We start from the raw sequence: 241266 nt of genomic DNA, 5'->3' as shown, positions 1-241266 counted from the left end.
TTGTGAAAATATGTCTAAATTATATTTCTTTGTAAAACTGAAGGATTTTTTTTAAGTACACAATTTAGGCAAATGGCATTCTATGACATGCAAATGAGCTTCTCCCCTGTATGGATTTGTTTACTGTATGGAGTAATGCATGAAAGCTCAGACACAAATATGAAGTTCCACAATGAGCTGTTAGATGATATTGCTTAGAATAAAAAACAGTTATAACTTGGTTGTGCTCATCTTGCATATGCTTATTTTGTGCAAACAAAACCTGTTTCAAGACCTTTAATGAACCCCTTTCATTTCTGGGGTGTAGAAAAAGATCCTTCATACTGGAAAAATAAAGTTGAGGGCCAAATGTGGTCCAAAAAGCATGCATCTTAAACCACTTGTTTTCTGTATAAAAAGCAGTGGGGGGTTTTTTTTGTTTTTTTTTTTAAATGCAATTTGAATTACCTTGTGGTATCAAAAAGAATTCACAAGGTGGTAGCACATGGTAATATTTAGTATAGCATTTACATCAGGACAGTTTTACTATGATTAGCCTACAAGTGTATACTGTGCTTTAAATGGCAATGGTTAACCCCCCCCCCCCCCACTCCATTACATGGAAAAGCTATGCTGAAGATTTTTCCACAATTTTGCTGGAGATCTACTGTGTTTCCTGCAAGCATCATATGGAATTCTAGTAAAATGCACATTGCATGTCAGCAGGACTGACATTCTGGCACCCGTAGTAGAGAAACCCCCCCAAAAATCAAAAACTCACTGTGGAGTAACGATGTTCATGAAATGGACTTCATTGAAGTTTTGAAAGTTCCAAAAGTCAACGTGACAATCCACATAAAAACCTTAAGGACCAATTATCTTGTTTTTATGTGGATTGTCATGTTGACTTTTGGAACTTTCAAAACTTCAATAAAGTCTATTTCAGGGATATCGTCACTCCACAGTGGGTTTTTTGGGTTCCTCTTTGATTTTCGTCTCTCTGGATCTCCCAGGGTCAATTCTTTTGTTTTGGTTACACCAGTAGTAGAAAAACTGGAGGGCCTATTCAGGTCATAGCTTTACCACTGTTGCATAATTCCTGCAAATTCGTTAATTGATAGACAATTTTATTACTGCAAAAACCCTTCCTGTCTCCCTTCTGCACAATGTAGGCTCACTGTGATCTTGGAGAAGATTACTGTAGTGTACTGAAAAAAATTCAGGATAAACCAACACCAACTTTAGAAAAACAGCAGAATCACAATAAACAATTTTTATACAATTTACAACTGCCCATTTGTTGGAAATAAATGTTATTCAATGTCAGTACTGGCAAGTATTTTTGCTCTGTTAATGCCAGCAGCATTAATGGCTCAATTTTATTGGCTCTCCTGCGGGAAAACATTTTATTAAAATAGTTTATAATAGAGGTTTGAAAGTGCATTTTTCTTCCCAAATTCTGATATGCCTGTCAAGGAAATATCCAAACACACACACACACACACACACGTGTCCATAGTGTCTCCTTTTCAGCGACTTCTAAACTGAAAAACAAAAGAGGGTATGGAAATCCAATTCCCAAGTCAAAGGCAGTTCCGATTCTGGATTCTTAGTAAAGTCTCAAGTATGGAGTGCAAGTGGATGGGCAGGGGAATCGGTATGATGACTAGTCTGTTCGACACCGCACATTCCTTCTCTGTGGAAAAATATAAAATGTTCTGCTCATCCACATCATCGTTCATGCTTTGTGTTTGATTCATTACGTTCAACAGTCACCCTGCTCCCGTTGCGGGTCACCTCCTTCTTGCTCCAGTCCTTTTCCAAGTAAAATTCAGCTAACACAGGGCAGTGTTCTGAAGCCACCCCACCCCAGGACCAGTTGTCTGGGATCCAAGGGTTTGTGAGGCCTTCTCTCACAACAGCCCAGTGACCTGCGACAAGGAAAAAGAAGAAATGCTGTGAGAAGACTTCCAGAGAGGAAGGAAACTCCATTGGAAAATATTTTACCTGTAAGGAAACTGCTGGAGGATTAAGTGACTTGCCCAGGGTCACAAGGAGCAGCCCTGGGATTTGATCTCACAACCTCAGGGTGCAGAGGTAGCAGCTCTACCAGTGAGCCACAGAGTTAAATGCTTGAATACCTGAATGTAAACCACTTAGACCAGTGGTCTCAAACTCAAACCCTTTGCAGGGCCACATTTTGGATTTGTAGGTACTTGAAGGGCCAAAAAAAATAAAATAGTTAATGTCTTATTAAAGAAATTACAATTTTGCATGAGGTAAAACTCTTTATAATTTATAAATCTTTCCTTTTGGCTAAGTCTTAATAATAATAATATTATAATTTATAGCTAAAAAGACATATGATCAAGAAACTGTTTTATTTTACTTTTGTGATTATGATAAACATACTGAGGGGGCCTCAAAATAGTACCTGGCGGGCCGCCAGTTTGAGACCACTGACTTAGACTATAAGTGGTATATAAAGGCTTAAAATAAATAAATAAATAGGTAATATCAGTGTCCTTATTTCTAGTTATTCAGCTTATTTAGCAAAGGCAGTTTAGGGAAAGTTTTATTTAAGTATCTGAAGTCTCAAAGTTGCACAGGCTAGCATTCAAAAGTACTATTTTGCAGTTTCGAAAATGGCCATTTTCTGTACTTGATATTTGGACGCACTGCTGAAAATGTCTAAATTCAGACTTAGACGTCATATTGAAAATGCCCCACCACATCTCTACCACTTGCTGTTTTTATATGATTAAACATCAAGAGGATCCCCTGAGCTCCCTTTAGTGCATGCCCTGATAATATTCTGTTTTCCCAGAGGCTTTGAAGATGTAAACTAAAGAATGGCACAGAAATTTGTCCCCATAGGAACTCAATTTCCCCATCCCATCCCCATGAGTTTTTTCCTGTCCCTGTCCCATTCTTGTAAGCTCTGTCTTAACCGTACAAGCTTTGAACACTTATGATTTTAAAGCGTTTGAGGCTTGTACAGATGAGGACGGAGCTTGCAAGAATGAGGCAGGGACAGGAAAGAACTCATGGGGACGGGATGGGAAAATGAGATCCTGCAGGGATGAGGAAAAATTTGTCCCCGTGTCATTCTCTAATGTAAACACAGATGATGGCGGGAAAGGATCGCTTGGCCCACCTAGTCTGTCCATTAACATCTATCTACCACCCTCTTTTAGGAACCTGACTAACAAAAGAAGGTTACCTGTAAAAGCTTTCTTTAGGCTTCGATTAATCCAGATGTTGTCCAGCGACTTGGAACCCTGTGGATTCTTTGTGCTGATGTTTGTAAATGTATTGGCAGGGACCAGGTGATAACATTTTTCTTTTCTCAAAATGTCAAAATCACTGCCATCTGGTGAGCGACTAAAACTTCCCAATATGATTATGTCCTTTTCCACTAAAAAAGCAAGACACAATGGATTAAAAGAAGTCCTGTAATTAGAAACATAATGACAATGTCTTGTGTACAGTATTCTACTTGCTGTCTTTTAACATCTATGCACAAATTTGGTGAAAAATCTCTTAAGTATGTATTTTTTGAGGACTTAGACAAGGATCCATAAATGTTAAAAATGTATTCATTTGGTGCCACAGAATGTGCGCTATTTCTTAATTATCTGGGATGGAGTTGTAAAAAGTGCAATTCCAAATAAATAGCCAGCAGTAAACGAAGTTACATTATATTACATTACATTACAGATTTCTATTCCGCCATTACCTTTCGGTTCAAAGCGGATTACAAAAAGAGTTATGGAAGAAGGTTTCCAAGAGAGGGAAAAGTAGGATCTGGGTTAGGGAGGGGATGGTAAGAGGGGGGTTAAGCTTTATCATGGTATTAAGCTTTATTAAGGGATTTCTTGAAGAGTATAGTTTTTATTTCCTTTCTGAACATCTTGTAGTCTGGGGTTGTTGTCAATAGGTTGGAGACTTGGTTGTCTATCTTCGCTGCCTGAGTGGCCAGTAGTCCGTTGTATAGTTAGAGTGAAAAGTATATTGGGAATGCCAAGCCAATGGTGCAATGATACTGATTTATGGGGAGGCCTACACATCTATTTCTTTTGTTTGCTAGGGTGACAAATTTATGGAGCAATGAATATCTTAGATTGTATTGGGAAAATGGGGCACAGGGTTGTATTTATGTTTTTAATGTGTGATTGTAAATCACTTTGAGGTGGGTGATTGACAAAATAAATACCTAGGTAAGCATGTAACAGAAGATAGCCGTGGTGTTAGCAGAAGCTCCTGGCAGGCTCTTATGGATCTGTGTTTCACTCACTGACTTATGATAAGGAAACCAGGTGCCTCCAATTAGAGAATGACACAGGGACTAATTTTTCCCCATCCTCGTGGGAGCTCATTTTCCCATCCCGTCCCCGTGAGTTCTTTTCTTGTCCCGGCCCCACCCCTGCAAGCTCCATCCTCATCTGCACAAGCCTCAAACACTTTAAAATCATAAGTGTTTGAAGCTTTTGCGGTTAAGGCAGAGCTTATAGGAATGGAACAGCGACAAAACTCGCGGAAACAGCCCGGGGAAATTGAGTTCCTGCGGGGACAAGGAAAAATTTATCCCAATACCTCCAATAGCTCAGATGGAGCACTGAAAGACTCCATCTCAGAGCTGTCATTTCTTCTAGCACTGGACCAGAAAGTTTCTGTTTGCTTGTCATAAACAGTAATAAGAGAGGGGAAAGGTCCATATTCACTCTCTAAAAATTTGAACTGTATTACAAGAAAGCTTGGAACAACTACACAGGATCTCTAAAGGAGAGGGAGAGATAGTAGATGATATATATGGGAAGACCAGATAGGCCATTTGGTTTTATCTGCCTTCATTTTTCTATTTTACTCTGTGGAAAATGTAAATGATTTCTCTCTAGCGCTCTGATGAAATAAACCATTAAAGAACTTATCTACTTGAAGGTTCCGACGTGATGAATCATGTTTCGACCCTGCGTCATGGAACCTCACAACACCTTAGTGTGCTGTGTTTAAAAGAAACTACGGGCCAGATTCACCAACCTGCCCGATCAGGCCTGATCTGGGCAGGTCCGACAAATTCTGCAAAGTAAAATATGCATATGTGGGCGATCGGAAGAATGCCCCCATCTGCCGGCACGGATCGCTTTTCTGTAGATGGTCTGCGCATGTCCGTCGAGTTGCGATCTTTTTTTTTTTTAATTACTGATCTGGCATACCTGAGAGGCCCCTTCACAATGCGGGACTGCTATGCATCTCTTCGGAAACGTTTGCGTTCCATCCTATAAACTCAATTGATGGATATTTTGAAGTTGGAGCAGCTGCCTGGCCGTGGAAGACCTCACCTCCTCTTGCCCCGATTCTCCTGTTCTCTGCCGCCCTTCTCCACAGTGTAGCCCCACTTTAAAAACCACAGGTTTGCACTGCGGAGAAGGGCGGCAGAGAGCAGGTGAGTCAGGGCAAGAGGAGGTGAGGTCTTCTGTGGCCAGAGTGGAAAAAAAGAAAAATAAACAACTGTTCAATACTGCATTTCTTTTTTTTCCCGGAGTCTTCTTTGGTGGACACGTCCAGTCTGCTCCAAAGGATTTGAAAATCATTTTTGTGCCACTGCTGGTTTAGCACTCAGGCTGGGGAGTTGAACAGGCTTTCATCTCACACCTTCCCAGTGGCGGTGTTAGGAGAGAACACTGCCCCGACTCTCCTGCTCTCTGCCGCCTTCCCCGCAGCACGTGCCCGTGGCTTTAACCCGTGGGTTTAGCAGGGCTGCACTACAGCGTGTTCCCGCTGCAGGGAAAGGCGGCAGAGATCCCAGTGACGGGGTGGCAGAGATCATCGGGACGGCAGAGACCAGAGTTGGGGCGGCAGAGAGCAGGGGGAACCTCGAGCAAGAGGTTTTTGGTTTTTTTTTAAAAAGATCCTTCATAAACATTCATTTTCCATTTGCAGAAAATTCTACATGTCAGCTGCGCAAGAGCTGTATTGTAGAGGTTTCCTTTCATATCAGTTTGGATTTCAGGGCAGCATGGAGCAGGAGAGTTGGTAGGGACGTGAGTGACTGGTCCTCAGCAGTCACTTGGTTCCAGATCGGCCAGCCCAGTCGGTGTGCCTGAAAAATGTTGGTGAATTGCTGCCTTGCTAGATTTGCATGCCATTTCCCTCATTTGCATGCATGGATCGGATCGGGTGCGGCCAGGCTAGTGAATCGGGTCGGGGTTGTAAAGGGGTCACAAACTGATCGGTACACGATCGGTTTGCTTAGTGAATCTAGCCCTATGTCATAGTGTTGAAAGGTCTTCACAAAGGCTCTCAAAAAATGCTCCAGGTCTCCAAGTTTCTGAGCATACTTTTTATTTTGATGAATATTGCTTTGAACTTGTTCACATTTAATTACTTTGAATAGCAATAGCTGGGAGGCATACCTACATGTTTTTTGCTCAAAATAGTTACATACCTTTCAGTGTTTCTTGAAGTGTCTGTGCAAATGCTGCTAATTTGTGGTTATCACTGGCGTTCTTCCCTGCATTTCCCCCCACTGCTGCTGACAGGTGAACATTCACCAGGGTTAAGTCATTTTCTCCTATCTAACATGGAGGACAACAGAATAAAACTAGAATTAGGATGATCACTCAGTTAGAAGCATTCCTTCCTACATATGATGTGCATTGCTTTGCCTCAAACATGCATCATTTTGTCCTTTCACAATATTACACCACATGTTTTGAGTTGGATTCTTCTAAAATCCCAATATGACTCAATAGTTACAGGGAAAAATATAGACAGATATTTGCTTTTGCTACAACTGTCAATCCTATGGTTTGCCCAATGGCTAACGAGGGTTCTTTAAAATGTTTCAGAATTTTCATATTTTTGTGGGAAATGGTTGGGGCGGGAGAAGTAATAAGAGGGTATATTAGTAGGATGCTGGGGAAAAATGTATTGCAAAACAGGGTGATTATGTGGATAAGTGATGTAATTTACTTTTGAGATATTTAAAAAAATAGTGTTTAAAAGAAATAAAAGTGCAGAAGCTTTTTGAAGATCTCTCGTATGTGTGTGTATATATACACACACACGGATTCTATATAGGCACCCAAACCTGGGCGTAGAGTCCAGATGTGCACATTAACTAATCAATTGGATGCTAACAATCAATTAGATGTTAATTGACATTAATGTGGATTTATACAAACATCTGCTTGTGCGCTGTTCTACAACGTTCCACACCCAAAGTGTCTTGTACACACCCCAAAAGGGTCATGGGTATTCCAAATAATTTAGACACGGTGTTGGAAAATGCCCAACTGGCATGTCAGGATTTACACCAGTTTCAGCTGTCGTAAGTTTTCACAGGAATCCACTCGAAGCACTGTTTCACAAAAGGCACTCAGCCCCGGAATAAGAGAAGGATAAGGAAAAAAAAGTGGGGGTGAATGCTCTTTACAGAATAGTGTTTAGTACAGATTTTTCCCTGTGCCTAAATTTGAGTGCCATTTACTGAATCTGGCCCACACTTTGGAATCCAGGAGGGGGACCTGCTGTGTCAGAAGTCAAGAACAACGAAAACGCATTCCAATGCTGATGAGAATCTAGGACAAAATCTAAATGCAGGTGATACAAAACTAAGGGACTGGAAGTCAGACATAAATACCAGAGATTGACAAAGGGACAAATTTTTTCCCATTCCCACAGGAAGTAATTTTCTCGTCCCGGTGAGTTCTTTTCTCGTCCCTGCTCCATTCTGACAAGCTCTGTCCTCATCTGCACAAGCCTCAAACTTGCAGCCTGCCAGGTACTATTTTGAGGCCCTTGGTATTATAAAGAATGATTCTTTATGGAAAACTTGTGCCTTAAGTGTCTAGCAGTCACTTTCTGGAACGTTGCCCACCTCACTACTGTAACCTCACGCAAGGTCTTTCCTGCGTCTGTACGCAATTGTCCTCTCCACTCCACCTCACAATTGCGTACAGACGCAGGAAAGACCTTGCGTGAGGTTACAGCAGTGAGGTGGGCAATGTTCCAGAACGTAAGGTAACCATTGGAGGCAGTGCAGCTTGTGCATGTGTCCGGTGCTGGAGGTGAGAACTGAAGGACACTTAAAGTACAAGTTTTCCATAAAGAATCATTCTTTATAATACCGAGGGCCTTAAAATAGTTGTTCCAAAATCTTGTCTCTTGCAGTTGATACTTTGATAGTTTTTCACTTTCTGCATGTTGGTTGCACTGCTTTCAGCTGTGTATAGCTGAAATTATCAGAAGCAATTAAGGAAAGATTTATAAAACCAGAGTTTATAAATATTTCCTTAATTGCTTTTGATAATTTCAGATAATCCACATTTTGGATTTGTAGGTACTTACCTCATGCAAAGTTGTCATTTCTTTAATAAGGCATTAACTATTTTTTCTGCAACCCTCCAAGTACCTACAAATCCAAAATGTGGCCCTGCAAAGGGTTTGAGTTTGAGACTGCTGCTTTAAAATCATAAATGTTCAAGGCTTGTGTGATTAAGGTAGAGCTTACAGGAATAGAGCAGGAACAAAGGCAGCCACAAAACTTGCGAGAACGGGGAAATTGAGTTCCTGCGGAGAATGGGAAAAATTTGTCCCCATGTCATTCTCTACTCGTGTCTAGAGAATGACAAGGGGACAAATTTTTCTCTGTCCCCGCAGGAGCTCAATTTCCCCATCCCATCCCCACGGGTTTTGTCACTGTTCCTGTCCCTGCCCCATTCCTGTAAGCTCTGTCCTCATCTGCACAAGCCTCAAACACTTTAAAATTTTCAAGTTTTCAAGTTTATTAGGATTTTATATACCGCCTATCAAGGTTATCTAAGCGGTTTTTACAATCAGGTACTCAATCATTTTCCCTATCTGTCCCGGTGGGCTCACAATCTATCTAACGTACCTGGGGATATGGAGGATTAAGTGACTTGCCCAGGGTCACAAGGAGCAGCGCGGGGTTTGAACCCACAATCCCAGGGTGCTGAGGCTGTAGATCCAACCACTGCGCCACACACTCCTCCTAATCAAAAGTGTTCGAGGATTGTGTGGTTAGGGCTGAGCTTACAGGAATGGGGCAGGGGCAGGGGCGGGGACAGGAACAGTGACAAAACCCGCGGGGATGGGACGGGGAAATTGAGCTCCTGCGGGGACGGAGAAAAATTTGTCCCCGTGTCATTCTCTAATAAATACCTTGGTCAGATCCTAAATGTACAGAAATACTTTTAATTTTTTGTAATGCTTTTCAGAGATGATGGATTTTCATTACTGATCAGCTATCCATATCTGAATGATTCCGTCAACTTGTTAACGAAGGAGGGCATAATATTCATATGTAGCAAATGAAACGTCTGGCCTTGATAGTACAGCTGTTTCTTGGTGGTACTCAATAGCCTGCAGTGGCTTACCTTGAAATGTGCAAGGTAAGACTGTGGATAGGTATGTTTCCCGTTGCCATTGCTCTGTAGATTCTCCTGCAAGACTGTGTCCTTCAGCTCTATGCCAGCAGTGGTATCCCACAAATAGCCAGCATATTCTACACCCTAGAATTTAATTAAAAAAAAAGAACCCCACCAAAACATCATTATTCCAGAAAGGTAATAAGAATCATCAAATCATAGGTAAACTACAACCTGTTTTTAGCTTTGCTTTTCAGGCTGCTTCTGGAGTACACAAAAGGAATTAGGCACAGCAATATAGCAGACTGTGTTACAGGACCACCATTCCTGGTTGTGGTAACATATCACTGCAGCAAAACCAACACACAATATTACAACTTTAAGTAGTATTGTCATAAATGTGAATACTGCGCCGTCATCTACATAAGAAATAATCTTCCCAAGGCTACTGGGGTAGGGAGTCTATCATACAGTATTCAGAAAGAGCATGTGAATCCCCTAGGATGGTCTGTTATTTTAGCATTTCAGCACAATTTATACTCAAAACATGATTAGATCCTAATCCAAATCTTGAGAGAAAAAGATATCCTCATTGAATAAATAACTTAGACAAGGGGATATATTTTAAATTATTATTCAACAAAACTATTAACACTTAAGAGGTAATTCTATAACTTGACACCTCAATTTAGGTGTCACAATGGGGTGCACTCGGCACCAATTTTATAACAATTTCAGTACGTGCATAAAGGCATTACAGAATACAGTAGAGCAAGGGTGCTCAATGTCAGTCTTCAAGGGCCACAACCCAGTTGGGTTTTCAGGATTTCCCCAATGCTTTTACTGTATGCAAATAAGTCTTATGTATCTTCATTAGGTGAATCCTGAAAACCTGACAGGTTTGCGGCCCTCTAGGACCAACTGTGAGCATCCCTGCAGCAGAGTCTTGATTATCTGATGTAAATGGGTTCGACAGGCTGTTGGATAGTTGAAAAATCAGATAATATAGAAAAAGTGGATGAGGGATAAAACAGAAGTATATTGAATGCATGTTTCAAAAGAGGAAGCAGTAAAAGAGTTTAAAAATCAATGTGCCCAAGAACCTTATCTAGCAGAATTGCTTTTTTATTAAACATGATGCCAGGAAAGAGAAACCCACATGCATCTCATTGACAATGCTGGGATGTCACCAAGGTATTTTGCATAATACAGAATGTTGGAGAAGCAGAGGTCAGATAAGTGACAATCTATTGTACTAGCGTAAAGCTGTGTTGGCACACTGCATGGTAGGCACGCCCACTTATGGCAGGTCAAACATGGCTCATATAAGTTGGCTGGTCTAAGCGTGCCATGCTACACATGAAGCTAGCAGTATAGATTGTGGACATATCCCTTCCTTGTAGTAATATGCTATGTGAGTCTGGCATGTACTTTATAGAATAGTGCCTAGCACTTACGAGGGGTGCTGAAAAAATTCTCAGCCCAGTCAAGAAGGGATTGACGTGGAGCCATGAAACTTAAAAGTTATTCCACATATTCACCCCTAAAGATCAACTCACTTGGCACATCATGTCTGAAGTTTCTGTAAAAAAATACTATGATATCGTTGTTGAAGTATTTTCGGATTTGCCTTAGGTTGCGCATGGTTGCGAATGCCTTCTGGATCATTTTATTGATTTGAAGTTGCATGGTGTAGCCTTTGTCTATCATTATTCCCAGCCATTTTAAGTTGGGTTGCATGGGGTATGTGATAGAGTCTATTTCTAGATTTGTTATGGTTGAGGTTTTGTTTTTTTCTAGAAGTAAGAAATTGGTTTTGTCTTGATTCCGATTTAATTTGTGGTCTCTCATCCATTTTGACACTGTTTCTAGTGCAATGTGTAGTTTGTTCGTTGTGCTGGGATTGGTTTGACCGAAAGGCAGGAGGATGCTGATGTCATCTGCATAGCTGTATGAAATTATGTCTATTTCGTCTAAGCATGTGTCAAGTATGGCTAAGTAAAGGTTGAAGAGTGTTGGAGATAGTGAGGAACCTTGGGGGACTCTCCAGGGGTTGTTCCAGGATTCCGACTGTTCCTTGTTTGCTTTAACTCTGTATTTTCTTGAGCGGAGGAATCCTTCATACCAATTGTAGACTTTGCCTGCGATTCCTATTGCTTCCAGTGTCTGTAGTAGGATGTTGTGATCTACAAGGTCAAATGCCGCTGTGAGATCGAATTGTATGAGTAGCATTTTTTTGCCTTTACTTAGGTGTTGTTTGGCTGTGTCTAAGAGGGAGACTAGTAGTGTTTCTGTGCTGTAGTTGCCTCTGAAGCCTGATTGTGAGGGGTGGAGTGTGTTGTGGTTTTCTAAGTATTTGGTGATAAGTTTTGCTATGAGGCTTTCCATTAGCTTGATGTAAAGCAGTATGGAGGTTATAGGTCTGTAATTGGATGGCTGATTTGTAGCTCCCTTTAGGTCTTTCAGGATACTATTCAAAAAATTCATCCAGATGATTTAACCCCCCTCTTCCCCCATGTTTTCCTCCCCTCTTCCTCTCCCAACCTGTAATATTCCACTTCCACTCAACAATGTAACCAGTATCCACTCTGCATCCTTCTCGTATACTTCCAGCTCCCTCTGGCGTTACCCTTATTGTCCCACTTTGTAACCTCTCCTCAAAATTGAATTAGCCACCAATGCCTTTAATTGTAATCTTCCTGGAAATGTCCAGTTATCTTTTTGATGTAATCCGCTTAGAACTGTAAGGTACAGACGGAATAGAAGTCAGTAATGTAATGTAATGTAATTATGATGATTTCGGATAGGTCTTGTGGAAATTGGCCCCCTGTTAGCATGTAACTGATCCACCGCATGAGGTGGGTGCAGAATTTAGTGATGGCTGCTTTTAACAGACATGGGGGGGTAGTGGTTGAGGTCGCAGGCTACATGATTGTATTTGTTGTAGAGTCTTTCTAGGTCAAGCCATTGTAAGTTTGGGAAGTCTGACCAGTTTCTGTCTGCTGAGTATGCATCTTTTTCTATGGGTGGTAGTGAGATTGCATCGAAATGGCTTGGGGTCCTGGTGAAAGTGTTTCTGGCTGTTGAGATTTTGTTTCTGAAGAATTCAGCCAGTTTGTTTGCTGTTGGGGGAGGGGCAGTTTTGGTGGCTAGGTAGGGTTTGGTGTCTGAGTTCCTTTTGTAGTTTGAAAAGTTTTTTGGTGTCTTGGATTTCTGTGCCTATTTGACTGGTGTAGTATGATTTTCTTTTTTCTTTTAGCTTTTGTTTGTATTGCTTGTTCAGTATTCTACAGGTTGTTTTTGTGTGTTCTTGGTTGTCTTGTCTCCATTCTTTTTCAAGACGTCTGCATTGTCGTTTGAGTTGTAGTAGTTCGTTGGAATTATGGTCACAATGGATCATCCTGTCCTTTTATTTTGATCATTTGTTATCCTTTTAGCTTTTATTATTATTACATTGTCTCGATATATTTTTAATATTATGTTTTATGTTATATTTGTACCCGATAGGACCCCTGATGAAGGTTGTCCGAAACACGGACCGTGTTGGGTCCCTTGTTTGGTAAAAAGGTTTTAATATATAATTTTGTTGTCACAATAAATTTTGCCTACTTCGTTGTACACATCTGCAGTTTTTGTTTTGTTTGTTCCTGATTGGTTTTCCTACTGCAGACAAGGTTGGACCCCTCTTCTTTTTGAGTTCGTTGTCAAACCATTTGTCTGAGTATGCAGATTCTGGTTTTTATTTGATTGTGTCATGTCTTCAAGTATGGCTGTGCTTTGTATGCGTCAGTGGTTTAGGAAAATCCTTGGGGTTGCCATCTTGGATCATGGTGTCTACTTTGTTCCAGAATTTAAGTGGGTCGATCTTTTTGTGTGTTTCGTATGTTAAGCTTTGCTTATTTTGTTTGGTTTTGCCCTATGTCCAGTTGATTTTGAAAGTGTACCTTTAGTGGTCTGACCAGAGGGTGCGAGACCTCAGTTAAAGGGCTTCATGGGTCTCAAAAAAAACCTCCAAAATCAGTGCTATCACTCAGTTCCTTAAAGTCTATTGATTAAATTATGTTCTTAGAATGTTCAATGTTTTTGATTCTTCAACATAACCTCAGGGAATAATCCCAGAAGACCAAGATTCCACAAACATGCTGCAAATCTCAGCTGTCACAGCACTACAAAATAATGCCAATGGAAAGGGGCACTTAGCTTTAACATTGGTTCCCATGGAGTTCAACTCTCTGCTGATTCTTTCAAGGAGCAGACTCCTACTGTCCCTTTCCGGATTACCCAACAGGGATTCCGTGTTTCGCCTAAGCCTCATTGTAAAAGGGCAGATCAGGTGAGTGCTAGGTCTCCACGTAATCCTGACTGGCCCTGGGATAGCATGGACCCGGATGAGATGAGCCAGAGTCTGCCTGTAAGGTTAGTACCTGGTAGGAATCCTGTCCCTTTAAGGCTAAGTGCTGTTAGAAGAAAGGGAAAAAAAAACTACCAGAGAAATGCCTAAGTCTGCTTTCCCGCCCTGGCTTAGGGGGTGTGGCTTAGAGCTCCTGAAAAGCCAGCAAAGATTACAGAGACGGGGATGGGGGAGACAGGAACAGGAGAGCTATGAGAGCTGCAGTGTCCAGGAAACTGCAGACCAGGAGGGAAGCTTGGGGCAGGGCAAGAATAATAATAAACTGTATAATAAAAAACTGTCTGAGCACAGACAGTTCAGGAACTCAGCTGAAGTTCAGCGTGAGTCCCCTTCCAGAGATTTCCCTTCTGACTGGGACATGCAAGAGGAAGGAGAATCTCCTCTCTGTACAGGATCAGAGTCTCTCCCACAGCCTGAAGCTATGGAATTTGTATCCTCTCCCCACTGGCACCTCCCTGAGCATCAATAAGTAACTAAATGTTTCCTATAGTTCTCCAAATATAGGAGTTGTGAGGAGAAGATGTTAACTACACAGCTGGGGATGATCCAAAATAAACTTTATTGATCATGACCACTGTCAATGTCGAGTCTGTACAACGAACGCCATGGTCTTGGTCAATAAAGTTTATTTTAGATCATCCCCAGCTGTGTAGTTGACATCTTTTTTTTTTTTTACATTAGTGATTTTTATTCCGCCATTAGCTTGCGGTTCAAGGCAGATTACAGAAGAGGATTTCTGGATATGTCTAGAGATGTTACAGAGTAGAGCAGGTTGCTTCAGATGATTAAAATGTTTCATACGGTGTTAGTTAGTCTTCATGGATTTCTTGAATAGCAGGGTTTTTATTTGGATTGCTCTTCTCGTCGTTGAGGCCCTTTGGCTCTTCTCCTCAGTCCTATAATTATTGATCACTGCCTTTCAAGAACTTTGGCCCATTCTTCCAAGTAGAGCTGCTTCAGCTCTAGGACATTTGAAGACTTCTTGGTGTCACTAGACCACTTCTGCTCTTGTCACAATATTATTTCAATAAGTTTTAGGTCATAACTTTGATACTGCTAGTTGAAAACACGGCATCTCTTCTTCAGTCATTCTGTGTATTTGAATGTTTAAGGTTGTTGTCTTGCTACATGAGCCACTTTCGGCTCAGCTTTGGCTCATGGATGGCCTAATACTTTGGTCCTTTTACTAAACTGTGGCTAGTGTTTGTGTGTGTTTACTGCAAGTTAAACAGGCTTACCATGGAATGTGCGCTGCTGTCCCATGGTAAATTTGCCTATCTGCGTACATACTGTGCACTAAAATAATTTCCCTAATTTTCTCCAAAGGGTGGAGAGTGGGTGTGACAGTGCTAATCAGTTAGTGCTGAGGTATTGCCACAGGCTAATTGATTAGCATGGAGTTAGCATGTGGGCCTTTACTCCCTATAAAAAAGGTGTCAATAAGAGCTCATGGTAAGGGCTATGTGCCAATGGCGAGAGTGGCATGTGGTCATTAATTAGGAAAATGGAAAAGTCAGCTATTTTTTAGCCATGGTACAAGTGGCCTTAGTGCATGGGAAAGCCATGTGTAAGCAGCGAACTAAGTCCACTTTTGCTACAGCTTTAGTAAAAGGATCCCTCTCTTCTCGAGAATTTTACTGATATAAAGCAGAATTCACAACTCTATCAATGATGGCAAGCTTTCCAGGTCTGGGATGCAGCTAAGCAGACTCACAGATCATACCTCCAATGCTAGTTTGACAGGATGAGGTTCTTACTTTGGAAAGCAGTGCTTGGTTTCTGCCAAACAAAACATTTGTTAATTCGGACTGAAAAGTTTAATTTTTGACTCATCTGTCTAAAAAAACAACAACATTACTCCAGAAATCTTGTAGGCCATCCAGTTGCTTCTTTGGCAAACAAGGCAGACAGCTATGTTCTTTTTAGAGATCAATGGGTTCTTTTTAGCTGCCCTTTCATGAAAACTATTCCCATTTTTTCCTGATGGTTCATACCTGAATCCACACATCAGCCAGCACAAAAGAGGCCTGTAGAGTTTTAGAATGGTGAACCTGATGTCGGTGTCAGTTAAAATGGATGGAGTTATATACTAAGAAACAAAATTACTGACCATACACAGAACTTAATGGGAATGAGTCAGTATGGTTTCAGCAAAGGCAAGTTTTGCCTTACCAATTTATTGATTTTTTTTTTTTTTTTTTGCATGTGTGAACAGGTAGATAATTATGAGCTGGCTGATACTTCTGAAAAAACATTTGACACTCTTGAGGAAGTTAAAGATCATAGGCTTAGAAGACAATGGGCTAGATTCACTAAGAGCACAGATCGGATATGTGAGGGATCCGATCTGATCCGTGTCCGGAGAGGGGGGGGGGGGGGGGGCTAATTCATGAATCGCCCTCATGCAGAGGAGTAAGGTTAAGGATTGAAGGCTATATTATTATTCTGGGATACCTAGCAATTAGCCTAATATAGTTGCTACTTTATGATATCTTCTCAGGAAATTTCTTTAGTACAACAATATATATTTTGTTGGGTTACTTTATATATTTTTTCAGTTTTACCAATTATATATCCAAACAACAGAGAAAAATAACAGCTCTGCACACAACGAAATTCCAAAGAAAAAGAGCAGAGTCAGCCTGGTTTTCAAACGAACCACACTTTAATAATAACCGCTGGTTAAAGCGATACAAAATGTCCACTGTCACATCGTATGACTCGACGTGGACCATGTTCTGGCTAAAAAGCCTGCATAAGGAGTCTTTGCATGTGACAAATCAACTAGAAAGTACTGGTAGATGGAATGGTAGATCATAAAAATAAATTTGGATTGAAAAACAGAAGCGCTGAGGTACAACTGCGAAGTCTGATAATGTTAAGTCAATAAAAGACCGACCTTTTCTGCTTCTTATTGCCAACCTGAGTGGAATATCTGCAGCTCTCTTTGCCAGTTTTCCAGCCCTCTAACTTGAACCGGAGAAACACACGCACCTGCATTAGTTTCAGCGTGTGTCAAGTCGGGGAAATTGACTACTTTCGATTCGCAGCAAGTTTTGGCTTTTGGAGCTTTTTGGGTTTCAGAATTTTGGATAAAGGATCTTGTACCTGTACTTTGTGCATCTACACTCCGCTTTTGCTCTCTTATCAAACCGTACAGTGTGATGACCATTATTGCCTAGGTGGGAACACACCCAAATGCTGGAAACACTTCCTCCATTTGTGAGCATCATATCTAGAGTCGCCCGTCACCATTTTTCTGAGCAAAACATTGACAGGTATCCACGATCTCTCTGCTTTTTTCCCGATTCCGCCAATGGGATATTCCAATTCACATCAAGCACGTTGAAATTTCTCAGCAACAGTACCTTAAGTTCTGCATTGGCATACCCATAATCATACTGCTGAACAGCTTAAATTCATGGCATTATACATTGTACATACCGTGCAAGTTTATGCCAAACAAAGGACCCTTTTATTAAGCCGCGTTAGGGGTTTTCATTGCCAGCTGCTGTGGTAAAAGCTTTGACACTCAAAGGAATTCTATGAGTGTCAGAGCTTTTACCGCAGTGGCTGGCGATAAAAAAAACACCCTAACGCACTTGATAAAAGGGGGGCCTAAGAATGTACATCACACTCTGGAGAATCTCATCAGGCTCTTGGAGGAAAATATCACACAGGGACACATATCCAAACAAAATTAAAGAAGAGCAGAACAGAAGAAAAACCTAGTAAGGCCACATTATAGAAAAGAATCAAGATCTACCCACATTTCCCAAATCAAGGGCTCGATGGACCATGTCTAATTCAGGGTTTTTCAACCTTTTTATACCGGCAGAAATAAAATAATTATTTTGTGGACCGGCATCGGCCAGTGGACCGGCGGTTGAAGAACACGGGGCTAAGTCGTGGGCCAGACCCCCCCATCTCTACCCAATCTCCACCCCAGACCCCGCCCCCATAATAGTACTAATTGCACCTTGCACGTCCTGTGCCTCACGTTGCAACATCAGAGAGAAGGCTTCCGGTTCAGGTGCAGGATGACCGTAGGAGCCACTGCCCTTGGCTTTGTGCACTGAATCAGTGAGGAAGAGGGAGCAGGCTCGAAGATAACGCCGCATCGATTGTACCGTGGACTGGCGGTTGAAGAACACTGTTTTGAGTCTGATGCACGTGCTGGTCCTGTGGACCGGCAGGAAATTTCTGTGGACCGGCACTGGTCCATGGACCGGTGGTTGAAGAACACTGATCTAATTCACCCTGATATATCTACCGTATTTTCGCGGATATAACGCGCACCATTGTAAAACGCGCACAGGGGTATAGCGCGCAGAAATCACGATGATATGCACAAAAACTTTTCTATACCGCGCTCAGGCATATAACGCGCATGCTGCCCGACTCTCCTTTCGCCCGCCCTGACTTTCCGTGCGCTGTCCCGACTCTCCGTTCACCCCCCCCTGACTTCCGTGCACTGTCCTCCCTTGAAGTCCTGTCCCCCCTTGAAGGTCTGTCCCCATCCTGAAAGCCTGATGCCCCCCCCGACGTCCGATACATCCCCCCCCCCCCGGCAGGACCACTCGCACCCTCACCCCGAAGGACCGCCGACTCCCCAACAATGTCGGGCCAGGAGGGAGCCCAAACCCTCCTGGCCACGGCGACCCCCTAACCCCACCCCGCACTACATTACGGGCAGGAGGGATCCCAGGCCCTCCTGCCCTCGACGCAAACCCCCTCCCCCCAACGACCGCCCCCCCCCCAAGAACCTCCGCCCGTCCCCCAGCCGACCCGCGACCCCCCTGGCCGACCCCCACGACACCCCCACCCGCCTTCCCCGTACCTTTGGGTAGTTGGGCCAGAAGGGAGCCCAAACCCTCCTGGCCACGGCGACCCCCTAACCCCACCCCGCACTACATTACGGGCAGGAGGGATCCCAGGCCCTCCTGCCCTCGACGCAAGCCCCCCTCCCCCCCAGCCGACCCGCGACCCCCCTGGCCGACCCCCACGACCCCCCCCCCCCCCTGCCCCGTACCTTTGGAAGTTGGCCGGACAGACGGGAGCCAAACCCGCCTGTCCGGCAGGCAGCCAACGAAGGAATGAGGCCGGATTGGCCCATCCGTCCTAAAGCTCCGCCTACTGGTGGGGCCTAAGGCGCGTGGGCCAATCAGAATAGGCCCTGGAGCCTTAGGTCCCACCTGGGGGCGCGGCCTGAGGCACATGGGCCAAACCCGACCATGTGTCTCAGGCCGCGCCCCCAGGTGGGACCTAAGGCTCCAGGGCCTATTCTGATTGGCCCACGCGCCTTAGGCCCCACCAGTAGGCGGAGCTTTAGGACGGATGGGCCAATCCGGCCTCATTCCTTCGTTGGCTGCCTGCCGGACAGGCGGGTTTGGCTCCCGTCTGTCCGGCCAACTTCCAAAGGTACGGGGAAGGGGGGTGGGGGGGTCGTGGGGGTCGGCCAGGGGGGTCGCGGGTCGGCTGGGGGGGGGGGGGGTTGGCGTCGAGGGCAGGAGGGCCTGGGATCCCTCCTGCCCGTAATGTAGTGCGGGGTGGGGTTAGGGGGTCGCCGTGGCCAGGAGGGTTTGGGCTCCCTTCTGGCCCTACTACACAAAGGTACGGGGAAGGCGGGTGGGGGTGTCGTGGGGGTCGGCCAGGGGGGTCGCGGGTCGGCTGGGGGACGGGCGGAGGTTCTTGGGGGGGGCGGTCGTTGGGGGGAGGGGGTTTGCGTCGAGGGCAGGAGGGCCTGGGATCCCTCCTGCCCGTAATGTAGTGCGGGGTGGGGTTAGGGGGTCGCCGTGGCCAGGAGGGTTTGGGCTCCCTCCTGGCCCGATATTGTTGGGGAGTCGGCGGTCCTTCGGGGTGAGGGTGCGAGTGGTCCTGCCGGGGGGGGGGTGTATCGGACGTCGGGGAGTCGGCCGGGCAAGAGGGCTTGGGCTCCCTCTTGCTCCGATCGTGGATGCGGGTGGGAGCGCGTGCGAGCGGTCGTTCGGGGTGGGGGTGCGAGCGGTCCTGCTGGGGGGGGTGAATCGGGCGTCGGGCGGGGTGGGAACTATGTTTAAAAATTTTTGTATACCGCGCTCAGGCATATAACGCGCGAGGGGTATGCGCGGTACGTAAAATCACGTATAACGCGCGCGTTATATCCGCGAAAATACGGTAATGTTTTTGTCTTCATACAAAGCTGAACCTACTGCCAACAATTTACTTAATCTAATACCTTAAACTGATTTGTAGCTATTAACAGATTTCTGCATTCTTCCCTTTGGACACAAAGCTATAATTTAATATATCATCACTGTAAGTTTTATTGCTTGTAAGTACATTTTTGCAATTAATTGTTAGAAATTCTTTTCTTGTTCTTCTCCAATTCCTTCAGGGAAGTGCAAGACACAAATAGATCCATGCTTATGTTCTTATGTTCTTATGAAGGGTTTAATTTCTGTAACAGTGTCATAACAGGGACAGGGACTACCAATTTAAAGAATGGCACATGGGGAAGGACTAGTGCTAGAAACTAGGAAAAAGAGACCATAGGGCTGTGGTCGCTAATTTTTAAATGAGGGCCTTTTTAAGTTCAATAGGGCTGAAAGAGAGCCAACAACTATTTTCCTACTTGGGGCCATGATGCCAATAGAGCTTCTCGACATTCATTCCTACAAAAACACCTGGCCTTGATCACACAATGCAGAACCCAGATAAACCCTATGCAAATATAGGACCATAAACTAAGTCCTAATACACACAAATGAAGCCCTAAGATGCCAGGCTCTGCATGCAGTACACCAGAGAAATAGAAACAAATGCATTTGTTTCTGAATAGTGCAAAATATAGACAGCAGATGTAAATTCTTCAACCTGACATATTTCAATCACTGAATTGAAAATAAAATCATTTTTCCTACCTTGTTGTCTGATGATTTTATTTTTCTAATCATCTTTTCCCAGTCTCTAGGTGTACTTCCCTGTTTGTGCTCTTAACTCTGTTTCCTGTATACAAATCTCCATTCCCTTTCCAGGACCCTCTTATCCATTTGCCGTTTTTTTTCTTCTTCACTTTCTGCCCTACATCCATATTTCTTTATGAAATCACTGGGGTAATACTAGTTAGAAACTAGAGGAAGTCAGAAAGTACTAGAGTCCAAACAAATCAAACTGACCTCACATTCAGATTAGTAACCAAACCTGGCAGTTGAAATTCCTTGCACCGGCAGCGTTCTTTTGACGATGTTGTTACATCGCGAACTTAAAACATTCTACCAGTATTGAAAAGGACTTTCAGTATACTTATGATAGGGTCTCCTGAAGAAGAAAGCGAAACGGGGCCACGTAGAGACCCCGAACCTGTCACAAGTTAAGTTATTAAGCTACAGTTTATTCATCATAGAGTGATGTTCGTTTGAAAAGACAAAAAAGAAAAAAGAATTTCCATACAAGTGTTTGAAAGACTGTAACGACCTTTATTTATTTATTTCTTTGTAATCAACCGTGGAGCGTAACCAGCACTAACACAGTTGCAATGACTGGAAAGTAAACTCTGGTTCACCACTAGGGGGGTGTGATCCCCCCTTGAAGAGTTTCACACCTCTGAGCGACTTTAAATTTGGTGGTTACAATCCTATGGTTTGGTTACTAATCTGAATGCGAGGTCAGTTTGATTTGTTTGGACTACATCCATATTTAGCATCAGCTTTCTTCCATTTTTCTGCTTCCTTCTCAAGCTGTCTATTTTTCCATGTCTTTCCCTCCTCTCCATCCATGTGCACCATCTCCTCCCTCTTTCTCCCCTATTCCCATCAATCCTAAACAGCATTTCTTCCATCTCTCTTCACTTCCCCACTCCTCCCATCCCTGTGCACTATCTTCTCCCTCTCTCGCTTCCTCCAGTGTTCTGACATCTCTGTCTTTCCCCTTCCTATGGTCTGGCATCTTTCTTCTCCCCTGTTATGTCTGGCATCTCTCTCTCTCTCTCCCCTTACCTTATCTGGCATCTCTTTCTCTCTCTCCTTCCTTCCCCATTCTCATGGTCTGACATTTCTCCTTCCTTACCCCCTTCCCATGATCTGGTATCATTCCCTTCTCCTTCCCGCAGTTTGGCATCTCTCTCTCCCCTTCTTCTATTACCTCCTATCAGGGTCTAGCACCTCTCTCTCCTACCCTCACCCTCCTCCTTCCCCTTCCAATGGTTAGAAATCTTTCACCTTCCCTTCCTCATTTTCCATGGTCTGGTATCTCTCTCTCTCGCTGTCTGGCATCTTTCCCCTCCTTCCCCTACTGTGGTCTGGCCTCTCTCTCTCCTCCTTCCCTTTCCTGGCATCTCTTGCTCCTTCCATCTCCTTGTCCATCTCCCTCCTTCCCATGGTTTGCTTTCTCTTCTCCTCATAGTCTCTCCCCTCCTTCCCTTCTATTCCTGCTCTGCATACCTCTCTCTCCTTCCCTTCCCCCTCCTGTGATCTGGCATAGCTGTCCTCCCCTTCCCTTTCACTTTTTTCTTCCCACAGAGGTCTGACATCTTCTTACCCTTTCCTCTTCATCTCCACAGTCTAGAATCTCTGGAGGACCCTCTCCCTTCTCCCGGTGGAATCTGGCACTTTTTTTACCCTTTTCTAGTGCTTCATTCTTTGGGCTTCTGGCAAAATGAGTGAAGTAAACACGCTGCCTTCAGCAGCCCCAACTTTCCCTTTGCTACAGCTTCCTACCACGGGGATAGTAAGTTGTAGGACATACTTTAAAGACTTGCATGCACATGTTTATACGTAATACTATACCACTTGATACCAACATATTTGCTCTGATTCATAGGATACGAAGAAACACCTCAAAACAGAATCTCTAGAAAGGAATATCGCTCCAAAATCGTCTCCGAGAAAACTGAATTCTCACGCAAAACATTACTACTACTAATCATTTCTATAGTGCTACTAGACATACGCAACACTGTACATCAAAACACAGATGAGATAGTCCCTGCTCAAAAAGAACTTACAATCTAGTCAAGACAGACATGCTGGACAAGAAGGTGCATCAATACACTGTGCTATGGTGGGGGAATTACACAGGGGATAAGACAAATGTTGGTGCTTAGAAGGCAGGTTGGAGTTTGGAATTGAAAGCAGCTTCAAAGAACTAGGCTTTTGAGTCTGGATTCAAATACTGCCAGCAGAGATTAAGCCTGATGTATCGAGTCAGGCATTTTATTCTAGGCTTATGGTGCAGCAAAGGTAACAGGGACTGAGTTAGGAGTTGGCTGTAGAGGAGAAGGATATAGATAAGAGAGACTTATCTGATGAGCAGAGTGGGGGGGGAAGTGTGGGAAGATATGAGATACTACTACTACTACATCTCTATAGCGCTGAAAGGCATGTTTCATAGACAACCCCGCTAAAGACAAAGGCGCGCGCTGACAACTGAGCGCAAGATGGAGGCGTGCGCCGAAGAAAATTACAGTTTTTAGGGGCTCCGACGGGGGGTTTTGTTGGGGAGCCCCCCAGTTTACTTAATAGAGATCGCACCGGCGTTGGAGGGGGGTTTGGAGGGTTGTAACCCTCCACATTTTACTGTAAACTTAACTTTTTCCCTAAAAACAGGGAAAAAGTGAAGTTTTCAGTAAAATGTGGGGGGTTACAACCCCCCACAATGCTGCGCGATCTCTATTAAGTAAAGTGGGGGGTTCCCCCCCCCCACACACCCCCGTCGGAGCCATAAAAACTGTAATTTTCTGCGGCACACGCCTCCACGCTGCGCTCAATAGTCCGCGTGCGCCTTTGTCCCGGCGCGCTTTTGACCTGACACCGAAAGGCATACGTAGTGCTATACAATCTAATTTGGACAGACAGGACATCTCAGGGTTGGGGAGATTCTGGTAGAAGAAATGATACAATGGGTACTGAGAAGCTGTGTAGCAAATACACTTGTAAGTCAGTAAGAGGAGTTTGAACTATATGTGGAAAATTACCAGAAAATTTACTACAATACAAGAAGAGGGCTACAGAGCACATTCCACTTTCAGTAACAATACAATTCATAACTGAAAATCCTAGTGCCTTGAGCTATTATGAAAAGGTGTTAGCCAATCCAAATTAATAACAATCATTATAATAACCATGCTTTTGGGGATGAATTACTGAATGCGCTTCCAGAGGATGTAATAGGGCAGAGTACAGTACTAGGGTTTAAGAAAGGATTGGACAATTTCCTGCTGGAAAAGGGGATAGAAGGGTATAGATAGAGGATTACTGCACAGGTCCTGGACCTGTTGGGCCTCTGCGTGAGCAGGCTGCTGGGCACGATGGACCCCAGGTCTGACCCATCGGAGGCATTGCTTATGTTCTTATGTAAGCAACCTCCAAACCTGAAACAAAATCCTAAGGCATAACCTCCAAACAAAATCTCAAATGGAAGAAAATGGCACAAAATCCCACAGGACTCCAATGATGCATGTTATGTCACTCTATGTCATGGGAACCTACAGCTATTCACACAGGAAAACCTTTCAGAATAAAAGGTTCACAATCCATGCTGTTCTCTGAATGTAGCCTACATGATCCCATGCAAAAGATGTGAAGAAGGATGCTAGAACATTGAAACCACCCAAAATTTAAAGGGCAAATACCAATCTTCATAGATTCTCTATAATATTTTATGATGTAAGACAGAAGACAGCTCAGTAGGTGAACATTTCTCAAAAGAAAACCACCCACTCTCTTACCGACCTTCCAATTAAAGTACTGGGTTTTGAAAAGCCATCCAAATGTCAGGACGTGTCCTCCAAAAGGAGGACATGTCTGGTAACCCTACCCCTACCCTCACAGTTTGCAGCCTTAACTCTTCTCAATGGTATAGCCAACTTCTGGAGAACAATAAAGGTGGATACACATTCAGTCAGATATTGAGGGCCATGATTACTATGTAACAACTGATTTAGGGTAAATGATCATAAATAAACATAACAAACACTCCACGAAAGAAGCTGCCAAAGCGATATTTTTCTTGTCTTTGTAGTAACTTCTTTCCATCTAACATTGCTTCTCTCTCCATGTCCACCATCTTCCTCCTGCAGCCTTATCTGTCCTGTATAACAAACAGGAAGAGGAGAATTTGGCTAGTCGAGGCCCAGAAGAAGAAAGAGCGAAGCACACCAAGGACATTGACCTGAGACCGGAGCGAAAATTGAAGAAGGGAAAATCGGCGATCCTAGTGGGAGACTCGATCCTGAGGCATGTGGACAGCCACATAGCAGGAGGGAGAGAGGATCGATTGGTTACCTGCCTCCCAGGAGCAAGAACCAAGGACATCGTGGACAACATTGGAAAGATCTTAGACAGTGCAGAGACAGAAGAGACCGCAGTAACGATCCACATCGGGACAAACGATGTCAGCAGGAGAGACTATAGAAGAAGCAAGCTGATAGAACAGTTCAAGATTCTGGGAAGGAAGCTGAAGATGAGGACCCAGAAGATAGCATTTTCAGAGATCCTACCAGTACCTAGGGCAGATGTGAAAAGGCAGGAAGAACTACAATCAATAAATGCGTGGATGAGGAAATGGTGTGAGGAAGAGGGATTCCACTTCGTGAGGAACTGGACAACGTTCTGGGGCAAGAGCAAGCTTTACAGGAAAGATGGACTACACCTGAGCACGGCAGGAACTGGACAACGTTCTGGGGCAAGAGCAAGCTTTACAGGAAAGATGGACTACACCTGAGCACGGCAGGAACTAGACTTCTAGCAAACAACGTCAGGAGAGGAATAGAACAGGCTTTAAACTAACAAGAAGGGGAAAGCCGACAGTCGTCCAAGCGTCGACGATTCGGAAGAAGGTATCCTGTGAAGATACTGAGGGGAAAAAAGGCCGGGAAGAATCAAGGGACAAATTGCAAGAGTCGACTAACCCAGAAGAGGAGGTTAAAAAGATTGTAGCAAAAGAGAAGAAAATAGAAGCGCAGGGAATGGAAATGAAGACAACAAAACACCAGGATCTAAATTGCATATATACCAATGCAAGGAGCCTGAGAAACAAAATGGGGGAACTAGAAGCCATGGCCAATGCAGAAGACATAGACATCATTGGAATTTCTGAAACATGGTGGAATGAGGAAAACAAATGGGATACAGCACTGTCGGGGTACAAACTCTATCGCCAGGACAGATCAGGACAGAAAGGAGGTGGAGTAGCCCTATACATAAAAGAAAGCATACGATCGACAAAAATGGACACAGCAGAGACGGCCAACAAGCTAGAATCGCTATGGGTTAAAATACCAGGAAAGAAAGGGCCTGAAATAAAGATAGGCCTATACTATCGTCCACCTGGACAAACCGGAGATATCGATGAAGAAATGGAAGCCGAGATGAAGCGAGAAAGCAAAAGCGGGAACACAGTTATTATGGGAGACTTCAACTACCCTGGGATAGACTGGAGTCTTGGAAGCTCAAAATGCGCTAGAGAGACAGAATTCCTGGAAGCTACACAGGATTGCTTCATGGAGCAGCTTGTTAGAGAACCAACGAGAGGAAATGCCACTCTGGATCTAATCCTAAATGGGCTAAGGGGACCTGCAAAGGAAGTAGAAATAGTGGGACCGTTGGGAAGCAGTGATCATAATATGATCAAGTTCAAGGTTGAAGTAGGAATACCGAAAGGGAAGAGAACCATAGCGACAACTTTAAACTTCAGGAAAGGAAACTACGAGGCAATGAGGGAAATGGTAAGAAAGAAACTTAGGAACACGTCCAAAAAATGGCAAACGGTACAACATGCCTGGTCTTTTTTCAAGGGCATGGTGAGCGAGGCGCAAAATACATATATCCCCAGGTTCAGAAAGGGGTGCACAAAGAGTCGAACAAAAGACCCGGCATGGATAACCAAAATAGTGAAGGAAGCAATAGGCAATAAGAAAAATTCATTCAGGAAGTGGAAAAAGGACAAAACTGAGGAGAATTGGAAAGAGCACAGGAAAAATCAAAAAGAATGTCACCGTGTGGTTCGAAAAGCCAAAAGAGAGTACGAAGAGAGGCTAGCTAAGGAAGCACGAAACTTCAAACCATTCTTTAAATATGTTAAAGGGAAGGAGCCGGCTAGGGAGGAGGTAGGACCGCTGGATGACGAAGACAGGAAGGGAGCTGTGAAAGAGGAGAAAGAAGTGGCGGAAAGGCTAAACATGTTTTTTTCGTCTGTATTTACAAATGAGGACACTTCAAACATACCGGAACCTGAGCAATTCTTTCATGGAAGTCAAACAGAAAAATTAACATCCATAGAAGTGAGCCTTGAAGACGTACGCAGGCAGATAGGAAAACTAAAACCTGACAAATCCCCGGGTCCGGACGGAATACATCCAAGGGTTCTGAAAGAATTAAAGGAGGAGATAGCGGAACTACTACAGCAAATTTGCAACCTGTCCCTAAAAACAGGCGTGATCCCGGAGGATTGGAAAATAGCCAACGTTACGCCCATCTTTAAAAAGGGATCAAGAGGAGACCCTGGAAATTACAGACCAGTGAGTCTGACCTCGGTTCTGGGAAAAATGGCAGAAGCTCTGATAAAAGAAAACATCGATGAACATTTCGAAAGGAACGAACTACTGATAACCAGTCAACATGGTTTCTGCAAGGGTAGATCGTGCCTAACGAACTTACTGCACTTCTTCGAGGGAGTTAACAAACAAATGGACAGAGGAGACCCCATAGACATCATATATCTAGATTTCCAAAAAGCCTTTGACAAGGTGCCCCATGAACGTCTACTCCAGAAGCTGAAGAACCATGGGGTGGAAGGAGATGTACATAGATGGATCAGAAACTGGTTGGAAGGTAGAAAGCAAAGGGTAGGAGTGAAAGGCCACTACTCTGACTGGAGGAGGGTCACGAGTGGTGTACCGCAGGGCTCGGTGCTCGGGCCACTGCTATTTAATATATTCATAAATGATCTAGAAACAGGGACAAAGTGTGAGATAATAAAATTTGCAGACGACACCAAACTTTTTAGTGGTGCTCGGACTATAGAAGACTGCGAAAAATTGCAAAGGGACTTGAACAAGCTAGGGGAATGGGCGACGAGGTGGCAGATGAAGTTCAACGTTGAGAAATGTAAAGTATTACATATGGGAAGCAGAAACTTGAGGTACAACTATACGATGGGAGGGATATTATTGAAGGAGAGTATACAGGAAAGGGACTTGGGGGTAATGGTGGACACAACAATGAAGCCGATGGCACAGTGTGCAGCGGCCGCTAAGAAAGCGAATAGAATGCTTGGTATAATCAAGAAGGGTATTGCGACCAGAACGAAAGAAGTTATTCTGCCGTTGTATCGGGCGATGGTGCGCCCGCATCTGGAGTACTGCGTCCAATTTTGGTCACCATACCTTAAGAAGGATATGGCGTTACTCGAGAGGGTCCAGAGGAGAGCGACACGTCTGATAAAAGGTATGGAAAACCTTTCATACGCTGAGAGATTGGAGAAATTGGGGCTCTTTTCTCTGGAGAAGAGGAGACTTAGAGGGGATTTGATAGAAACTTACAAGATCATAAAGGGCATAGAGAAAGTAGAGAGAGACAGATTCTTCAAACTTTCAAAAAATAAAAGAACAAGAGGGCACTCGGAAAAGATAGAAGGGGACAGATTCAAAACTAATGCTAGGAAGTTCTTCTTTACCCAACGTGTGGTGGACACCTGGAATGCGCTTCCAGAGGACGTGATAGGGCAGAGTACAGTAATGGGGTTTAAGAAAGGATTAGACAATTACCTACTGGAAAAGGGGATAGAGGGGTATAGATAGAGGATTACTGCACAGGTACTGGACCTGTTGGGCCGCCGCGAGAGCGGACTGCTGGGCACGATGGACCTCTGGTCTGACCCAGCAGAGGCACTGCTTATGTTCTTATGTTATCTCCCTTCTATATCCTGTTCCTTTCCTTTCTCCTGTTTCTACATCTGCCCTCTCATATTCAGCATTTTTCTTCTGTGTATGTGTCTTGTCCTGCATTTCAACCTTTCTCCCTGTCCCTCCCTCTCCCCCTGTGATCAGCATTGTCCCTCTGTGTCTCTATCCTTTCTTCTTCCATGCCCACCATCTCTTATGTCTTCCTGTCCCTCCCACCTCCCACCAGGAGATTAGTATATCGCAATGTTGCTTCCCACCCCTCAACTTCCTCAGTATGACTCTCTCCCAGTTCTCCAGCGTCATTCCCCTTCTATCCAGCAAGGAAGAAGCAGGCTCAGGGGAGCCGCAATCCAGCAGCCTATGTGCTGCTCTGCAGCATGCCTGCCGCCCTCGTCCAGCTATCCCCCTTTCTGAGCAGTGCGCACTAGGCGAAATCCCGGAACAGCCACGCACCTCTTCTGCCTGGGTCTCACTCAGTCACTGCCATCACTCGCCAACACTTTAAAGCCAGTGTTTTCTCCCAAGAGCATCAGGATCAGTCATGCGTGCGCAGTGGAGGCAGACGAGGACTGGGTGGCGGGGACCACTAGGAAGACAAAGGCCTGGTGCGAAGAGCCGGGACTCATGGCAGGCGGCCAAGGAGCTTGAAGTGGAAACGGCTCCGCCAGTGGGTAGGCTGGTGGAGCTGGCTGCTGAGATAGGGGCTGTTCCGAACCGTGATCTGGCTCAATTGCAGTTCTGCTGACCTCTGAGCAGAAGAATAGGGGGTGGTCCTCCTAGGTGTTGGTCCTCCTAGGTGTTCAGCACTGTGGGAGTGTGGAAGGCTGCTGGTGGAAGCGCTGGACTGCCGGGATTACAAAAAGGTACCGGGGGGGGGGGGTATGGTATTTGCTCCACAAAACACACTCTTATTTCCACTCACTTTTTTGGGGGAAAAAAAGTACATCTTATGGAGCGAAAAATACAGTATTTAAAAGAAATCTCAGGAGTATAAGAATAAAAAGCATTTGAAATTAGAATTATCAAATACTTTGAAACATATAAGTACTCAAAAGTTGGAACAGGAGACTCTTTGAGAAATTTAAAATGAAATTTAAAGTGAAATTTAAAAAAAATCTATTTAATGAAAGTCAAAAACTTTAAAATGATAAGAGAAACACTAAATAAAAGAGCCGATGAAGAAATGGTACGTAATGCTTAGGGCAATGAAACAATTGAGCCCAGTGTTGTACTGCTGAGGTTCTGTGATGTTAAGTTATTGTTGACTTGAGGAAATACTATTGGTATATTATTGATTATATTCCTGTAAGTTAAATAATTGCCTGATAAGAAGATTGAATGTAACTTTAAATGACTTGAACCGATACTCTATTAATGAAGATTGTGCATAGAGCATTGCTTCCTAATTCTCTCCTGGAGGCAGCCAGGTTTTGAGAACTACCAAGATGAATATGCATGGGAGAGATTTATATGCAATGTTTATTTTTATTTATTTATTTAATTTTCTATACCGTTCTCCCAAGAGAGCCCAGAACGGTTTACATTAATTTATTCAGGTACTCAAGCATTTTTCCTTATCTGTCCCGGCAGGCTCACAATCTATCTAATGTATCTGGGGCAATGGGGGGATTAAGTGACTTGCCTAGGGTCACAAGGAGCAGCGTGGGTTTGAACCCACAACCTCAGGGTGCTGAGGCTGTAGCTTTAACCACTGCGCCACACACTCCCCTGGGAACTTAATTAGTGGTAATCCTGAAAACCCAGAGTGTTTGCCTCCAAGAGAGGATGAGAAGCAACGGTTAGATAGGTAACTTTTCAGCAGGCCTCACAATACCCTTAGCCCAGGGGTCTCAAAGTCCCTCGAGGACCGCAATCCAGTCGGGTTTTCAGGATTTCCCCAATGAATATGCATGAGATCTATGTGCAGGCACTGCTTTCAATGCATATTCATTGGGGAAATCCTGAAAACCCGACTGGATTGCGGCCCTCAAGGAGGGACTTTGAGATCCCTGCCTTAGCCCTACCACCTCAAAATCGCCATTCAATATCTTAAAATTGACCAAAAGACATCCGTTCCGTTTGTAACGGAAAGCACTTCAGCTGTCAGTACCCCTGCCAACCCTAGATCAGCTTTTGAAAATGGACTTGATAATTTTCTGATGCTGGTAAATTGGGCTTCACTTATGGACATGTGCTTTTATACACAGATGTGGATAAATTTAGGCACACACAAGCGGAAGCGTTCTCAGGAGCAGGGCAGGGCTGGGGAGAGCAACGCGTTTAAGCACATACTTTTGAATAGGCAAACACATACCTTGAACATAATCTTGAAAATCTAAGAAATGTGCCAAACAGCAGGTAAATATTTCCTATGGTAATTTTCAAAGCAGAATCACACATGTGATTTTGCTTTGAAAATCCAGCAGAATCCACATAAAGTGTGTATGTTTTTTTGTTGTTGTTTTTTTTTAATTGTGCACACAGTTATAAAATTACTTTCTAAAATACCAATAGAGTTAAAATCTGGATAGCAACAAAAGCAGGCCTGCTTTTTATCATGAAGACAGCAACTAGCATTAGAGCATAAAAGAAATGTGCATCACATAAGTGAAATCAGCTAAAATTATTGGCATGTTTCAAACACAAGTATAGTACTAAATAACCAGTTCCCTGCATGAGGAATAATAAGTAACTATAGTTCCAAATTCCGCTAAGTTTTCCAGATCCTGCACATAAGAATGTTACAGCAGGGCCCCCCCAAAAATAATTCCTAAACCAACTACTGCAGCCAAGGCCAGCCCTACCACTATGCAGATGTGTCCTTAATGATGGTCACTAAACCGGTTCTAGCTGGTTTAGCATGCCAGTATTTTACTGGCCGATTTTCAGAATGGTCTTTTCCGAGCTTCCTAGCAGTCTCCGACTCTTCCATGCAAATGTAGTACAAAGAGGTCATTAATATTAAAATGGCCTCATCAACATTTAAAGAAGTATTACGGGCGATTCTCTAACCTCGTTGTGCCATATTTATGGGTAACATTTTCTGATAGGGTCCGAGCTATCAAAGCCTTATTTTTCAGTCAGTGTTGAGGGCTGATTGGCTTAAGACACTGATAGGAAAGTAAGGCTTGACAGCTCAGAACCCCCCCACCTTGCACACAAATTAAAAAAAAGAAAGAAAAAAGAGAGAAAGACTCCCAAATTGAAGGACGGTAGAAGGGATGCCCACTCCCTCCCACTGCTGATGATTCATGACACCCCGAACCCCCCCAGACACTCCTGGCAGGAGGGATGTCCACATCCTCCTACCACCGGTGATCCCCCAACCCCGAGAACCGCCCCACCCCCCGACACCCCTGGCAACATTCCGAGGACACCCCCGAAAAGAGAGATGCCCACTCACTTCCGCCATATAGGTCCCCCCCATACCTTTCTGATGAAGGCCAGCTGGAGGGATGCCTTCTCCCCCTTGGTCGGCAGGCCCGCCTCTTCAAAATGGCAGGCCTTCCCCTGGGATGCATCATGGAGGGGCCTAAGACTCTGATTAGCCCAGGCACTTAAGGCCCCTCCTTTGGGGGTAGTATAGGGTGTTGGAGGGGGTTCCGAGCAGCGGTGGGTGTAGGAACTTTTCTTTCTGCTGCTGAGCCGGCAGGACTTGGGGAGACCTGTGGCTTAGTTGATCAGGGAAGGGAGAGCAGCTGTACTTAGCAATTGCTCTCACGGCTCTGTACTTAGCAATTACAATCACGGCTCTGTACTTAGCAATTGCAATCCTGGCTCTTTACTGGCGATTCTCTGCACAAATAGCTTGCATATAATGTGCATGCTAAGAATTGTCCATGTGTCCATGCTGTATTTACCTATGGCAGTAGAGCAGCACCAATATAGCTTTAGGCTGTGACTTAATGATGGAGGGGAAGAGATGAAGCAGGCCTGGATATGAGAGAGTGAGAGAGATACAATGAATATGTTGGGTAGGGGAAGTAGAGTAGAAGAGAGATGCTTAACATGTTTGGGGGCAGGAAGGGGAGATGCTGGACTATAGTTGAAGAAGGGCAAGGGTACAGGCTGATGGTTCACCTAAAGCAGTAGGCGGCGACCTGCAGCTTGTCATTAAATTTTATGTGCCCCAAGATTATGTGAAGTATACACAGAAATCATTAACTAAAGTTTTTGCGATTTGAAATACAGTCAAACCTTGGTTTATGAGTAACCCGGTTTGCGAGTGTTTTGCAAGACGAGCAAAACACTCAGCAAACTTTTGACTCGTAAACTGAGCATTGACTCGATTTGCGAGCCCCCACCCGACCCGACCGCGGGAACCAACAGTATTGCTCCCCCCAAGGCCACCGGCGCTTCTATCGCCTCTTTCCCCCCCCTCCCCGACTGGCCCTGGCACTTTTATCACCGGCGGTGCAGGGGTAAGGACAGGGCCAGTCGGGGAGGGGGGGGGAAGAGGCGATAGCAGCGCCGGTGGCCTCGGGTGGAGCATGGGAGTCGGGGTGTGTCCGGCAGGAGTGAACCAGCACTTGAGAGTCCCAGCAGAGGGGGTAGTGGCATCCGGGGGGGGGGGGGGGGGAGTGCAGCGTCCGGGAGCGGCAGAGCCAACAGTATCCAGTCGGGCTCTGTGGCGGCAGCGTTTGTTAGCGAGCACCACTTGCAGTGAGAGGCAGCGAACAGCAGCAGAGGAGGAGAATTGGAGGAGCCGCGTGGATGGGTCTGTGGCAGAGGCAGCGGTGGAGGCGTCCCTAATGGTAATTAAGTTTTTGGGGATGTGGAACGAATTGTTCAAGTTTACACTAACTCTTATGGGAAAAGTTGCTTTGATATACGAGTGTTTTGGTTTAAGAGCATGCTTCTGGAACGAATTATGCTCGTAAACCAAGGTACCACTGTATTGTATTTTGCAAATATTTTCAGAATAACCACTAAAGCAATTTCTTTCCATTTGTAGTTAAATATTTAATTCATCACAGAAGGTCTGGGCTTTTTTGGTTCTGACAATACATAATGCTGCTGCTTGTATTTAGATACCCTTGTGCTGGCCCTGATTGTGGCTTATTACTTGACTGCATAGCCTTTAAAATAAAATTTTAAAACACTCTCTCGTGTTCATATTTTTCAGACAGAGCAAACCAAAGGGAAATTCTGCTAGAATAGAAAGCAAAATTGCAAGGTTAAATTATCACTAGGGCCGGATTAAAGGGTAGGCCCAGTAGACACATGCCTCGGGCCCGAGGTCAGGGAGCACAATGTGCTGTTTCAGGAGGCCCCTTCTCTTTCCCCCTCTTTCCTGTTTCCACTGTCTCCTCCCCTTTCTTTTGTCCTATGCTGGTTCTTCTTTGTCCCTCCCTCTCCCTCCCTTCCCATGGCTCATCTAATCTTTTTTACTTCACCGCGATAGTGGCGCATTCACCCACTTCAGGTACTGCCTTGTGTTTTTGGGCCTTCCCTGTGAAGGCCCAAAAACACGAGGCAGTAGCTGAAGTGGTGCTCTGTTAGTGTTTGTTAGGTAGTGTTAGGTATATGCTGAATAGTTCTACTTATACATTGATCCTGGCCAAGCAGTCAAGGGAAGGGCTCTGGATCAACTGGGCTGCTCTAATCATAACAGCATATATGAAGCATTTCATCTGTAAAAGACCGCGTTGGTATGAAATGGCAAGTGCTACTCATGCAGCTGCAATACACTACTATGAATTGCATGTGGCTTTTCTTCCCTCACTTACAAAAGCAGCCAAGAGCACTGGCACATTTTAGTAGAACAGAGCTCTTTGCCAATATCGAGACACAGTGTGCCTGAGATTGTCCTAATATCCTGTCCTGGCAGAGACACTGCTGCAAAATAGCATCATGCCATTCGACAGAGTCGCAACCGTAGTCACAGAAGCAAAGTCATTTTTGCCCCAGTTAACGGGAAATGCCATGGCCCTAAAAAGCAAACTGATCAGAGACACTTGCCAAAACAAACTTAAAACTTGTCTTTGATTCAGGAAGGAACAGTTTTGAACACAATGGCAGCAGTTTGGGATTAAAGTACCTTCTGTAAATGACCAGAGGGTTTCTCGGATACAGCACTCTTCCAGGATCCACGGGGGCCCTTCCACTTGCGAATATTAGGCAGTGTTGGTTGATTCAGTTCTGTGCAAAACTACAGAAACAAAAATGGATTTTAGAGCACGAGCTAAAATCTAACTGCTTAACTACTCCCCCTTTCAAAAACATAAAACTTGAAGAAAAAGAGATTAGGTTCTTACCTTGCTAATATCTAGTAGATGGGTGTGACATTCTGGACAGTAGGATATTCTCCCCATGCTCATGAGCAGTGCAGAAGGAATCCATTCCAGGTTTTCAACTCCTCCTCCTTCTAGCAAGGGCTCTGCTGCCCCTTCAGTTTGTACCAAAGCAGGCAACAGCCCTAGATACATATAAGAAGGAGGGGGTATGGGGAGACTCCCCAAAATACTGTGCTGTTCTGCTCTGAAAGTATAATAAACATGTTAAACAAAGCAATGGAACAATCCAAACTTTGGAATAACCATACAAACCAGAAACATTTATGGAATTCAAACACTTCCCAATATACTATAGCAATACATTATTCTTCGTACCCTTGAGGGCTGACTGAGATAAAAATCTCAGCTTTGACATGAACCATCTAATTGAGAGAGTAGGCAGGCAGAGAAATAACTGACAGGGTGGGGTTCCAGAATGACACATCTATCTGCTAGAAAAGATATTACAAGGTAAGAACCTAATCTTTTACTAGTACAATAGATGTGTCATTCTGGATAGCAGGGACGTACAAAAGCAGTCACAGAAATTTAGGACGGGACCTCTGCGCCTGCTCATAACACTGAGGACCTAAATAGGGTGTCCTCCCTTGCTGCCAACTTCACTTTATAGAATTTGGAAAATACATGCAGCGTGGACCAGGTCACTGCCCTACAAATCTCCTCAGGCAAAATCACTTCTTGTTGAATGCGCTTCCAAGGAGAACTGTGATTGCTTGTCACAGGCAATATATGTTGACAGTATTGGGCTGATTGGATGTTTGGCTGTCTAGTGGTATGTGTGGGGTCTGATTGTTGTGGTTTGGGTTGCGTGAGTGGGTCTGGTGTGTGTTTGTGTGGTGGGGTTTGGTATTTTAAAATGTCAATTGTGAGGGGAACCCACTCATGGGGTTTTTTGTACTGCGATTATTTGTTGTTCTGATATCCTGTACTGTTTCTGGATGCTCTGTTTTCTGATTGTTTCACTCGTGGTTGTGTGTTCCTTTGCAGTTGTCAATAAAGATAATTTACAAAAAACAAACAAACAAAAAAAATATGTTGACAAGATGGCCATGCGAATCCATCTTGAACTGGTAGCCTAGGATGTTGGTCTACTGCATCTAGTCTGACTGGTGAGCACAAACAATGGTCAGACAGTCAGAATTCATTGGTGACTTTGCCGCATCCAGTTTTCTTCAGGTTTGATCCTTTTTCTTTGACCTTATGGTCTGGAATGTTGGTAATCTTACTTTTTGATTGACATGAAATGCTGAAATGACCTTCAGCAAAAAGGATGGGACTATGCATAGGAAAACTCCCACCTTCGTGATCTTGAAGGGAGCCCTGCACGACAGTGCCTGCAGCTCTGAGACTCTTCTCGCTGAGGTAATAGCCATGAGGAGAACCACCTTGACTGTAAGGTCCATCATGGACGCCTCTTGAATAGGCTTGCAAGGAGCCTGACTGAGGCCATGCAGAACCATATTAAGGATGCATGATGGAAGCAGCTGCTTCACTGGTGGTCTGATTCTTAGCATCCCTTTTAGGAATCTGGCTATGTCTGGATGAGTAGCTAGGGGAGCTTTGCATTCTCGGGCTCTGCACACGAGAACCCTGCAATTTGGGAAAGCCAGCACCACCGAGATTGGAGCGCTAAATGGAAATACATTTTCTGTTGTTCTCTACTCAGCTCGTAAGTCCTTCCTTTCTGGGCCCTTCTCTTCAGCTGCCAACTCCAGACGTGATCCCTTCTGCCTTGCTGTGCCATATGTTTGCAACAAGCTGACTGAATCCCTAAGGCGGGCTCTGTGTCTGGCAGTGTTCAAGGCCCAGTTAAAAGCTCATCTCTATGAGAGTGCTCTCGACTCCTAACTCATCTCACCTTGGGTTCTGCATCACCAACCCTATATGTCATGTCTGTCTGTCCAAGTTAGATTGTAAGCTCTTCCAAGCAGGGACAGTCTATAAATGTCAAAATGTATAGTGCCTTTCAGAGCTATATAAATGATAAATAGTAGAAGTAGTTGTTTACCAGTGCTGAAAAGTCTCCTATACCTTAGTTGAAGTGGAGACTGTTGCAGGCTTCTTGGCTCTAAGGAGAGCAGCAAAGATTACCTTTAAGCATCCTTTGTACTCTTAACACCGCGCACTCAAAAGCCACACTGTAAGACCAAAGCGGTCTGGATCTTCTATGACCACTGGTTCCTAGGAAAGAAGATCGGGCTGAACCTGCAGTCTGAGACTTTTGTCCTTCTGAAGATGGCCACCATGGCAGCTTTTTAGTGCCAAAAAAGTATTAAAAAAAACAAACCCCCAGAAAACAGGATTTTAGAGGTGGGGTACACTATAGGAAGTAGCAGAAACCCTTAAAACCAGGGTTTTTAGAACCCCCCCCCCCCAATTTTGTTATAGCCTTACTCACTGTGATATGTACTCTGAAGGTGCTGCAGCCTTCATCAGCTCTAAGAAGTAGCTGGGTATGGGAAAAGAAACTGCCTCAATCAGCCATTCCGCTGAGATCTTCAAGCTGCCAATCGGCCTGAAGTCATTGTGGAATCAGCACGTGAAAGGGGGGAGGGAGAAGAAGACACAAAATCACAGATGGCACCTTGAAGAGCCCCGCTGAGTTTCCTGCAGATGCCTAATACAAGCCCCTACAATTCAATAGGTGATCTAAGGTACTAGGGGTATGGACCCCAAGCTCCACTAATATCTCTGCAGGTTGGACAAACAGGTCCCGAAGGGATTAACCTGCTGGCTGCAGATCCAAGTCTGTTTCTTCTCTACGCAGGCAGAGTTCTCCTCTGAACTGGGGAGCTCTGGTGCACCAAAAGCCATATAAAAACTGAAAAAAATACTGAAAATAATAAATATACAGAGCAGATCAGAAAGACACCTTCCGGCTTGCATTCAGAATTAAAAACTTAAGGGGGCAGCAGAGCCCTCGGTAGAAGGAGGAGGGGTTGAAAACCTGGACTGGATTCCTTCTGCATGGCTCACTCGCATGGGAAGAATACCCTACTGTCCAGAATGATGCACCTATACCACTGGAAATCTTATTTATATAATGTTATTATGTACAAACTCTATCCATATACCACACATTTGCACGTAAACTACAGAATGAGCTGAAAACTAAAAGAATCAGGAGAACAAATATAGCAACTGTGACTTTGCAAGGACTGGAGTTTTTTTGTTATTTTTAAAAGGTTATTAAAATTATTCTCCACCAGGAACTCTTAGGACAAAAATTTTGAACAGCACTCATTGTTACATAGTATGAATTTGTGAAACAGTGAAAATTGTACAACTAATTTTAAATACCAAAGAACGGACAAAAATTTTTCCTAAACTTTGTTCTTGGTGCTTTCTTTCCTCCCTCTCTTCTCGTCATTCTTTATGTAAGTATTGTGTTGCTTTTTCAGTTTTCTTTTCTCTTCAAACTATTTCTGTCATTTCTATCTCTCATCCATTTCCCTAACCAACCCACCTCATCATTTACACATTTTCTGGCTGCCTTTCTCTCAAGAGCCTCATGACTCACTGCGCAAGCTGTGCGCATTTGCACAGAGCAGGTGGTGGGCAGCCAGTGGTGTAAACAGAAGCACCACGCCCTGTTTATACTCTATCATATGAGCAGTAGAAGGAGTGGGGTGGAGAGTACATTCTTCTTCTCCTCCATCCCCAGGTTACGAACAGCAGTAACCGACTAGAGCATTCATTTCTAATCTAATCTAAGATTTATATACCAGGTCATCTCCCAGTGGAGCTCGACTAGGTTCACATATAATTAAGACAAGAGCACATAGCAGAAAACATAGGTGAAGGAAGAACTAATTAAAAACTAAAGTACATAAGAAAAGCATAAGAAAAATAACTATAATATTATCATTTTGTTGTTAAACCATTTAAAAATTGCGAGAACAACAAAGTTTTCAAGAATTTACGAAATAATTGCAGCTGGCCTAAAAGCTTAATGGAGTCAGGAAGTTCATTCCAGATCTTTACAAACTTGAAAACAAAAGATCGACAGAGCTTCCCAGCAGATTTAATTCCCTTAAAGCAGGAGTGTCAAAGTCCCTCCTCGAGGGCCGCAATCCAGTCGGGTTTTCAGGATTTCCTCAATGAATATGCATGAGATCTATTTGCATGCACTACTTTCATTGTATTCTAATAGATCTTATGCAAATTCATTGGGGAAATCCTGAAAACCAGACTGGATTGCGGCCCTCGAGGAGGGACTTTGACACCCCTGCCTTAAAGGAAGGGAAGGCTGACATATCTTTGTGTGTCTCTCAAATGGCAAAGTCTAAGGATATTCCAACATAAGGGGACAAAAGGATCAAATATTCCATAGAGAAGCTTGAAGATTATGCATGCGCATTTAAACTGGATCCTAAAGTGAACTGGGAGTCAGTGAAGCTTTATCAACAAAGGGAAACATTTCCCAAAAATGAGCTTAGCTGCAGTATGATGAATGATTCATCATGCCTCCAAGATAAAAAGATGTAACTAAGAGAGAATATGCAGATGATCTCTTTCTCCTCTGTGTAGCCAACTCCTCCTTCATGGATACATTGCAACATATATCTATTCTGATTGAGGATCTAAGGAAATGGTCACTGCGGAACTTCCTTAAATTAAACAAGCAGAAGACGAATGTGCTATAAGGTTTGGTGATCACAACGCAATGCCTCACTCAGAGTTAACCTTTATCCTAAGATGAGAAGCTCATGATTAACAAAATGTCAAAATTATTAGGAGCAATTCTAGATTCCAATCTCACCATGGGCGAGCAACTACCTCACTGTTCAAAAGATTTTTTGTTCAGATTGAAGCAGTCGAGGACAATAAGATCAGTCCTGAGTCCAACTAGTTTTCGGACAGTAACTCGAGTAGTTCTACTTCCATATCTAGATTATTGCAACTCTTTATATTGCAACATCACAAAGAAAGGACTTTCAGAGGTTGCAGCTACTCCAGAACACACCGACTAGACTGATCTTCCGTAAGGCCCGATTTTGAGAGGGCCAGTCCACTGCTTGCCAGTCAAGTATAGAATTCAATTTAAAATTGCATGTATGGTTCACAGGGCCTATATATGGAGAAAGCTCGACTGGGCTAACTTCAGCCATCCAAGTTTCACACTCCTTCTGTACTCAAGAATGACTAAATGCTATAAATTACATCTTCCCTCTCCACGTCAAGTTCAGAGGAAATCACTCTTTGAATCTGCCTTCGAGTTTCAAGAACCTGCTTACATCAAACCTCCTATCTTCAATTTAGGAAGGTGCTAAAAACACATCTATTTTTATTATAGTCTTGCTTGATTCATAATGTCTATGTTGCTAACCTTATTAATCTTGTATAAGCCGCAATGACATTTGCAGGGTATAAGAAACAATATGGTATGGTATTCTGTATTAACTGAAGTCGTTTTAGACTGCTCTGCTTAATGCCCAGATAAACTGAGTTACAATAATCTAGCTGAGAAAGCACAGTGGATTGTACCAAGTCAGGACTTCCGACTGGTGCTATACACTTGAAATTAAAGCTGTACTTAGAGTCATCTATTGCTACTGACTTGGGGGGGGGGGGGTGGCAGGAAAGGTGAATGTGCCATGTGGGGAGGGTGGTTGGTTAGGGTAGAGTAAGATGGGAAGTTTTGGTGGCTGGAAGTGGGACTGGGGGGGTCTTTTTAGGTTACAAATAGTTATCCCAGGACAAGCAGGCAGGTATTCTCACTAGTGGGTGATGTCATCCGACAGAGCCCCGATACGGACGTCTCACAAGCATGTCTTGCTTGAAGAAACTTTAGAAGTTTCGAGATGCCCGCACCGCGCATGCGCCAGTGCCTTCCCGCCCGATGGTCCGGGCGTGTCTCCTCAGTTCATTTTCTTCCGCGGAGCTGAGAAGTTCAACTTCAATTCTGCGCCCATTGAATCTGTTTTTTTGCCTTCTAATTCCGCGGGTTGGGTTAACATAAGAACATAAGAACTGCCATCACCGGATCAGACCTTCGGTCCATCAAGTCCGGCGATCCGCACACGCGGAGGCCCCGCCAGGTGTACACCTGGCGTAATTTATAGTCCACCATATCTTTATATGCCTCTCTTAAGGAGATATGCATCTAGTTTGCTCTTGAAGCCTAGGATGGTCGATTCCGCAATAATCTCCTCTGGGAGGGCATTCCAGGTGTCAACCACTCTCTGAGTGAAGCAGAACTTCCTGATATTAGTCCTGAACCTGTCCCCCCTCAGCTTCATTCCATGTCCTCTAGTCCGTGTCAAATTGGACAGTGTAAATAATCTTCTCTGCTCTATTTTGTCGATTCCTTTCAGTATTTTGAAGGTCTCGATCATATCCCCACGCATTCTCCTTTTCTCAAGGGAGAACAATCCCAGTGTTATAAGTCTATCCTCATATTCCAGTCTCTCCATACCCTTCACCAGTTTTGTTGCTCGTCTCTGCACCCTCTCCAGCAGTTTTATATCCTTCTTTAGGTAGGGAGACCAATGTTGGACGCAGTATTCCAAGTGTGGTCTGACCATTGCCCTATAAAGCGGCATTATAACTTTCTCCGATCTACTCGAGATTCCTTTCTTTATCATGCCCAACATTCTATTTGCCTTCTTTGCCGCTGCCGCGCATTGTGCCGACGGCTTCAGGGTCTTATCTATCAGTACACCCAGGTCCCTTTCTTGTTCACTCTTCCCCAGAGTTGCACCTGACATTGTATACTCGTATTCCTTATTCTTATTGCCTAAATGCATTACCTTGCATTTCTCCACATTGAACTTCATCTGCCATTTCTCCGCCCATGTTTCTAACCGACACAAGTCGCTCTGGAGTTTCTCTCTATCCTCCTGCGATCTGATTGCCCGGCATAGTTTTGTATCATCTGCAAACTTGATGATCTCACTGGATGTTCCTTCCTCCAGGTCATTGATATAAATATTAAAAAGGATCGGCCCAAGTACCGAGCCCTGGGGTACACCACTAGTCACTTTCTCCCAGTCGGAGAACTTCCCATTTATGCCCACTCTCTGCTTTCGGTTTTCCAGCCATTTGCCTATCCATCTTTGTATATCTCCCTCTATGCCATGGCTTTGTAGTTTCCTGAGAAGTCTTTCGTGTGGAACTTTGTCGAACGCTTTCTGGAAGTCCAAGTATATTATGTCCACAGGCTTCCCACTATCAATTTGCTCGTTTACGGTCTCAAAAAATTGGAGTAAATTCGTCAAACATGATTTCCCTTTCCTGAATCCATGTTGACTGGGTTTCATCAAGTCGTGTGCGTCCAAGTGCCGGACTATGCTATCCTTGATCAGTGCTTCAACCATCTTGCCGGGGACCGACGTAAGACTCACAGGCCTATAGTTGCCCGGTTCCCCTCTCGATCCTTTTTTGAAAATTGGCGTGACGTTCGCTATCCTCCAGTCGTCCGGTATCTGTCCAGTTCTGATTGTCAGGTTTGCAAGTTTGTGCAATAACTCTCCGATTTCAACCTTCAATTCCTTTAAGACTCTCGGGTGAATTCCATCCGGTCCAGGGGATTTGTCACTTTTAAGTTTGTCGATCTGATAGTATATCTGGTCTAAGTCCACTTCAACTGTGGTGAGGCTGTCCTCTATTTCTCCTGGAAACACTTTCTCTGCTTCAGGTATTGTTGAGGTGTCTTCCTTCGTAAAGACAGACGCAAAGAAGGAATTTAGTTTGTCTGCGATTTGTTTATCTTCCTTGATGTACCCTTTTCTTCCCTGGTCGTCCAGGGGTCCCACTGCCTCTTTTGCAGGTTTTTTCCCTTTTGCAGGTTTTTTCCCTTTCACGTATCTAAAGAAGGGCTTGAAGTTTTTGGCCTCCTGGGCTATTTTTTCCTCATAATCCTGTTTGGCATCCCTCACCGCCTTGTGACATTTCTTCTGATCATCTTTATGTTTGTTCCAGGCTTCGGTTGTCTTTATGCATTTCCATTTTTTGAAAGAGTCCTTCTTTTCTTTTATGGCTTCCTTCACCTGTATGGTAAGCCATGCCGGTTCTCTTTTGCTCTTTGTTCTCCGATCTTTGGAAATCCTCGGAATGTAGAGATCTTGTGCTTCTGTGATAGTATTTTTCAGTAGGGACCATGCCTGATCTACCGTTTCAAGTTTGTCCACCATCTTCTCTAGTCGTTTTTCTACCATGGCCCTCATGCGATCGTATTTACCCTTTTTAAAGTTTAAGGTGGTGGTTAAGGTTTTGGCATGTTTCCCTTTCCCGATGTCAAGTTTAAAGTTGATTACATTGTGATCACTCGTTCCCAGTGGAACCACGACTTCCACTTCTGTTATCGGTCCCGTGAGGCCATTTAGGACCAAGTCCAAGGTGGCGTTGCCTCTTGTCGGCTCTTTTACCATTTGTTCCAGGAAGCAATCCCCTAGCACATCCAGGAACTTGGCCTCCTTGCCACAGTCGGAGGTTGCTAGTTTCCAGTCTATCCCTGGGAAATTGAAGTCTCCCAATACAATTACATTGCCCGTCTTGCATTCTTGTTTGATTTCTTCCATCATTTCTGAGTCAGTTTCCTCCGCCTGTCCTGGGGGACGATAGTAAAGGCCAATTTTCGTATCTGCACCATATTGACCAGGAATTTTGATCCAGAGTGACTCAAGCTTCTCTTTCATATCTGTTGTAACCATTTCAACAGAATCTATTCCCTCCTTAACATATAGAGCAATACCTCCACCTTTCTGCCCTACTCGATCTCTTCTATACAGTTTGTATCCCTGTAGTACTGTGTCCCATTTGTTTTCTTCATTCCACCATGTTTCTGTTATGCCAATGATATCCAATATGTCATGTCTCGCTATTGTCTCTAGTTCCCCCATTTTGTTACCTAGACTTCTAGCATTCGTATACATACATCTAAATTCCCTTTGTGTTACCTTTTTGGACCTTCTACTCTTGGCCGTCCCTATAGGTTCTTTTGGGCTCTCCCGTGTGTTTGTTTCTTTCTTTGATTTCTTTAAAAAAAAAAAAAAAATTTTTCCTTCCGACGCCGGGTCGGCCGCGTGGCTTAGGCCCCGTGCCTTCGACCTTGCGGCGGAACTTTTTCGGCCTATGTCCCGGCCGATCACCGGTTTTAAAAAGTGTCAGCAAGTGTCAGCGCGCGATTTCGCTCACGGACCCTCATCGACACTGTCTCCAGTGTCTGGGCCCGGATCATTTTCCGAAATCGTGCCGGCCTTGCTCCACTTTGACGGCGCAAGCGTTTAAGCATCGCTGCCTGCTGTGGGAGTCCATGTTCAAGATGGAAGCTTCGTCGGATCCTGTGGCTTCAACATCGACAAAGTCCTGCTTCGGGCCTTTTGAAACCGGACTAGTTCACACCGGTTTTGGCCTCGTCTTCTGCGCCGGTGCCTTCATCTGTCTCCTCGGAACAGGTACCGACCCCCATAGTTCCTCCGGTGGTGCTTTAAGTGCCGAAAGCTGGCAAACAGAAGCACACTGCACCGAAATTGCGCGAAGACCTTGCAGAAAGGCCCCCGTTTGGTGCGGATCCCTCCATATCGGCTTCGTTGAAATCCATCCTGGAGGCTCAGTTTGTGGAACTCATGACCACCATGGGTCCCCGGCTGATTGCCTCGATCCAGGGTGACCTCCCAGTTCCGGTCCCGAGGGGCGGGCCGCCCCCTCCTCCTCGCCGCACCACCTCATTGCTCGGCGAGGAGGATAGGCGGGCGGTGTCCAGCTCCTCGAGGCGAGCCTCGGTTGGTGACATGCCTCCCTTGGAACCAATTCCATCGACGATGGCCCCTCTTGGGGAGATGCCTCCATTGGAGCCGATTCCCTCGAGGAAAGCCTCCCTTAGTGACTTGCCTCATTTGGAACCTATTACTCTGCCCCATGACTCTGTGTGGCGTCCACCTTCGAGGCCTCCCAGTCCTGGGCATAGCAGGAGGCAGGACGAGTTCTTCCGGACCCCCTATCGAGCCTGGGCGGCTTCCGGGGAGGCTCCGCCGCATCCGCCTCTGCGATCGACGGCTTCGAGTCCTATCTGCTCCTTGGAGGCTTCTGGGGACCAGTATTCTCATAGGCGGACTCGATCCCCTTCCAGGCATCGAGAGGGGCATCATTCCAGACACTCTTCGAGGCATTCCTCCCGGCACTCCACTGTTTCGCCTCATAAGAAATTGCCTCGGATGGGGTATTCTGCTTCTGCTGGGTCTCCTCCTCCCGGGCCGGAGTTCGAGGACCCCGAGGTGTTCTACTCGCCCTGTTGCTCACAGGCCTCCATGGAGCCCGAGGCCTCAACTTCTTCTAGTCCTTCTCGGAGACCGGCGTTGGTGGACCAACTGTCTTTCTCCTCGTTTCTCAGGCAGATGGCGGATGACATGGACATTACCCTCGATGCGGGGTCCCGATACTCCAAGGAATATCTCGATACTATGCACTTGCCTCGCCCTCCGGCCGAGTCTTTGCACCTCCCTCTGCACAAGCTCCTTGATCAAACCTTCATGCGGTGCTTTGAGTCTCCTTACTCCAGTCCGGCGGTGCCTGGCAAATTGGATGCTCGGTACTGCACGGTGCATCATAAGGGCTTCGAGGGACCTCAGCTTTCTCATCAGTCCCTCCTGGTAGAATCCTCGCTCAAGCGGTCTCATCCAGGCCAGGTATATGCTTCGGTGCCTCCGGGCCACGAGGGCAGGACGATGGATAAGTTTGGACGACGCATCTATCAGAATTCTATGATGACATCCCGAGTCCTGAATTATAATTTCCACTTCGCCACCTACTTGGAATTTTTTCTGCCTGTGCTTCGAAAATTGTGCCCTACATCGAGTCCCAGGCTGTTTGAGGAAGTCGTCGCTTCGCTGTCCCAGCTTCGTCTTCAGTTGATGCAGTCGGCCTACGATGTTTTCGAGCTCTCGGCACGAGCAGCTGCCTGCTCGGTGGCGATGCGCCGTTTGGCCTGGTTAAGGACCATTGACATGGACCCGAATCTTCAGGACCGCCTGGCTAACGTCCCGTGTGCTGGGGGGGATCTTTTTGACGAATCCATTGAGACTGTCACGAAGAAATTGTCGGATCATGAAAAATCCTTCCAGTCCATTCTGAGGCCGAAGCCTAAGCCTCAACAGTCTCGACCGCCATTGATTTATCAGCGGCGTTATCAGCCGAGGCAAGCTCCTCCAGCGAGGCAACCTGCGAAGCGGCAGCCTCCTCAGAAGGGTCAGCAAAAGTCTCAGCCGTCTGCTGTCCCCAAGGCTCCTCAGCCTTTTTGACTGTATCGTCGAGGGCATGACCAGTCTCGTTCTGCTTCCCCCTGTTTTTCCCATCGGAGGGCGCCTCCATCATTTTAATCATCGCTGGGAGGCCGTAACCACTGACCTCTGGGTCCTTACTATCATCAGGGAAGGGTACTCTCTTCAATTCCATCGGGTCCCTCCAGACCACCCTCCAAGAGAGTATCCTTCCAACTTGACTCAGTCCGCCCTTCTTCTTCAGGAAGCCCAGGCTTTGCTCCGGCTCCGGGCCGTCGAGCCGGTCCCTGTGGACCAACACAACCAGGGGTTTTACTCCCGGTACTTCCTTGTTCCGAAGAAGACGGGCGACCTGAGACCCATTTTGGACCTCAGGGTCCTCAACAAATTCCTGGTCAAAGAGAGGTTTTGCATGCTGACGCTTGCTTCTCTCTACCCCCTCCTCGAGCAGAACGACTGGTTATGCTCTCTGGATCTCAAGGAGGCCTACACTCACATTCCCATTCACCCGGCCTCCCGCAGATTCCTCAGATTTCGGGTGGGACATCTGCATCTGCAGTATCGAGTGCTTCCATTCGGTCTGTCTTCGTCTCCCAGAGTCTTCACGAAGTGTCTGGTAGTGGTGGCCGCTGCACTCCGGAACCAGGGTCTTCAGGTATTTCCCTACCTCGACGATTGGCTCATCAAGGCTCCCTCGGCATCGGGGGTCATCTCGGCGACCCTATCCACGATTCAGTTCCTGCAGAGTTTGGGATTCGAGATCAACTTTCCCAAATCTCATCTGCGGCCCACGCAGTCGCTCCCCTTCATCGGAGCGGTCCTGGATACCATCCGCCTCAGAGCGTTCCTTCCTCCTCAGCGCATGGATGCCCTTCTTCATCTCTGCCAGTCTGTGTCTTCTCACCAGTCCATCTCGGCGAGACTCATGATGGTCCTCCTGGGCCACATGGCCTCTACGGTTCATGTGACGCCGTTCGCCAGACTCCATCTCAGAATTCCTCAGTGGACCTTGGCATCTCAGTGGACTCAGGTGGCGGATCCATTGACTCGACACATCATCGTCACTCCTGCTCTTCGGCAGTCTCTACTTTGGTGGATGACCTCTTCGAATCTATCCAGAGGTTTGCTTTTTCACTCTCCTCCCCACCAGAAGGTCCTCACAACCGATTCCTCGATCTATGCCTGGGGAGCGCATCTGGATGGGCTTCGCACTCAGGGATTCTGGACCAGTGCGGACCGGCTCCATCAAATCAATCTTCTGGAGCTCAGAGCCATCTTCAATGCTCTTCAAGCCTTTCAACATCTGCTTCACGACATGGTGGTCCTCATTCGCACAGACAACCAGATCGCCATGTATTATGTCAACAAGCAGGGGGGCACGGGTTCGGCCTCCCTCTGCCAGGAAGCTCTTCGAGTCTGGGATTGGGCGGTTCGCCACAACGTCTTCCTCAGGGCTGTCTACATCCAGGGGAAGGACAATGTCTTGGCAGACAAATTGAGTCGTCTACTCCAGCCTCACGAATGGACACTCCATTCCACGTCCCTTCTTCAGATCTTTGCTCAGTGGGGAATGCCTCAGATAGACCTCTTTGCGGCACAATTTCAAGCTGCCTCAATTCTGCTCCAGGATCTACACTCTTCAGCGCCTCGAGGCGGATGCTTTTCTGCTGGATTGGGGGAATCGCTTTCTGTATGCGTTTCCTCCATTTCCCCTCATTCAGAAAACTCTGGTCAAGCTGAGGTCCGACCGTGCCACCATGATCCTGATAGCCCCTCGGTGGCCTCGACAGCCTTGGTTCTCCCTTCTACTTCAACTCGGCAGCAGGGAGCCGGTGCTTCTTCCAGTGTTTCCTTCACTGCTTACTCAGCATCAAGGATCTCTACTTCATCCCAACCTGCAGTCTCTCCACCTGACAGCTTGGTTCCTCTCAACGTAACCCCTCACCAGTTTTCCCCAGCGGTGAGGGATGTCTTGGAGGCTTCGAGGAAGCCTGCTACTCGTCAATGCTACTCCCAAAAATGGACTAGATTTTCTTCCTGGTGTATTTCCAACTCTAAGGAGCCTCAACGAGCCTCTCTATCTTCTGTGTTGGACTATCTTCTACACCTGTCTCAGTCTGGTCTTAAGTCGACATCTATACGAGTCCACCTGAGTGCGATTGCTGCTTTCCATCAGCCTCTACAGGGGAAACCTCTCTCTGCTCATCCTGTGGTTTCCAGATTTATGAAAGGACTTTTTCATGTCAATCCTCCTCTCAAACCGCCTCCAGTGGTTTGGGATCTCAATGTTGTCCTTTCTCGGCTTATGAAACCTCCTTTTGAGCCTCTGAAAACGGCTCCACTAAAGTTTCTCACTTGGAAAGTGGTTTTTCTGGTGGCCCTCACGTCTGCTCGCAGGGTCAGCGAGCTTCAGGCCTTGGTGGCGGACCCACCTTTCACAGTATTCCATCATGACAAGGTGGTCCTCCGCACTCATCCTAAATTCCTGCCTAAAGTGGTCTCTGAATTTCATCTCAACCAATCCATTGTTCTTCCAGTGTTTTTTCCAAAGCCTCATTCTCATCCTGTAGAATCAGCTCTTCACACTCTGGACTGTAAACGTGCTTTGGCTTTCTACTTGGATCGCACCAAACCACACAGAACTGCTCCTCAACTATTCGTCTCCTTTGATCCGAACAAATTGGGACGACCTGTATCAAAGCGTACCATCTCCAACTGGATGGCAGCTTGTATCTCTTTCTGCTATGCACAGGCTGGATTACCCCTTCCCTGTAAGGTCACAGCCCATAAGGTCAGAGCGATGGCAGCCTCTGTAGCCTTCCTCAGATCGACACCGATTGAGGAGATTTGTAAGGCTGCCACTTGGTCCTCGGTTCATACATTCACCTCTCATTATTGTCTGGATACATTCTCCAGAAGGGATGGACAGTTTGGCCAAACTGTGTTACAAAATTTATTCTCCTAAGTTGCCAACTCTCCCACCATCCCATTGAGGTTAGCTTGGAGGTCACCCACTAGTGAGAATACCTGCCTGCTTGTCCTGGGATAAAGCAATGTTACTTACCGTAACAGTTGTTATCCAGGGATAGCAGGCAGCTATTCTCACGTCCCACCCACCTCCCCTGGGTTGGCTTCTCTGCTAGCTACCTGAACTGAGGAGACACGCCCGGACCATCGGGCGGGAAGGCACTGGCGCATGCGCGGTGCGGGTATCTCGAAACTTCTAAAGTTTCTTCAAGCAAGACATGCTTGTGAGACGTCCGTATCGGGGCTCTGTCGGATGACATCACCCACTAGTGAGAATAGCTGTCTGCTGTCCCTGGATAACAACTGTTACGGTAAGTAACATTGCTTTATGCAGGACCTGGATGAAAATTGGCAGGGACCCAAACAAAATTAGCACTGGATATTCATTCCTGGGCCTGCATGTGGCCTGGCATTGAGCATTTGGGGTTAAATCTAGCCAGCGACAGCCAGGGTTAACTGTTTTCTATGAGTAAGCCTTTTCTGTCCTATAATTTTATGGGATTCTTTTCTATTTTATTATCCTTACATTATTGTAAACCTCTCTGACTTTTTAGTAAATACAGTTGTATCTTAAATCCTTTAAACTATTAAAAGTGGCTGTTACCATACTGCTCTGGATTTTGTTTTGAAATCTTCCTTTCTATGTCTCTACATCTTTTTGTTGGAACTTTCCTCTACTGTTTTCTCTCGTGAAAATTTATGTGCACATTTTTGAAATCCTATTAAGCTTATGCATACATGCATGCTCCACCCCAATCATGCTCCTAGCAGCACTTCTTCATATTTCACTACCTAATGTATATATTTATGCATCTTGTATGTGGTGGACAATTCTCAAACAATTCCACTCAACTTTTTTCTATGGAAATGCCTTTGAAAATCCTACTCACTATTTTTGGGGGATGTTTTTACTCTGCTTCCAAGATTCAAATTAGGATATACATTTGTTTGAAACATTTCCTAGGTTGTGGAGGAGTGGCCTCATGGTTAATGCTAAGGGCTCTGATCCTGACAAACTGGGCTCGATTCCCACTGCTGCTCCTTGTGACCTTGGGCAAGTCACTTAACCGTCCATTGCTTCAGGTACAAAACTTAGGCTCACTTTTACAAAGCTGCAGTAGTCCCATAGGTAAATGTGACACAGCCACATGGGTTGCACCAGGACTCGCTACTGCAACTTTGTAAAAGGCGCCCTTAAAGTATGAACCCACTAGGAAGAGAGAAAATATCTGCACATAATGTGTACAGCATTGTGTACATCTAGCAATGCTTTAGAAATGATTAACAGTAGCAGTAATTTGTTGTCTGAAATGACAGAAAAAAAAAACTATTGAATTTCAGGGGGGGGGGGGGTGTTTGTTACTGTGCACACTTTTCAAAAAAAAGTGCACATTGCCAACAATATTGCTCTTTGAATAAAATAAACGTTAAAAAAATTAACAAAATAAAAATTCCTGTATGACATGAGAAGCAATACAAAGTGGGAATTTTAGAGCTGCATACCCCTAATTCAAGTAAACTTCAGGGAAGATGAAAGACGAAAAGAAGAGTAATTTGGGTGCCCGTTATGTATCCTCTACTACAGGGGTGTCCAACCTGTGGCCCTGTGAAGTATTTTGTGCGGCCCCGGTCGAGGGACATGCAGTGTTTTCCTCTGTTGCCCCCGGGTGTTTACCATCTTGCCGGCTCCCTCCTCTGTCTTGCTGCAGCGTTTGCGCGGCCCCAGAAACATTTTTTTTCAGCTAATGCGGCCCAGGGAAGCCAAAAGGTTAGACACCCCTGCTCTACTACAAACATCAGAGGCTCTCCAGACTGATCAATGAGACAGAAAGAATGGGAGGTTAGTGGTTTTAGTCTGGCCCCTCTGGGCGATGTCTTGAGGAAAAGGGGTATTGAATACAACTGATGAGTTCACTCTGGCTCAGTGTCTTTTTTTTCTTCTTCTGCACTAAGGAAGAAGTTGGGGCCCAAGGGTTAAGATTAGGGAGACTTCTTGGGGTCCTGGACCAGAGAATGACCTTTTAGCTACCTTGAAACATTGTCTCAGTCAATATGAAGAGGAGTAGCTCTTACTGGCAGGACTGGCTCAACCTATGGAACAAGTGAGGGCTTTGGCCCAGCATGCTGGTGATAAAGGGTGTCAAAATTAGGGTTACCAGACATCTGGATTTCTCCAAACATGTCCTCCCTTTTGAGGACATGTCTGGGGGTCCAGACGGCTTTTCATAACCCGGCACTTTGTCCGCCATGTCTGCCATGCGATGACGCGCATGCATTTGCGGACTTTCTTCCATGCACGACAAGAACAGGAAGCAGGGGGCGGGCAGAACTATGCAGGCCTGGGGGCAGGGCTAGGGGGGGTCCAGATTTTTCAAAAGGAAAATCTGGCAACCCTAATCTAATCTAATGCTTGGCTTTATTTACCGACACATCAGTCCAAGAAAGCTCAACTCGGTTTACAATAATTAACTTAACAAATAAAAACCATAAGGAATAAGACTAAGTTTCAGAAGATTAATTTTCAATGTGTTTAGCAAATAAAATGGTTTTTAAAGATTTACGAAAAGATTGGAGTGAATCGGAACTCCTTAATAGGAGTGGAAGTTATCCTCCCGCTGTATAGGGCGATGGTGCGACCGCATCTGGAGTACTGCATTCAATACTGGTCGCCGTACCTTAAGAAAGATATGGTGGTACTTGAGAGGGTCCAGAGAAGAGCAACAAAAATGATAAAGGGCATGGAGAACTTTTCGTATGCTGAGAGATTGGAGAAGCTGGGGCTCTTCTCCCTAGAAAAGCAGAGACTTAGAGGGGATATGATAGAAACTTACAAGATCATGAAGGGTATAGAGAAGGTAGAGAGGGACAGATTCTTCAGACTGGCAGGGGCATCAAAAACTAGAGGGCACTCGGAAAAATTGAAGGGAGACAGATTCAGAACAAATGCCAGGAAGTTCTTTTTCACTCAGAGAGTGGTGGACACTTGGAATGCACTTCCAGAGGAGGTAGTAGAACAGAGTACGATTTTGGGTTTCAAAATGGGACTGGATGAGTTCCTGAAGGAAAAGGGTACAAATAGAGGGGTACTATACAGTACAAAATGCTTTAGAGTAATAGATAACTTACAGGTCATTGACCTGGGGGGCCGCCGCGGGAGCGGACTGCTGGGCACGATGGACCTGTGGTCTGACTCAGCAGAGGCGATGCTTATGTTCTTATTCCAAAGTTAAGAAATCTTAAAAATCAGAGATTGAGTAAAAATCTTGACTCCTTTTATCCCTTTCTTGGAAGGAAGAGATAATTTAAATTGTTGATTACCCTAGTCAAAATCCCAGGCTGGTCTACCTTAAGACTCCTAAAGGGATAAATGCTGATAAGGGCTGAGATTTTGGCAACCTTTATCATCAGTGCCCTGAGCCAGTGCCTTACCTGCTCTAGCAAGTGTGAGTGTGTGTATGTGTGTGGTGGTGGTGGTGGGGCAATGCAAAAGTTGGTTGAGGGCGCCACAGTCCCTTCAGCTGGCTCTACTTGCTAGACCAGTTTGTGGAATGCTGCTATTGGGTTCCTGTTTCTCTGGAGTGAGCTGGGGCTAATCTTTTTTGCCACGTGTTTGCCAGAATCAGATGAACCTGCCATGAACAAGGTATTAAGAAGGAAAGGAAAGGTAAGGTCTGTCTCCAAAGAGTGCCTTGGCTAGAAAGTGGTAGTGGAGAACTATCTAGTGTGTGCAGATTTCCACAAGTTACTGTTTAGCTCTTTTTATTGGCAGGATGGACTGTGACAGAAAGAAATGTGTTGTATGTCAGATCATTCAATTCAACTGCATTAAGTACTGAAGTAAAAGAATTTCTTTTGAAACAACATTGTACAAAGCGACAATTTGTTTCTTTCTACTGGGATGCGCAGAAATATAATCCACAAGCTTTGAAAGACTTTTTCTCTCCCTGTAAGGAAAGATCCCAAGGAACAGAGAGTGCATTTTTGCTCCTCAGCTGCCCGAAGAACTAGAGCAGGGCTGGGCAACCTCAGTCCTCAACCCACTTGGGTTTTCATACTTTCTCCAATGAATATACATTAATTAAACAACACATCTGATTGACCCGCAAGGCAATGGCGGAATAGAAATCTCTAATGTAATGTAATGTAACATACAAAAAAGCTATTCTTATGACACTTTATTATTAAATATATGTTTATTTAAATATTTAGTTTTTAATTTTATCACCACTTGACAAACATCACATCTCATACATACTTCACATTGTCAGAGCCCTCCCAGTCCATACATATCACTAGAATCATTTAAAACTTATAAAATGTCCACTTAACCACCCATAGAAACGGGTAGGATTATAACCAGCAAAACTTTCAGATCTTCATTACTGTGCAAATCCTCAGGTCAGTTCAATCTCCATGTATTTAGCTGTTTACTATGGTTCCTCCACAACGATATGTGCCCATATCACCCAGATCAATCAAGCCCGACACAGTTCCGTGTTTCGCCAATAGGCGTCTTCAGGAGCTTCGACTGATCAACATGAGATCTGTTGGCATACAACTGAGCCAGTCAATACAAATAAATTTCATTAGGGAAATAAAAACTCATAGGTAAATCCAGCCAGTTGATGTAGTGGCTGTAGTGGGAGCGATTTTTATTTTATGGGCGAATCTCAGCATAATAGCATGCAAATTATATGCATGCTATTTGTGCGGAGAATCACCAGTAAAGAGCAAGAGGAACTGTGTCTGGAACTTGCTAAGTAGAGCAAATGCTCTCCCTGACCCAATCAATTGAGCCACAGGTCTCCCCGAGTCCTGCCAGCTCAGCTGATTAACCAGAAGGGAAAGCAGCAGAGGGAAATGTTCCCCCCTCATCTGCTGCTGCCCGGCCCCCTCCACACCCTGTACAAGATCAGCAGGAGGGATACCCATTCCCTTCCGCCACCAGGTTCCCCTGCTCCCCATACATCCCCCATACCTTTAAATTGAAGGACAGCAGGAGGTAAGCCCACTACCTCCTGCCACCAGGGTCCCCCGCCCCCCTTTAAATTTAAGGACGGTGGGAGGGATGCATACTCCCTCTTGCCACTGGTGTGTCCCTCCCCAGTACAATGAAGGCCAGCTGGAGGGATGCCTACTCCCTCCAGCCAGCAGGCCCGCCTCTTCAAAATGGCAGGCCTTCCCCTTCCCGGTGCATCTTAGGATGCACCAGGAAGGGGCCTAAGGCTCCGATTGGCCCAGGTGCCTAAGGCCCCTCCTATATTACCTGCACTATTTGGATCAGTTTCATTCATTACAAGGATTACATCAAGAACATTGTTTCCACAGTACCTTTTTGTTCTAGTTTTTTTCTTTTTTGTTCTGTGGAAATTGTTGGTATTTTCATTGTTTAGGAGCTCATATTTATTAATCTATTTAAATTATTTATAGCCCGCATATCCAACAATTCTAAGAGGGTGCCAACTTTACATATATAATAAAATAAGGATAAAAACAAACAAAACATACAAACCTACAACCTAACACCTGAAATATACAAACAATATACAAACATTAACACAAAATCAAATTCTAAAACAATAAAAAAAAAAAATCAAATCATACAGACTTCTCCCTGTCAATTTATCTCACTGGACAAAATAAACATTCAAATAGAGCATATGTGTTCTCATACTTTCTCTTTCCTATCTTGAGCCAAGGGTGAGGAATTAACGGGTAGCACCAGTGTCATAGCCAGATAGTCAATTTTGGGTGGGCTCAAGTCCAAAAAGAGCAGGTATCTCTCTCTTTCCCTCCCTCCCCCCCCAGCCTGTGTAGGTGAAATGCCATACCAGAGGTGGGCAGAGAGGTAGCAACTGGGAAGAGAGGAAGGGCACCCCTCTATCCTCCCCATGTCTCTCTCTCCCTCACAAATCTGACATTTCTCCTTCTCTCCCTTATCCCATCCCCAAGTCTTACAACTCTCCCTTCTTCCCACATTTGAGTCCTACATCTCTTCCTTCCCCCTCTCTCTCCCAAGTCCAATATTTATTTAGCCTGTCCTCCCAAAGGAACCCAGAACGGGTTACAAAGTACATCCACAATTTAATCGAGACAGAACAGAGATGACATTTTTTTCAATATAGACATGACCATAAAACATATACACTAAGCAGCATCTGGTGAGAGTAGGTGGCGTTGACTCTTGAGTGGTATTTCGGGGTGCATGTCCTTAAGGCACTGGGTTTGTGAAGAGGAAGGTTTTCACAGCCTTCCTGAAGCTCCAAATTCGCTCCCTTTCTGCCTTTTACCTCTCCCCAAATCTGACATGTCTTGGAAGGGGCCTTATTTCTAGGTAGAACACTGGTGGAAGTGGCATCTTGCTGCTGGCCAGCTTTCTGTTGTGTCCCTTTCCTGACATCTATCTCTTTTTATCCCCCACTCCTGGCAATAACTACCTCAAATTTGCTGTAAAAGTTGCAGGGGGATGGCAGCGATTAATAGCTCTGTCCTGCCGCCGGCTCCGGCGCCTTCTCTCCACTGTGGCCTACCATCTCTGACAACTTCCTGTTTCTGCTGGGGTGGGCCACAGTGGAGAAAAAGCACTGGGGTGGGTGACAGAACAGCGCTGTGAATCGCTGCCACCGCCCAGCAACTTTTACAACAAATTTAAGGTAGATGCACCGGGGGGGGGGGGGGGGGGAATAAAAGGAGTAGATACCAGGAAAGGAATATGGCAGAGAGAGCCAACCAGCCAAATATGCTGGTCGGCAGCCTGTGGCTGCTGGGTGGATGGACCCGGGTCTAAACTGGGTGGACAAGGCCTGTCTAGGCCCGCCTTTGGCTATATCTCTGCACTAGGGCACAGTACATAAACTGCACACACTGCCTCCTCCCCTTCCACAGTTTAAACCTTGTCCTTTGAGTTCAACAAATACCAAGGGAAATTCACCCAAAGAATGGGATGCTTCAGGCGGTATGTCCAGGGTATAACTTTAGAAAGAATTACGTGTTGTATTGCTTAGAAATGAAAAAAAATAAATAAATAAAAAATCAGCACAACATACTATTTGCTTATTTTAAGAGCATCTGAAAGGATACGGACAGAGAGGTCACAATATGCATAAACTCTCTGGGTCAAAAATTGTTCTCCGCTCAGTGGCTAAAAGTAAGCGCACAGGTCTCACAGCACAGTTACTTGTAGGTGCAGGGGAAAGGGATGGGAAAGGGGAAGTCAGCACACAGTCAGATGTGTTCAGATATGACAGAGACGTTTAAATACCTATGTGGCGTAAATGCGCATGAGTCGAGTCTCTTTCATTTGAAAGGAAACTCTGCAATGAGAGAGTATAGGATGAAGTTGAGAGGCGATAGGTCAGGAGTAAGGAAAATATTTTTTTTACAGAAAGGGTGGTAGATGCGTGGAACAGTCTCCCGGAAGAGGTGGTGGAGACCAGGGCTGTGGAGTCGGAGTTGGAATCAGAGGAAATTTCGGGTACCTGGAGTCAGAGTCAGAAGTACAAAAAAACTGAGGTGTCGGAACATTTATCTACCGACTCCATTTTTGAACTTGGCATATCAATCACGAGCGATTCTTTCAGCTATAGCACCCACTATATACACAGCACAAATGTTGCGAGCAGCTTCTGCGGCCTTAGAACCTTGATTAAAAGCAAAAAGAAGGTGGTGTCGAAAATGCTCATTTCTCTCAACTTGACATTCCATTTTAACGATCTGAAAATTAACTAGTGCTGTGGAGTTGGAGTCGAGGAGTCGGAGTCGGAGGAAATTTCGGGTACCTGGAGTCGGAGTCTGAAGTACAAAAAACTGAGTAGTCGGAGTCGGAACATTTATCTACCGACTCCACAGCCCTGGTGGAGACAGAGACTGTCTGAATTCAAGGAAGCCTGGGATAGGCACGTGGGATCCCTTAGAGCAGGGGTGTTAAACTCAATCACATAAGGGGCCGAAATTTAAAACTTAGGCTAAGTCGCAGGCCAAATTTTTTATTAAGATATTTGGAGGTCCTTTTACTAAGGTACCCTAACCGATTTAGCACGTGCTAAATGCGCACCTTAATAAAAGTAAACTAAACTAAAACTTAGCTTTATATACAGCAGGGGTAGGGAACTCCGGTCCTCGAGAGCTGTATTCCAGTCGGGTTTTCAGGATTTCCCCAATGAATATGCATTGAAAGCAGTGCATGCAAACAGATCTCATGCATATTCATTGGGGAAATCCTGAAAACCCGACTAGAATACGGCTCTTGAGCACTGGAGTTCCCTACCCCTGATATACAGCGTTATCAACCAGAGGAAGCTCGACATGGTTAACAATAATTAATAAAAATATGCTAAAATTGCAAGGAGATTAATTTTCAAAATGTTTAGCAAATAGAAAAGTTTTTAAAGATTTGCAGAAGAATTGGAAAGCACTAGGACATCTCAAAGTTAAAAGGAAGTTCATTCCATAATTGAGAAAATTTAAAAGCCAAAGAAAGGCTAAAGTTCTTGACTCCTATAATTCTTTTCCTAGAAGGAAGGGAAAGTTTAAATTGTTGAGTGCCTCTTGCATAGGAAAATCTGTAAACGTTCCATAGCAGAGGAACAAGAGGAACAAAAAAAAAAAAATACCATATAAAATTTTGAAAGTAATGCATACACATTTAAATTGAATTCCGAGATGAACCGGGAGCCAATGAAAGCTCAAAAACGAAGGAGTCACGTGTCCAAATTTGCTTTTTCCATAAATCAACTTCACAGCAGTATTTTGAATCAATTGTAACCTTTGGAGACAGATCTTTGTGATGCCAAGATAAATAGCATTACAGTAATCTAGCCGAGATAGTATAATTGATTAGACCAAGACAGAAAAATGAGGTTGATGGAAAAGAGATCTAACCTTCCTCAGCATTCGTAAACTGAAAAAGCATTTCTTAACCAGAGAATTTATTTGATCCTTAAAGGTAAGGGAAGAGTCGAAAAGTATTCCCAAAATCTTGGAGGAGAACTCGATTTGCAGGGAGGTCCCAGAATCCAGAAGTACAGTGGAAGGAAGACAGTCCAGTTTTGGGCCTAACCGCAAAAGTTTAGTTTTAAAGTTTAGAAATACAGTACCCCATTTTCTTCACTTCAATTGCTCAGGGTCTGATATTCAGCATGCTGTGGTCAGCAGTTTTTAAACTGAATTAAGGCTGAATATAGGCTGAATTAAGAATGGATAGTCAATGCCAGGGCATGTCCAGGCTCCAGCACTGAATATCTGGGTAAGTGTGGTCACCAAGTTAACTAGGCACTGGCCAATATTCAGACCAGTATCTGGTTAGTTTGAAAGGTCACAGCTCTCCCCTCTCCTCACTTAGGAAAAAAACCCAAACAAACTTGAGAATAGACAAACTTGAGAAAAAACAGCTTTTATCCTAATTAGATACAGCCTTTCTTTAATTCTCACTCGAAAGAAAAAAAAAACGACTAAGTAACAACGAAGAACAGTTAAGTACCTTTTTTCTCCTTTCCGGCCATCATCTACTATGTTACTATGTAACGTGTGCTCCTTCTGCCAGTGGACCAGCTTCAGTGCAAATTGGTAATCGTATGGCGGGCCAAATTTTACTACACCGTGGGCAAGAGTTTGACATGTCTGTCTTAGAGAGAGGAAGAGATAATGGCTACTGCAGATGGGCAGACTGGATGGGCCATTTGGCCTTTATCTGCCATCATGTTTCTATGTTTCCCACTGGTTGGGCTATTTGCCTTTTTCTTCTCTTAGACTAGTACTAGTGTCTCATGAAAGTACCAATCAGGATCACTGAAGATCTAAGGAATGAGAGAAGAGACAAAGAATGTGAGTGGCAGCAAGCTTTACAGTGAGAGCGATATACTCCTAATGAGTGAGACTTTGCATCTCAGAGTTTATCGAGCATTAGCTGGTCCTTTCAGGCCCTGATTCTGTAAAGACCACCTAAAGACAGGTACTGGTATCAACACTGATTCTATAACACTTAGGCGCCCGTTATAGAATCATGCTTAGCATCATTTAAGTGTGCTTAGGCGGTGTTCAGTGTCCTAACCTTTAGGCATCCCCAATTTATGCCAGGCTTTTCTATGCCTAAAAGCACCTGATTCACAAAGAGGCGCCTAACTTGAAAACATGCTCATGATCCGTCCTCCTAACCACGCCCACTTTTAGTGCAGGTGTTTCGGGCTAGGCACCTACTTTTTATAGAACTGAGGTTTTGGAGTTAGACTTCTAACTTTCAATTAAGTCCAATTAAAGCCAATGGTGAGGTGCCGAGTGCCAGTATCGGCACCGATTACACCTATGAATCAATTAAATTAGGCGGCCTTGGTAGAATCGGGGCCTCAGTGCTTCTCTAGCTTTTCTGCTGACCCTGAATCCTTTTCCGTTTGCACTGCCTGTTCCATGAGGGCTGCTGTGCCACATGACGTGTTGGGCTTGAAAAAAGTTGGGAAACACTGTGCTAAGGTCATAGAAATCATCTGACACATTGCTATTAAGGGGGGGGGGAACTAAGCCCACAGGAGATTAGACATCAGCAAACTGCCTGCATCCAGAACCTATCATTAATCATTCACAAAATAGCCACTTTGCTCAAATATAGCAGAACAAATATTGTAGCCTTCATTTTTTTGCAAAGAAAATCTCCCCGCCCCCAACTTTGATGCTTGAGCAATTACCGGTAGCTGAATCGTACCCTTATTTCTGTCATTGACACGCATGCCTGTTTGGATTCAGAAATTTTGTGGCTTTGAAGATCTTAGTAAGGGTCAAGGTAAACGTGGCTTGCCTATCTGTTCCATCATTTGCTTTCCTCCCTTTTGATAAACAAAAACAATCCCCTGCTTGTGCACCTTCAGCCTTCCACTGGCAAATTTTTCTATATATATACTCTCCACCTGATATTTAGCCAGCTGGGAATGGCTCATGGTTGGCTAACCACTGATATTCACATTGGCCAGTGAGCAGATATTTTTATTTTATTTATTTTTTTATTTATTCAATTTTCTATACCGTTCTCCCAGGAGAGCTCAGAACGGTTTACACGAATTTATTCAGGTACTCAAGCATTTTTCCCCCGTCTGTCCCGGTGGGCTCACAATCTATCTAGTGTACCTGGGGCAATGGGGGGATTTGTTTTTATGTCACCATTAATATTGTACTTGTTTCATTTATTAATACATGTTATTTCATTGTACATCGCCTAGCAATTTATATAGGCGATTCATCAAGAATAAATAAACTTGAAACTTGAACTTGAAACTTGATTAAGTGACTTGCCCAGGATTCCCCGTTGGGTACTCTAGCTGCTGTGTTACTACACTGGATTGAGACATATCTGATGGACTTTGGCAGCTAAGTGGTTTTTTTTGGCCTAATGCTATGATTTCGGATCACTGTGCCTTTGGGCCCTGTTGCCACATTTTTTTTCACGTGTGGGGTTATGTACCCCTGGTGCTTTTGAACATTGACTTTGCAAGCTATTGCAGTGCTTTCTTCACCCTACCGGTTTGTTTGTGTAGGAGTGTATGTGAAGTGGAGTTTTTTGCCAAATGAAGCTGAACTGAGGCTTTTTCTCCACTTCTTTTTTTGTTTTCTGTTTGATTGAGTGTTTCTCCTGCTGTGGATGACTGGGTGTATGTATGTTTAAGCCTTGTAGCGTTGCTGAGCAGGTTCGTTTGTTCTGTGTGGGGTTGTGTTTGAGATATTTATGAGATTTAAATCGCCCTTCTTTCCTTAGTTTACATAATTTAGTTTGAACCCACAACCCCCGGGTGCTGAGGCTGTAGCTTTAACCACTGCGCCACACTCTCCCCTATGTCTAACAACATAACTAGTCACTGTCAATATTCATTGTGTCGCCGGATAAGGCTAGCAGCCAGATAGACCTGCCTAAAAATGAAGTCTTTTTTTTGTCTGCTAGCCAGTGAACATCAGCTTGGCCGGTTAGGTCAGATATGGCTGCACTGAACCCGGAAATTCAATGCCGGTGGCTGGATATGGACCGGGGCATTGAATATCAGGGTTCGTTGCCTCTCGTGGTTGGAATTCTAATCGTAAGCTCTCAGCCCCCTGAAAGAACAGGGCAAGCTTTATTTTCTGCAAATGGAAAAGAAAGAATGCACAGGGGGAACTATATACACATATAGTTTCAAGTTTATTAAAAGATTTTTTAGACCGCTTAATCAAATATCTAAGCGGTTTACAATGTAGTAATACATAAAAAAAATGTACATCATTATAAAAATAGATAATCCAAGTATAAAAAAAACCACAGACGTACAGACCTATGCAAACAATAGGGAAGTAGGGAAAAACTACAATTTTTATAGAAAAGGTAAAACATAAAAGGAAAGTACAGTAGGCTAGGGTAAGATAGCAGTTTATTTTATATTTTAAATTTTCAAAATTTTAAGAATTTAAGATTTTTGAAATTTTAAAATATTAAAACATAATGGGGCAAGTCTATAAACTGGCACCTCAGTCTAGATGCCTTAATGCCATCTCTATAACAGCATCTTGGCACCAAGATTTTGTTGTAGAATACTAGCGAAAGTCAGCACTGGTGTGCCCCTCTTATGCCATGTCAATGACAAAGAATTTTGATCGCTGTTAAATAGAGCTTGTTGTTATAAACACTTTAGAACTCTGTTGAAAACCTATCTTTTTTTCAAAGTATTTGGCTAAGTAGTTCTGGGCATCTTTTATGACATTTTATTATTAATTTCTTTCTTAACCACGTTGAACTTCTGGTTACACAGTCGATAAGCACGATGTTAAGTTAAGCTAGGCATAAGTTGACACTAAGGGCACCAAGTGACGTGGGTAATTTCTCGTATTTTATAAATTACTGGGTCACTATGCAAAGTAATTTAATATTTACCCCTGTCTGTGTAACTGTAACGTAAAGCTATACTGGTTGAAGTTAAAAGACAGTATATACTTTAGACTGCTTGTGATGGTTTATTTGTATATACACGGTTTCGCTCCTGCAAGTTTGGTGGGTATTATTCAGGTTTAAGTCCCACTATCCAAGTTACGTACTGTTCATCATGGTGACTTGTTTGTGCCATCAATAAGGGAATTGAGGCTGAAAACTCACGTGTAAGCTTGTTTTCTTGGAAACGGTTACCTTTGCACATTCGAAAGCAGAGTAATTTTGAGGTTTTTAAGAAGTTACTGAAAAGATGAAATATCGGCATTATCTGTCTGTATTTTCTAGATGTATTTTATGTATATTTTATTGTGCATGTTTATACTGTGAGCTGCCTTCTGAAAGGTGGGTTATAAATAAAACAAAAGAAACAAAAATAATCTGGGGCACACGCCTATGTGTACACCCCTTTGAAATTAGGCATTGTGGGATTCAGGTGCTACCTTACAGCAAGGCACCTGGCACACACAGACACTTATCGATTAATGGCGCTTCTGAAGTGTGTAAGTGGCATGTACCTCTGGGGGCGGGGCAGCTTATAGAATTGCCCCGTAAGTGTTTCCTACCCCCCCCCCCCAAATTAAATTATTTATCACAAATTAGATTTGGTATTGCTCCATCAGAGGAAGCGTCTGCCAAGAACACAAACACTTGGGTCTGGATGACCAGCCTGTCCCGTATATTAAGTTATGGAAGTCGTCATTTACCAGACCAATACGTTCCAGCATCTGCTAGTGGGACCTGTGTGGTCTCAAAAGCTCGTGTACAAGAACAATGTGATTCATTTTTATTCTGTTAATGCTTGTGTTATATGAAAATGTATTTATGTTCATTGCTCCTTGGCTAGGATTGTACAAGATAAATAAATAAAATCATCACTGGATAGTGAAGTACAGGCAGTTCCCGGGTTAAGAACGAGTTTTTTTTAAACTGTTCCAGATCCTGTACAGTACACAGTCTATAAAAACATTAAATATTAAAGAAAGTCCTCAAAACAAAGAACTTACTTTTGTTCTTCATCAGTCCCACTGTTCCCCCTCCACCACCATGTCCAACATTTCTCCCTCTCATCTCTCTCTTTCCCATGCAGCTGTACCTCACGCCTCTCCCACCACCATGTCCAATATTTCTCTCTCCCTCCCTATGTCTAACAATTCACCTCTTTTCTTCATTTCTCCATGTGAACCATCTCTCTTTCTCTCTAACTCAGACACCCATGCCCAACAATTCTCCCTTTCTATTCCCTCTCCACCTCAGTATCTCTTTCCTTCACTCCCTCCATTCTTCCATCCTATATTCCAAGTTCATACTCCATCCCTTCCTTCTGTGTCCTCCCAACGCGCCCCTCCCTCCTCCCTTCCGTGTCCCAACATGACCCTTGTCGTCTTTTTCTACGTTCTGCGTCCCAAATTCATGCCGCCAAAGGATTCAGTTTACAGAAATACAAATATGAAGATACTCTTTAGCAAAAACAATTATATTCAGCCACGCAGAATACCAGGATCCATATATAGCTAGCTTTCATTCAATTCATTCACTTTTTAGTTCATCTCTTGTGCTGGCTAACCACAGAATCATTTTATAATTTTTATATCTACGGGTTAACCTACAGAGGGGAATCAGCAGGATCCCACAGTATGTCCAAATAATAATTGTACAATACTTTACAAAAGCATCTTGAACAATTGGCTTTCCATTTTTAAAAATGCACCTCACAGACAGTTATACCATCTTCTATTACAACATTCACTGTACCCGAATGTAATTTACTTTGAACTACAAATGAAAAAGACATAACTTAAACCCACATAAACAAGAAAGGAAAATCACAAAATGTTCACCAAAACAGACATTTCCAAGTCTAGCTTCAGAAGCACAAGAGTACAAGTCTATTCGATAAGTAAAACATCCACCCTATTATAGTAATTTACAATTAAGGGGAAGCTGTTCAATACTGGATGAGATAAAAAGCAGCAAAACACTAAAGATACAAGGACACAGATCAACCCTGGAGCTTTCTGCCAGATCGTACTATGAGCGTTCTCCACTCCAGTTCAGCTAAATTGATCAATTCCTGGAAAAGGAGGTTCTTAAAGTAATCTGCCGAAAGACTCAAAGAAATACAAGTGGGATGTCAAGCTTCCCGAATGTATCTTGTCATGTCTGTGGACTTATTTTGTGACTGTCTTCTTGTAACCCATTCTGAGCTTTTTGGGAGGATGGGATAAAAATCAAAATAAATAAATGTGCCTTACTGTTTTCTCTCTATTTTTCTTTCTCATAATGCTTCTCGTATTTTAAGACAGCACTGTGGATATTGAACTGAGGGCAGAAAGAGGAATAAGCAAAACCTTTTATTTCCATGTTCTTGATGTATAGGCGCCAGTCCCTTGCTTCTAGTTCCGGCCTCCAGTTCAGCAGTGTTAATTGATCAGCCCTTGATCTGGTGCTGGCCTGTGGCCTTCTGTGCTGTGATGAGTCAGTTCTTTTCAACCTAGCCTTTGGAAAAGACCTCTGCATAACTGTTCATTGTAGTTAAAATATTGTTTTCCTAGAAGTTAAGTCATGCAAATATTCCCAGGGTAATCAGGTTGCCCAGTCCTTCCTGCCGACACCCCCCACTCCCCCCGAATGTTCACCTCCATCCCCACCAAGGACCCCCCCCAACCTTACCCGGAACCTCCCACTAGTACCTCCCCCTAACCTGGTTTAGTTGGCTGGCCGGCCAGCTCCTGCCTGTGTCTGGCCAGAAGGCCCGCCTTCACTGGAATGGCAGGCTTACCCCTTCCCAGTGCATCTTGGGATGCACCGGGGAGGGGCCTAAGGGCCTCTTATAGGAGGGGCCTTAGGCACCTAGGCCAACTGGAATCCTAGGCCCATCTCTCAGTGCATTCTGGATTAGCCAGATCCCTTAGGCCACTCCCCATAGAAGGGCCCAAGGGATCTGGTCAATCGGAATCTTAGGCCACTCCCAGTGCATCCCCGGTCGCACGCAGGCAGGAGCCATCTGGCTGTCCAACTAAACCAAGTTGGAGGGGGGGTCAGGGTGGGCCAGGTGGGAGTTCCTTTAGTGGGGGGCATATTTTTTTGGGGGGGTGTCGGCAGGAGGGACTGGGCATCTCTCCTGCCAGCATAGATTGGGGGTGGGGGGTTCACGGATTCAGGCAGGAGGAACTGGACATCTCTCCAGCCGCGATCGTTATGCGGGCGGGGGTACGGGAGCCGCAATCAGCTCAGTGGCCCAATCCAGAACTTATACCTATTTTGACTTGATCTAAGTCAAAACGTGCAAGTTCCGTCCAGGCAACCTTCAAACTTTTTGATTATTGCTGTCAGATGACTAAGCCTAGGTCAGCCCATATCTGGCCCACCTCCCGCCATACCCACTTCTCTAAAAACACCCCTTTTCGCTCTGGGCACACAGAGGCATGGAAAAGGTCTAAATGGGTTTTAGATATGTCTAAAACCCTGTTCGATTATATCGGTACTTGGACGACCTGTCTTTTTTATCGTCCAAGTGCCGATTTTTTTTTTTTTTTTAAGATATTTTTGTTGATAATGGCAAACAGCTCATACAAAGAAACATACACATCGTAATGTCAATACAGGGAGAACAGGAACAACAAAGATGAAAGAACAAATAGTATGTCTCCCCAAAGGAAAAGAGAATCCACGTGGAAGCAGATCAAAGTCCATCAGAAAGCAAAACAGCAGGCCACCTCCGCCTCACGAGGGCAACGCCAAGCTAGGCCATCCACCATAGCTTTTTCAAACTGTTAGAAATCACCAAAACACAGGCAAACAATCAGCAACCCACACACCATGCACGCAACAAGTATACAACAGCTGCCGCTACAACCATCCCAAGCCTACCACCCATACAAAACCCGCCCACCCCCACCCACCCACGGAGTACAGACAGGGAGGCAAGAATGCTCCAATCAAGAGGTCCAGCAGGGCAAATAGAGTCGGTGTACAGAGAGACCTCAGGGAGGAAGAAGGTCCAACAAACTCCCCCATAAGGTGACATAGTGCCACAAATCTAATTTGGGCGATTTATCGTAAGAACGAATCTCAAATTGTGCCATCTCTCTCAGCTTGCCGCGCCATTGAGCAGTGGGTGGGGAGTCCTCAGAGACCCAATAGGTCAGAATCAGTTTTTTTGTCACCAAGGAATCTACATTGAGAGGGAGCAAGGCCTTGCCCACGTAGCGATCCCTGAAAGCCCAGGAGGGTGCCATAATCCCACTCTATGGATCTGTGGAGAACAGAGTCAAGAAGGCCCAAAAGCTCCTGCCAGAGAGAAATTTCAGTGCACTCGAGAAATGAGTGGAGATAGGTTCAGGCTTGCATTTGCACTTGACACAAAGATCGCTGCTCCACAGCCCAATCTGTGCCTCCCTATGCCTAGTGAGATAAGCTCTGTGTAAAATTTTATACTGAATTTCTTGATAGTCTGCTGACTTAGAAAAGAGATAAAGGGTCTGGAAACAGTCCAAGAATTGAGAATCTGAGATGCCCTGGCCCAGGTCCCCCTCCCACTGCTCCCGCAATTTGCTCATCCCAGGAATTCGGGAGGAGAGCTGCAGAACCCCATACCAGTGGGACAACCGGTTGAGCACAGGTGCGGTAGCTGCAAAAAACTGGTCCAAAGGCCCCGAGGCCCAACCTCCCCAAGCTCCCGGTTGGCAGAGGACCAGTAATGTCGCAGCTGTAAATAGGAGAACAGAAACTTATGGGGAAGCTGCCATGTCTTCTGGACCTGCTGAAAGGAGAGAAAAGAAGCCTCTGACAGGTTCAGCACCTGCACTATAACTCGGCAATCATGCTGCACCTACTCCAACCTACTCCAATCATGCTCCAATCATGCTGCATCAGCTCCAACCAGGCAAGAACCCCAAGTTGCACTCAAACAGTAAGAAGAAACCGCAGACGTTAAACCCTGGCGACGTCGCCACCATTCCAAGTGCCAATTTAGGCGGGTTTTTAGCCATTTTAAAAAATTATTATTATCTACCTCTTACTGTTCAACAATTTGAAGATTACTCCATAAATAGGGCGTTCCGAAGAAAAGACACATAGCATTCAACAAAAACCTCTTAGAGGACAATGCACACGTGTGGGAGGTTTTATGTCCGAATGTACCAAAGTGGAACTTTTTGGCTTCGACGCTAAGCGATATATGTAGCATAAAACAATCATCAGCCTACTAACATCATCCCTACAGTAAAGCATCGATGTAACAGCATCATGTGGGGCTTCTTTACAGCAGTGAGGACAAGGAATGCACGGGGAGGGGCAAAGCACTGACATTTTGATGATGGCCTGGAGAGAGGAGGGAAGGTTAAGCACATAAGCACATAAGCAATGCCTCTGCCGGGTCAGACCTGAGGTCCATCGTGCCCAGCAGTCCGCTCACGCGGCGGCCCAACAGGTCCAGAACCTGCGTAAATAATCCTCTATCTATACCCCTCTATCCCCTTTTCCAACAGGAAATTGTCCAATCCTTTCTTAAACCCCAGTACCGTACTCTGCCCTATTACATCCTCTGGAAGCGCATTCCAGGTGTCCACCACCCGCTGAGTAAAGAAAAACTTCCTAGCATTTGTTTTGAATCTATCCCCTTCCAATTTTTCCGAATGCCCTCTTGTTCTTTTATGTTTTGAAAGTTTGAAGAATCTGTCTCTCTCCACTTTCTCTATGCCCTTCATGATCTTGTAGGTTTCTATCATGTCTCCTCTGAGTCTCCGCTTTTCCAGGGAGAAGAGCTCCAGCTTCTCCAATCTTTCAGTGTATGAAAGGTTTTCCATGCCCTTAATCATTCGTGTCGCTCTCCTCTGGACCCTCTCAAGTATTGCCATATCCTTCTTAAGGTGCGGTGACCAATACTGAACACAGTACTCCAGGTGCGGGCGCACCATTGCCCGATACAACGGCAGGATGACTTCTTTTGTTCTGGTCGTAATACCATTTTTAATAATACCCAACATTCTGTTCGCTTTCTTCGCGGCTGCTGCGCATTGCGTCGTTGACTTCATTGTTGTATCCACCAGTACACCCAAATCTCTTTCAAGGTTACTTCCCTCTAATACTAGTCCCCCCATTTGGTAGCTGAACATCGGGTTCTTTCTCCCTACTTCCTCCTCCCTGTCTGCCTCTGGTTTCTTCAAGGTTTGTTGGGGTCACAGGGTGGGCCACTAGGCCACAAGGGAAGGTCTCTGGGCCTGCCTTGGGTAGGGAGTGGTCTCTTGGACCTGCCTCCGGGATCAGGTCAGGGTCTGCCATTTGCCTTGAAGGGGGGTGCCACTGGACCACTGGGGCTAATGTTTTCCAGAAAGCCTGTTTAGGGTAGGGTGGTTTAGTTGATTGGAGAGAACACCTCTTCTCACAACCAACCCTTCCAACCAGGACTGCCAGAAGCAATTTGGGGGCTATTGGAGTCAGAGAAAATGTGCAACTCCTAACAGAGTTAAAATTGTTTGTCATGCAAATATTTTAATGTTTAAATTTCTTATTTCACAGATAATAATTTGATTAACCCATTTTTCAGGATATGTTTTACTTTTAGAATACATTCTAATATCAAGTTCTTTGATGATTACAAAAGGTAATATATTTTATATTTATATTGGTGAAAATGGCACTTAGAGAATAGCATGGGAACAAAATTAGTCCCCATCCCCACGAACTCTGCCCGATACCATTAGCACAAAAATCTCTGCATAGAAAAATCATGCTAACAGAATGCCCCGGTCACAAACACAGAACATAAATGCCAAATCCATAATAGCTGACCACAAAATGATAAACATAAATTAAACCAAAATTTCAAGAAGTCACACCTTACATGTAGTACAACACCTATATAGATATATAAATAAAGGAGTCTGAGTCAAAGGTTTTATGTACCAACTCCACAACCCTGCTTCCAACGCTGCCCCAAACCTGGTGTTAATTTTGCCGGCACTAAATGCACCTAACAGCATTTTTTTTCTTAACATGTTGTGGGACATTTAGGGCTCCTTTTACGAAAGCGCGTTAGGGTCTTAACACGCGGAATAATGCACGCTAAAGTGCCGTGCGCGCTAGCCGCTACCGCCTCCTCTTGAGCAGGCAGTAGTTTTTCGGCTAGCGCGCGCTAATCTGGTGCGTGCGCGAAAAACGCTAGCGCACCTTCGTAAAAAGAGCCCTTAATGACCTAATTTAAATGCATGGTCTGTGCTAATGGTTTCAGTGCGGGTGCTGAAACCATTAGAGCACTGGGTGGCACACTAATGCCGGCACTAATTGCCTTTAGCATGGGCATTTGATTTTGAGCATCAGCCCAGCAGATTCTAGCAAGAAGTGTGTATCACATTTGCCCTGAGGCAAGGACACTGCGAAAGAGAGCAGTATTTCATCCTCTGTACACAATGAGGTACCATAAATTAAGCGGAAAGTACAAGCTGCACGCTGACCGATTCTGCATTATTAATCTGACACTTCTCTGAAGCTGGATATAACCCACCACGTGTTCATCACATACACACATCTGGCAAAAAAAGAGCTGACCTTATCTGCAAGAGAAGCAGCCAGCAAGATCAAAAGTGTGAGATAAGAGAATAAGAGCCAGCTTGCTGTACAAATGGCTGGAATACTGATCTAGAGTCCCACTAAGATGGTTATTTCTTCAATAGTATTCTAACTTGGAATTGCATATAGCTCATAAATACCTCTTATTCCAAGTATTGTAATATATGATTCAACCACTCTTAATAGCTACACATTTCATTGTAAATGGTCGGGTGACGACGGAGTGATTGTGGGAAACGATCCTTGATAAAGCATTGAATACGCGAAACATGTCGGATCCGAGTTTCCCCGATCATAAAAACTGAGATAAGTCATAAGCCTTTAAGTACATATGTAAAAGCATTTGACTAGTAGCACTTTAAAACTATTGCACTTTAAAAACTGCACTTTAAACATTGAAATCCAATTAGGATAAAAAAAAGTGGGCCAGTGAGGAGACAACATTTTAAGCTTATCGTTATGATAAACATTTGAGTGATGAGTGGTGTTTCTGAGGTCTGAAAATTCAATAAAGTTATGAAATGTATAGTTATTAAGAGTGGTTGAATCATATATTACAATAATTGGAATAAGAGGTATTTATGGAGTATTGATCTAGCATATCTATATTGTTTTATATGTTTTAAGTACCGTATTTTCACGCATATAACGCGCGCGTTATACGTGTTTTTACAAACCGTGCATACCCTTGCGCGGTATATGCGTGAGCGCGTTGTACAATTTTTTTTTACATAGTTCCCCCCCCCCCCCCCCGACGTCCGATTCACCCCCCGCAGGACCGTTCGCACACACCCGCACTCCCACCCCGAAGGACCGCCGACTCCCCGACTCCCCGACACGATCGAGGCAAGAGGGAGCTCAAGCCCTCTTGCCCCTCCGACTCCCCGACATGATCGGGGCAAAAAGGAGCCCAAGCCCTCTTGCCCCGCCGATTCCCCAACTCCCCGACAATATCGGGCCAGGAGGGAGCCCAAGTCCTCCTGGCCCTGGCGACCCCCCCCCGCTAGTTGTTCGGGCCAGGAGGGAGCCCAAACCCTCCTGGCCACGGCGCCCCCCTACCCCCCCCCCGCACTACATTACGGGCAGGAGGGATCCCAGGCCCTCCTGCCCTCGACGCCAACCCCCCGCCCCCCAAGAACCTCCGACCGCCCCCCCAGCCGACCCGCGACCCCCCTGGCCGACCCCCACGACACCCCCACCCCCCTTCCCCGTACCTTTCTGTAGTTGGCCGGACAGACGGGAGCCAAACCCGCCTGTCCGGCAGGCAGCCAACGATGGAATGAGGCCGGATTGGCCCATCCGTCCCAAAGCTCCGGCTACTGGTGGGGCCTAAGGCGCCTGGGCCAATCAGAATAGGCCCGGGAGCCTTAGGTCCCTCCTGTGGGCGGGGCCTGAGGCACATGGGCCCAACCCGACCATGTGCCTCAGGCCCCGCCCCCAGGAGGGACCTAAGGCTCCCGGGCCTATTCTGATTGGCCCAGGCGCCTTAGGCCCCACCAGTAGCCGGAGCTTTGGGACGGATGGGCCAATCCGGCCTCATTCCGTCGTTGGCTGCCTGCCGGACAGGCGGGTTTGGCTCCCGTCTGTCCGGCCAACTACAGAAAGGTACGGGGAAGGGGGGTGGGGGTGTCGTGGGGGTCGGCCAGGGGGGTCGCGGGTTGGCTGGGGGGGGCGGTTGGAGGTTCTTGGGGGGGGCGGTCGTTGGGGGAGGGGGGTTTGCGTCGAGGGCAGGAGGGCCTGGGATCCCTCCTGCCCGTAATGTAGTGCGGGGTGGGGGTAGGGGGTCGCCGTGGCCAGGAGGGTTTGGGCTCCCTCCTGGCCCGAACAACTAGCGGGGGGGGGGTCGCCAGGGCCAGGAGGACTTGGGCTCCCTCCTGGCCCGATATTGTCGGGGAGTTGGGGAGTCGGCGGGGCAAGAGGGCTTGGGCTCCCTTTTGCCCCGATCGTGTCGGGGAGTCGGGGGGGGCAAGAGGGCTTGAGCTCCCTCTTGCCCCGATCGTGTCGGGGGTACCGCGGTTGGCTGGGGCAAGAGGGCTTGAGCTCCCTCTTGCCCCGATCGTGTCGGGGGTGCCGCGGTTGGCTGGGGCAAGAGGGCTTGAGCTCCCTCTTGCCCCGATCGTGTCGGGGAGTCGGCGGGGCAAGAGGGGAAGCAGCAGGACACCGGTAGGAGCATCTACATGATGGGGGGGGTCGGGAGGCTGTGGGGGTGCGAGCGGTCTTTCAGGGTGGGGGTGCGTGCGAGCAGTCCTTCGGGGTGGGGGTGCGAGCGGTCCTGCGGGGGGGGATGAATCGGACGTCGGGGGGGGGGGCATCAGGCTTTCAGGGTGGGGACAGGACTTCAAGGGGGAGAGGAGAGTCGGGGCGGGCGAAAGAAGAGTCGGGGCGGGCGACTGGAAAGTCGGGCAGCATGCGCGGTATACGGGTGTGCGCGGTATACAAAAATTTCTGTACATAATGTTGTGTTTTCCGCGCGCTATACCCGTGTGTGCGTTTTACACGGGTGCGCGTTATCTACGTGAAAATACGGTACTCTATTACCTTCTTCAAGATTTCATTTTCCTCATCTATTTTTGGCTTGGTAGGTCCCTTCTCTCCTTAAGGCCTCCTATTATCAAGCCGCGTTTGGGTTTAAAAAAAAAAAAAAAAAATCACCGCCGCAGCAGTAAAAGCATCAGAGCTTTTACCACAGCGGCCGGAGATAAAACCCTCCAATGCAGCTTGATAAAAAGGGGCCTAAATTTCTAACTCATTTGGAATTGGGGCTAGGTGTCCCTGGCCTTCTTAGAACATACATATGCTCTAATATCCAGGCAGTATAACCTTGCACATCAGCACATGCAAAAAATTTCTGTTCTTTTCTGAAATTTATTTTATTGAATAAATGTAGTTAATTTACTCATAGTTTGCAGATTTTCAGAAGCTTGCTGCCCGAAGGCAAAAAACATTGAATTTCTGAAAGCTGTAGCTGCAGATGAAGGTGAAGTTTTGAAGAGAAAACAGCTTTATGGCAAAGGTGGGAGAACTGGTAGATAAATGAAAGTAGTTCAGAGGGGAGATGCTGACTGAATTATGCAGTCGTCGTAGGTAAAAAGGCAAGTTCACTTCAGATGGACCTGACTGGCTTGCTGGGTCAGAAGGAAGCAAAAACACCCACAAGGCCAAGGAGCAAGGCAAAGGGATCAATAGGAGTAGAGCCTGAGACCAGGTCACAGAGAAGGTCATACTCCGACTGACCCATCAGAACAAAGAAAGTGATCAGGAAAGAGCAGCAGGTAGACAAAGGGCTCAAGTTCAGTGGAGAGAAAATGGAAGCCTTTGCAGAAGTGAACCCCATTAGGAATGAAGCTTATATCCTAAGCAGGGATGGCTGCAGTACATACATTAGTACATTACACACATTTTAGAGCTGTAATATATACTGTATATACTCAAATATAAGTCAATCCCCCCATTTTCCCCCACAAAAGGAGGAAAAATGATTGACTCAAATATAAGTCAGGTGGCTTAATATTCAAGTGCCCTGCCCTGCCAGGATCTGCACCTAGCGCCCCCCTCCCTCCCTTGTCAGGCTCTGCACCCAGCCCTCTTCCCTCCATCCCCTGTCAGGCTCTGCATTCAGCCCCCTTCCCTCCTAGGCTTGCCACCCTGTCCCCCCTCTCTTCCCTGTCCATCGTACCTCCTCTGCCGCTGGAATCCCTGGTTGTCCAGAGATGTAGCAAATTTGTAGGGGCTATTCAAGAAGCCGCTCAGTGCCGAGCAGCAGCGTCGACGGAGGATTCCAGCGGCAGAGGAGGTACGATGGATAGGGCAGTGAGGGGAGACAGGGTGCAGAGCCTGGCGGCCCAGCGGAGGCCTGCAATAAATCTGGGAGGGTATTAGGTGGGCGCTGGCCCAAATATAAACTGGGACCCCCATTTTTGGGCCAATTTTTTGGCCCTCAAATCCCAGTTTATATTCAAGTATATACAGTAAATAGTACAAGGCAGGCAGCCAAGGGCCAAACACTAGGATCCAGAGCTGCAGTCCTTCATTTACAACTACCAGGGGAAGTTGTTTACATCTTCCATCCTTTAGTCTGACCATTGCAGCAGCTATTTTCAGCCAGACATTATACAATCATGCTCCTTTCAGTGTGCACAAAGATGGTTCAGAGTAGGGCCACTATTTAGTTTTACTAAAATTTGATTAGCTATTGTTAATGGCAACCAAGCAGTGTACAAAACAAATCATTCATAATCAAATAATGATAATATAGAATGAAACAATCAAAGAAAAAACCCCCCATGAAATAAAAATCCTAACAATCCTGATAAAACAATGTGTGACGTCGGCCAAAAAAGCAAACAACATGCTAGGCATTATTAGAAAAGGGATGGTAAACAAGACTAGGGTGCTAGCATTTTTAGCGCATGCAGGAAATTACCATGCGCTACGCTTCTAGAACTAACGCCAGCTCAATACTGGTTTTAAGATCTAGCGCTCGGGCAATGAAGTGCATGGTATTCCATGCGTTAAAGACCTAGCGCACCTTAGTAAAAGGAGCCCTAAGAACGTTATAATTTATTTTTTATTTATTTATTTATTTGGATTTTTATCCCGTCCTCCCAGTAGCTCAGAACGGTCTACAAATGAACATACACAGTGGGGAGTAACTAGACATATAAGTAGTACAACAGGTTTAGTGATTGGATTTATAGATTTTGGAGAGAATTAAATACAGGTAGAGTATAGCAGAAAGAGAGAAGGGGGAAATACAGTAGTTTAGTTTAAGGAGAGTTATATGCGTTTAGGTACAATTTGTTAGTGGAGAGAGTAAGAGAGGGTTATATTGGAGTTTGGGGAGGTGATAGGAGAGTGGAGGGGTGGGGCGTAAGGGGGGGAGAAGACAGAGGAGATCTTTAGTTGAAGAGGAGGGTCTTTACCGATTTACGGAATGTTAATAATGCCTTTGTATCACTCCATGGTATAACTTCACCTTCAATTCTGGTTGCCTTATCTCAAAAAAGGGTATAGCAGAACTAGAAAAGGCTCAAAGAAGAGAGACCAAGATGATAAAGGGAATAGAACTCCTCTCGCATGAGGAACGACTAAAGAGGTTAAGGCCCTTCAGCTTGCAAAAGAGACAGCTGAAGGGAGGTACGACTGAGGTCTACAAAATCCGGAGTGGTGCAGAGCAGGTACAAGTTGATCGATTTTTTTTTACTCCTTCAAAAATTACAAAGACTAGGGAGACACTTTTAAAACCAAATAGGAGGAAATATTATTTTCACTCAGAGAATAGTTAAGCTCTGGAACGCATTGCCGGAGGTTGTGGTAAGAGTAGTCAACATAGCTGGTTTTGAAAAAGGTTTGGACAAGCTCCTGGAGGAAAAGTCCATAGTCTACTATTGAGACAGACACGAGGGAAAACGGTGTCAGGTCAAAAGCGCGCCGGGACAAAGGCGCGAGCAGACAATTGAGCGCAGCGCGGAGGCGCGCACTGAAGAAAATTACTGTTTTTAGGGCTCCAACGGGGGGGGGGGGGCGTGAGGGGAAACCCCCCTACTTTACTTAATACAGATCACGCCGCATTGTGGGGGCATTGTGGGGGGTTTGGGGGGTTGTAACCCCTCAAATTTTACTGAAAACTTCACTTTTTCCCTGTTTTTAGGGAAAAAGTTAAGTTTACAGTAAAATGTGGGGGGTTATAATATAACCCCCCACAACGCCGGCGCGATTTGTATTAAGTAAACTGGGGGTGCTCCCCAACAAAACCCCCTGTCGGAGCCCCTAAAAACAGTAATTTTCTTCGGCGCGCCTCCATCTTGCGCTCAGTTGTCAGCGCCTGCCTTTGTCTTCCGCATTGTTGTCTATGAACCGGGAAATCACTGCTTGCCCTGGATCGGTAGCATGGAATGTTGCTGCTCTTTGGGTTTTTGCCAAGTACTAGTGGCCATCGTGAAGATGGGATACTGGGCTAGATGGACTATTGGTCTGACCCAGTAAGGCTATTCTTTATGTTTTGTTCTTTGCTCTATCTTCCTTTTTTACTCATGTACCCAATAGTTTTCTCTGACTTATAGAACATGACTTGATCTAACATGGGATCCTCCACTTAGTGCTTTTGATTTTGATTAACAAGATGATAGATGCACTTCTATTTTTCCGCCTCATAACTACAGGACCAAGCGTCTGCACTTTAGCCACTCATATTTCTGCCTGGAAAGCCTTAATAGCTTCATGCTCTTTGCACAGCACATAAGAATTAATACGCCATGTAGACAACTAAAAGCTGAATGAGCATTAAGTGCAGATATCTTCCAGCTTGCTGCAAATGTTAAAACAGAAAACCACTTAACAGATAAAATCAAGCACAGATGTACAAGTGTTTGTCTTTTTTGTTGCTTACAGAGGTGATCATTGTAGAGCAGTCATAGAACAGAGCCCCCCCCCCCCCCAATCTCTGTGGAGTATGTGAACAAGGGCTATTAGTTAGGATCTGGCACTATTTCCCAGCCAGCCTACCATGGTGTGCCATTAGACCTGATTAACATGCCATAAAAATGTAGTCATCATTGGCTGACCTCAGGTTCACACCAGCACACAGACCAGCAACAAGACACACCAGAAGTGGCTCTCGACATGCAGGTGGTCTTTTCTGGGAAGATGTGCAGCCATATGCAACTCTTCCATAGCTATAGTATGTGCCCTGGCCTGTGGGAATTACCGTAGTTTTCGCTCCATAACACGCTCCTGACCATAAGACGCATCTAGTGTAGAGGAGGAAAAATCAAGAAAAAAAATTTCTAAAGCAAATGGTGTACCCTGCCTGCCTGCCACTAGGCCTGCTCTGTACCCTCTCTGGTGGTCTAGTGGTAGGCTGGGACAGGGTACATGGCACAGAGCAGGCCTAGTGGCAGGCAGACAGCACCCCCCCCCGGTATCTTTTTCTAAATTCCGGCATTCTGGTGGTCCAGCGCAGTATCTCCTGCCCCTCCCTCGCTGGATGGCTGCCTCCATGCCTTGACTGAGTGAAGCACAATGCAGGCATGAGCTTTTCGCCGCCTGCCTGGTCCCTTGATGCTCACTAATCAGACGCACTAATCAGTGAGCATCACGGGACCAGGCAGACGGTGAAAAGCTCGCGCCTGCATTGTGCTTCACTCAGCTAAGGCTTGGAGGCAGCTGTCCAGCAAGGGAGGGTCAGGAAATACATTACATTAGTGATTTCTATTCCGCCATTACCTTGCGGTTCAAGGCGGATTACATCCAAACTAAAACAAGAATTACATTCAAAATTTGAAGGAATAGAATAAGCGATGACATAAAAGTTTTAAGGTAATAAAACGTTGGGTAAAGAGTTACCAACGGGAAGTAGAGGTCTTTAGGAGATAATACAGCACTGGACCACCGGAATTTAGAAAAAAGGTACTGGGGTGTGTGTGTCAGTGGTGTAGTAAAGGGGGTATGATCTTCCTAAGGGTGCAGCGGCACCCCCTCCTCCTCTCCGCCCTCCCCATCCCACTCCTCTCCTTGCCATGCATGCTCCTTGCCTTCCCCGTACCTTTTTGGTGCTCTCTCTGACGTCACTTCAGGGACCCATGCCTAGGAAGTGACATCAGAAAGAGCGCCAAAAAGGTTCGAGGGAAGGCAAGGGGGCGCGTATGCAGCGGGGGGGGGGGCACCAATACCACTGGCTCCCCTTACCCTTACTATGCCACTGTCTACAAGATCCATGTTACATACAAATCTGACTTAAGTATGGCTTTAAAAACATAACTTGTTCTTAACCCTTGGACTGCCTGTATAGAAATCAGGTTATGCAACCAGAGATATCAGCCATGCTGCACATATTCTGTGCTCTCTTGCATATAGAGGGAGCTGGAGTCTGGAACTGTGACATCTGTTCATGGCAAAAATACTATGGGAGCAGGACAGAGGCGCATTCCAGATGCAATGACGACTGGATGGTAGGGAAGGAGCAGGAGTCGGCACATAGTGAGGAAGGAGCATTTGCCATATGGAGAGCCAAAGCAGGCAGGTAATATGAGATTAAGATGGATTACACTTAGTAAAAAAAATCACAATACACAAAATACACACAAAATCCTACCCACAAATAAACATTACAAATACAGTTAATCTGTCGATTTAAAATCTACATTTAGAAGGGTAAAGGTCAAGGACTTGGTATATTACATTTCTATGGGTATATTCAAAGCGGTTTACATATATAGTACTTGTATATGCAGGTACTTTTTCTGTCCCTAGTGGGCTCACAATCTGAGTTATGTACCTGGGGCAACGGAGGGTTAAGTGACTTACCCAGGGACATAAGGAGCTGCAATTAGAACCAAACCCAGGTCCCCCAGGTTCTCAGGCCACTGCACTAACCATTAGGCCGACTCCTCCACTCACTTGGTGAGCTGTAGACTGAATGTGACTCATGAGAAGGAGACACCTTCTTCCTGCGCCAATTTTCCCTTGCAAATCGGCTGTTTCAATGGCTTTTTCCAGAGTCTGGCTAAAGAACTACTGTCCTTGCTTTCTCACTCCTGTGCAAATATAGGATATCTGGACCTCAGAGAGAGAGAGACTTATTCTCAGGATTCCTTGAACCCCCAAAACTGCATAAGCTCAGTGGCAGAAGGGAAAAAGACAACAGGGGAAAGAAACAGAGGCCTGGAAGTTCCATTATCATTGACGTATGATGTTGTGTTGTTTGGAACATTATTAATGCCCAAAAGTCCAATTAATGCAAATCAGAATAGGCTGCTTCTCATCATAACAGGAGTTGCTATGCAGCTGATCGTGAAAAATTGGGACAGGTTAAATGACAATTTTTGGTGGGAATCCCTATGTCAAAGTTATAAATTTGAACATATGAATTCGATACAATTGGGACACTATAATAAATTCAAGGAGGTTTGGGATCCATTAACAAAATTTTGTAAGAATTGATCATAATATGTATTTCCCTTTGATTTCTGTTATGCACGTCCAGGAAGGGTGGGTGGGAGGGGGGGTGATATATATTTATTATATCATTTGAATGTATTGAGTGTTGATTATTGTATTATTTGTTTGCTTATCTGTTGCACTTACTGTTAGGCACTAATGCATACCCAACACAAAATGGCATACCACAGGATATTCTCAGGCATCCTGTGTAAGAAATTTGAGTGAAGTTGTGGCAAGAGGCTCAAAAGGAGGTTTCATGAGGGCGGATAAAACCACATTCAGGTCCCAGACGACTGGAGGAGGCTTCAGAGGTGGTTTGACATTGAAGAGGCCTCTCATGAACCGGGAAACCAGGGGATGAGCCGTGAGAGGTTTTCCGAGGATAGGCTCATGAAACGCAGTAATGGCACTGAGGTGGACTCTGATTGAGGTGGACTTGAGGCCAGCATCGGATAGAGAGAGCAAATAGTCCAGTACAGTTTCCACCGCCAATGAGGTGGGATCGTGGTGATGCAGTAGACACCAAGAGGAGAATCGGGTCCACTTCTGATGGTAACATTGGAGGGTGGCCGGTTTCCTGGAGGCATCCAAAATGCGACGGACAGGCTGAGACAGATTCTCTGAAGAGGTCAGCCCGAGAGAAACCAAGCTGTCAGGTGGAGCGAAGACAGATTGGGATGTAGTAGAGACTGATGCTGCTGCGTAAGTAGAGTAGGAAACACAGGAAGAGGAATGGGCTCCCTGGAGCTGAGCTGAAGCAGGAGGGTGAACCAGTGTTGGCGAGGCCACCGAGGAGCGATGAGAATCACGGTGGCTCTGTCCCTGCGGAGTTTGAATAACGTCCGCAACATCAGAGGCAGTGGAGGAAAGGCATAGAGGAACCGATCCGTCCAGTTGAGCAGGAATGCATCCGGGGCCAGGCGATGAGGAGAGAAGAGTCTGGAACAGAACTGGGGCAGCTGATGGTTGTGAGGAGCTGCAAAGAGGTCCACCTGAGGAGTGCCCCAGCGAGCAAAGATGGAGCGGAGTGTGGGAGGATCCAGAGTCCACTCGTGAGGTTGAAGGATGCGGCTGAGATTGTCGGCCAGGGAGTTCTGTTCGCCCTGGATATAGACAGCCTTGAGGAAGAGACTGTGGGCCGTGGCCCAGGTCCAGATGCGGATGGCCTCCTGACAGAGGAGGGGAGATCCGGTGCCGCCTTGCTTGTTTATGTAGTACATGGCGACTTGGTTGTCTGTGCACAGGAGAAGAACCTGAGGGTAGAGAAGGTGCTGGAAGGCCTTGAGAGCATAGAACATGGCCCTGAGTTCCAGGAAGTTGATGTGATGCTGACGCTCCTGATGGGTCCAGAGTCCCTGGGTGCGAAGCTCTCCCAGGTAAGCTCCCCATGCATAAGGGGAGGCATCTGTGGTTATGATCATGGAGTGAGGGGGTAGATGAAAGAGTAGACCCCTGGAAAGATTGGAGGAGTTCAACCACCAGTGAAGAGATTGCTGAAGAGACGATGTCACAGAGATGGGATGAGAAAGAGGATCCGTGGTCTGTGACCATTGGTTGGCTAGAGTCCACTGAGGTGTCCTGAGGTGGAGTCGCGCCAGAGGAAGTACATGGATCGTCGAGGCCATGTGGCCCAGGAGGACCATCATATGCCAAGCTGGAATGGAGCGACGAAGTAGCACCTGATAGCAGAGGTGGAGCAGGGTCCGTTGGCGGTCTGAGGGGAGAAACGCCCTCATCAGAGTGGTGTCGAGGACGGCTCCAATAAACTGAAGTCGCTGTGTGGGAAGCAGATGCGACTTGGGGTAGTTGATCTCGAACCCCAGGAGATGGAGGAAGGAGATGGTTTGCTGAGTGGCTTGCAGCACAAGAGGAGACGTAGGTGCTTTCACTAACCAATCGTCCAAGTAGGGGAGGTTGTGGGACCTGAGAAAGGCTGCCACCACAATGAGGCACTTGGTGAACACCCTGGGCGATGATGCGAGGCCAAAGGGTAGCACTTTGTACTGATAGTGACGGTGCTGTACCTGAAATCGAAGGTAGTGACCTGAAGTCAGATGAATTGGAATGTGAGTGTAGGCCTCTTTGAGGTCTAGGGAACATAGCCAGTCGTGTTGAGAGAGAAGAGGGTAAAGCGTGGCAAGGGAGAGCATTCTGAATTTTTCCTTGACCAGACACTTGTTGAGGTCCCGGAGATCGAGGATGGGACGGAGGTCTCCTGTCTTCTTGGGAACCAGGAAGTAGCGGGAGTAGAATCCCTGACCTCTTTGGTCTGAGGGTACCTCTTCGATGGCATTGAGAAGAAGGAGGGATTGGACCTCCCTCAGGAGGAGAAGGGATTGGGAGGAGTGAGAAACAGACTCTATGGGAGGATTGTCTGGTGGAAGAGTCTGGAAGTTTAGAGAGTAGCCGTGGCGAATGATGTTGAGGACCCACAGGTCTGATGTGATGACCTCCCAACGGCTGAGGAAGAGTTGAAGGCGTCCTCCGATGGGCTGAGGAAGAGGCAATGATGGTGGGAGACTGGCTATGCCCTGGAGAAAAGAGTCAAAAGGGCTGAGATGGCTTTGACGGAGGGAGAGGCTTGGCAGGTTGGTGAGACTGTGAGCGAGCCTGGGCTTGATGCTGTTGCCGAGGTCGGCGAGGTTGGTTGAGGTGTTGAGGTGGGTTGAGAGGTCTGGCCGAGAACCTGCGTTGGTAGGAAGACTGCTGTCTGTAGGGGCGAGCAGGTGGAGTCTTCTTCTTAGGTTTTATCAGAGTATCCCACCTGGTCTCGTGTGCCGAGAGTTTCTGGGTGGTTGAGTCCAGGGACTCCCCGAAGAGTTCATCACCAAGACAAGGTGCGTTAGCCAGGCGGTCTTGGTGATTAATGTCGAGGTCAGAAACTCTCAGCCAGGCCAGGCGCCTCATGGCAACAGCCATGGCAGAAGCTCGAGAGGTCAACTCAAAAGAGTCATAAATGGAGCGCACCATGAATTTCCAGAGTTGGAGTAGACTGGAAATTTGTTGTTGGAAAACAGGAACCTTACATTCAGGGATGTATTTTTGTAAGGAGGAGAGTTGTTGCACCAGATGCTTCATGTAGAAGGAGAAGTGGAAGGTGTAATTATTAGCCCTATTGGCAAGCATTGAATTTTGATAAAGGCGCTTGCCAAATTTATCCATCGTTTTGCCCTCTCTGCCAGGAGGGGTGGAGGCATAAACACTGGAGCCCTGGGTTTTCTTTAAGATGGACTCCACTAGAAGGGATTCATGGGGTAGTTGAGGTTTGTCGAACCCCGGGATAGGAATGACCCTGTACAAACTATCCAGTTTTCGAGGGGCTCCCGGTACCGTGAGAGGGTTTTCCCAATTTTTGTAAAAAGTTTCCCTTAAGATGTCGTGGATGGGTAACTTCAAAAATTCTTTGGGGGGTTGTTCGAAGTCTAAGGCGTCGAGAAAAGCCTGGGACTTCTTAGAGTCAGATTCCAATGGGATAGAAAGAGCCGCCGACATCTCCCTTAGAAATTTAGTGAATGAGGACTGTTCAGGTTTGGAACCGGTATCGACTAGCGAGGGTTCTTCGTCCGTTGAGGAAGCCTCATCATCGGTACCGGGTGGGGATTCTTCCCATAATCCGGATCCCTGACGTCGGTATGTGCAGGACGGGACGGTGGTGTGGATGGCTCAGCGTGGCGAGTCTTAGAGAGAGATTTGCCAGAGCGCATCGAGACGGTACCGGGAGAGGAAGACTGGTGCCGGTCCCGGTCTTGGGGGGACCGGTGTCGGTCTTGATGTCGGGTAGGGTCGGCATCAGAGCGTGGTTGCACGGGAGGATTGAGTGGCTCAGCCGCGAGCACCGGCATGGACGTGTTCAACGGTACCGATGGGGTCGACACCGGTGGTATGGCGCGAGGCTCGGGCCGGTCCGGTACCGGAAGGAGTGGGGCCAATATTGCTGGCAACAGGTGTTGGAGTTGCTGCTGTAGTTGCTCCTGCAATTGGCTTTGGAGTATGGCCGCAATGCGGTCATCCAGAGGAGGCACCGGTACCGCTTTTTTCTTTTTCGGTACCATAGGTGCTGCTCCATGCCCCGGGATGAGGAGGCCGATGACGAGGCACTCACCGAAATCGGGGCGGAGCGTTTGCGGGGTCGGCATGATGCCGGGAGGACCGGCGTCGCCGCTGTGGCAGGAGGGCACTCAAGGGAAGTGGAAGGCTTCTTAGCCGGCTTACCTGGTGCTAGCGACCCCGAGGAAGGATCAGGCAGCGTCGAAGTAGTCGGTGCCGACTTTTGCGGTGCCGTCGACGGCGCGGCCGATTCCATGGCAGATCCGGTACCGAAAAGGATATTCTGTTGGGTCTATTTTTTAATGTACGTTTTTTAAGAGTAGCACAGCGGGTGCAGGTGTCAGTCCGATGCTCTGGACCCAGGCACTGTAGGCACCAATTGTGCGGGTCAGTGAGAAAGATCGGGCGTGCACACCGCTGGCACTTCTTAAAGCCCGGCTGAGGGGGCATGAAGGGAAACACGGCCTCCGCAAAATCAAAACCGGAGGCCTGTATGGTGGCAACAGGCCCCGCCGGAGCCGGCCTGAAAAATAAAGAAAAAAGAAATAGTAAAGTTTTTTTTTTTGAACGGAAAAGAAACCCAAAGGGAAAAAGAACAAAAAGAGTAAAAATTTTGCGAGCGGGAAGGCAAAATCAGATTTTTCAACAGCTGTTGAAACACATGCGTCTTCTTCGCTCCGCGGAAACTAAGAAACTGGGGACCACGCACTCCTCCGTCGGGCGGGAAGGCATTCGCGCATGCGCGGTGCGGCCAACTAGAACTTTCTAGTTAAAAGTATCCGTACCGGGGCTCCGTCGGTGATGTCACCCATGCGTTAAGAATATGCTGCCTGCTTGTCCTGGGATAAATGTGCATGCTAAATGCACTACAAAGTATTTTTTCATATTTTTTTTGAAGGAGTGTTTTGGGGAGTGGGTATTTCCGTACTAAATAGTGCCTGGTTAGCACATGACCATTAATACAATAATAGAAAATAGGGGTTTTTACAGCTACTGCTACTACTTATTGCTGCCAGACGTACACAGCACTGTACATTAAACATAGAAGAGACAATCCCTGCTCAATAGAGCTTACTATCTACAGTATAATCTTGTTATAATGGACTCGCTTATAATGAAACCTCGTCTATAGCAGATGAGGTCCACTGGTCCCGGCCGAGCGCCATTATAAACATACAGAAAATCATCGGATATAGCGGACTCGCATATAACGGACTTTCGGATACAACAGACAACTATTTTGGTTCCCAGAGTCACTTTTAGCTGTAGTTTTATTCGGCTATAACGGACATGCAGGCTCCGCCTACAAGGCACGTGGCATGCCAGTGATATAGTATCAAGATGCTATGACAAGAGTATTTTTCTTTCCAGTACAGTATTCTGGTTTGCAATCATTTCGTGCCATACCAATGTTTTGCTGAGTTTTGTTCTTGATGTTGCTGTTATGGTTGTGCAGTGACTGTTGTTCATCGATTTACGTTGTTTCAAGTTGCCCTAAATAAAGTTTTAAAAAAAAATGCAACTCTGGATATAACGGACTCTGGATATAATGGACCGTTTTTCCAGGTCCCTTGAAGTCCGTTATAACGAGATTATACTGTAATCAAAACAGAAAAATGGAAGAAATAGTAGCTAGGAAATTTATCACAGAGGAAATGATAAAACAGACATTGGTTTGTTTAATTATGAAAAGTAGTATTTAATTTTTTATAACATTTTTAGGATGTTTTAATTTGGATGCTGATTATTTTTTGTGTATTGTGTATTTTAAATATGTTATAGATTGTAAGCTGCCTTGAAGGTTCGCCCTTGGGTAGGATAGAAAATTTTAAATAAACTTGGAAGCAACATTTTGGTGTTTTATGTTTGTGCGTTTTAGCTTATGTGTGGTTTTTGTAACTCGCATAGAATTTTGGATATGTGGAATATATGTTTTAAATAAATAAAAGAATTAGGAGTCAAAGCAGCATTGAAAAATATGATAGCAATAAAAATAGCCTTAGTGCACGGAAAAACACACGTAAGAAAATGCCAAGGCCAATTTTTACTGCTGTTTACTAAAAGAACCTCTTAAGATACATAAAAAATGAAGGCAGATGAAAACCAAAGAAGCTACAAGCAGGGAGAAGACATGAGGGAGTAAGAGGAGAGAAAGGGAGAGAGCATAAGGGAAGATGGGAGGTTAGCAATGACAGCTGAGAAAAATAGTAAAGAAAAAGAAATGCAGAAAGACAATGAAATGGCCAACCAAGCCAAGGTGGAACCAAGATTTAGAGGAGTAAAGAAAGAGAAAAAAAAAAATTCAGAAAGAGAAAGCTTGCAAAAAAATGGTGACACTCATTTTTCAAAAAATCATATTTACTTCTGGTCTCTCCCCTCGCCGCACAATGGGACCCTTTTACTAAAGCACGCTAAATGCTAATGCGCCCGTTATATTCGCTGGTAGCTCAACTGGCAGGGACAGCAGTAATGGCGGGCAGAAGAAAAACTTTTACATTTTGACAGGAGGGATGGGGGAGGAGCTGTGCCTAGCGATTGCTCTTCTGAGTAGGCATCAGGCAAATTCCTCCTCCTTTTACTGGCACTGCTCCAGGTGAATAGCATGCATATAATTTGCATTCTATTCATGCAGAGCTTCACCCCATTGGGGAAAAATCACTCCCCCCCCATGGTATTTTTTTTACCATGGCGTCGGAGCGTTGTGCATCAGGGCCTATGTCTATCGCATCAATTTTTATTATACCATACCATATTGTTTCTTATACCCCGCAAATGTCATTGCGGCTTACACAAGATTAATAAGGTTAGCAACATAGACATTATGAATCAAGCAAGACTATAATAAAAACAGATGTGTTTTTAGCACCTTCCTAAATTGAAGATAAGAGGTCTGATGTAAGAAGGTTCTTGAAACTCGAAGGCAGATTCAAAGAGTGATTTCCTCTGAACTTGACGTGGAGAGGGAAGATGTAATTTATAGCGTTGAGTCATTCTTGAGTATAGAAGAAGTGCGAAACTTAGATGGCTGAAGTTAGCCCAGTCGAGTTTTCTCCATATATAGGCCCTGTGAACCATACATGCAATTTTAAATTGAATTCTATACTTGACTGGCAACCAGTGTAGTTCTATCAGCAGTGGACTGGCCCTCTCAAAATCAGGCCTTACGGAAGATCAGTCTAGTCGGTGTGTTCTGGAGTAGCTGCAACCTCTGAAAGTCTTTTCTTTGTGATGTTGCAATATAAAGAGTTGCAATAATCTAGATATGGAAGTAGAACTACTCGAATTACTGTCCGAAAACTAGTTGGACTCAGGTCTGATCTTATTGTCCTCGACTGCTTCAATCTGAACAAAAAAATCTATTGAACTGTGAGGTAGTTGCTCGCCCATGGTGAGATTGGAATCTAGAATTGCTCCTAATAATTTTGACATTTTGTTAATCATGAGCTTCTCATCTTAGGATAAAGGTTAACTCTGAGTGAGGCATTGCGTTGTGATCACCAAACCATAGCACATTCATCTTCTGCTTGTTTAATTTAAGGAAGTTCCGCAGTGACCATTTCCTTAGATCCTCAATCAGAATAGATATATGTTGCAATGTATCCATGAAGGAGGAGTTGGCTACACACCAATAAATGGTGGTAAATCGACCCTTCCGGCCCTGCCCCCCCCCTCTATTGACCGCTTTCCTCCTTCTTTCCTTCCCACTTCCACTTCTTCAGTTATGCTCGGCTGAAGATGCTGTAAATCCAATACATTGTTTGTAAGGAAAAATTATGTTCTTACCGGTTAATTTTCTTCCCTTTAGAAGCAGCAGATGAATCCAGAGACAAGTGGGATAGCTCACATCGACCAGCAGGTGGAGATAGAGAAACTGATTAACAGGTGGTCTTATATACTGGTATTCCTCCTGTCCATTCAGTTATGCTCCTTGTCCAAGCATCCAGATAAAGGAGAATGAGCATCCAAAAAACTTCTTTCCAGTAGCGAAATTCCAACATTAAACTAAAGAACACAACTACCAACAATAACCCAACCGAAACTGGCACACCAACCACAGGCATAGCGTACATAAAAAAGGGTGGGGCTCTGGATTCATCTGCTGCTTCTAAAGGAAAGAAAATTAACCGGTAAGAACATAATTTTTCCTTCCTTAGCATAGCAGCAGATGAATCCAGAGACAAGTGGGATGTAGCAAAGCAAAACTCAAACCGGGTGGGAAGCCAATGCCGCCTCCGCAATAACGGAAGCGCCAAAAGTAGCCTCCTCACGGGCCGCCACATCCAATCGGTAATGCTTCGAAAAAGTATTCCCAGAAGACCAAGTAGCCGCGCGGCAAATCTCCTCCAAGGACAGACCCCCGGACTCCGCCCAAGACGTAGCCAACGCTCGAGTCGAATGAGCACGAAGCTGCTCCGGCAACCGTTTCCCCGCTATCAAATAAGTCGAAGCAATCGTTTCTTTGACCCAACGAGCAATGGAAGCCTTAGATGCAGCCATACCCTTGTTCTTTCCCGCGAACAACACGAACAGGTGATCCGACTGACGAAAGTCGTTAGTCACCCCCAAATAATGCAGAACAATGCGGTGCACATCCAGGAAACGCAACGACGAGAAGCGTTCCCCCCAATCCTCCCGCCGAAAAGCCGGGAGGAACAAACACTGGTTCACATAAAAGGAAGAAACCACCTTAGGCAGAAAGGACGGCACCGTCCGAACAGACACCCCAGCATCCAAAATGCGCAAAAAGGGATCCCTGCAAGATAGCGCCTGCAACTCCAACACCCGTCGAGCTGAAGCCATAGCCACCAAAAACACCGTCTTCAACGTGACATCCTTCAGAGTAGCAGTAGATAAAGGCTCAAAAGGTGCCGTCCGCAATCCCCCAAGGACAAGTTTAAGACTCCACGCGGGACAGGTACGTTTCACAGGAGGCCGGATATGGTGAACCCCCTTGAGGAATCGAACCACGTCGGGCTGCGACGTGAGCGCAGAACCAGAGACCCGACCCCTGTAACAAGCAATGGCCGCCACCTGAACCTTCAGGGAATTATAGGCCAACCCTTTAGCAACGCCCTCCTGCAGAAAGGAAAGAATAGCCGACAGAGATGCCTGGAAGGGCGAAATACCCTGCCCCCTACACCAGGACTCAAAAACTCTCCAGACTCTAGCATAGGAGGCAGAGGTAGAAATCTTTTTAGCTTGAAGAAGAGTTGAAATAACCTGTTCCGAATAGCCCCTACGTCTCAGCCGCGACCGCTCAAGAGCCAGTCCGTAAGACCAAAGTGGGACGGATTTTCCATGGATATTGGACCCTGAGTTAGTAAGTCTGGAGTCACTGGGAACGTCAGACGATCGCCCGCTGACAGCTGTATCAGATCCGCGTACCACGGCCGACGCGGCCAATCCGGAGCCACCAGGATCACCCTGCCCTGAAAGCGAGAGATGCGGTGCAACACCCGACCTATCATCGGCCAAGGAGGAAATACATACAGAAGGCAACCCGGAGGCCACGGGAGGGCTAGCGCGTCCACCCCCTCCGACTCCTGCTCCTTGCGTCTGCTGAAGTACCGAGGAAGCTTCGCATTGCGGGACGAGGCCATGAGATCCATCTCCGGAAGACCCCACCGTAGGACCAGCAGATCGAACGCCCGAGCGGACAGCTCCCATTCGCCTGGATCGAGCAGATTTCTGCTGAGAAAATCCGCCTGAACGTTTTCGTGACCCGCAATGTGTGCCGCTGAGAGAAGAGGAACATGCACCTCCGCCCATCGAAACAGAACCATCGCCTCTTCGGCCAACTGAGGACTCCGGGTACCCCCCTGGCGATTGATAAACGCCACCGCCCTGACGCTGTCCGAAAAGACCCTGGTCGGACGGTCCTGAATCACGGACTGAAACGCCAGAAGCGCAAGCCTGATCGCCCTCAACTCCAGCATATTGATCGACCACTGGGCCTCCTCCGAGGACCAAACACCCTGCGCCGACGCCTGCAGGCACTGTGCTCCTCAGCCCAGAAGACTGGCATCCGTCGTAATCACGACCCAATCCGGAGTCGCTAGCGGCATGCCCCGGAATAGATTGAACTCGCTGAGCCACCACTGCATGCTGCGGGCCGCCTGAGGACTCCACTGGAGACGCCGATCGTAGTCCTGCGACACCGGGGACCACCAGGAAAGTAGAGACTTCTGCAACGGCCTCATGTGGAACCGGGCCCAGGCGACCACCTCCAGAGCCGCCACCATCGAGCCCAGCACCTGTACATAATCCCAAACCCGAGGCCTGGGCGACCTGAGAAGCAGACGAACCTGAGACTGTAACTTCTCTCCCCGGTCCCGGGGTAGGAACACTTTCCCCAGACAAGTGTCGAACCTCACTCCCAGATGCTCCAATGACTGGGACGGGGACAGAGAGCTCTTGGGAAAGTTGATGATCCACCCCAAAGACTGAAGGAGAGAGATCACTCTCTGAGTCACCGACAAACTCTCCCGCCTGGAAGAGGCGCGGATCAACCAGTCGTCCAAGTAAGGGTGCACACGAATTCCTCTTTGCGCAGAAATGCCGCCACCACCACCATCACCTTTGAAAAGGTGCGGGGAGCCGTTGCAAGACCAAAGGGCATGGCCCGAAACTGATAATGTTGGCCTAGGATCGCAAACCGAAGAAATCGTTGATGCGGAGGCCAGATCGGAATGTGGAGGTACGCCTCCTTTAGATCGAGGGACGTGAGGAACTCCCCAGGTTGCACCGCTGCAATCACTGAGCGCACTGTCTCCATACGGAAATGGCGAACCCTGAGAAATTTGTTGACTCTTGAGATCCAGCACAGGTCTGAATGACCCCCCTTTTTTGGGCACAATGAAGTAAATGGAATATCTGCCGAGACCCACCTCCTCCGGAGGCACCGGCACCACCGCCCCCAGATCCAGACTTGAAGAGTCAGGCGAACCGAGTCTCCCTTGGCCGCCCCATTGCAAGGGGACACCAAGAAAGAATCGGCGACGGGAGAGGCGAATTCTAACTTGTAACCGTCTTGAATAATATCCAAAACCCACTGATCCGACGTGATCTTGGCCCACTCCGCCAGAAAGGCATACAGCCGTCCCCCCAAGGGAATAGCGGAGGGAGCCGAGACCCCGTCATTGTGGGGTGCGACTTGCTGGAGCACGGGCTGGCTGAGCTGATGGGGGTTTCGCCGTACGAAAGGAACTCTTTTGCGGAAACCTAGGTCTCGAGGAAGGGAAGGAACCATAAGCGGACTGAAAGGATGGCTTACCAGGTCTATATCTCTTAACATCCCGGAAACGTGTTCTGGCCGCCAAGGATTTTAAAGGGGGCCTAGGTCTGTCTTCCGGTAAGCGCTGTGTTTTGGTATCACCAAAATCCTTCACCAATTTATCCAAATCTTCCCCAAACAACAAACGCCCTTTAAAAGGGAGTTTCACTAGCCGAAGTTTGGATGCCGCATCCGCAGCCCAATTACGGAGCCATAAAGATCTGCGAGAAACCACCGAAAGAGACATCTGTTTTGCAGAAGCGCAAATAATATCATATAAGGCGTCCGCCACATACGCTAGACCAGACTCCAAATCAGCCAGTTCCGAGGGAACAGATCCCCCGGACTCCATCAAATTATCCGCCATCAGCTGAGACCATTGCAGACAAGCCCGCGCCGCATACGAACTGCAAATCGCGGCTTGCAAGGTGACTCCAGCCACTTCAAAGGACATTTTCAGTGAAGATTCAATCTTCCTATCCTGGACATCCTTCAGCGCAACACCTCCTTCAACCGGCAAGGTAGTTTTTTTGGTAACCGCGGCCACCAGCGCGTCAACCCTGGGTAACTTAAATCTCTCAAGTTCTTGCGGGGCAACAGGATACAAGAGCCGCATGGCTTTCGACACCCGTAGACTAGCTTCCGGAGTGTCCCATTGCGTCGCAATAAGCTCCTGCATTGCTTCATGCACAGGAAAAGACCTAGTCGGCTTGCGCGTCCCCGCCATAAGGGGGTTTGCGGACCCAGAAACTTGAGTATCCTCCTGCGAGATGTTTAATTCCTGCAACGCCTTAGAAATTAAAGAAGAAAGTTCTTCCCTGTGAAAAAGCCGGAGAGCGGAAGGATCATCCACATCCCTACCCGGGGGTTCCTCCACTTCCAAATCCAGCACCTCACCTTCCTCCAGCGACTCAGGAAGAGTAAGAGATAAAGGGGAGACAGGGTCAGGGTCCCCTTCGTCCACCGCCGCAAGCCTGCGCCTCTTCGCTACCTGAGACTTCACCGGAGGGGAAACAGCATTAACAGCAGCAGTACCAGTATTACTAATAGTAGTAGTAGTAGTGGAAGTAGAGGGAACAGGCAGCACAGGAAAATTCAAAGGCACCGGCTGAACAGGCTGACAGCTCTGTAAAACAAAGGCACGGTGCATTAACATGACAAATTCTGGAGAAAACGAGCCTAGCCTGAATCCCGCCCGACCCTGCCTGTCCTGTGCAGTAGAGCGGAACCGCGGCTTCCCCCAGCGCTCCCGACGCCGCTACAGCTGCCGAATTCCCCTCAGACGCCGGCGTGCCTTGAATCATGGCCGACTCGACCGCGAGGGAAGAGGAGCTCGATCGCGCCTCCCCAGCGCGGGAAATTGCCAAGTCACACGCCGGCATGAAAGATTCCTCTGCCGGTGTATCTGCACACCCGGCAGGGCACAGTCCCGACGGTGTCCTGCGCTTCCCACAGCGCGAACACAGTTTCACAGCCTCCGCTGCCATTTTTTTTTTTTTTTAAACGGAGAAAGCCCGCCAAAATCGCCGACGCAGCCCTCCAACAAGACCGGCACCCGGGATCGCACAAAACTCACTAAAACCCCAGAAAACCAAAGTTCTTACTCACCCAAACAAACTTCCCAATCACACAACAGCAAGCAAGTAAGGTTATGGCTGGTAATTGCACCGAAAGCTGACCAAAAGGCACAGCCCAGCATAGGCAGGCTCAGAACTTTTTTTTTTTTTTTATTGGAAAGAAGAAAAATACCGAGCCCAAGTCAACCCCTCAAGCAACCGGAGGGGAGGGTGGAGAAGGGACCTGGGGGGGCCCAGGTGTAGCTCCCAAAGCCGGCACCGCTCAGCCAGGCACCCCTGTCTCTCTGAAGAGAACGAGTCTCAACAGAAGACCATAAATTCACCCAAATTCACCGGGCACAGCCAGAATCCAGGAGCTAGAGGTATAGCTACGAACCCTGCTGGGAGATAGAGCAAACTGAATGGACAGGAGGAATACCAGTATATAAGACCACCTGTTAATCAGTTTCTCTAGCTCCACCTGCTGGTCGATGTGAGCTATCCCACTTGTCTCTGGATTCATCTGCTGCTATGCTAAGGAAATCGGCATGTCAATGCGGATCCTAATGTAATTGTTGTGAACCGCCTAGAACTCGATGGGCATGGCGGTATATAAGAATAAAATTATTATTATTATTATTATTATCTGCATATTCTCTCTTAGTTACATCTTTTTATCTCTGAGGCATGATGAATCATTCATCATGTTCAAAATAAAGCCTCTAATAGTATAATCATCAATTCATTCATGATGAAATGATTTTTATTGAAGTTCAAAGTACAAACCAGAACACAATACAAACTCGAAAATACAACACCCAATCCTACCAACCCCTCCTCCCACCCCAAACCAAGCTTCCCACAGCAGCTGAAAGCAATATTCAAATTATCCCCCCAAGGGACTTGGACTCTTAAGGTCCCTAAGGTAAGAGAAAGAAAGAAGCAGGAAAAGAAAACAGAGAAAGGGAAAAGAAGAAAGGGAAAAAAAAAAATAATAGGGATTCATATTCCTGCACATCTGACACCCATCATTTCATTTATAACAAATGTCCAATATCCATAACAAGTTTCAAAAATGATCAATCATATGCAAAAAGAAACTTTAAAGCACTTAACTTTCCAAACTTGCATCCAAGCCCTATAGAAATAAGCAATTCAGCACAATTATGTTTCGAGCAGTCTCTATACAAGTTACAGTAATTCATAGGAATGTCCCTCCATTTCCAGGTTCAAAATTTCACACAGCCGAGCTTCCTTTCTTCATTTTACTGCAATACGCTGCTATGTCTTACTAAGCACACCTCAATGCCCATGAATTACAGATTCTGAACCACTGCTGTAAAATGCATGGTGGAGAGACTGTCTCAAGTCCATGTATACAGCATTGCTGGCTGCCAGTGCAATAGAAATATTAATAAGCGTGGCCATTATTAACTTCTGGTATAATTAATGCATCCTTAGCTACTGTTTACTGAAAATTTTCATTGTGTTAAGATTAAACAATATATTTAGCTGTATCCTTTAGTTAAGGAGTTAAGATTAGACTCGTATGCATGGAAGGTCACGGTAAGAATGTGAATATTGAGACATCCATCAAAGGATGTGCTTCTGTTTCATTCCATATCTCTATCTTTAATGAACCTGAGACAGAGGCAACGTGTTGAACAGCCAAAACTGCAATTTTCAAGCATATATCAAACGTGCAGCCTATGGTAATGTTTTGTAGCTGGCAACAAAGGTTGCCTCTCCCCTTTAGGGAGTAGAAATCATCCCTAAGGGAAGATTCCTGTTTTGACACAACCTGTTTCCACTGGGATCTGTACAAGCAAAAGTGGACAAGGACAGCTTAATGTTTTGAAACAGAGATGGAATAATAAAAGATTATGCATGGTTCAGCTCTGTAACCATTTTTTGCTTCTGTTCCCTTCTCTGTGAAAAAGCAGCTCCTTGCATTCCTTTCTTGATGTTTCCTCTTCTGCAGCTTCACAAGATGATCTTTCATCTGCAAGCTTTTCATTTTATGGAAAATGCTACCATCTGGTACTTTAATGAAGCCAGCTAATGTTTATCAGATCTCTCCTTTCATTCCTTTCATCTAGAGCAGTGTCCTGCACACGTTTTAAAGCCGCAGCACGCTAAACTCAGGGCCACGGCTGGAGGACCTCCGTGCATGCACGGAAGTCGACATGAGGATGTCACGTGCATGTGTGATGTCATCACGTCGACACATGCACATGCGTGGAGGCTCTCCAGCTGGGCCCTAAACCTGCGCCTACCATGCTGGTGGGGGGTACTGGAGGGAGGAGAGACGTGGAGAGGCGCAGGCATCAGCTGACTGCCTACAGGATGTGCTTTCTAGCAGCGAGAGGCATGTCCTGTAAGCAATTAGTTGGCACCAGTGCTTCTCCTCCTTGTCAGCGTCTCATGGCACATTCGGAATCTCACTGCGGCACACAGTTTGCGATGCACTGATCTAGAGTGCAAATGTTTAGCTCCTTTGGTCTCCCTGGGCTAGATTCTGTAAATAGCACCCAAAATTGGGCACCCAAAAAAATAATTGTTAAGTACTATTCTATAAACAATGCTCTGAGTTGGGCAACTATTTATAGAGCAGAGCTTAGTGCCAGGATCTGTGCCCAACTTTGGGTACAAGGATTAATACCAGCAGAAACCAGGTGTAAATCCTTGTGCCTAAATTAGAATACGATACATCCATGCCTAACACCACACACAGATTCTAGGAATTTGCCCATGATCCGACTCCCACGGCTTTTTCAGATCCATATGGAAAAATTTATGCACACATCATTATAGAATGCCAAGTAGGAATATGCGAGCGTAAATTCTAATTGTTGCCATTTATTACCCATAATCGATCTACTGGCACTAGTTGGCTCATTGTTCTATTAAATTGTACATGCAAATTGGGCATGCACCCAAATTTTTTGCACAATTTTGAGGATAAAACGAGGATCCCGTGGACCCCAGGGATCTAAAGTGCACGGCTTTAAAAAGAAAGTGGACATGGCATAAGGTCCACAGGGATCCTCATTTTAACGCCCACAGACCTCATGGATCCTGCTCACCCCCGCAGACCCCAGGGATGCTGTTCACCCCACAGAACCTCATCTTACCCCCGTTCTCCTGCAGACCCCCCACAGATCCAGCAGATCAGTAGCTGTGTCTGCAGGAGGAGGGAGAGGGATAAGATGAGGATCCATGGAGTGAGTGGGATCCGTGAGGTTCGCGGGTATTAAAACAAGTATCTGTGGGGTCCATGGAGGTTAAAATGAGAATCTGTTGGGTGACCAGGATCTGTGAGGAGTTAAAATGAAAATCCCTGCAAACCCTACCCCTCAACCACTTCCTTTTTAAGGCCATACACTCTAGATCCACGGGATCCTCATTTAACCCTCTTCCTATATATAGACTCGGGGGGGGGGGGGGGGGATGTTGTTTGTAATGCAGGCCATGCATATTGTGGTGGTTTTCCTCTGAATTGCAGTCATGGTCTCCAGGGGTGGAGTTGGGGGTGGTAATGCCCTGGGAATCCATGCTACTGAGGGCCCCAAGCCTTCTTAAAGCCACAGGAGATACAGCCCATTGTTTAGCCCTGGGCCCCGGCATGTTTAACACTGGCTCGTCAGAAATGTTTTAAGGAAGGTAAAATTACTTCCCTCTCTTTACTAATAAGCACCCTGACAATCTAATACATGCACAAAATAAAATGAAATAGGAACAGTGACAGCAGTCTTTATGCACAATGTAAACTATTAGTTTTCCCAACTGCTTGACACACTGACTGGATATTTTGAGGTTATCAAAAACGATGACCTGCGAGATTTTCTTGTTTGAAGACTGCTGATGGGAGAGGTAGAGAGATGAGAGGAGGCAAATCCGAGGTTGGGTTTCAGTACTTCTGTAATTGTGCCATTTGTCAAATCATGACAAAGAAGAAGAGTACTAGTCCAGTATATGGCTGTTGCTGCAGTTGTAACTGGATTTTCTAAGTTTTAAGTATATATTAGAACCATAAGTGTGGCACAATATAAATTCCCCAAGAGCAGTCATTTTTTTATTGCTTGTATGTTTGTGTCTTTCAGCATTATAAGGGCCACAAAAGCCCTTCCCTCCAGAGTAAAAAGCACAAGTTTGTATTTCCTGACCTGAAATGAATGTTTGGTGTACCTGCTCCAATCTCAGTCCCCAAAACTCTTAACACCCTTTGTTAGAAATAAAAAGGAAAAAAAATCTGAAATCCCAAAACAAAGGGTGTGTTAGAATTTTACCTTATTTAAAATGACATTTAATCTCTAACAATTTATTTTGGGTTTATTATTAATCCGTAGTAACATCCATTCTCTCAGGTAAATATGCTCATTGTTTTGCTCAACTCAACCATTGGGGGCTGCAGGTTCCACTTTTTGATGCAATACTAATATTTTATGCAATCAAAGACTAAAGAATGCAGCTTGTTAGGCTCAAAGTATTTACTGTAATTGTCACATGCACATTATAGGACTAATGTCACAAAGGATTTTTCGCTTGTAAAAAGGCCTCTTACCTCACGGCTTCTGCATTGTTAGTCATGTACTTTTACACGATCCATGTGTAGACGGAGAGACAAAATATCTGTAGATGCATACTTTACCCGCACATTCTGAACAGGCATGAATGTATGTTTGTGTGCATTATTAGATCCCTTTTGGAACACTGTCATAGGCTTTACTAAAATCTAAATACAGTGGTACCTCGGTTTACGAGTGCACCAGTTTGCGAGTGTTGTGTAAGATGTACCTTATTCAGGAAGTTCGGCTGGAGGAATGCCTACCTGCTTTGGCTGGCAGGCCCGTCTCTTACAAAATGGCAGGACTTCCCCTTCCCGGTCCATCTGATTGGCCTAGGTTGCTTAAGGCCCCTCCTATGGGAGGGGGGCATGGCGGGAGAGAGTAGGCATCTCTCCCACTGCCAGGGGGTGTCAGGAGATTGCACGACACGACAGGAAATTGGGTATCTCTCCTACTGATCTTTGATTTGTGCTTTTTTGTGCTTTTTATTTTTATGCGGGTGTATTCTGCGCATGTGCTGATCGCTACCACCAGCGATTCATCTCAAGTAAATTTAGCGAGCCTATGCTCTGCTCTGAGAACCTCATTTGCATTCGCTGTTTTTGGAGAATGACTCGCTTTAAAAAAATCGATACAAGAATGGCTTCAACAGTGGCTCGTCTGTTTTTAGCGCGAAGCTTTGGACCCGCGCGCTATACGCGTATGCGTGTTATACACGCATGCGTGTTATATGCGTGAACATACGGTAATATTCAAGCTAAAAAAAAATTTGACTCCTTCTCACCTTACTATAAGAACTTACACTGGCTACCTGTCAAAAACTTGTATCACCTTCAAACTATCATGTATAATGTTCCAAATTCTATATGCAAAAACCGTTAAACCACTAATAAACTTATTCGTCAATTTCTGGTCAACATCAACCAGAAAACTAGAATCGCTTCAACTACTCCTTCAATCTCCCAAAGGGGCTAAATACAAACGCACATTCGACTCACTCTTCTTTTATCTTGGCACCAAGAACATAAGAATAGCCTTACTGGGTCAGACCAATGGTCCATCTAGTTCAGTAGCCCATCCAGGTCACTAGTACCTGGCAAAAATCCAAATAGTAGCAATATTCCAAGCTACTAATCCAGGGCAAACAGTAGCTTCCCTTATGTCTGTCTCATGACCACTATGGACTTTTCCTCCAGGAAATTATTCAAACCTATAAGAATAGCCTTACTGGGTCAGACCAACGGTCCATCCCAACTGACATCAGGATGGAAATATTCCACAACAGATTCTGAAAAAAAAAATTAAAATTCTTTTCTTTGAAAGCATACACACCATAGAGAAATAACTTGAAATATCAATACCAATGTCACTAAATTCCAAACTCAAGTGTTATACCAGTACAGAACCATTACCGTATTTTCACGCATATAACGCGCGCGTTATACACAGTTTTTACAAACCGTGCATAACCTTGCGCGTTATACGCTTGAGCGTGTTTTACAAATTTTTTTTTACATAGTTCCCCCCCGACGTCCGATTCACCCCCCCGCAGGACCACTCGCACCCCCACCCCGAAGGACCGCTTGCACGCACTCCCACCCGCACCCCCATCCTGAAGGACCGCTCGCACCCCCACAGCCTCCCGACCCCCCCCCTCATCATGTAGAAGTTCCTACCGATGTCCTGCTGCTTCCTCTTGGCGGTCCCGGCCCTTCTGTGAGCACTGCGTATGCGCTGCTTCGTCTTCCGGCGGTCCCGCCCTTTCTCTGCGAGCGGTCCTTCGGGGTGGGGGTGCGAGCGGTCCTGCGGGGGGGGGTGAATCAGACGTCGGGGGGGGGGGGCATCAGGCTTTCAGGGTGGGGACAGGACTTCAAGGGGGAGAGGAGAGTCGGGGCGGAGGAAAGGAGAGTCAGGGTGGCCAGAGTAGAGTCGGGGCGGGCGAAAGGAGAGTCGGGCGGCGACGGGAGAGTCGGGGCAGCATGCGCGGCATATGGGTGTGCACGGTATATAAAAGTTTTTTTTACATATATGTCAGTTTCCCGCGCGCTATACCCGTGTGCGCGTGATCTACGTGAAAATACGGTACTCCGTTCATAACACTGCCCTTTTTAAACTGCTATAATGTAGTTTATACATTCTGTAATTCCTTATATTGTAAGTTGCCTTGAACTGTTTAGGCATAGCATGACTCAGAAATATTAGATTAGATTAGATATGATTGAAGTCTATAAAATCCTGTGTGGAGTGAATGGTAAACAAACTGATTGTACTTTGTGAAAAAATAACCAAAGACCAGGGCAAATGCCATGAAATTACATAGTAATAGTTCTAAAAATAATTTTTCACTTGATGCCTAATTATCTGAAATTCATTGCTTGAGGATTTTGTAAAAGTACATATTGTAGCAGAGTTTAATCACAATTAATATGTAAGATACTTTTAAAAGAAAACACCCCCCCAAATTCCTGAAATCAAACTAAATCTGCAGCCCTAGTATAAATGGATAACAAAACTAGTTTTACAACTCAAATTTGTGAATTATGAAATTGTAAAGAGAGGGAGAGGGTACTAAGGGGGCAGGGTCGGTGAAAAACTTGAGAGGAAGATAGAGGGACAGAAAAACGGCTAAAAAAGCCCATCCTTAAAACTACTAGCAAAATTATCAAAGTGCAAAGTGCCAAGTGCAAAATACAAGTAAAAGTTTTTTTTAGTTGAAAACTGATATCTAAGGTGCAAATAGTGAACAAAAAATGTTTTCATTCAAAATTCATAAATAGATAAATTTATGAGTGCATCCCAAAATATAAATACAAATCGTAATTCATTTAGTCCCTTCGTTGAACTTATCTCATAAAAAAAAGAGAGGGGGGAGGGAAAAATTTCATTCAAAGTTCATGAATAAATCCAACACATGGCCATTATGGAACATGATCATTTTAGTTCTTTAAAAAATTATCTGAGTCAGATGAATATCTTGGCTCTAGTATCTAAAGTGCAAAAATGTGCAAAAAATGTATTCATTCAGAGTTCATGAGTAGATAAATTCATGAATACATCCCCTCATATAATGCAAATCGCAATTCATTCGTTAAACTTATCTCATACAAAAGAGAGAATTTCATTCAAAATTCATGAGTAAATCCAACACGTGACCATTACAAATTGTATTATCTAAAATATTCCTAAAAAAGATAAAGAAAAAAAAGTGGATGAAGAACTTGATCTTACTAAAATGTTAGAGTCATCACAGACTTTATTGGTGACTTTTGTCTTTCTTCAAGATAAAGAAGCAATTCTTCACCTATTCTATAGGACTGATAATGTTGAATTTTATGGACTCAAAATTTAAATTTTTCCTGATGTATCAAAATGGACACAAGCCAGGCGTAAGAAATTCCTGGTTTACTGTCAGTCTGTTTTTGATTTAGGAGCAACCTTCCAATTGCGTTTCCCCTGTAAATGTTGCATTACATATCAGGCTAGTAGATATATCTTTTATGAACCCAATCAGTTACAATTTTTTCTTGAAGGTAAAGCAGCAATCTCAAAAACTCCAGAGACTACCATCGAAATTGCTGATCAGGCCATGTAATTGATCCCAACTGCGCTCTGTAATTTAATTTGATTTGTTTCCTTTATCCAACTTCCCTTGGATGTGATTGATCTCTTCTCTCTAATGTGGACTATATTCATTGTTATTTTATGTGTTACATTATGTTTGATTTTTTCTTTAGCAGATTTATTGTATTTCCTTTCAAGTGATGTCTTTTCAACTTGTAAAAATAATATAAATAATAAAAACAAGGGTTAGGACTCTACATCTTGGAAAAGAGAAGACTAAGGGGAGATATGATTGAAGTCTACAAAATCCTGAGTGGAGTAGAACGGGTACAAGTGGATCGATTTTTCACTCCGTCAAAAATTACAAAGACTAGGGGACACTCGATGAATTTACAGGGAAATACTTTTAAAACCAATAGGAGGAAATATATTTTTTTACTCCGAGAATAGTTAATTTCTGGAACGCGTTGCCAGAGGTTGTGATAAGAGCGGATAGCGTAGCTGGTTTTAAGAAAGGTTTGGACAATTTCCTGGTGGAAAAGTCCATAGTCTGTTATTGAGATAGACATGGGGGAAGCCACTGCATGGAATGTTGCTACTCTTGGGTTTTTGCCAGGTACTAGTGACCTGTATTGGCCACTGTGAAGACGGGCCACTAGGCTAGATTGACCACTTGTCTGACCCAGTGAGGCTATTCTTATATTTCAGTTTATCCTCAATGATGACACCTAGATCCTTTTCCTGGGTGGTAACTCCTAATGTGGAACCTTGCATTATGCAGCTATAGGTTGAGTTTCTCTCTCCCACATGTATCACGTCCACCTGCATGAAAATCAAAGCCAGAATGGACTGAACAATCTGATCGTCAACTACCATGCAATGGCCTCAAGCGCCAATTCCTAATGTCCAATACATTACATTTTAAAATCTACAGCTCTAGTGAGGAAATAAATGGAAATAGGTTGGCAATAATTTATAGTCGGCCAAGGACCTAATTATTTCCTTCATGTAAATAAATGTCACGTTATGGAACATTTGTCTTTATTTTGGTTTTGTTAACTTCTTCAGCAAATTGCCAAGTTTTGCACTGTTTGCTTCTTTAAATAAACATATGTCACCACGCCTCACAGCACTGATGTTTTTTACTACATAAGGCAGTGGGGAAGAGGAGAACAGCTTTTTTTTTTAAATGTACTTCCAGATGGTTTTGGTACACAATTAGGAATTAGGGGTATCAAAACTGACAGCATTCAGGACCCAACCCAGGCAATGATCTATGCTTGCCCCAGGGATCTATAGACTTGTGTCCACAACCCAATAATCAGCTTGTGGATTCAGGAATTGTGCATAAACACATTGCCAAACTGGTATTTTTGCCCAGGTGATGAACGCAAGCAGTTTGTTATTGCACAATGTTAATGGGGAAAGATCATACCTTTTCTAGTGCATCTTTGTCCGTCAGTTCTTGCACACCTAACAGCTTGATACTGTTGGAGAAAAATAACAGAAAATACTCCATTTAATATAAATAGTGAAAGTCTTAAATGTTCAAAAATTTACTTCTTTTTGTTTTGATTGTTCACTTAGAGACGTTTTTCACTGCACCAGAATGAAGGCAGCACATAAATTTATTTGACTGAAAAACTTGAGATTTAGCACCACAGACTACAACTTGGAAAGTTAAACACAAAAGACGACTCCAAGGGTAATTTTTTTCACACAGCATCATTCAATTCAAAGATAGTATGTTTCCGATACGTTTGCAGCTCACACAATGTGCCGGAAACGCCTATCTTTCTGTTTGCTGTCAAACATTTGGAATTTACTCTGCCTTGTTCATAATCCTAAGAGAAACAGGGGATTAAAGCAATGTGCACAAGTCATTTCGAGATTTTAGATAATTACTAATCTGCAAAATCTATTCGTCAAAACATTCTTATGCAACACCTGTTTATTCTGTCAAGTTACGCTGTGTTGGAAACATCCGAGGGTCTTTGCTTTATCGAATTTGAGAAATTATTTTATAAACTGTGATCGATGACACTGTACAATATTTTCTAAACCTGGAAGAAAACAAACTCGCGCACAGGCCAATCATGAAAGCAAAACTCTAGAAAAGCAGCCTCAATTGTATTCATCACAATTACAGGCACTTGTTTACCACCTACAAACTGTTCTATTCATTAGTTGATGAGAGAGGTGGATTGGGTGGGGATATGTCTGGCCCTTGCGACTGTACTGAGGGGGGGGGGGGGCAAGACAGTAAGGGTTCCCCTGGGCTGATGGTCCTTAAACTTTGAGCCAATTAAAACAAGGGAATGATACTTTCCCAGTCTCTGGGGGTTTACCCAGTGCCTGTGATTGTGGGGCTCATTTGCATTTTATAATTCTTATATAACCACAGGGGGTGGGGGAAGGAACAGGTACAATTTTGGAAGTTTATTGATGGTAACCTTTCAAAGTCACTGCACGTTAATGTTTGAATCCCTACATTTAGCTGACTTTGAAATAAAGTTGCTGAAGGGAAACTGCACACAGAGCACAGATTTCCTATCATAAATCTTCTAAAATGCAAGACAAAGCAAAATACGAGTAACTGCCCTGGCAAAATAGATATATTATACCATGATAAAAAGTAAAAGTATAGTTAAATACTAGATGCAATGGGAAGAAAAGTGGTATTGTACTTTTAAGAACATATTAATTGCCGTACTGGGACAGTCCGAAGGTCCATCAAGCTCAGTATTCTGTTTCCAACAGTGGCCAACCCAGGTCCCAAGTACCCTGATAGATCCCAAGTAATAAAACAGATTTTATGCTGCTTATCCTAAGAATAAGCAGTAGATTTCCCCAAGCCAACTCAATAATGGCCAATGGACTTCTCTTTTAGGAAATTATCCAATCCTTTTTTAAACCCCGCCAAGCTGTAAAATTTTTTGATAATTGACAGGGGTGGGGGGGGGGGAGGGAAGGCATAAAACACATACAGGTCAATAGTCAAACTCCAAGGTGGGCAGTTGAAATTATGTATGAACAATTAGTGATAGCCACCATAATGGTCTAATGCGTCTTGTTCCTCATTGGTCTATTCAATGTTCTCAAACTTATTTTATTATACATCAGAAAACATTTGTCTTAATTTTTATGCTGTTTGGGGCTCCGACATGAATTCACGTTTCATGATTAGCTGTCTCAAGGAGCATCCACTTTCAGGAAGATCCACTGATTTGTTAGTTCTTATATTGGTCCATGGCACATATAAAATCCTTCTCCAGCACCAATCTTGCCTTAGCTGTCAAAAATTCAAAACAATCTTCAGCAATCCTAGCTGAGAAGACAGGCCTGCTAGATATCTGGCATGAAGTTAAGCAATTATCTATTTATTATTATGTGTAGGTTGATTTTTCTGAATATTACCCATACATGTACAACCATTCCAAGAGTACTCTGAGACACCCCCCCAGGAGTCCGTAATGGGGAGCATGATTTAAGGCCAAAAAAACCAGCAGGTCTTTCTGGTACAACAACTTGCTCGCCTACTTCCTTGACTGCTCTGCCTGGCACTAGGGCCCTGACTCCTTGACTTCCCTTCCAGCACACCGGGGAGTGCTCCACTCCACCTTCCCAGTCAAGTGCCTGGCTCTGCTGGCTTCCAGAGAGAAATCTTTTCATGGATGCACAGTTTGTAGAGAAATTTTCCCCAAGACAGAGCATGACTCGGTTAAACTCTAAACAAAAACAACTGAAAACAGATTCCCACATGCTATTTGTAACCCATGGGCTTGGATTCCTGTCTCTGTATCTAATCATGTGGCGTTAGATAGGGAGAAAAGTGAAGTTAATTACTTGTAACAGTGGTTCTCTAGGGACAGCAGAATAAAAGTTAGCCACACATTCCTGCTTGTCTGAAGAAAACACTACTCTATGCATCATTTTTTGACAAAGGAGCAGACCCCAGTAAAGTAAGTGGGGCATAAACCTAGGAGTGACTATGGGACAAGCGCAGAAGGTTCTTCATGGTGGGGAAGCAAGGGTAAAGCAGACTATAGGCAGGGTAGGAAGGGCAACTGAATTAACTAGAGAGGCTAAATAGTGATGATATCCTCTGCACCTCTAAAAGGTCCTATTCCTTAGTGTCCTGGGCAGTCACTAGTGGACAGTGGGAACAATAGCTTTTCCAAGTGTCATAGGCTGTGTGCTTGACGATACTTTCTGCAAATGGATTTTGATTTAATCCATTCAAGGCATGATTCAAGGTTCAGCAAGCATAAGAAATGCTTACAATTACTATAAGAGCTAGAGTTCCTAAAACTGCTCACACATTATTTACTGAGGGTCCTTCTTTACTAATAATGCACATTAACAGCATTAGTGAGTACCAACACAACATACTCCTGGTAGAATTCTGGGCAAAATTACATGTCAAAATTTCAACAATATTTTTGCTAATTATTATCCAGCATTTCAGTACAATCCAGTATTTTCATTTTAACATGGAGCCCAAGAAATGTTTGGAGCTGCTAATTCTGGCAACAAGGCGACACTTTCACAAAGTCAGTGGTGGCACCCAAAACTTCTCTCAGGCTCCCGAGATGTTGAATAAAAATTTAGGAATACTAGAAGCCCTAAATATGGCAACGAGCCACTGAAGGGAAGATTCTATTTCCATTATAGGAGTAACTCTGTGGAACAAATTAACTGGACCGCAAAGAGCTCCATCTGATATTCAGAAGTTTAAGAAAATGCTCAAAATTACACTTTTTAGAGAAGCATTCCAATGAATGATGTTTCTGACTAATTCTGGTTTTTGGATTAATATATTATGGAGAGCTGTGAACTGTTTACATTGAATGATCTGTAATCTTTGATAATGGTACAAGTCTTGTTTGCTTCATTTTATGTATGTTATTATTTCTAAAGTTGCCTAGGAATAGACGGTTGAGAAATTTTTTAAATAAATAAATAAATAAATTGTGAAAACTTTGGTAAAATCCCATGTGCTGCTCTTCCTGAGTGCTTTCAAGATTCTATCATTACACCATCTTCAATCGGTAGAAAGGTTTATGTTGTGTTTGAATAACTATATAATTTTAAAGTGTCCATTGCTTAGTGAAACTATTGTCTTCAATAAATTAAAGTGGAAACATGTTGAAGAACTTAACTTGACAATAAAGGTGAGGTAGTCAGGAAGTTGTCTCACTCCAGCGGGTCCTGACGCGTTTCGCCAGTGGCTTCTTCGGAGAACCCCCTCACGTTGGCTGTAACAAATGAGTAAAACTCCTTCCTAGCAAAAGAAGATAGAGAACACCATTTCAACTTCCTGACTACCTCACCTTTATTGTCAAGTTAAGCTCTTCAACATGTTTCCACTTTAATTTATTGAGGACAATAGTTTCACTAAGCAATGGACACTTTAAACTTATATAGTTATTCAAACACAACATAAATCTTTCTACCGACTGAAGATTGTGCAATGATAGATTCTTGAAAGCACTTACAGGGGTTTGTTCCCAGTTTGGTGATTTTTGAACAAGAGTGTGGAATGCTGATGATCCCTTGAACTGCAAGGGAAAGAGATAAGTGTTGTAGCTTAAGGCTTTTGTGCATATTTTATGCTAGCACTCTTCCGATCGCAGTTATAACACACTAGCGGGAAGTGATTTTATGGTCACTCCTGAGTACCTCTGTTAGGTCCCCTCCAGTTTAAGAAAGTAAGGCTGGAATGTAGTGTTTAGCTCTGAGGAAGTTTTTTATTGATATAAAAAAATTTTTAAATTATAAAATAATTTATTACTAAATTATAAATTATAAAATTAATTATTTGATTATGAAATTGATAGGGACTTATAAAATTAACAAAGAAACATAGGGAGGAGGAGGTTTTGAGCCAATGAGGGAGCTCATGAATACAGCCTGCTTGAAAGCTAATGAACAATGGCCTGTGGCTCTTTCCTCCTTTCCTTGCGAGCTGAATACATTATGATAGCATAATACTATTTTGAAAGTTAATCCCTTTTAATTAGGAAACAAGCGAATATATCCCCTAGGTGTTTGGAGTATTGAATTGTTGGTTTCCTTGGGGTTGTGTGATTGTGGAGTGTTTCAAATCAGACCCAGTTCCCCTGTTCTCAGGCCACTGCACTAACCATTAGCTTACTCCTCCGGACTAGAACTCTGGCTGGCACCATTGGCGTTGAAGCTCTACTGCAGCCTTGATCCCAATACATCTCTGCCATTTAGGGGACCCAGATCACAGACGTCTGCCCAGCATTGGGCTTACTTCCCAAACACTGAAGTTGCTGTCAACACTCACTCCAGCTACAAAGTTATTTACATTTTGTTTTAATTTGATCCAATTCTTTTTCTATATACATCCCACCATGTTTGTCTTCAAAACGTTCGGTAGGAGGGCATTCCAGGCATCTACCACCAATACTCTCTCTAAGGATTGGCCAGATGTGACAATTTATTATTATTTTTTGTTTGAGCAACAAGTTCTACAACAATTTTTTTTTTTCACGTGGCAACAAAAAAAGGAAGGAGGGGTCCAACCTTATCTGCAGAAAAAACACCAAACAGAAACAAGCAAAGCAAACTGCAGATGTGTACAAGATGCAGGCAAAATTTATTGTGACAAATATATATATAAAAACCTTTTTACCAAACAAGGGACCCAACACGGTCCGTGTTTTGGACAAACCTTCATCAGGGGTCCATGGTAAAAAAAGATTTGAGAAATATGCCACAAAAAATGTAGAATAAACTATCATAAACCAAAATGTCCAATACGCCAAGAATCGCCAACTTTTGAGACACTTTACAGCAGTTGGCGATTCTCGGCGCATTGGACATTTTGGTTTATGATAGTTTATTCTACATTTTTTGTGGCATATTTCTCAAACCTTTTTTTACCATGGACCCCTGACGAAGGTTTGTCCAAAACACGGACCGTGTTGGGTCCCTTGTTTGGTAAAAAGGTTTTTATATATATATTTGTCACAATAAATTTTGCCTGCATCTTGTACACATCTGCAGTTTGCTTTGCTTGTTTCCGGGGTTTTTTTCACGTGAACATCTAGTTCTATAAACCAGATTTATAACTATTTTTGTAAGTGGCCCAGTAATGGGTAGAAAACAAAAGAAACTGCAGGCGAAATGTACAAGATGCAGGCTATGTTTATTATATCAACATATCAATGTGGTTAAATATTACCACCCTTTCAACAAACTTAAGGACCCGACACGGTCCGTGTTTCGGTAAACACGCCTTCTTCAGGAGCCCAGGGTTGTTAAGGTCCGACTTAAACCGCAAATATAAAAATGACAATGATGGAAAACAAGAGCCTATTAAAACTATAAAAAGAATGCACGCCGACAACCTCAGCAAAAAAAACTTCCACCATAGTGAAGTAATGGATAGGGCACATAGTTTTTATCTGCCTTCACTTTTTTTCTATGAAAGCAGGTGTCTAAGGGCTCCTTTTACGAAGGTGTGCTATCGTTTTTAGCGCACGCACACGATTAGCGCGCACTAGCCGAAAAAACTACCGCCTGCTTAAAAGGAGGCGGTAGCGGCTAGCGCGCGGCATTTTAGCGCATGCTAAAACCGCTAGCGCACCTTTGTAAAAGGAGCCCTAAGTTTGTTTATTTAGAAAACTTTTCTGCACCTTCAACACGCCAGAGAACTGGATAAGAAAATATCTGTGGCAATACATACAAAGATTTTCCGTTTTCGAAGCCGGGAAGATTTCTATCACCAGCAAGCTTTAGGAATGAGTGTTGTGGAACAAATCTCCTGAGGAAGCAGACGGGTGAAATGGTTAAGGCCACCGTTGGGATTCAAGATAGGTGCCTTTACGTTCATTTTTGCTGGTTTGCTTTTCATCATTTGCACACTAGACTTTGCTGGTTTCTATACAGCAGCTTGTGACTGGAACAGTTTTTCGGCGATTAGCCGTCCTTGTATGACTTCTTGTATGAGATTGATTGGAAATGTTTTAGTGCACTAGCCAAATATTATAAAACATAAATTTTGTTTTTGCTTTTTTGCACTATTTGCACACTGCATGAGGGGTTTTGACCTCTGATAATACTCATGCCCCCATTGTGCCCTTGAATCAAGTCAAGAGCTTTGGACACGGGGACATTTGAGGTCTTTTCCCTCCTACAGTTGTTATCTTTTGCATTCATGCACTGTTTATTTTTGATATACGACTTAGTTGGCTTAACACGGTTTTGTTTTCATTTTGATTTTGTGATATAATTGCCCTGCACATGTTTACCAGGCAATCACAATCATTAACAATAAATATCTGAAGGATTTTCTTTTACCTGCCAAGTTTGCTCTCTCTCTCTTTGTTCTTGTTTCTTCTATAGTAACTATCCCATTGCAGACCCATGAATTTGAGCTCAAGCCCCTGCAGGAACCTCCTGCTTTCCACTATTTGGTATACAATTCCAATTACAGTGAACAAAAGCCGCAAATTTGTTTTCAACTACCCCTGTTCTCTTGGTTTTCCCCATGGTATTGGGCTACAGTGAGTCACGGTCATAATATGAATTGCTTTGCAAACTAAAATAAATTACCCCATGCAAAAGTTATTAAGGATCTGCAGAGGGAACATTTTTCCACTTGTTTGGCATTTTCCCTAATTTTTGAGAACCTGTTGCATTTCGTTTTACACATTCTGAATGGCCCATCCACAGTAACCATTATTTCTTCCTCTCTCTAAGAGATCCCACGTGCCTTAGAATAGCAATTCAGCTCATTTGGATACAAAGTGGCCCCAACTTAAAAAGTAGAGAATACCACTGTCCTAAATCAAGAAGTGGAAGGGAAAAGGAAGGATACAAAGCCAATAACAGAAAAATTTTTTGGCACTCTATATGAAAGGCAACACTTATCTTAGTGGATCCTGCCACCATCAAAGTTGACGTATAGTAAAGACTCCCGACGCCCTTTCTTGATGTGGGCATTTCAACGCCAAATGGGTCTTCCTCGGGGGTTGTTAATTATGAGTTCATATTTAACATCCCACAAGGAAGACCCATTTGGGGTTGAAGACCTATTTGAAACGCCCACATAAAGAAAGGGTGTCGGGAGTCCTTACTACATGTCAACATTGATGGTGGCAGGATCCACTAAGATAAGTGTTGCCTTTCATATAGAGTGGCAAAATAAGTTTCTGTTATATGATTTACACCAATGATTTTTAGAGTAATTAATTATAGGTATTATAAATTAAAAAAGTTTAGCCATTAAAAATAAATATAAAATAGGGAATGGTAGGTGGTGGGTGGCACAAATGATTATAAAGATATACAAGATGAGAACTTGAAATGATATATATATATATCATAAGAGGTTCTGAGGATTGACATCTGTATAGTTATGATGTGCCTGTCATCAGTTTAATCACTCAAGGGGGAATAAGAGGAGTATTGATAAAAACAAAGAGTAGAATTTAGTGCTAGGAAATAATTGTGACAGCCTACTAGTTGTGATGACAATTAATATGTGACTGAAAATTCATTATAAAAAAGTTTTTATTAATCTAAACTAAAGCTTAACTTTGTATACTGAGTCATATTTCTAAGAAGGCTCGACTCGGTTTACAACAATTAAATAAACAGGGAATGATTTACAAATGATAAATAGAAGATAATAGCAAAATTTCAAAATAATTAGTTTTCAAAATGTTTGGCAAATAGAGTAGTTTTTAAAGATTTATGAAAAAATTGAAATGAACTGAAACTCCTTAAAAAAAAGGGGAGATCATTCCAGAGTTAAGAGAATTTAAAGACCAAAGATTGACTGAAGATCTTGACTCCTTTAATCCCTTTTTTAGAAGAGTTTAGGAGAGTTAGGAGAGTTTAAATTGTTGGATACCTCTTGCAAAGGAGAATCGGTAAACATTCCAAAATAAAGGAATAAGAAGATTAAAGATACCATGTAGAATTTTAAAAGAAATACAAGCGCATTTAAATTGAATTCTAAAATAACCCGGGCGGCAATGAAGCAAAGGGGTCATATGGTCAAATTTAAGTTTTCCAAAAATCAGCTTCGCAGTAGTATTCCGAATAGCACAGTTACTTACCGTAACAGGTGTTATCCAGGGACAGCAGGCAGATATTCTTAACACATGGGTGACGTCACCGACGGAGCCCTCGGTACGGACCTTTTTAACTAGAAGTTTCTAGTTGGCCGCACCGCGCGTGCGCGAGTGCCTTCCCGCCCGACGGAGGAGTGCGTGGTCCCCAGTTAGGATAAGCCAGCTAAGAAGCCAACCCGGGGAGGTGGGTGGGACGTAAGAATATCTGCCTGCTGTCCCTGGATAACACCTGTTACGGTAAGTAACTGTGCTTTATCCCAGGACAAGCAGGCAGCATATTCTTAACACATGGGTGACCTCCAAGCTAACAAAGAGGGAGGGGGGATGGTTGGCCATTAGGAAAATAAATTTTGTAACACAGATTGGCCGAAGTGTCCATCCCGTCTGGAGAACGCATCCAGACAGTAGTGAGTAGTGAACGTGTGAACTGAGGACCAAGTGGCTGCCTTGCAGATTTCCTCGATGGGCGTGGAACGGAGAAAAGCTACAGAAGCAGCCATAGCTCGGACTCTGTGGGCCGTGACAGCTCCTTCCAGTGAGAGACCGGCCCGAGCATAGCAGAATGCAATACAGGCAGCAAGCCAATTTGAAAGTGTCCGTTTGGAGACAGGACGACCCAAACGGTTGGGATCGAAAGACAAAAATAGCTGAGGGGATGTTCGGTGAGCTCTGGTACGATCAAGGTAGTAAGCAAGGGCACGCTTACAATCCAGCGTGTGCAACGCCTGTTCCCCAGGATGCGAGTGAGGCTTAGGGAAGAAGACGGGCAACACAATGGACTGGTTGAGGTGAAAAGCCGAGACCACCTTGGGAAGGAATTTAGGGTGGGTACGCAGAACAACCTTGTCATGGTGAAAAACAGTGAACGGTGGGTCAGCAACCAGTGCATGCAGTTCGCTAACCCTCCTGGCAGAGGTGATGGCAATTAGGAAAAGCACCTTCCAGGTAAGAAGCCTGAGCGAAGTTGTGGCAAGAGGCTCAAACGGAGGTTTCATGAGTGCTGAGAGAACCACATTCAGGTCCCAGACGACAGGAGGAGGCTTGAGAGGCGGTTTGATATTGAAGAGACCTCTCATAAATCTGGAAACCAGAGGATGAGCCGTGAGGGGTTTTCTGAGAATAGGCTCATGAAACGCAGTGATGGCACTGAGGTGGACTCTGATGGAGGTAGACTTGAGGCCAGCATTGGATAGCGAGAGCAGATAATCCAATACAAGTTCCACCGCTAGAGAGGTGGGTTCCTGATGATGCCGGAGACACCACGAGGAGAATCTGGTCCACTTCTGATGGTAACATTGGAGAGTGGCCGGTTTCCTGGAGGCGTCCAAAATGAGGCGGACCGGTTGAGATAGATTCTCCGGAGAGGTCAGCCCGAGAGAAACCAAGCTGTCAGGTGGAGTGAAGACAGATTGGGATGCAGTAGAGACTGATGCTGCTGTGTAAGTAGAGTAGGAAACACAGGAAGAGGAATGGGCTCCCTGGAGCTGAGTTGGAGCAGGAGGGAGAACCAGTGTTGACGAGGCCACCGAGGGGCGATGAGAATCATGGTGGCGTTGTCCTTGCGGAGCTTGGACAGGGTCCGCAACATCAGAGGAAGTGGAGGGAAGGCATACAGGAATCGATCCCTCCAATCGAGTAGGAATGCATCCGGGGCCAGACGGTGAGGAGAGAAGAGTCTGGAGCAGAAGAGGGGCAGCTGATGATTGTGAGGCGCTGCAAAGAGGTCCACCTGCGGAGTGCCCCATCGAGCAAAGATGGAGAGTAGAGTCGGAGGATCCAACGTCCACTCGTGAGGTTGAAGGATGCGGCTGAGATTGTCGGCCAGGGAGTTCTGTTCGCCCTGGATATAGACCGCTTTGAGGAAGAGATTGCGGTCCGTGGCCCAGGTCCAGATGCGTAGAGCCTCCAAACAAAGGGGGCGAGATCCGGTGCCGCCTTGCTTGTTGATGTAGTACATGGCGACCTGATTGTCTGTGCACAGGAGGAGAACCTGAGGGCAGAGAAGATGTTGGAAAGCCTTGAGGGCGTAGAACATGGCTCTGAGTTCCAGGAAATTTATGTGATGACGACGCTCCTGTGGGGTCCAAAGTCCCTGGGTGCGTAGATCTCCCAGGTGAGCTCCCCACGCATAGGGGGATGCATCCGTGGTGATGATCATAGAGTGAGGGGGTAGATGAAAAAGAAGACCCCTGGAAAGATTTGAGGAGTTCAACCACCATTGGAGAGATTGCTGAAGAGATGATGTCACAGAGATGGGATGAGAAAGAAGATCCGTAGTCTGTGACCATTGGTTGGCGAGGGTCCACTGAGGTGTGCGAAGGTGGAGACGTGCCAGAGGAAGGACATGCACCGTCGAGGCCATGTGACCCAGGAGGACCATCATCTGACGGGCAGGAATGGAGGGATGCAGAAGCACCTGACGACAGAGGTGGAGCAGGGTTTGCTGACGATCGGAGGGGAGAAAAGCCCTCATTAGTGTGGTGTCCAGAACTGCTCCAATGAACTGAAGTCGCTGGGTGGGAATCAGATGCGACTTGGGGTAATTGATCTCGAACCCCAGGAGGTGGAGGAGAGAGATGGTGTGATGAGTAGCCTGTAGCACAAGTTGAGACGTAGGTGCTTTCACCAACCAATCGTCCAAATAGGGGAATACCTGGAGGTTGTGAGACCTGAGAAAGGCCGCCACTACTATAAGGCACTTGGTGAAGACCCTGGGTGAGGAAGCGAGGCCGAATGGTAGCACCTTGTACTGATAGTGGTGGTGCAGCACCTGGAACCACAGGTAGCGGCGAGAATTCTGATTGATGGAGATGTGAGTGTAGGCCTCTTTGAGGTCCAGGGAACATAGCCAGTCGTGTTGAGCAAGAAGAGGGTAGAGCGTGGCAAGGGAGAGCATTCTGAACTTCTCCTTGACCAGGCACTTGTTGAGGTCCCTGAGATCGAGAATGGGACGGAGGTCTCCCGTCTTTTTGGGAACCAGGAAGTAGCGGGAGTAGAATCCCTGACCCCTTTGATCTGGAGGCACTTCTTCGATGGCATTGAGAAGAAGGAGGGATTGAACCTCCCTCAGGAGGAGGGGGGTTTGAGATGAGTGTGAAGCAGACTCTACGGGAAGGTTGTCCGGTGGAAGAGTCTGGAAGTTGAGAGAGTAGCCGTGGCGGATGATGTTGAGGACCCACTGGTCCGATGTGATGACCTCCCAACGGCTGGAGAATATGGTGAGACGACCTCCGATTGGTTGTGGAAGAGGTAGCGAAGGTGGATGACTGGCTATGCCCTGGAGAGAAGAGTCAAAAGGGCTGGGATTGCTTAGCAGGCTGAAGAGGCTTGGAGGGTTGAGTGGCCTGAGAACGAGCCTGTGCATGGTGTTGCTGTTGACGGGGCCGCCGAGGTTGTTGAGGAGGCGGATTGAGTGGCCTGGCTGAGAACCTGCGCTGATAAGATGACTGAGGTCGATAAGGTCGGGCAGGCGGAGCCTTCTTTTTTGGTTTGATCAGGGTGTCCCACCTTGTTTCATGGGCGGAGAGTTTCTGGGTGGTGGAATCCAGTGACTCTCCAAAAAGTTCATCCCCGAGACAGGGGGCATTGGCTAGACGGTCCTGGTGGTTGATGTCCAGGTCGGAGACTCTCAGCCAGGCCAAGCGGCGCATGGCAACGGCCATGGCAGAGGCACGGGAGGTGAGCTCGAAGGAGTCGTATATCGAGCGGACCATAAACTTGCGCAGCTGAAGAAGGCCAGAGATGTGCTGTTGGAACAGTGGGACCTTGCGCTCCGGCAGGTACTTTTGAAGGGCAGACAGCTGTTGGACTAAATGTTTCATATAGAACGAAAAATGAAACGAATAGTTGTTCGCCCTGTTGGCCAGCATGGCATTCTGGTAGAGCCTCTTGCCAAACTTGTCCATGGTCTTACCCTCTCTGCCAGGAGGGGTAGATGCATAGACACTGGAGCCCTGAGTCTTTTTCAAGGTGGATTCCACAAGAAGGGACTCATGGGGCAATTGAGATTTGTCGAACCCCGGAATAGGGATGACTCGATAAAGGTTGTCCAGCTTACGTGGAGCCCCCGGTACCGTAAGGGGATTCTCTAAGTTTTTGTAAAAGGTCTCCCGTAGGATGTCATGCACGGGGAGCTTGAGGAACTCTTTAGGAGGCTGTTCGAAATCTAAAGCCTCCAGGAAGGCTTGAGACTTCTTTGAGTCAGATTCTAAAGGAAGGGACAGGGCTGCAGACATTTCCCTCAGAAATTTAGAAAACGAGGACTGCTCCGGTTTGGAGGTGGCATCGGGTGCCGACGGGTCCTCTTCAGATGAGGAGGGATCCTCCTCGGTACCGAAAGGGGTTTTCTCCCATAAGTCAGGGTCCCGGACCTCTGGTGCATGTCGAGACACCGGGGTGGAAGGTGAGGTATGGCGGGTCTTGGATAAAGATTTTCCAGAACGCACCGAAACGGTACCAGGAGAGGAAGACCGGCGTCGATCCCGGTCCCGGGAAGAATGACGCACTGCTTGGTGCCGAGGAGGATCCGATGTGGTATGGGAGTGCACCACTGGATGGGCATGAAGCTGCTCAGCCGAAAGAATCGGCATGGAAGTATTGATGGGTACCGCAGGGGTGGATACCGGGGGCTCGGTACGGGGCTCGGGCCGGTCTGGTACCGGAAGGAGCGGTGCCAGGATAGTGGGCAACAGGTGTTTGAGCTGTTGCTGCAATTGTTCCTGGAGTTGAGCCTTTAAGATGGCCGAGATACGGTCATCTAGGGGTGGCATCGGAACCGCTTTCTTTTTCTTCGGTTCCTTAGATGCCGCTCCACGCCCCGGCGATGAGGAGGCCGATGACGAGGCACTCACCGAGATCGGGGCGGAGCGCTTGCGGGACCGGTGCGATGCCGGCAAGGTCGGTGTCGCCACCGTAGTTGGAGGGCGCTCAAGGGAAGAGGAAGGCTTCTTAGCCGGCTTACCTGGCGCCAGAGACGCCGATGTGGGGTCGGGCGGTGTCGAGGTAGACGGTGCCGATTTCTGAGGTACCGTTGTCGATGTCGAGGAGTCCATCGCCGACCCGGTGCCGAAGAGGAGAGTTTGTTGAATTCTTCGGTTTTTAAGGGTTCTCTTTTGAAGAGTGGCACAGCGGGTGCAGGAGTCCGCCCGATGCTCCGGACCCAAACACTGCAAACACCAATTGTGTGGGTCAGTGAGGGAGATCGGGCGTGCACACCGCTGGCACTTTTTAAAACCGACCTGCGGGGGCATGAAGGGGAAAACGGCCTCCGCAAAATCGAACCCCGAGGCCTGTATAATGGCAACAGGCCCCGCCGGGGCAAAACGAAAAAAGGGGAAAAAAAGCAAAGTTTTTTTTTTTTTTTTTTTACAAAGCAAAGAAAAAAGAAACCCGAAGGCAAGGGAAGATAAAAAAATGGAAAAAAGCGCGAGCGGGAAGGCAAAAAGTGGTTTCAACGGCCGTTGAAAAAACACACGCGTCTTCTTCGCTCCGCGGAAACGAAGAAACTGGGGACCACGCACTCCTCCGTCGGGCGGGAAGGCACGCGCGGTGCGGCCAACTAGAAACTTCTAGTTAAAAAGGTCCGTACCGAGGGCTCCGTCGGTGACATCACCCATGTGTTAAGAATATGCTGCCTGCTTGTCCTGGGATAATAATTGTAATCTATGAAGACAAATTTTTGTAATGCCGAGGTAGATAGCGTTACAGTAATCAAGATGATATAATATAATTGATTGAACTAAGATAGAAAAATGACGGTGATGAAAAAGATGTCTAACCTTCCTCAGCATTCACAAACTAAAGAAGCATTTCTTGACCAAGGAATTTATTTGGTCCTTAAAGTAAAGAGAGGAATCAAAAAGGACTCCCAATATCTTAGCAGAGAACTGAATTGGTAAGGAGGATCCAGATACCAGAGCTATAGTAAAAGGAAGACAGTCCAGTCTTGGACCTAACCACAAAAGCTTAGTTTTAGCTGTATTAAGCTTCATCCGGACAGATAAAGCCCAGGCTTGAAGTTTGGAAACACAAAGATTTACTTTGGAAACTAGATTGGTAATATCTGGATCAATCTCAATCAATATAAAGATATCATCCGCATAAGTGAATAACGTTTCCCAAGCTGACAGCTTAAAGGTGTTCAGTGTGGTCATATAGAGATTGAATAAAATTAGAGAGAGTATGGAGCCCTGAGGAACCCCACAGGGAGGCTGCCAGGAATTGGAGATATCGCCTTCAATATTTACTGAATAGGAAGAGTACAGAAGAAATTTAGAAAACCAATCCAAAACAACCTGATGGAGACCTATATCTGAAAGTAGCTGAAGTAAAATACTGTATCATGATGTACTACTACATCAAATGCTGCAGATAAATCAAACTGAAGTAGAATAGAACATTTATTCTGAAGACGAATTTGTTGAATTAATCATCTTGATGGCCCATTTTTTGTTTAAAAAAAAAAGGTAACACAGTTACCGACAGGTCTACAGCAGTCGGGTTTTAGGATCGTAAAACCCGATGCAAAATAGCCAAGTAAATGTTAGTGAATCAATCGCTTGTCTATTTTGAATCAGGTTTTACAAATTTGCATGGTTGGTTAGCAACGACAATCGCTGACTTTAGTGAATTGGGGCCATAGAAAGAACAAGTTCTGTTCATTAGCTCCCCTTTTTACAAAACCGTAATAGCGGTTTTTAGCGCAGGTCAGCATGCTGAATACTCTGCGCTGCTCCCAACGCTCATAGAAACTCTATGAATGTTGGGAACAGTGCAGAGCATTCAACGTACCGGTCTGTGCTAAAAATGCTTTTGCGGTTTTGGTAAAAAAAAAAAAAAAAAAAAAAGAGGGGGGGTAGACCTTAGAGCCTGAAGTTGTCTATGCACCTTAAGTATTGCACTAATACAATGTGGAAAAATCACTATTCAGTGCTTCCTGAAATAGGACTAATATCTTAACGCTTATTTTCCAGTCTATAGGTAACCAATGCAAAGAACACAAAACTGAAGTGACACAAACCACAATGAATGTCATTCATTTTACCTTGATACATAAACTCTCTAATCTCTCCATGTTCTCTCTATCCAGGAGCACAAGGGTGGAAGAACAGCTAATATGTAAAATGAGTTTGTTAGGGAACTGTAAGCTTATTTTAATTGAAATTGTTTTGCATGGTAATTTTTTGTGCGTGTGTGTCATTTTGAAATCCTAACAACTAGTAAAAAATAAATATATTTTTCTTGTGCAACACGCTGGCTGGTGAAATTTTAACCGGGAAATCCTAAAACTCACGACAAAATTAATTTTAAACTGTAATACCATCTTTCACCACCATGGGGTTGACACTATCTTGTACATCTTGTCAGCATGCAGGAAGGATGATCTCTTAGCACCCTGGAGATTTAAGCTGTGGTGTTCATAAGAATTGCTGTACTGGGACTGGCCAAAGGTCTATCAACTCCAGTATCCTTTTTCCAATAGTGGCCAACCCAGGTCCCAAATACCTAGCTAGATCCTAATTAGTAAAACAGTTCTTATGCTGCTTATCCTAGGAATAAGCAGTGGATTTCCCCAAGTCATCTCAAAAATGGCCTATGGATTTTTTTTTGAGAGACTTTTTTTTTAACCCTGCTAAGACGATTTCCACATATTAGTCTGGTTGTTGAAGAATAAGCTATGAACACTGCAAATATAGACATTTTATAGGTGGGTAATACTGGTCTATCTGGTCTTTACCATTTTATAAGCCCCCCCTCCAGCTATCCAGCCCCCCTCCTCATATGCAGAGGTTCTTTTCCGAGCAGAAAGAATTCTTTCTTGAGCCTCTCAGCCTTGCTTTGATTCCCTTAAATCAATCAGACAACACACTGGTTTGTGTTTTTCTTAAAGAAAATTAAAGCTTTACTTGGAAGTTCAAACAGCTCATAATATCTTACAGGCAGTTGCTTCCTTTTATGTCCATAACAAAACCACTTACAGTCTTAAAACACTCCCAATCACATCTCAAGTCTTTAGTTGTCCTTTGGAAAGTCTAATATGGATGAGCATGAAAAGTATGACATGACTTCTGTTAAGGTTCTCCTTATTTGTTTGTTGACGCATGACTTCAGAAGACAGCTAAAGGCTTTTCTCTCTCCCTAGCTCCTCTGAGACTGATGGCTCATAATGCAACAACAGTGCAGAAAAAAGCTAGCCAATGCTCAAAGCAAATGACATTCAAATTTTGTGTGGTAATTTGCGCTATTAAACTGAAAGCAAGGGGAGGAACGTGCCTGACACAGGCACAATAAAATGTTTTGCAGTAAGCTCAGCTCTTGTACTTCCAGTTTTGTCTGGATATGCACACATCAGCGCTATTCTTCTATGCTTTTAAACAAGTTTTTCAAAAAAACAGGTGCCGACATATGCTCTCACTTTTGGCTTTGCTCAGATCTGAATGTTTCTTATTATCAGTGCTAACAAGCTACATAAGCTTCCTTCTGCTTCCAAAAAGACTAAACCAGCAGTTTAAAGTGAGAAATTGACAAGAAATCCTCTCAACCCTCCCTCATGCTGTTCCCCTCCTATCCCCAAGGTGGTGGTAAGTTTTTGGCATTATAGACCATCATTTGCTTTGGGCGCTGCATTCTGAGCATTTGGAAAGAATACCAACCGACCTCATTTGCAGCCATTTAAATGTATTTCAATACAATTTGCAGCAATGTTTAGCACACACACCACCTGTGCTCCAGCTCTTTCAGCATTCTGAAAAACAATGACATACATGTAAATCAGGTGCACGGTTTTTAGCACTGGAGTTAGTTTTGAGCATCAGCCCCCCCATCCCCCCCAAGATAATCTCTCAAATGTAGGCTCCATCATCTCAGGGAAATACAAGAATGGTTTTAGTCCAAGGATGAGGGATCCCAGGTCTCATGCACCACAAATAGGTCAGGTTTTTAAGATATTCCTATTGAACATGTACTGAGATAGATTTGCATCTCTTGCATACATATTCATTATGGATATCCTGAAAACTGAGCTGTTTGTGGCACTCATTTCTGCATATTCCATGAGATCTCTGAATCACTGCTAGGAGACTAAGGATCCTATCTTCAATCCAGGTCTCTGCTCTCCCCTGTCAAGCAATCTATTTTTTTCTGGTTTTCTTTTCACAATTGCCATTCCGTGTTCCATCTAAATGCTGAGTATTCCCCTCCCTTAGACTACCGTCAGTGATATAAAACTGATCCACTCACTGTTAAACAAACCTCACTGTGATTGGCTTTTGCTTGCAACAACATGGTTGGCCATGGCAAGAAAAGCATTAGTGTCTAAATGGTTCTCGGCACTCACATGACTTTTAGCACTCTTCTCTAAAAACCTGCCCATCACTGCATAGTTCAGTGTTCTTCAATGCAAGGCCCGAGGGTAAATGGTGGCCCCTGGAGACCGCTGGGACGGCCCTCAGCATTATTCTGGCTTTTTTTTTCCTGCTACTCCCTGCTTCTCTATTTAAGTACATGATAGAAAGAGGGAAGTGGAGGAAGGGAAGGGCCACTTGGTTGAAAGACAATGCATTTGGAAATGCCCACAACCTTGATGATGCACCTTAAAAAAAAATGGTTTTGAAGGCAGGCTTGGTGGGGTGGATGTCATTGATGCACATTGATCAACAGTCTCATAGCCTTACATGGGAAAATATTTAGTGGCTCTCCTTCAGCCAAAGTGGCCCCCAGGTTAGATCCAAAGTAGCCCCCACGTTAAAATGAGTGAGGACCACTGTGGAATAGTTGCTATTGCTGTCTCAGAATGGTAGATGCTGGATAACTGTTTTCCCAGTTGATTGAGCATTGTTAGAACACAGATCTCAATCGCCACCCGCCCCCCGCCCCAAAGCACCAGTGCGGCAGGAGTCCTTAGCTGCAAATCCTCCCTCAAGCCCCAAAGTGACAGAAGCAGGCTGCGGTCCTGAGCTGTGAACTAGAGAATGACACGGTGACAAAATTCATCACCGTTCCCGTCCCCACGGATAACCGCGGGAAACCATCTTCATGTCATTCTTTAAGGAGAGAGGGAAGAATTAGAGTATGAATGGCCTCAACCACTGACCCACAAGCTTTGCTCTGAAGAATGCTGGTGTAGAAGGACTGAGGTTGAAATAGACACTAGAAAATTATTTCCCGCGGTTATCCGCAGGGACGGGAACGGTGATGAATTTTGTCACCGTGTCATTCTCTACTGTGAACCACATTGCTCCTTCCCTTACTTGAATCACAGCCAGTCAGCAGGAGGCAGCCTCAAAATAGGTTGCTCACGACCAGCCCTGGCAGGGCTTTTCCTTTGACACGTTGACGTGCTACTGCCGCTTCGGGGCATGAGGAAGGGCGGGGGGGCTTTGTGGCTCAGGTCTACTGCCGTGCTGGTGCTTGGGGGCGGGAGGGTTGGGGGTTCCCATCTCAGCTGCTTTGGGGCTTGGGGGGAGGGAGGGAAGCAGGATTTGCGGCTCAGGACACTGCCACGCTGGTGCTTCAGGTCGAGAGGAAGGTGGGGGTTCGCGGCTCAGGACTGCCGCCACTTCAAGTTCTTCAGGACTTCAGGAGGGGGGGCGGTTTGCGGCACAGGACTACTTCCGCTTTAGGAGACTTTTTTTCACCGGTGATTTTTTTGCCTATTGGGCAAGAGTGCTGGTTAACCGAGATTCTACTGTACTAAGTTAGGATGCACTAACATTGTTAACATATGTTCTTAATAAAATAAGTCACAATGCATAAGATGGGATTTGCATGATACAGCAGCTCGATTGATTTTTAACAAAATAAATTTGAACATGTTACGCCCCTCTTGAGATCATTACACTGGCTTCCCATTCGGTCGAGAATGAAATTTAAATGTGTCTGCCTCGTTTTCAAAATACTCTATGGACAATTAGGCGACTTAGTAATACAACTAACCCCCTCTTTTACAAAGGTGTGCTAAGCGTTTTAGCGCGCATTTAACATGCACTAAATCCAACGCGTGCGCTAACTGTTAACGCGTCCATAGGATAACATGCACGCGTTAGCGTTTAGCACATGATTAGCGCGGCTATTTACCGCACGCTAAAAAGCATAGCGCACCTTGGTAAAAAAGGGGGGTTAGTTGTACTACTGACATTAGGTCATTCACGACAAAGCTGCTGCAGATTTTCTACATCAGGGGTCTCAAAGTCCCTCCTTGAGGGCCGCAATCCAGTTGGGTTTTCAGGATTTCCCCAATGCAAATGCATGAGATCTATGCGCATGCACTGCTTTCAATGCATATTCATTGGGGAAATCCTGAAAACCCGACTGGATTGCGGCCAAGGAGGGACTTTAAGATCCCTGTTCTACATCTTATAAACTTGTCTTTTTCTTAATTTAAAGGTGTTCTCTCTTTTTACTACTCTATGGAACAAGCTACTTACTAGCTTGCGATCATAAACTACTTATCAGATTTTTCAAAAAAAGATTAAAGACTTTCCTGTTTTCTATTTCAGATTCGTTTTCTACATAGCATAATCATATAAATATTTATGCAATATATCATACTTAAATCTTAATGTAAACCACATCTATCTCTATTTCATAGGGATGAAGCAATCTATAAAATGAAGATTACCGGTAAGTAAATTTAGCTCTTTTGCAGACACTTTGCTGCATTACTCCATTAGAAGATTTTCATGTTCCCCCACCCCCCCACGCACACAGTGATGACAGAATATGGCATGCATCTGGGGAGGGCTTGAGAATGGGTAGTTTGAGAGTTTTTGCACATTCTGGGGTGCTTTGATGACAACAATGCCCTTTATAAAGGCATAACTAAAAAAGAAATAAGATGACTGCAGATAATACAGAACACCGCTGTAAGGATTATATTTAATGCAAAGAAATCCAACCATGTTACCTCCCTTTTGCAAGAATCCCACTGGTTGCCAGAGGAACACAGAATCACTTACAAAATTCTTCTGTTAACATTTAAGACCAGACAAAACAATCAACCCAAATTTATTAATAATCTTCTTACCCCTTATAATCCTTCTAAGACCCTAAGATCGACAGCCAATAACCTTTTCTGTATTCCGTCACTGAAGTATATAAATGCAACGAATCTTCTCTGTTACTGCCCCTTCTCTCTGGAATAGTATCCCAAATTAAGAATCAATTCTTAATAATTTTAAGACAAAGCTAAAGACATTTCTCGTTCTTGATGCCTTCGAGACCTAACTGTCCTTTTAAAGGGCAATTGAGTTCAACATTATTTTTTGCTTAATTGTTCTCTTTTACTTTGACTATTGTAGTTCTTGCCTTTTTACCTTTTGTTCCTGTTTGTTTTTAAAAGTCTTCGAAAGTTATTGTTACCGTTTGGTGACGCAATGTCAGCTTAAACTTGTATTTTAGCTAAAGTATGTTTTATGTTTTTATACACTGCCTAGAAGGTTGATTGGACGGTATAAGAAATTTTAAATAAACTTGAAACAACCTGAAAAGTACCAACAGTCTTACACCTAAATACAATTGCAGATTGGTACATCAAGACTCTTTTCTCATAGGACCTGCCACAATTAAGCTTATGAGCAGGATCTGCCACAGTGTCTCGCAGATAGCTTAAATAGCACCATATATTTTTACAGGTATATGAGCGTGTTCTTGACAGACAAATTTCTAAAAAAACTCAGAGAGGTGCTAAATCTCTGGGTTTTTACTCTGGTGATGAGAAAGTACTGCTCATATGCAGTTTAGCACAGAATCTGTGGTTTTCTTACTATTTTTCGTTAGGTTTGAATAAGACTACCTTCCTTTTCAGAAGAAAATGAAATCCAGGAATTTTTCCATGACTCAATTCTCAGCTGAATTATGGGCCTTCATTTCTGTGAGGAGCTACAGGTCCTTCAAGGTAGGGCTTAGTGCAGTGGTTCTCAACCCTGTCCTGGAGGGCCACCAGGCCAATCGGGTTTTCAGGCTAGCCCTAATGAATATGCATGAGAGAGATTAGCATATAATGGAAGTGAGAGGCATGCAAATCTGCTCCATGCATATTCATTAGGGCTAGCCTGAAAACCCGATTGGCCAGGTGGTCCTCCAGGACAGGGTCGAGGACCACTGGTTTAGTGTTTATAGAGATGCTGAGTTTTATTTTTCTGCTTCAATGAGTCTACAGTTTGGTTGCCTGGCCAGGTGGGGGTTTGCTGTTTGATTGACCTGGCAATTTTTGGATTCCTTTAGTTGTTATATTGTGTGGTCTGTGAGATTTTAGTTTAGGGTTTGTTCTTGTCTATTTTATATTGATTACATTGTATATTTTTAGCTGTTGTACACTGCTTTGGCAGACCCTATTTCTGTGGTAATGCCGTGTTTCCCCCAAAATAAGACAGTGTCTTATGTTCATTTTGGGCCCAAAAAAGGCACTAGGTCTTGTTTACGGGTAGGGCTTATTTTTTTTATGAACATGATCGTCTCTCCCTTCCTCTCCTTCACCCCAATTCTTCCTCTTTGCTTTCCCCCACATGTGCAACATCTTTCCTCCCCTCTCACCCATCGCCTTGTGCCTTCCCTCTGCAGCATCTGTCTATCCCTCTATCTCTCCCATCCCTTGTGCAGCAGAACCCTTGAACACCTGCCCCCGCCAAGCAGCTGAACCCTCACTGACCCTTCATCCTTCCCTCCCATCCGAACCCCGTCAACCGCTAGCCATAAATACCTTCCTGCAGAGCAGCGTCAGGCCAGCAGCACTCTAAACAGGCTGCTTCGTGGCTTTCTCATCAGGGCCTTCTGCCACGTTACTGAAGGCCTTATTCGGATACCCCTATCAGCAAACCTCTGACGCAAAACTACTGCTTGGTCCTTATTCTATTGAGGAGCACACCCTCCGTATTCTCAAAAATTGACTGATGGGTAAGTTAAACCGCAGTATATAGGGGTGAAAACTCATGAAGTGTAGCAAGGTGTTATGTGCTACTGACTTCCTAAACAGGGACGTATTAAAACCCCCATTTTGTATATTTATTTTAATATCCAGAAACTCAATTATGGATTGGTGACATGTCATCGTGAATTCAATGTATTGATCTACAGAATTAAGATATTGAACAAATAACTGTAACTGGTCCCGAGACCCTTGCCATATCAAAAAATCATCATCTAAAAAAACGTACCCAAACGGGATGTTGGCAAAAAAAGTTGATCCATACACAAACCGCTCCTCAAATCTCGCCATGTATAGGGAGGCCACCGAAGGAGCTAAAGTGGCCCCCATTGACACTCCTTGGGTTTGTTAAAGAAAAAAAAAATCAGTCTGATACTGAAAATAATTATTTTGAATTACCCATTGGGCTAGCTTCATCAGAAATTCTGTAGGATTCTGCTGTGGAAAAGGGGGGGGGGGGTCGCCCATCCAGAACTTCTTCAATAATCTCCAACACTTGGAGCTGAGGAATCTGGGTGTAGAGCGAGATGACATCTAACGTCACCATCCATATAGCTTGCATGTCTATATCTAAACTGTACAGTAATTTCAAAAAGTGAGAAGAGTCCTTAATGGAAGATTTTATCTTCACCGTCTCACTAGATAGAAAAAAAAAAAAAATCAAGCATCTTCAACAGAGGTCCCAATACCAATTGTCGGGTGTTTACAATTGGTCTCCCTGGTAGATATTCTGAAGTCTTATGTACCTTTTGGCACAAAATAGATCTTCGGGATCCTTGGAAATTTCTCCACCAGAAATTGATATTCTTTAAGAGTCAAAATCCCTTCTTTATAATATTTAGACATCCGGTCCATTATTTCCTTCCCTAGGAGGTCCGTAGGGTCTCGGTCCAGTCTACGATAAGCCTGGAGCTGGCGCTGAGCTTTTATTTCATACTTCACCTTATCCAATACAACAGTGGCCCCGCCTTTGTCCGCTTTTACAATGATTATCCCCTCATTGCTAGGCGATGGAGTGGTGGGTCTGAGGCTGGTTTATTAAAGAAACATTATCCAGTACGAGATTGAATAGTGTACATCAAGAGACTGCATAGAATAACAAATCACATCAGTGTAAGGAAGTGGAACATTAACATGAAATCATAGTTATACCTATCTCTAGATCACTGATAAATATATAAAAAAGCAGTGGTCCCAGCATAGACCCCTGGGGAACCCCACTATTTACTCTAAACCACCTTTGAAATATAAAGAATTTTCTCTTCACTGAAATCTGTTTCAAAATCAGAACTTACTCAAACAGGAGGTTGGTTTTTTTTTAGCTGATGCGGTTGTTTCCCTTTCTAGTGTGCTAGCTCAGTTTTATACTTGCAGCGTACGGGGATCTGAGGCTTTTTCCTCCTTTAATAGATATTGAACCGATTTTGGATCAGATTTCAGTGAAGAGAAAATTCTTTATACATTTCAAAGGTGATTTATAGTTTTCAGTTCTACATAAAAGAGAGATAATTGTTTCTCTCTAGTTCTTGCATATAATATTGAACCCCACTATTTACCCTTCTCCTTTGAGAATACCGACCATTTAAACTTACTCTGTTTTCTATCTTTCAACCAGTTCTTAATCCATAATAGGATGTTACCTCCAAACCCATGACTTTCTAATTTCCCCAGAAGTCTTTCAATGAGGTAATTTGTCAAATGCCTTTTGAAAATCCAGATGCACAATATTGACTGGCTCACCTTTATCCACATGTTCATTCATCCCCTTCAAAGAAGCAGTAAATTGGTGAGGCAAGATTTCCCTTTTAGAAACATAGAAACATGATGGCAGATAAAGACCAAATGGCCCATCTAGTCTGCCCATCCGCAATAATCATTATGTCTTTCTCTTTCCGAGAGATCCCACCTGCCTATCCCAGGCCCTTTTGAATTCAAACACTGTCTCTGTCTGTACCACGTCTTCTGGGAGACTGTTCCATGCATCTACCACCCTTAGATTACTCCAGAGCCTATCAACTTCATTCTATGCCCTCTCATTGCGGAGTTTCCTTTGTATATGTTCAGTCATTTTGTTCTTTATAAGTCTCTACCATTTTGCTCGGCACAGATGTCAAACTTACCAGTCTATAATTTCCCGGATCACCTCTGGAACCCTTTTTAAAAATTGGCATTGTTGGCCACCTCGTAGTCTTCCAGTACCATGCTGGATTTTAAAGACAAATTACAAATCACTAACAATAGCCCTTCTCTACTCTCCTTCCCAAAATTAAATGCCAACTCCTAACCTTTAGAACCTTCTAAGAGTCTTTCCACTCGCCTCAGGAATGATCCACAGTGGCAGCCTCCCAAAGGGGGCTTGATAAAATGGGTTAGTCCATCTAACTATTTCATAATTTCAGAAGAGGACATCTTTAGATGTCATAGAAGGAAAAGTTCACGTAGAATTAAATTTAATATATGCTACAAGGAAAATCATACCTTACAGGCTCATTCTTGAGTTTTCAATTCAGGTTGTTAAAGCTGGGAGGGGTGCTCGCTTTCATGAGGCATGTGATCAGTTATTTGCCTCTCAAACCAATTTAGTGTTCAGGGGATACGACTTTCCAGCAGGATATTTATAAAGGCATCATATGCAGATGAACAGACTGTGCTCTGTCCAGGTGTGTTCCAACCAGGGCTGTGGAGTCGGAGTTGGAGACAATTTTGGGTACCTGGAGTCGGAGTCGCGGGTACCAGAAACTGAGGAGTCGGAGTCGAAGGATTTATCTACTGACTCCACAGCCCTGATTCCAACACATATGTACCAAGCGAAAATGAATCTCACTCCTAAAACAAGATACGTTGCAAATAGTCTTAGTCTCGCAGAACTACTTCTTGTGTACTCCTTAATGCACTGCACAGAGAATTTCCTTCTGGAGCTCATAGGGTACAGTACATACCAGAAACACATCACGTTGTTCTTTTTGATCAGTACAAAGAACATTAATACAGATGGTTAGGATTACAGAACAACTTCCAGACAGGGAGAGACTGAACTTGAGAGCTTGAAAAACAGTACTTTCTGAGCCATGGAGCTAACCAAGGGGCTGAGGAAAATATTCCACACAGGAAGAGTTAAGCTTGCTCATAACGTCACACTAAGTTCTGAGCTCTGGGAGAGCTGTCCCTTTCAGGGACGTGCAATGTCGTCACCCACTTGTGTGCCAGACTGAATCCTGCTTGTCAACATTTTACATGCTGACAAACAGCTCCTATAAAACCACAATTACATGTTCCAAGACCACAAGTAGGCATCCCATAGAAATTAGTTTGCACTGAGTTGTGATGTATGTGCATATTTTATAAAATACATGGTATGCTGCATAGAGCATATACATACACGCTTACATTCACCTCAGAACAGGGGCAAATTTGTGTGCGAGAATGTGCCAATTACTGAATTTAGTGGCCTTTTAAAATAGACATAAAAAACTAAAGGCACGTAGGCTTCTAGAATAAAATAGGTACCATTTTAAAATCCCTTGCCCCAGGCACATGTTTATACAATTACCCCCCAAAGGGACCTTGGTGACAGATTGAGGGGGGAAGAAAATAAATCAAGAAAGATCTGTGACAATAGCAGGCAGGCCCAAATGGGTACACAGGGAGAGCTAAAGTTGTTCTCCTCTGCTTTTTAAATCGATGTTTATTGCAGCCTGGAAAGACTCTTGCTATCTGTATAAAACCTTGGGAATAAAGATATTATTTTAGATGTTTTATTTCTGAGAAAGGAAAGTTTTTAAGAGTTCAATTCTGCCAAACACAGTTCCCCATGGTTATCACCCTGTCCATGCTGCACAGCTGGTTAGGGCAGATAAATGCCCCATCAGATCAAGACAGCATGACATATCCAGCACATACCAGGTGTCATATCACTGGGAAGTACAAAAAAAAACATGGCTTCACGTGACTCACTAGTTTTTCTCACTTGGTTCACAGTAAATGCTGGCCTGGGGGAAGCAGTATAGCCAGGGATGCCACTCAGCCAAGGAATGGCCCCAGCATACATTCCATTTGTAGTCAGTAATCAAATAAAAGCTTTTCTTTGAAGAATCATTAAATAAATTTGTCCAATTAAACAGGTCGACATACCTTTCACAAGCAAGGATCCTGCAAATGCCTATTGGAGTGAGAGTAAAAAGGGCTTCTAAACCCTAATCATCTCTGGAAAGCATCCATACCTATATAATCTAAATCATTACACTGCAAAAAAAAAAAATAATAATAATAATTCTCATGAACAGAGAAAGAAATATACTGGTTCCATTGTTGTCCTGTACAGGTGGCTATGTGATTCTTAAAGTCTCTAAGAAGCAGCCCCTCCAGAGTCAAGGCATGCATGCGTGTGCATGTATGTTGTGGGGAGGAAGGGTTGTATGTACATGCTGAAGCAGTGCAGCCTTAGGTGGGACCCCAGAGGCGACAATGCACTGGAGTGCTGGAGATATCACCTGATTAACTGCCCTCCCCCCCTTTATCAAGCTGTGCTAGAGTTTTTTAGTGCGGGCTGGTGAGGTAAGTGCTCCAAAACTCATAGAAATTCTATGAGCGTTGCAACATTTACCGCACTGGCTCATGCTAAAATCCTCTAGTGAAGCTTGATAAAAGGGGCCCCTAAATAGATAGGGAAAGGCTGCAAAATTATGAAAATAGCTCTTTTAACATTCTGCAAACCTCCTCCTCCTAAAATTAAAGTAAGAAAAATAAACTAACCCAGGAACCCCCCCCCCTTAAAAAAAAAAGGACAAAGAGAAAAAGTTCAAACACTATTTTTTTTTCTTTAGAATTTTACTAACTTCTAATTCGTACAACCATTCTTCAAGCCTTCTCTTGATCAATTATTTTTTTTTTTTCTGTAACAAAAAGCAGAGGGATAAAAGAAGGAAAAGGAAAGCTTAACAGTGTCACAGGTTAGGTGTTAAAAGACCGGAAGCAGAGACTACAAAGGGTCAGACCTCTTCTTGTTTTTAAGGAGGGTGTCTTTAAACTGCGGGAAGCTCCAAGAGTCATCACATTCCGCTCCTTGCGACTGAAAGTTATTTCTGAGGTTGAAAAAAAAAAAAAAGATGGGGAACCTTTCGCACTGCTTGCACGTGACAGCACAGAGTCCCTTTCAACTTCAAATTATATGATCTGACTACATAGGCAGAAGCAAATCTCAACTGCTCCTGCCCATGTCAGGCTGCCATTCTGCACCTGGAGCCAGCCTGGGCAGGAATGAGTGGGGTTTGCTCCTGTCCAACCTACCCCTGGACCACCAAGGAAGCTAAGGTGGGCCTGGGGAATCCTAGGGCAGTGTGGGAGAAGGCTTCTCTCAGAACTGCCAGAGGGCAGACCTGCTATGCAGGAGCTTAGGGCCTGAACCACTCTGCCCTTGATAAATATTTGTGGATTACTACAAAACTCTCACCAGTAAGCTAAAATATAGAATCACCAACATTCAAAAGGAAATTGGTTCAGACTGAGCTGGAAGCAAAGTGCTTGAAGAAACCCATGTCAAGCTTTAAAAGCCAAATAGTTTATTTTTTAGTTATTTATATACCGCTTATCAATGGAAGCTGTCTAAGCAGTTTAAATTCAAGTACTGAAGAATTTTTCCCTATCTGTCCTGGTGGGCTCACTATCTAACATACCTGAGACAAAGTGATTTGCCCAGGGTGACGAGGAACAGCGCGGGGCTTGAACCCACCACCTCAGGGTGCCGAGTCTGTAGCTCTAACCACAAGGCCACTCAGTTTTTTGAAACACTAGAAATGAAATCTGACCTCATTTGCAAAAAGGCTATTTTAAAGCCACAAGTGCAATTTCAAAAAGCGTGTTCCTTTTCTGCTTACTTGTGGTGTTTGCATTAAGTCTTTCTTCCCAGCAGAATCAGACTGAACGATAATGAACTCTGTACAGAGTAAACCTGCTAAACTCAAATAACCCTCTGTAGGCAAACATCCAAACATCTTAAAAGGTTACTAAGAATTACATTAAGTAAGAGGAACACACTTTTTCCTTCTCAAACTGCTAAGAGGCCAATGATGATTACTGGGGGGTCTTGCAGTGAGGTCTTACCCTGCTTTAGGGCACTGTGGCTAAAGTATACAGAGGTTAATTTTCCATATCTAAACAGGTCAGTTTTCAATGTCTTTCTTTTGCCTAGTTTACTTTCAATGTTATCCATGTTGTCACATCAAACGCAATCCTCCGCCTCCAACACAGCTCATCTGCTGCTGCCCAGTCTGGCATCTCCACCGATACCCGTATGCCTTGGGAGGTCCTGCTCGTAGTAAAACTACCAACGGCATAGCTTTCAGCTTCTCAGAAGAGTTACGGAATGACATCAAAACCATAATTAGTGATGAAGCAAAAAAAAAACAAAAAACCACTTCAGAAGAGAAAGAAAGCCAAGAAACCATCTTGAATCTCAGAAGAAACCAGATAAGTAGCAGAACAAAGAAGACAAGCAAAGCTTTCCAGTGACGGAGAAAAAGTATCATGGAACGTGCTTCCAGAGGTTGTGATAGGCCAGAGCACATTACAGGGTTTCAAGGAAGGTTTAGATAGGTTCCTAAAGGATAAGGAGATTGAGGGGTACAGATAGAAGTAGAGGTAGGTTACAGAAATGGTCGGTCATAGACCTGATGGGCCGCCGCGGGAGCGGACCGCGGGGCGCGATGGACCTCTGGTCTGACCCAGTGGTGGCAACTTCTTATGTTCTTATCACAAACAAACCGAGTGTTTCAAAATCAAATTCAACAAGACAAAGAATGATATCTAAAGGATATTTGTCAGAAAATTGAATCAGAACATGGAAAATGGGAAAAAAAAAAACAGATTAGCGTATCAGGAGGTTAAGAGATTGTGGTAGAAATTCCAGCCTTGATTAAGGATGCTTAAAGACACCAATGGAATGATATTGAATGATCCAGAAAGCATTAAAAAGAGATGGAAAGAATATACAGAAAATCTATATAAAAAAAGGCAATTAACATTGGGGAAATTGAACTGGAAACTGACACTGAAGAACCACCAAATATTTTAAAATAAGAAGTCACAGCAGAAATTAAAGCTTTATTAAAAAAAAAAAAGTCAACTGGTATTGACAGTATTCCAATTGAATTAATCAAAGGCTCAGAAGGAGCTATTATGGCCCTCACTTGACTGTCAAACAGATTTGGAAGGAGAAAACATGGCCAACTGATTGGAAAAGATCACTGTTCATACCTATACCGAAGAAAGGTTTCTTTTTAGATTTGTAATCCAACAAGTCACTACGACTCGAACAAGAGTCTATGGCACATAACTAAACAGGTCAGAGATAAAAACCCTCATACCAAGAAAGCACTTTTTCAGGAAATCACAACAGCCTGCAATAGCCTGAAGAAGTAAGGAATCATCTGTCCCCGTCCCTAAGTGCTCCTACCAAAAGCTGTCATTTGCTCTGTTCTTCCACTTGCTGGATTGGCTGGGATGGAAGATGCTCACAGGCAGCTTTCTGTGCCCTTGGCACAGGAAGCTTTGATCATTGCTAAATGTTGATATCTAGCTGCCAGACTCAGGATTCACATTAAAAGAATTACAAAGGAAGCCAAAGAAAGTTGCTATGATGATTGAGCTGAGTAGGAAGGGGATTACAAAATAAGGGGAGGCCAATTGGAAAGCTTTAAGTCCTTGGTACAGTAATTTACTCCCAGTTCTCAAGGGCCACCAACTGTTCAGGTTTTTTAGCATATCCTTAAAAAACATGGATAAGAGAGAATGGCAGCCTACTACTTCCATTGTATGCAAATTTCTTTCTTATGCATATTTGTTAAGCAGAAAAATGCATCCCCTCCCATTTGGAGGGGCCCTGGGTTCTAGATATTGTGCAATATAGACACCCAATGATCAGATTCAGAGTAGAGAATGACTTGGGGACAAAATTCCCCGTCCCCCGCAGGAACTCATTTTCCCGTCCCCACGAGTTCTTTTTTGTCCCTGCCCCAACCCTGCAAGCTCCATCCTCATCTGCACAAGCCTCAAACATTTTAAAATCATAAGTATTCAAGGCTTGTGTGATTAAGGCAAGAGCTTACAGGAATGGGGCAGCGACAAAACTCACGTGGACAGGACGGGGAAATTTGAGTTCCTGCTGGGATGGGGGAAAATTTGTCCCTGTGTCATTCTCTAATTCAGAGCCCATGACTACACAGCGCCAGACAAAACCCTGGTGCATGGCTCCTGGCCTAGGGTTGTCACTGTAAAGGTCTCTAAACGCAAGCTGGGAGGGGACAAAATGTCCCAGGTAGCCGAGAATTAAGGCTTATTCCAGTCATGGTTCTGACTGAGTTGAAAGCCCAAAAAGAGCCAGAGAAGACTGGGTAAACAGGCTTCAGCTGTATGCAGCAGTTTGGATTGGCAGTCCATGCTAATTGACCAGTCTTGCCAGTCAGCTGAGATGTGCTAATACAATATATCAAGTAAGAGAATCCACTATGTCTCAGCTGAGTGCCAATTCAAACTATGCATATAGCTGAACCTGTTTACAAGAGTGCCTCCGTGCCAAAAATCATGCATCGTACTAAAACCAGGAGGTAAGGATCTGATATGCAAATGCACCTCATTCAACAAAGGTCCTGGCCCTGTTTCCATTCTATGCAAATTTATCTCATGCATATTCATTGTGGATATCCTGACAAGCTGGATGCATCTGACGATTGGGCTGGGATCCACTGGAGAAAAGAAGGGTCAGAAGAGAGGTCAAAATACCTGTAAACACTATACATTAACGCCCAAGGAGAGAAGCGTTTGGAGTGGCAAGAAAAAAATACAGCAAAAAGGGGCATAAAATGAGACTCAAAGTGGGGGAGAGATAGCATCAAGAGACAAAAAAAGCATTTCAGTACAAGATAATGGATGCATAGGACAGCAAAAAATGGTATTGGGCATCGGGAAAGCATAGTAGAAGCACAGAGGGTTTTCCAATATAGGGACATAAGCTTGGACACCAGTACATTTCTGTTCTAATTCTACCAGAAAGGAAAACAAGCAGACTTATGAGCCTCGTCATCTCTATCTGCCATTACATTCTATTTGTGTCTCAAGCAAGACCTGCCTCTGTACTAAAGGCGTTTTCCTATGTGCAAGAAAATTCTCTAATAGGGAGCCTAAATTAGACACCCAGAGGGCATCCAATTTCCTTTATAGGCTATTATCCTAACTGGGTATTTATATGCTTAACCATTAGGTACAGTCAAAACACAAATGGAGGAAATATATATACTGTACATCCCTTCTAATGAGGAAGCGTGAAATAATAAAATCAAAATAATAAAAAACAACATGCTAACATAAAAATAGAAAATATTTTTAACTAGTTTACTTGATTTTTACAAAGGAAGGTAGTGCTCAGAAAGAAGGAGGAAAAAGGGGAACAAATTCCCCCCACAAACCTCACCACCCAATCAGTGCAGTACTTTCCAATTCACAACAGATGGTATCTTTTAGTGTACTGTAATGAAATAAAGTTGAAAAAAACAAACAAACTTATTTTTGGTTATAATTCTTTGGCCTAGATGTGCCACGTTTCAAATCTTCATCAGGAAGCCAAATGGAAAAGGTTAATTAGAGAAAAAGTCTCACATACAGGGTGTCAGCCTCTCAAGAGCTTTACAAAACAGGCTTTAAAAGAAAAACTTCTCTTCACTGTATGTCTCTGAGCACTACTTTCCTTTGTAAAAAATCAAGTATACTAGTTAAAAAACTACACGCTAACATCAGAAATAGAAAAATATTTTTATTATTTTAACCTTTAGGTGCAAGCACTTATGTCAACCATAAAGCCAGTGTGTTGCCACAGCAAATGCCCATCTAACTTACAGTATTCTCTGTCCAACCTCCGCCCATGTGGACACTCCCCTTCCAAATATACTGTACACCTGTAAGTCACATAGATTTTTAGTGTTCAAAATATTTTATTGATTTTATAAGTAGAAAACAAACAGCAAAAGGCTTCCGAAAAAGCCCACCAAGAAAAGAAGTGACAGCTCCTTTCAAGTACATTTTTAAAGATTACTACTTAGCTAGAATTTTGGCATTTATATAATTGTTAGCATGTAAATGTTATGGCATAGCTGTTAGCACCTATGCAATGATTTCAGGAAAAAAAAGGGTATTACAGCTGGCCCTTAGTCTTGCTATAGTAAATGGATGATATATTTCCCCAAAAGATTCACGATTTATCCAGTTTCTCATGGATAAAGTAGTGTTGCTTGCCAGGTTATTTCACTTTAAGGGTAATAAAACAGAAATTTTAAAAAATTTTGACTAGCTTTTGAAGGCCAGAATCTTCTTTATCAGGTCTGGCTTTTATCAGCACTTTATTCAGCAGTTACGGCTATACTTCAAGTTCTAGGTTTAGTTACAACTGTCAGCAAAGATTTTACTGATAACTGCATAACAGCCCTGAATTTTCAGAAGTTTACACAGAGGAAGGTGATGATGCAACATTCTCTTCAGCTCAGTCACGGGGTCCTTACCACTTCACACACACACCCTTTACTCACTCTGCAGTAATAAGGCGGTGGCACAGGGACCATCACTTGACAGCTGTGCATCTTTTGCAGCCGTTCCATTTCCACAGTCAGTCATGAAAAAAGGGGGCAACAGATGTGGTCATGTGTCATGGTAGACCTAAAATTATCCTCTACCAGCTTATGTCCTCTACACATACGCAGCACTATACATCAAAACACAGAAGAGACAGTCCCTGCTCAAAAGAGCTAACAATCTAGTTAAATCAGACAAACTGGACAAGAAGGTGCATCAATACACAGTGCTCAGATGGGGGAATTACAGAGGGAATGATAAAGACAGCAGGTAGGGGTATTACAGCTCAAGAGACTTTAGAGAACAGCCCCACAAGAAATAAATTATTTTATGAGCCCTGAACGAGGGTGCCTGACCTTACAAGCTGGCCATAGCCTATGGACTGACTGTAGGTGGAACCAGGGCTACACATCCACCCAGCTATTTAGGGAATCCGTGAAGAGCTGCCAAGCTAAGCAGTTCTAGAAGAGAGATTTTAGGCCAGTCTTGAATTTTTGCTCACCCCATCCTAAGGCATTAAGGGCAATACAGGATCTCTGTAATCACTGAACATACACTAAAGAGATTTGCAGTCTTCAAATCATGTGTATATTTGCTATGAATATTCTCAAAACTCAAGTGGATTTGTGTCCATAGGGACTGGAGTTTGTCTTCCTCGCCTCATTTCTCTGGGCTTTGTTGTGGGTTTAATGCATTCTTTCCCAAAACCACCCCCAACCAGTTGGATTTTTAGGACATTTAGTGCACATAAGCATGAGATATATTTGTATATAATATAGGTAGCAGGTTGATCTTGTTCATCTGCATTGTGACTGGTTGAGAGTCCCTGAAGATGAGTTTGGACCCAACCAGTTTAGAAAAATATCTCCATTGCTTTAGCCCGGTAGATGGGAAGATCTGGCCTTGGACATTAATAGGATATATCCTGTTGAAGAGTTGTACATAATTTTAAAGTATTTTGTGCTGTTAGCAACTAATGAGGGAACTCATAAACCATTTTTCTATTTTAATTGATCCCATAATAAGCTGTTTAGTGGTAATCAATAAAACAAAATAAGAGCAGGGTTTGAGAACCTCTGGCCCTCTCAACCTGCAAATTGGTTGGCTGTCTAGGCTATCCCAAATGAATATGCATGAGAATGATTTGCTTACACAGTCCTAGTTGTAGACAAAGCTCTCTTATAAATATTCATTAGAGAGCCTGAAAACACAACAAATTTGGAATCCTTGAGGACCAGTTGTTCCCTAACCAGGCTTTAGATGGATATTTTTCAACCTTTTAAAGAGCGCATCTGATACTATGTTCCACAGCCTTGGATAAAAGTGGGCTATATAAGTTTCCAAAATATCTCATGTGAATGTAATTTATAAAAATTGGAGAATGGGAGAGGACAAGGAAGCAATAGCAGAGAGAAAGCTTCTGGGCCACCAAAGACAGCGCGTTTACTTTCTCAAGTTGCTGGTGGCCCGAAGAATAAGAGAAGCACCGCTGGGAACGAGTACGGCGAGGAAACACCAGATTTTGCTTGGGGGGCTTGGAAATCTGGATTAAGTGAACAGGCCACCTATAAGGTCTCTGCAGGCCACCACTGACTCATGGACCTTGCATTGAAGACCACTGTGTTAAGGAAAACATTGTACTAGACTCCCTGTCTATGCAGTTTATTAAAATATCACTTGAACTTTCGTTAGCTAACAAAAGTTGCAAATCGATCATTGAAGACTGGCTGTTTTTCCAACAAAAGGGATGAAAGCTGGACTGAACTCATGCCCCGATGCTTGAAAGCTTGCTGTGGAAGTAAGATTGGTTGTAGCCAGTCTTACTTGCAAGGCTTTTACTAATCACGGAAGCAGCCACTGAAAACTCTATGCAAATGCATAACAAGGAGCTCATTGTATTAAAATGAGGACTCCTTGTAATGCACAGAAGGGAACACCCATCTGATAGTGGGCAAAATTTTCCGGCAGGTCTGGAGCTGCCACTAGCTGTTTGTGCGAGTGTATGTCCTGCGCCTATGGTCAGCTAATAGGCACGGGACACACACAACAGCTGCGTCCATATTATGTCCAAAAGCATAAATAAACTTGCCCGAGAGCTTTGGCGATTAGAAACTGTACTGGGCCTGTGCAGAAGAACTGTACCTACCTGTCAGCTCTTATGCGCCTGTCACAGTTCCTCCCTACCCTTTCACTGGGTTACTCAACACAACATGCATATGATTTGCATGCTATCTGTGCTGAGCACAGCCCAGCAAATCAAAATTGCTCCCTACCCAGTGATTTTTTTTTTTTTTTTTTTTTTTTTTTACTGGGTTGCTGGAGCTTTGTGCATTCTGCCCTCAGTGCTCTAGTTACCAACTTGTGGCTTCTGTGCAGGTCAAAAAAAAAATTGTGTTTAGTCTCCCCATGTTGCCGGGGGGGGGGGGGGGGAGGTGTTGCTTGACGGTGACAACATTTTCTGGCAGATCTGAGCTGTTAAGCCTTACTTTCCTGTCAATGTTTGAGCCAATCAGAGCTCAGGCACTGATCAAAAAAGTAAGGCTAGGACAGCTCAGACCTGCTGGAAAATTTTGCTCACAAATGTAAGACAGCGAGGTTAGAGAATCACCCACAGTGCTCGTTTAAACATTAATGACCTAATTGTAATACATTTGCATGGCAATGTTGGAAAAGACCATTTTAAGCCATTTTGATAATTCGCTGCTAAAATACATGAACGCTGGGGATCAAGATGGCTGCCGAAGCTCTAAGCTGAGCGTCATGCGCTGGTGAGCTCTTCATTTACCTTTGATTCCGCATTGAATTTTCGGCAGAATGCCCAAGCGGAGGGGTCGGAGCACGGCTGGGGCCTCGCGGAGCTCCGTCGGACCCAGCTTGGGGAACATTGAGGAGCTGTTTCGCCGCATGCAGAGTTCCCTGCAGTCGGAGGCGTTCCCGCTAGAGACGCCCCGAACGGGCAGAACGGAGGCAATCTCTCAGGGACTTGAGACCACGCTAAGCCCCGACACAAGGGCTCCGCCCCCACGCCCTCAAGTTACTAGCTCCCTGCGGGAGGGGGAACTCTCCAAAGAGGGAGTATCTTCAGCCCTGGAGGCCGTTGTCAATCATGGAGGGAGCAGGGATCCAGACTCTCCACATTTTCAAGAGAGTCTGTTTGAAGAAACAGAGGAGTCGATAGCAGAGGAGAGCGGACAGATCCAGGAGAGTGCTAAACAGGCAGTTTCACCAGTGGGAGAAGAGTCTACAACTTATTCCTTTCATCTTCAGAGACCCCAAGAGGTAACACTTGAAACTATCTGGGACCTGGTTGCTAATATTCCTAATTTGTTAAAACCTCAATTAAATCAAATAGAAGGGGAAATAAAACATCAAGATAAAGAAATAAAAGAAGTAAAAAAGGAAACAACAGAGCTTAGAAAAGAGAATGTCAGCATTAACCAGGAGTCAATTAAGACCAAACAAATTTATGAAACAATAATTAAGGACAATACCAATCTTAGAAGAAAGTTAGAATCTTTGGAAAATTTTTCCCGTGGAAATAATTTAAGATTAGTAAATTTTCCTAAGGTCTTGATGATTACACCTCGGGAGATGCTGAAAAGATATTTAGTGGAAATCTTGAGTTTGTCTGAAAATATGATACCACCATTTACACAAGTCTACTATCTTCCTACTAATCAACGGAAACAACAGCAAGAGGTTGAACAGGAAAATTTGGATGTGTCTACTATATTGGAATCCTCGAATACTGAAAAGGCAGTCCCAGCAACCTTAATATTAACAGTGGCATTGGCCCCGGACAAAAACTGGTTACTGAGACTTTTCTTTAAAAATAAAATGAAAACCTTTTTAAGAATGCAGATACAAATGTATCCTGATCTTGCCAGAGAAACCCAGAGGCGTCGTAAAGAATTTCTACTATTAAAGCCAGGGGTGTTGGCCCTTGGGGCAACCTTTTATCTACGTCACCCATGTAAATGTATAGTGTATTATTCTTCTCAAAAATTTGTCTTTTTTGATCCTTCACAGCTGGAGACCTTCCTGTCGTTGTGTCGCTTGGAAAAAGAAAAGGACAATAAGATCTAGCCCTAGATGGGAAGTTATTAGGGAACTTTGAGCTCAGCTTAGATTAATCTCAGCATTATTGGTTCTTCTATTTTAATTTAAACTGTCCTTTGTGCATCTTGATCTTCAAAGTGGACTTGAGTTAAAATTTAAGTAACATAATGGAGTTTTTCTTTGAAAATATGGATATGTATTATTTGTTTCTTTGATTTTTGGACTTTAATATGATGATTATGGCTATGTATCCTTAAACTTAAATTTTTGCTTTCTGTACAAGTTTATACTTGATAATTATTTATAAAATGATAAATAAATAATAAAATTTAAAAAAAAAAATACACGAACGCTAACCTGGCTGGAATCGGTTTAGCAACCACATTAAAGTTTTGAGAATCTTCCCCTTAAACTCCAGGACTGGATGGGGCTTTTGAAGCAAAGTCTTCTGTTCCCACATCAGACCTGGCCCCAGATAAAGTTTTGGTTTTCCCTATGCACTTCATCCTGTCTCTCTCTCCCTCCCTCCCTCTTCCCTGCAGCTCAAGAGTTCAGACGGCAGAATGGGCAGCGTAGCCTCATTCTTGGCAGTCCTTTCCTTCCTACTGAGCTTTCTCACTGCTCAGATCCTCCTCCTCCGCCAGGAAAGTTACAAAAGTCTCAGGAATAAGGTGCAAGAGTGGCAGGGCCTGAACAGCCACTAATTCCAGAACCTAGAGCTGCTCAACTTACCAAAAACTGAATCCAAACCACCCCCTTTAAGCCTAGAATCCCAGCTGAGCCCTGGGTTGCAGCTGTCATGAAAAGGTGGAAAGGACTGTGAGCAACCAGCTGGACGACAAGATGTGCAGTTCTGTTGCGACAGCTTTCATCATTACCGGGGCAGGAATGCTCCCCACATTTGGTGATGCAGGGTTGGAGGTATGTGCCTTTCTCCATGCTCCAGAACTGCAGATGTGCACGAGGGCTTTTGTCTCCTAGGGCTGCAGGACTGTGTATAGATACAGACTGCACCTCAGTCTGGGACAGTATAACTAGGGGTCTGTGCTGCTGTCACTGATGCAGGACAGCAGGGACAGGGGGTAGAGGAGACAAACAGGAGAGAAGAGAAGAGGAGGGGGCAAGAGTAGAGTGAGATGACACTGGGAGTTTCAGTGGAAGATAATGTACCATGTATACCCCCTAGCCAGTGATCCACCCACCTTCCACTCCCCTGTGGCCATATGCTGGAGAAAGGATGGAAAGTAAGGGGTAGAGTACACTTCTCCCTCCGCATCCACAGTTTCCTTATCTGTGGATTCGCTTATTCGCAATTTTTCAACTGCTGACTCCGCCCCTCAAAATTACATCATCGTTAAAGTTCTTTTTCCTTTTACTGTACCGATAAAAAAGTTTATCGCTTACCATTCACTCTGAAAATCGCTGCTTCCATGCTTTCTCCCACAAATTTGCTGCTTCCATGCTTTCTCCCACAAAATCCCTGCTTCCCAGTGTGCACTGAGAAAAACGCTGCTTCCCAGCATCCATAGAGAGAAAGGCTTCTTCCCAGCATGCATGGAGAAAATCACTGGGAATCGCTGCTTGCCTGCTATTTGCAGCCTAAATTCTCTTTGAATCGCTGCTTGCCTGCTCCAGTAGAAAAGCTATTAGCGGTTTCAATAATAAAAACAACGGTGTTTTCTAAAAACTGCAAACAACATATAAAGCACAGTTACTTACCGTAACAGGTGTTATCCAGGGACAGCAGGCATATATTCTCACATGTGGGTGACGTCATCTACGGAGCCCCGATGCGGAAGCATTTTCAAGCAAACTTGATTGAAGATTTAAGTTTGCTCTGCTGCTCCACGCATGCGTGCCTTCCTGCTCCACTAGGGGGTGCATCCCCTCGTGGTCTCCAGTTCACTTAACTAGCCAAGAAGCCAACCTCGGGGAGGTGGGCGGGTTGTGAGAATATATGCTTGCTGTCCCTGGATAACACCTGTTACGGTAAGTAACTGTGCTTTATCCCAGGACAAGCAGGCATGATATTCTCACATGTGGGTGACCTCCAAGCTAACTGAAAAGGGAAGGAGGGAAGTTGGCAATTTAAGCAAATAGATTTCGCAATACCGATTGGCCGAACCGGCCATCGCTTCTGGACAGTGAGTCCAGACAGTAGTGGGAGGTGAAGGTATGAACCGAAGTCCACGTGGCAGCCTTGCAGATTTCCTCAATAGGTGTGGACCTGAGGAATGCTACGGAGGCTGCCATCGCTCGGACCTTGTGTCCCGTTACTCGACCATGCAGCGTGAGACCAGCCTGAGCGTAGCAAAAGGAGATGCAATCGGCCAACCAGTTGGACAAGGTGCGTTTGGAAACTGGGTGACCTAACCGGTTTGGGTCGAAGGACAAAAACAGTTGTGGGACTTTCCGGTGTGACTGAGTGCGTTGCAGGTAAAAGGCCAACGCTCTCTTGCAGTCAAGAGTGTGGAGCGCCACTTCTCCGGGGTGAGAGTGGGGCTTGGGAAAAAACACAGGCAAGACAATGGACTGATTGAGATGAAAATCAGACACTACTTTAGGTAAGAACTTTGGATGGGTGCGGAGTACCACCTTGTCGTGATGGAATACCGTGAAGGGTGGGTCCGCTACCAGAGCTTGTAACTCACTAACCCGCCGGGCGGAAGTGAGCGCGAGCAGGAAAATCACCTTCCAAGTGAGGAATTTTGGATGGCATTTGTCTAGGGGCTCAAATGGAGGTTTCATTAGTTGAGCCAGAACCACGTTAAGGTCCCAAACCACCGGGGGGGTGGTTTGAGAGGAGGGTGGACGTTCAGAAGACCCTTCATGAAGCGGGAGACTAAGGGATGGAGCGAGAGGGCTATCCCTTCCAGGGGCTGATGAAAGGCCGCAATCGCACTGAGGTGTACTCGAATGGAGTTGGTCTTTAGGCCGGAATGAGATAATTGAAGTAAATAGTCAAGGACCAGAGGGACGGGGACCGACACCGGGTCCTGGCTGTGGGAGGAGCACCAGGTTGAGAATCTGGTCCACTTTTGGGAGTAGCAGGTTCTCATCGAGGTCTTTCTAGAGGCCTCCAATATCTCCTTGACTGATTGAGACACGGGGAGAGCAGTCAGGGGGAGAGAAACCAAGCATTCAGATGAAGAGATTGAAGATTGGGATGTAACAGCGAACCCTGACCCTGTGACAGTAGAGAGGGAAACCGAGACAGAGGCAGTGGATCTCTGACACTGAGTTGAAGTAGAAGGGAAAACCACGGCTGGCATGGCCAGCGAGGGGCAATCAGGATCAGGGTGGCTTGTACTGTTTTCAGGTGGACAAGCGTCCGCAGTATCAGGGGAAACGGCGGGAACGCATACAGGAACCTTCCCTCCCAGTCGAGGAGGAAGGCGTCGGCCTCGAGCCGGTCCGGGGAGTACATCCGGGAGCAGAAGAGAGGCAGCTTGTGGTTGTGGGGGGATGCGAAAAGATCTATTTGAGGCGTCCCCCACTTTTCGAACACCTGTCGTAGGATTTGAGAGTGCAGTGACCACTCGTGTGGCTGGAGGAGGCGGCTGAGTCTGTCCGCCAGACAGTTTTGTTCTCCTTGTATGTACACCGCTCGAAGGAAGGTGTTGTTGGAGATTGCCCATTTCCAGAGGCGCAGGGCTTCCCGGCAAAGGGACCAAGACTCTGTTCCCCCTTGTTTGTTTACGTAGTACATTGCTACTTGGTTGTCGGTTCGGATGAGAACCACTCGGTCGTGGAGCAGATGTTGAAAAGCTACAGCTGCGAGATAGATGGCCCGAAGCTCTAGCACGTTGATGTGGCAGCGACGGTCTTCTGCTGACCACATCCCTTGAGTGCGTAGGCCGTAAAGATGGGCTCCCCAAGCGTATTCCGACGAGTCCTTGGTGAGTATCTTGCTGTGAGGTGGGGTGAGGAAGAGCAAACCTTTGGAAAGATTTGAAGAGTCGGCCCACCAGCGGAGCGATCGTTGCAAAGAAGGCGTCACTGTCACGGGGCGGTCGATCGGGTCCCGGTCTTGACGCCATTGAGAGGCCAAGGTCCATTGAGGAATTCTCAGATGGAGGCGGGCGAAGGGTGTGACGTGGACGGTGGAGGCCATGTGGCCCAGAAGAGTCATCATCTGCCAAGCTGATACCGAGGTCAGCAGGGAAAACCTTCGACTCAGACTTACTAACGCCTCTAGACGCGGAGGGGGGAGGAAGGAACGGAGGCGAACCGTGTCCAGCATGGCCCCGATGAACTGCAGGGACTGGGAGGGGCGTAGTTGGGATTTTGGGAAGTTTATCTCGAACCCCAGACTTTGTAGGTAGGTAATAGTCTGTTGGGTCACTGAGATAACCGCTTCCCTGGACGGGGCTTTGATCAGCCAGTCGACCAGGTAGGGGAATACCTGGAGGCCCTGGGAGCGTAAGCTTGCTGCGACTACCACGAGGCGAAGGTGACGACCCGAGGGTGAAGACCCGAGGTGACGATGCTAGGCCGAAGGGGAGGACACGGTATTGTAGGTGCCAGTCCCCTACCTGAAAACGCAAGAACTTGCGGTGAGCGGGGTGCACTGGGACATGCGTGTACGCCTCCTTCAGATCGAGGGAGCAGAGCCAGTCGCCCTCGTCGATCAGGGGGTAGAGGGTCGGTAGGGAAAGCATCCAAAATTTTTCCCGTACCAGAAATTTGTTGAGGCGTCTCAAGTCTAGTATTGGGCGTAGGTCTCCCGTTTTTTTCGGTACCAGAAAGTAACGGGAGTAGAAGCCCTTCCCCCGTTGGTCGGGGGGAACCTCCTCCACTGCTCTCAGGCGAAGCAGGTCTCGAGCTTCGGAGAGGAGTAGGGGTAGCTGCGTCCGGTTGGGAGGGCAATTCCTTGGGGGGTTGTCCGGAGGAATGGCCCGAAAGTTGAGAGAGTATCCTGATGAGATCACGCCAAGGACCCATGCATCCGACGTGACTTGTTCCCAGCGAGGGTAAAAGGCTTTGAGGCGACCCCCGATGGGAAAGAGGCCTGGGACTATGGCGGAGAGGGCCCGCCCCCTTCCGCGTATCCCGTCAAAAGGACGGGGATGGTTTGGTAGTCGCAGGCGGTTGGGACTTGGGCATGGCCCGGTGGTGGACTTGCGGACGCCTGGGTGGAGGCCGCGATAAGGCAGGGGTGGATTTTTGTGGGTAGCGGCACGGAGGGGCCCTGTACGGCCTGGACGCGGGCGGTTTAGGCTTTTGCCGGACGAGGGAGGCGAACGAGCGTTCGTGTTCGGAGAGGCGTTTTGTAGCCGCCTCGATAGTGTCATCGAACAGTTCTTTTCCCACGCAGGGGAGGTTAGCCAACCGGTCCTGCAAGTTGGGGTCCATGTCGACCAGGCGCAGCCAAGCTAGTCGGCGCATGGCGATAGTGAAGGCTGCTTCTCTGGAGGAGAGTTCGAAGCCATCGTATGCCGCGTGGAATAGATGGAGGCGCAGGTTGGAGAGGGACTCTAAAAACAGGCCAAACGCTCCTTGCCGGGAGGCCGGTAGGTCAGTCTCAAAGGCTCTCAATAGTCCAATGAGGTGTTTGAGGTAGGATGTGAAGGTGAAAGTGTAGCTTTGCACCCTAGAGGCCATCATTGCATTTTGATATAGTCTCCTGCCGAACTTGTCCAGGGTTCGGCCTTCTCGGCCTGGGGGGACCGCAGCTGAGACCCGGGATGGGTGAGCCTTTTTCAAGGAGGATTCTACTAGCAGCGACTGGTGGGAGAGCTGTGGTTGTTCGAATCCCGGGTAGGGTACTGTGCGGTACTTGGCCTCCATTTTGGAGGGTACGGCTGTGACCATGTAGGGGGTCTCCAGGTTCCTGAAGAAGGCCTGTTGGAGTACCGGGTTAGGTGGTAAGCGAAGGGACTCTCTGGGCAGTGATGGCATATCCAGCTCCGCTAGGTACTCCTTAGAGTATCTGGAGTCGGACTGGAGGTCTAAGTCCAAAGCGTGGCCCATGTCCTGGACAAAGCGAGTGAAGGATGGGCGGGATGTTCCCGGGGCCCCGTGCGAGGTCGGTGAAAGAGACCTCCGTCGGGTGGAGAAGAATGGGGAGGCTTCCCTCGAGTATCGAGGTTCCTGCTCTGATCCACGCTCCGAGACCGGGGAAGCACTGTGAGAGTGTTCCGGGGTCGTCGATCTTCGGCGTCTCGAGGAGCCCTTCGGAGACGATGCCGGGGTTCGGGGTACCGATCGATGTCGAATCGGTGACTTCGACCCAGACTCCCTCGGAGAATACCTGCAACCTCGGGTCGGGGTCCCGGTCCGAGAGGGAGTTCGGAGGATGCGCGGGTTGGAGAGTGATAACTCAGCCACCCTTAGTGGTCCCGTACGAGGTGTAGGAGAACGGCCTCGTAGAGTTGGTGAACCTCGGGCCTTCTTGGAGGTACGGCGGTTCGAGGTTTCTGTCGTTTTAGCACGACGTTTTGCCCCGCGGCGGTCTGTGGAGGGAGAGCGTCTCGGGTGCCTCGGCGAGGAGTCCGAGGAGGATGGGATGCGGCGAAGCTTGCGCACTTTTCCCAGAGGCTGCTCGATGCGAGGCTCAGGCTGGTCTGGCACCTGCGGGGTCGAGGTCGAGGCCGATTGTAACTGGGCCATTGCAGCGGACAGCTCCGACGAGATCATCGCTCGGAGTAGGTCCTGGAAGACGGGCACAGACAGCATCGAAGGCATGTCCACTGCCTCGGTGCACTCCACCGGGGGCGACCTCGTATCAGAGTATTCCCGTGTGGTGGAGGCACGGCCCGAAGGCTTGGAGGGCTTAGCCGAGGCTGTAAGCATGGGGCTTCCGCCATGCGTCGACGGTGTCCCCAAGGCTGGCTTCTTCGATGTTAAGGAACCTGAAGAAGGAAGAGGAGACTTACCCGGGGCCGAGGCTTTCTGCTGTCCCGAGGGCTTCGGATTTGGGTCTCGGGGCGATGCCGAGGTATTCAGGGCCGAGGTCAAGGCCGGGGCCGACCTCGAGGCCGAGGTAGAGGGTTGGTCCGGTGCAAAAAGGTCCGCCATGCGGGGTTTTCTTCGACGGAGGGCCCGGTTCTGGAAAGTAGCGCACTGGGGGTAGGAGTCGGTTGGATGAGCCGCCCCCAGGCAGAGGATGCACCGGCGATGCGGGTCTGTGATGGAAAGAAGCCGCTCACACCGGGTGCACTTTTTAAAGCCGGTCAAAGGCTGGGACATAGAATCGAAAGTAGCCGCGGCTCAAGTAGCCACGTGACCACGGGGACCCGGAAGCCTCCGGGTCGTCAAAACGAAGCAGGAATCAAGTTGAAAAGTAAAGAATTTGCGCACAGCGACTTAATCGAGAAAAAACAAGAAAAAAATTGCGGTGCTAGAAGGCAGTTGGGGCAGAGCCTGAAAAACACGACTTCTAGGCTCAGCGGAAAATTTTTGAACTGGAGACCACGAGGGGATGCACCCCCTAGTGGAGCAGGAAGGCACGCATGCATGTAGCAGCAGAGCAAAATTAAATCTTCAATCAAGTTTGCTTGAAAATGCTTCCGCATCGGGGCTCCGTAGATGACGTCATCCACATGTGAGAATATCATGCCTGCTTGTCCTGGGATAATCTCTAAAATGCTATGGAAAACAAATGTGTCTTCAATAAGGCTTTAAATGTCTTTAAGGATACTTCCTTATGGAGTATTACAGGTAATACATTCCAGAGAAGAACGCTGAATTCCATGTGGATTCCAAATGAGCACGTTCCCAGGGCTGACAAATGCTGTTCATATACTGATTGTACTAGGTATGCTGGGATTACTGAGGAAATTAGATTGGCAAGCTCTGTCGAAAGACTTTAAAAAAAAAAAAAGCCCAATATGTCAGTGCCAGAATTTTATGCTACCAACAACCAATGGAGTTTTATCAAAAAAGTGGAGAGAAATGGTCAAATCTTTTAGCTTTGAAAAGAAATCTTGTGGCTATATTTTGAAGCAGCTGAAGTCGTTTTTTTTGTTTGTTTTTTTTTATTTATAAAATTTACACATTTATTATCAAGCTTATCATCTTGTACAGAAAGTGAGATCAAGAAAACATAATAATATTATTTACTCTCAAACCTGAAAGCAATTCAAAATAATAAAGAAAATATACATCCTAACTTAATCACACACTAGTCCTTAAATTAGGATCCAAGATTAACGATAAGAGTAGAAATTAAATTAAAGTAAAACATTTTAACAAGAAAAATCACTTAAACTACTGTATTTTCACGCATATAACGCGCGCGTTATACGCGTTTTTACCTACCGCGCATACCCCTCGCGCGTTATAGGCGTGAGCGCGGTATACAAAAATTTTTTTACATAGTTCCCACCCCGCCCGACGCCCGATTCACCCCCCCCAGCAGGACCGCTCGCACCCCCACCCCGAACGACCGCTCGCACGTGCTCCCACCATCACCCGCATCCACGATCGGAGCAAGAGGGAGCCCAAGCCCTCTTGCCCGGCCGACTCCCCAACTCCCCGACAATATCGGGCCAGGAGGGAGCCCAAACCCTCCTGGCCACGGCGACCCCCTACCCCCACCCCGCACTACATTACGGGCAGGAGGGATCCCAGGCCCTCCTGCCCTCGACGCAAACCCCCCTCCCTCCAACGACCGCCCCCCCCAAGAACCTCCGACCGCCCCCCCAGCCGACCCGCGACCCCCTTGGCCGACCCCCACGACACCCCCACCCCCCCTTCCCCGTACCTTTGGTAGTTGGCCGGACAGACGGGAGCCAAACCCGCCTGTCCGGCAGGCAGCCAACAACGGAATGAGGCCGGATTGGCCTATCCGTCCCAAAGCTCCGCCTACTGGTGGGGCCTAAGGCGCGTGGGCCAATCAGAATAGGCCCTGGAGCCTTAGGTCCCACCTGGGGGCGCGGCCTAAGGCTCCAGGGCCTATTCTGATTGGCCCACGCGCCTTAGGCCCCACCAGTAGGCGGAGCTTTGGGACGGATGGACCAATCCGGCCTCATTCCGTCGTTGGCTGCCTGCCGGACAGGCGGGTTTGGCTCCCGTCTGTCCGGCCAACTACCAAAGGTACGGGGAAGGGGGTGGGGGGGTCGTGGGGGTCGGCCAGGGGGGTCGCGGGTCGGCTGGGGGGGCGGTCGGAGGTTCTTGGGGGGGGGGGCGGTCGTTGGAGGGAGGGGGGTTTGCGTCGAGGGCAGGAGGGCCTGGGATCCCTCCTGCCCGTAATGTAGTGCGGGGTGGGGGTAGGGGGTCGCCGTGGCCAGGAGGGTTTGGGCTCCCTTCTGGCCCGATATTGTCGGGGAGTCGGCGGTCCTTCGGGGTGGGGGTGCGAGTGGTCCTGCCGGGGGGGGGGATGTATCGGACGTCGGGGGGGGGGGCATCAGGCTTTCAGGATGGGGACAGACCTTCAAGGGGGACAGGCAGACCGAAGGGAGTGAAAAAGCTATAAAATAAACCCACTAGCGTGTCAATGTGTTGAGAGGAAGAGGTGGTCTGGGAAATTCTGCTGAGAAAACTCCGGGTCCATTTCCACCCCCCAGTTACCCTAGTCCACTCCACTCAACTGGTTCACATACTGAGTGGGTCTTTGGGTGTTGTTCCTGGGATCTCTTTCAGTGGTTTGTCAGTATCTCCTTGTGGTGAACGGAGAGTCGGGACAGCGCACGGAGAGTCGGGGCAGTGCACGGAAAGTAAGGGAGGGTGAACGGAGAGTCGGGACAGCGCACGGAGAGGCGGGGCAGTGCACGGAAAGTCAGGGAGGGTGAACGGATAGTCGGGACAGCGCACGGAGAGTCGGGGAGGGCGAAAGGAGAGTCGGGGTGGCCAGAGGAGAGTCGGGGCGGGCGAAAGGACAGTCGGGCTGCATGCGCGGTATACCCGTGAGCGCGGTATACAAAAGTTTTTGTACATAAAATCGTGGTTTCTGCGCGCTATACCCGTGTGCGCGTTTTACACGGGTGCACGTTATCTGCGTGAAAATACGGTACTACTGAGAGGTGAGCTAATTATTATCACAATGGTACAGATGGTTCTACAGACTCAAGACGTTTCGCAGAAAGGAAAGTAGTCAAGTGAGCTGGATCTAGAAATACATATTTCAAGGAACGGTATCTTATGACACATTTACAAGGATACCTAAGAAAAAATAAACCCCCTATTTGAGTCACTCCTGGTTTTAACATTAAGAATTCCCTTCTTCTCTTCTGAGTCTCTCTCGAGACATCAGGAAATATCTGGATATGAAACCCCAAAAAGTCATTGGCCCTATTTTTAAAGAAAAGTTTAAGAATCCAATCCTTGTCTGGGGCCAAAGCCACAGTCAATAAGAGAGTGGCTGGAATAGCCAATTCTCTATCTGATTGCTCTAACAAAGTGGAAACGTCCAAGGATTCTTTCTGTGGTATTCCTTCATCTTCTTTCTTTTGAGGATCCTGATTTCTTATAGGTAAATAGTAAACCTTTGTAAGAGGTGGTAAGGCATTTTCAGGTATTTTAAGAATTTCCAGAAAGTATCGCTTTATCATATCTCGTGGAGAAATTGATAATACTTTAGGAAAATTAATTAAACGCAAATTATTAATCCGAATATTGTTATCTAAAGCTTCCAATTTTCTCTGCATAATCGTATTATCTTTAACAAATAAATCTTGGTTACTCTTAATTGTTTTTAAGTTCTTCTTTTCTTCTTGGATATCTAATTTCAGTGATACAGTCTCTTCCTTTAAAGTTTTTATCTCTTCTTTCTGGATTTGCATTTCTTTGTCCAAATTTTTTACCTGTAAGTTAAGGGCATTTCCAAAATTGGACACTAAGTCCCAGAGAGAGTCTAGAGTGACTTCAGAAGGTCTAACAGGAGAAACAAAAATTGGTTGTGTCATTAATAAGTGTTCACTCGGCTGTTTTACCTCTCCGGAACCTTGATCCCCTTTAGCTGGAGTTGTTCCTACCGCCGGTTTTTCTAAAAGGAGTAATTCACTTTCAGCTGTCTTCAATTGCAAGCCCTCCGACATACTGGCCTCTCGAGAGGAAAACACTTCCTCCTCCGGCGTGCTCTCCTCTCGCGGTGAGCTTGCTCCCAGCGGCAATGGCTGCAGGGGCGGTGACCTTACGTCGGGGCTCAGAGAGACTTCTAGCCCAAGGGAGTTCGCCACGGCACTACTCTCTGCCGGCGCTCCCAGCGGGCGATTCCCCGACGAAACCTGCTCACTCAAAAGACGCCTAAAAATGGCATCCACTGCAGGCAGAGGGGTCTCCGAGCGTCGGGAGACACCACCGATGCTTCTTCCCCTTCTCTTAGGCATTTTTTCCAAAGGTAAGTGAGACACTCATAAGCGTCTACTCAGCAGCAGCAAGCGGCAGCCATCTTGGATCCAATGATAGGCTTCTCCGCCGAAGTCGTTTTATAAAATATTGAGGTAGGCCTGCATAAACAACATTACAGTACACTTCTCCCTCCATATCCATGGGGGTTAGGGGCAGAGCCAGCCCGCGAATATTAAAAAAACGCGAATAATATTCGGGCCGGTTCTGCCCCTAACTCCCGGCTATTTTAAGACCTGTAAGCTCCCCCTTAAGCCTTACCTGGTGGTCTAGCAGATTTTTGGGGCAGGAGCGATCTTCCCACGCTCCTGCCCCATGCAGATCGCTCATAGGAAATGGCTGCCTTGAGCTCCTGTCATAGTCGAGAGACTATGGGAGCTCAAGGCAGCCACTTCCTAAGAGCAATCTGCACAGGACAGGAGCGTGGGAAGATTGCTCCTGCCCCGAAAACCTGCTAGACCACCAGGTAAGGCTTAAGGGGGGGCTTACAGGGCTTAAAATAGCCCAAAATTTTTTTAAAAAACTTTGTTTTAAAATCACAAATAACCGAATCCATGGATGCTGAAACTGCGGATTTGGAGGGGAAGTATGGTCCAATCTGGAGAACAGTAATGTGAATGGAAAAGGTCAAAAACGGAAAAAAAACTAGAAAGAGCACAAACAACATCAAAGCAGGTGCCATAAGAGGGGCCACAAGAGACTACAAAGAAAAAATAGCCAAGGAGGCAAAAAAACTTAAAGCCGTTCTTTCGATATATTAAGGGGAAACGACCCGTGAAGGAAGCGGTGGGGCCGTTGGATGACGATGGAATAAAGGGAGTACTAAAGGAGGTCAAAGCCATCGCTGACAAATTGATCACATTTTTTGTGTCTGTATTTAACGAACAGGATATACACAATATACCGGAAGCCGACAGGCTATACGCAGGAAATGAAGACGGGAAACTGACAGGGTTGACGGTCAGTCTAGAAGATGTATGCAGGCAGATTGATAGGCTTATAAACAATAAATCCCCGGGACCGGATGGCATCCATCCAAGGGTAATCAAGGAACTGAAAGGGGCTATAGCTGAACTGCTTCAACTAATAGCCAATCTGTCAATCAAATCAGGAAGTATTCCGGAAGACTGGAAAGTGGCGAATGTTAAGCCGATCTTCAAGAAAGGTTTGCGGGGAGATCCGGGAAACTACAGACCGGTGAGTCTGACCTCAGTACCAGAAAAGATGGCAGAGGCGCTGATAAAGGACCGCATCACTGATCACCTTGATGGACACAATCTGATGAGGACCAGCCAGAACGGTTTCAGCAAAGGAAGATCTTGCTTGACGAACTTGCTGCACTTGTTTGAGGGATTAAACAGGCAGATAGACAAGGGTGACCCGGTCGACATTGTATATCTGGATTTTCAAAAGGCTTTCGACAAGGTTCCGCATGAATGACTACTTCAAAAAATTGCGAGCCATGGAATCGAGGGTGAAATACTCATGTGGATTAAAAACTGGCTGGTGGATAGGAAACAGAGAGTGGGGGGTAAATGGACAATACTCTGACTAGAAAAGCGTCACAAGTAGAGTGCTGCAGGGTTCGGTGCTTGGACCCGTGCTCTTCAACATATTTATAAATGACCTGAAAATTGGAATGAGTGAGGTGTTTAAATTTGCAGACGATACGAAGTTATTCAGAGTAGTGAAGATGCAGGAGGATTGCGAAGACCTGCAACGTGACAAACATGCTTGAGAAATAGGCTGCGACATGGCAAATGAGGTTTAACGTGGATAAGTGTAGGGTGATGCATGGCTATAACAAAAATCTTATACACGAATACAGGATGTCCGGCATAATACTTGGAAAGACTCCCCAGGAAAGAGACTTGAGAGTACTAGTCAACAAGTCAATGAAGCTGTCTGCGCAATGTGCAGTGGCAGTGAAAAGGGCTAACAGAATGCTAGGAATGATTAAGAAGGGGATCATGAACAGATTGAATAAGGTTATCATGTCACTGTACTGGGTCATGGTACACCCTCACCTGGAATACTGTGTTGCCATACATGAAAAAGGACACAGTACTACTCGAAAGGGTCCAGAGAAGAGCGACTAAAATGGTTAAGGGGCTGGAAGAGTTGCCGTATAGTGAGAAATTAGAGAAACTGGGCCTCTTCTCCCTTGAAAAGAGGAGACTGAGAGGGGACATGATCGAAACATTCAGGATAACGAAGGGAACAGACTTAGTAGATAAAGACAGGTTGTTCACCCTCTCCAAGGTAGAGAGAACGAGAGGGCACTCTCTAAAGTTAAAAGGGGATAGATTCCGTACAAACATTCCATTCCAGTGCAGCATTCAGAATGACATGCTAAATATGTTCACTTGCTCTTTGAAATCTCTTCTTTCACCTCAGTTGTTTTGCTATTGCTTGGGAAATGGAAACATGCAATGAGCATTTGGTGTGATTTAAGCAACGTGCTGAGATAGAGTTTCTGACTGTTGAATGAGTTCCTCCAATTGAAACTCACCGCTGCATGCATGTTATTTATGGATATGACTATGTTGGTGTGAGGACTGTGCACCACTGGGCCAAAAAATGTAAAAATTATGGCCTAAGAATGGCTGATTTGTGATAAAAAAAAAAATGAAGTCAGTGACCCATGACAGCTATGGACGAGTCTCGCACAAGAAAGGTTGACAGATTCGTAAAGGACAATCAGAGGATCACTCAAACCATTACACTGCAATCCTGCAAACTTTGTATGAAACAATTAAGAGTTCAGAATCTGAAGGAGGAGGAAATTCTGTTCCAACATGACAATGCTAGGCCTCACACAGCATGAAACACCGCAGAGGCAATTGTGAAGATGGGTCTTGCCATATAGTCCAGATTTAGAAACATGTGATTTAGAATCAGCTAATTTCCATTGTTTTCCAAAATTGAAGGAATACCTTTAGGGACATCTGATTAACTTGAATGAAGAGGTGGAAAGGTTTGTGAGCAACCAGTTGAACGACAAGATGTGCAGTTCTGTTGTGACAACTTTCAAAAACTATCACTGGCAGAAATATGTGGTAAATAAAGCACAGTTACTTACCGTAACAGGTGTTATCCAGGGACAGCAGGCAGATATTCTTAACGCATGGGTGACGTCACCGACGGAGCCCCGGTACGGACCTTTTTAACTAGAAAGTTCTAGTTGGCCGCACCGCGCATGCGCGAGTGCCTTCCCGCCTGACGGAGGAGAGCGTGGTCCCCAGTTAGGATAAGCCAGCTAAGAAGCCAACCCGGGGAGGAGGGTGGGACGTAAGAATATCTGCCTGCTGTCCCTGGATAACACCTGTTACGGTAAGTAACTGTGCTTTATCCCAGGACAAGCAGGCAGCATATTCTTAATGCATGGGTGACCTCCAAGCTAACAGAGAGGGAGGAGGGATGGTTGGCCATTAGGAAAATAAATTGTGCAACACAGATTGGCCGAAGTGTCCATCCCGTCTGGAGAAGGCATCCAGACAGTAGTGAGTAGTGAACGTGTGAACTGAGGACCAAGTGGCAGCCTTGCAGATTTCCTCGATGGGCGTGGAACGGAGGAAAGCCACAGAAGCAGCCATAGCTCTGACCCTGTGGGCCGTGACAGCACCTTCCAGTGAGAGACCGGCCCGAGCATAACAGAACGCAATACAGGCGGCAAGCCAGTTGGAAAGCGTCCGTTTAGAGACAGGACGACCTAGACGGTTAGGATCGAAGGTCAGAAAGAGCTGAGGGGACGAGCGGTGAGCCCTGGTACGGTCAAGGTAGTATGCAAGGGCACGCTTACAATCCAGCGTGTGCAACGCCTGTTCCCCAGGATGAGAATGGGGTTTAGGGAAAAAGACAGGCAGCACAATGGACTGGTTGAGGTGAAAAGCCGAGACCACCTTGGGAAGGAATTTAGGATGGGTACGCAGAACCACCTTGTCATGGTGAAAAATAGTGAACGGTGGATCGGCGACCAGTGCATGAATCTCACTAACCCTCCTGGCGGAGGTAACGGCAATGAGGAAAAGCACCTTCCATGTTAGAAGTTTGAGCGAAGTTGTGGCAAGAGGCTCAAAAGGAGGTTTCATGAGGGCTGATAAAACCACATTCAGGTCCCAGACAACAGGAGGAGGCTTCAGAGGTGGTTTGACATTGAAGAGGCCTCTCATGAACCGGGAAACTAGTGGATGAGCCGTGAGAGGTTTTCCGAGGATAGGCTCATGAAACGCAATGATGGCACTAAGGTGGACTCTGATTGAGGTAGACTTGAGGCCAGCGTCGGACAGAGAAAGCAAATAGTCCAGTACAGTTTCCACCGCCAAAGAGGTGGGATCGTGACAATGCAGTAGACACCAAGAGGAGAACCTGGTCCACTTCTGATGGTAACATTGAAGGGTGGCCGGTTTCCTAGAGGCATCCAAAATGCGACGGACGGGCTGAGACAGATTCTCTGGAGAGGTTAGCCTGAGAGAAACCAAGCTGTCAGGTGGAGCGAAGACAGATTGGGATGTAGTAGAGACTGATGCTGCTGCGTAAATAGAGTAGGAAACACAGGAAGAGGAATGGGCTCCCTGGAGCTGAGCTGAAGCAGGAGGGAGAACCAGTGTTGGCGAGGCCACTGAGGAGCGATGAGAATCACGGTGGCCCTGTCCCTGCGGAGTTTGGATAACGTCCGCAACATCAGAGGTAGAAGAGGAAAGGCATAGAGGAACCGATCCGTCCAGTCGAGCAGGAATGCGTCTGGAGTCAGACGATGAGGAGAGAAGAGTCTGGAACAGAACTGGGGCAACTGATGGTTGTGAGGAGCTGCAAAGATGCCCCAGCGAGCAAAGATGGAGTGGAGTGTTGGAGGGTCCAGAGTCCACTCGTGAGGTTGAAGGATGCGGCTGACATTGTCGGCCAGGGAGTTCTGTTCGCCCTGGATGTATACAGCCTTGAGGAAGAGACTGTGGGCCGTGGCCCAGGTCCATATTCGGATGGCCTCCTGACAGAGGAGGGGAGATCCGGTGCCGCCTTGCTTGTTTATGTAGTACATGGCGACTTGATTGTCTGTGCACAGGAGAAGAACCTGAGTGTAAAGAAGGTGCTGGAAGGCCTTGAGAGCATAGAACATGGCTCTGAGTTCCAGGAAATTGATGTGATGTTGACGCTCCTGAGGGGTCCAGAGTCCCTGGGTGCGTAGATCTCCCAGGTGAGCTCCCCACGCATAGGGGGAGGCATCCGTGGTTATGATCATGGAGTGAGGGGGTAGATGGAAGAGTAGACCCCTGGAAAGATTGGAGTAGTTCAACCACCATTGAAGAAATTGTTGAAGAGACGATGTCACAGAGATGGGATGAGAAAGAGGATCCGTGGTCTGTGACCATTGGTTGGCTAGAGTCCACTGAGGTGTCCTGAGGTGGAGGCGAGCAAGAGGAAGTACATGGACCGTCGAGGCCATGTGGCCCAAGAGGACCATCATCTGTCGAGCTGGGATGGTTTGATGAAGGAGCACCTGACGACAGAGGTGGAGCAGGGTCCGGTGTCGGTCGGGGGGGAGAAACGCCCTCATCAGAGTGGTGTCGAGAACTGCTCCGATGAACTTAAGTCGCTGTGTGGGAAGTAGATACGACTTGGGGTAGTTGATCTCGAACCCCAGGAGATGGAGGAACGAGATGGTGTGTTGAGTGGCTTGTAGCACAAGCGGAGACATAGGTGCTTTCACCAACCAATCGTCCCAAGTAGGGGAACACCTGGAGGTTGTGAGACCTGAGAAAGGCCGCCACCACAATAAGGCACTTGGTGAACACCCTGGGCGATGATGCGAGGCCAAAGGGTAGCACCTTGTACTGATAGTGGCGGTGCTGTATCTGAAATCGGAGGTAGCGACGTGAATGCAGATGGATTGGAATGTGAGTGTAGGCCTCTTTGAGGTCCAGGGAACATAGCCAGTCGTGTTGAGAGAGAAGAGGGTAAAGCGTGGCAAGGGAGAGCATTCTGAACTTCTCCTTGACCAGACACTTGTTGAGGTCCCTGAGATCGAGGATGGGACGGAGGTCTCCTGTCTTCTTGGGTACCAGGAAGTAGCGGGAGTAGAATCCCTGACCCCTTTGGTCCAGAGGCACCTCTTCGATGGCATTGAGAAGAAGGAGGGATTGGACCTCACTCAGGAGGAGGGGGGTTTGGGAGGAGTGAGAAGCAGACTCTATGGGAGGATTGTCTGGGGGAAGAGTCTGGAAGTTGAGAGAGTAGCCGTGGCGAATGATGTGGAGGACCCATTGGTTTGATGTGATGACCTCCCAATGGCTGAGGAAGAGGTGGAGGCGACCTCCGATCGGCTGAGGAAGAGGCAATGATGTTGGGAGACTGGCTATGCCCTGGAGAAGAGAGTCAAAAGGGCTGAGATGGTTTTGACGGAGGTAGAGGCTTGGCAGGTTGGTGAGACTGAGGGCGAGCCTGAGTTTGATGTTGTTGCCGAGGTCGGCGCGGCTGCTGATGAGGCGGGTTGAGAGGTCTGGCCGAGAACCTGCGCTGGTAGGAAGACTGCTGTCTGTAGGTGCGAGCAGGTGGAGTCTTCTTTTTAGGTTTGATCAGAGTGTCCCACCTGGTCTCATGTGCGGAGAGTTTCTGGGTTGTGGAGTCCAGGGACTCTCCGAAGAGTTCATCACCCAGACAAGGTGCGTTTGCCAGGCGGTCCTGGTGGTTAATGTCTAGGTCAGAGACTCTCAGCCATGCCAAACGGCGCATAGCCACCGCCATGGCAGAAGCGCGAGAGGTCAGCTCAAATGAGTCGTAGATGGAGCGAACCATGAATTTCCTAAGTTGGAGGAGGCTGGAAATATGCTGTTGGAAAAGAGGGACCTTACGTTCAGGAAGATATTTCTGTAAGGAGGAGAGCTGTTGCACCAGATGCTTCATGTAGAAGGAGAAGTGGAAGGTGTAGTTGTTGGCTCTATTGGCTAACATGGCATTTTGGAAAAGGCGCTTACCAAATTTATCCATGGTTTTACCCTCTCTGCCAGGAGGGGTGGAGGCATATAGACTGGAACCCTGAGATTTTTTCAAGGTGGATTCCACCAGGAGAGACTCGTGGGGCAATTGAGACTTGTCAAAACCTGGGATTGGAATAACCCGGTACAAGCTGTCTAACTTACGAGGGGCTCCAGGAACTGTGAGGGGAGCTTCCCAGTTTTTATAGAAAGTTTCCCGTAAGATGTCGTGGACGGGCAACTTCAGGAACTCTTTGAGAGGTTGTTCAAAGTCTAGGGCATCGAGAAAAGCTTGAGACTTTTTAGAGTCAGACTCCTAGGGAATGGAAAGAGCTGCTGACATCTCCCTAAGAAATTTGGAGAAAGAGGATTGCTCTGGTTTTGAGACGGTGTCGGTCATGGAGGGTTCTTCATCGGTTGATGAAGCGTCCTCCTCGGTACCGTGAAGGGAGTCTTCCCACAAGTCTGGGTCCCTAACGTCTGGGTGTGTACGTTTGGACATCGGTGTGGAGGGCTCGGCATGGCGGGTCTTTGAGAAAGATTTGCCCGAGCGCACCGAGGCGGGTACCGGGTGAGGAAGACCGATGTCGTTCCTGGGACCGGACAGGGGCGGCAGCATCACGGGTATGTACTGTAGGTGTTTCTGCCAAGAGCACTGGCATGGAAGTATTAAGCTGTACCGAGAGGGTCGATACCGATGGAACGGTGTGGGGCTCGGACCGGTCCCGTACCGGAAGGTGCGGTGCCAGCAACGCCGGCAACAGTTGTTGGAGCTGTTGTTGCAGCTGCTCCGGTAACTGTGTTTGGAGTATGGCCGCGATGCAGTCATCCAGGGGAGGCACCGGTACCACTCTTTTCTTCTTCGGTACCATAGGTGCCGCTCTACGCTCCGGCGATGAGGAGGCCGATGATGAGGCACTCACCGAGATCGGAGCGGAGCGTTTGCGGGGCCGGTGCGGTGCCGGGAGGGCCGGTGTCGCAACCGTGGTAGGAGGGCGCTCAAGGGAAGAGGGAGGCTTCTTAGCCGGCTTACCTGGGCCCAACGATCCCGAGGAAGGATCCGGTGGTGTCGATGTCGTCGGTGCCGACTTTTGTGGTGCCGTCGACGTCGCAGCCAGTTCCATGGCAGATCCGGTACCAAACAAAATATTTTGCTGGATCTGCCGATTTTTTAAAGTACGCTTTTTAAGCGTAGCACAGCGGGTGCAGGTGTCAGCCCGATGCTCTGGACCCAAGCACTGGAGGCACCAATTGTGTGGGTCGGTGAGGGAGATCGGGCATGCACACCACTGGCACTTCTTAAAACCCGGTTGAGGGGGCATGAAGGAAAACACGGCCTCCGCAAAATCGAATCCGGAGGCCTGTATGATGGCAACAGGCCCCGCCGGGGCCGGCCTGAAAAAATAAAGAAAACTCGACGAGTTGTTTTTTTTTTTTTTTAAAACAAAAGTAAAGGGAATCCGATAATAAAAAAGGAAAAAATTTAGAAAATACGTGAGCGGGAAGGCAAAAATTAGTTTTTCAACGGCCGTTGAAAACACATGCGTCTTCTTCGCTCCGTGGAAACTAAGAAACTGGGGACCACGCCCTCCTCCGTCGGGCGGGAAGACACTCGCGCATGCGCGGTGCGGCCAACTAGAACTTTCTAGTTAAAAAGGTCCGTACCGGGGCTCCGTCGGTGATGTCACCCATGTGTTAAGAATATGCTGCCTGCTTGTCCTGGGATAATAGCGACTATGTAGAAAAGTGAATACATGTAATAAAATAGCATTATTTCAAACATTATTTTAATTTTGTATAATACCTTCAATTAAACAAAAGTTATGGACGTGGAGGCATTACTTTGCATTTAACCCAAGTTCTTAGGAAAAAAAAACCCAAAAACCTTAGACACCTCAATCAACCTAATTTTTATTTACAGAAAATCCTGTTTCTAGAAAATACATTCATGAATATTCCTGAACGCTCATATTTGACCTATTTATCCAATATACTGGTTGTTTCAAACAAAAAAGGTCAAAGCAGTTTAAAATAAATTCTGGCAGAAACTGGTAGCCAATGTAAATCAATCAGAATGGGTGTTAACGTGTGTGAATGAGATTTGTTTTGTGACAGCAGTGTAGAGGATGTGTCATTTAATAATGGTTCTAAGTTTTTATTTATACAATTTGCAATATCACATGGCTGTGTTATTTCTTTGGTTTAATAAATATACAGTACTTTAACCATTAAAAAAAAAGGTGGCAGGAGTTAAGAGTTTGCCTGAAAGGCCATCTAGTGCAGTGTCTCTCAAACTGTGTGTCACAGCACCATGGTGTGCCCCAAAGAGATTCCAGGTATGCCAAGGGAGATTCCGGAATTTTACTTTTTAAAAAAAAATTCCCTTCATAAGTATACACTAAAATAAATGACACATGCGTCGTGTCGTGTACACAAGAGTGTGTGTGTCTAAGGATACAACCACCCAGACAAGCATCATTCTTTGATGTAATTGGTCCTTGAAAACTAAAAGGCAAGTAATTTTATTTTTATTTTTTTACAGTAGTTATCCTAACCTGAGCAACAAAGCAATCAAGGCTTTGTTACTGTTTGGATCTTCTTATCTTTGCAAACTTGGATTGTCAGACAAAAATTAAATTGAAAATTTTTTTAAAAAAAGAGAATAATTACAGATGGTGGATGATGAAATGCATGTTTGCCTGTCGACCATCGAGTCGTGTTTTGAATTAATTTGCACACAAAAACAAGCACATCTATTGTATCGATTAGCAATTCTATTCTTTTTACTTTAGTTTCACCATTGTTACAAATACCAAAGAACTTTAAGTAAATAACTCTGAAATTTGATTTTTGGTTGGTGTTGCAATTTTACAATTTCAATTATAACGTGCCGTGAAAAACGTTTGCTCCATTTAGTGTGCCAGAGCTAAAAAAAGGGAATAGACAATTGCTGAGCAGAAGTTGGGTTAATCCTTAGTCATGTGACTGTCTCACTAATAACCATCCCCTCCCTTTATCTCATATTCTCATCTGTCTAAGCAAATACAAGGTATTAAGTACAAAATCTCTCTAGGGAAATGCAAACATTTGATGACCATGCTTACAAAAGTACATGCTTGTTAGTGTGCGAGTGTGTGTGTGTGTGGGGGAGATATTATTCTGTTGAATAAGTTCTTTTAATTACTACGATAAGCAAGAATTTAGCAGAGACCAGCTGCCATGTAAGGGACAGAAAATAACTTCAATTCATTTGTCACATACAATATATGATAGAAGGCAGGAATTATTTGGCTTTTAAGTTTGCTCAAGGTACGAATATTTTGTCACCACCAGAACTGGTGTGTAAAAATACTCTATGCCACAGTTCTTCAACCGCTGGTCCGCGGAAAATTTCTGCCGGTCTGCGCAGGGCCAGCGAGATTCAGTCGGCAGTTAAATTTCCTGCCGACTGCGGCAGTAGCGTACTAAGGGGGGGCGGTCCGGCCTTGCCGTTCAGTCCCCCCCACCCCCGAAGGACCGCTCGCCCTACTGACCTTCCTGCACCACCTATGAAGCAGCCCGCAGCAGGATCGCGATGTCAGCAATCCCTGAGCTGCTTGGGCGCTGCTTCCTGCGCCGCGGTCCCGCCTCCTCTGACGTCAGAGGAGGGGCGGGACCGCGGCGCAGGAAGCAGCGCCCAAGCAGCGCAGGGATCGCCGACATCGCGATCCTGCTGCGGGCTGCTTCATAGGTGGTACGGGGAGGCCAGGGGGGCGAGCGGTCCTTTGGGGTGGGTCGGGGCATCAGGCCTTCAGGTTGGGGCGGGCAGGCAGGCAGGCTTTCAAGGGGGAGGGGGGTGACAGGCAGGCAGGCAGGCCTTCAAGGGGGAGGGGACAGGCCTTCGGGGGGTGTGCAGACTTCAAGGGGGTGCAGGCCTTCAAGGGGGAGGGACAGGCCTTCAAGGGGGGGACAGGCCTACAAGGGGGGGACAGGCCTTCGGGGGGGGGTGTCAAAAAATGATGGGCCCTGGGTGCCACATACCCTAGGTACGCCACTGGACTGCGGTTCCTCCCTACTAATGTTCCTCCCAGCCTCAGGCGATCAAGACAGGCTGCCAACGTCGGGGCTTTCCCTCTCTGAGTCTCGCCTGTTAGGAAACAGGAAGTTGAAACAAAATAGGCGGGACTCAGAGAGTGAAGGTCCCGATGTCGGCAGACTGTCTTGATCGCTGCCCCTGCCAAGTTGCTGAAGAGGGCCGCGGGGAAGTCGCGAGTAGAATGGAGAGAGCTGCAGATACAGGTGCAGGTGGAGGGAGATGGTCAGCGTGTGCGAGCAAGATCCTGGGGAGCCTTCACAGTGGCTGTCTCCCCTCCCACCAGCTCTCCTACTTGCCAGGGCAGTGATTTACCGGCAACTTCCTGCAGGCAAGTACTGAGAGCTGCTGGGAGGGGAGGAAGCCACTGTAGGAGGCTGGGAAGCTGCTGGATAAAGAGAGAGCTGTTACTGGGCTTGGAGAGAATTAGAAGGAGAGATGCTGCTGGGAGGGGAGGAGGGAAAGGGATGGGAAGAGAGTTAATGTTGGATAGAGGGAAGAGGGAAGGGAGAAGAAGGAGAGATGCTGCTGGGAGAGGAGGAGGGAAAGGGATGGGAAGAGAGTTAATGTTGGATAGAGGGAGGAGGGAAGGGAGAAGGGAAAAAAGGAAGGAGGGAAGGGAGAAAGAAAAAAGGAAGGAAACAGCTGGCAGGGAGATTACAGGAGGGGAAGGGGGTCAGGGTGGAATGGAGAGATCAGATGAGGGAAAGGGGAGAGAGAGGAATGAGAAAGTAGAGAGACATTGATGCTGGAAAGGGGGTCAGCAGAGAAATGAGAGAGGGATAAAGATGCTAGATCTGGTGTAGGAGAGATAAAAATGAAGAAGGCAGTGAAGCTGGAATGAATGATGTAAAAAGGAGAGAGGAGGAACAGGCTGGATGGACAGGGAAGAGGGGCATAGAAAGAAGTCATATACATATGGAAGGGGGAGAGGGCAGACATTGGATGGAACGGGCAGATGCTGGAAGGAAAAGAGTGAAAAGAAGATGAAAGCAGAAACCAGAGACAACAAAAGGTAGAAAAAAATAATTTTATTTCTATTTTGTCATTAGAATATATCAGATTTGAAATATATATCCTGCTAGAGACATAACTGGGGACTGCAGTATTCTGTTAGCATGATATTTCTATGTAGCATTCTATAATAACTTGGCTTGTTCAGTTTTCTTGATAGTAGAGGGGATATATGTGAAGGGGAGGGGAGACAGGGGTTTTGTTGGTCCGTGCTCTGTATATTTGTATTTATAAAATCACAATTGTTCAGAATATTGTTTCTTTTTATACTTTAATAAAATATGTTCAATATAAAATCATAATTGCGGCTTGTGCAGATGGGATCAGATGGTTTGCAGGGACCGAGCTCGCAGAGATGGGGTGTAAACGGGGTTTTTAAATTTTAGTCCTAGTAGTTTGCCGGTCCACAAAATAATTATTTTATTTCTGCCGGTCCACGGGTGTAAAAAGGTTGAAGAACACTGCTCTATGCAGCAGAATTCTTCTAATTCCGCTACTCAGAAAAGAAAAATCTCAGACTAAGGAAAATTGCATCAGAAATAATTTCAGGTATTTTTACAAATTAATATCATGATGGCTTTTTTTTTTTTTTTTTTTTTACAGACACTAAAAAAGTACTGTGTTAATCTAAGTGCAAAGATGTGCCAATGCCCAATTTCCCTGAACTCTACTCAAGATTTAGTTAAGGATTTTAGCATACAAAAAGTTGTGTTACAGGAGAAACAAAAATGTGCATTAAAGCTACTGCAACTCCAGGCTAACCCCATGTAAATCAAAATATTAGCTACTACTCCCTAGTGCAGGCAGGCCCTCCTTAACATATGACGCTATGCCTCCACCGATTCGACCTACCCTATCACTACCATTTAAATTGTATCCTAGTATGACAGTGTCCCATTGGTTATCTTCTTTCTACCAGATTTCAGAGATGCCTATTATTATATTTTTTAATCATGTTTATTAAGACAGTAGGCAACTGAACAGCAAGAAAACAGCCAATACAGAAACAGTACAATAAAACAGGTATAAACCCATACATGGGCAAGATGTCATACTCATCGAGAGAACAAAAAAAATCTATATAAATCGGGTCAGAAGAAGACCAGCAAGACCAAAAAGAGAGAACTAACAAGACCCTCCATCCAGCGGCCCCCATCCATTTTTGGAAATAAACCAGACAGAATCCCCAAACGATTCATCACAATCAGCTGTCCCACGTGCTCAGGATGTACTTGCCATGCACCCCAAAACGCAGACACACCAACACACTCCTGCACATGCACTCGCTCACACACCGCTGAGGAATCGTACCCTCTCCAAACAATCGGTTCAATCCTGCAAAGCCGGTCCATGAGAGGCCGTACATCATTCACAACAAAGATAGGGTAAGATGAACACTGACAGTCAGGCGTTAATGTCCAAGAACTGCTGCCATAAAGCGCAATAGGCTTTCCAGTGGTCCTATGGGGGGGGGGGGGAGGGGGGTCAGCATCAGTAGCGCTTTCACATCAAGCAATGACGGATTTCTCCACAGGACTCCTGGTACCTCACCAGTTCTTCCTTCTCTGCCATGTTTAATTCAACTGCAGCCTAATCTCAAGTTTTTCAAGACTCCACAATTAACATGTTTATGCATACAGTAGCATACAAGGACACTTACGAGTCAATATTCAGCTGTCCATCATGCTCACATTCGTGCATACAATATTTTCCCGACTTAACCAGGACTGTATGTGAGGGAGGTCACATGAATGAATGAAAACAAAGACTCTGTTCTCTCTCTCAATCCATTATACTTTGTTTTGATAATGAAAAAAAAAAAAAAATCAGAAGGCAAGGTGCCACAATAATAAATATACAATTACCCTGATATGCAACCTAGAATCCACAAAGGCAGCATCAACTCGTTACTTAACAGGCTCAAATTCATTTATTCACTTCATATGAGATAAAAGTGTAGATTATTAACTAGCCTATCATGAAAAGTCAATCTGATAACTGGACTTACCGGTACATCCAGAGGCCTGTTTTGTAGCCATTGTATATTTTCATTTTGGAAGATAAACGTGAGATTATGAAACTAACCTAGGTGTCGGTTACCAGCTGCAGCAATACATGCTTGCTTAATGCTATCACATCCAGTGGTAATATGGACATATGGCATCCTAGTGGCATAAAACAGGGAAATTAGAGCTCCAGATGTCTCTGGCTCAGTTTCCCAACCAGAGACGAGAACTACCGGTAGTATAAGAAACAACTTGTTTACCCTGAACATTTACTGCAGGGACAAGGCCATTTACAGCTCTACGGGGTGGTGAATGGCCTTGTCCCCATACCCGTGGCTACCAGTTATTTTTTTTTGTCCCGTTCCTGCAGGCTAGTTGTTGTCATTTTCTACTCACATCACATCAATTCTAAAGTGGCCTTCATTGGTGTCTGTGTTTTCAGTTTAAAGAAAACCAAAACAAAACTCTGTGGAGTGACGATGTTCCTAAATGGACTTTATTTGAAAGTGTCATAAAATAATTCCATCCACATAAAAATAAATCATCCACATAAGAGCCTTAAAGGACCTAGTCTGCTAGGGATACAGGACCCAACACGGTCCGCGTTTCTATTGCAAATGTAAGCAGTATCTCACTTCTGGCTCACCACACAATTGTTTCCCAAGTACTCACCTTTATAGGACCCCCAGGGACCCCTGAAGAAGACTTTTTGTTGAAACGCGGACCGTGTTGGGTCCTGTATCCCTAGCGGACTAGGTCCTTTAAGGCTCTTATGTGGATGATTTCTTTTTATGTGGATGGAATTATTTTATGTGGATGATTTCAGTGTACCTTTGGAACTTTGACACTTTCAAATAAAGTCCATTTAGGACAGGGGTGCCCAATAGGTCGATCGCGATCGACCGGTAGCTCGCCAAGGCAAAGTGAGTTGATCATCCAGGACTCCCTTTGCCTTGGCGATCTATCGGGCCGATCAATCTTCCTCTCCCCGACGTCAATTCTGCTGTCGGAGAGGAAGTTCGGGCCATCCAATCGCTGCCTGGCTGGGCGGAACTTCCTCTCCGACGGCAGAATTGACGTCGGGGAGAGGAAGATTGATCGGCCCAAAGCAGAGAGAGCATGGGGTAGCGTCGGCGTCGGGGCCTGTTATCCATTGGTGGCGTTTGGGTCCTGTTCCCCGATGGCAGCGGCAGTGGCTTGGGAAAGGGCAGGGAGAAAGACAGAAAGAAAGGGGGCAGGCAGGGAGACAGAAGGAAAGAAGAGAAACAGGAAAAAAAGAAAGGGGGCATGAAGAGAGAAAAAAAGAAAGGGCAGGGAGAGAGGAAGAAAAAGTTGGGGGAGGGAATGAGGTTTGGAGGAGAGGAAGCATACAGGCTGAAATAAAGATTGGATGCACAGTCAGAAGAAAGTGCAACCAAAGACTCATGAAATCACCAGACAAGGTAGGAAAAATGATTTTATTTTAAATTTAGTGATCAAAATGTGTCTGAATTTATATCTGCTGTCTATATTTTACAATATGGTCCCCTTTTACTAAACCGCAATAGTCGTTTTTAGCGCAGGGAGCCTGTGAGCGTCGAGAGCAGCGCTGGGCATTGAGCGCAGCTCCCTGCGCTAGAAACTGCTATTGTGGTTTAGTAAAAAGGGAAGGGGGTGGGTTTTGTCTATTTTTGTATGGTTGTTACTGAGGTGACAGTGCATAGTCATCTGCTTTGACCTCTTTGAAAAACCCCCGGAATAGGAATGATAATTAACAATTCTATGCCTACAGTATGCGTTGTGTTTTTTTAAAATTTTATTGTTGATAGATCATTTTGACTTGGTCATTTTAAAAGTAGCTCGCGAGTCAAAAAAAGTGTGGGCACCCCTGATTTAGGAACATCGTCGCTCCACAGAGTTTTTTTGGGGGGGTTTCTCTGGTTTTTCTTCTTTGTGGATATTTCCTTTTGTGGGGTCAATTCCTTTTGTTTTTTGCTTGTTGTGTTTTCAGTTTGCCTTAAGTTCTTTTTGGTTTGTAAAGCTCTAAAGCGCTTGGGCTCTGATTACCTGAGGAAACAACTAACTCATTGTGAGGTCTTCATGAGAAAGGCTCAACATTACTCTCCTTAAAAGATTTTACTTTGATCAAGACGCATCCTTTCTACTGCATACGCAGTGCTGTACATTTTCACATTAAATAGAGCTTACAGTCTAACTTGGAGAGACAAACATGACATAGGAGGGTTTGGGATGCAGAACCCAAGGAGGAGACTATTTTATGCTTAAAAGTGATTTAGGAGACTTGCATTTGACAAGTGATAGTGAGATTCTTGTTCATTTACATACACTGCTCTAAGTATTTGTAACTCTATTGCAAAGGAGATTCACTCAGAGGGAATATTGTACAGATGTTGTTATAAAGACTCTGGTTTTAAGATAGCATTTGAGAATTAGAACTGCAGATATTTATTTATACTGTCTAATTTTTATGCTCAGTCTGTATGCTAACATGCAGGCTCTTTACCATGTTCATTGTTTGCACTGAACTTATTTAAGGAAATTACTATTATTTTTGTTGTCACCTTGGCTATTTGGAAAAGACTATTTAAAAACATAAATAGATAAAAATTGAGTCCAGCTTATTGTGATCAGAACCCCCTGCTATCACTAGAGACTGACAATAAAAGGTCAGCACTCACAGTACCAGATGTACTAAATTGGTTTTATTTTGTATCTATTGGGATTTAATAAAATGCTTTATAAATCTAGTCCATAAGAAAATAAATTCCAAACTTCTTAAATCTCATTATGTAATTACTTCAAAACAATCTGTCGGTCTGCACGAGACTGGTATTTTCCAGTCTTCCTTTGCAGCCCATTTGAACGTCATTATCAAACTCCCAGGATCAACTACAAGCTCAAGTTGATTCAGACTTCAATTTTGTAACAATTACCCAGCTCATATACACTGGATTGTATGCAAACCTTTCATTGTTCTAACCTAAAAATTGTGCACAAATGAGTGCTCTGGATCACAGAGATCCTAAATATGACCAAACTTATATTATGTCAATTTTCTAACACTGCATAAGCAATGCTTTCCTTTATGGCAAAGTGCTTTAAATTCAGGGCACATCAGCATGTTGTAGCATAGATGGGCTTGTGTCCTACTGAAGTTCCAAAAGGCAGTTCATTTTCCACTCTTTCCAAAACTAAATTCTTCGTCTTAGTCCCGACACGCCTCCCTCCCTCCCTCTCCCATCAGGATTCAGCTTTGTTTAGCATGGCTGATCAAAACAACATACCCTCTTCCATGAGAGGAGAGAGCTTTAGAAGTGGTACTCCTTTACTCTGGAAGTTTGGAGGCATTTACATAACTCGTAAAGTGAGCATCATCCTTCTCTTTTAACCCCTCTTCTCACCAAACTGTTAAACAACATTTTTCCTTGGGGGGGGGAGGGAGGAGGGAGTCCCTGCCCCCAAGAATTTGTTAAAATGTACATAGTTAAGAAATTTGTATTTATCCCTTTGCAGTGTAAACACAGCAGTTTCGGGATAAAGAGAAAGTTATTTTTCTGCACGTCTCACAAAGCTCAGAATGTTTAGCTCCCTTGACCCCCCTCCCCTTCCACCCACTGCCTTCTGTTTCACACAGCATCTTTGGAAGGAGTTTAAAAAAAAAACCCTCTTAACTGTAAATTGAGCAGCTCTGGTAAGTGCATGGACTCAATTCAGAGACCGGCCACTCTGGGACTGCAGCAGCAATCACTAAGCACCACCCACTGCAGAGTTCAATGACCGCCAGTTACTATAGGTATAACTGGAAGGGAAGCAGAGTAGTCGTCCTCTTATGCCAAAGGCATGTGACACTCAGACAGGTGAAAAAAAACGGAGCACTTGCAACAGAGAAGGAAGGAAGGAAAAGGGGTAAGCGTGGAAACCAGACAAGCAGGCTGGACTGCTTAAAAAATTACCCTCTCAATTTCAAGAACAGGCTGCCAGGCTTTCTGAAGAGAAAGAGAATTTGGTCAAGGATATTTTTGTATTGTTTGTATTCTTCAGGACTTATGTGGGAAGGTGGGGGGGGAACATGCTATAGGGCAGAAGTGTTACCTGGATGTGACAGAAACATAACCTTCTTATGGGCTTTGGGGGTTCTCTCCCAAATTCCCTGTCCTGGGCTCTACCTTCTTTAAATACTGACCCTGGTCATCTGGAATTTTCCTGCATTTTGCCAAGGGTCAATTATGCTCTTCAGTGCATTCATAGCTTCAGAAGATTAGGGCTACTGATACATTATGTTCAGCAATAGGACGGTTACATGAGCATAAAACCCACTGCTGTAAAACATAGTGAAATCCTTCCCGACACAACAGCTGCCTTTAACCTAGTAAAGAAGATCATCTGTCAACTATTCACCCAAACGGAATGACTGTTAAACAGATCTCGTAGTGGGTACATCTCTGGTTGACAGGTAGTTCGGGTCTGCAGGTAGAATTCGTGGTACCCAGACTATCCTATCCTAATCGAATTTTTTAAAAACTCCCAAGCAGGAGATTCTACTCTCTCTACAGGCAGGACACTTCCTAAATAAGGGTTACGGCAAAGAAAAAAAGGACCTCTTTTGGAAAGAAATTTAAAAAAGTTGAAACCAAAAAAGCTAGGAAAAAATGAATCAGAGACAGAAGAGAGCTGACTGATTAGCACTTAGCTGGCAGAGTGGAAAAAAAAGATGCCGAGAAACACGTGTGGCGAACCACAGCACAGGGGAGTTCCAGCGCATGCTCAGAAGCACAGGACATGGGGTTGGTACCCTCCAAGAAGACTCAGCACAGTTCAGGGCCCACAGGTGCTGTGGAGTAGTAAAGGGGAGGCGTGGACCACCCTGGGTATCATTTTGGTGCAGGCACTGACACCTCTCTTCTCCCCCACTGCACATGTGCCTTCACTTCCCCATAACTCTAGCTCTTCACTGGAGCAATCAGCAGCTCCAACCTACAGCTCTTGTGGGACCAGGAAGTGACATCAGAGGGAGAGCCGAAGCCGGCACAAGCTGCAAGTTGGAGCTGCTGCTCGTGCTAGGGAAATTAAAGAGGTATGGGGGAAGAGAAAGGGCGCACGCACGGCCGGGGGGAGGGGGGGTCAAGAAGAAGGCAGAGGGAGCACCACTGCCTCGGGTATCTCCCACCCTCGCTACGCCACAACGGTACTCACCCGACTCCTTCACCTCACTGTCCCATCCCAGGCACATTATGGTGCTGGTCTGGCATTAGGATATATTGTTGAATTCCTCTGAGAAGGTAAAGCAACCAGACGTGTGGTGGTGGATGGGGCTGGGATACAGGTCCGTGAGGTCCTGGAGACCAAGACAGCATTGCTATGCCTGTGCTTGACCCTGCTAGTACACTGCACTCTACCTGGAGCATTGAAAAAAAACAAATGAGCAAGCATGGGAATTTCTGGTGGCAGGACAGTTAGCTAGAACTGAAGAGGCACACCCAAGTGATGAGTCTACACCAATGGTTGGAGTGAGCTTCCCATGTTGCCAGCAATGGTGGCCAGGTGACAGTTGGAAAGAGCAAGGGGGGGGGCAGCTCCCAAAGCTCTAAAGAGCAAAAAGAGAGCAGGGAGAAATTCAAAAGTCACATAGGCAGGGCCTGAAGGAGCGGGCTGGGAGGAGTGAGAGAAGGAACCGTGGAATTAAGAAAGAGGGGCTGGATACAGCCTGAAATGCTACTGGTTGGGAAAGGGAAAGAGATGTGGAGAGAAGTCTTAGGGAGGGGGATTTTACGTAAGCCTGAGAGAGCCTGTAAATGAGCAACAATGCTAGAGCTGCTGGCTGAATAAACTGGTGGAGAGAGGGAATATGTGAACAACTGCGTTTTTGAGGGTGAATGACCAGGCAATACGGAGAGGGTTCCTAAGGGAAGCAGCAAGGGAGGAGCAGGAGGTGCTCAGAGACTGCTACAAGAATAGGGCAATATGGGAGCTTTGCTGGAGAGAATGTGGGGTACAGAAGGGGAGGAAGGCTATTATCAATACATGAGTTATGACCAGGGCTTAATTTCTGGAGAAATGCCCTGGAATTAAGTTCTACCACTTCTTTTTGCGACTCCAGAATACCAAGGGTGTTTTACTCTGGCCCTTCCTTTTCAGGTCCAGTTTTAGTCATGTGGGCCCAGAGCTGATATTAAGGGGCGGGGGAACCCAAGACTATTGCTTTTTGCTCCCTTCCAGAAAGTCTGCAGGGAAAAGGATGGGAAGAGAGCCCGGAGCAGAACAGAGAACAGTCAAATCTACTCATTAATCCAGCCCTTCTGCTATTGTTTCCACGTCTGGCCTTCCTGTCCACTCCCCTGGCTCCACAGCTCTACTTAATTTGTAAACAAAAATTAAGCCCTAGTTAGGGTGTACATTAGTTGCAAAGCTGGTGGAATATAAGGCCTGGAGAGACCACCAGTGAATGAAGAAAAAGAGCATGGTTGGAGAACCAACCAGTTGAGAAAAATGGTGAAAATAAACCTGCCCGGATGTTTTGAAAAAAAAAAAAAAGCTCAATTGGGTAGAAAAGCAAAAAGCAAATGAAATGGCTATTGCTCTCAAGACTGGTCAATCTCCATCTAGAAGTACGCTTTCTTTTACATTTCAAGCAACTAATAGATGCGTTTTTCTACACAGAAAACTAAGGTTTTATTATGTTGTCTACTAAGACCTTAAGAATATGGAATCATGAATTTTGAATTATGGACACGAAAAAATGACAGCTGGCCCCCATTTGTCTGTTTAAAATTTATGTTCAGTGATGGATAGACACAGGGGAGTCCCACCAGGCCCCATAGTACAGTAATTATGATCAGGCACCCAGTGTACATTTCTCCTGCCCACTTGCTCCTCTACCTAACACTGGGCTAGATTTACTAAGGACACCGATCATGTCCCGATCACTTTGCAACCCCGACCCGATCCGCACCCGATCCGATTAGCGCATGCAAATGAGGGGGAATGGCATGCAATTGTAGGAAGGCAGCGATTCATTAAAATATTTCATGAACACCGATTAGGCTGGCCGATCAAAAAATAAGTGACTGCCAAAGGACCAGTTGCTCAGGTCCTTTCCGACTGCCCTGCTCTCTACTGCCTTGCTCTCTGCCCCGACTCTCCTCTTGCCGCCCTGCTCTCTACCCTGATTCTCATGCCCTTTCCCGCAGTGCGAGGTTAAAACCACAGACTCTAAGTAAAAAAGTTTAAAAAAAAAAGTTTCAAGCTCTGTAAGCATGCGCACACCATCTACAGGCAAAGAAGATGGTTTGCGCATGCGTCAGGATCGCTCTTCATTGATCCCTACGGTCAGCTGCGGGTACGACTTCGATTGCCCTCATTTGCATGAGGACGCTTCATGAATCAGCCCCCCCCCCCCCCCCCGGCCACGGATCGGATTGGATGTGTGGCCTTAGTGAATCTAGCCCACTGTGCATTGAGCACGGTGTCCACTAGTTCTGCCCTACAACAAATCTTTTCTTTAACAGAACTGACCAATCAGCTCCCTGGATGCTAGTTCCAATCATTTTTGTTTCACGAGCACAACATATCACAGCAATTTTGTCTTGCGATCCCAATAAAAAGGAACCTTTTGAACACTAAGGGCTCCTTTCATCAAGCTGTGCTAGCGGGGTTAGCACACATGTTTTTTTAATCACGCGCTAACCCCCACGCTGGCCAAAAAACTACCGCCTGCTCAAGGCAGGCGTTAGCAGCTAGCGCAGCCGGCAGTTTAACGCGCACTATTATGCGCATTAAACCACTAGCGCAGCTTGATAAAAGGAGCCCTAAGTTTACAACACCAACCAGTCAGACTGAAGAGCAGGTCACCCTATTTAAATATCAGAGGAAAGCTCACAATCGCTGCATATTTAAAAAGGACTCTGGCATGAAAAATTCACTGTGTGAAAAGCAGACTGGGGTGGGGCACCACATATTGCTTTCCACACTTAAAAAAGATTACCTTTTATTAGGTAAAAAATCAGCATGCCCCCCACCCGAAAAGTTCCCTTGTCAGTGCCTTTTCATAGGGAGATTAAAATACTCACTTTAAATACTCTTATGAAGTGTTTCTCCGTAGTGGTATGTGCAGCTGCTCTGTCAGGATTCCTCATTTTACAAGTTAAAGATAATATACAGAAAAAAAGCAAAAAACGTAAAAGAAATAAGGTGACACCTTTTCTATTGGACTAAATTATTGTATTCTTTGATCAGCTTTTGAAGGTAAGCCTTTTCATTTCTTTTTCTTATCTGAAGAAGAGTTACCTTCAAAAGCTGATCAAAGAATAAGCTAGTCCAATAAAAAAAGGTATCACCTTATTTCTTTTACATTTTGTTTTATTTCTGTATATTACCTTTAAAAATGGACTAACACAGCTACCATACCATTTTGCACAAGTTAAAGATAATTACATTTACACATTCAATTTTCACTCACCAAAAACAGGTCAGTAAGTTTAGGTGTATATTATTGAAGTGACATTGTCTAATTTCTTTGTCTAATTAGCTACTAAAAATTTTTATTTTATTTTATTTATTTTCTAATGCAAAACATGAAGAGGGGCCAGCTCAATAGCCCAGAGGCAGTGCAACTCACACAGTGCACTGCAAATGAATGATGTAAACTCAATTCCCAGATTAGGTTTTCTGTTCTCTGGTATGGTTACAGATTAAGATTCATTCAAACCCTTGGAGGACAGGGTCTGCTAGTCATTATTCAAAAGCAATACCTAGTGGGCTGCCTTAGACGCAACAAATGCAGAGTTTCTTTATCACCCCAGGCTGAAACTTGATGGCTGAGAGGTGAGTGGAAGGAGGAGGGATATAAGATGGTGAAAAATAAAGTCCCTAGGTGCACAATGCGCGGCAGCGGCAAAGAAGGCAAATAGAATGTTGGGCATGATAAAGAAAGGAATCTCGAGTAGATCGGAGAAAGTTATAATGCCGCTATATAGGGCAATGGTCAGACCACACTTGGAATACTGCGTCCAACATTGGTCTCCCTACCTAAAGAAGGATATAAAACTGCTGGAGAGGGTGCAGAGACGAGCAACAAAACTGGTGAAGGGTATGGAGAAACTGGAATACGAGGACAGACTTATAACACTAGGATTGTTCTCCCTTGAGAAAAGGAGACTGCGTGGGGATATGATCGAGACCTTCAAAATACTGAAAGGAATCGACAAAATAGAGCAGAGAAGATTATTTACATTGTCCAATTTGACACGGACTAGAGGACATGTAATGAAGCTAAGGGGGGACAGGTTCAGGACAAATGTCAGGAAGTTCTGCTTCACTCAGAGAGTGGTTGACACCTGGAATGCTCTCCCAGAGGAGATTATTGCGGAATCTACCGTCCTAGGCTTCAAGAGCAAACTAGATGCATATCTCCTTAAGAGAGGCATATAAGGATATGGTGGAATATAAATTACGCCAGGTGTACACCTGGCAGGGCCTCCGCGTGTGCGGATCGCCGGACTTGATGGACCGAAGGTCTGATCCGGAGAAGGCAGTTCTTATGTTCTTATGTTCTTATGTTCTTAGGTCTTCTCAGGATATCCACAGTGAATACGGTACGTAGGAGACAGATTTACATGCTTTGCCTCTCTGGAATGCTAATCTATCTCATACATATTCATGATGGATATCCTGAAAAAACAAAAGGGTGGGTGTGTCCTCTTGAGAATGGGTTGACAACTACTGGTCTAACTTGAGCTGATCTGACCGAGATGGAAGTACTAAGGATCATGAAGAAAATTACAGATCAGCAAAAAAACCGAAACAACAACACAGAAAGCCATGAAATCAGAGAAACAGAGCAAAGCAAGATCTCAGACATGAAATGAAATCACTTCAGCTGTGTGCATCCTCCTTCTTCCACAGCAGCAACCAGTTCAGGTTTCCCATGTGCCCAAGCTAGGCACAAAAAATTCCAAGCATGTGTTCTGACAGATGAGAAGTATATTAGGACATTTTTTCCACTTTGCAAGTATATAGAAATACACCTGATGAATATTCATCAGGTTTATCTTGAGAATCAAGTTTTTTGTGCAGCCCTGAAGGAAGGATTGATGGGGGGGGGGGCTGCATCTCTGATCTATTTATTGGTTCATTCTGTCTAACTATATTCTATACTAACTGGTGGGCCCATGCTCAAAAGATATGCAGTAGAGGAAACTCAGTATGGTCTGCCTAGAATAATGAGAATGCAAATCCGTGCTGCGGTAAAATTGCAGCAGTAATTTGCTGCTCACTGTTCTATCAATTCCTGAGTGCTGATTAGCTTAGGTACCAACAGGTAAAGTGACACATCAAAAACAAACCTACATCTGGGAACCCTTTCCTGTCCTTAAATAATAGCATCCTTGGTAGTCCAGTGGATCCTGACCCCCAAAACCTTAGCCCTAGTGGTCCAGTGGTCCCTTATTTGGTAGTTAGGCCCCACCCAGTACATTCCAGAATGCACTGGGTGGGCCAGGACACAACCATTTTGATGACGATGCTCCAGAGGGAGAAGGGCAGGATGCTTTCTCCCTCCTCCCTACCTCCTGATTTTTTAAGGTATGTTGGGGTGCAGGGTGGGCTCCTAGGCCACCAGAGAGATGGTGTCAAGTTCAGCTTCAGGAGGGGTCCTGCTTTGTGGAAAGGGGGGGGGGGGGGGAGTGTGTCTGGTCCTGCCTCAGAACCTGGGGGGGGAGGAAGAGCGAAGGGTCAGGTCTTGCCTTGGGGTCTAGGTCTGCTGGGGAGGGTCTCCTCACTGTACTACCAAGGCTAGGGTTTTGGGGGAAGCCTGTTCAAGGCAGGGTGGTCAGGTTGGTTTGAAAGAAGGGAGTGTCAGACACCCCTTCTCTCAACCAATCCGTCTAATGCTGCCCCAGACCAGGCGTTATTTTTGCCAAAACTAGTTTTATTTGGGTAAATATTTTAAGTCCCTTTCAGTACAGGTGTGTAGGTATGTGTAGCTAGCTATACATAAGTAAAATATGTACAGTCCATTCTTGCTATTCACGCGTTCCCAATTTATGATTTCACTATCCGTGGTTGTATGTATTGTGATTAATGTTCGCCATTCACGCTGTGTGTTCGTGTATTAGCAAGTCTGCGAACTTAGAAAAAAGCTTTGTTTGCTTTCACTTTGTGGTTTTGCCATTTGCTTCCTGAAATGGCCACCAAGTGTTAAGAATGAGTTACAAGCATCTGCAGGTATAATTCCAAAGAAAAAGAGGCATGTCATGTGTCTTGAGTGACAAAACGTGTTTTAGACAGGCTTCGTTCTGGCAAGTCTATTTCTGCTGTCAGTTGTGAGTTCAATGTGCATAAATGCACAATCTAATCCATCTGGCAAAAAGAGAAAGATATTCATCAGTCTGTTTGCAAAGCTGTACCAGAAAGTTGCTAAACAACATAAGTGGTTCGTGATCAGTCAATGGAAAGATGAAGAAGTGGCTATTTGTTGATAATGCAAATGGTGAATGAGAAAAACAAAACAAAACACATTGGACAGCATTAATTTCAAGATGAAAGTTAGAGACATTTTACAAACACATTTTACAAACAGAGACAGGAAAACGTGAAACCCTTGGGAGGGGCCTTAGGCTCCTGGATACAGAGGGAGGAGTCTAAAGCCCTGATGTGATCAAGATAATTTGGAGGGGCCTTAAGTGACTGAACCAATCAGGGCCTTTGGCCCCTTCCCATGCATCACATGATGCACTGGAGAGGGGAAGGCCCATCATTTAGGACTGGCGGCCTGAAGCAGAAGCCTCAGAGTGGACTTCCTGCTTTCAACTTTTAAAAAAGATATGGGGGGGAGGTTCAGTGGTTAGGGGGGGCATCCACTGGCAGGAAAGAGTGGGCATTCCTCCTGCCATTTATTTTTGGGTTTGGGTGTGCCTAGCACAGGGGAGTGCCTTGGTGTGGAGGTAGTCTGTGTGGTAGGAGGAAGTGGGCATCCCTCCTGCCATTTTTTGGGGTTGGGGAGATAGTGGCTCAGGGGTGCCTGGCGCAGAGGGGAGGGTGCAATTTTCTCTCGTGCTGCATTTGTCAGAGGTCATCAGGGAGGACCATCAATGGCAGTGGGGGACATTTTTCATTTTTTTTATGGGACAGATATTTTACATGTATAACACACACAAAATATCTGTGCCATTGGGGAAAAAAAAAAGGCAGACCTGTCGTTTTTTTCCGATCACTAAAACCCCCCCCCTTCAACTTTTTTTTTTTTTAATAGCTAAGCAATGTTAATGCATTAATCGTTTAGCTACTTTGCAAGGGGTTTTAGCAAATTTGCATGGTCGGATTGGAAAATGGCTATTGAGGGGAAAAAACATGTGGTGGGCCATTTTGTGCATCGGATCAGTAAAAGCAATCGTCGCTAAAGCTGTGAAAACAGGTTTAGCGACGATCGCTGACATTAGTGCATCTAGCACTCAGAGTTCAGCAAACTATTGCCATGTTTATGGAATTGCTTTGGGAAATGTTGCTGAGCTCTGGGACTTCAGCAATTAAGCTGTGCAGGTCCAGCGTGCTCTGGGACTACAGTACAGCAGAGAGCTTGTAAACAAGCTATAAAAAGGACATGCTCTTTAACAAAAATCTTTGGCATTTGGGGGGAATGAGGGGACATGGATTATTCATGAGGGGGGATCCAATAACCATTGCACACTTAGAGTCACACTGGGAACAGGGAACGTACCTCCATTAAAAAAAACAACAAAAAAGCCAAAAACTTAGCCAAAGAGCATTAAGACAACATCTTTCTGCCTCACAGCACAGGTTCTGAGCGTTGAGCAGTATTCTAGGTACAGACAAAGCAGAACCTGGCTTTTATCATGATGGCCATTTTATTGGGTTCTCAATATGAAAATAATCCTAAATGAAATCAGGATACCACCATAAGTGTCAGAGATAATACCATAAGTGGCTGCAAAATCCAGGCATGGTACCCACAGCTTGAAACTGGAGATGATAGAAAGCATGCAGCGAAGATGCCACAGTCTAACTAGAGAATGCACAAGATATCTCAGCAGATATGGAAGCTTGCACAAGGCAGATGTAAATAACAACACTAAAAAAAGAAATAAACAGTGCTAAATTTATGATTTAATAAGCAAATGAGATGCATAAGCAGCCTAACCCCCCTCCCCCCCCCCCCGTATCTCTTCAAACCTTCACCGGCCGCACACAGCATCTCTTACATGCTGTTCGCACGGGCCTCATCCTTTCCTCCGATGTCACTTCCCAGTCCCCGCAAATAAGAAGTGATCGAGCGAGGGATGAGGCCGGTGTGAGCAGTGAATAAGAGATGCTGCTGACGGCTGGTGAAGATTTGTAGAAACTTAGGAGCAGATAAAAGCCAAATGGTCCATCCAGTCCGTCCATCCGCAGCATCCACTATCTCCTCCTCTCCCTAAGAAATACCACACGCCTGTCTCACACTTTCTTGAATTCAGACAGTGTCTTTGTCTCCACCACCTCTACAGGGAGACTATGCCACCCATCTACTATTCTTTTTGTAAAAAAGTATTTCCTTAGATTACTCCGGAGTAGTGCTGCCCGATTCATGATTTGAATCGATTCAAAAACAAAACAAAACAAAAATCAGCCTCCCAATTTGGTGACTGACCCTCCCCCCCTCACCCCCTAAAGCAGGATCGGCAGCGCTGCCTCTTGCTGGCCGGCCACTGCCACTCCTGCTTTAGAGGGCGAGTGGGGAGTGTCAGTTGGCCGGGAAGTGCTTCTGTCCGACTTCCCTCCTGGCCTCCCGGCATCAATTTACCTAATTTCAGCAGCCTGGATATGATGTTAGAAGAGGGGGGACTGCAGCAGAGAGAAGGCAGCTCGGAAGACCCAATGGCAGCTTGCAAAGATCTCTAGCACTAGCGATCTTATCCAGGCTGCTGAAATTAGGTAAATTGATGCCGGGAGGCCAGGGGGAACACGCAGGCCTTCCGGGGGGGGGGGGGGGGAGGAGGGTGCAATCCTTTGGGGGGGCTTGTACAGGCCTTCAGGGGGAACAGGCAGGCCTTGGGTACAGGCCTTCAGGGGGGAAGGGTAGGCCATCAGGGGTGGGGTGTAGGCCTTCGGGGGGACCGACCTTCAGGGGAATGGGCCCTGGTGTAGAAGTACACAGAGGGAGGGAGGGAAGGGTTCAAAGAGACATGCATATGCCGGACTTTGGGGGAAAGAAATAATGGGCCTAAAAATAGAGGAGAGGGAGAGAGATGATGGGCAATGGGATTTAGGGAGGGAAGGAACAGAAAGGGAGAGAAGTTGGACATAAGGAATGGTGTAGAGGGGGGATAGAGATACTGGATAGGAGGGTAGTTGGGAAAAGAAAGGGAAAGATGGTGGACCCTGGGGTGGTGGGGAAGGAGGGAGAGATGCTGGATGAAAGGGTAGTTGAGAAAAAGGTGGATCTGTGGATGGAGATGAAAAAAAAAGGAGAGATGCCAGACCTCCAGGGGAGGGAAGGGAAACGGAAGGGGAGGACAGAGATGGCAGATGGATGGTTAGCACGGAGAAAGAAGAAAGGAGACCCTGGCAAGGCAAGTTATCAGAAGACAACCAGAGCCTGGGACCAACAAGATTTGAATAATGACCAGACAACAAAAGGTAGAAAAAAATCATTTTATTTTCTGTTTTGTGATTACAATATGCATTTTTGAAAAGTGTATCCTGCCAGAGCTGGTGTTAGACCGCAAATGTGAGCTAGGATTTAACAGAGAGGAAAAGTCTTTTTTGTTTGTTTACACCACAGCACCAGTGTGGTTAGGAGAAGGCAAAGGGGGTGAAAAGGTTATAAAATAAACCCACCAGGATGTTTTTAAAAAAAAACACCCAATTGGGCAGGAAAATAATTAAAAAAATAAATAAATAAATCAATTCAATAGACTGAATCGAATCGAAATTTTTTTTTCCTGAATCGGGCAGCACTACTCCAGAGTCTTCATCACCTCTTAACTTCATCCTATACCATTTCATTCTTGAGATTCCTTTCAAATGAAAGAGACTTGCCTCCTGCGAACTTATGTCACGTAGGTATTTAAATATCTCTCATTATATATCCCCCTCCCACCTTTCCTCCAAGTATAGATATTGAGATCTTTAAGTCCGTTCCCATATGCCTTATGACAAAGATTACTGACCATTTTAGTGGCCCTCCTCTGGACAGATTCCATCCTCCAGAAATGTATATGATATTCTAAATAAGGTCTCTCCAGAGACTTATTATACTGGGGCATCAAAATCTCCTTTTTTCTACTGGCATACGGGCCCTATGCACCCTAGCATCCTTCTAGCTTTTGACATCACCTTTTCAACCTCTTTGGCCACCTTAAAGATCATTACATAGTATCACACCCAAGTCCCGCTCCTCTTTCATGCACAAAAAGTTCTTTACTCCCTAAATTGGCAGGGTTTTTACAGCTCATATACATGACCTTGCACTTCTTAGCATTAAATTTTAGCTGCCAAATTTTAGACTAGGCTAGGTAGCACAGTTACTTACCGTAACAGGTGTTATCCAGGGACAGCAGGCATATATTCTCACATGTGGGTGACGTCATCTACGGAGCCCCGGCGCGGACAGCTTTTCAAGCAAACTTGCTAGAAGTTTCAAGTTTGCACACTGCACCACGCATGTGCGTGCCTTCTGCCCACTAGAGGGCGCATCCCACCTCGTGGTCCTCAGTTCCATAACTAGCTTAGAAGCCATCCCCGGGGAGGTGGGCGGGTTGTGAGAATATATGCCTGCTGTCCCTGGATAACACCTGTTACGGTAAGTAACTGTGCTTTATCCCAGGACAAGCAGGCATGATATTCTCACATGTGGGTGACCTCCAAGCCAAACCAAAAAGGGCAGGTGGGAGGATGGCAAATTTAAGAAAACAGATTTTGTAAAACTGACTGGCCAAACCGGCCGTCATTCCTGGACAGAGTGTCCAGACAGTAGTGAGAGGTGAATGTATGAACCGAAGACCAAGTGGCAGCCTTACATATGTCTTCCATCGGGGTGGAACGGAGGAAGGCTATCGAAGCTGCCATTGCTCGGACCTTGTGCCCCGTGACTCGACCCGGGGGAGGAAGGCCAGCCTGAGTATAGCAAAGGGAAATGCACGCCGCCAACCAGTTAGACAGAGTGCGCTTGGAAACTGGGTGCCCTAATCGATTGGGATCGAAGGACAAGAATAATTGCGGGACCTTCCGATGGGACTTGGTGCGTTGAAGGTAAAATGCCAACGCCCTCTTACAGTCAAGCGTGTGAAGCGCCGTCTCGCCAGGATGGGAGTGGGGCTTAGGGAAGAACACAGGAAGGACAATGGACTGATTGAGGTGGAAATCAGAAACAACCTTCGGGACGAACTTAGGATGGGTGCGGAGGACCACCTTGTCATGATGGAATACGGTGAAGGGTGGGTCCGCAACCAAGGCTTGTAGTTCCCCAATCCGCCTAGCGGAGGTGAGGGCAATCAGAAACACCACCTTCCAAGTCAGAAATTTCAAGAGGGACTTGTTGAGTGGCTCAAAGGGTGGTTTCATCAGTTGAGCTAAAACCACATTCAAATTCCATACGACTGGGGGAGGTTTGAGCGGGGGACAAACCCTGAGTAATCCTTTCATGAAGCGTGTCACCAAGGGATGGAGAGACAGAGGGCGTCCATCCAGGTGTTGGTGGAAGGCGGAAATCGCACTAAGATGGACACGCACCGAAGTGGTTTTCAGGCCAGAGCGCGACAAATGGAATAAGTAGTCCAGAACCGAGGGTACCGGGGCCGATACCGGGTCCAGGAGGAAAGATGAGCACCAGGTGGAAAACCTGGTCCATTTCTGCGAATAGCAAAGCCTCGTCGAGATCTTGCGGGAGGCTTCCAGCACTTCCCTCACTGATTGAGACAGGTCCGGAGGGGTCAGGGAACAAGAAACCAAGCTGTCAGGTGCAATGACTGCAGATTGGGATGTAACATGGATCCTTGATTCTGAGATAGCAGAGAAGGACAGACAGGCAGAAGAAGGGGTTCCCTGGCGCTGAGTTGGAGCAGTAGGGAGAACCAGTTCTGACGCGGCCACCGAGGAGCTATGAGAATCATCGTGGCCGTGGACGATCTGAGATGTACCAACGTTCGCATGATCAGAGGGAAAGGAGGGAATGCATAGAGGAACTTCCCGTCCCAATCGAGAAGGAAGGCATCCGCCTCCAGACGATCCCGCGAGTACATCCGAGAGCAATACAGTGGTAGTTTGTGTGTCTCCGGAGAGGCGAACAGATCTACCTGTGGCGTTCCCCAGCGAGCGAAGACCTCGTGCAGAACTGCTGAGTGTAGAGTCCACTCGTGGGGTTGCAGGAGTCGACTGAGTTTGTCCGCCAGACAATTCAGTTCCCCTTGGATGTAGACCGCCCGGAGGAAGATGTTCCGGGAGGCCGCCCACTCCCAGAGGCGAAGGGCCTCGGAGCAGAGGGGCCACGACCCCGTTCCCCCCTGTTTGTTCACATAGTACATTGCTACTTGGTTGTCCGTGCGGACGAGGACCACCTGGTCCTGTACTACGTGAACGAAGGCTCGAAGTGCTAGGAAGATGGCCCGAAGCTCTAGCACGTTGATGTGACAGCGACGGTCCTCTGCCGACCACAGGCCCTGTGTGCGAAGACCGTCGAGGTGGGCTCCCCACGCGTAGTCCGAGGAGTCCGTGGTCAGGACCTTGCGAAATGGGGGAGTGCGAAACATTAGTCCCGTGGACAGATTTGAAGAGTCTGTCCACCAACTTAGCGATTTCCGCAAAAGCGGAGTCACCGAAATGAGGCGCGACTCCGGATCGCACTCCTGGCGCCATTGTGATGCGAGTGTATACTGAGGGATCCTCAGATGCAGCCTCGCAAATGGCGTGACGTGTACCGTCGAGGCCATATGGCCGAGCAGCATCATCATGCGCTTGGCCGACACCCTTGGTAGTTGAGAGACCTGGCGGCTCATCCGTACCAAGACTTCCAACCGTTGGGTCGGAAGGTAGGAGCGCAGGCGCACCGTGTCCAGCACCGCACCTATGAATTGAAGAGACTGAGCCGGCCTCAACTGAGACTTTGGAAAGTTTATCTCGAATCCGAGGGTTTGCAGGAAGGCAATAGACTGTCGGGTCGCTGAGATAACCTCCTCCCTGGTCGGGGCTTTGATGAGCCAGTCGTCCAGGTAAGGGAACACATGGAGCCCGCGAGACCTCAGGGCTGCCGCCACTACTACCATGCACTTCGTGAATACTCGTGGGGACGCGGCCAGGCCGAAGGGCAGGACTCTGTACTGGAGGTGTAGGTCTCCCACCTGGAATCGTAAGAATTTTCGGCAGGTGGGGTGCACCGGGACATGGGTATATGCTTCCTTCAAGTCGAGGGAGCACATCCAGTCCCCTTCCTCCAAAAGAGGATACAAGGCCGGGAGAGATAGCATTCGAAATTTCTCCCTGGCCAGGCATTTGTTGAGCTTCCTGAGGTCGAGTATGGGGCGCATGTCCCCGGTCTTTTTTGGGACCAAAAAGTAACGGGAGTAAAATCCCGTCCCCCACTGGTCCTTGGGGACCGGCTCGACCGCCCGAAGCTTCAGGAGAGCCTTGGCTTCGGTCAGAAGGGTCGGTAGTTGCGACCGGTTGCACAAGGCTAAATTTGGGGGACTGTCCGGTGGCGAGGACACAAAATTGAGCGAGTAGCCTTCGGAGACGATCCGGAGCACCCAAGCGTCTGAGGTAATCGCGGTCCATGCCTTCCGGAAGGACCGAAGACGCCCCCCGATGGGAAGGGGTTCTGGTGAAGGTGCGGAGGGGAACCCGCCCCGTCCGCTCAGCCCGTCAAAAGGAAGGCGCGGGCTTAGAAGGGCCCTGCGCCGGGGCTTGGGTTTGTCCCCCTCTGCCTCGTTGAGACGGACGTCTCGGAGGCGGTCTTGAGAAAGACGGGGTCGACTTCTGGGGGTACCGGCGCGGCGGAGGCCGGAAAGGTTTCTGCGGCGGGGGCCTAGGTTTGGGGCGGACCAGGGATGCTAAAGAGCGTTCCTGTTCCGACAACCGCTTGGTCGCCGCCTCCAAAGACTCGTCAAATAACTCGGACCCGACACAGGGCAGGTCTGCAAGACGTTCCTGCAGGTTTGGGTCCATGTCGAGGGTGCGAAGCCAGGCCAAGCGGCGCATGGCCACTGCGAGGGCCGACACCCTCGAAACCAGCTCAAAGGTGTCGTACACTGAATGGAATAGGTACAACCGCAATTGAGACAGGTTGGACATAAACTTATCGAATCCTGCTCTTTGGGAGTCCGGTAACGAGTTCCGATATTGAGGAAGGTCCTTCACCATCCCACGCAAGTAGGAGGAAAAGGTGAAGGAGTAATTTAGAACTCTGGTGGCCATCAGAGTGTTTGAATAGAGGCGACGGCCAAACTTGTCCAGGGTCCGCCCCTCCCTGCCGGGTGGAACCGCCGCAGAAACCCGTGAGGGCTGTGATTTTTTAAGGGCAGATTCCACCAGGAGGGACTGGTGGGAGAGCTGCGCCTTATCAAACCCTTTCGGGGGAATCGTCCTATACTTTGATTCCATTTTTGACGGGACAGACGTGCCTGTAAGAGGGCTCGACAAGTTCTTCAGCCAGGTCTGCAGGAGGACACTGTTGAGAGGGAGTCTAGGTACCTCTCTAGGGGGAGTGGGAAGGTCCTGTTCCTCTAGAAATTCCTTGGAATATTTGGAACCTACCATCAGGTCAATCCCCAGGGCTTGGGCCATGTCCTGGACAAAAGATGAGAAGGAGGACGGCCTAGCCTGGGGGGACGGGGTTCTCGACCGTCCCGCCGAGGAGCGGGGGGAGGCCTCATGGGAATACTGAGGATTCCTAACCGATCCTGAATCCCAGGATCCTCTCTCCACGGCCCTCGAGGGGGAGGGTGAAATCATCCTCCTAGGGGAGTCCCTGGGGGAGGATCCCGGGGTCCGTGGGGTCCTCTCCCGTTTCCTCGGCGAGGCGGCACGGGAAGACTTTCCCCGGGGTGAGCGGAGGAGCCTCGGATTATCGAGGCGCAACTCCGACACCTGCAGCGCCTCGCCCCCGAACGACGAGGAACGATCGCGCCGAGGCGAGCCTCGGGGTCGCTTAGGCTTCCTCGATCGGCGCCTCGTCCGAGGTCGCCTCGAGGGCGAGGCGTCCGGGGAAGATCCCGAAGCCGAGGAGGAAAGTCGGCGCACTCTGCGGAACTTTTCTTTTGGGCGGACACTGCGCTCAGGAGGCTCCCCGAGGTCGAGGTCCGGGGCGGGGCCGAGGCCGAGGTGGACGGGGCCGCAATACCCGAGACCGAGGTCGCCGAGGCCGGGGCTCCCGAGGTCGAGGGAGCCGAGACCGGGGCCTCCGAGGCCGGGGGCGCCCCGGTCGAGGTCGACGCCGCCGGGCCCGCAGCACGCTGCAGCACTTCCAGGGCTCCCGACAGCTCCGATGAGATCAAGGCTCGAAGGAGATCCTGGAAGGCCGGAATCCCCACGAAGGTGGGGAGTTCCGAGTCCGGGGCACACTCCCTGGAGGGCGACCTCGGTCTCGAGTATTCCCTCGGGGTGTGCGGAGTCGAGGTCCGATGCGGGGTCGGGGTCGACCCACCCGCTTTGGCCTGACTCGAGGATGGCTTCTTTGCTGAAGGGGATGGAACAGAGGACTTACCCGAAGTTGGCTTCGATGACGACGGCTTCGAAGATGAGGGCCGAGGCGACGCCGAGGCCCCCGAGGACGCCGAGGCCGAGGTCAAGGCCGGGGTCGAAGCCGAGGCCGACGTCGAGGCCTTGGGCGGCGCGTCGACGGCGAACAATTCCGCCATTCTGGCCTTACGGCGACGGAGGGCCCTGTTCTGGAAGGTAGCACAGCGATCACACGAGGCTGTTGGATGTTCGGGCCCAAGACAGACAATGCACCACCGGTGAGGGTCGGTGATGGAGAGTAGTCTCTCACACCGGCTGCATTTCTTGAATCCCGTAACAGGACGGGACATCGACGAGAAAAAGAAGAAGGCCGGGAACGACCGACGTTCCCCGGCTCAGGCTTCCGGGAGCCCCCGGAGCCCAACGAAAAACAATTATTATTATTTTTTTTTTTTTTGTAAAACGGACGAAAAATAAAGCAGCACCGCGATTAATCCGATCAATAAACAAACTAAACGCGGCAGCTAGAAGGCAAAAACACTGGAGCTCAGATCCACAGGGCTTTCTTGCTCCGCGGAAAAATTTGAACTGAGGACCACGAGGTGGGATGCGCCCTCTAGTGGGCAGAAGGCACGCACATGCGTGGTGCAGTGTGCAAACTTGAAACTTCTAGCAAGTTTGCTTGAAAAGCTGTCCGCGCCGGGGCTCCGTAGATGACGTCACCCACATGTGAGAATATCATGCCTGCTTGTCCTGGGATAACCTTCCTTATGATATTCACACCATCAGGGTGGCTACTCTTATTACAGATTTTAGTATCATCTGCAGAGAGGCAAAGCTTACCTGACAGTCCTTCAGCAATATTGCTAACAAAAATGTTAAAGGCCCAAGAACTGAATCTTGAGGCACACTACTGGTAACATCCCTTTCCTCAGAACAATCTCCATCTGTTACCTTCCCCTCAACCAGTTCCTGACCCAGTTTGTCACTTTGGGGGCCCATATTGAGGACACTCAGTTTATTTATTAGAATCTTGTATGGAACACTAGCCATGGCTTTGTTAAAATCTAAATACACCATATCTAGCGCTCTCCCTCTATCCAATTCTCTGGTCACCCAATCAAAGAAATTGATCAGATTTGTCTGACAAGACCTGCCTCTAGTGAATCCATGTTGACTCGGATCCTGTAATCCACAGGATTCCAGAAATGTCACTACTCTCTGTTTAAAAGTGTTTCCATTAATTTACTTACCACGGAAGTCAGACTTATCAGCCTACTTCTTCCTTACTTCCACTTTTGTGGAGAGGGACCACATCCACCCTTCTCCAGTCCTCTAATACCACTCCCACCTCTAGAGAAGCATTGAAAAGGTAGGTAGGGAGAGGGAGAGGGCTACGGGCACATGTATCAGCAAGGTGCTGGTGTCCCAAAAGGCAGTGCCAGAGACGATCCGATCCCCCGTACTACGCCAGTGTTTTTAGAATATCCACAAGATTCATTTGAAATACTGTGCCTTCAGTTTATGCAGGTCTGTCTTTTGCAGATTCATTTTGGATACTTTGAAAACCCACTGCCTATGGATGCTCAGGATAGGTATTAGAGGCCTTGTTATATTGAGAGGGTAATAAGTAAGTTTAGTAATGTCGAACAGGGGTCCTCAAACCCAGTTCTCAAGCCCCACAACCCAGACTGATTTTCAGAATTTCTACAAATGACTATGTACGAGATCTATTTGCATACAATAGAAGCAGTGAAATGTAAATAGATCTCATACATAGCCATTGTGGAAATCCTAAAAGCCAGGCTGAGTTGTGGACCTCGAGGTCTGGATTTGAGGAACTCTGGTGTAGAAGATCACGGCTGCCTGAGCATCAAGGTATGGAGCGGTAGATCAGTTCTGGGTGCTGGGGTCCTTAACTCAGAACAGCTTAGGGGATCCACCAACGGCTTAGGGCCACCAGAAGACTTATCTTTCCAAGTGTTAAAACAGAGGTATAAACATGGACTAATTTTTAGCTTGTTTTCTTGTACTGCAGTGTCCTGCAAACTTTTTTGAGCCACAGCACACTAAACGTAGTACACAGCTCGAGGCATCTGGAAGTGAGAAGACATTGCCAAGATGTCATCACTTCAACATCTGTGCATGTGCGAAGGCCCTCCAGACGGGGGGTGCAAGAAGGGAGAGGGCCAGAGTGAAGGAGAGGCACTGGCACCAGCCGATTGTCTACAAGACATGCCTCTCGCCATGAGAAGCACATCCTGTAGGCAGTCAGCTGGTGCCGGCGCCACTCCTCCTGCCCAGTGTGCCACGGCACACCTGAAATCTCAGGAGGCACACAGTTTGCGATACACAGTTGTACTGGAATGGAAGCAGTGCCATTTGAAGGTCATTAGGATGCACAGGGTACTAAAATTAGCTCATATCTTTAAACCCTGGTCAGAACATATCATCTCTACACTAAATCCTCTCCTGAGTTGGAACTAATTTTACTGTATCCACCTCACCGATTCCAGTGATTCTACCCATGCTGACCCTGTGCTTCATTGCTCTTCCTGGACATTAAAAAAATAAAAAAAAATAAAAAATCAAACCAATCAGTATAAAAAATAAGCATACATTTTTGCAAAAAGCTATGTATGTATGTATAAATATAAAATTCAATTCTATTAAATCAGAAAGCTCCACCAAATGTAAAAGCAGTAACCGAGACTGAAGTAAAATGGAATCGCTCCTCTTCTGCTCGGTGGAAAAAGCTTCAGAATTTATAATGGTACACGGCAGTGCTCTACTCTTATTCAATCACTGGCAAAAAAAACATCCCCTAATTCACACACAAAAATGTTCAGTTACGGCTATGCAATGAACTTGTACAATCCCCAGTTTCTGATTTAATAGAATTGGGTTTTGTGAACAGTCATCTGTGCCTCTTGTGTTATGGTTATATATAAATATCCCAGCTAAATCACGTGTGCATATTCAGTACAATCTAAATCAAGCTTTTGTAACTCTGGACCATCAAGTACAGTGGTGCCTCACACAACGAACTTAATTCGTTCCAGGAGCAAGTTTGTTATGCGAAAAGTTCGTTATGTGAAACACGTTTTCCCATAACAATACATGTTAAAAAAAATAATTCGTTCTGTAGCATAAAATATGCTAAGATGACATAAAAAAAGATAAATTTATCTTGTTAGAGCTGGTGTTAGACACAACTGGGGACTGCAAAGTCCAGGCAGAGGCTTACGGCTCTCTTTGACCAGGGGGGACAGTTGCCCTAGTTGCACTACCCTAACCCTATTCCTGCTATGTGTGACTGTGGTATTCTGTTAGCATGATATTTCTGTGTAGCATTCTATAATAATTTGGCTTATTCAATTTTCTTGATAGTAGAGGGGATATATGTGAAGGGGAGGGGAGACAGGGGTTTTGTTGATCCTTGCTGTGTATTATAATCACCCCCCACATACTCCCCAGTACCTTTTTAATCATCCCCCTCGGTACCTTTTTTAATTCCTCCCATCTTTCCCAGCCAGTGGCGTACAGGCCAGAAGCGCAGAGATCAGGAGCAATTCCTCTGCACGCCTGTGTGGGCCCATGCCGATCTCCGAATGGCTGCAGTTAGTTCTTGTGAGTCCCGCGAGAGCTGACTGCAGCCATTCAGAGATCAGCGCAGGCCCAGGCAGTAGCACAGAAGGCTTGCTCTTGATCTCTGCGCTTCTGGCTGGGAAATTTGCTAGACCACCAGTTACGAGTGAGCGGGTGAGATTAAAGTTGCAGCAGTGGTGGCTTTTTTAAAAAAATATGTGGCGGCGGGGGGAGGTTTAAAAATATGCGGTGGCGGCAGAGGCTTAAAAATATGCAGCAGCGGCGGCAGGGGGGTTTAAAATATGTAGCGCCACTGCACAGGGAGCCAGGCGGAGAGAGGGCAGTTAAGCGCAGTGCCTGCGCGGAAGGATGCAGCTCGGGCGACTTCGTTGTGTGAAACGAAGTTCGTTGTAGGAAGCAAGACCTGAAGTTCGTTGTGCGCAGCGTTCGCTGTGCAAGGTGTCCGTTATGCGAGGCACCACTGTATACTGAAAGTATATTGCTCAGTGCAATTTAGTGCATGAACTTCAATTCTTCATCAATCCAAGTTTTTTCAAACCTTATGAATATTTTTTAGTGACTCAAGTTTGAAAAACTAAAAAAAAGTTTTTCATACTAAATGCTTTAAAAAAAAAAAAAAAAAAATTAGTTACAAATATCTTTGAAGATGCATCGGGGTTGCTGGCTGCAGACACAAATTCATGGTTTGCCCTAAACGGGCTGTTTCAAGGCAATTCCCCCTGATGCCCGGCAAAGCAGACATCTGTCAGTCACATGACTGCAGCATTCCCCCGAGCCTGGGAGCACCTTGCCCTCAGGGAAATGCTGCGGGCACAAAACTGACAGCCGGGCATCAGGGGGAATTGCCTTGAAACAGCCCGTTTAGGGGAAAACATGAATTTGTGTCAGCAGCAAGCACCCCCAATGCATCTTCAAAGATAAGTGCTCTAAAAATGTGTTATAAATAAGTTTTAAAAATTAAAAAAAAAAATTTCACGAGTCACTAAAACATTTTCCCATTTCCACTGATGACTCCCACTCCAAGAATGCAAGTGGCCAAGTGATCCACTGTGACCACCTCTGACCTTGGAGAGGGGGGCAAAGGGCAGCAGCCATATTACATAGCTTTCACCACCTAGTTCAGTGGTCTTCACTAATTTTTAAGTCAGGGTCACTTTTGACCCAAATGAGCTGAAGGACAGCCACCAAATATTTTCCCATGCAAGGTTACGACACTGCTGATTAGTGTGTGTCAGTGACATCTGTCCCATCAGCCTGCCTGATGATCAACTTTTTATTGAGGGCATCCTCAAGGAGATAGGCATTTTAAAATGCATTCTCTTCCATCTATTGAGAAATATCTGGTCTTCAAGCAGGCAGTTTCTCTCATGAGCTTAGGTAGAGAAACAAAGAATAGCAGATAAAAAGACAGAATGAGGGCCATCACAGAGGCCTTCAGGGGCCACCACTGGCACTGAAGAATATCAACATAGGTGGTAGCAAAATGACTATATTATTAACATTTAAGCTTTCTTTTCTTATTTCATTGCTTAGTCTTGGTATATGCAAACTAGGTTTTCTTTCCTTCCATGGCTAACGGTGACGGGACTAAATCGCACGAGACAACAGCGCGCAGACAACTGAGCGCAAGGTTGACGGCGCGCCGAAGAAAAGCACTATTTTAAAGGGCTCTGACGGGGGTGTGTGGGGAGGGAACCCCCCCACTTTACTTGATTGCACTGGCGTTGTGGGGGGATTGGGGAGTTGTAACCCCCCACATTATACTTAAAACTGAACTTTTTCCCTAAAAAAACAGGCAAAAAGTTTGGTTTCAAGTATAATGAGGGGGGTTACAACCCCCCAAACTCCCCACAACGCCAGCACCATGTCTGTTAAGTAAAACAGGGGGGTTCCCCACCAACACCCCCCGTCGGAACCCTTTAAAATAGTGCTTTTCTTCAGCGCACCGTCAACCTTGCGCTCAGTTGTCGGCGCGCCGTTGTCTCGCGCGATTTTGTCTATGAACCATGGCTAACATTTGTGCATGTCTTAGTGTATGCCCTTGCTAGCTACTACTGCTTTCCTGAGATTCCTTCTCACTTTCCAAAACTGCAGAATGGTTTCCTTTAGTTCCAGAAGACAGCAGGATGTATGGTTGATTTTACCAGCTTTAAATGTACTTTTATTTAATAAAGGCTTCTACATTCAACGAGTTGTAGTTCAACTTGCAAATTAGGAGTGATCTCAGATTTGCACAGTGTATTTTCTCCTCACATCATCTCTAGGTTGGCTGTAACACTATTAAGTTGAGTGCATTAGCTAAATCGTTCAAGAATCCAGTGGATCAGCTTGGTGTCTTCATGGCCGTCCTTGGTCATACAAATCCAGAGATCAAAAGACCTACAGCCACTAAGGCAGGATATCCACATGATAAAATATGAACCGACTACAAATCCATTAACAGAAGAGCAGGACTTGAAATGCTTGCAGGATATAAGAAGCTCAAGAATGTGTCGGCCACGTCCCTCACAGCTCTATCCAACATGTCCTTGAAGACAAGGGCGGCCATGAGAGTGGAAGTTATACACCACATAAGAAAGTAGGAAATAGACTCAGTAAATCTAACTTCACTAGTTGGCAAAAATCATACTTACAGTAATGTGACGAAGTATTTACCCTCTCCTGATTTCCTCTATCATTGCATATTCGATATACCATCTATCAAGAATTGGCTAGATGGTTTACACCAAGTATTGAATAAAAAGTACAATTTAAAATAAAATAAAAACAAAGACGGTTAAAATTAAGTAATAAGGAGGGAATTACAAGACAGACAATGGTCATGCTGAATGGTTTCTGATCTATAAACAATGTAAAATTTGATAAAGGGAATATAATTACTACATCACTGGATGGGACAAAACTTATTTTTCTTATTCTTACTCAATATATCTATAATTGATCTTTAATGTTGGCAGTGTAGAGCATGGTGTAGATTAGTGAAACTAACTTCTACTTTAGTGCATTTTGAATTGTATCTTTTGGACAGCAGAAAGTGACAAATATACAAAGGTGTGAAGACTTACAAGGCACTGCAGCTGTGGAGGAGTTGGGATGGGATGGGAGAGGGGTGAAGAATGCATGATGCACAAGAACAAGAGGGAGACTCGGGCTTCGTGGAAAAAAGGCACAGAAGAGAAGGATGGCGAGAGAGGGAGAATAACTAAGGGAAGTATCAGTTGAAGGATAAGAATCACAGAAAGAAAAAGTAAAATGGGGGGGAAACAGGGACATGAGTCAAGAGATGAAAGGAGACGAGCGAGTCAGTATGATGTGGGAATAAAAAGGCATAGGACATGTAGGTTTTTTAAAAAAAATTTCAATTTAAATATCCAATCACATAGGGGCTCATTTTCAAAGCACTTAGACACACAAAGTGCCATAGTAACTTTGTGTCTAAGTGCTTTGAAAATGAGCCTCGTATGTGACTTTAGGTGTTCTTAATAATTCTGTGTGTATTTTTAATAATCCTATATGTAATTTTTAATTCTAGCTGCCTGAACATGTCTGCTAAAGGTGCTGCCCAAATTTTTAAAAGTATTCCAACCCTTTCTTGGCTTATCCATATAACCCAGGGTCTAAAGAAAGGCAGGAGAAATTCTAGTCCTTCTTGCCCTGCTGGTGACATACTTCAAAATAGCATGGAATTGGCCCTCGTGCATCTCCACACTCCTTTCCCCACCAGACTTCCCTTCTCCTTTTGAGTCTTGGCACAAGACGTCCTCTTCCCCCGTTCCCACCAAATATTAAGTGGGCAGTAGATCCCGCAGCTCTGCCCTCTTTGCAGGCTTGCAGAAAGGATTCTGCCACAAGATGTTTCTGCTCAATGCTTCTTCTGGGAGCCTTATAAGAACTGATCCTTGTAACCAATTCAGCCCCAGGGAACCAAAGATGGCAGATTGGTACCACACAATGTGCAGGAACACAAGCCCTGAGCTGAACACAATAACAAATGTGTGGAACATACAACTGTACATCTCCACTGCTGAAGCCTCTTTACGGATATTTTCAAGTGGGTCAAGGGATATTTTTCCCGAGTGGAAGGATTCTAGCTAGAGTAGGATGACGTGGGGAAATTATAAACAAAGAACAGTGCTTGGAACAGTTGTCCAGTGAAACTCCAGAGCCAGCAAGTGAATTATACCAGCCCTTACTTTGCATTAGAAGCAGTAAGACAGTAACACATGAAAAACAATTTTCCAATTGGTTAAAGTCACGAGTTAAAACTCATAAGTGAAACCAGGTAACTAATTTTATGCAAATTAATTAAGAGCTACCCTAGGAATCACGTGATGCCATGAGCGCGTGAGGACGTTTCCTTGCTAGCTCCGGGGCTACCCTGCCTACTGATCAATAACTGACACCTTTTTGCTGCATCTGTGGCGATTTTGCCGATTCCACGATCGTTCTGGGTGCATGGACAGATATTTAACAAGATTGAAGGAGTTCATGCAGCCGAAATCCGCCCGTAAGGACCGAGACCGAGTGCGGCCTGTGGAGAAGAAAATGGCGGCAAGCCCCGCGGCGGCGGTCTCGAATCTTACTGAGACCGCCCTGAGTGATATCAGGGAAGCGCTGGCCCAGGTACTAGGACCTAAACTGGAGACCTTAACTGAACGAATTATGAATATAGAAACTTTGCTGGCGGCGGCGGCGACACGCACGACCGAGCTAGAACAACGGGTCTCCAATCTAGAGGACACATCCACGACTCGGGGAGCGGAGTTCTGTGAGTTGCAGGCGCAGGTTCGAGCGCAAGCAGAGAAACTGGATGATTTGGAAAATCGCTCCAGACGCTCGAACCTGCGCTTACTGGGAATTCCCGAGACGGTCCCTGACCGCGACTTATTGGGGGTGCTGGAGAACTGGCTGAGAGAGGAATTGCCACTCCCGCCCTCATTAGGGCCTATGCACATTGAACGTGCACATCGCCTGGGCCGCCGCCCTGATCGGGAGACACGTCCACGTGTGGTCATCCTGAAGTTACTCAATTTCAGGCATAAGGTGGAACTGTTACAACTATACCGTAATAAGAGGGATGCCTTGAAATATGATGGAAACCTAATCCGCATTAGCCAGGACTTCTCCCAGGCACTCCAAGAACGGAGGCGGCCCTTTTATCCTCTTTGCACGCAACTTTCCGAACTTCACATGAGATTCCAATTCAACTATCTGGCTCTGTTGAGGATCCACAGTAATGGAGTCTGGAAGTCTTTTCAGTCACCCGAAGCAGCCACTGACTTTATTAAAAAGCTTGAAAAACCTACTCCGGGACAGGTTTGACTCTGGAATCTGAGATCTCCTTACTGGGCTGTTTATGCATCTTAACTGTTACTGTTTATGTTTTCACTATTTGAGGAGACCCTGTCTTCCCTCACTTTTGATTTATATCTTTCTACAGGCCCTGGAAGAGGTGTCTTTCGTGACCCGTTTTTCTCCCACATGATGGGGGCTGTTGGGACTGTTGGGGAATTAGGGGGGGAGGGATGTTTCTGGGTGGCAGCGGCGGTATTTAGGGGGCACATTATGTTTGGTCTATTTTTTCTTTATTTGTGGTTCATGTATTTTTTGGGATCATGTATATTGTGTGAATGGAGTGTGCTTGTGTGGTCTAGGGGTGAGGCTGGGCACCCTGGGACCCTTTTCACTGGAAGGTTTATTTCCGATGCCATGAAGAGCAGGGTATGCCATGGGTGATAGGCAGTTCCGTATAATTTCCTGGAATGTATCAGGTATAACATCGCCTGCCAAGCGTACAAAAATATTATCACAGTTGAAACATCACTCCGCTGATATAGCCTGCTTACAGGAAACTAGACTCACTGATATAGAACATCTAAAACTGCGGAGGGGTTGGGTGGGGGACATACACTATGCATCCTGCACAGGGAAGAGAGCAGGGGTGGCTATATTGATTAGAAAGGGCTTACCCTGTACTGTCCAGGTCCTGAGACGGGATCCAAACGGTCGTTACTTATTAGTGAAGGTACTCGGACCGGGGGGATCCTTCAGATTATTGGTGGGATATGGCCCCAATGGATATCAACATTCTTACTTTCAAAATTTGGTTAACATATGTTTACAGAATTCGGGTGACCCACTGATACTAGTGGGTGACCTGAATCAAGTATTGGACCCTGGGGTGGATCGCTCGGGGGGGACGTGACCTACGGACGTGCGAAGGACGAAGGGGGTCCCCTATCTGTGTCGGGCTTTGGGGTTGGTGGACCCTTGGAGGTTGCTTCACCACACTGACAGAGATTATACACATCAGTCTAGAGCCCATGGATCCTTTTCCAGAATAGATTATACCTTACTTTCGGAGAGCATGTTTGCTCGAGTTTCGGAGGCTACAATCGGCCCCCTTGAGATCTCTGATCACCATATGATTTGGTTGGACGTAGCGGTGGGGGGTACCATGAATACCGGGATGGGATGGAGATTTCCTTCTTACCTGCATAATGATTCTCACTTTCGGGAATTTCTGTCAGATAGATGGGAGGATTACTGTTCCAATAATGCTCAACATATTGATCAACCTATATTATTTTGGGATGCGGCGAAGGCAGTGATGCGTGGGGAAGTGATTGCCTACGTGGCTTCTAGGACCCGGAGAATTGCACAACGTATAGTGCAGCTCGAACGGCAGTCCACACTCTTGAAGCGGGAGCTGTTGCATGACCCCCACTGTGGCCACCAGAGAGGCGTATACCGCTGCTCTGGCTGAATTGAATTCCCTTATCCATGAGCGGACAAAGAAATTATTATTTTTTCGCAAATATCAATTTTATAAACACGGTAATAAAACTGGGAAACTATTAGCATCGATAGCCAAGAGCTGGAAGGGATCCCGATACATTGCTATGATAAAAGAGAGCTCGGGGAAAGTGATAACTTCAGCGGTAGACATCTCCACCTGTTTTAGGAATTATTTTGCAACCTTTTATGCTTCCCCGGGTCCCTATGCTGGACCGGATGTGCAAGATTATTTAGAGGATGCAGGGATGCCCAAATTGTCGGTGGCTCAGATTTCCCGGTTAGAGGCTCCTTTACAGCTTCAAGAAGTGTTACAGGCGATCAAAACACTGAAGCCTTGTACTGCCCCCGGTCCGGACGGATACTCCCCGGAATTTTACAAGATCCTATCGTTATCCATAGGGGGGTCTCTTTTGAATTATTACTCTGAGGTTCAGAAACGTGGCACTTTCCCGAGGTATGCGAACGAGGCCCTGATTACTTTGATCCCGAAACCATCTAAATCACCAACTGATATTGAATCCTATAGACCAATATCGCTGTTGAATGTTGACTCCAAAATTTTAGCGCGTATCATGGCGGATAGGCTGGCGGCCCTGTTGCCCACCATCATTGTGCCGGAGCAAGTGGGTTTTGTGCGATCCCGTCAATCGGTAATTAATGTGTGCCGGGTGCTCCTGGCTTATTCTCGAGCTCAACAGGTCAAGTCCCCAGGACTACTGGTTGGGTTAGATGCGGCGAAAGCCTTCGATAAGGTTCATTGGCATTATCTATTCCAGGTTTTATTACATATGGGATTTCCGGATAGTTATATGGCATGGATTCGTTCACTTTATTCTGAACCTACGGCATCGGTATTGGTTAACGGTGTGCGTTCTACTTCCTTCTCGGTGGGCAGGGGGACGCGTCAGGGATGTCCATTGTCACCTCTTCTTTTTTTACTGTACTTAGACCCCTTGTTACGTACACTACAAAAAGATGATGAAATTGTGGGGCTCCCAGAGGGATCGTCCCAATTGAGGGTGTTGGCATTTGCAGACGATCTTTTGCTAACGTTGGGCTCTCCTCAACGTTCCCTGCCCCGAGCTCTGGATCTTCTGGATGAATTTCATTTATACTCTGGTTTAGTGCTTAATAAACAGAAGTCCATGGCACTGTCAACATCACCTGAGGTACGTCTTGAATGGCAGGGGGACTTTCCTTTACAGTGGGCTACGTCCCAGCTGACATATTTGGGGGTGGTGATTCCTCAGGACCTGGGCAGGCTGTACTCTACTAATATTTCACCCTTACTTCATCGTACAAAGACTACACTTGCGGGTTGGAAGACCCTCCCCTTATCCCTCTCAGGTCGAATAGCATTATACAATATGATACTATTGCCGCAATGGCTCTATATATTACAAATGCTACCCATTCTGATAACCCCAATACACTTAACACAACTAAATTCCCACCTTTCCGCATTTTTATGGCGAGGTAAGCGGGCTAGGATAGCCTTGTCCAAGTTGATGTTGCCAAAGTACCGAGGGGGGTGGGGTTTACTGGATATTTCACGATTTGCCCTTGCGTGTCAATTAAGACATCTTCATGATTGGTTTTGTAGCACCACTTGGTTTTCTTTGCCTGAGAATGAATGCTTTGAATTTAGACCTTATCATTTTAGCTATCTGTTACATGTTAGGCATTTGCCTGATTTGCCGTTACTACATTCCCATCCCTTTTTGCAGGTAATGCGCATAGCTTGGAAGAGGTTATGTAAGTTGCTGAAAATCTCTTCTGTTACAACACCATATCTCCCTGTGGCTGGCAACGGGGACTTTCCTCCCGGCTTGGACTCTGCAACTTTCAGACGTTGGACGACTCTGGGTCTGCATTACGTATCCCAGGTGGTGCAGGATACGGGTACTCCGACTTCATTTGCTGAACTACAAACACAGTTCCATGTGTCACCTGGGGACTGGTTTGCCTATCGACAACTTTGTCACTACTTACATACTTTGACCCCGGTGCCATTGAAAGAGGAAGTTCAATCTAGTTTACGGGAAGCGCTCGATCTTACTGCTCCAGACCCTATCCCGTTGAAAATTTTCCATAGGTTCTTACGGGACCTATCCGGAGAACTGGACTTAATTGCTCTAGCTCAGAAATGGTCAGCTGATCTCCAAGTGCCCATCTCAGACGATGTGTTACGAAAGGGCCTTCGGGTGGGGAATGACCCTACCCTATCCGCAATAGAGAAAGAGCGAAATTACAAATTTTTATTGAGAGCGTTTTATCCCCCCAAGAGAGCTATGACTATGGGGATTAGCGCGACTTCTGGCTGTGGAAAGTGTGCACACCCTATGGCATCTTTCGGACATATGTTTTGGACATGCCCCTTGGTGTCTACATTCTGGTTAACCTTGGTGTCTGCGGTGGCCGAGCTTTGGGGATGCTCATGGAGGATGCACCCTACCTTTCTCTTTACTTTACAAATCCGTTTCCATCCACCTAAACAGGGGTGTGCGCTTTTCCTCAGAAAGACAATACTCATGGGCAGGAAATGTATACTGACGCAATGGCTTTCGCCTCAACCCCCTTCTCTTCAACAGTGGAGGTCACTAATGTTACAGCAAATGTTGTTGGAACGCAAGGATATCGTGGACTTGACGACGAAAAAGGGCAGGCTGTTCCGCCAATGTTGGTTCCTCTTTAGTTTAACATTTGTCTCGACTATTCAACAACAACTTTGGGATGTATGATTTGTATATTATTTACATACTTTGATCTCTTTTGAACTGTTTTGGTTTTACCGCTGCTGCTGCCCGGGTGGGGTGGGGTGGGGTGGGGTGGGGAAGATTGGGAGGATTGGGATTTGGGAGAGTTTTGTGAGTTAACAAAATGTTCTTGCTTTTTGTATGTTGGTTTTGACATGCTGTGTCAATAAAAATATATTATACATAAGAGCTACCCTAGATCATCAAAAATTGTATTGTGCCTAGGGCCAAATGTTATGTTTTAAGATAATCTAAAATCTTTTTTTCAGACTCCTATATGCAATGCTGCCACTTTATATCTCTACACATGTCCCGAAGACCACAATAAAAGCCTGCTAGAGGTTCCCTTATTTAGACTAGAGAGTTGCGCGGGGTCAGAAATCCCATCCGTCCCTACCCGTCCCTGCGAGGAATCCCTTCCGTCCCCGCCCATCCCTATAAACTTCAGAAATAGTTATTTCATTTAATTATGCTACTGAATTAAAGGCTCTGGTAGAGACCCATTTACAAATAAGCAAAGAGACTTTATTAATTTGGAAATATTAATTGGGAAGAATACATACTTTGTATATGGGTTTCTACCAGAGCCTCTAATGTAAATATAAAATATAAATACTCAGCTGATGAGAACCCACAAACTGTCAGCTGAGGACTTCCTTTGCAGTTGGCCGGGGTCCCTTTTGCCAAGCTTGACAGGCAGCAGTAGCGTCCCTGAGTCACAGATGCTGGCACCTCAGTGGCTCATGGATTTTGCCAGCAACTGCTGTGCTTGGTGGAGGGAAGTTTTGGCCATCTCTAGAGGAGGTCCTCTGCTGGCGATGTTTGGAGATCCCCACCAGCCACAACAAGAGTCAGCAAGTACTTCAACACTGTAGAAATAAAACCAGAAATGCATTTCCTTTTCTTTTGAACACAATACAAAGACATCTGCTATATACATTTACCAAAGCTAACATATTTTAGTCAATAAATTCCATTTTTTAACTTTTGTTGTCTGGAGACTTATTTTTACATAAAGTTGGGCCCAGTTTTTTTTTTCCACTTTCCCATCTTCTGTAAATTCTTCTGTTGCTGTCCATTGGTTCCTCCTACCATGTTCCAGCATTTATCCCCTTCTCATCTTTCGTACCTGCCCACCAGCCCCATGCCCAACATTTCTCCTTCTATCACCCCTCTCCAGCACCATGTCACATCTCTCCCTCCATTCCCTGCACCACTATGTCCACCATTCCCCCCTCTTGCATCCATTTCAATCTGTCCCACTGTTCCCTTTCCACCATAATATTTCTCCATCTCATCTGTACCTCACTCCCTCCCTATGACCAAAAATTCTCCTTTCTTCCATGTACACAACCATCTCTTTCCCTCCCTTCCTCTCTCCCAAGTTCATGACTTCTGTGTCCAAAAACGCACTCCCTTCCCCACCTCAGCATCTCTTTCCCTCCCTTCCTCCATCCTCTTTCCCAAGTTCATGCCTTGTGTCCAAAAATGCACTCACTCCCCCCCTTTTGTTTTCTGCCTCCCAGCCCTCATCTGCAAGCAAATTACCAGCAAAATGGAGCTCGAGCCGCGAGGCTCGTCTTCTATTTCTTGCCTGTACTGCCCCAGCACACACAGCTGACCAGAAATCTTCCCCGATGTCAGCGTCGACGTCGGAGGGAGGGAGGGCTTTGCTTAAGCCCTCCCTTCGACGTCAGCGCTGACATCGGGGAAGACTTCGGCTGTGTGCAGCGGCAGGGCAGGTAGGAAAAAGAAAATGAGCCTCGCGGCTCGAGTTGCATCGAACCCCTCAGGATCCCCACGATCCTAGGGTGCGTCCCCATGGAATCCCCGTGACCCAAAGGGGGAACCCGCGGGTCCCTCGGGATTCCTGTCGTCCCCGTTCCCATGCAGCTCTCTAATTTAGACATGTTAGATTAGAGGAATACAGGGACTCTGCTTTTATAGTTGTAGGCCCAAAACTGTGGAATACCTTACCTCCGAGCTTGTGCCAGATTCAGTCTCTGCTTACTTTAAAATCATTTTTTTCATCATGCATTTCTTAAAGTCAACACTGATATGCTTTTGCCATTCCTGTGTCTTGTTTTCAAGTATTAGATATCATTTTATGAATTTGTGTTTCTATAATTGTTTGTTGTTGTTGGTTTTTTACTTTATTGTTTACAGTTTGTTTTTTTTGTAAGCCACCTAGATTTGAAGATAGAGCAGGATATATTTTTTTAAAAATAAAATAATGAATGCTTTCTCTATAGCAAACAGAGGTGTAGCTACCACTGAGCAAGCTTAGCAGAAAGCCTAGGGTCACATGCTGCTACACCAAAGAGAATGGGAACATTTCCTAAATTAAGTTTCAGAAGGCAGGAGTTTCTTCATTCCCAATCGCTCTGCCTGCCTTCCACTGCCTTTGACCACTAGCACTGCAGGACTATTGAAATCAGAGAGCCAATATGTCCTATATCATACATGAAGGACTTGCTCTCCGATTTCATCTCATGCAGGGTGCTTTCAGCCATAGCTGGCAGAAGACAAATAGAGTGACAGAACAAACTCCTGCCTCTCACTCTGCAAATAATTTAGAGGTGCAGGAGAGGTAGGAGAATGGGGCAAATGCTAAAAGAAGGGGAGGAAAAAGGGGATGATATTGGCAGAAGGGGGCTACGAGCTAACAGAGGGGCGGAGGGTGGGAGAAAGGGTATATGCTAAAGCAGTGGTCTTGGTTAATTTTTAAGCGAGGGCCGTTTTGGGTCCAAAAGGGCTGACAGAGAGCTGACAAATATCTTCCTACTTGGGGCCATGATACCAATAATGCTTCGCAACCTTCATTACTACCAAAACACCTGGCCTTGGTCACACGTGCAGAACATAAATAAACTCTATGCAAATACAGGACCACAAACGAAGCCTAACATACACAAATGAAACCCTAAGATGCCACACTGCATGCAGTACAACATCAGAGAAATGCTGTAAAAACAATGCATTATTCCTGAACAGTACAAAATATAGACAGCAGATGTAAATTCTGAAAACTGACACATTTCAATCACTAAATTGAAAATAAAATCACTTTTCCTACAATTGTCTGGTAATTTTATCTTTCTATTCATCTTTTCCCAGTCTCTGGTTACATTTCCTTCTGTCTGTACTCTTAACTCTGTTTCCAGGGTCTTCTTATCCATTTGCTGTTTTTTCCTTCTCCACTTTCTGCCCTGCATCCATCTTTATATATATAATGAGAGACTGACTATATAATAAAGAAACTACCAGTGTGGAGAAAATTAATAACTCATTAGCTGTACGCTCAGAGAAATGAAACTCTGAAGAGGGGGTGAGAACCTCCTCTTAGGGTAAGAGTTTACCATCCAATCATTGCATATGTTTCATGAAAAAACACTCTCTGAACACTGGTAAAACATGTATTGATAATTAGACTTGCTTGTAAGGCTGGCGTAAGTATTCAAATTTCTTATGCCACAAATCTCACTGGATTGCTAGTTTGGAACACTTATCTTGTAAGTAGAGCTCTCAGGGGTCTCAATGCGGCCCCGTTTCATGTTCTGCTTCAGGAGACCCAGAAACACTTAATTGAACGATATACTCATTGAGACTCTGTACAACAGTAACAGCTTTCCATGAGAAAATCTAAAATACAAAAACTTAAATCAGAACCACACAAACCGTAGAAAAATATACTTAAATAGTCTACGCTGTGGGAAGAGTTAATGTCTTATTGGCAACAATGAGGCGGGAAACACAAGAAAATTCAAAAAAGTACATACCAATTGCAAACTTCCAAAGTTCCAAGCAACAGAGAGCCCTGCCTGCCTCACCCGATTTAAAGCAAAGGGGAGGGAGGGGGAGGGGAGCTCTGTATGCAAACGTGATGACATCATAACGCGAAAAAAGTTACAGCTGTGGGTGAACAACTGTCACTGTAAATAAAGATGATTGAAAAAATAAAAAAACTGTAAAAAATGAAAAAAATAAAAAAAAATGTAAAAAGGTATTTGTGAAAAGTCCCAAACACATCAGAGAAAAGCCACCCATTCTATTTCATTGTTAAGTCCTTGAGGGTGCAAAGTATTAAGTTCGTGTATCCATTTCTGTTCCTTTCGCCAGAGTAGCTTAGCTGTGTCACCACCTCTCGTGGTAACAATGGTGTCTAATACTGAAAATTTCAAATCCGCTAAAACATGCCGGCGTTGAAGCCAGTGAAGAACCAACGGGGCTTCTTGTATGCCTGACTTGATCCTGCTGATGTGCTCAACAATCCGAGTTTTGACACTGCGGGTGGTGCAGCCCACATACAGTAGGCTGCACGGACATTGCAGTCCGAAGCCCTCAGCGTGTGTTTTCTCTTTATGTGAACATTCATCTCTTGCAGGGAAACACTGTATTGGCATATTTTGCAATGACCACACGGGTGATGCCCACCCGCGGTGGCAGAGACTTCATTAGAGGGACTGATGAACTGAGAGTGAACCAATCTCTGTTTCAAATTCTGATTCCTGGAAAATGCAAAACTAGGAAGTTCTTGAAATTCCTGATGTATCTGCAAAATGTGCCAATGTTGTTTGATGATCCGTTTAATTTGAAACGCTAAGTGTGAATATGGTAACACACACACTAAAGACTGTTCATTAGATTTAGGATGGGATTCTAACAACAGCTCACGGTTGGCATATAACCCCCTTTTGTAGGCTTTTCGAATAACTGTAGTGGGATACCCCTTCTCCCGGAACCTCTCTTTCATAGCTTCTGATTTGGCAATATAATCCTTCACAGAGGTGCAGAGCCTACGAAGCCTCAGAAACCGCCCTGCTGGGATATTATCCCGCAAGTGCCTGGGATGAAAGATATCATACTGAGGAGGTTTTGACACCCGAATAGCATTATTTAAGTTTATTAGGAAATGTAAACTTAAAAATTATTTTCAAAAGGAAGAGTCGGGTAGTCAGGATAACATCATAGTCGACCCTGAGGTCTCTGACCAGCTGAAGCTACAGGTGAAATCTACATGGTGTCCCCCAGGCACCGTTGATCCTCACATACAGGCATTTGAAAATCTTATTTTGAAGGAAGTGGGGTTTTTAGAACATCAACAATTCCCCTTGCGCCTTAACCTCTCCCGCAGACAGCATGAGGCTTTACATTCTTTAGCCTCGGATAGCAGCATTGTTATCCGCCCAGCGGATAAGGGGGGAGGAATAGTTTATCTTAGATTCAGACCAGTATGTTGCGGAAGCCTCTCGCCAACTTACAGACACCACATACTATGAGGTGTTGCATCAAGATCCCACTGAGGATATTCAGGACGTCATTTCCCACTGTTTGGTTCAAGGTTTGGAGAAGGGGATTATTAGTGAGAGAGAATATAGGTTCCTGTCATGCAAGTATCCTAAGATTCCAGTCATCTATTTTGTTCCCAAAATTCATAAATCCCTCACTAACCCACCAGGCAGACCGATTGTTTCAGGCATAGGGTCTGTTTTGGAACCTCTCTCGTCCATACTGGACTCATACCTTAAAGATCGTGTTCCTCTAGCGCCTTCATATGTTTTGGACTCTGCTAGCATGATAAAATTCTTGGCCACATTTGATAACATCCCTAATAGCGCTATGATTTTTACTTTGGACATCACAGCTTTGTATACGAACATACCTCAACGTGAGGCAATAGATATTGTTAGATCTGAATTACAAGCGCTGGCTATCTCCGATAGCAGGATCACATTCCTTGTGAAACTAGCCTCTATCGCCTTAGGTATGAACTATTTTCAATTTGGAGATACCTTTTACAAGCAAGTTAAGGGTACAGCCATGGGAGCCAAAATGGCCCCATCCATAGCCTGCCTATATGTTTCTAAGTTTGAGCAGATGTTTTTATATCCATCAATATATTGGCAAAATCTCCTGTTCTGGAAGCGATATATTGATGACATTTTGGGCGTATGGTTGGGTACTGCAGGAGAATTAGATCAGTTCCTAATATGGCTCAATAACTGTGATGTCAATTTAAAGTTTACCATGACCAAGGATTGTTATCAAGTGCCATTCCTGGACCAACATTTTCATGGTGGATGGAAGGTTCCAAATTAGCATATATCGCAAGCCAACTGATCGGAACAACCTCCTACAGTATGATAGCTTTCATCCCAGGCACTTGCGGGATAATATCCAAGCAGGGCAGTTTCTGAGGCTTCGTAGGCTCTGCACCTCTGTGAAGGATTATATTGCCAAATCAGAAGCTATGAAAGAGAGGTTCCGGGAGAAGGGGTATCCCACTACAGTTATTCGAAAAGCCTACAAAAGGGGGCTATATGCCAACCGTGAGCTGTTATTAGAATCCCATCCTAAATCTAATGAACAGTCTTTAGTGTGTGTGTTACCATATTCACACTTAGCGTTTCAAATTAAACGGATCATCAAACAACATTGGCACATTTTGCAGATACATCAGGAATTTCAAGAACTTCCTCGTTTTGCATTTTCCAGGAATCAGAATTTGAAACAGAGATTGGTTCACTCTCAGTTCATCAGTCCCTCTAATGAAGTCTCTGCCACCGCAGGTGGGCATCACCCGTGTGGTCATTGCAAAATATGCCAATACAGTGTTTCCCTGCAAGAGATGAATGTTCACATAAAGAGAAAACACACGCTGAGGGCTTCGGACTGCAACTCTAAACAAGTGGTTTACGTAATTCAATGTCCGTGCAGCCTACTGTATGTGGGCTGCACCACCCGCAGTGTCAAAACTCGGATTGTTGAGCACATCAGCAGGATCAAGTCAGGCATACAAGAAGCCCCGTTGGTTCTTCACTGGCTTCAACGCCGGCATGTTTTAGCGGATTTGAAATTTTCAGTATTAGACACCATTGTTACCACGAGAGGTGGTGACACAGCTAAGCTAGTCTGGCAAAAGGAACAGAAATGGATACACGAACTTAATACTTTGCACCCTCAAGGACTTAACAATGAAATAGAATGGGTGGCTTTTCTCTGATGTGTTTGGGACTTTTCACAAATACCTTTTTACATTTTTTTTAAAATTTTTTTCATTTTTTACAGTTTTTTTATTTTTTCAATCATCTTTATTTACAGTGACAGTTGTTCACCCACAGCTGTAACTTTTTTCGCGTTATGATGTCATCACGTTTGCATACAGAGCTCCCCTCCCCCTCCCTCCCCTTTGCTTTAAATCGGGTGAGGCAGGCAGGGCTCTCTGTTGCTTGGAACTTTGGAAGTTTGCAATTGGTATGTACTTTTTTGAATTTTCTTGTGTTTCCCGCCTCATTGTTGCCAATAAGACATTAACTCTTCCCACAGCGTAGACTATTTAAGTATATTTTTCTACGGTTTGTGTGGTTCTGATTTAAGTTTTTGTATTTTAGATTTTCTCATGGAAAGCTGTTACTGTTGTACAGAGTCTCAATGAGTATATCGTTCAATTAAGTGTTTCTGGGTCTCCTGAAGTAGAACACGAAACGGGGCCGCGTTGAGACCCCTGAGAGCTCTACTTACAAGATAAGTGTTCCAAACTAGCAATCCAGTGAGATTTGTGGCATAAGAAATTTGAATACTTACGCCAGCCTTACAAGCAAGTCTAATTATCAATACATGTTTTACCAGTGTTCAGAGAGTGTTTTTTCATGAAACATATGCAATGATTGGATGGTAAACTCTTACCCTAAGAGGAGGTTCTCACCCCCTCTTCAGAGTTTCATTTCTCTGAGCGTACAGCTAATGAGTTATTCATTTTCTCCACACTGGTAGTTTCTTTATTATATAGTCAGTCTCTCATTATATACATAGCCTTTTACTGACTATAGTTTATAGACAGTCCCTGTAATTTGCTATAACGCTGCATCCATCTTTGGCATTAACTTTTAACATTCAACTTTCTTCCATTTTTCTGTTTCCTCCTTAAGTCTATGTACTTTTTCATGTCTTCCCATCCATCTATAAAACAGCATTTCCTCACCCTCTCTCTGCCATTCCTCATCATCCATGTGTGCCTTCTCCTCCCTCTTTCTTTTCCACTATTCCCATTTATCTATAAACAGCATTTCTTCAATCTCTCTTCCCTCTCCCACCCTCCCATCCCTGTTCACCATGTCCTCCCTCTCTCTCCCCTTCCCCTCCATCCCTGCCTATGCGGGGCAGGAAGCAGTAACAGAGGAAAAGCTTCTGGATCGTGGATGGCAGTGTGTTTACTTCACTCACGTTGCCAATGGCCCAAAGAGTTAGAGCACCGCCACTGGGAATGAGACTGGTGAGCAAGCACCAGGTTTCGCCAGGAAAGTGTGTGTGTGTGGGGGGGGCACTCCAGATAAATGTGTGAACCACCCAGGTCTCCACAAACCGCCATTGGCTTGCGGGCCTTGCAATGAAGACCACTGTGCTAAAGCATGGGAGTGAGAAAAGGGGCTGAGAGCAGGGGGCTGAGAGCAGGTGACTGACACAGAGGCTGGGGAAGAGGTCTAATGCTGATGCAAGGACTGGGGAGGGGTGATGGAAAAAGAGAGGGTGAGCAAGGACTCACAGTGCAGGTAAGAAAAGAAAGAGAAGAGGACCAGAGAGAAGGGATCAGAATGGAAGGAAAGAGGGAGGCAAGTGATAAGAAAGGGGGGGGGGGAAGTATGGATGTGGGAAGGGAAATGGTGAGAAGGATCAAGGAAGTTGCAACAGGTTGAGAAGCAATGTACAGGGACAAACGAAAGATCTTGTGAAGGGTGTGAGAAAAAGGAATAAGGAAAAAGAAGAAAATGGGCTGGATGCCCAAAGGGGAGTGACAAGGAGCTAGGGGCTGGAAAAGAAGACAGACTTGGGGGAGAAGTGAGAGTGGAAGATGGAAAAGCTCATAGTTAGGTGAGATGTGAAAAAGAGGGAAACTGGGGACTAGGGCAAGAAAGAAGGGGGAGAATGATGGGTATAAAGTCTAGCTGCTGGGAGGAGATGCAGAGAAGAGAGAAATAGAGAAAAAACAATGAAGGGGAATAATCAGAGTCGAAGACATATGCAGAGAGGAAAAGAACAAATATAAGACAAGACCTTGGAAAAGAACTTAGATGAAGATGACACAAGCAGTGTCCAAAGTAGAGGCTGGGACCAAGTGGATCAATACAATGCCCAGATAACACAGGGTAGAATATATGTCAGCTTTTTGAAATATGCATTCCTGATAACTATATTTTTTTACACAGTTCAGAAAGAAATACATTTCTGTTTCTCCAGTGCTGCACTGCATTCAGACTTCAGAGCTCCTACTTCCAGTTAGTGGTTACTTATTCAGTATTTGAGGCGCTGTCTGTATTCTGCAGGAGTGATGAAAGTAAGGTGTCCCGCTAGCATTTAGTTTCTATTTGGTGATTTGTTGGAATCTGACTTGTTCTGTTTTTGCAGTGGTAAGTATATTGGTATTCTAAGGAGCTGCCTTTTATAGGTAGTGTTGCTATTTGAGTCCTAAATGTTGGTGCCGTCTCCCTACTGCTCATCACACCAAAACCCTGATTTCATGGTATCCCTCAATTTCAACATATTTCACCAACCCCCTCCCCCCTTCCTCATTCCATCTATGAAACTTTGAAGGGGCTCCCCTCCACCTGGTCCCCAGTACCTTGGTGATAATTACATTACATTACATTACGGATTTCTATTCCGCCTATACCTTGCAGTTCAAGGCGGATTACAAAAGATTTGACTGGACATTTTCCAGTGAAGATACAATTTTTTTTTTTTTTTTTTTTTTTTTTTTGACAGAGGAGAGATAGCTGGATAGATTCCTAAGGGGATTTAGGGGTTGGATAGTAAAATGACAGTGCTGAACTGTGTGATATGGACAAAGAGAATATTGTTAGAGTAGGTAAGATTACCATCTAATTTTTGGGTCTGTTTGCTTGGAAGGTGTTTAGGTGGGTTATTTGGGGACGTAATATCTTGAGGTAGGTGAAGAATGGTTAAGATATTTGGATGAATTTTTTGAAAAGCAGGGTTTTGATTTCTTTTCGGAATGTTTTGAAGTCGTCCGATGTTGTCAGCAGATTGGAGATGGTATGGTTGAGTTTTGCTGCTTGTGTTGCCAGAAGGTTGTCAAACAATTTCTTGCGTAGTGTGCCTTTGAGTGGGGGAAAGGTAAAAGGGTTTGGGGTTCTTCTGTGTCTTGAGGTGGAGATCTGGTATAAGCGGTTGTTTAGGTAGGAAGGGGAAGAGCCATGTAACGCTTTGAATAATAGGCAGTAGAACTTGAATTGAATTCGTGCTTGTATGGGTAACCAGTGGGAGTCTAAGAAGGCAGTAGTTATGTGATCATATTTTCTGAGTGAGTAGATCAGTCTGAGGGCGGTGTTTTGTATGGTCTGGAGTCTTTTTATCATAGTGGCTGGACAAGGAAGATAGAGGGAGTTACAGTAGTCCAGCAGACCTAAGACTAGGGATTGGACAATTAGTCTGAATTGTGCTGGGTTGAAGAATTTTCTGATTTTACGTAGATTTCTCATGGTTAGAAAGGCTTTCTGGGTCGTCTTGTTGATTTGGGACTGCATTGTGCAGCATCTGTCCATTATAACTCCCAGGAGTTTTAGTTCGGGTTGTATTGGGTATTTGGTGTTTTTGATTTTCAGTTCTGTGATGGCTGGCGTTTTGGCCTGTTCGAGCAAGAGGAATTTTGTTTTTTCTGAGTTTAGTTTTAGTTTGTGATCCAACATCCATTTTTCTACTGTATCTAAGGTTGTTTCCAGCTTTGTTGTGGTGGTGGTATCTGATGGGTCGAAGGGGAGGAGTATGGTGATGTCGTCTGCGTAGCTGAAGGATGTGACATTTAGGTTATCTAGAGTGGCTCCTAGGGAGGAGAGAAAGAGGTTGAAGAGCATAGGTGAGAGTGGAGATCCTTGTGGAACTCCGCAGGGGTTTGCCCATGGCTCTGATTTTATATCATTGTACTTTACCCTGTAGGTTCTTGATTTGAGGAACCCTTGAAACCAATTGTAGACCTTGCCTGAGATCCCTATGGTGTCGAGTATTTGTAGTAATATGGTGTGGTCAACTAGGTCAAATGCTGCGGAGAGGTCTAGTTGTATTAACACCATCTTTTTTCCCTTACTGATGTGTTGCCGGGCTGCATCTAGAAGTGAGACAAGTAGTGTTTCTGTACTATGGTTAGTTCGAAATCCTGATTGTGAGGGGTGGAGTAAGTTATGTTTTTCCAGGTAGTTAGTGAGGTATTGAGCTACTAGACCTTCTATTATTTTAACGTATATTGGTATTGAAGCGATAGGTCTGTAGTTGGCGGGGCTATCTATTGGGCCTTTGTGATCTTTCATGATTGGAGTGATTAAAATCTCTCCTAGGTCCTGTGGGAATTGGCCTTCTGTCAATGTGGTTTGAATCCATAGCATGAAGTTAGTTTTGAATGTGATGGAGGCGTTTGATAACAGGTAGGTGGGGCAATTATTTAGGTCGCTGGAGGCATGGCTGTATTTATTGTATAGTCGATTCATATCCGACCAAAGTAGGATTGGGAAGTTGGACCAGCTTCTGTCTGCAACAATGGCTTCCCCTGTTGATGGGTTTGTTGTTATCTTTTCGAGATGGGTGTGTGTGTTGATGAATGCGGTTCTGATGTTGGTGATCTTGTTTTTGAAATGGTCTGCTAGGTGGATTGCTGTCGGTGGGTGGATTCCTTGTGTGGCAAGGTAAGGTTTGGTATCAGTGAGGTTCTTTACTAGGTTGAATAGCTTTTTTGTGTCTGGGGTTTTTGTGCCTATCATTTTGGAGTAGTAGTTTTTCCGTTTTTCCTTGAGTTTGGTTTTGTATTGGTTAATTTGATTTCTCCATGCTGTTTTAGAGTGTTCAGAGCTCTTATTTTTTTTCCAGTCTCTTTCAAGTTGTCTGCATAGCTTTTTTTCTTGGAGAAGTTCGGAGTCGAACCATTTATCAGAAGGTCTGCATATTTTAAATTTTAGTTTTTCTGGGGCTAGCTCATTCAGGATGGTTTCGCTTATGGTTCGCCATTGGGATGTAAATTCGTTGGGGGCTATGTTGTTGATGGCGTGGTCTGCTTTATCCCAGAATGTGGAGGGTTCGATTTTTTGGCGTGCTTTGAAGGAGGTTTTTTTTGGAGGTTGCTTGTTGATGCTTTGAGGCCAGTTGATGTTAAATGTGTATTTATAGTGATCTGACCAGAGGGAGGGGTGCCAGGTCCCATTTGAGATATGGATTTTGGGTTTGTGAGGGTGTTGGGTCATGTAAGCAGCGACATCTAGTTGGTGGCCTTTTTCGTGTGTGGGTTGGGGGTTGAGGATCTGGTAGTTCAGTGCTTTGAGGTATGAGAGAAAATTTAGTACTTGATTAGAGGTGTGATCTTCTAGATGGAGGTTTATGTCTCCTAGGAGTAGGTTGTGAGGTGATGTTATGGAATTCTGGTAAATGAATTCTTCGAGAGCTTGTTTATTTTCATTCCATTTTCCTGGTGTTGAGTAACAGAGGATGCATGTTAATGTTCCTATGAGAGAATCATCGGATAGTTGACAGGCTAGGAGATCTAGGTGGGAGGTGGAGTGTTTGTCTAGGGTCTTTATATTAATGTTGTTTTTGAGTATGATGGCTAGACCTCCACCACGTTTTTTTTTTCTGCAGATCAGTTCTATTTTGTAACCTGTTGGGCAGAGTTCTGTGATGGTGGGATCGGATTCCGAGGTTAGCCAGGTTTCGGATAGGAATAGGCAGCTTAGTTGTTTTTTAATTATCCAGTCCTTAATAAGGTCTGCTTTTGTGCTTATTGATCTGATGTTCATATATGCACAGGATAATGAGGTGTTGTGTGTTTGGGGAGTGGGTGAGAGGTTTGGGTGGAGGAGATTTTCTTTGGTTTGTGGATGATAGTTGTGGTGTGCTGATTTTGGTTTTGGGGGTGGTCTTTTTCCCCAGCTGGTTGGTATGCTGATATGGTTGAGTGAGGAGCAGTCTATCAAGTTTCTGTGCGAGTATAGTTTTCTGGTAGGTAGAGGGAACCTAAGGGATTCTGTTAAGGTTGGGATAGAGGGTGTATGATATCCTTCTGTTATTCTGTTGGTTAGGAGTAGGAAGAGTAGTAGATGTGGGAGTATGCTTGTAGAAAAAATGGGGGGCATAGTGAATTTTTTGTAGGGGGCAGGAGAGTCTGCAGATTGGTGTTTGGTGTGAGGGGTGAGATTCTGAGAGGTGAAGGGAGGTTGGGGAGGAGGGGGCATTTTTTCTTCCCCTCTGTTCTGTTGCGTCTGTAGCCCTCAGTAGTGAGTTCAGAGCTGGGTAGGTGCTATCAATGTTATGTACGGATAAGGAGAACTAACAATGGGATATAAGAGTATCAGCTATGGCAGTTTGTCTATGCTTATCTGGTTATTTTGGAGATAGACAGTACTATCAACTTATCAGGTTATATGGAAGACATACAGGTTATTATGGAGTTAGACAGTACTTTCAACTCATCAGGCTATATGAAGATAAACAGAACTATCAACTTAACAGGCAATTTGGAAGGAATATAGAATTTGCAGATACTGTCAAAAATCTATTGAAAGGTGCAGTATATAGAGGTCGATTTTAGTGGATTGAAGTACTTATCATAACGTTTTGTCGCTTCAAAAAGTGTCGCTTCACAAAGGTGCGCACTATGCGCCTTCGCCGGCGCGCCGAACATTGGCGCTGCTCTCTTTTAAGGAGAAGGCCCCCGCTGGTCTCGGGGGGGGGGGGGGGGGGCGGACACGGCTCAACGCCCCTGCAGGATCGGCCTCCTGCCTCGTTTCCTGCCTGCCCGCTGGATCGGTGCTGAGAGCAGTGAAAATACAAGCAGCTTCCGTGCTGCTCTCTTTTAAGGAGAGGCCCCCGCTGGTCTCGGGGGGGGGGGGGGGGCGGACACGGCTCAACGCCCCTGCAGGATCGGCCTCCTGCCTCGTTTCCTGCCTGCCCGCTGGATCGGTGCTGAGAGCAGTGAAAATACAAGCAGCTTCCGTGCTGCTCTCTTTTAAGGAGAGGCCCCCCGCTGGTCTCGGGGGGGGGGGGGGGGGCGGACACGGCTCAACGCCCCTGCAGGATCGGCCTCCTGCCTCGTTTCCTGCCTGCCCGCTGGATCGGTGCTGAGAGCAGTGAAAATACAAGCAGCTTCCGTGCTGCTCTCTTTTAAGGAGAGGCCCCCGCTGGTCTCGGGGGGGGGGGGGGGGGGCGGACACGGCTCAACGCCCCTGCAGGATCGGCCTCCTGCCTCGTTTCCTGCCTGCCCGCTGGATCGGTGCTGAGAGCAGTGAAAATACAAGCAGCTTCCGTGCTGCTCTCTTTTAAGGAGAGGCCCCCGCTGGTCTCGGGGGGGGGGGGGGGGCGGACACGGCTCAACGCCCCTGCAGGATCGGCCTCCTGCCTCGTTTCCTGCCTGCCCGCTGGATCGGTGCTGAGAGCAGTGAAAAATAATAATAGAGGCCCATCTTAATTTTTTCATAAGTACACATTCCAAAACTAAAACAACCGATCTTAAAATGTAAATCCCCCAAAAGGCCCCAAACCCAAGGAGCAATTGCAGTGTTAGAGGCTTTATAAGAGGGTATTCATGTACTAACATATTTTTTAGTCTTCAGGTAATACAGATATAAAACATAATGACCGGCATGTCACTTTTCCATAGAAAAAGTTGCTATCAGTATTGAGGCTTTAATAAAATGTGATAAATACACACTGCAATATGTACAGTTTAAAAACAAAAAAGCAAGTTAAGACAACTCAGGCCTAAGCACTCATATCACAAACCATTTCTGACACAGAACTGCCCAACCTGTATCGGGGGGTGGGGCTGGGAGGGGGACATGTTCTGAACTGCTCCTAACTCAAGCACTACCAAATGAATCAGGAGATGCTGTTCAATAAAAGACAGGCCTGCTAGTGACCAACACCTCCCTCCCTCCCAAAAAGGGGGATTGTTTGGCAGTTCTGAAAGCATCTCAATCTAATCAATACACCTGCATCATCCTAGGCGAAACAGCTTTTTATTGTTGCTCACACATGAGGACTTGTTGCTCTTTTATTCCTGTCATCCTGGGTGGAGCCATTTATCACTGAGTAGGCATGATTGCAGATCTTTATGGAGGAGTAGGGCATGGGGACTTGTATACTGCCTTTCTATGGCTTTGGCATTTCAGAGTTTACATTCAATGCAGTGGGCATTGGAGGATTAACTGACTTGCGCCCAGGGTCACAAGGAGCAGTACTGGGATTTAATCTCACGACATCTGTGTGAAGAGGTTGCAGCTCAACCAATGAGCAATAGCCCTTCTTAGTGCATTGGGCTGAGAACAGGGGGAACTGGATTCAATTCCCACTGTGGCCTCTTTCATCTTGGTCAAGTCACTTAACCCTCCATTGCCCCAGGCACAAGACAGATTGTGGGCCCGCTATGGACAAAGAAAGTACCACAGAAACATGATGGCAGATAAAGGCCAAATGACCCATCTAGTCTGCCCATCCGCAGTAACCATTATCTTTCCCTCCCTCTAAGACAGGGGTGTCAAAGTCCCTCCTAGAGGGCCGCAATCCATTCGGATTTTCAGGATTTCCCTGATGAATATGCATGAGATCTATTTGCATGCACTGCTTTCAATGCATATTCATCGGGGAAATCCTGAAAAACCGACTGGATTCCAGCCCTTGAGGACCGGAGTTGCCCACCCCTGGTCTAGACCGACTCTATCCTTTTTATATCTTTTTGAAGGTGTGGTCTCCAGAATTGTACACCAGAGTCTTATACAAGGGCATCAATACCTCCTTTTTCCTACTGGCTATACCTCTTCGTATGTACCCTAGCATCCTTCTAGCTTTCACTGTCACCTTTTCAACCTGTTTGGCCACCTTACGATCATCACATACAATCACACCCAAATCTCGCTCCTTTGTCGTGCCTAAACTGTACCATTCCTTTGGGATTTTGCAGTCCAAATGCATGGCCTTGCATTTCTTAGCATTAAATTTTAGCTGCCAAATTTCAGACCATTCTTCAAGCTTCACTAGGTCTTTCTTTATTTTATTCATACCAACTGGGGTGCCTACTCTATTACAGATTTTTGTATCATCTGCAAAGAGGCAAATCTAACCTGACAGCCCTTCAGCAATATCGAATATAAAAATGTTAAAGAGAACAGGCCCAAGAACAGAACCTCAGAGCAATCTCCATTGATCACTACCCTCTGTCACCTTCCACTCAACTAGTTCTTGACCCAGGCAGTCACTTTGGAACCCATCCCAAGGGCACGCAGTTTATTTGTTAGACATCTGTGTGGAACACTGTCAAAGGCTTTGCTAAAATCTAAATACACCACATCTAGCGCACTCCCTCTACCCAATTCTCTGGTCACCCTGTCAAAGAAATTGATCAGATTTGTCTGACAAGACCTACCTCTAGTGAATCTATGTTGCCTCTGGAAACTTCACCATTCTCCGTTTTAAAAGCGTTTCCATTAATTTGCTTATCACAGAAGTCAGCCTGTAATTCCCTACTTCCACTTTTGTAACATAATAAATGATGGCAGATAAAGACCTGAATGGTCCATCCAGTCTGCCCTGAAATCACAATTTCATGATTAAATTAAAATGTCTTTTTTTTCTTTGTTATTTCTAGGCCATAGACCCTAGAAGTCTGCTTGACCTTAGTTTCCAGCTACTGGAGTTGCCTTTGAATCTTGCTCCGGCCTATTCAAACCATCTTCTTTGCGGAATTCAGACCGTGAAAGTTAACCCATTCACATTCTAATTGTATAGAGGAACCAGATCTGCCCTTCTCCAGTCCTCTGGAACCATTCCCAACTCTAGAGAAGCATTGAAAAGGAAAGGCAGCAGAGCCACCAGAACTTCCCTAAGTTCATTCAGCACCCTTGGATGTACACCATCCAGTCCTAGCGCTTTGTCTACCTTTAATGTAGCTAGCTCCTCAAGAACACAACCCTCTGAAAATCAATCTGGGTCTACCACTCCACCATCTCTATTCACATATCTTCTGCAGTCCCGGTTCTGCTCCCAGATCTTCAACTGTGAACACAGAACATAAATATTTGTTAAGTAATTCAGCCTTTTCTTTATCAGTTTCTACATATTCCTCCCCTTCACTTTTGAGTCTCACAATGCCACTTTTGCACTTCTTCCTAATCACTGATATATCTAAAAAATGTCTTATCCCTCCGTTTTACCATGTCAGCTATTTTTTCTTTCATTTGCATTTTTGCTTTCCTGACTACACGTCTCCCTCTTTATCCTCGGTTTCTGTATCTGCAGATTCGCTTATTCGCGATTTTTCAGAAGCTGACTCCTCCCTCAAAAATTACATCATTAAAGTTCTTTTTCTTTCTACTGTACCGATAAAAAAGTGTATCGCTTACCATTCATTCTGAAAATCGCTGCTACCATGCTTTCTCCCACAAATTTGCTGCTTCCATGCTTCCCAGTGTACATTGAGAAAAACGCTGCTTCCCAGCATCCATAGAGAGAAAGGCTTCTTTCCAGCATGCTGGCCCAGAAATCGCTGTTTGCTTGCCTGCCCAGAAATCGCTGCAGAAAAGTTATTTGCGGTTCCAATAATAAAAACGGAAGGCTTTTAATAAAAACCGCGAACAACATTAAAAAAGCTATTTGCGGTTTTTCCATATTTGCACCTATGGTCTAACCGCATCCCCCGCGAATACGGAAGGAGAAGTGTACTTGACTAGCCTCTCTTTACTTTTCCAGATATTCTTCCCTGTCTTCCTCTTTCTACGATCATTTGTAATTTATGAAAGCTAACCTCTTATTCCTTACCTTCTCAGCTACTACTTTTGAGAACCAAAGTGGCCTTCTTTTCCTCTACGTTTACTTACTTGCCTCACAAAAAGATTTGTCGCCCTTACAATAACTCCTTTCAGTTTTGCCCACTGCATTTCTACTCCTTCCAGATGTTCCCAGCCAGACAATTGCTTGATATAATCCCCCATCCAAACAAAGTTGTTGTTTTTAAAGTCTATAACCTTTACTTTTGAATGAGCCCTCTCTATGCCTTTCTTAATATTAAACTGTACCATGCAGTGATCACTGGATGCCACATGATCACCCACTGTAGCATCAAACACACTTTCCCTGTTTGTAAGCACTAAGTCCAGTATGACCCCCCCATTCCGCGTGGGTTCCATTACGAACTGCTGGAACAGTTCTCCTTGTAAGGAATCCAGGATCTCTCTACTTCTGGAAGACCCTGCAATAGGGATACCCCAATCAACATCTGACATGTTAAAAATCACCTATTAGTAAAACTTCCCCTTTTTTTAAGATATATTCTCAATGTCTACTATTAAATCTATGTCCACTTCTTCTGTCTATGAAAGAGGCTTGTATGTCACACTAATGTAAATATATTCACCATTCCCTTTTTCAAATTAATCCACAGTGCTTCTTCCTTGCACTGCAGATCCTGCAACTGTGTGGCTTTAATATGATCTTTAACATATAAGGCTACTCCCCCCTCCTTTTCTTCCTACCTTGTCTTTCCTGAACAGATTAAAGCTCGGTATGACTACATCCCAGCCATGGTTCTCCATGAACCATATCTCTATGATCGCCACTATATCCAACTTTTCTTCCATCACAGCTTCTAGATCCAGAATCTTTTTTCCCATACTTTGAGCATTGCCCCCTTTTCCCATCCATGTAGAGATATTCAGTGGTTTACTTACCTAAGGGCCTATACTCACCCGGGAGCTTTGATCACCCTGCCCCATCACTTCTAGTTTAAAGCCCTCTTCAGTAGATTAGCCAGCCTGCCGCTGAAGATAATTCTTCCCTTCTTTGATAGATGTATACCATCCCTGCTCAGCATTATACTAGTATATAATGTGTAAACTGCTTTGATTGTACTGCAGAAGAGTGGTATATCAAGAATCTAATAAAGATTTCTTGTTGTTTTTTATTACGTTTCCACACACAGATAGGCCACAGATTCCCTCACCCTAGCGAAAAACCATTAGCCACAGAAGCAAACTCTATGAAACCGGACATTACATAACAACTTTCATCCTGTTTAATTCTACTGCCAAAGACAGAGTCCAGATAAACAGGTCTGTGAAGACTTCCTAATTCCTACCAAGCTAATCACATTATATAGGCTGCAGTGAGCCAATTCTTATCTTCATGTGTAATCTTATAAAAATTGCTCTGCTACTCTTGTATCGGTACAACATAACATAAAAATGTATTTCTATACTGCAATACCATTAAGTTCTATGCGGTTTACAAAACAGAATAAAAAAAACTGCATATGTACAGTTGAATGTAATACATTCATTTCCTAAGAATCTTGTAAACAAATATATTTTCAATTGTCTCCTAAAATGCTGATATGAGGCAAGCGGTCGCTATTAGAGAATTCTGATCTTTATTCCATATTGCAGCTTGAAACGACAGGAGACATTGATATTTTTTATACCGACAACTTTTGACTGAAGGAAAGGTAAATACAGCATGCCTTCATCAAGAGTGCTTTGAATTAACAAATGTGAACGAATCCACAAGATGATTAGATGCAAGGCCGAACAATACCTTATAACAAATGCAACCAAATTTAAATTTCACACGCGCCTCGAATGGCAACCAATACAATTCATGAAAGCAAGGTTTGGAATAATTTTTTTTTACATTTACTGGCCAGTAATTAATTGCTTATTTTGTGCCAGTTTTTTTTTCTCATTTCTAAAGGAAGAGGCCTTGTCCTAGCAGATTTCCTTGTGTCCCTGTCACACAGCAGTGATGAAGTGTGCAGCTGAATTCCGGAGCCATGAGGGGAGCGCTTCTGCTATGCCTCCAGAAACTCAATTCTGACCACGATCTTTGTAGAATTCTTCATATCCCTATATAGTAGATTCTCCCAGATGTTTGAAAAATACAGTTCAAAAGGGCTCAGCAAAAGAAAAATGTCGTCAAGCAGCCCAGTCAAAACGGAAAACCTTGATGGACCATTTGTCTGACCCAGTAAGGCTATTCAAGTTTCAAGTTTTATTCAAATTTTATTAGTGCTTGATAAATCGCTTATTGAATATCTAAGCGATGTACAATTCAAATAAAATAGAAAGACAAATACAATAACTTTGAATAAAAACATATTGGGTTAACATACATGAATCGAGAGGAATGGGGGGGAAGTTACAATGTGTTTGTAGAAGAAAAAATACATTAAAGGGAAAATAACTCAAGGAAGGGGGGAAAAAAACAAAAACAAAAAAAAAACAAAATTGTAGGATGTCAAGCCTAGGGACCAAAAATTCTAAGTCTGGGGATCATATATTAAAAGCATCCATAAAAAGATAAGTTTTTAAAGCTCTTTTAAAAGAAAAGAGGTCCTTTATGTCTCTTATGTACTGGGGCATAGAGTTCCACAAATGAGGGGCAATAATTGAAAACATGTCTTGTCTTCTGGTTCCAATTATTTTCAGCGATGGAACTGTTAATAGATTGTTTGAAGCTGATCTGAGGGTCCGTGAAACGTTGTATGGAACGAGCATTCTAGTAATGAACTGAGGTTCATTATAGGTCATAGATTTGAAAACTAGCAGTAATATTTTAAACGAAATTCGATGGGTAATAGGAAGCCAATTGGAGTCTATCAACAGAGGGGTGACGTGGTCAAATTTTTTTGCATTGTAAAATTATAAATATTAGCGTGCACTAAAATGGCTAGAACGCCTATATTTGTGAATGCTTAAATATATTTTTGATTTGTTAAATTTTGTATGTTTTTGTAGAGACTGCATCAGTTTGACCCCAAGAGGATTTTTGAAAAGAACCTGTGTCATACATCTATTTGAGATAGGGTAAGTGAAATCTTTTTGAATCTGAAGTGCAATTGTTTTGAATTCCTGAATAATGAAACACATTCAAAAGTGCAGTGACTGAGATTATGAGACACGTACTGGTGGGCTTGAACCACATGCCAGTCTCACATTCGCCACCTTCTCTGAGCACTCTGATATCATGTATCTGTGATACGATTTATAATTTCAATGGAAAATAGAGGCCAAGTTTTCTCAGTCTAAAGAATAATTTTTTGACCAAGGAGTCATCTGATCTCCAAAGATAAAATAAGAATCTAGAGTAATACCTTAAGATTGAGAAAACTTAAAAAATACTAGGCATCTCTTATAGTCAACATCAGATCTATGAGAGTAGTGAGTTATAGTCACCAAGCCACAGAACTTTGGATTTCGGTCTATTAACTTTAAGAAAGTTCTTTTGTGTCGAAGTACTCAGGTCTTCAATAGTCTTTGTCAGTTGTTCTAGGGCAGGGGTAGGCAATACCGGTCCTCGAGAGCCAGAACCAGGTCAGGTTTTCAGGATATCCACAATAAATATGCATGAGATAGATTTGCATCTCAAGGAGGCAGTGCATGCAAATCCATCTCATACATATTCACTGTGGATATCCTGAAAACCTGACCTGGCTCCGGCTCTCGAGGACCAATTGCCTACACCTGCTCTAGGCTGACATCAAAAAATCTTTGGCTATACAAAGTAGGAAGATATTGTCCGAGCATAAAAAAGGGGAAGAGAATCTTTTTCCCAATGTTGAACAAGGAAGGAGACAGTGAAGAGCTTTGTGACACTCTGCAAAAAGCATTCCAATTTTTGGGACTTCTTATTTCCCTTTCTTATAAGCCCAATGACCAGACTGTTAGCACCCCACCAGTATTGCAATTAATACTCTTTAAGGCCTTCTCCTTTAAAAGAGATAAAATATATGCCAGTTATGTCAGTCAGATCTACAAGCAGTAGTAGTAAGCTGATGCAATACTGGACTGGTTTAGTCTACACTGAAAGTCACCACATAAAACCCAACGGGATGTCACAAAACCAAGAATTCAATCTGAAATACCTAAAGAGGTCTTCTCATTTATTTATTTATTTTTAGCTAATATTATCAGACACTACTTACATTTTTGTAACCAATAAAATACTAACAGCCCCTTTTATCAAGCTGCGCTAGAGGTTTTTAGTACAGGCCGGCAAAGTAAATGCCTATGAGCGTCGGAGCACTTACTTCACCAGCCCGTGCTAAAAATCTCTAATACAGATTGATAAAAAAAAGGGGGTGGAGAGTCACTGCTAATACCACCTGAACTATGTGGTAAATCACATATAAAAACAAAATAAAAATTTAAGTGGCATTATTTTTTATATAGTTAATAGATAGTTACCACATCCATCTCACTTATTTCTTTAAGGGTCTTGCATTATAGGCCCCTGTTACAAGTCCCCCGATATGCAGGGGTCCTAGGACAACAGCCCCTTCTGCCCAGATGAAAAGGTTGCCACATAGGGCACACTCAACAGTGGGCTCAAGCTGGGCCAGAGAAATAATAATAATGATAATAATAATAATTTTATTCTTATATACCGCCAAAGCCGTAGTAGTTTAAGGTGGTTTACAATGAAGAAGAGCTGGACAATCAGCGAATGTAGGTACAATGTAAAGTCATCAAAATACAGGTAAGCAGGATACAGAGGTAAGGCATAAGAGATCTTGGGAAACAATTCGGTTAGGCAGGTCTCTTGCAGCATAATACACAGAGGCTTGCTTATACGTTCCAAGAACATGTACCAAATGGTCTCTTGCTTACCACTGGGCTGTTATTTTACATAGCCTGTGGTATTTCTACAAAATTAGGCGTGCCATTTGTGGTTCCCCCGTCTGCCAGATCAGTTCTTTGTAGAAAGTGCAGAATGAATACCAAGTTCTTCCTTCCTCTTCTGCTGATCAGCAACATGTTTACTACCTGTACTACCTTTTCTCCATCCATAGCAAATATCCAGCAGGAAAGTCATCCCGCAGGCAAGGCATGTATGCTTGCGGAGTGCATGGGAAGGCAAAATAGGTCAACACACACACCCTCCCCCAATATTGAAGAATGTTTCTATTACTAATTCTAGGAATTTTGATTACCTTTTTTTTGTGATGCCTCTCTTCTTCAAACCCAGCAACCCTGCCCACAGGTTCATGTCTCTATAGTTACAATTATCAACATTTTGAGCTGGTGTACTAGGGCAGGGGTGTCAAACTCAAATCATATTAAGGGGCCGAAATCCAAGACAGTGTCTACATTGCGGCCAGACCCTGACCATCTCCACCCCCATAATACTAGTAATTGTAACACTATTTTTTCCATATACACACACAATATAATCTTATTAACACCACATAATGGTTAACCACAAAATTAAACCACACAAAGCACACTGTATGCTTTTTAACATTCATTCCTACCAGAATTCCTACCATGCAAATACAGGACCAAAAACTAAAAGTCCTAATATATACAAACGAAACCCTAAGATTCAAGACTCTGCATGCTGTACAACCCCAGCGAAATAGAAACAAATGCATTTCTTCCTGAACAGTGCAAAATACAGACAGCAGATGTAAATTCTTAAAATTGACACAATTAAATCACTAAATTGAAAATAAAATCATTCCCCCTACCTTTGTTGTGTCCCTCCCTCCATTAGGTGCCTCACCTTCTGGCCTGCTCCACCTGGCCATTTTATGCTGCCCATGGTGCAATGCGCTTTTTCATTGCCGCCCCCAGTGTTATCTTCTGGTCGTCTCCCTCTTCCTCATTGCCACAGTGTACACAAAGCCGCGTGCAGCGGCTCCTCGTGCCTCATCTGGAAGCCTTCCCTCTGACGTTGTGACGTCAGAGAGAAGGCTTCCGGTTCAGGCGCAGGACATGCGTAGGAGCCACCGCCTGCGGCTTTATGCACTGCGTCAGTGAGAAGGAGGGAGCCAGCCAGAAGATAACACCGGGGACGGCAATGAAAACACCACATCGATCACACCGCATAAAAAAGCTAGGCGGGCCAAATTCAGCCTGCAAGCCTTGAATTTGACATCTGTGTACTAGGGAAAAGAAACTTTACTAATTAATGGCGTTTCAAATTCTCTCTAAAACATTAACCCCCGATCATGACCACTAGAATATGGCTTGTTATTTTAGTTTTTAATCAATAAACACCCTGATGTAAAACAACATTAAAATAGGTGTTTGGTACATAAACACTGGAAATACACTATTTTTTAGTACTCTCTCACATTTCCCTTGGTTTTGCCGAGTACTGCATTTAATTTAGCTAGAACGGGTACCCAGCAATAGTAATTGTGGCACCAAAACACTGATAAACATCAGTCTTATGCAGTGGTTTCAAACCCACGGCCTGGGGGCCACATGCTGCCCGCCAAGTACTATTTTGAGGCACTCAGTATGTTACCATTGTTCTGGAATGTTGCCCGCTTCACTGTTGTAACCTCACGCAAGCACTTTCCTGCATCTGTACACAATTGGAGTAGAGAGGACAATCGCGTACAGACACAGGAAAGCACTTGCGTAAGGTTACAGCAGTGAGGCGGACAACATTCCAGAATGCAAGGTAAGCATTGGAGGCAGTGCAGCTTATGCGTGTGTACGTAATCTCATGAACTCTCAAGAAATTCAGCACCTCTCCTGGCGGCGACTGCTTGATGTAAGATGGTGGTTGTGTCCGGTGCTGGAGGAGGTGAGAGCTGAAGGCGGTTGCGGACGCGACCACCGGACACTTAAGGCATAAGTTTTCCAGGCACAAGTCAGATATTGATTCTCCCTTCTACAAAAAAGCCTGAAGGACTACACCAAAATCTTGCAGTTGATACTTTAGAATCTAAATCACAATTTTGCAGGAGGTAAAACTCTTTATAGTTTATAAATCTTTCCTTAATTGCTTCTGATAATTTCAGCTATACACAGCTGAAAGCAGTGCAACATGCAGAAAGTGAAAAATCAAAAGCAATTAAGGAAAGATTTATAAACTATAAAGCGTTTTACCTCATGCAAAGCTGTCATTTCTTTAATAAGACATTAACTATTTTTTTCTGCGGCCCTCCAAGTACCTACAAATCCAAAATGTGGCCCTGCAAAGGGTTTGAGTTTGAGACGCTGATCTTATGTCACTCCCAATTTGAAGAGTAGTTAACTGTAGTATCTCACAATTGACTCTCAATGTAAAGCATATTTTACTAATACTTAACTCATTAAGTGCATTTAGCACGTGCCTCTCACAAATACACTACTCTCTGTAATGCTAACCGTGTCAGTTGTTTGAAAGTAAAGGAACTAACTTTTCAAAATGATGCGATGGGTTTATCACCCCCCCAATTACCCCTCCTGGGCAAAGTGGACGCATTTGCTTTAATACCGCTGATCCCTTACCCGTTCTCCAACAGGGTCATACAGAGCACCTCGCGCACGCCAGGGTTGTTGGCCTTGTCCACGGAGCAGCGCTGTAGGTTCCAGGTGGCCACGCGCAGCACGGGTCGGCCCTCGCGCACGCCAGGGAAGGGCTCGAGGGGCGCGCGCGCCACCCGCAGCTGCCCCGGGCCGCCGGCAGGGAGCTCGAGCTCGTCGCTCTGCAGACTCAGGGAGGTGGGGCTGGGCTGCGGCTTGCACGCCAGCTGCAGCCCCCCGTTGGGCTCCCGGCGTACGGAGGCGGGCGAGTGCTGGCCCACGCAGATCTCGAACTTCACCTGCTCCAGCCTGGCGGCACCCACCCCACTGACCAGCGCCAGGTCCTCCACTTTCTTGAAGCCGCCGATGTAGTCGCGGTACTCGACGATGTTCTGCGCCACGGCCCGGCTCACCCCCGGCAGGGTCATCAGCTCCTCCTCAGTGGCCGCGTTGATGTTCAGCCGCTCTGAGCTCACCAGGATCTGGCTGAAGTTGCAGGCGGCGCTGAACTTGCGGCTCTTGGAGCAAAAGTCCGAAGGGTCTTGGGGAATGGAGCGGTGGCAGCCCAGGGTGCTGCCCATTTTTTTAAAGTTATTGATGCTTCCGATGGTTTTTAAGTGCAGTTTTTAAAGTGGCCTAAATGATAAAACCTCCAAAGCAGAGATCGTCCAAGTGTCATTAGCAAGCATAAAAGGTTAAAAAGCCGGAATCTCCATTTACAAATCGGGAAAAGTGCCAGGCAAGAAGTCTACTTTTCAAAATAAAAACACGATTTCAGAGTGCAAGAAGCAGCTCAAACTTACGACTGGAAACTTGAACTGAAAACCAAAAACAAATCTCCTCCTGCTTTCCTTTCTCCAGTGCAACTACCTGCATGCAGGGAATGTGCAAGGAAGGCGGGGTCGTCAAAATAAAAACACAAGAGGCAGCCCTCTCAGGGAGCTCTGCGAGCAGGGGTGGGTGGTGTCCGGGAGCTGCATCCTGAACAGATCGGGGACACTGGCAACGCTCCTGTGCACAGTTGCCAGTGGTGGTGCTGCCGCTGGTGTCAGCTCGGCCTCCTCTTTTTCACATTTCCCTCCTGTATTCTCTCCCTCGCTGGGTCTTTTCGCCTCGCTTTCCCCCCGCCCCTGGGCTCGCGCTGAATTTCTATTCGTAAGGGAGGGATTGGTTTACAGGGGAGGGGCGGGGCGGAGGACCGCTTCCTCTCTCAGGCCCGTCACATGGCTCTGCCCCAGCTCCCAGCCTTGATCGTTGCGGGCGGTGCAGACTCGGCCTTGGAGCAGGCTGGCGGTTTAACTCATTTGCAACCCTTTTTTTTTTTTTTGCGGCGGAGATAAAGAGCTGAGGATCAGTCTGGAATCGATGGTGCGTGTTGTTAGTAGAAAGGCTATTAAAAAAAGTAAAATTTGCTTTTCTGGGTGATCGCTGCGGGAGAGGTGTCATTTGTCAACCATTCTGGATATTTCTCTTCTTTTTTTTTAATTTATTTAAATTTTCAGGTCGAACTATAGCAGTACCTAAGTTACTCCACTCTTGTTACAGTGGCTAGCCACACAGCCAGTTTTGGGTAGGCACAAAGTTTTCTCTGCTATCTGCCCCATCCTACTTTCATCTCAAAATATAAATACTTAGGCTAATGAGAATCCACAAGCTCTGTCAGCTGAAGACTTTCTCTGGAGGTGGCCAGAACTCCCTTCCACAGGCAGCAGCAATGTCCTTAAGCCACAGATTCTGGCACCTCAGTGGCTCAAGGATGCTGCCAGCAACTTCTATGCTTGGTAGAAGGGAGTTCCAGTCACTTTTGGAGGAAGGCCTCAGCTGGGGTGCTTGGGGATCCCCGCCAGCTACTGCAAGGGTCAGCAAGTATTTCAACACTGGAAAAATAACAGAAATGCATTTCTTTTTCTGTTGAACACAATACAAAAACATCTGCTATACACATTTCCCAAAGCTACTACAACTACTACTCAATATTTCTATAGCACTTATAGGCATATGCAGCAACACATTTAAGAGATGGTCCCTGCTTAGTAGAGCTTACAATCTTAAATTAACAGACAGCAGGACAAGTAGGGGCTTAGGGAGTTTCTCGGGGAGAGAGGGTTATGAGTTAAATGCATTCTTGAAGAGGTGGGCTTTTACTCTGGATTTGAATAGTTCTAGGGATGGAGATTGATGTAAAGACTCAGGCAGTTTGTTCTAGGCAGCAAGAGAGAACGGGTGCAGTCTGGAGTTGGCAGTAAAAGAGAAGGGTACAGATAAGAGAGATTTGCCTGATGAACGGAGTTCCCAGAGAGGGAGAGACAGGTCACAAGTTCCTGGCCAGATCCCAAAACAGTAAAACATATTTCATGCTGCTTATCCTAGAAATACGCAGTGGATTTTCCCAAGTCCATCTTAATAATGGCTTATGGGCTTTTCTTTGGGAAGTTATCCAAACCTTTTTTAAACCCTGCTAAGCTTTCATCAGATTCTCTGGCAATTAATTCCAGAGTTTAATTACACACTGAGTAAAGAAATATTTTCTCTGTTTTATTTTTAAATTACTAGTTAGTAACTTCATTGCATGCCTCCTAGACGGGTCTAGGATGATTTAGCACAGTCAATTAAGTGTGGCTCTTTCATCGTGGCCAGTTCAGCGTGGTGGGCTGTACAATGCTGCAATAGTTTCTCCAGGCCTGTATCTCTCTCTCCCTGCCACAAGCATAGAAAAGTCTCACTGCCAGTGGGGGGGATGAAGCCTTTATTTATTTAGTCCCCATTGCACCCCCCCACATGAAAAATTCAAGCTATATAATCCGCAGTTGTTTCCCCAGGCCTGTAGTTCTCTCTCTCTGCCGCAAGTGTAGAAAAGTCTCACTGCCAGCAACGTGCCCACATGAAAAAGCAGAGAGAAGATTTTTCATACACACAAGAAACAAGTCACCTTCCTGGGCAAAGCAGAGAAAAGTCTCACTCGGAAAGCTGAGGTAACAGTAGACACGCATGTTACAGTATAGCAGCTAAGACCAGTTGCATAGTGAGGGAAGTTGGGCAGAGGCGCCTGGCATTGCCACCCTATGGCCCCCCATGCATTTTTCCCATGCCACCCCAACATTGCTACGCCCCTGCTCTTTCCTGCTGCCCCAAAATTACTACATCGCACCCTCCCCTCGTACCTCTTTCCCATCTTCGTCGGCAGCAAGCAAGCTGGAATAGCCAATGCTTGCATTGGCCGAGGCTTCTTTCTGACATTACATCCTGACCTCATGCATAGGAAGTGATGTCAAAGGAGGGATGAGGCTGGCTTGAGTCTTGCGTAGGACAGCCTGTTCGCTGCCAGCAAAGTTGTAAACAGGTACAGGGGGCATGGTGATGCCAGGGGTGCAGGGGGGGTGAAGAAGAGTGGCAAAGTCGTCACCCAAAGTGGTCCTTTTCCCTCACTATGGCACTGCTTAGCACTTATGTACATAAACCGTGGCATAGTGAGGGGTTCAGGGATGGACCAGCCCAGGCACCAGCGCCTGCACATCTCCTCTCCACCCCACCCCCCCACTATGTACCTCTTTAAAAGTTTGCCGATGGAGCAGCATCTTCCACTTGCTGTTCGCGTTTGTCTTGACTCGACTCCCTTCTGACATTACTTCTTGGTTGTTGGACCAGGGCTTGATGTCAGAAGGGTGCTGAGGTTGGCGCAAGCAGCAGGTGTAAGGTGCTGCTTGCGCCAGAGAACATTTTAGAGGGGACAGGGAACTCGTGGCGGGGAAGAGTGTGTGTGTGGGGGGGCGCACAGTGCAGCAGGGAAGAGTGAGGGGGTGCATGGCGCTGCGATGCTGAGTGCCACTGCCCCAAGCGCCACCCTCCTTCGCTACACCAGTGGACTCAAATAATAAATGAAACTCACGGCAATCTTGCAAGGTTACTGTGGGAACTGAGTAGTGAGACTGCATGGGGCAGAAGCATAGGAGGATTGCTCTTGCCCTGGCTCACCACTGGACCAGTAAAGCTTAAGGTAGGACCAGAGAGAGGCCTGTGATGAGTCTGAGAGGGGGAGAACTCGAATATAAATCCCCATTTCTGGTCCATTTTTATACTCAAAAATATACAGTATGAGGCTAAATCCAATTTGGGCATATGGCGCTAGACGGCGATGCTCAAAGTTGGTAGTGGGAAAATGCCCACTTTCGAAAAATATGTCTAGAATTTGGGGGTTTTTAATCGTTTATCCGGACGTCCAGGCTATTGTTCGTGCAGACTGCCAGGACGTCTATCTTTATACCACATTTTCGACCAAAATTTCATCCAAGTCCTAAACACCCAGAACAAGTCCATTTGGATGTGGGAGGGGCCAATCTTGTAATGAACTGGCCACCCAGATAAAGCAACATAGCAGTGGGGCACCTTACAGGGCACTGCTGTGAACTTCACATAAAGGGTACCAGATAAACATCTCACCAGAACTCTCTTATAAGTTAACCCTGACAACAGTGGCGTACCTAGGGTATATGGCACCCGGAGCCCATAATTTTTTGACACCCCCCCTCATGTAAAAAAATATTTTTTGTAATAACCATGAAACTGAATAAATGGTCATAATAGAAACAGGCAGTGAAAATTTTCTTTTATTGAACCTCATATATGTAACCATTATTCCAAACATACCATAACATAACATAAATTATGTCTGAATTGTCATGACATCAGAAGTACATATGGAGTAGTTGCAGGTGATGCTTGGGACAGTTCTGATTGTGTTAGTTCGGTTTTATGTGTTTTTTAAATAGAGGGTTTTTATTTCTTTTTTGAAGGTTTTGTAGTTTGTGGTCGAGGTCAATAGGTTGTAGAGTTGGGGGTCGAGTGTTGCAGCTCGAATGGCTAGGAGGTTGTCGAACTGTTTTTTTCTTTTGACGTTTTTGGTTGGAGGGTGTGTGAATAGTGCGTGAGTTCTCCTATGTCTGGTTGAGGTGGATTGAATTATTTAGCTGAAGAAATTAGTTACCCCCCATTCCACACACATTAATTCTCTTCCATTTTTGTTCCCATTATAAAAAACACTGATAAGTTCTCAGAAAAAAATACATTAAAATAAGAAGTGAAAACAAAGGCCCCTACAGATGAGAACATAACATAAGAATAGCCTAACTGGGTCAGACCAATGGTCCATCATGCCCAGTAACCCATTCTCATGGAAGCCAATCCAGGTCACTAGTACTTGGTCAAAACCCAAAGAGTAGCAACATTCCATGCTACCGATCCAGGGCAAGCAGATGTTTCCCCCATGTCTTAATAACAGACTATGGACTTTTCCTCCAGGAATTTGTCCAAACCTTTCTTAAAACCAGCTACGCTATCTGCTTTTACCATAACTTCTGGCCACTTCATTTTTAAGCTGAGATCTTTCCTTCCAAACAGAGACTTTGCTAGATGTCAAATACAGCACAAGGTAACTTCACACGGACTTAGCTGTGCAGGAAATGTGAATCTCCTCATACACCCACCATATAGTGCAAAAATGTGTAAAGGTCTGGTTTTTCTTTCGATCACTACATAGACTAATGCCACACAAGCAGCGCTGTTACAAACATATTCTGTAGGTCAGTGCTAAGGTTAACAAAGTTTCCTTCCTTGGACCAGAAGGAGATACTGACAAACCACTGGAAGAGATCCCAAACCACTACCCAGGAACAACACCCAAAGACCCACTCATTGTGTGAACCAGTTGAGTGGAGTGGACTAACTGGGGGGGTGGAAATGGGCCCGGAGTTTGCTCAGCAGAATTTCCCAGATCACCTCTTCCTCTCAACACATTGACACGCTGCCACCACCACCACTAGGAACACCTCACCGGGTAGGCCAGCAATGTTATAAACTTTATAAAACACATTATTATATTTTCTTATAAAGCACATATTTTAACTGAACTCTCTGACATCCTCAGCCTTGCCATTCACAAAAATAGAAGGAAGAAAAGTTCCCATTTCCTGCTGTCTCATGACCCCGGCCTATACAATATTTTTCTTCTGCAGAGTGCAGACCCTTCAAAAATCTGACCAAATCCTCATTTCACTTGCATTATAAAGTACTGAGGATGCCATCTCTCCCCAATCCCAGGTCCTAAAGTCTTAAGACAGTAGCGCAAACTAGTGCTGCCAAATTCAGGAAAAAAAATTTCGATTCGATTCAGCCTATTGAATTAGTTTATCGATTCGATTTTCCTGCCCAATTGGGTGTTTTTTTCAAACATCCTGGTGGGTTTATTTTATAGCTTTTTCACCCCCCTTTGGCTTCTCCTAACCTGTGGCGCTAAGGTGTAAATAAAATAAAGATACAAAAAGGACTTTTCCTCTCTCTGTTAAATCCTAGCTCACGTTTGCGGTCTAACACCAGCTCTGGCAGGATAAACATTTCAAATCTGACATATTGTAATCACAAAACAGAAAATAAAATTAGTTTTTCTACCTTTTTGTTGTCTGGTTATTTTTCAAATCTTGTTGGTCCAAGGCTCTGATTGTCTTCTGATAACTTGCTTGCCAGGGTCTCCTTCTTTCTTCTTTCTCCGTGCTAACCATCCATCTGCCATCTCTGTCCTCCCCTTCCGTTTCCCTTCCCTCCCCCGGATGTCTGGCATCTTTCCTTTTTTTGTCTCCCTCCACAGATCCACCTTTTCTTAACTACCCTTTCATCCAGCAGCTCTCCCTCCTTCCCCACCACCCCAGGATCCACCATCTCTCCCTTTCTTTTCCCAACTACCCTCCTAATCAGTATCTCTATCCCCCCCCTCCACACCATCCCTTGTGTCCAACTTCTCTCCCTTTCTGTTCCTTCCCTCCCTAAAACCCATGTCCATCACCTTTCTCTCTCTCCTCTATTTTCAGACCCATTATTTCTTCCCACCCAAAGTCCGGCATATGCACGTCTCTTTGAACCCCTCCCCCTTCCCTCCGTGTACTTCTACACCAGGGTCCCCCCTCCCCTGAAGGCCTGTCCCCCCCTTAAAGGTCTGCATCCCACCCCTGAAGGCCTGTCCCCCCCTTGAAGGCCTGCCTGCCTGCTCCCCTTGAAGGCCTGCCCCCCCGAAGGCCTGTCCCCCCCCTTGAAGGCCTGCACCCCCCGAAGGCCTGTCCCCCCCTTGAAGGCCTGCCTGCCTGTTTCCCTTGAAGGCCTGCCCCCCCGAAGGCCTGTCCCCCCCTTGAAGGCCTGCCCCCTGAAGGCCTTTCCCCCCCTTTGAAGGCCTGCACCCCCCCCAAAGGCCTACACCCCCTGAAGGCCTGCCCCCCTTGAAGGCCTGCACCCCCCCAAAGGCCTGCACCCCCCCCCGAAGACCTACACCCCCCTCGAAGGCCTGCCTGCCTGTCCCCCCCTTGAAGGCCTGTCCCCCCCCCGAAGGCCTGCCCCCCCCCCCCCGATGGCCTGTCACCCCCCCCAAAGGCCTGCCTGTCCCCCTTGAAGGCCTGTCGCCCTGAAGGCCTGTCTCCCCCCCCTCCACAAGGTCTGCCTGCCCGCCCCATCCTGAAGGCCTGCTGCCCCCCCCCACTACCTCGAAGGACCGCTCGGCCCCACCACCATCACCACGAAGCCCTGCTCATTCCTCCGGCCTCCCCGCTTCATTTCCCTGGGGAAACAGCCTGCAGCAAGATCGCGCGATGCCAGCGATCTTTGCTTGCTTCGGCTGTTTCGTCCGCCGCGGTCCCGCCCCTCCTCTGATGTCAGAGGAGGGGCGGGACCGTGGCGGAGGAAACAGCCGAAGCAGGCAAAGATCGCTGGCATCGCGATCTTGCTGCAGGCTGTTTCCAGATGCGACACCCGGCGCAGGGGGGGGGGGAACCGGACCGGGAGCACCCCCTCAGGGCTTGGCACCCGGGGCGGACCGCCCCCCACGCCCTCCCCTTGGTACGCCACTGCCTGACAAAACAAATTTCATTCTACTTGAAAATGACAAAACTCCAACGTTAACTAATCTTGTAATAAATTCATTTTCATACCCAATACAACCTACTTTAAAATTGCTTGGAATCACGATTGACAGAAGCTGTAACATGCAACCCCAAATTAACAAAATAATAAAGACATCATTCATGACCATGAGAAATCTGAGAAAAATCTGATCATTCTTCGAAAAGAAGCAATTTCTACTACTGGTACAATCTCTAATCCTTGGGATGCTGGACTACTGCAACATACTATACCTACCATGTCCCATGACCATGATGAAGCAATTGCAGATGGTGCAGAATACAGCCCTGAGACTTGTCTATTCACTAAAAAAATATGACCATATCACAGAGGCAAACCATGACTCGCATTGGCTTCCAATAGAAGCGAGAGTGAACTTCAAATTCTACTGCTTACTTTACAAGGCTATCAACGGAGAAAGTCCAATTTACTGGAATAACAGACTAAATCATTCCTCCTCAATCAGACACAGAAGAACACATTCACTATTCTATTACCCACCATCCAAAAATGTCAAACGAAAAAAACTTTATGACAACCTAATAGCCTCCAAAGCAGCTAAGTTGGACAAACAACTCACCACTCTGTTATCTTCATCCACAGATTACAAAACCTTCAAGAAAGAAATTAAAACCATACTCTTCAAAAAACACGTTAAATCTATCCAGCACAACAATCCTAACCCAACATCCAACACTCTATAAACCCTTAGTACTCTCTAATTTTTCTAGTTAACAAACATTATCTAAAACCCATAATTCTCCCTTAAAATTTTATCTCATCGTTTAAACTATTACTTCAAAGTTGAAATGTAATTCTTGTTTTAGTTTGGATGTAATCCGCCTTGAACCGCAAGGTAATGGCAGAATAGAAATCACTAATGTAATGAAATGGTGAGCTCCCCCAAAAACCCACTATATTCACCTGTCTACTACCCCCAATAGCCCTTATGGCTGCAGGTGGCACCTATTTGGCAGTAGAATAGGGTTGGGGGGGTTGGTGGGCACACATGTTCTACCATAAATGTAGTGGTTAGAATGACTATGGTTCACTAGCCCCTCCCCCCAGGCTATTTAAGACACCTGTGTGCTCTACTAGGCTTTCCTATACCAGGTGTTGATGTTCTGGAGACAGGTATGTACTTTTTTATTCAAATCTTTGTGTGTGTTGGGGGGGGGTGAGGGGGTCAGTGAACACTGGGGGAGTGTGTGGGGGTCTTTACTTTGTCTCTGCAGTGGTTATCTGGTCACTTTGTATACCTTTTTGGCACTTATACCAGCTTTTACATTGTCTAACTCAGTGTTTTTCAACCTTTTTACACCTATGGACCTTCAGAAATAAAAGAATTATTCTGTGGACCGGCGGTTGAAGAACACTGGGCTAAGTCATGGGCCAGACCCCACCCATCTCTACCCAATCTCCACCCCAGACCACGCCCCCATAATAGTACTAATTGCACCTTGCACGTCCTATGCCTCATCTGGAAGCCTTCCCTCTGACGTTGCAATGTCAGAGAGAAGGTTTCCGGTTCAGGCGCAGGATGCCCGTAGGAGCCACTGCCCGTGGCTTTGTGCACTGAATCAGTTAGGAAGAGGGAGCTGGCTCAAAGATAATCCCGCATCGATCACACCGTGGACCGGCGGTTGAAGAATACTGTTTGGGCCTGATGCACGTGCTGGCCCTGTGGACCGGCAGGAAATTTCTGTGGACCGGCACTGGTCCATGGACCGGTAGTTGAAGAACAGTGGTCTAACTCACAACATTTAAGTTTCGCCCAGGATGTGTAGTGAAACATTCAATTATCCCTGTAGGAAGACTGTCTAGGTTGGCTCCCATCCCGCCCACATACTGCCCTAACCGCCCCTCCAGATACATGTCCCTGCTCCTGGGACACCCAGTTGTCTCTGATTAGGAACTTGGGCAGAATTTTCTCTATGTAAAAATCCTGCAGCTGGAGCAAAGGAAGAAATCTAGAAACACACCACTGCTATCTCGTTCCAGTTGTTACTATTTCACCACAGATTCATCGAGCATGCTGGTCCGGATCTGGTTTTGCCCCCATGTCATACAATGCATAGATTTGTAGTTCAGATTTTTTTTTAGGGCAGTCAATGGGAAAAATCAGAACAATGAAGAGTAAAAATTGCTGTGAAATGCAGCTGTTTTGAGTAAAAAGCAGTCTTAAACTGAAGTAACAGCTATTTCCTGCAGCTTGAGCCTACTGTATATTAAAACTCAGCCCTAAACCAGGGAAGGCGTTAGCACTCGTACCTGTATATAATATGTAAGTTGTTTTAATTGTAACCACAGAAAGGTGGTATATTAAGTTTCATTCCCTCTTATTGTATACCAGTGGTTCCCAAACCTGGTCCTGGAGGCATCCCAACCAGTCAGGTTTTCATAGGGTTACCATATGGCTCCAGAAAAAGGTGAATGGATTGAGACATCTGGGTTTTACTTCTATTGAAAGCAATGGAGGTAAAACCTGGATGTCTCAATCTGTCCTCCTTTTTCTGGATCCCCACAGGATTTACTGACTTATACACCCAGAAGGGCATAATCGAAAGGGACGTCTAAGTCCGTGTACGTCCATCTAACAAGTCGTCCAAAGTTAAAAAGAGCCTAAGACACATTTTCGAAAGATACGTCCAACTTTTTTTTGTTTTGAAAATCGTCTAATTATATGTCCTTCCGATCTGATCGTCCAAGCCACTAAATTGTCTGTCTTTATACCACATTTCTGTCCAACCTTCCGTCCAAGTCCAAAATGCCTAGAACGAGCCCTGTTGGACGTGGGAGGAGTCTGCAAAGTGATGCATTGCACACCCAGACATGCCACCTAAATAGTGGGGTACCTTACAGGGCACTGCTGTGAACTTCACAAAAAGGGTGCCATGGCTTCTCCTCACTACAGCTCCCTTATAGGTGACGGTGAGCCCCCCAAACCACCTCCAGAATTCCATAGACCCACTTATCTACCACCCCAATAACCCTTATGGCTGCAGGAGCCACTTATATGCCAGTAAAAAAGGGTTTTTGGGGGTGTATAGGGCAGTGCACATGTTTCAGTATCAATGCAGTGATTACAGGGGCTTATGGGCATGGGTCCTCAACCCACCCCCAAGATGACTTACGCTGTCTCTGGGCTGGACGACTAGGCTTTCCTATGCCAGGCGGCCAGGTGATGATGGTCTGGAGGCTGAAATTTAAAGTTGTGAATATAATTTTTAGGGGGTGAGGGTTGGTGATCACTGGGGTAGTATGTGGGGGTCTGTGTTATGTGTTTGCAGTGCTTATCTGGTGAGTTTAGGTGGGTTTTTGTAACTTAGACCATGTTTTACGTCTGGGGTCCTGACACGTTTCGCTATTGGCTGCTTCAGAAGACCCTGACTATGAAGACTCTCTGACTCAGTCACACCGTCTCTGTTGAAACATTCTCACTTTAACAAGACTTTTGTTAGTAGAGTGAAGTGTGCAAGTATACCCAAAGTGTATATAAGTGGTATCTCCTTTTTCTGGAGCCATATGGTAATCCTAGGTTTTCAGGATATCCACAATGAATATTCATGATGGAGATTTGCATGCAGTGAGGCTGTACTTTGTAAAGAAGGGGGTTATTTATTTATTAGGCTTTATATATCGACGTTTTGAAAAGAATTCACTCAAGTAATAGATGCTCATATTATACTATAGAATGTTTATTTGAAAGAAATGTTTATATGAATAGTGGTATACTGAGAAATTGTTTCAGATACTTTCATTAGTCTACTGCTTATTGTGATTACCGTATTTTCGCGGATATAACGCGCACCATTGTAAAACGCGCACAGGGGTATAGCGCGCAGAAATCACGATGATATGTACAAAAACTTTTCTATACCGCGCTCAGGCATATAACGCGCATGCTGCCCCGACTCTCCTCTGGCCACCCCGACTCTCCTTTCGCTCTCCCCGACTCTCCTCTGGCCACCCCGACTCTCCTTTCGCCCTCCCCGACTCTCATCTGGTTGCCCCGACTCACTCTGACTTTCGGTGCACTGCCCCGACTCTCCTCTGGTTGCCCCGACTCACCGTTCACCCGCCCTGACTTTCGGTGCACTGCCCCGCCTCTCCGTGCCTGTCCCCCTTGAAGTCCTGTCCCCCCTTGAAGGTCTGCCTGTCCCCCCTTGAAGGTCTGCCTGTCCCCCCTTGAAGTCCTGTCCCCCTTGAAGGTCTGCCTGTCCCCCTTGAAGATCTGCCTGTCCCCCCTTGAAGTCCTGTCCCCATCCTGAAAGCCTGATGCCCCCCCTCGACGTCCGATTCTTCTCCCCCCTCGGCAGGACCACTCGCACCCCCACCCCGAAGGACCGCCGACTCCCCGACAATATCGGGCCAGGAGGGAGCCCAAACCCTCCTGGCCACGGCGACCCCCTAACCCCACCCCGCACTACATTACGGGCAGGAGGGATCCCAGGCCCTCCTGCCCTCGACGCAAACCCCCCCCCCCCCCAGCCGACCCGCGACCCCCCTGGCCGACCCCCACGACCCCCCCACCCCCTTTCCCCGTACCTTTGGAAGTTGGCCGGACAGACGGGAGCCAAACCCGCCTGTCCGGCAGGCAGCCAACGAAGGAATGAGGCCGGATTGGCCCATCCGTCCTAAAGCTCCGCCTACTGGTGGGGCCTAAGGCGCGTGGGCCAATCAGAATAGGCCCTGGAGCCTTAGGTCCCACCTGGGGGCGTGGCCTGAGGCACATGGTCGGGTTTGGCCCATGTGCCTCAGGCCGCGCCCCCAGGTGGGACCTAAGGCTCCAGGGCCTATTCTGATTGGCCCACGCGCCTTAGGCCCCACCAGTAGGCGGAGCTTTAGGACGGATGGGCCAATCCGGCCTCATTCCTTCGTTGGCTGCCTGCCGGACAGGCGGGTTTGGCTCCCGTCTGTCCGGCCAACTTCCAAAGGTACGGGGAAGGGGGGTGGGGGGGTTGTGGGGGTCGGCCAGGGGGGTCGCGGGTCGGCTGGGGGGGCGGTCGGAGGTTCTTGGGGGGGGGCGGTCGTTGGAGGGAGGGGGGTTTGCGTCGAGGGCAGGAGGGCCTGGGATCCCTCCTGCCCGTAATGTAGTGCGGGGTGGGGTTAGGGGGTCGCCGTGGCCAGGAGGGTTTGGGCTCCCTTCTGGCCCAACTACACAAAGTACGGGGAAGGCGGGTGGGGGGTGTCGTGGGGGTCGGCCAGGGGGGTCGCGGGTCGGCTGGGGGACGGGCGGAGGTTCTTGGGGGGGGCGGTCGTTGGGGGGAGGGGGTTTGCGTCGAGGGCAGGAGGGCCTGGGATCCCTCCTGCCCGTAATGTAGTGCGGGGTGGGGTTAGGGGGTCGCCGTGGCCAGGAGGGTTTGGGCTCCCTCCTGGCCCGATATTGTTGGGGAGTCGGCGGTCCTTCGGGGTGAGGGTGCGAGTGGTCCTGCCGGGGGGGGGGATGTATCGGACGTCGGGGAGTCGGCCGGGCAAGAGGGCTTGGGCTCCCTCTTGCTCCGATCGTGGATGCGGGTGCGGGTGGGAGCGCGTGCGAGCGGTCGTTCGGGGTGGGGGTGCGAGCGGTCCTGCTGGGGGGGTGAATCGGGCGTCGGGCGGGGTGGGAACTATGTTTAAAAACTTTTGTATACCGCGCTCAGCCATATAACGCGCGAGGGGTATGCGCGGTACGTAAAATCACGTATAACGCGCGCGTTATATCCGCGAAAATACGGTAATGTGTGTGAACAGAAAACAGTTATCAGAATTAAGGGATACTATAAAATGAAGCATTTGGCGGTTTTTTTCTATACTTTAAGAATAGAAATGTAACCTTTTTAATCACAGTAGCAGGAATAAGAACATAGATTTACGCCAGCAGGTAATTTCAGTGGCTGTGCACTTTTTTGTTTTGAAGGTCCCCTTCAAATATATTGTGAAATAGCTAGGGAACAAATTTGTCTTTTCTTTTTTTTTTTTATCAGAACAGTTGGCAACTTTGCTTTATGGGTACAATTTCAAGGGCATATAATCTCTTTTAAGGGGAATGAGTCTTTCTGGTAGCTTTGTTAGAACTACTTGGCTAATAATTGTGTTTTGAATACTAATATCAGCTACATGTTTTGTGCTTTCACCTCTTTGCATTTTTTGAAAAATTTCCTAAAGGGATCTGTTTTTTATATATTACCTTAAATGTTGTATTTCTTCTTTACTTTCTTACATGTGATAATATATTTATGGGAAACATATCTTTTTAGAGACACTTTACAAATGTAGGGGCTCTTTTACTAAGTTGTGGTACATGGAGTTTTCTCAGAGGAACAGGATGTTGTTGGTGGAATGCCACAGGGCTGTGTCCTTGGGCCAGTTCTGTTTAACATCTTTGTGAGTGATATTGCGAAAGGTCTGTCTGGTAAAGTTTGTCTTTTTGTGGATGATACAAAGCTCTGTAATAGTGGATAACATGAAGCAGGATCTGGCGAAGCTTGAAGAATGGTCTGGTAATTGGCGACTAAGATTTAATGCTAAAAGGTCATGCACTTCAGCTGCAAAATCACCCTTTGAACTTGTCATAAGAACAGTGTCAGTATTGAAAATAGTTTGCCACCTGCTGTTCTGGGCTTTTCCTCTGCTGCATCCCACCTTCTCTGACACAACTTCCTGTTTCTGGTCAGCAGGATATGACAAAGGGAAGGCCTGGAACAGCTGGTACCAGCCTGTCTTCAACAATGCTGCTGCTGGCGAATTAATGCAAGTTTTAAAGGATGGTTGCCTGGGGGTGAAAGATTGGACAGAGGAAGGGATACCAGGACCTGGGGAACAAGAGAAAGAGATGCTGGGACCTGTAAAGGAGAGATAAAGAGAAATGATGAATTCATGAGGGGAGGAACAGATATCTACATTAGGAAAGGAAGAAAGAGGAACACTAGCTGAACTCTTGGGATTCACACTAGAAAGAGGGACACCCGTGGTTAGGAGGACTGCAACAACTGCGCTGAACTTCAAGAAAGGGAACTATGCTGCTATGAGGGAAATGGTGGGGAGGAAGCTCAGAAACATCTTTAGGATGGAGACTGTGGGAAGCGCCTGGACCCTATTCAGGGACACCCTGCAGAAAGCGCAGAGAATGTACATCCCCAATTTCAGGAAAGGCTGCAAGAACAAACGATCAAAGGACCCGGTTTGGATGTCAACAGAAGTAAAAAGGGCGATAAAGGACAAAAAAGTATCTTTCCGGAGGTGGAAAAAGGACCCAACAGAGGAAAATCACCAGACGCATAGGAAATGCCAAAAGGAATGCCACCGAGAGGTAAAAAAAGCAAAGGGGAAATACGAAGAGGGGCTGGCCAGGGAGACGAAAAACTTCAAGGCATTCTTCAGTTACGTTAAGGTAAAGCGACCAGCGAGAGAGGAGGTGGGGCCGTTGGACGATGGGGACAGGAAGGGAGTGATTAAGGAGGATAAAGAGGTAGCTGAGAGGTTGAACACGTTCTTCTCGTCGGTTTTCACGAGCGAAGACACAACTAATATACCGGACTCAGAGGAGCTCATGAGTGGGGAACAGGCTGAAAAATTAGAGCACATAGAGGTAAGTAAGGAGGATGTCCTCAAACAGATAGACAGATTAAAATGTGGCAAATCACCGGGCCCAGACGGGATCCACCCAAGGGTTCTGAAGGAACTAAGACAGGAAATAGCGGGCACAATCCAACATGTTTGCAACCTATCCTTGATAACTGGTGAGGTACCAGAGGACTGGAAAGTGGCAAATGTCACACCTATCTTCAAGAAGGGATCGAGGGGTGACCCCGGGAACTACAGGCCGGTGAGCCTGACTTCAATTATAGGGAAGATGGTGGAAGCTATGATCAAGGACGGCATTTGCGAGCACATCGAGAGGAATGGCCTACTGAGAACAAGCCAGCACGGATTCTGCAAGGGAAGATCATGCCTAACGAACCTTCTGTACTTCTTTGAGGGAATAAGCAGTCGGGTGGACAATGGGGAGCCCATAGATATCATTTACCTCGATTTTCAAAAGGCTTTCGACAAGGTGCCACATGAAAGGCTACTTAAGAAGCTGTGGAGCCACGGGGTGGGAGGGGATGTGCACAGATGGATCAAGCACTGGTTGTCAGGTAGACTGCAGAGGGTCGGAGTAAAGGGTCAATATTCTGACTGGCGGGGAGTCACGAGCGGTGTGCCACAGGGATCGGTCCTGGGGCCGTTACTCTTTAATATATTCATCAATGACCTGGAAAGGGAGGTAAAGTGTGAGGTTATAAAATTCGCAGACGATACCAAACTGTGCGGCAGAGTTAGGACCAGGGAGGAGTGTGAGGACCTGCAAAGGGACCTGGGCAAACAAATGGCAAATGCGCTTCAACGTGGACAAATGCAAGGTCATGCATATAGGGAAAAAGAACCCGCTGTTCAGCTATAAATTGGGGGGGGTATTGTTGGGAGACAGCAGACTCGAGAGAGACTTGGGTGTGCTGGTGGATGCATCTGCGCAGTGCGCGGCAGCCTCGAAAAAAGCCAACAGGATGCTGGGCATCATAAAGAAGGGCATAACAACCAGAACACAGGAAGTCATCATGCCACTGTATCGAGCGATGGTGCGCCCACATCTGGAATACTGCGTTCAGTATTGGTCGCCGCACCTCAAGAAGGACATGGCGGTACTTGAAAGAGTCCAAAGGAGAGCAACGAGAATGGTAAGAGGGCTGGAACACTGCCCATACGCCGAGAGGCTGGATAGGCTGGGGCTCTTCTCTCTGGAGAAAAGGAGGCTCAGGGGAGATATGATAGAAACCTTCAAGATCATGAGGGGCATAGAGAGGGTGGATAGGGACAGATTCTTCAGACTGAAGGGGACAGCTAATACGAGGGGGCATTCTGAGAAACTGAAGGGAGATAGGTTCAAAACAAACGCAAGGAAGTTTTTTTTCACCCAGAGGGTCGTGGACACTTGGAATGCATTACCGGAGGAAGTGATCAGGCAGAGTACGGTCCAGGGATTCAAACAGGGATTGGACGGATTCCTGAGGGATAAAGGGATCATGGGATACTGAAGGAGGAGCTGGGATGTAACACAAGTATAGAAAGTTAACCAGGTAATGAGTAAAAACCAACCAGGTCGTGCATGTGAAAGACCGGAGGGCTAGGGCTTCGATAGGAAGGCAGGACTTAAATGGGAAGCCAAGGTGGCAAGGGAGCCCCTTCTGATGATTCTGACAGGTCGTGACCTGTTTGGGCCGCTGCGGGAGCGGACTGCTGGGCAGGATGGACCTGTGGTCTGACCCGGCGGAGGCACTGCTTATGTTCTTATGTTCTTAAGTGCAGGAAGGTCACATACACAGAATAAAATTGCCAAATGTAGAATAAGTGACCACAAATTATAGACATAAATTTAACCAACAAGAAGTCAAATATTGCATGCAGTACAACACCAGAGAAACAGAAAGAGATGCATATTTTCACCTGTGAAAAATATTGTATAAAAATAGCACATGGCAGGGATAGTTTTGGGGAAGGGGTATTTTTCTCTACCTTTTGTCGTCTGTTCATTTATTTTTTCAAATCAGGTTGATTCCAGTCTCTGAAATCTACTTCCTTCTGTCTTCTCTTAACTCACTCATCAGGGTCTCCTATCCATTTGATATTTCTTCTCTCCATGTCCACCTTCCATCTCCCTTCTCTGTGTCCTATAGTTCCCTGTCCAGTATCTCTGCTGTGTTCATATTCCCACATCCATCATCATCCCTCTATCTCCTAACCCCATGTCCAACATCTACCTTCTGAGTTCATATTCTTCACCATATCTAGTATCTCTCCTCTATGTCTATACATTCCTCCTTCACAGTGTCCAACTTTGTCCCTCTGTTCCCATATTCCACCCACCCCGGAAAAGGCATTGTCTCTTTGTTCATATGCTATCCCCATACAGCATGTATATAGCTTCTCTCTCTCCCTTCCAGCATCTGGCTCTTTCTACCACTGTGGGTTAAGAATTTGTCCCCCTTTTCCCCTTGGTCCAGCATATCTGTGAGCACATCGAAAAAAATGGGCTGATGAAAGCGAGCCAATATGGCTTCTGCAAGGGAAGATTGTGCCAAACAAACTTACTGCACTTCTTTGAGGGGGTAAACAGTCAGTTGGATAAAGGGGAACCCGTAGACATCATTTACCTCGACTTCAAAAAGGCCTTTGACAAGGTACCCCATGAGCAGCTACTTAGGAAGCTGTGGAACCAAGGGGTGGAAGGGGACGTGCACAGATGGGTCAAACACTGGTTGGCAGGCAGAAGACAGAGGGTTGGAGTGAAGGGTCACTACTCAGGCTGGAGGAAAGTCACGAGCGGAGTTCCACAGGGGTCTGTACTCGGACCGCTGCTGTTCAATGTATTTATAAATGACCTGGAAACGGGGACGAAGTGTGAAGTTATCAAATTTGCAGATGACACTAAACTCTGTAGAAGGGTTAGAAATGCGGAAGAGTGTGAGGACCTACAAAGGGACCTAAACAAACTGGA

The 241266-nt window shown here is 45.6% G+C and overlaps 1 protein-coding gene across 2 annotated transcripts; it reads right to left on the bottom strand.

The window, feature by feature from the left end:
- Nucleotides 1-380: 380 nt before the first annotated feature.
- EEPD1 (endonuclease/exonuclease/phosphatase family domain containing 1) lies at nt 381-223980 on the bottom strand. 2 transcript variants are annotated; one of them, XM_033930202.1, is made up of 7 exons: nt 222801-223977; nt 101089-101140; nt 34704-34814; nt 9381-9515; nt 6428-6557; nt 3203-3397; nt 381-1910 (listed from the first exon to the last, which is right to left on the bottom strand). In XM_033930202.1, the coding sequence occupies exons 1-7, from the start codon at nt 223394-223396 to the stop codon at nt 1711-1713; spliced, it is 1419 nt and encodes a 472-aa protein (XP_033786093.1). In that variant the 5' UTR covers nt 223397-223977; the 3' UTR covers nt 381-1710. The 2 variants fall into 2 exon arrangements, with proteins under 2 accessions (XP_033786093.1, XP_033786094.1); XM_033930203.1 differs by lacking the exon at nt 34704-34814 and having other exon boundaries at nt 222801-223980.
- Nucleotides 223981-241266: the final 17286 nt, after the last annotated feature.

Source organism: Geotrypetes seraphini, chromosome 2 (genome assembly GCF_902459505.1).
Source record: "Geotrypetes seraphini chromosome 2, aGeoSer1.1, whole genome shotgun sequence".
Classification (NCBI taxonomy): domain Eukaryota; kingdom Metazoa; phylum Chordata; class Amphibia; order Gymnophiona; family Dermophiidae; genus Geotrypetes; species Geotrypetes seraphini.
Note: the sequence above shows the minus strand (reverse complement) of the source record. Positions and strands in the feature narration are given on the sequence as shown.

Excerpts from the sequence above, each read along its gene's own strand:
- EEPD1 (XM_033930202.1), bottom strand. The coding sequence starts at position 223,396 with ATGGGCAGCACCCTGGGCTGCCACCGCTCCATTCCCCAAGACCCTTCG. Across the intron at positions 101,141-222,800 it reads ATGACCCTGTTGGAGAACGG|TATCAAGCTGTTAGGTGTGC; the intron begins GTAAGGGATCAG and ends TTTCTCCAACAG. Across the intron at positions 3,398-6,427 it reads ACTTCAAGAAACACTGAAAG|TGGAAAAGGACATAATCATA; the intron begins GTATGTAACTAT and ends TTGCTTTTTTAG.